General features: G+C 40.8%; 1 protein-coding gene and 3 long non-coding RNA genes across 4 annotated transcripts; 2 read left to right on the forward strand and 2 right to left on the reverse strand.

Annotated features, from left to right (window-relative positions):
* Positions 1–3,763: 3,763 nt before the first annotated feature.
* On the forward strand, positions 3,764–4,867 carry LOC117525163. Its single transcript, XR_004564969.1, has 2 exons — positions 3,764–4,690; positions 4,726–4,867. It is a non-coding gene; the product is annotated as an uncharacterized LOC117525163 (long non-coding RNA).
* Positions 4,868–7,290: 2,423 nt separating this feature from the next.
* LOC117525164 lies at positions 7,291–14,447 on the forward strand. The gene is made up of 3 exons (XR_004564970.1): positions 7,291–7,372; positions 9,624–9,630; positions 14,436–14,447. It is a non-coding gene; the product is annotated as an uncharacterized LOC117525164 (long non-coding RNA).
* Positions 10,789–227,030, reverse strand: igf2bp2a (insulin-like growth factor 2 mRNA binding protein 2a). The gene is made up of 16 exons (XM_034187013.1): positions 226,877–227,030; positions 226,622–226,815; positions 225,493–225,553; positions 132,143–132,191; positions 128,780–128,831; positions 115,431–115,494; positions 110,206–110,496; positions 99,825–99,959; positions 56,484–56,606; positions 52,616–52,751; positions 49,037–49,168; positions 31,832–31,954; positions 22,798–22,872; positions 20,698–20,829; positions 15,180–15,293; positions 10,789–11,647 (listed from the first exon to the last, which is right to left on the reverse strand). Exons 2-16 carry the CDS (start codon positions 226,794–226,796, stop codon positions 11,549–11,551), a joined length of 1,761 nt encoding a protein of 586 aa, XP_034042904.1. The 5' UTR covers positions 226,797–226,815; positions 226,877–227,030; the 3' UTR covers positions 10,789–11,548.
* Positions 84,674–92,066, reverse strand: LOC117525165. Its single transcript, XR_004564971.1, has 3 exons — positions 92,022–92,066; positions 88,174–88,308; positions 84,674–84,771 (listed from the first exon to the last, which is right to left on the reverse strand). It is a non-coding gene; the product is annotated as an uncharacterized LOC117525165 (long non-coding RNA).
* Positions 227,031–233,665: the final 6,635 nt, after the last annotated feature.

The following is a 233,665-nucleotide window of genomic DNA, read 5'->3' on the forward strand; positions in this document are numbered from 1 at the left end:
CACGAGAGATGTCATTTGAAACAAAGGAGAGGATTATCAAACTCTTAAAAGAGAGTAAATCATCACCCAATGTTGCAAAAGATGTTGGTTGTTCACAGTCAGCTGTGTCTAAACTCTGGACCAAATACAAACAACATGGGAAGGTTGTTAAAGGCAAAAATACTGGTAGACCAAGTAAGACATCAAAGCGTCAAGACAAAACTTAAAGCAATATGTTTCAAAAATCGAAAAATGTACAACAAAACAAATGAACGAATGGGAGGAAACTGGAGTCAACGTCTGTGACCAAACTGTAAGAAACCGCCTAAAGGAAATGGGATTTACATACAGAAAAGCTAAACGAAAGGCATCATTAACACCTAAACAGAAAAAAACAAGGTTACAATGGGCTAAGGAAAAGCAATTGTGGACTGTGGATGACTGGATGAAAGTCATATTCAGTGATGAATTTCGAATCTGCATTGGGCAAGGTGATGATGCTGGAACTTTTGTTTGGTGCCTTTCCAATGAGATTTATAAAGATGACTGCCTGAAGAGAACATGTAAATTTCCACAGTCATTGATGATATGGGGCTGAATGTCAGGTAAAGGCACTGGGGAGATGGCTGTCATTACATCATCAATAAATGCACAAGTTTATGTTGATATTTTGGACAATTGAAAGGATGTTTGGGGATGATGAAATCATTTTTCAAGATGATAATGCATCTTGCCATAGAGCAAAAACTGCAAAAACATTCCTTGCAAAAAGACACATAGGGTCAATGTCAATGAGCAGATCTGATTTGATGCAGGTGTTAATTTGGGGGATGAAAATTTACAGGGTGATTCCATAATTTTTTTCCTCAGAATTGAGTGATTCCATATTTTTTTCCTCTGCTTGGTCTAAAAAAGTAGCCGTTACTGACTGCCACAATCTTTTTTTCTTGATTTCTTATAGTGTTTCTTAAAGCCAGAAAGTTGCCATTTGAAATGACTTTAGTTTTGTGTCATGTCTGTGATCTGCTTTTTTTCTACAAAATTAAAACTGAACATCCTCTGAGGCCGGTGATTCCATAATTTTTGCCAGGGGTTGTAGTAGTCTGACATTTGACCCCAGTGACCTTGAAGGTCACCCAAATGATTGGCTCTGGAATCACCTAAGTGTGTGCCACATTTGGACCAAATTTGATTGAAAGTTGTCTCAAAGTCTACTCATATTTTTGACCTTTGGTCCCAGTGACCCACGTCCTGGAATCCCCTCCTAGGTGCCTCAGCCCCTATTCGCATTTTTCTGAAGGTGACCTCTAAAGCCCCCACATTAATTCCACGTGAAACCACTGATTGTGGTCACCCCCACCTTCTTTCACACCTTGGTGCATGTGATTAGGCCCATGAACAACAGTGGGTCACATACTACCTCCAGGGGTCAAAACCCGCACTGGGTTTTATATACAACCCCTGGCAAAAATTATGGAATCACCGGCCTCGAAGGATGTTCATTCAGTTGTTTAATTTTGTAGAAAAAAAGCAGATCACAGACATGACACAAAACTAAAGTCATTTCAAATGGCAACTTTCTGGCTTTAAGAAACACTATAAGAAATCAGGAAAAAAAAAATTGTGGCAGTCAGTAACGGTTACTTTTTTAGACCAAGCAGAGGGAAAAAAAATATGGAATCACTCAATTCTGAGGAAAAATTATGGAATCATGAAAAACAAAAGAACGCTCCAACACATCACTAGTATTTTGTTGCACCACCTCTGGCTTTTATAACAGCTTGCAGTCTCTGAGGCATGGACTTAATGAGTGACAAACAGTACTCTTCATCAATCTGTCTCCAACTTTCGCTGATTGCTGTTGCCAGATCAGCTTTGCAGGTTGGAGCCTTGTCATGGACCATTTTCTTCAACTTCCACCAAAGATTATCAATTGGATTAAGATCCGGACTATTTGCAGGCCATGACATTGACCCTATGTGTCTTTTTGCAAGGAATGTTATCAGTTTTTGCTCTATGGCAAGAAGCATTATCATCTTGAAAAATGATTTCATCATCCCCAAACATCCTTTCAATTGATGGGATATTAAAAGTGTCCAAAATATCAACATAAACTTGTGCATTTATTAAGTAATTTACCTGACATGCAGCCCCATATCATCAATGACTGTGGAAATTTACATGTTCTCTTCAGGCAGTCATCTTTATAAATCTCATTGGAACGGCACCAAACAAAAGTTCCAGCATCATCACCTTGCCCAATGCAGATTCGAGATTCATCACTGAATATGACTTTCATCCAGTCATCCACAGTCCACGATTGCTTTCCTTAGCCCATTGTAACCTTGTTTTTTCTGTTAAGGTGTTAATGATGGCTTTCGTTTAGCTTTTCTGTATGTAAATCCCATTTCCTTTAGGCGGTTTCTTACAGTTCGGTTACAGACGTTGACTCCAGTTTCCTCCCATTCGTTCATTTGTTTTGTTGTGCATTTTCAATTTTTGAGACATATTGCTTTAAGTTTTCTGTCTTGACGCTTTGATGTCTTCCTTGGTCTACCAGTATGTTTGCCTTTAACAACCTTCCCATGTTGTTTGTATTTGATCCAGAGTTTAGACACAGCTGACTGTGAACAACCAACATCTTTTGCAACATTGCATGATGATTTACCCTCTTTTAAGAGTTTGATAATCCTCTCCTTTGTTTCAGTTGACATCTCTCGTGTTGGAGCCATGATTCATGTCAGTCCACTTGGTGCAACAGCTCTCCAAGGTGTGATCACTGCATTTTAGATGCACATTAACGAGCAGATCTGATTTGATGCAGGTGTTAGTTTTAGGGATGAAAATTTACAGGGTGATTCCATAATTTATTCCTCAGAATTGAGTGAGTCCATATTTTTTTCCCTCTGCTTGGTCTAAAAAGTAACCGTTACTGACTGCCAATTTTTTTTCTTGATTTCTTATAGTGTTTCTTAAAGCCAGAAAGTTGCCATTTGAAATGACTTTAGTTTTGTATCATGTCTGTGATCTGCTTTTTTTCTACAAAATTAAACAACTGAATGAACATCCTCCGAGACCGGTGATTCCATAATTATTGCCAGGGGTTATATAACCTGGATGAGATGAAAACCTACACAGACATACTGGAAGAGACAACCATGTCTCAAATTAATGTGTCAGATCATGTAATGGGACACCTTTATTTGACAAGTGCCAAAAAGTAGGAGACAAAAGGAAGAATAAAGCAATACATGTGGAAAAAAGCTTTTCTTTCAAATAGTCTTTATTGCTCAGATCCAGGTTGGTCAGCAATACAGTTCACTCAACTCAAAACAGCAGCATGGCTGTTACCACAATGGCATGGATCATATCTCTCTCTAGCACACAGCCACCAGGTACAATCAGGTGTTTGGGAAATGTTGGACTTTTTAGGGGTGTGACCGAGTGAAGAAACTCTTCGGGGAGGGCGTGAAACACAATAAAAGAAAATGATCCATCAGAAAGCACAACAAGGTGCTGTGTGAAGCTCAGAACAAACTGGATAACCTGTGCAATGCTTCATGGTTTCTCAGTCAACAAGACAGGATCAAACAACACTTGTGGTTGCACAAACATCTCACCAGACCGTCTACTAAATCCTTCTTCAACTCATCCGTGACTGTTTGGTTTTTGTGGGTGGTGTTGAACACCTTTGGTTCTATTTTATCAGCTGTGTTCAAACCTGGATACTCTGACAATGCATTGTCTTTATATCTACTTTACATGCCATTCCATATATTCCCATCCCATATCTGTTGAAAATGCAAGCTAGGATTATTCATTTTTAAACCATTTTTTTAAACAGCTAGTATTGGCGATCTAAAGGGAATGAATATAAAAGCAAAGAATTGTAGCTGTTTTTTTTCCAGACTATGTTATCAAATCAGTGTAAATGACAAAAAAAAAAAAAAAAAAAATCAGATCAACAGAAAACGAAAAGCTAGAAATATCCAACCACTGTGTGATATGACAAAAATTGTGCACCCCTAGTGATGTGTTTTTTGGCTTTGTAATGCTGACAACACTTTGCAAAGCCTCACAAAAACCTAAAAATGCTAATCCTTGCAAAGAGAAAAAAGTTCACCTCAGAATGAGGAAAAACTACAGATGCGCTGCTCACCACTTCACACCATCTGAATATTTTTATTCCTCGACCAGCCAGAGGGAAGCCTCCACTTAAAGGGGTCATATTGTGCAAGCTTATATAGGTCACCACGTGCCCTGACAATATATTAAAGTCTAGGAAGAGAGGAAAACACAGGCCGATAAAGGCGGTTTTTAAATTTGCACTGCTTCACGCCAGTGTCATTTTGACCAATATTCAGAAACAGATGCGTGGCTGCTTGCCTTTACAGATCTACTCCATCGCTGAGGGAAAGGAAGTTCTATATACTGCTTTCAAAAAAACGTAGGGTGGTAACAACCTAAAATAGCATGTTGCTGCTCCCAGAAGGATATCTTAGAATAAAGCAGCTGTCCAAGCTTCTTGTGTACTGAAAGTTGACAAGCTCCTCACTCTGTTATTGTGGCTCAAACCTGTCACCCGACTGCGGTGGCGATTTAACCTATCAGCTTCTTTCAATGAGTAGCAGACCCGACGCATTACTGGGTTGGTGTGGAAACTTGTCAGCACATCAAATAGCGTTTGCATCATTTGATTAGCCATAAGTTGGTCAGAGGTGATGCAGATTCTCACAGAAGTGAAAGCAGTCTTAAGAAATGTGTGTTTCTGTGCCTGCTGCTTTAAATAGAATGAACTGGACTCTCTTTGGACAGGAAGTATACCCCCTTCTTTCTCTTAAAAAGACACTGTCACTCAGAGGTCAGTCCATCTCACTGGGAGCATATGGACCTGTGTTACATATGCCACAGGATTATAAAACCACCTGTTTCATGCCTGAATTGAGCTTATAGCAGCAGAGTGTGTGCACACAGTCATGGGATGCAGGGAAATGTTGAACACGAAACCTTTACAATATATAAGTAAAAAGTAGACAACAAATGTTTGCACAATATAACCCCTTTAAGGGGGGGGGGGCAAGAGAAAAATGAGTAAAACGGGTCTGAGCATTGTGCACAAAAACAAGCTTCAACTTCAGTTTAAAGGAGAATTCATCCTGAAGTCAATCTGTTACATAGTGTGTGACAAACTGCAGCTTTCAGCTGCTACTCCGAAATCCGTTCCTCCAAACCGTGCCACAGGAGTCATGAACGCATCGCGCTGCATCGGTGTGTGTGTGTGTGTACGTAATAGTCAGGTATGAGGTACTGTACTGGCTGTGGGGAGGCATTAAGTGAGCTCGATAGACCTTTGTAATTTTTATTTGAAGAACTGCTCATCTGTGTGTTCACTGGGACAAAAGTGATATCTGAAGAAGCAAATTCATCATCAACCGTGAAAAAAATAAACCTCTTCACTACATTTATTTCAGTCTTTTGTCCTACTTCAGTTTTTAGTAACTAACATCATCAGCCTTGGATTCTGAGAGGTAATTCTGAAATGTACAGCACAAAAACAAAACAAAACCCTTCACAGATCATCACGTCACTTTTGAGGGTATGGTCTAAATTTCTCCCACCTCTCACCATGCAAGCGCAGACTTGTTAGAGACAGAAATGGATGCAGGTATGTGTGAGTCTATTGTACATGTTTTACAGATACACAGTTATCTTGACAGTGACATTTTCAACAACTACAGTTCTACATTCTACACAGAAGACTCGGGTCTCACATCATGATCAAGAGTCCTGTCAGTGTTCTTTTTTGTCTTTTTGCAGCTACTTCTTATCTTCAACCCCAGAGTAGAGACACACAGTTGGTACAATTGGGTTGGGTCACTATAAAATTCATAAACTTCATTACTTCTTAAAAACACTCAAAAAAAAAAAAAAAAAAAAAAAGGAGGTACAGCTGTTGACTGCTTCTATCGGAGGATTTCTATTTCTTTCTGTGACGGTGAATTCAATACACCCTGTAGCTACTTCGCCTAATAATTAACATAGAAATTTTTTTTTGTTGTTTTTAACAGCAAAAAGAGGTTAAACGGCATCTGGTCAAAACATGTTTGACTAAAGTTTACAAAGTTTGCAGAACTATTCTGCCACCATAGATTACTGTAGTGTGTAGAGGTTACTGTTAAATTTTTTTTTGTTAAAAAAAAGTTAAAAATTCTCAAAATAATCTGTTAACAAGGCATATAAAATTGGTTAAAAGGGGCAAATGAAAGACTGGACTGAGGTACCCTGAAGCCTGAGGTAGATCACAATACTGACACACGCATTGTTCACATCCTGTCCAAAGTTAACGTCGTGCTTGACTTACTGCTCTCCTGTTTTTTCTTTTTTTTTTTATTATATTAATATTCATAGTCTAGATTTCAAGAAAATAAAACACTTCCCTTCAAAATAATATGGCAGTGTCCCACTGAGGAAAAGAAAAGGACTTATTCTTTTGTTTCTTATGAATAACTCTCATCACAAAATAGGAAAAAAAAATAGATTCATAAATATTATTCTCTCTTTTATATATATTTCTTTACTTATACACACGCGTAGCACACGCGCACGCACGCACGCACACACACACACACACACACACACACACACACACACACACACACACACACACACACACACACACACACACACACAGAGGAAGCTGTGTGTACCGACAATAACCGTGCGTCTGGAATATGAAGTGCTGGATGATGTTTGAAAGGTGACAAAATAAGGCAACAAGCTTACACGGTCTCCAAAGTAAAGCACGAACGGAAACCAGGACCTTGCACGTCCAGCGGCGTGTGCTCCAGGAGGCCAGTGGCACGCCAAAACGAAAAGCATCAAAGTTAAATGAAAATTCAAGGGTGTGAGAGGATGACGTGTGCGTCCGGGGGCCGGCTGGACGTGGCAGGGCTGCTGAGATTTTGAAAAGGCTGCGTGACGTACATTCACAGCTGTCACATGCTGTTTTAGGACGCTCCCTGACGAGAGACGGGAAAAGCCAAACGCAGCTGCAGTTACACTTTGGGGTCGTGTGTATTATAGGTCATACAGTGGTTCCCTGTCAACCCTTCCTCTCACCCCACCCCAAAATTTTATCACCGCACACAAAGTGAGTATAATTCCCCCCCACCCCCCAACTGTCACCTGACCCAAAAAATGGGCCCTCACATTTATTTCTTCTGGCCATCCTGACTTTTTCATTAAGGCCAAGTGTGTCGAGGTGCACATTCAATATGCCTTTTAAACAAATTGCACCTTTTTTAGTTGTTACTGTGATCGTCAAGCTGCGTGGACCATACCGGATATTGTAATGTTTAGACCAATTCATACCATTAGCATCCATGTTACATCAGTGAGGCCTAGCACCCTCATTTTGTAAATCGTGTACCGGTTTTTACTCATCTATGCACCCATGGGCGAGCTGATCTAAAAATGAAGTACAGCCAGGCATGGTGCCAGTCCATTGGTATCACCTGGCAGCAGAATGTGACACACACTCACATGCACATATACACACACACACACACACATTGAAGGAATGCCGCTACGCACTGATATGCAGCCTGTTAAGAACAGCCTTGTGCTCTGCGAGAGACAGCTTTCTGCAGGCTCAACGCACTTCTGAGTCCAAACACGGAAAGAATCTCTCAAAACTATAAGGAGTTAAAAAAAACGGATGGGTTAAAAAAATAACCCATCTGTTATTAATAATGAGTATTCCTGACTTTTTCCATAGTGTCTACTCACCATGATCACTGACCTGAATGAATTTGAATGAGTGAGTAGGAGCTTTATTTACTGTCCCAAATGGACAGTAAATAAAGTTATTATTGTTTACCCTCTCACCAGACAGTGTAGACATCCTCATTGTTTTGAGAAATAATTTGAAGTTATGAATTGGGATTCGTTTTGCTCCATTTCTTACTTTTTACATTTTTATGATTTTGACAAAAGGCCAGTTTTAAAAAATCATTGATAATGTTCATATTACAATTTAATATAACAAGTATTTATTTAAAATTTTTAAATAAAACATTGGTCATCTTGTTTTCAGTCAGGGCCACAGGGAAAAGTTCCTTGTTTTCATTCCTCAAGTTCTTTTTAAAATGGAAAGCAAAGTAGTTTTTTTTCTGATCCAAAAATAATCAGATCCCTGACTTAAAACTGTGAACAATACATACAACCAGTGGTGGGCACAGTTCCACTAATCTGCTAACCACTAATTAGCAGAGCTAATGTTTTCGTTAGATCAGCTTTTCAGCTAACTTTGAAAACCATCAGGAGAGCAATTAGCTTCTGCTAACTTTTAGTACGCTAACATTTTTTTTGCTTGTAAAGTGAGTAAATTTAACTGTCAAAAACCTTTGTAAACCCTAAAATCATACATGTTAGTTCCTGCTTATGAACGCAGAGAGCTAGCTAACACTTCTGGTTCACAGGTCAAAGCACACAAGCGCTGGTAAGAAGACAAGAAGTTACACTGTGGACAAAAATGTTATGTAAGCAGTTCGAAAGTCACTTATTTTTATTTATTTATTTTTCGTGCATTTGTTTTGTGTTTGTGAACGCAATACGGGTGAGCCATAGCTCCGGCAATGGTTTATAAATATATATTATCATATACCTATAAATGATACGCCAATATGATTGGATAAAGCACTAAAGAATAAATAGCAATACACCCTTTTCGCGGATGGGTAATATTTTTCATACCACCCAAGTAATCAGCCAATCCAGACAGCGGAGCGGCGCCACGACAAAGAGGCACGGTCAGAGGAACTGTGAAATACTGGTGAGTCACTATTAATAATTTCTTACGTGTCCAACCTTGCAGGTTGATTGTTAAAATTAAATTCGTCGTAATTATTTATATGAAAACGTTCAATTTTTTTTTCTAAGGTTTGAACTTTGAGTGTTTACACAGGAGAGAAAAGTGAGAAAATGTTAATGCCTGTTTGAGAAAAGTATATAAAGTGTGTAGGGAGGGGTTTTACAGCCTTAAAACATCTATAATAATTGTAAAAAATAACGCTGACTACTTTGCAGATTTCAACTATCGCGGGTTATTTTTAGAACGTAACTCCCGCAATAAATGAGGGACCACTGTATATGATAAAATCGTCATCAAGTTGTTCACCAATGAATATGGCTTTTTACACCCTTCAGAAAACCATACAACATTTATCATTTATAGGTATATGATAAAATCATTATCAAGTTGTTTTACCAATGAATATGGCTTTATACACCCTGAAGAAAACCATACACCCTGAGGCCTGATATTATTATATGGCTGAGACACTATGCGCGCTCTGATTGGCTGATTACCGGTCAGATATTTTCCCATATCCGGACCGGTTACCATGACAATCGGTCTGCAACATGTATTTTTGTTACAAACCAGGAAGCAAAAACAAAAAAAGATCTTAAAAACCAAGTCGGACATGAACGTATTCCATAAATACCTAAACAGCATAGGAAAAACACACAGATTGAAAGCTTACCAGCTAACGACCGAATCATCTGTTAGCAAATTCTTCATGGAGGTGAAGAAAGCGAACAAACTCAACACCGTCAGCAGCATATTCGGGTGATACTGTAAGTTCGCGTGTTTATATATATATAACAGCATATAATGAACAAATTATTAGCCTCATTTGCTCGGATCTGTATGGGGAAATATCAGACCACGGTTATTCGTGCCAAAAACACAGAGGTCTGACCTCCCACTGGTTAATAATCCTTTAATACAGAGATAAACTGTGACTTCTAATACTGCGTTTTACTGTTTTTAAAGAGATGAAGACAGTGTTTGGGTTTTTATTTTATTTATTTATTTATTATTTTTCCTGTGTTCATTTTGTGTTTGTGATCGCCTTTGAATTTACCCAGGAGCTCCTGCAGAGCTTAAAGTCGAAACTGGCTCATCAGTAGCTGACAGTGTACCGAGTCAATACCAAAAAGTAGCTGTTAATGGTTAGCGGCAACTTCCACTAAATTTTTTAGCGACTTATCGGTTTAGCGCTATAAAAGTTAACTTTTCAGTTAGCAGTTTAATGGTTATTGAAGCTAACCTTTCGGTTAGCTGCAGAGATGGGACGAAGTCAACATCAAGTCATCAATCTGCAAATCCCAAGTCAAGTCTTAAGTCAGCTTGCAAACAATTGGTGGTCATTATGACTTGAGACTTGACTTGGGACTTGCTTATTCATGACTTGAAAGTGACTTGATGGTGACGTCGTCCCACCTCTGCAGCTAACCGAAAGGTTAGCTTCAAAATCATTAAACTGCTGGTTAGCTATGCCCACCACTGCATATAACCATGAATATTTCCCATTCAGTTGAATGGGAAACGGTGTCAAAACTTTTAACTGGTAGTGTATATAATTTTTCTTTGACACTAAACGTAATGTTTGTACTAATTGTATGGATTGGGTTAAAGCATCAAAATGTTTGGTACAGCCCTTTAAGAAGAATCTTATTTTTTCTTTGTTCTTTTTAAATCAGGACAATAAGCATGAATGTAGACACAGTCTACTGCACAGCATGGAGAAATAATACCAGCTTACTGATAAAAATTCCTCTGTTGCATCTAAATATAAGTCCGTATGATGTTATGAAAATGTGTTGGAAAAGAATGTATAGTGACAACAAATATTTGTCTCATATATATAAAATGTTAGGGCAGAGAGAGTGTGATGAGAAAGTGAATGAGCAAAATGAAAGTTACACCAATAAAGTGAACCCAGTACAATAACTGTTTTTAAAAAAGCATTGCATTTGATGTGAACAGTGAGAAACTTTGCAACGGGACGTTATCTTTTGCGTTGGCACACACACAGGCTTGTCACACAGACTCAGAACCATTCATGAGCTGTACTTATAGGAGTTTTGATTTCAGTGGCCTGAAATGTGAAAAGCCGAGGGGAAAACTACGTTGCGCGGCCCAATCGATGTCTGGACCTAACAAAAATATTCAAAGCTACACCAAGCATCAGTGTGTGTTAATGGGTTTTTCTACTCTGTATTAATACTGCTAAGAATACTTACTCATCCAATCTGAGTATCACAAACTCTTGAAATGTCCATTTCCGTTTGCTCTCGTTCTAATTCAAAAACATCACTCTATTCCTCATGTTAATTCAGAATTCAGTCAGCTTTATCTGTTTGTTAGGCCTATGTTAGTCCAACTAAAGAGATAACGTTATGCAGGGTGACATCCTGTTTTACCTTGTTAAATGTGGAGAAAACATCCATTTTCCACCCTTCTTGCTTTTTTTTTTTTGGTCTTTTTTTTATATATCAGTTTGGATTCTCCCACCCGATCTGCCCTTGCAGGGCTGGCAGTGCACACAATGCCCTCAGCCTTTGGCTCTCACTTCTTTTCCCCCGTGTGAAGTTCTTTGGTTTTGATCCCGGTGCTGCTGGTCTGCCCTGCACGTCCCCCATGGCCTTTGTCCGGATAGGTCTCTGTCTGTTTGGGAGGGCTACATTCATTGGCCGGCGCCTTCTGGAGCCACGCCGCTGGTCACTTGTGGTGGTGCGGTGGCACGGTGGCGCCCTGCTGGTGCTTCTGTTCCTGCAGTTTGACCTGCTGAATGATCTCCCGGATCTTCCTCTGTGCAGTCTGCCATGACATCACACACAGGATATGTATGTGTTATTATTATGTACAGGTATGTTTATTTGTTATTGTTTATTTTATATACAACAAGAACGTGGCTCCGTTTTTGAGAGCTGCCTACTCCACACAGATTTACTGTACAGTACCCTTAGTCCAGTATTTTGTGACTGATGTAAATGAAGTCCAAGAAGAAGAAGAAGAAGGGCCGTTATTGTCATGGTGCATAGATTAATACATACAACACAATTTGTCCTCTGCATTTAACCCATTCTAATTATAGTAAGACACAATTCAACCACTAGGAGCAGTGGGCAGCCAGTCCAGCACCCGGATCCAGTGTAAAGACATTGCCTTGGTCGTGGGCAGTGAAAGGAACAGCCTCTAATGAGTATGTTTTTGATTGCAGGATGAATCCAGAGTCCCCATAGAGAAAAGCCACACAGACATGGGGATAACATGCAAATTCCACACAGAGAGGAATTGGGTATGGGTGGAATTGATCCCCAGACCTTCTTGTTGAGAGGCAAGAGTGCTAACTACTGAGCCATCTGCTGGGTTGTCCAAAGAAAACTGCCTGCAGAAGTGATAATGTAGTTGTGGTGTACTAAAGACTGCCCATTCTTACGCATTCCATTAATTTGTCACTGACAGTTTTCATTTAATTTATATCATTTTATGATTTTTTTTCCCCCCAGTGTGAATTTAAAGGGCACAATTTTTTGAAATTTTGACCAAGAGACCTATTTTTTTTATTTTACAGTGCATCCGGAAAGCATTCACAGCTCTTCACTTTTCCCACATTTTGTTATGTTACAGCCTTATTCCAAAATGGATGAAATTCTTTTTTCCCCCTCAAAGCTGTACACACAATACCCCATAATGCATGGTTTAAAGCAATAAATTTTCATCTGACTGAAATTTTTTCCTGGCAAAAATCAATGCCAGCAATTCCCTAAAATGTGGCGTAGTGGGGGCACACACTCTTTTTTCCTCAATAAATACAATAAACACATTATACAGTATACAAATCTATTCTAAATAGCCTCTAAGGAGACACAGACAAAGCATAAAAAGAATGCAAAACTTGAACATAAGGTACATAAAGGGTGGTGGGGGGGGGGGGGGGGGGGGGCGGGGTGTATTCTTGATTCTGGGGGGTTCTGGGGGGGCACCCCCAGATCATTTTTTTAAAGACCAAGTCAAATTTTGTGTATTCTGGTGAATTTTAACAGGTATGAAGCCCTCTGAAACAAATAAAACTCCCTTCAATCTGTGAAGTAAAAACACAGTATTGAATATGGGGGGTCTGGGGGATCTCCCCCAGAAACCTTTTAAAAGAGCAAGTCAAATTTTTTATATTCTGGTGAATTATAATGGGTATGAAGCCCTCTGAAACAAAGAAAACTCTCTTCAAACTATGGGGGTCTGGGGAATCTCCCACAGAAATTTTTTAAAAGAGCAAGTCAAATTTTGTATATTCTAGTGAATTTAATGTGTATGAAGCCCTCTGGAACAAAGAAAACTCACTTCAAACTGTCAAGTAAAAATTCTTTGTCTTCTGTAGTATTTTGATCTGTTCTAATTCGGTGAATGCACCAAATGAGTGCTGTGTCGCTGTACAGTCAATAAAATACATAATTAGGGCCTAAAGCAACTGACAATGTTGTTCTGCTGTGCACAAAGTAACACTGTCACCAGTTTTGAAAATGCATGCGCACTGAGAAACTCAAAACTGGCTTATTCACATTTAATCAGTAAAATGCTCTCACTCGTAAAACAAACTAGGCCTGCAACTAACGATTATTTTAGTAATCGATTAACCATGTTTTTGTTTGTTTGTTTTTTACTTACATGTGAGTTTTGCCATTATTTCTTGAAGTGACTTACTATTAAAAGGCCTTTGTCATGCAACATCAACGTTTGAGTTTGTAATAAAGTTATGTTTGAACATTAAATATCTTGTCTTTGTGGTGTATTCAACTGAATATAGGTTGAAGAGGATTTGCAAATCATTGTATTCTGTTTTTATTTACATTTTACATGTTCCAACTTCATTGGAATTGGTGTTGTACTTTGTGGACATGTCCTGTCTCTGGCAATCAGTCTGTGAGCAGGACTTTGAACTTTATTCAAAAACAAATGTGAGAGAATTTAAGGTAAAGAGCGAGCTGCTGCAGCAGCCAGGCTGCAATCAGCATTTTTTTTTCTGTGCTTTTTGAGCGTGTAGTTTTTACTGCATTGTGTACACAGTATAAAAACAATCCTGTGTGATTTATACTTCGGGAACAATGGAACACAGCAGGAATCATAAATTGGCGTCAGGTAACGTTGTATTGTGAGGGTGTGGCTTCCAGTCACGTTGAGTACCGTTGCTTTACCCTGACTTGCGTTGAAACTATTTCCTTTCTGCGTCGAGCACAGTTCGCAGAAAAATTAAACGTTTAATTTTTGGCGCCCAATTGGCTTCGTCCTTTGCATCCCTTGCGGTGTTCTGGCGTTGAGCTACATCGTCTTGGCACTAGGTTGCATCCACGTGGCGTCGTCATGCCACCACACGATACAACTCAAAGTGGGCCCGGTGTGAAAGTGGCTTAAGAGTGCTCATTCTTGCCTCACAATGTGTATTCTGTGCAAACTGATTTCTGCCGACAGAACCCCTGCCCAGGTTTTGACCGATTGTCTGTTCCTGCTACGCACGTAATTAAACTGTCTCACATACTGGGGTTTCCTGCCCCGCCTGCAGTAAAGGTTGCAGGTTGCCTTGACCCCCCTTGGTGCTTTTTTCTGCCAGAATGTATAAATGCTGTAAATCTTTGTGAATAAAAGACTTCTTCTTCTCCTCACACTCCTGTTTCGAGTCTCCCTCTCTTGCGTCTTTGACGACGCAGCCGAAAACATGTAGCAGGAACAGGCTTTAATGATGCGCACTGCGTTGACAGAATGGGGAAAATGTGTCTCTTTTCACTCGCCCCAGTCTCCACTCTCTTGATCACAACACGATCACACATGCAACTTCAGCACTGGTAACGCCAACTTCTACACTGAACGCTTTTTTTTTTCTTTACTGTTGTAGCAGTTAACTTTCTCTGTGAACAGAGGTAGTTGCTATGGTCCATGTACAAAGCAAAAGCACCTAGCGGTATCCACTCCGTTGATTTACTGTCGTGCTGTGTTCCGTCTGTCGTACTTCAAATCAACAGCCCGTATCAAATTGCAGGTCATGCATGTTATCTTGACCACACATACTAAAAATATATGATACGACCAAACACATCGTGATCATGACGTGAGGGTCATGTCATGTTGTGACTCCGGGGTTTAGGTTCTATGACTTCTTTGTACTGTATGGCTGTGTTTAAAGTATCAGTCAAGCCAACAGAAAGTACCTTTTCCATTTCATTTTAGCGATTATCTCCACCTTTACCTGCCTACATCATTTGCCGACTTCAGCAAACTCTCAGGACAACAATACCTTCGGCCTGACATCAGAAATAACTGAGTGAGTTTTCATGACTTGTACCTTTGTTTGACATACCTGGCTGGCAAAGAAATGCCCGCTGATTTTCACAAAGACCTCATCGTTCTCATCTGGAATTTGGTCCCGCGGTACGATGACCTCAGCGCTCGTAAGGTTCTGCAGCTCGTTCACCTAGACAGCAGGCAGAATAGATTATTTTAGCTGCAGTCTCACTTGGCCCATAAGCAAACAAACCAATGAATGAAATAATTATCTGAAGCACTTCTTTCTGAAAGTTAATAATCCAGATAAACAAGGTAGAAAACACTCTGCTGTAATCAGTCAAATAGACTGATAAAATGGCCACAAATTAAATTTTACTGAAATAAAATTGGAGATAAAACATTTGATTCATTTACTTAAAAAAGTTACTTCCTCATACAACCAAAAATGTTAAAAACTCAGACTGTAAACAACACTTTTCTGTTTGAGAAAAAAAAGGCAATAGTATCCGTAACCTGCATCACTGAGCCAAACCTCAAACCTGTGCAAGGTATAATCTGCAGTAGCAAGTTTATTTCGCATTGACACACACAACAGGATTCAGAGACTCAGCCCCCTGGTGGCCACAATTATAACTGAAATACACTGTCAAATTTGTCTGAGGTCTTAGTGAGGTGACATTATGTACCAAGTTTTCACCTTAATACACAAAGTCAAGATATCACACATGCACGGACTACTACAGCCTTGGCGAACCATTTGGCTGCCCCTATTATCTTCTGCCCTCCCCTACAGTCTGATGTTGTCAAGGCAACTCCAGACATTATGCACACACTGACAGAAACTGATACAAACTTGTCTGACTGATACAAACTCATCTCATGTGCACACATGACACACAGGGGGGTCTTAAACTGTTGCTGCTTCTAAACTGCTTCTAGCTATGGAAATCGGGGATCAGCACCTAGCTGCACCGATGATTCAACTGCTAATTCTAAAGCCTAGCCCTATTCAGAATTTCATTGGATTGATTTCTGAGATACCCTGCTGACAAAAGGACACCACCTTCAGACAAAACTCCAGACCAGGTACACAGACCTGGTCTTCCCAAGAGGTCTCCCAACCAACTGCTACTCAGAACCTACTTTTCTTCAATTCTGGGATCTGATGGGATGTGGTCCACACAAAGTGGCACAGCTGCTCATCCACAGAAAATTCATCCAATCTAATTCAGAATCTCAGGTAAGAAAGTGTAGTAAAGAAGGTAGATATGTACTACAGTATCATGGGCTTGTGCAACACGCTTAACCACAGCTTTAAATAAACCACTGCAATCATGGCAGTAAAGGTGGGCAGACAAGACATTCAACTAATTTCAAAAATGGTATAGTCCACTCTGGGGGTGCCTGAAATTGTATCGCAAAATTGTTCCAGACATGATATAATGTGTCATTACTGGTAAGCACCATATTCAGTGGCTTAGCAGTTTCATCCAAGATCCGTGAGGGACACTTTCCGGTGTGCTGGTAAAATGGTGTAATCTTTGTGGTTCTTTGTGTGGGAATCTGTGTCATGAGCTCTTGGTCTCAAGCACCTTATCCTTCTGAGATGGGTTGCTGCACAATCGAGCATCCCAAAAACTACCTGAATAAACCACTTCCCTTCTTTTCAGACTAGTTAACTTGGGTGAATCACTCCGTTGCTCTCGTCTACTGGAAACTGATTTTTTTTTCCGATTTTCACTGCAAAAATCATAGTGCACTGTGGAAAAATGATGGTAATGCGAAGCCACTGGATATAAATGTTAATGCTCCCCAACTCCCCAAAAAGAGGTAAAAGTTTTTAGTTTTGTTTTTTTTTTTGGTTGGGGGGGGGCCCTAATAAGTACTGCCTGTAATTCAAGCCACTAATCCGAAAATGCACTGTGTTGATGCGTCAATCTGTATATCGATGCGTCAGTGTCTAGCTAACATTACTGCTACCAGTTAGGAGTTAGATATAAGGCTACCGTATTTACTTGATTAAACGCCTGGCCTTGAATAGCAGCCTGGCTCATTTAATGGTCAGGTCAAAACTTTGTCTGAAAAAGTAAATGCCTGCCTTAAATAAGCGACGGGACTGATTTATGCTTTTACAACTCCGTAACTCCATTACCACGCAATGACATCGATTTGGGCGTGACCCTTTCGAAGTTCTCTGTCGCATTAGTGGGTGTCTTTATGCAGTTTACCAGCGGAATAGGAGGGAGCACGACGTGGAGAACAAGGCAGGACTGCGTGAGGCTGACTCCAAAGTGAGCAGTTTCCCATTGAAGACCATGTTAAAATGTCTAACTTTAGAGCAGACATTAAACATGTTTACAGCCTGGTACAAAAAACTGCTTAGGTCTGTACAGTTATTTTCCTCCTCCACTCCAACTGTAGAGGGGTGAATGTAACTTCTTACTTTAAAATGTGTTAAGCCACAAAGTTATGTATTCTCTGGGTCATGGCAAAGTCACTTCCGGTTTGCTTCCGCATCACATGGTATGAAAACACATGGCTGGCATCTTGTTATACCATAGCGATACAGTATATATTTGCGAGTGTTATTTGCTGTTGAATTGCGTATTTAAGGAATTATTTTTTGGAATTTAGTCATATTTCTGTTGTTTGGGCCTTGGTATGGACTTCGAGTATTCAGAGGGCTTGGATAATATCGCCCGGGAGCGATATAAAACCAAATTAGCAGGAGTAGGACTGGCGTCTTGTCCGTACAAACTCAACGCTGGACAATGGAAAAATGATCCTACACAATGGCCACATGTTCAGTCTCCCAGTATTTATTCCTACCTCACACACACACCAGGTATTTATGAAAGTAATGAATATAACAAATGTAATGAAAGTGCAGGTAATTTTAAAACAGTTCATGCTGTTACTGTTACTAGTGCCTACATGTAATTCTAAATCTAAGACTAAGCTCCTTAACACTAACAAACATTTTATTTATTCTTGTCAAAGAGCATCAGTACATTTACAGTATTCATGTGTCTGAGTGCCCTGGATGCTCCACTCAAAATTCTGCTTAAAGTAGGGGTGGGCATTTGCACAAACACAGCCAAATATTAAGTTTTTCGGACCACCCATTTCAATAAAATGCCTGATTTCCTCACAAATAAATAATCAATCACCTGTCTGTGTCTGATTTTCCCCTATCCTTTTATCATTTATTAAATGTATTTGGCAAAGAAAAAAAAAAAAAGAAAAAAGAAAAAAAAAGTGACATGCATGGTGAGTTTTCAATATTAACCACACGGAAACACTTTACTTCACTGAAACATTCTGCACAGCATTTATATTAAACCAGAAAACTCTGGCTCTCATGGAAGCTTAAAAAAGTTCCTACGTGTTTAAATCAAGGCAATTCTGCATTTAAACAATCAGTTTGTGGCTGTCTGTACAAAGCTAGCCATATTGTCACAGAACACTTCCTATTATTTTTTTTTTACACAAGAGTCTTTCACAATAAGAGCACAGGACAAATAGATGATGAGAAAAACTTTTTTATTTCCTTTTTACAATGTGCTGGGGTCACAGGATTCATTTATTTTAGGTGGGCATTTAATAAATGTGATGCCGTGGTTGCCAACTTGGCGATGCCCAGATATGGGCTTCATATCGGCTTGTTCTAGGTCTCTGTAGAAAACCTATGGGTGATGTCCCGCAGAGTTTGTTCACTATACAACCCCTGGCAAAAATGATGGAATCACCGGCCTCGGAGGATGTTCATTCAGTTGTTTAATTTTGTAGAAAAAAAGCAGATCACAGACATGACACAAAACTAAAGTAATTTCAAATGGCAACTTTCTGGCTTTAAGAAACACTATAAGAAATCAAGAAAAAAATCGTGGCAGTCAGTAACAGTTACTTTTTTAGACCAAGCAGAGGGAAAAAAATATGGAATCACTCAATTCTGAGGAATAAATTATGGAATCACCCTGTAAATTTTCACCCCCAAAACTAACACCTGCATCAAATCAGATCTGCTCATTAGTCTGCATCTAAAAAGGAGTGATCACACCTTGGAGAGCTGTTGCACCAAGTGGACTGACATGAATCATGGCTCCAACATGAGAGATGTCAAGTAAAACAAAGGAGAGGATTATCAAACTCTTAAAAGAGGGTAAATCATCATGCAATGTTGCAAAAGATGTTGGTTGTTCACAGTCAGCTGTGTCTAAACTCTGGACCAAATGCAAACAACATGGGAAGGTTGTTAAAGGCAAACATACTGGTAGACCAAGGAAGACATCAAAGCGTCAAGACAGAAAACTTAAAGCAATATGTCTCAAAAATCGAAAATGCACAACAAAACAAATGAGGAACGAATGGGAAGAAACTGGAGTCAACGTCTGTGACCGAACTGTAAGAAACCGCCTAAAGGAAATGGGATTTACATAGAGAAAAGCTAAACGAAAGCCATCATTAACACCTAAACAGAAAAAAACAAGGTTACAATGGGCTAAGGAAAAGCAATCGTGGACTGTGGATGACTGGATGAAAGTCATATTCAGTGATGAATCTCGAATCGAAGGTGATGATGCTGGAACTTTTGTTTGGTGCCGTTCCAATGAGATTTATAAAGATGACTGCCTGAAGAGAACATGTAAATTTCCACAGTCATTGATGATATGGGGCTGCATGTCAGGTAAAGGCACTGGGGAGATGGCTGTCATTATATCATCAATAAATGCACACGTTTACGTTGATATTTTGGACACTTTTTATCCCATCAATTGAAAGGATGTTTGGGGATGATGAAATCATTTTTCAAGATGATAATGCATCTTGCCATAGAGCAAAAACTGTGAAAACATTCCTTGCAAAAAGACACATAGGGTCAATGTCATGGCCTGCAAATAGTCCGGATCTTAATCCAATTGAAAATCTTTGGTGGAAGTTGAAGTAAATGGTCCATGACAAGGCTCCAACCTGCAAAGCTGATCTGGCAACAGCAATCAGAGAAAGTTGGAGCCAGATTGATGAAGAGTACTGTTTGTCACTCATTAAGTCCATGCCTCAGAGACTGCAAGCTGTTATAAAAGCCAGAGGTGGTGCAACAAAATACTAGTGATGTGTTGGAGCGTTCTTTTGTTTTTCATGATTCCATAATTTTTTCCTCAGAATTGAGTGATTCCATATTTTATGCCCTCTGCTTGGTCTAAAAAAGTAACCGTTACTGACTGCCACAATTTTTTTTCCTGATTTCTTATAGTGTTTCTTAAAGCCAGAAAGTTGCCATTTGAAATGACTTTAGTTTTGTGTCATGTCTGTGATCTGCTTTTTTACTACAAAATTAAACAACTGAATGAACATCCTCCGAGGCCGGTGATTCCATAATTTTTGCCAGGGGTTGTATATACTGTCAAGTAACATTCAAAGCTGCACTTGATCACTCTCACTCCAAAAGAGAAAACTGCTTCAAGTGAAAGTAATCTTATTATGTGACACAGTAAGAGGGACAAAATAATCAATCAAATTTACAGGTACAGCAGCCAGAGTAAGCGTAAGTTAGCTGCATCCAGTGTTTGCAGCGCTGTGCACCGTCTCACCGTCTTTCCACCTTTACCGATGACTCTGCCAGCTGCACTTGACGGAACCTTGATATGTGTCTCCAGTTTGACCTCCTCCTTTGGTGAGAAGAAGTTCTCTTCTTTCAGTTTCCCAAATATTCGACCTTGGGCCTGGAATACAGAGGAGGGTATGAGGCAAGAACAGACTGAAGAAAATGAGGACACAGCCATTCACTGCTGTTTACTATCAAACAATGAAATATTGTATCATTGGCAGCACAGCAATGCAATCATTTCAATACAAGGTGTTAGAATGTCTCTATAGTATTGTGCAACATTTTAGGACCTTGAGGAAAATGGAGTTTTTCTTTCATCAGTGGGCCAACATATAATTTACTAAGTGGTCCATTGTGACTCATTTAATCTTCTGTAGTGTCTCATGGCCCAGTCACAGGGCACTTAATGAAGGGCAACAAAGGTCAAATGAAACAAGAAATCTGGATTTTCGTTGGCATCGTTTAACCTTCGTGCAGGTACGTTCCTGCAGCTGGCGCTTTGTCAGGATTTTTAAACTGTTGAAAAATTTGAAGGAATGCTGCCAAAAACCTCAGTTCATCCTTATTTCATTTTGCTGTAGTTCTTGATGTTTTTTTTTTGGTCATTTGTTTATTTTTTGTAACATTAGCGTTTAGTTTGACTTCGTTCGACCAGCTGAATGTTTTCACAGTACAGAAGCTGGTTTGTGAGTGCTGCTGCTGCATTCATGTACCGTTGGAAATTACAGGGCAAACTCAGCCTGCTTGGATTTTTTTTTTTTTTTTTATCTGGGTGAGGGGTCAGCTTCACTGGGCTCAGGCACCTTATATAGGCCAGAATTAATCTTTTGTGTGGATACAATTAATTATTTTACCAAAAATAAAATTAAAACCACGCTCCTACTACAAGCAACTGCTGAATTTGAAACAACAAAAAAGTTGTGTAATTTCTGATGGTACTTGAACGCATAAGCAGCAGCAGCAGCAGCCGCCATCGCCTCCTGCGTGTGCTTATAATTTTTATTAAATATAATGAGTGTAGGAATGACAATCCAGCCCTTCTGTACAAGCGGCAGCATGTAGATAATTTAAATGATTATATAACAGCTGTTCCGGAAGGCAGAATTCACGTTGTGGATCAGCTGCAGCTGAAGTAACCCCACATGGGGAGTCAAGGCGCGGCGTTCACACAGACTAATCAATTTACTGCTCTGATATATTCAATCATCTTTACACTTATTCCCCCTTTTGACAGTTTTCTGTTATAAATCAATATATATGGCCCAGTAGTGCAATACAGTGATAGATCAGCACCACGGCACACCAGCATTTTTTTTAATTGGAGGAAGATGAAGCATGCAGCGTGTCATCAGACAGTGAGCATTCTGATGATGAAAGAGATGATACCTCTTTTGTTCTGGACGAGGAACCAGAACAGGTGGATCCACCGACGTGCGCACAGATCTCCACAGTGGGTTGGATCACGCGCTTCTGTTTGCAGTTTCTCTAGGACTCAGGTGCTAGAGCTCCGTCCCAGCACTGAGTCATGGAAAGCAGAGGAGAATGCAGACACACACTGCCCCAGCAGTGGCTCCAGGCGCGTTTCGTTAAAAGCGTGGAGATCGACGTTAGCTTCGGTTTCGTTTTGTTCCTCTTTCGTCCATTATGCACTCTTGACTTGCAGGCTATTCGGTGATAAAGCTCATTCGTCCACCTTTTTTCAATGATTTGTGACTTTTTTTAACTTTTTTCCTTCATACAGGAATTGTTGTATGCCGTGTGACCGAGCCCTCAGTTCCTACCTCTTAAACAGTAGTAGAAAGCTACAATTATAAATTGTATATTTTTTTCACCCAAAAGTTGTGTCATGACTAAGAAATTATCCATTTTAAAGGAGAAAAGAGGTCACATTTATATTAATTTATAAATATATTTAGCTGTTTTTCTTAAAAGAAAGTGTTACGCACATTAAATTAACCTAAATCATTTGCCGAGCACATAATGTACTGTGCTGTCATGTTTAGGAATTAGAAAGTTTTTCCCAATCTAATTTTTAAAGAATATTCACACATACTAGTATTTTTATTTTATTTTATTTTTTTACCTTAAACTGGGCCTCTGGGGTTCCTGTAATGGTAACCATCCTCTCAGTAACATCTGGGCTCTCTGCTGGGGCGATCTGAAGTACAAACAGCATTGAAAATGACAAAAAAAAAGAAAAAAAAGAAAAAGAAACAGTGAGATTAGGTGATCCGGCTCTGTGATCACGTAATATGTATTTGACCACCGTGTCTTCCCGAGAATTCCTTCAAACAAAATGAAACACCTTAAGGTGGTGTGATGAGAGCAGGTTGGCCAGCTGTCAAGCTTCTGCAGAGGGGCTTTCTGAAATGCTCAGCTTACTAGTCATCCACTAACAGTCTGTTTTAGACCATGAAAAAACTAACATTCTCAGTTGTGGTCTGTAAATTACTGCTGACTCAACTAACTCAGAGTTCCACATAGATTACATCACCTCAGCTCTCAGTAAAAGCTTTACAACAGATAATGTATACATCTGGCATCTGGAAGTCACTCATCATGTCTTTTTTGTAACCACACTTTGAAATTTTTTTAAATGATTCAAGCTCTTTATTCTGGTAAACATATGGTGGCTTTGAATAACTGTGAATACAACAACCGGCAAAAATTATGGAATCACCGGCCTCGGAGGATGTTCATTCAGTTGTTTAATTTTGTAGAAAAAAAAGCAGATCACAGACATGACACAAACCTAAAGTCATTTCAAATGGCAACTTTCTGGCTTTAAGAAACACTATAAGAAATCAAGAAAAAAAATTGTGGCAGTCAGTAACGGTTACTTTTTTTTTAGATCAAGCAGAGGGAAAAAAAATATGGACTCACTCAATTCTGAGGAATAAATTATGGAATCACCCTGTAAATTTTCATCCCCAAAACTAACACCTGCATCAAATCAGATCTGCTTGTTAGTCTGCATCTAAAAAGGAGTGATCACATCTTGGAGAGCTGTTGCACCAAGTGGACTGACATGAATCATGGCTCTAACACGAGAGATGTCAATTTAAGAAAGGAGAGGATTATCAAACTCTTAAAAGAGGGTAAATCATCACGCAATGTTGCAAAAGATGGTTGTTCACAGTCAGCTGTGTCTAAACTCTGGACCAAATACAAACAACATGGGAAGGTTGTTAAAGGCAAACATACTGGTAGACCAAAGAAGACATCAAAGCGTCAAGACAGAAAACTTAAAGCAATATGTCTCAAAAATTGAAAATGCACAACAAAACAAATGAGGAACGAATGGGAGGAAACTGGAGTCAACGTCTGTAACCGAACTGTAAGAAACCGCCTAAAGGAAATGGGATTACATACAGAAAAGCTAAATGAAAGCCATCATTAACACCTAAACAGAAAAAACAAGGTTACAATGGGCTAAGGAAAAGCAATCGTGGACTGTGGATGACTGGATGAAAGTCATATTCAGTGATGAATCTCAAATCTGCATTGGGCAAGGTGATGATGCTGGAAATTTTGTTTGGTGCTATTCCAATGAGATTTATAAAGATGACTGCCTGAAGAGAACATGTAAATTTCCACAGTCATTGATGATATGGGGCTGCATGTCAAGTAAAGGCACTGGGGAGATGGCTGTCAATACATCATCAATAAATGCACAAGTTTACGTTGATATTTTGGACACTTTTCTTATCCCATCAATTGAAAGGATGTTTGGGGATTATGAAATCATTTTTCAAGATGATAATGCATCTTGCCATAGAGCAAAAACTGTGAAAACATTCCTTGCAAAAAGACACATAGGGTCAATGTCATGGCCTGCAAATAGTCCGGATCTTAATCCAATTGACAATCTTTGGTGGAAGTTGAAGAAAATGGTCCATGACAAGGCTCCAACCTGCAAAGCTGATCTGGCAACAGCAATCAGAGAAAGTTGGAGCCAGATTGATGAAGAGTACTGTTTGTCAATCATTAAGTCCATGCCTCAGAGACTGCAAGCTGTTATAAAAGCCAGAGGTGGTGCAACAAAATACTAGTGATATGTTGGAGCGTTCTTTTGTTTTTCATGATTTCATAACTTCTTCCTCAGAATTGAGTGATTCCATATTTTTTTCCCTCTGCTTGGTCTAAAAAAGTAACCGTTACTGACTGCCACAATTTTTTTTCCCTGATTTCTTATAGTGTTTCTTAAAGCCAGAAAGTTGCCATTTGAAATGACTTTAGTTTTGTGTCATGTCTGTGATCTGCTTTTTTTCTACAAAATTAAACAACTGAATGAACATCCTCCGAGGCCGGTGATTCCATAATTTTTGCCAGGGGTTGTACTACATTTGTGGTGGTTTTTTCTTTCTTCATTAGTATGACAGTAAAAAACAAAATTTACAATTTCCAAATGTTAATTGTCTAAAGAACAATAAATGTGCTACAGAGAATTTTTCTATTTTATTAAAGAAAAAATAATGCATGTAAAGTAACAGATCTTTTCAGATTATTATTACAACCCCAATTCCAATTAAGTTGGTACGTTGTGTAAAATGTAAATAAAAACAGAATACAATGATTTGCAAATCCTCTTCAACCAACTGAATACGCCACAAAGACAAGATATTTAATGTTCAAACTGATAAACTTTATTGTTTTTGTGCAAATATTTGCTCATTTTGAAATGGATGCCTGCAACATGTTTCAAAAAAGCTGGGACAGTGGTATGTTTACCATTGTGTCCATCAGGCTCAGTCGGATGGAACTCACGCGTTGTAATAAATGTCCGCCTTCTAACTTTTGAGGAGATCATCACATGGAGCTTGTGGCAGGCTGTTACACCATTAATGCACATGCATCTTACCTCCAACAGTAGTCCAGGGATGTTTCACAGACGAGGATAGCAGCCTGCGGTTAGAATCCTCTCAACCAAAAGAAAAAAAAAAATAATTCCATGTGATAATCCAACCATCGCGGTGTCCAGAGTTGTGTTCTGCTGCTGACATGTGCAGACAAGAAAAAAGAAGGTTCCTTGAAAAGGCTCTGTCTGAGGGACTGAACGACCCAACTGCCAGAAAACTTTGGAGCAAAAGCTCTCCACTTGTCCACGTGTGTCCCGCACATGCTTAGTGGACCAGGCAGTGTATATGTGCATGCGAGCGCGCACACACACACACACACACACACACACACACACACACACCTGAGTGATAATTACAGCCCCATGTATGTGCACGGAGTGCAGGTGTGTCATGCACAAACAAACATGCTGGAAAACAGCGATCCGATCTGCCCTGCAAACTGTTGGAGATCAGGCAGACTGCAGTACCTTTTATGGCCGTCTGACAGCAATCTGTGTCATCCACCTGCTGTCTAAACACCAGGGCTTAATTTGAGGGGGAGCAAGACGGAGCGCGCTCCGGAACCTCGGACGCGTGCTCCGGAACCTCTGACGTTGGCTCCGCCAGCTATTTATACTGGATCCGTGATCTGCCACCTCTCTTGACTAACAAAATATTAAAAAAAAAAATCACCGCGATTGCTCTCACTGCCAATCACACCGCCACCCTCCTGTCTGCTGTGCGGAATTGCGCCAAATCTGGCAACAGGTCCAGAGGCTACGCTCGCTGTTTTGATCCGGATGTTGACCGTAGCCGCAGAGCTCCGTGGACACCGAGAGAGGACTTGGATTCTTTGCGGGTCCCGCATCCGTACCCCGGAGGCAGTGTGTGAAGGGAGAGCACGCGCATTGTGTTCTGCATATGTCTGTTTATAATCTTCTTGCACAGATGAAAAAAGAGTGTTTACACAAGAGAGAAAAGTGAGAAAATGTTAATGCCTGTTTTAATGCGGGTTTTACAGCCTTAAAACATCTATAATAAGTGTAAAAAATAGCGCTACTTCGCGGATTTCCGCCCGGTGTATCACTCTGCTTGGGTGGACTTTCGCTGCGAAAATTCACCCCGGTGCGTCATCAAATAGGAGGAGCTTCCATTCCGCTCAGCGTCAAGTCATCATGATGGACCTTTGTCACAGGGAGCGAGTTGTTGTGAACAGCTCCCAATACAGAGAGTATAATTATTAGCTGCAGGAGCTGCGTCTGGATGACGGCCGCTTTCAGTGGTCTTTCCGCCTCTGCGGGACCCAGTTTGAGGACCAACTGTCCCGTTCACGCGCGCACATGTAAACAATAAAAAAAAAAAAAAAAGAAACTCCGCTGCTTGCTGCAGCTCGCTCTTCCCCAAAAAAACTCTGTTATAATTGTGTTTAGAAACCAGTCACCATTTGTTTTATTATACATCTGTGTAGTTAATTAATAAAATATTCTCCACACAGACGACTCGCTCGCGCGCGCACGTAACAAGAAAAAAAAAAAAAAAGAAAGAAAGAACGAAACTCTGCGGCTTGCTGTGAGGCTGCTCCTCGCTCTTTCCCAAAAAACCTCTGTCATAATTGTCTTTAGAAACCAGTCACCATTTGCTTTATTATACATCTGTGTAGTTAATAAGTAAAATAATCTCCATGGACCCTCGCGCGCGCACGTAAAAAAAAAGAAAAAGAAACTCCGCTCCCGCTGCTGTGGGGCTGCTGCTCGCTCCAAAAACTGTCATGATTGTCTTTAGAAACCAGTCACCATTTGCTTTATTATACATCTGTGTAGTTAATAAGTAAAATAATCTCCATGGATGATTCCCTCGCGCGCGTACGTAAAAAAAAAAAGAAACTCCCCTCCCACTGCTGTGGGGCTGCTGCTCGCTCCAAAAACTCTGTCATGATTGTGAAATAAAGGACAAAAGAGACTAGGCTGCTACCAGAGACAGGACATGTTCACATCTTCAGTCAAACTCCAGACATCTCCACGTCACTACATATTCAGTCCCTGATTGGTCATCGCGGCGTGACGAGATGAAAAAGTTCAGATTTTTAAACTTGGGGAGGAGGGCAACACGACGTGACGCGATGCAATATCGCGCCACAAACGCGCAAAACGCTCAAAATCGCTTCACTCGCATCGCGCTGCGCGGTTTGGCGCCAAAACGCGTCCTTACATAGGGATTACATGGCAACCTGTGGCTGCAGTCGCTCGCGTCGCGCCCGGTGTGAACGCGGAGAACGTACCTCCCGCGATAAACGAGGGACCACTGAGGAATTTGTACTCTATCCGGATTTGGTGTGACTAGTGTTAGGCCTACAATACATGGCTAGTTTATTTTCGGTGTGGCGCACAGCGTTGTTCGCAAGACACCCCCCCCTTCTTTTTTTTTTTCTGCACCGGTGCCACCCATCCTCTGCGCTCCGGGACCTCCCACTTTACAAATTAAGCACTGCTAAACACGCTTTGGATGCCATCGTGCAGGTGTGGACAAGGCAGTCCAGATGCTTTTGAACCACGCCCCTTTTCCTCCGGACTGGGTCGGATAATGGCAATATTTGCTGTGTCGGAATGGGTCCTCCACATTCTTGCTATGTGTGACGAGGGCTTTCCTTTTTATAGAAACCCTTTGGTGCTCATGTCCTAGTGTTTAAGGTAAAACAAGGTGGAGACAGCTCTTTTCTAATGTAGCATCATATTATAGAAAGACTTTAACCTACACATTATTTAAATACACTCAACAAAAATATAAACGCAACACTTTTGGTTTTGCTCCCATTTTGTATGCGATGAACTCAAAGATCTAAAACTTTTTCCACATATACAATATCACCATTTCTCTCAAATATTGTTCACAAACCAGTCTAAATCTGTGATAGTGAGCACTTCTCCTTTGCTGAGATGATCCATCCCACCTCACAGGCGTGCCATATCAAGATGCTGATTAAACACCATGATTAGTTCACGTGTGCCTTAGACTGTCCACAATAAAAGGCCACTCTGAAAGATGCAGTTTTATCACACAGCACAATGCCACAGATGTCGCAAGATTTGAGGGAGCGTGCAATTGGCATGCTGACAGCAGGAATGTCAACCAGAGCTGTTGCTCGTGTATTGAATGTTCATTTCTCTACCATAAGCCATCTCCAAAGGCGTTTCAGAGAATTTGGCACTACATCCAACCAGCTTCACAACCGCAGACCACGTGTAACCACACCAGCCCAGGACCTCCACATCCAGCATGTTCACCTCCAAGATCGTCTGAGACCAGCCACTCGGACAGTTGCTGGAACAATCGGTTTGCATAACCAAAGAATTTCTGCACAAACTGTCAGAAACCGTCTCAGGGAAGCTCATCTGCATGCTCGCCGTCCTCATCGGGGTCTCGACCTGACTCCAGTTCGTCGTCGTAACCGATTTGAGTGGGCAAATGCTCACATTCGCTGCCGTTTGGCACGTTGGTGAGGTGTTCTCTTCACGGATGATGCGAAGGAGATGTGTTGCACTGCATGAGGCAAATGGTGGTCACACCAGATACTGACTGGTATCCCCCCCCCCCCCCCCAATAAAACAAAACTGCACCTTTCAGAGTGGCCTTTTATTGTGGGCAGTCTAAGGCACACCTGTGCACTAATCATGGTGTCTAATCAGCATCTTGATATGGCACACCTGTGAGGTGGGATGGATTATCTCAGCAAAGGAGAAGTGCTCACTATCACAGATTTAGACTGGTTTGTGAACAATATTTGAGGGAAATGGTGATATTGTGTATGTGGAAAAAGTTTTAGATCTTTGAGTTCATCTCATACAAAATGGGAGCAAAACCAAAAGTGTTGCATTTATATTTTTGTTGAGTATACTTCAGGATAAACAAATTTTAAGGGGACAGCTTTTCCAGAGCTTCTACTTCTGTTGTGTGGGCCGCCAGAAGAGGAGGTACTGCTGGCCCACCACCAGAGGGCGCCCTGCCTGAAGTGCGGGCTTCAGTCACGAGAGGGCGCTGCCGCCACGGACACTACATCATCTCACTCCATAAAGACCGGACATCATCTCCACCTCGTTGCCGAGATATCATCTACCTGTGAAGGTAATTCTCTGCTGTATCTAAAACTGTGTCACAGTCTGAACTCTTTTGCAGCCGTTTTCCTGTGGTGTGCCTTATCTGCTGGATTGGCGTTTGGTGTGAACAGCGACGGCTTCGCTTCACACCCAAACCAGATAAGTGGTTTAACAGGAGCTGCACGAGTGTGTGATTAGAGGTGGAGGTGACTATCCACCTTCTGACTGTTTTTGTTATTGGGTGTGCACACACCCACATCTCACTGTTTGTGCTCCTCGCCAGCAGTACCAGATCCAACAGTTGGGGACGGTGATCACCTGGGAATTCGGGACTTGGCGGCTCCAGTATTCACCAGGTTCTGTGGCGGTGGAAATCGTGTGGTCCCGGCTCTTCTCAGGGCAGACGTCTTCTATCCTCGAGCCTGCCCACACGTCACCTTGGTGTATTGACTGCTATCAGATTCTGTGATTGTCTGTATAATCATTGTGCACATTCACAACATTAAATTGTTAGCTTTTGGCTCATCTATTGACCGTTCATTTGCGCCCCCTGTTGTGGGTCCGTGTCACTACACTTTCCCCAACAACTTCATTCAATACTAATTAAAATCTCAGGACTGTAGCCACTAGCCAAGATCTGAAATGGCGCAAAATCACAACAAAGTTGCCTCAAGGCGCTTCACACAAGTAAGGTCTAACCTTACCAACCCCTAGAGCAACTAGACTATTTTCTAACCCAGATCCCTCTCCATTTAGTTGTACTGCTTAATGTGTATTGCATTGTTATTTTCTTTTGTACATTTTCACCTTTTCTTTGCCTTTAACTAAAACTGATATCACAACGACATGTTTGTTTGATAAGACGACTAACCATAACAGCTGTAATCATTTTCATATTTTTGGCTTCCCTCATCCTAACGGATCTGATTTTAAAGCTAGAACCCCAAACAGACCCAGTAATGCCCAAGCTTAGACATTACATTAAAAAAAGATATTGCTTCACATCCCACTGCAGAAAAGTTGAATGAACTAAACTTATTTTTATATGGATCATCAATTAAACTTAGTCCAGAACTATAGTAAACATTCGGCCCTGAGTTATACTGATTTAAACATTTTAGTTGCTAAAATTATTATTATGAGTACAATCAAGAATTTGTGTATTTATATGGAAAGCAAAACCTGATTAAGAGGTGCGAAGGTTTTATGAGCGCATTTTGTGTTATGTCGTCTTCTGAAATATTTTAGGAACAAAAGCTTTCGTGTTTGTTGTTACACATCGTGGGTCTGCAGCACTGTTTTTAATTTAACCATAGCAAGGACACTCAGAGAGACAAACTTTGAAAAAAAGAAAAGTTTTAATATATGTTTGTAAAACTCTGCACTCTGCTCGCTGTGTCAGTCGTCACCGCGCTGTGAGACACTCAAACACACCGCCCTCCTCCCCTTCCTTCAAAGTGAAACAGGCAGACAGGGACTCGCTGCCACGAGGGGAAAAAAACCAGAACAAAACGAAAACACAGTCGTTATTCTAAAAATCTAAACTTAAAAACGTTACAAACGCGATAAAAGGCAAACTTGCCTTTTGGCAGCCCAATTGACGGAAATCCATTGTAGCAACGGAGGAATGTAATCCCTGTATTTTACAAGTTTACAGCCCAGTATATGACTCCACTTCTTCATCTTTCTGGAGCTTTATTTTATATTTGTGTGGAATTGAAGGGGCCAGTGGTTGAGCAGTTTAGAGGTTCAGTGTTTTGTGTTGAACTCCATATGCTAAAAAACTGTTTTTTTAAATTACTGAATTGTTTTTTTAATTAAAAAGTAATAATTACAGTATGTTTTAAGTTAGTATAAAATGACATTTTGAATTATGTGGTTTACTTTCACTTTGACAATCAGTCATTTCTAAAATGACAAATAAAAAAATGGACCACTCTATTTCTGTCTCCACATTGTAATTTTACAATTGCTACATCAGTGTCATTTGCTCCATTCCTTTAAGTCTAGACCCTCCAGAGATGACACAATAAAAGATGTTTGTATTAGCTTTGCTAAAGCCACAATGAACCAAATTGTGAATTTCGAGCTTCTGCTTGAACTTGTAAGGCAGAATCAGAAGAGGTAACTGCTGTTTTTCTCTTCTCACAGGAATCGACGCCTTCTGTACGTGTGCTCATTGACCCACCTTGATCGAAGCTCCGGCGAAGTGGGCAAGTTGCTTGATGTGTTGACCCTTCTTGCCGATGAGGGCTCCAACTGCCTGAGTTGGAATAAAGAGGTAGGCGACCTCCTGTTCTGGAGCCTGTTGCTGTGAAACCGACAAAGAGGTACAGTAAGTGATTTACACTTTCAGTTTATAATACTGGCAAACTTGCAATAAATGAAAATGTGGCAGATTATTTTAATTACAAAAATGATTTCAAGAAGCTCAGTGGTTGATATGATAGCTCTATGTGCATGTTTGTGTTGTGAGTAAACCAGTAGTTAATGCTGGTTTTGAATGGGATATTTCCTATTAGGGCTGATGTTTCTACAGTTTTTCTTTTGTTTTTTTTAGCATGGTAAAACTTGTGCAGCCTGGGTTTATAAAAGCGTTTTTTTTTTTTATACAAACCACAGGACAACATTGGGCTGAAAAGTCCCCTTCTAAAAATATTTGCGGTGTTCGAGTGCCTGAGTGAGGGGATACAGAAATCCCAAACCTCAATGCTGACTGACAGGCTGACACGGTCTGGTTTTCATATCTGCCTCAAATTCGCGCTCTGCAGTGTCGCCATCGTCAGCTTTCAAGAAAACGTATGTTTTTTTCCTTCCTCCCATATTTAAGCCGGAGGTAGCTGTTAAATCGTCAGTTTGAATGAAGCTTTACTGAAGCTTCTTTTGGGGCCGCAATGTGGTTTTAAATGTCAACGCTTCTCATGAATCATTTTCAAATGAGACTAATAAGGAATGAGGTGAAATCTTACAACACCTCCGAGGTAACAAGTGACTGTGGTACAGATTTAATGCAACACAATGAGTGCTGGTGGGGGAGAACACTTGCTGGAGGAACTCCGTACAGGCCGCTGAGAGAGTGAGTGTGAAAGTGAAGTGGCACCCGGACTGATCGGGTGGCACTCGTATCCTCACACATATGGGCACAAGCACATACACAGGAGACCCATGGAGTACTCTGTCATGGAAAAATCATGAGAAGGCAAGGAAAAGCCTTCACATCCACCTGGAGGTCTAAACGCCACTGAACATTACAGTAGTGTTCAGAATAATAGTAGTGCTATGTGACTAAAAAGATTAATCCAGGTTTTGAGTATATTTCTTATTGTTACATGGGAAACAAGGTACCAGTAGATTCAGTAGATTCTCACAAATCCAACAAGACCAAGCATTCATGATATGCACACTGTTAAGGCTATGAAATTGGGCTATTAGTAAAAAAAAGTAGAAAAGGAGGTGTTCACAATAATAGTAGTGTGGCATTCAGTCAGTGAGTTCGTCAATTTTGTGGAACAAACAGGTGTGAATCAGGTGTCCCCTATTTAAGGATGAAGCCAGCACCTGTTGAACATGCTTTTCTCTTTGAAAGCCTGAGGAAAATGGAACATTCAAGACATTGTTCAGAAGAACAGCGTAGTTTGATTAAAAAGTTGAAAAACGTATACGCAGGTGCAAAAAATTATAGGCTGTTCATCTACAATGATCTCCAATGCTTTAAAATGGACAAAAAAAAAAAACAACAAAAAAAAAAAAAAAACAGAGATGCGTGGAAGAAAACAGAAAACAACCATCAAAATGGATAGAAGAATAACCAGAATGGCAAAGGCTCACCCATTGATCAGCTCCAGGATGATCAAAGACAGTCTGGAGTTACCTGTAAGTGCTGTGACAGTTAGAAGACGCCTGTGTGAAGCTAATTTATTTGCAAGAATCCCCCGCAAAGTCCCTCTGTTAAATAAAAGACATGTGCAGAAGAGGTTACAATCTGCCAAAGAACATGTAGAAGAATTTTTAGGTCCATATTTGAACTGTGATGAACTATCAAGTGTCCTGATCCGAACTGTATGTCCTCTGGTTGAACTAGCAGGTGTTCAACCCAAAAAAAGGGCTCTATTAGTCATTTAGTCTGTCAGGGGCTTTCCAAGGCCTTTTAGGTGCTTTCCCGCAGGCCACGTGCGGGGGCCTCAGGCCAGCTGCACGTGTGGCTGAGGCCACGTGCGGAGGGGGCCTCAGGCCAGCTGCACCTGTGGCTGAAGGTCTTTTAAAAAAATCAGTTGTAAATCCTTCATGTTTTAATGGGAGCGTTTGTCACATTGAAATAATGGCCTAACACCTGCTTAGGGTTCACTAGAGGACGCTTCCAATAGAAAACCATGTCTTGGGAATGAAATAAATAAAAAAGTCGAAGGAGGAGCGATGCCCGCGGGTCTCCAATAAATAGATGAGCGCGGTTGTCACCTATTCAGTCTCTCTAGAGGACTCAGTTTGTCTAAGCTTTGTGTCGAAGGCTTAAATAAACTTAAAAACTCTGTGCATTTTATCTTGCTTAAGGCTGAATTATTCTAAAGTGTTGTGTCCTCTTTCTAGCATATCACTTGCAATTAGTTTGTGTTATCTAAAAGACGACATCCTGAGAAGACCAAAAAGACGAGCCGCGACAGAACTTGGCGAGCCAGCTTCAGGAGGGTCCAGGGGCATTCCGGCAGCCTGGGGCAGTCCAGCTCATCCCTCCAGACCGTAAATAACAGTGATCACGACTAAAAGGTAAGCAGAAACCTTTTATAATTTCTGCACGATCTGGAGGAGTGAGTCGGGATTTCCGCCCAAGTTGACAGGTGATATTTTTTAATTGCCTCTTACCCAAAAGAACCTGGACTAAGAAAATTGATAAGAGACTAAAAAAAGATAAGATTGAAAATTATCAGGCCTTGTAGATAAAATGCTCAGAAGGTGTGTGTGTTCCCGGGAAAAAGAATGTCTATGTGAGTGAAAGTTCAGGAATGTTCATGAACTCTGGTGCGGAAAGAGTGCGTGGAGAACTAACCTGGATGCTTGGGGAATAATTGGTGTTGAAATTCGTTACTAACGTGCCGGCTGATAGCATGCGCTGTAGGGGTTAATTTAGGGGAGTATACTGACAAATAGATACAAGGTAATACAAGGTTATTTAAAGAGTTTAACAGAGACTGAAGTGAAATAAGTGAGAAAAAAGAGTTTAACAAGAGAATACGTGCAGAGAAAGCACAAGATAAGCGCCTGAGGGGGCGCAGTAGAAATACCGTACGTGATAAAGAGATTTAGAAAGAAAAGTGCAAAGAAGCACAGCTGACAGTAAGTAAAAGAGCTCAATAAAGGACGTCATTTTTTAAGAAAAGAGAAAAACTATAAAAAAATAATAAAATAAATAGAGAGTTAGTGCAGAATACATGAGAATTAATGAAGCAGAAAATAGTGCAGTAAGGCACCAAATACACGCTTGTGGGGCGTGGGAGAAGAATAAGTAATTAAGTACACAGTAATATGAGTTTTTTTATAAGAAAAGAAAAGAGAATATTTTCAGTGCAAAGGCACATTAAGCTCACGAGGAGCTCAGTAAGTGAAAAAAAAAAAAAAGGCAGAAGAAAGTGCAGAAAGGCACAGGATACGCACGCGAGGCGCGGTAAGGCGTAGAAATAAATGAAATATTGTATGCTCAGAAAGGAGCTTGTGAAAATAATATATTAAGCACAGGATACGCACGCGAGGCGCGGTAAGGCGTAGAAATAAATGAAATATTGTATGCTCAGAAAGGAGCTTGTGAAAATAATATATTAAGCACAGGATACGCACGCGAGGCGCGGTAAGGCGTAGAAGTAAATGAAATATTGTACGCTCAAAGAGGGCTTGAAAAAAGTAATATATGAAGTTGCTGACAGCGCCGGAGAAGCTGTCTAACGTGAAGAAGAGATACATGCTTAAACAGAACACATTGGTGTTAAGTGAATAAAAAGGTTGTTTAAAGCCGCGGAGTGAAAAGTGGCAGAAGTCTAGATAGAGATATATAGAAAGTTGTTTTTAATAATTTTTGTGTATAAAGCTTTTGAAGATTGGTGTGTGGGAGAGTGGAGAGTAATCTGTGTAAAGCTGTGAGAACTTGCAGGCTGGCTGACATACAAGATTAATGTGAAAGAGTACGAGGGGGAGGTATTTAGACCCAACAGGAGGACTTGGGAGGTGCATGACAGGCAGAGAGGAAAGTGTGAAACAGAGACAGTGAAGAAAAAGACAGAAGAGTGCTATGTAAATACAGAAAAGGTAGATATTATTTCAAAGAGAGAAAACTAATAAACAAACATAGCAGAAAAAGAAAGAAGAAGCAGAAAAAAAAAAATAAAATAAAATAAAATAAAAATTAGAAGGGAAATAGAAAGTCGGGAGCAAAGACATTAGGAAGTGTTAGGGTTGTAAGAGGATTAAATAAATAAAGTTGGTTATAAATCAAAAGAGTTAAAGCTTAGATTATAATGAAAAAGCTGACAGACTGATCAATGCTTGGGACAGTCATTGATGGGAGACTTAAGTGATGATGAAATAATACTCCCAGAACATTACTTGACTGACGGAGACATCAAAACCCAGGGAATCAGGACACATTTTTGGCTGGAAAGGACCTATTTTGACAGGGTAGGAGCAGAACATTGGCAGGACGAACAAGAGATCGATCAGAAATTATGGCAGATTACTAAGGTAATCAATCTGAAGCAAAAGAAAGAACAATTCCCTCTAATTAATTGGGAGCTGCTGATAAGACGTCTGTGGCATCAGGGTTTAACCCCGTGGCTGGAGCTGCTTTGTGCTGACCCTAATAAAGAACTTAGCATACCATTAAATCATTTAGTAACACTACCAACCGATCCAGGTGAAGAACTGTTTCCTAGGTTGACTCTGACTGTGGTCCCAAGGAAGGTTCGGTGGGAAACAGGTAAATTTTCATATTTAGTTAAAGAAAAAGAAGACGGGCATAGCAGTTGGAAATTTAATCCTTTTAAGGGTTTAAAATACAAAACAGGTGTTACAGCCAGCAAGTTATTGGTCTGGATCAGGACAGCCCCTGAGGGACTACCAGAACACCATAGAAACACCTCACATAGCGTTTGTCAGGGTTACATGGGTAACTCTCAAGGTCAAGGTCGGGAAAGTACCCCGCTAGACTTAGTACTAAGAAAATATCCAGGAAAACGCACTAAGGCCAACCAATGTATGAGAAAGTGGCACAAAAGGTCACATGGGGGCAGGCAATGGCCTTTGGTGGGATCATTTGATGCGGTGATGTGTGAAGCAGTTGCGGTAGAAATACAGAAAAAAGAAATTAAAGATCAGCAGAAGAACGTGAAAAACAACAAAAAACGCACTGAAGAAAAAGAAGTTTTGGCCTTGTTCAAGCAGGAAGCACAGAGGCTACAGCAGAAAAGAGAAAAAATGACAGAGGAAAGATCCAAAGAGACTAAAGCCAGTGCACCGAGCTGGGAAGCAGAGCCACCCCCATATAAACGTCATGATATGGGGAAGACAGCTGGACAATTTGTATTAGGAACTCGTGAAGAGGACCAAGGCATGGATGTGGAGGGCAAATTCACACTGACACTATGTACATCTAGTTTACCTTTACATGTCACCCTGATGTTCGATGCCAAACAAGAACAAACTGACTATGCATGCTGCTGGGATGCATTGATGAATCAACGGCTGCTTCACATAACCACCACAGAAATTTATTTAGGCCCCCAAGGGGCCGCAGCTTCTGTCAAGCTAACTTCAGCTGAACGACAATGGTATCAAGTGCCGAATGCCACACCTCATGTGACCCTTTTAGTCTCAGAAAAGTACGAATCCCATGACCTAGGTCCAATGGTAAAGACAGCCTCAGAAGTTGAAGAATGGCAAAACATGGAAAGTCCACAAGTACATCTGTCAAAAGACCAGCAGTTTATACGAATTAATTTAAAAGTAAATGATGAGGCTATAGCTCAAAAGTGGAGCTCAATCCTAGACCAGAGGGACAGATGGTGTTATCGGCCCAACAAGAGAAATTGTTAGAGCAAATACCACCAGTGGTGTGGTCCAAAAGCAAAACAGATGTAGGACTAGTAAAAACAGCCTTACCAGTAAAATAAAAGTAAAACCGGGAGCAAAACTGCCTCACCAAAGGCAGTATCCATTAAAACCTCAGGCTATTGAAGGCATAAAACCAGTAATTAAGGGACTAATGGCAGCTGGAGTTTTAATAAAAACTGCAAGCCCATGCAATACTCCTATCTATCCTATCCCTAAAAACAATACCAAAGAGTATCGGCTGGTACATGATCTGCGTCCTATCAATGCAATAATAGAAATGGATGCACCTATAGTACCTGACCCGCATACTATACTATCAAGCATCCCTGCTGGAGCAAAATGGTACACAGTAATCGATCTGTGTTCAGCCTATTTCAGTGTGCCTGTGCACCCAGACTCACAACATTTGTTTGCATTCACATTTCTGGGACAACAGCTAACGTATACACGGCTACCTCAGGGACTGAACCTGTCCCCAGCCATCTTTAACAAAGTCCTGGCTGAAGATTTACAACACCTTGATATACCCAGTACATTGGTGCAATATATGGATGATCTCCTAATTGCATCAGAGACTCAAGAACAGTGTGAAAAAGATTCATTAATTGTATTGCATGCATTGGCAGATGGAGGTCATAAAGTAAGTAAGGACAAATTGCAGTTCTGCAAACAACAAGTAGAATACTTGGGAAGACAGTTGTGTGGGACCACGCGATGTATAGCCCCAAGCCAAGTGGAGGCTATAATCAAGGCTCCCAAACCCCAAACAGTGGGACAGATGCTTTCATTCCTTGGGATGGCAGGGTACAGTCGGCCGTGGATTTGTGATTATGCTATAAAAACTGCACCTTTGCGTGCCATGATTAGAGCAGTGGGGCAAACAAGCAATGCAGCTCTCCTCGTCTGGACAGATCAGGCAACGGGAGCTTTTGAGGCCCTAAAAACAGACATGCAATCTGCTCCCGCGTTAGGTAACCCAGATTATGGGAAACCTTTCCATTTGTATGTTACTGAAAAAACTGGATATGCTTGTGCTGTACTAATGCAGGAAACAAATGAAGGAAAACAACCATTGGCCTATTATAGTACAAAGCTTGACAACATTGAAACAGGATTGCCACCATGCTATCAGGGTCTAGCAGCAGCTGCCTTTGCATTTCAAAAAGCATCATCCATAATCATGGGACATGCAGTAACGTTGTACACGTCGCATCAGTTACATGCCCTGCTAACCAGTCAACGTTTTGTCTTAACACAAGCTAGACGCACTGGATATGAAGTTGTGTTGTCCGCCCCAGAAATAACAATACAACGTTGTCACACGGTGAATCCCGCCACCAAATTGACCACACCGTTAGATGGTACTCCACATAACTGTGTGGCAGAGACAGAGAAATTTTTGAGAGCCAGAGAACATTTGTATAATCACGCCATAGATGCAGATCTAACCCTGTTCGTGGATGGCTCATGCTTTCGGGATGCCGCGGGATTGCATGCGGGTATGGGGATTGTTAAACTAAACACGGATGGCGAGACCTTTGAATTACTGGAGTCCCAAGGAATTGATCAGCCTTGTTCAGCCCAACTGGCAGAAATCAAAGCCTTAACTATGGCTTGCCAGATAGCTAAAGATCAACGTGTTAATATCTACACAGACTCAGCCTACGCTTATGGCGTATGTCATGTACATGCAAACATTTGGAAACAAAGGGGATTCCTGAGAGCAGATGGCACCCCTGTCACTCATGGAGAAGCGATTTCCCAACTGTTACAAGCTCTCCAATTACCGTCTGAGGTAGCCATCATTAAATGTGCAGCTCATCAAAAGAATAATAACATCATAGTTCAAGGTAACAATCTAGCAGATGACGCAGCTCGCAAAGGAGCACAAGGAGAAAATATGTTTCCCCTGCTAACCATCCAAGATTGTGCCCCACTGGTTTCAATTGACGCACTGATAGTGGCTCAAAGTAGGGCCAGTGGAGAAGAAAAACGAATGTGGGTTAAACGAGGCGCTATTGAGACACGCAGTCAGGGGCCAGCGGACAAGCTGTGGCGCAGTAGTCATGGACATTTTGTGTTACCCACCAATTTATTACGACATGCAATCATTTGGGCCCACGGACCCGATCATTGTTCGCGAGTCCAAATTATGAACAAACTAAAAGCTGTCTGGTGGTCACCATATATGGCAGCTACAGTGGACCGTTTGTTGAATGAGTGTGAGGTATGTGCACAGTACAAGGTCCGGAAATCATTCACAGCCCCTTTAGCCCACATTCCGGTCCCTGATGGGCCATTCAGACATCTTATGATGGATTTCATAGACATGGGAGCTGAAAATCGAGTTAAACGAATGAGATATGTTTTGGTAGTGATATGCAGATTCAGCCGATGGATTGAGGCAGTAGCCTCTGCAAATCAAGACCATAAAACGGTAGCCAAATTCTTGTGCCGAGATGTCTTTCCAAGATTTGGCATTCCAGATACTATCTCATCTGACAACGGTAGGGCTTTTGTAGCCAAGGTTACACAAGAAACATTCAAACAATTGGGTATCAAACAGAAGTTTGGGTGTGTTTATCACCCTCAATCAAATGGGGCAGTGGAACGGGCTAATGGCATTTTAAAGAACAAACTAGCAAAAATCATAGCAGACAGCAATGGCAAACTAACCTGGCTGGATGCGTTGCCGCTTGCTTTATTGTCAATGCGCTCACAAACTAACCGACTAACCCATTTGACACCATTTGAAGCTCTACAGGTCGGCTGATGCCTATTCCATACCTGAGAGGACCCTACAAAGGACCATCGCTGGAGCAGCTACAAGACGAATGGCATAATTATCTGAGACAGTTAACCCAATACACAAAACTATCTTTTTGCAGGTCAAAGGTGCTACAGAAGACAGAGAAGCAGAGATTCCACTCGAAAATCAGAGCATCCAGCCTGGTGATCTGGTTTACGTCAAGGTGTTCAAAAAGAAGTGGGACAGGCCCCGCCGAGAAGGTCCTTTTAAAGTTATTCTTGCCTCACGTACAGCAGTCAAAGTAGACGGTAAGGACACTTGGTTTCATTTAAACCACTGATGTAGGGTTGGTGGCCCAGCGCCCCTGCGGCCTTGGCAAGCTCGTCTTGGCAGAGCCGCCGGGCCAAGGGGGGAAGCAGGAGAAGCCAGAGACCCTACAGCAGCACAGAGGGACGGCCACGCCTCCCTGCAGCCAGAAGAAGCACCGAGGGAAGGCCACGCCTCCCTGCGGCCAGGCGAACACTGGCCAAGGCGCTCACAGAGACTGATTAAACAAAGACGACGCACAGCTTCAGAGAGTAGTGGATCCCTGCCAGATAGAGCAGCGACAGACTCAGATGCAGACTCAGAGACAACTGGAGACGTAGGCCAACAGACAGACAGAAATACAGACCGACAGATAGACAGGCCACAGGAGACATCAGACTCGGACAGCAACTCAGTAGATTTACCGACAGAAGAACCGCAGGAAGTACAACCCAGACAAAGCACAGATACACCACACATCCCTAGTGACAGCTCATCTAGTGACGGCTCACTTAGTAGCACATCTAGTAGCACATCTCAACAGTCATCAGAGCAATGATTAAGGAATTATTCAAGGGATTGACAATACTACTGGTGGTCAGTATGGGAGAAAATAGACATCCAAACATACACGGACTGTGCCGTGGCCATGGCCGCAATAGCAGCTAAACAAGGCATTCTAAACACAGGAAAAACATATAATTTGGTATACATTAAATCAAAAGCCTACAAGAACATAGGAATACAGGGAAAGCTGGGGGATTACATATTAGGCGAAGCCATTAGCATCAAATGTGAAGAGGAGGGAACACTCAACATAGAGGTAATTTGTGCTAAAAGAGGATGCAGGGAAACCAAGCAAGACGTAACTGTTACAGTACATGAAGCCACAAAATGGGTAAAAATCAAACCAAGGAAAAAGAGGACAATTAGAAGCCTAGAAACAAGCAGTCACTTAGGGAGATGGGATCCCAGTACAGACCTAGCCCGCACACAAGGGTTGAAGACCAATTTATTTTACCAATGGTTGAAATTTTCGGCTAGGCAGATCAGTGAAAAGCCTTGCATAGCCTGTCACCGGAAAGGTGTGATACCTCAGGCTAAACCCCTACCTGATATCAACAACTGTTATAGGAGCCCCCAACATAACCCAGACCAAGCAGAATGCTATACACAATGTGTTATGAAAATGGCAGTAGGTGATGAAAAATATGCTGCCGACAGTAAACTTTGTCCAGTGCCCCTAAGTACAGAAGGAACCGTTCCACCTATGATTAAAATAGAGAAAGGGATGATACACCCATTCTGTATAGCTAAAGGCTTAGTAGCACAATACATAAGCGATTGGCAGGTAGGGACGACCCAGCCAAAACACCACATACAGTGTATGCAAAAGCAGCAAGAATACAAACCGGCCAAAACAGCATGGAACATTACTGTCTGTCACACCCTGCCAGCAGCAGGCATACAGTGTGAACAAATAGTACCGGCCACAGGGGGGTCTGTAATTGGACTGAATCTCACCCATGCTTCATGGGTATCTACTCCAAATTTAGCTAAGGGAACGGTACCCTTAGCTGACATCTTTTGGATATGCGGACAAAAAAGGAAACTCCTGTCATCGCTGTCCCCGAATTGGAAAGGCCTTTGTGCTCCTGTGATGCTCACAGGAGCAATAACAGTAATTGAAATGCCAAATTCAATACAACCCATGCCACAGAAACTTCGTAAGAAAAGAGGAATAATGACGTTTAAACAGACTACAACATCACAGTAAGAAACGGGATACCAGAAGGGATACCCCGACAGTTAGAAGCCATAGACAGTAGCAGAGTTAAAGCAGATGAAGATGCGGATAAATGGGGATGGGCATTGGCTCTGTTCGGGGTTACTCCAAAATCCGTTCTAGGTTCCAGGAGGTGCAGTGGATTAATTACTTGTGGTATAATCAGCAAAGATACCTGAACTGGACATTGGCAGCAGTAGGAGCCTTAACCGAACAACTGCACGCCACCTCGCTAATGACAATGCAAAATAGATTAGCTATCGAGATGATGATGGCTGATGAACAAGGAGTTTGTATTATGATCAAAGCCACCGAATGTTGCACAGCTATTCCCATGCGTACAGGGGAAGACGGAAATTTGACAGAGCTCTTAATCACACTTGAAGAGATGCAACAGGAACTGTTAAGTAACTCATAGGAGGGAGAAATGAAACTGACGATTCTGGATACATTGTAGGGAATGGAATGAATATTGGCCCACTGTTTTCACTGTTTGGGACTCTAAGGAGAGGGTGGATATCATGGAAAGACTGGTTATACCAGATAGGTGTAATCTTGGCACTAACAGGGGTGGCGGTCTTGCTGGTAATATGTTGTGGTATTCCCTTGATAAAATTTCTGGTCAATAAATTGCTTTCATCCACAGTAGGACAGCTCCCACTGTTAGCCATCCGAGCCCTAGAAGAAAGCACAAACGAAACAGACAGAGAACCAGAATATATGGAAATGGATGAAATACCAATTATCCTCCCCGACAGCCCCCAGCTCCCTAATATTGTGGCGTATACCCCAGATAGGGAGGACTGGGATGGACCGTGCTTGGTGATATTGTAGACGAGGAAGAAGACATGCACGCACATTTACATTCACACACATGCACCCACAAAAATGAGGGATAGGATAGACAATATCTGAAAGAATGACATGGAGCTGTAATAATGAACGTATATGTATATTACTAGGACACAGGAGTATGGCTGAGAGACCAGACTCCCCTGATCAGGGACCTATGCCTGATCTGCCTCTATCAAGTCTGATTGGACTCTCAGAACTGTTCGGAGAAGAGGATATACAGGAGGGATGGTCGAGACATGATTGGTCGCCACAGCCGCCATCCATCCAGCAGCTAAACCAGTTGGCAACAGAAGGATCTTCATCGTTCCAGCACCTGGCGATGACGGCTTCACAGAATCTGCCTGCAGCAAGAGTCGGCCCGAGGACTCCACCATCACCTGAAGGACCCTTTGGACTCAGGAACACACCCCTTCCGCAGATGCCATGGAGACAGTCACATGTGCCAGTGGCAACGATACCCTCCAGGGGAGGCAGCCAAGGTCGGCCATATGCAGCAACCCGCCCGAGTGCATCCTAGACCCAATTCACTGCTAGGACCTGTCCCCAGCTTTCCACCCCCAAGGCAGGAGAGATATTCTGATCAGCCCAGTACCTCTGGAGGAGGATCAGCAGGGGTAGACCTTAGCCGAACTCACCCACCAGGACAGAGGGGAGCTTTGTACAGGCTGCTAAATGCCCAGAGTGTCCCACCCACTTGCCTGTGCGACATCAACAATACTCCCCCCACACACGAAATGCCTTCCCCCTTGTACTTCCTGTCCCCTGGACTGCACAACCTTAATCTGGTCATGGTCACCCCACAGGACATGGCAATCTTGGTTCGAGAGCTTCGTCTTCCACAAGAGTCTGTTCCAAAAACCTTGGAGCAGCTCCTGCCCCTCACAAATCACATTCCCCATGAGCTATTTGAGGAAATCATGCCACAACTAAGTCAGACAGCTGCATACCTGTTCAGGATACACCGTGACAATGCCAACATCTCTTGTGCTCAGGAGGGCCTCCATACTCAACTGTGTGGTCTTCAGTCTAGTATGGACATGCTAGCCTGCATGATGGAGCATATGGAAAGGGAACAGCTAGGGCTGGCCACCACCACCCTGAATGTGGGCAAGAATTCTCTGGGGGCCCTGTACAACCTGGCCAAGCAGCACAAGGAGCTGGAAAGATCCATCAGAGAACTGCACGACTGTCTGAAAGCCAGAATTCCTGATCCTCCCCCCACTACCCCTGAAAGGCCAACCTCCCCATGTTCCCCAACTTCTCCCAAAACTTCAGATGCTGAGTAAATGCTGAGGAGCACGGACTGACGTAATGGCACTGAACACGGACTATGATCTTGGTTCTTGAGTTTGAATTGCGGACTGGTTTCAGAAATCTGAGTGTAACTAAAAACAAAGAAGGATATATGTTAGTAACGAAAGTTGGGTAAATGTCTGTCCTTACCATCATCTGCGTAACACAGATAAAGCTAAATGCATACACATAGATATCACATTGCAAAGTTATAAAAAGGGGACCCTTACACGGCGTGTTTGTAGATTTAGTAGTAAAGATGCACCATAGGGACCCCTTTTTTCTTAAATTATAGCATGCCTCAAGAGACATGCATTGCCTAAATTTGGTGTCTGGCCAAAAAGGGCATTAGAAAACAAGCTGAAAAGAAGAAAAACAAAGTGGAGAATGTTGAGAAATGGCCTATAATGAAAACCATTATATGATTGACTAAGGCAAATGACTTAAGGACGGACATGAAGGGAACCATTTATTGTGTTTATCATTTAACTAGACATAGCTGCGCTAACCTTAGAATAGTTTCTTGATTGGTTGACTAAATAGTGGTAACGTAGGGGTTATTTGATGCATTTAAATAATAAATGTGTGACTCTTTAACAAAATAATATGTAGAACCAGGTATAATGGGTTGGAGCCTCTGGTCGAGTGAGACAATAGATGCCAGAAGATGATTGGTTGCACTGATGTCAATGTGAAGCCTTTACTTTGCCATGATTAAGAGGTTGATGTAACTTGTTTATGTGGCCATTTTAAGTGCCTTGAATTACACCAAAACTCAATGTTTGAATGTCACCTTGTGTTGATATAATCCAGCTAATTGCTATGTAGGTTCACCTGCACTGCAATATATTTACCGTGTGAAGTATCACTGATATTCATATCCGCACCAGAGTTATCAGTAACTCGAGTGATGTGTTTTTCTTTTTTATTGCAATGCACAAATGAGGATGTCTTGTCAGTAAACAACCCAAGAGTATAGTTGATGTAATGGGACTCTTTCGAGTCCCAGAGGAGGGACTGTAGAAGAATTTTTAGGTCCATATTTGAACTGTGATGAACTATCAAGTGTCCTGATCCGAACTGTATATTCCTCTGGTTGAACTAGCAGGTGTTCAACCCAAAAAAAGGGCTCTATTAGTCATTTAGTCTGTCAGGGGCTTTCCAAGGCCTTTTAGGTGCTTTCCCGCAGGCCACGTGCGGGGGCCTCAGGCCAGCTGCACGTGTGGCTGAGGCCACGTGCGGAGGGGGCCTCAGGCCAGCTGCACGTGTGGCTGAGGCCACGTGCGGAGGGGGCCTCAGGCCAGCTGCACCTGTGGCTGAAGGTCTTTTAAAAAAATCAGTTGTAAATCCTCATGTTTTAATGGGAGCGTTTGTCACATTGAAATAATGGCCTAACACCTGCTTAGGGTTCACTAGAGGACGCTTCCAATAGAAAACCATGTCTTGGGAATGAAATAAATAAAAAAGTCGAAGCAGGAGCGATGCCCGCGGGTCTCCAATAAATAGATGAGCGCGGTTGTCACATATTCAGTCTCTCTAGAGGACTCAGTTTGTCTAAGCTTTGTGTCGAAGGCTTAAATAAACTTAAAAACTCTGTGCATTTTATCTTGCTTAAGGCTGAATTATTCTAAAGTGTTGTGTCCTCTTTCTAGCATATCACTTGCAATTAGTTTGTGTTATCTAAAAGACGACATCCTGAGAAGACCAAAAAGACGAGCCGCGACAAACACATCAACTGTCTAAAGAGAAATGGAGGAATATTTTGTGGACTAATGAGAATAAAATTGTTCTTTTTGGGTCCAAGGGCAGCAGACAGTTTGTGAGACGACCCCCAAACTCTGAATTCAAGCCACAGTTCACAGTGAAGACAGTGAAGCATGGTGGTGCAAGCATCATGATATGGGCATGTTTCTCCAACTATGGTGTTGGGCCTATATATCGGATACCAGGTATAATGGATCAGTTTGGATATGTCAAAATACTTGAAGAGGTCATGTTGCCTTATGCTGAAGAGGACATGCCCTTGAAATGGGTGTTTCAACAAGACAATGATCCCAAGCACACTAGTAAAGGAGCAAAATCTTGGTTCCAAACCAATAAAATTAATGCCTCGCAGATGTGAAGAAATCATGAAAAACTGTGGTTATACAACTAAATACTAGTTTAGTGATTCACAGGATTGCTAAAAAAGCAGTTTGAACATAATAGTTTTGAGTTTGTAGCGTCAACAAGCAGACGCTACTATTATTGCGAACACCCCCTTTTCTACTTTTTTTTTTACTAGTAAGTCCCTTCGGCTGCTCCCTTGTTTGCACACGGGGTTGCCACAGCAAATCCAAGGTGGATCTGCATGTTGAATTGGCACAGGTTTTACGCCGGATGCCCTTCCTGACGCAACTCCACATTACATGGAGAAATGTGGCAAGGGGTGGGATTCTACTTTTTTTTTTACTAATAACCCAATTTCATAGCCTTAAGAGTGTGCATATCATGATGCTTGGTCTTGTTGGATTTGTGAGAATCTACTGAATCTACTGGTACCTTGTTTGCCATGTAACAATAAGAAATATACTCAAAACCTGGATTAATCTTTTTAGTCACATAGCACTACTATTATTCTGAACACTACTGTATGTCACTGTAAATATGGATGTACTATTTTTGTCAGATGTAAATATCCATCTGTTCTAAGAAAATAAACTTAAAGACCACATACTTGAATTAAGGGAGGGAATAACCTATCCTTCATGCAATGTAGTATTCCATTTGTTTGGACTGCATGAAACAGCCAGAAGAGCAACGAGGAGAACAGCTACAATAAGGTCCGGCTAACTATCATATTTTAAAAATGCATGGATGTTTTAAAATGTTTAATTTAATGAGATAAACATGCCCAGTTTGAACTCCAAGCAGATGTTTTTGTCTATTCACAGCCCGTCTCACGTTTTTTTTCGTGCTTCCATCACGAATGATTCAAATTTTCGTGACGGGTTTTTTTTTTACTCCTATTACTAACCCTACTCCCACCCCCAACCCTAACCTTAACCATAACCAAACCCTACTCCTTCCCCACCCTAACCATAACCACCCTAACCCCTGCTTCACTTTTAATTTCGTGCAGCCAATCGCAGAATGAATGAGAATGAATTTGTGCTGCTGTGATGAAAACGAGGCGCTTTTCGTCACAATATCACAAACCAATAGATTAATGTATATTTTGTGCTCCTGAATCATGACATGCCATGAGACTGGGTTGCTATTCAGTGGCGATAAGAAGCAGTTTCCTCTTGAGTTTTTTGTGCCTTGTACAACATTAATTAACCAGTTAGCTTTTGCTTGCAAATGTGGTGTTTGTGTTATTAAAAGATAATGACAGTTAAATTCATTTCATTTCTTGCTGCATGAACATTTCAATAATAAATGTAAAACATAAATGTGAGTTTTACATTTATAAGCGCTTTATTTTATAAGCGCTTATATATAAGCGCTATATAAATGCAGTCCATTTGAGTTATCGACTGGTACAAATTTCACTGTGTATTTTTGGAAATACGAGTATTCATCTCATTCTCTGCTTGACAACACATCAACTGCTACCTTTGCTACATCATGTGACATTAAAAAAAAAATGCCATTCATGAGTCTCACTCACATACACATCTTTTTTAGGGGAATTTCAGGGCATACACGTTGAATGATTCACACTAACTTTTTTTTTTAAACTTTCAAGCATGCATATGCATTCTCACACTCTGTCTCACACTACTTTGGCTCGCCTGCACCAAGCAATGAGTGGAGACTTTGTTTTACAAACTGACTCATCTGTGGAGAACATGGGGGAATTCTGCCTGTTTCAAACTGTGTACAAACTCATGCAGGAAGACCTGAGTCAATAAACAGTTGTTGTTCTTTAAAATGTTTATATATAAAAACTGTGCACTGCTTCACGTGACTGGCAAAAGTCAAAGGTGACAAAACTTCCCCCAAAGAACTGTTTGTCGGTGTTTGTCTGACTTTTTGCAACCCAGTCTCACGGATTGTTGTGATTCAGCAGAATTAAATATACATTAATCTATTGGTTCGTCATATTGTCATGAGAAGTGCCAAATTTTCATCATGGGAGCACGAATTCATTCTAATTAAGGTTGGGGTTAGGGGTAGGGTTAGTAATAATGAGTTAAAAAACTCCCGTCACAAAAATTTTAATCATTTCGTGACAGGAGGACAAAAAAAAAAGGTGAGACTGGGCTGCTTTTTGCCCTACCTACAGTACATCTGCAAGTGGCAACAGTGTGTGAAAAGATTCTACTCACTAAGAATGGGTTGTATCCTGCTGCCGCCACAGGGGGCACTGTACCACGTGGTCCAGCAGCAGGGGGCAGCACCGGCAGACCCGAGGAGAAGATGCCCAAAGCACTCAAGGTTGGGAAAAGATTGGCTTGTTGCTGTAGAAACAAAACAAAAACAATACCTCAATAGGGTGAATGGAAGGATTTTATTTTATTTTATTAAATCCTCATAGTAATCTCGCATCATAGATAAGTTAACTTTATTTATTTTATTGTAAATTATTAATCACAAAGTCAAACATTTTTACTTAATAAATGAAAATATAAGTAAGTTGCCTGTAACAGCAAGGGACACAACTGTAAGTTGATATATTGACTATCAGCCCTTAAGTGGCATTGTTTCGTTCATGTTAGCAACAGTATTCACTGAAAAAAAATTGGAAAAATTCACTCTGGAATTCCAAGTAAATTTTACTTGCATATATTAGTTTATCTAAAAGAATAACTCAAGTAACATTTACTAGCAATTATCAACTGAATATTTTCATTGAATTTTACTTTGTCTTTATTCATAAAAAGTAAATCTTTTTAGCTGTTCCTTGCCAGTGGAGGGAGAGGAAAATGTGTCACTCTGGGGGACCTCTAAATCTTATCTGATTGAGTTCAAATTTGGTCTGCACCTATAAAACCCCAAGCGTAACAAAAACGACATGTGGCCCAAAGTCTCTCACAACTTTTATTTTTTCACTATATAACATGAACAGCCCTGTCCAGAGGAAAATCCTTGTTTCTCGCTGACAGAACACACTGATCACCATCTTACTGTAAAGAGGGCTGATTGTGAAAGAACACCCAGTTCGTCCTCATTACTGCCACTGGCGTGTCCCTGAGGACGCGTCTGGATTGCCGATTGCTCCAGTGGAGTGGCTCAGCGGCCGACAGATCAGACTGAAGCCCTACTGCTCAGCTTCCAGGTGGAAATGTGTGTAACTGTGTGAGTGTGAACCTGAAGTACCTGAATTAAAGAGCACCATTCACGGAGTGTTATCCACACATAAATAACAAACAAAAACTCAAAGACCTCAGGTCAAAAAACTGACACTAATATACAGTGAAGATAAAAATGAGATATATAATGCATATAATTAGAAACTAGTCCCTCTGAGTTCAGAAGAAACTAAGCACAGATTAATGAGAAGTTGTGGTCAAAGTTGCATTTTGAACATCTCACTCTAAAGCTATATTTATATGATTTTAAAAATTATTACTGAGACACATGAGTGTTATAATACAAATGTGGGTTTAAATGACCCCCAAGGCCCCACAACCCCTTGATTATGATGTTAGTAAAACACCATTGCACTGAACTGGGTTTATTTGGCGATAAAAGTACATGTACATAAAATACTTAAAACAACTATTGCCAAGGATAAAACAATAAAGTATACAGCTTTGTGGCATGTTGGATGCAGCAATGCCATGGCACCATTTTTCAGACTACCTCGGCCGTATGAGCATTGTGTTCTTCATAATTTACAGTTGTTCAATTAAGATCCTATTGTCTTAAGTACAATTTGTACATATGCAATGTTCAATAAATCCCCTCTATCAATCAGTCAATCAAAAATAATATTTCCGTTTAATGGCATCTGCAGGAGAACTTGCTTGTGTGTGTGTACATGAGCTTTTGGCAAGAGCAGAAGTTGTGCAAATCAAGGAATATTTGTAGATCATCCGCTGTGCATTTGCAGGTATTGATGAGAAATTCAATCCACACGAAGTTAGCTTTGAGTTAATGTTCGCTAAATGTTTGCAGCTAGCTACCAGCCTGTGACGTCACCACGCTAATGTCCGCTAAATGTTTTGCGGATCCTTCCAAAGGTGTTAGAAGGTTACAAAAACAGCGTTTTCAGTTTTAGAAGTGTTTATTTATTGCTAGTGTTTGCATAATATATGAGAAAGGTGTTATTTCTAGCTAGAAACGAAGCAAAGTTAGCAGCTAGTGACACCAGGAATTGACATCACCATGTTAACATCCGTAAGATCATACCATAAAAATAGGAGCAGAATGTGACATTTTAACCTCTTAAAATACCTCTCAGAATAGGTCCAGGTTAGCCATCTTTGAACTTGTCTATGGTCTGTCTCCCAACAATGTTCCCTGCTAATTTAAACACTGTAGCAGTAACAGGACTGAACTTATGCTAAGCACAGACAGACGGATGGACGAAAAGCCTTCACAGTACCCGATGGCCATATTTGATGGCCTCGGGTAAAAATGTTGTTAAATGTCAATTATAATGTTACAAAGCAATACTATAAAGACAGTAACAGTCCTTTTCAGGTGAATAAAAATCAGATTGTTTGTAGGTTTACAGTCCATAATTAATAAACTAATCAAAATGAAGATAAGAAATCACTCAAAGTAATTCAGCTTTAAATCTAATTGGCAGTTATTAACACTTTTATGATTTCCAAGCTTTTTGATATTTTGCAATATTTTTGTCATGGTTTTTGCACAGCACAGTATGTTACCACTAACACTATTTTATATTTGTGTATTCATTTCTGTGATGGCACCAAAACAGTGAGCTCTCCCTCAAATTATCACCAACCTGCATGAGCAAAATATCTATTCAAACACGCTGTCCATCTGAACATGTGTCACTGTATCTCCGAGGCCCTTGGCCACAAACTAATCAAACGTAGCACATGGGTAGTCCCACCAATGGGAACGATTACCATAGTAACAGGGATGAGATTTGCATGTTAATTAGGTCACAGAGTTGGTGAGTATAAAATCACATTTTGGCTCATACTGGCTATATTGCACACCAACGTCTGACACAGTTATACCCACAAGGTATAATTTTAGCCACAGCTGGGCGAGGATTTGCCTGTGGTTTATTCTGCTTCCATGGCCATGAAAGCTTTTAGTGTAATATCCATATTGTTACGCTAGATGGCCCTACGTGCTTTCTGGAGGCGCGGGTGTCACTGTTGCACTCATTGGCTGGTGCAGTTTCCCAACTTCCTGGGTGATAACAAAGAAGGAGGAAAAAAAAAATCAGTTACAGTTTGAGTAATCGTTACTCTTTCTGACACTATCACTGATGCTTTAGATCTCTGTATGACTGTCATGCAAACGAGGGCGTGCTGCATACGATATCATAACTGTCTTTCTTCCGCTGCTGCTGAACTCACAGGTTGCACCGGCCTCTGATGTCATCAGGGCAGTGAGAAAGAGGAGCCGGGTGAGAGAGCATCTGACAGATATCAGATGGATGCTGGGAAACGCACTGTGTTAGAGCAGGAGTGCAGACACGCAGCGGGGGAAGGAGTGAGTCAGAGACATTCTGCGATGAAACACTCGAGTCACAGATGATCGTTTACTGTTCTCCGTTTACCGACCGGCACAACAAGCTGCATTTGTAATGCTGGCGGTAAGGCACACGAATAGGATGGCGATATTACCCTGCTGCCCTGCAGGGATCACCTTGCCCATCTCTGCGTGAGTCAGCGTGACATCATATCCCCAAAGCTGACACGAGTGCGGTGGCTGATGACCGCACGCGGTAACCTTTTAGTTGCTGTTTGACTTACGTTCATAGCAACAATGTCATTCTCGTGGGCTTCTCTCAATTTCTTCGTGATCTCCACCTCGGCATTACAACACGCCTCCATGCTGCCCTTCACCGTGACGGTCCTCTCACTGTTGTAAATGGTTACGTCATACACCCTAATTCATAATTTCACACACATAAGACACACACAGACACACACACAAAAAAAAAAAAGAACATGCAAATGAAATGACAGCAGGCTTACTGATATTCAGCTCACATAGTCGTCTAAGTCAGATGTAACTGGGCTGATTTTAATTACATCTTTGTGTTCTCATCTCACTCAAGTGCAAGTTGAGTTGTGCCATTAACATCAACGTAGGATTAAAACTCCCTGCTGTCATGTTGTGATATATATAAACAACTTGCTGATGCTGATTGGAGCAGAGAGTGCAACATTGTAAGCAACAAATTATTTGATTTTCTCTTCTATCTAAGCCATAATATCAGAGGTGTCATCCACAAGCAAATATAAGGAAATCTATCTTGTGCCGGTACAACATTTGTATAGATCAGGTGAGCTGACCACAGCAGTGCAGAGCAAATGTAAGACTGGGCATAACTGCAAATACATCTATTGGAATAACTTTCAAAAAGTACATTGTAACAAGCAAAGTACCTGTCCTTCAGATGGTGAAGAAAGAGTGTACCGTATTTGCCGCACCATAAGGCGCACCTAAAAGCCTTAAATTTTCACAAAAATCGGCCGTGTGCCCTATAATCCGGTGCGCCTTATGTGCGCACTGAATTCCAAAATTTGTAAAAACAACCGACGTTGTCTTTGACCGTCGGAATATCGGACCATTTCCCGCTGACACAAGGACGTAATACGTAAAGTACGTGCGCTAGCAGCGTAGAGTACGTACCCTGGCAGCGATAAACCAATCGGAGAACATTACGTAATACGTAAAGTACGTACGCTGGTAGCGTAGAGTACGTACGCTGCCAGCGATAAACCAATCAGAGAAGAGTCCGTGAGTCCGTGGTATGTACACTTACCTCCGCCACTCCTCCGGTAGTTACTGTATACTACAGGTATCCTGCAAAACAACATCTGTTTGTCTAAGGACCCCCGAAAATGGCGCCAGCGAAGAGACATGCTTACGAGGCACAATTCAAACTGCAGGCTATCAGTTACGTGGTTGTTCATGGGAATAGAGCAGCTGCGAGAGGAAACAAGAAAATGAACTACGCCAAGTTAAAAAGACCAAACGGAGTTTCCGCAGAAACAAAGTGAGGTGGCCACAGCTAGAAGACCAGCTGTTCAATTCAGACACAGAAGATGAAGACTTCGATGGATTTGTGACAGAACCATAATAAAAAATAATGTGAGTACCATATTGTTAAATACCGGTAGTTCAAAGTTGTTAAAAAGTTCAAATAAACTCACCGTTTTGCTTCCGTGACCTTTTTTTTTTGTAGACTATATGTTTTAGCGTGCGCCTTTTGTAAGGGTTAGGTACCCGCTAATTGAGGCCGCGCCTTATAATCCGGTGTGCCTTTTGTAAGGGTTAAGTACCCGCTAATTGAGGGCGTGCCTTATAATCCGGTGCGCCTTATGGTGCAGAAAATACGGTACTAATTGTGGGTCACTGACCTGGGAAACTGTGCAGCAGTATACTGAGACAATGTATTAGCTTCCAAAAAAAAGCTGTAAAGCATTTTGAAGTAGCAGCGATAAGAGACACACTGACCCCTAGTTTAAGAAGCTTAAACTTAATCTTTTTTAAGTCCTAATGATTATGAAATAACTGACTCTGTAGTGTAATGAAAATGGGTGTAACTTTTAATTTTTTATGATTGTTATGAAGTGGTCAATAAAAGTTATCTATCTATCACAACACCAGGTGGCAGTAAAAGACATTTGCAGTGGCAACAGCGCCACCTAGTGTATACTGAAGTATGATGGGAATGACAGATTAGAATAAATTATGAAAATGTATGAAATTCAAGGCAAGACTGAAAAGAAAGTGTAATAAACATGCTGACATTTGTTTGCAATAATTAAGAAGCAATGCTTTCACAAAACTATACTGTTTTTATGCATTTTTTTGGGCCCTGACTGAGTGCTATTTTTTGTGTCAAAATGGGAGCTGTACCACACGAACCATAATAGCTGGCGCAAATGTGATGGTGGATGTTTTTGCCCTAGAAAACATCTTCAGATAATTTTCAATGACCTACCTTGATGAAATACGGACGAAAAAAAAAAACAACCTAGTGATCAGTGACAATGCATTGAATGTCATACATGGAAGCTGGACGGATTCGTACTTGCCAGGCGAAAAACGCCATCTGGCGGAAATTGGCGATATATCACAGATAGGCGGTTCTAATTAACTGCAAAATGTGGGCAATTAAGGGGATTTGTGAAAGAGATATGATGTGCGTCCATACCTAAAGAGGATTTGGGAAGATCGAGAGTGTAGAGATGATGCGTGAGGTGAGCCGATCCAGAGAACATTGAGGACAAAAAATGGGACCTCCAAGCTTAGTATATAGACGAAAAATTTTGAAAAAGCTTGTGGATGAGAAGGTCATGCCTTTACAGAGATAATACAGAACCATCATTGCTGTTTATAATATTTCTCTGCTCCTGTTTCCTCTTACAGATCAGACTTAAAAGGGCACTCTGGTATTTTTCAGTCTGGGCTCTACTCTTCTATTTTTCACTTGAGAGCCTTGCGGCGGGAGTGAGTGAATAATCTATTCACTGCAAAAACTGTCCCTCTCAAAATCAGCCAAATAATCCAAAATCTAGCCAAATTGTCTTGTATGAAGCAAAAAACAAACAAACAAAAAAACCTGCCAATAGGTTAAGAATCTTAAAACTAGTCAAAATTCTTATTTTAAGATTAGCCTCTCTGTTAAAATAAGGAAAGCAATCTTGTTCCTTTGCTTGGATGATTTGAAATCTATTGCCTTTCCTTGTTACTGGTTAAATACAGCTTGATATTAGCTGGAAAAACCTACTAAGAAAAAGTGATATGCATTTTTCCAAAATAAGACGTTTTTTCTTATGTTAAAAAAAAAATGCTTGACAAGATTATTTTTCTATTTAGACAAAAATTAAGTCAAATTTTCTTTAGACAAGTCTTTTTTTTACTTTCTTAGATGTCAGTTTTTGCATTGTTGGAGATGTTTACGGACACGGAGGCTGGTAGCGCTTCTCCTGTGGTGCGGCAGGTAGCAGATGATGTTCCAGAAGTTAAAAAAAAAAAACTGTCGCGCATTGGAGGCATTTCTTGGCAACGGCACTCGTGAGGCCACTATGCCTGTGAAAATCGTTGACTAACATAAGATGGCTAATCTACAAGTTTAGCCGTCGAAGTGAAATGGAGATTAGATGGCTAATGTTGGGCGACTAACCTTAGTCGACTAAGTAAGTTTAGTAGACTAAAAGATTAGACTGCTTTATGGAACTGGGCCCTGGGCTGTTTGGATGTCCAAAGGGGGACATACACAGTATGAGACGGGTGGTCACACTGTTATGGCTGATCGGTGTATTGTCCATTTTAGAATAAACAAGTGATCGACTCAACATTTCCTGTAATGAATCAGTTATGTGAAATCACCATCCTGAGACACTAATGTGCAAAGAAGAACAATCTGTGCAACTATTAAGTTAACTGGTGGCAGTGTCCTTTTCAAAATAATCTTGGGGAGTGTTATTTGCTTTCAGTGTTCTAACGACCATGACAAACAAATTCAGATTGTCTGAAGACACCAGAATGTGTTGTTTGTCTTCCAAAGGTGCTGGTGTGACTTTGCAGCAACATGGCATACTCACAGAGCATCGTGGGCGTGTGTGAAAGCAGAACAGTACAGCACAGCAACACATGACTTACGAGGAGATGGTAATCTTGGTCCCTGTCTCCTCCTCGATCTTCTTCAGGTTGCGTCCCTCCTTTCCAATCAGCCGGCCCACCAGGCTGTTGTGGGCCAGGATTTTCAAAGTGACTTCCTCCGTCCTGCACAGGTTAGGAGAGATGATGCGTTCAATGACCATCAGTTTGGTATATGGATAGTTGTCTGGCTGCACTAAGAGAAAAGTGTCTCACTCACTTATGTTAGCACATTCACTTGTGGTTGTTAATAATTTTCGCCCAGAAATTACCCAGATTTTTTTTCTTTTCATGGAGTAACTGTGAAAAACTGTAATTTATGATGACATTCCCATGCACTCAAAATTTATTCTTATCCACAAAAAGATGGTATTGATTGCGACTGATTACAGTAAACAAAGTCGACATTGATGAGTGCAGCTAAGACGAGACTTCTGGTAACAGTGAAAAATGTGGAACAAATAGGGAGAAAATGGAAATGAAGGAGGACGTGTAGGTGGTTGGTGTGGCAGAGGAAGACAACAGGAGACAGATGACCCACTGTGGCAAGCACAAATGGGAGCAACCAAATGAAGATGAAAAAGAAGACAACGGGAAAGAACACTTTTAACGAACATTCTGTTTTTACCTGTTTGTTTGTTTGTGAACAGCCTGTAACCCACAATTTTTCATATATTGTTATGATTTTTTTTTTTTTATAGAGGATTCCTGATAGGCAAGAACTGATTCCATTTTCAAGGTTATAGGTCAAAGGTCAAAGTCAGGAAAATCCCTATCTGTAACACTTAATAAAATTTCAAAAATTCATAAAATCAAATTTCTTTCATAATTGAGAGCAGTATGTAGGATTGTATCCTTTATCGACAGACAAAGTTTGATCTGGATCTGATCCAGATTACAGATTTTGTGGCCATTTGAATTTAACATTGAAAACCCAACTTAGTGTACATTTTACATTATATCTTAATCAAACATGCCCCAATCACTGTCATATTTGAAAATGAGGTGCAGACTAGCACTCACTATCATCTGACAAAGTTCGATCCAGATCTGATCCGGATTGTGGATTTTGTGGACATTTGAATTTAACATTGAAAATCCCATTTAATGTATAGTTCACATTATATCTTAATTAAACATGCCCCAATAACTCTCATATTTGAAAGTGAGGTGCAGATTAGCATTCGCTATCATGTCAGAGAGTTTGATCCAGATCTGATCTGGATTGTGAATTTTGGGAACATTTGAATTATTATTGAAAAGCCCGTTTGGTGTACATTTTGCATTATATCTCAATTAAAAGTGCCTGAATCACTCTCTTTTTCTGTCATGGCTTTACCTACCAGTAAAAGATAAACAATGTACCTATCTTCCAGGTATCAGTTGGAAACCAAGTGCCAAAAACCAAGGACAAACTGTGCAAAACAGATGTTCTGTGAAAATTATCTGACAAAGAATTCAGAAACCAAAAAAGTTGAAAAAAAAAAAAAAACCCTGACAACACCACAAAAAACCTTTTGATTCACGTGCATTCATAAAGACATTTGATCACATCTAATTTAGCCACTTCTAACAAGGCTTTGACCTTCAACCACAATACTCTAGTCTCATTTTTTTTTTTCTTCCATTTCTGAAAGCCAAAGCAGTCATTGACAAATCTCTAATGGCACTCAGCTGAGGGCACACCTCCTACAATGTTAAATACTTTCCAAAGTCTGCCATGCTCTTATGAACATACACTGACAGTAACGATCAGCCTACTGGCTCAAGATCGACCACAAATCTCATACGTCCTGAGATATTATTAGATTAAACACGACTGATATTTCTACATCGAGATCCATGTGTTATTTCTTAAGAATTTGTTAAAAATACTGAAAAATTCCCTGTCATATTAAAGAAAGTGGAGAAATAAAGAGAGAAAAAAAATAATTGAAACACCTCTTTTATTTTGACCTGCTTGACAGTTTAATGATGTCAGTTCCTGAAAATCAATGGGTAACTTTTTCTTAGCCATGCATGGCGATGTCAAAGTTGCTACTGCTTCCTTCTAACTCATGCCATACCTGTAGTCTTTCTTATAAAGCCTCCATTGACTTTGTCGCCTCGTTTCTCTTGTGTTTAGACAAAAAAAGGTCAACTTTATGTCTCAACGTGTCTGAAGCAAATGGACCACAAATTAAATGGCCATCTTGTGCTGATCTGCACATGGGTGCCAAGAACATGCATGTAACTTAAGTTACATGCTTATGTGAGGGCATCACCTTCCTAGTGTGCATGTGCAGGCTAGTACAAGATGACTGCTTAGTTTGTATTCCAAAAGCTTTGGACAATGTTTTTTTTTGGTCTAATTACTACAGCAACTGCAATGCGAAGAGGTGACAAATTAAATGGAAGTTTTATGTGAATATTTATTGAAGTTCCGGCCGTATACATGCTTTGAACTGAACACGCTGAATAAAAAAAAAAATCATAGAGGAAAGACTGCAGGTTGAAGCATGGCATTGTTAGAAGGAAGCGGTACCGACTGTGACAATGTCACACAGGGTTAGCACTTTCTTAACCCTATGAGCAACCAAGCACATCCACAAAGAGATACGGGTGAGGCCACACCCTCCTTGGTGGTGATAATAAAAGGCTTTCTAAATGTATGATGAATGAACAGAAAATTTGTAAAGACTTAATACAACAATATGACTGTTCATGTGTGCATGTGGTAAAGGCAACTCAAATGTTGGTGGTTTCTGGGGTGGGTCACACTGTGGGTGGTGGCAGTGTGAATTTGTGGGTGGGTAGGGGGAGGGGCACGCCATGATGTGCGCTAGAGTGTAAAATTAGTTTTGGTTGAGGTGTGGGGAGGTAAGTGTTGCTGGTTCAAATGTTCAGTGGCTCGGGTCTCACTGGGTTTTAGACTTCCTGGTGAAATTAGAGAGTGTAGTGCAGCCCCAAAAGAGGTGTGGCAGCCATATTGAGGCAGCAGTGTTATGTATCTGAGAGGCAGCAGGGGTGATGTAACGGGTTCAGGACCAGGGCATGAACCCCAGTCATTAAGGATGACAATGAATACGTAAGCCTTACACAAAAAAGTGCACTCAGAAAGTTATCAGGAGCTCAGGTACCAAACAGAGGGTGACTTTTAAATATGGGTCTTTGTGACATCATAATGTAAGTGTGTAGGTTGCTAAAATGTCGTAAGGCTGGCTCTTGAATCAGGCAACACTAGTGCTGCACTTAGCTGTATCCACCACATGAGAAAAATGCTTTATGTCCAGACTATTGACAATCCAGTCAGACTTGCAGTCCACCTCTTCTGAAATTATCCATATCTGCTGCAGCCAGGTGGCTTGGCCCAGCTAGGTCCTCAGCAATGAAGCACTGACAGACATGCTTTCTCAAGAAAACACACCACATGGTCACAGTCATAACTACTTTTCTGTCAGGATACATGTAGTAAATATCATCCAAGTCTCTGAGTAGCTGTTCAGCTACGAAAATTACTTCCAGCTATAACCAACAATTATCTGGAAAGACCTGGTACCAAAGTCATCCATTGTTCAGTTCAAGAATTAACATCCAGGTCTCACAATACAGTAAGACAGGAAGCACCAGTGCTCTGAAGACTTGGACGTTTGTCATTCTAGCAAGGTATCAGCATCACCAAACAGCTCTGTCCAAGCTACTCCCAGTCATCTCGTGACCTCATAAGCCGTGCTTCCAGAGCCACGAAAGTCACTGCCAACATAAATGAATCTCTTAACAAGTTCAATACTCTCGCCACATACAGACACACTGCTGATTACTGTGTCCAGGACATCATTGCAAACTTGCATCTTTGTCATGATTCATGACACTGGATCGTGCTGCAAGCAAGTATGGCCTACGCAGGTCCTGAAACCCACTGGTGTGATGAAGAAGGGCCTTTATTGTCATTGTACCTACATACAAACAACGAAATTTGTATTTAACCCATTACAGACAGACACAATCCAACCACTAGGAGCAGTAGGCAGCCACAGTCCAGCATCAGGGGACCAAGTCAAGATGTAGAGATGCTGCCTTGGTCAGGAGCAGAGAAAGGAGCAGACCTTAAATAAGCATGTGCTTATCTTGGGATACCATAATGAGAAGCAGATGAACGTGTACGACAGACAGGTAACATGAAGCACATACCTGGAATCAAGCCTAAACCAATTTATTGTTAGTCCAGCTGTTCTGCCCTACAATCAAGACAGCCAGCAATTCCACAAGGATCACAGCATCATCTCCAAAGTTATGGTCAGTGATTGTTTCTTCACAGATAAAGGCACCCAGGCCACTGGACTCCAGGACTTTACCCAGAACACAGTCCAAGCAAGCACTGAACCAAGTAAGAGCCAGAACACATCCCTGATGTACGCAGGAATTCACTGGGACGAAATCAGAGTGGAGTCTTCCATGCCCTAATGTCTATCTGTGGTGCAAATTTGGTGAAAATCCGTGATGTAGTTTTGACATAATCCTTCAAAGCCTATATAAAGTGAAATCTTGATCCAGAATCCAGATCACCTCCAAAATTCAGTAGAGTCTTTCATGTCCTAATATCTATCTGTGGTGAAACTTTCACCAAAATCCGTGCAACAGTTTTGACGTAATCCTGTTAATAAACATGGACGATTTTATTAAGAATCTGGCGGACATAAAAAGGAAGAAATAAGTCCTATTTATTATATGGCTATTATACGCTACGCATGCTCCGATTGGCTGATTTCTGGTCAGATATTTTCCCATGTCAGACCGTTACCATGACAATCAGCCCGGATCGCGTATCAGATTTATAACAAACCAGAAAGCTAAAAACAGAAACAAAAACCAAGTTGGACATGAACGTACTCCATAAATATCTAAACAGTATCGGAAAAAACACACAGATTGAAAGCTTACCAGCTAACAACTGGACCATCTGTTAGGAAGTTCTTCATGGAGGTGAAGAAAGCGAACAGGTCTGACTACGAGCCCAAAACCATCAGCAGCTTTATGCTCGGGAGGTCCATGCAAAAAACACCAAGGCCTGATTTCCCGTACAGACCTTGTGCTCGGTTAATGATCCTTTAATGTTGTCAGTACTTAGCCCCGGATTCTGCAGTGTGAAGCGGATTAGAGTGGGACACCTGCCCAACTCAGGTTACTTCCCCAACCAAGGCTGGTACCCAGTTACAGCTGGGTTTACATGGATAATGTAGATGAAGTGTCTTGTCCAAGGAAACACAAAGGAAGCATAATTGGGAATGAAACTCATGTCTACATATGGCTAGCTCATCTCCTTATCCCACTCAGATACCGCCTTTGCATAGCATGCACAGAGGTTGTGTAACACATCACAGTTGATGCAATCCAGGCAATCATTCCAGAAAAAGACAATACTAGTGTGCCTTAATTGAGAGAGTAGCGTCAACTCAGAACATGCCACCACTTTGGTTCTACCTGTGCTGAACTACTGAATGAATTTTAATGTTTTCAACATGTTTTTAAATCATTTAACCACATACAGCAACACATCCAGGTACAAGTACTATTAAAATAAGTATAAAAATAGTTTAGCTATCAAATTTACAATCCATGATGATTTATTTAATTATTTTAAAGCCTGATTTATGCAGCTGCAGCTCTGTAACTCCGTGTCATGCAATGACGTGCGTGACAGTTTTAAAGTTCTCCGTCTCTGGATTATGCTTAATTATGGACTAATCTGACCTTCAACAAGCTTTTGTTTCTACAATCATCACCTCCAAATCAAAGGTAAGCTGTACATTTTCCTCTTTTATGACTTTGTGCTGTAAAGTTGTGGACTTTTCTGATCCATTTTTAATAAGTGTGCACTGTAAAAACTGTTATAATACGATGGCAAACAAAGGAGTAAAAGCAGAAAAGTGTCAAATCACAGCCGTTTGTGTCTGATTTAACAGGTGTACGTCAGGCTTCAGGTCCCATTCTGAACACGGCTTGAAAAAAATAAACCGTCTAGCTTTTAATCACAGAAATGACTCCGGTCATCCGGTCACTCTTCCTCAAATCGGTGAGTGTCAGAGTGCTGAACTTTAATTTGTACCTCTGCACGTCCAGACTGCTCACGGTTTTTAATGGGTATTGATTCTGATCAGACGGTACATTTTATCCGATATGAACGATATGTATGTAACGGATTAGTTACAGTCAGGAGGCGCCAAACATATGGGGAATCCTGAATATGTGTGAATATGGATATGAATATGCGCCTCATTTAGTGACCGGGTCAAAATTTCCTTTGAAAATTTTTTTCTGCTAAACGTATTTGATCCATTCTCAAAATGCAATCAGCATGCGGACTGCAAAAAAACTATTATAATATGATGGCAGATGAAGCAGTGAAAACAGCAAAGTGTCAAATCGCAACCTTTTGTGTCTGATTTAACAGTTGCACGTCCAGGTTGCGGCTCCGAGTCTGAGCACGGTGTGAAAAAAATAAACAGTCTGGCTTTTAATCATGGAAATGACTCCGGTCCCACATGCGAGGCTTTTTAATGGAAAGACATTGCGATCAGACGGGGTATCTGTTCTGATCTGTGTTAGCCTGATCCCGCCAGATCTCAGAAGCTAAGCAGTGTGGGATCTGGTTAGTACTTGGATCGGAGACCTCTTTGGAACACCAGTGGATGTGTGTGTGTTTCTTCGGGTAAAACTGGAGTTGTGTCAAGAAGGGCACCCGGCGTAAAACTTGTGCCAAATACTAATGCGAATCTGGCTGTGTCCACTGTGGTGACCCCGAACACACACACACACACAAAAAAAAACAGCAGCAGCCAAATGGACAAAAACAACAACAATATTGCGATCAGACGGGACATTTTATCTGATGTGAGTGAAAATCCGTTGTACAAAAATCTGTTATATACGTTGTTTATTACCTGGAAAACAAAACAAAACTTTGGACTGCGAATATCTGGTTTATATGATGATGGTTTAGGTGAGTTTTACTGTACATGGGACTGAACAATAAATTTACCTCTCAAAGCTTGACAATAAATTCGGCTTCCATCCCACATGGCTGACTTTATTTTCCAAAATTTTTCATCTGTTCGGATCTGAAGGGAATCTGTACATCTTGAAGCCCTTGTTGTGTCTATTTGTGCATCCAAATACACTGCAACTCAGCATTTTCATCGAATAAATAATTAAAATAGCTGGATTTCCATACAGACAGATGAACACCGAACACTATTTTGAACCCAAGATGGCACGAGTCACATGGTCGATTTTTTTTCGACTCGTCATGTCAACACTCTCTCAATTAAGGCACTCTAGACAATACCTCTGTCCCAATTACAGACACTTCTGGAAAAAAGCATCTCTACCTGCCTGAAGATATCCAGAACCATAAAGTTATTCCCTGCAGATGACTAGAGTGAAGAGTTTCGCTTACCCAGTTCAGACATTCTGAAGTGTTCTTTATTACCTGCCTGTGCGTGCATGTCATGAAGATAAGTAGATGGATGTTGATGCTCAGATACAGCACCAGTTCCAGGGGTTTAAAATGTGCAGTGTCTCATTAAAACAGTCAAGCTCAATTACAAGAGTTGGCGTGTCTCTTAAATGCTAAGCTGCCATCACGCGTCATCATCGCTGAGTGTGCCATGTGCACAGTGTTTACCTGTGTTAGTGGTCTAAGTGAGAGAATACGCAGTGAGATTAAAAAGGTGCTGAAGCAGATTAAAACCCTGCAGCCCTTATAAGTAATCTCCCTGTGGGACTGTTTAGATGCACAGAAGACGCACGTGTCTTTGTGTAACAATATGCGTTCATGTACGTCTGTGCATGTTTTAACATAGACTCACGTCTTGGTCTCGTTGGCCTCCTTCTGCATGATGTCTAGGATCATTCGACAGGCAGAAGAGCAGCCCTCGGGAGTGGAGTGGATGGTGATAGGCTTTTCTGCTGCGCCTGCATTTTCTTTACGATGAATGTCCACCCTGAGGGGAACGAAGAAGAGAAAAAGATGAGTCAAAATCTATATGGGTGAGAATGTGATGACATTCCAAACAGACTAAGAAACAGAACATCAGAATAAGTTGATTAATATATATCTAAGAAAGTAAAAAGACTTGTTTAAAGAAAACTGGACTTATTTTTTGTCTAAATAGAAAAATAATATTGTCCAGCATTTTTTACATAAGAAAAAATGTCTTATTTTGGGAAAATGTTTGCTAGTTTTGAGAATTCTAACCAAGCAATTTTTCTTTACCCCATTGGCAGATTTTTTTTGCTTAATACAAAACAATTTGGCCAGATTTAGGATTATTTGGCTTATTTTGAGAGGGGCAGTTTTTGCAGTGTTATCTTTGGAAATGCCACCAGATCAAGAAGACTCATTCAAACCAATAGTACAAATAAATAAATACCTCTGCAATATGAACCCAGACCTTGGTAGAAGAACAAGTCATGCTGACACCTCTTAGTTAAGAAGACTCAATTTTTCACTCAGGGAAGATACAAAGAAATAGTCATGGTGCCTTATTATTCAGCTCCTCGTTATTATTTAACATTGAGTCTGATTGGCCTTGAATGTTTCTGAAACGCCACAATATTGCATTCTTTCACAACCAGGTTTTATAAAGTGCACTCAGAGAGCACTTAAGTGGTAATTATTTGTACCACCCATCAATCAGAGTAGAGCAGGAAGAATTTTGGCTGTCATCAGCTTCACACTTTCATGATACTATGAGGGGTTAAATGGTTACATACACTTCATAATGCAAAATCTTGGACACATCATCAGTGATAGTACCTGGGGTCATGGGGGGTTTCGGGTCTTTCAACTTCAGACCCAATCGCCCAGGCGACCCGACCAGGAGTGATCAAATCCCGCCCTGTATCCAAGAAGCCGTCGCCCACTGCTTGCCCATCCTGATCCACAACCACCGTGAAGCTCTCTCTGCAGCCTCGAATGCTGCAGTGATGGCCTTTCTCTTGCGTGCTCCGGTGATACCGAGGAGGCTATAGGCCTTGCAGAGTGACTTTCCTGCAAAGCCCCTTACTCCAACTTCGAAGGGAAGGCACCTCGCATGCCACCCCGTCTGCGACACTCCTCCACCAGCTCAGCATACTTCTCCCTCTTCCTCTTACTGGCTTCCTCCATTCTCTCCTCCCAGGGCACTGTAAGCTCCAGCATAATAACCTGCTTAGATGACTCTGAAAACAGAACGATGTCTGGTCTAAGACTGGTTTCCAAGATGTTTTCAGGAAAGCGAAGCTGTTTCCCCAGGTCCACCCTCAACTGCCAGTCCTTCCCTGCACCCAGGAGACCTGTCTGGGCCCTCAGTCGGGCGGGTGGTTGTTCTCCAGCTCACACAAACGAGATTTCCCGCCTTAATGGTTTCAAGCTCTCGCACTGGACTATGGCAGTATTGATGGACTCAGCAACTACTTTAAGCACCTGGTCATGGCGCCAACGATAGCGACAATCCCCCAGCGCTCTGGGGCAGCTGCTGAGGATGTGCTCCAGAGTTCCTCTCCCCTGGCACAAGGGGCATGCTGAGGTATCAGCCTTGCCCCAAGTGAAAAGGTTCGACGGGCTGGGTAGGACATCATAAACTGACTGGATAAGAATTTAATGCGGTAGGGTTCTGCCTTCCACAACCCCGGCCACGAGATCTTCCTCTCTATGGCTCCCTCCCATCTGGTCCATGCGCCCTGTTGTCTCAATCCCACCATCTGGCTTGCACGCTGCTCCTCAACCCCAGCTCTCACTTCGCGTTGAACCAGGTCCTGCCTTACCTTGCCCTCCGTTTTGTTATAGTGGATTGTTGGGATAGTACCCAGGCCCGCCCGGCCGATTTCCACAGAACCACAAGCTCCTTGTGACGCAGCCGTGCTTCTGCCTGGTCCACAGCTTCCTGTGCCTTCCACTTTCTGCCAGTCCTCACCTCAATACCTGCTTGGGATACTTTCATGTCCTTGGAATCCCTATATTGGAGCACCTCTCTTGCTCTGATAACCCTAAACTCCTCAGTAAGGCTTTTGATAGGGAGCATCAGCTTGGTCTTATTGCCGTAAAGGGCAATGCTGCTCAGGCTTCGAGGTAAGCCCAACCAACGACGCAGACGGCTGCTGATCCTCCTCTCAAACCCTTCCACCGTAGAGATGGGAAACTCATACACGAGCAATGGCCACAGTATTCTAGGCAGGATGCCATGCTGGTATAACCACACCTTGAATTTACCCGGAAGACCTGACTTGTCGACTGTTGTCAGCCAACTCTCTAATTGTTCATTAGTTGCCCTAATGGAGGCGGCATCCTTTAGGGAGCAGTCAAAGGTTTTTCCAAGGCTCTTCACAGGTTTCTCTGTGACAGATGGTATATGGGTACCTCCTAGATAGAAGTGGAACCGATCAGTCACCTTCCCTCTCTCAGGACCAGTAACCTGGATTTTTCTGGCTTAAAGCGCATCCGAGCCCAGGTGGTTAACCTCTCCAAACCTTGGAGGATCCCTCTGCACACAGGAACTGACACTGTTGTTACTGTCAGGTCATCCATGAATGCCCTGATAGGAGGCTGCCAGATCCCAGACTTAGTTTGGGGGCCTCTACATTCCGGCTCGGCAGACTTGACTAGCATGTTCATGGCCAGGGCAAAGAGTATCACTGAAATAGTACATCCCGTGATAATCCCTTTCTCCAGCTGATGATACTCTGATGTAACTGTGCCAGAAGTGAACCTTAAGTTAAAGCTATTATAATAATCCATAATGAGGACTTTGATGTTGCTCAGGACGTGGTGCCTCTCCAATGCCGCCTCCACTAGCTTGTGAGGTATGGAACCATACGCATTGGCTAAGTCCAACCATAGTACCGCCAGGTTTCCTTTCCCTTCTCGGACCTCTCTAATCAGTTGTGTTACCACACCACTGTGTTCCAGGCATCCTGGAAACCCTGGGATCCCCCCATTTGCACTGAGGTGTCAATGTACTGATTCTTGAGGAGGGAGACTGACAGCCGCTGGGAGAGGATACTGAAAAATATCTTCCCCTCAACGTTAAGCAGTGAGATGGTTCTAAACTGCTCAATGGTGGTTGACCTCTCCTCCTTTGGAACCCAAACCCCTTCTGCGGATCTCCACTGTTGGGCTTACCCCTCCTCCAGATCACCCTCAAGATCCTCCACAGGTGCCGCAGGAGCTTGGGGCACCTTTTATACACCAAGTAAGGTACCCCATTGGGTCCAGGTGCTGAGCTGGACCTGGCAGCCTTGACAACAGCTTGGATTTCTTCCCAACTAGGTGTTTTGATGTTAAAGGCAGTAATCGGAACAGGCGGATTAATCAGGCCTCTGCATTCACCCAAGTCCTCCTCCCGGCCTGCATCGCTATAGGTATTATGGAGATATAGGTCTACCTCCTCCTTTGAGCATATAAGGTGGCCACTACGTTTTTGACCTAGCAACTGTTTGGCACACCCAAACAGGTTTGCCAGAAAGGCAGCACGTCTCTTGGCTCTCTCTCTGGCCCGCCTCCTGTGCCATTCTGCTCGCCAGAGGGTCAACAACCTCTTCCTAAGAATACCTCGAAGTTCTACCAATCCTAACTTCTCGTCCTCACTTGCTCCCTTAAACTGCCTCTTCAGGAGTCTTAGTTCCTGGCGTAGCTGTGAGATCTTTTCTGCTCTGCGGTTCTTGGAGTACTGGTTTGTAATGACTCTCTTTCTGCCAACCCAAACCTTTCCGTGGCGATACTGATGATCACAGTTGTCATCGTTTGGAGTTTCCTATCTGCACCTCCCCTCATGGTAGCTTCCAGGATACCATCACATCGTCATCAAATTTCCGCCACTCGTACCCGTTACTAGCTGGAGGCCACTTGACCCGCCGATGATGTGGAATGCATGAAGCTTGAACTCCATGAGCTTGGAGGTTCTGGGCTCTGTGGGGTGACTCCCGGCCCGGCTCCTCCTGCGTCTCACCAAGGCCCTCTGGAGCACAGGGGTTCTGGCCGCTATGGGATAATCCCCGGCCTAGTTCCTCCTGCGTCTCTCTGAGGCTATTCCTTGAGCGCTGCTCAAACTGTACATTCTTCAACATCCCATCTTGGTCTGATGAATCTTCAGACCCCGTGGGTTTTTGCAGCTCTTACCGCATATGCATACGCATTCGTTGCACTTGTCCATTTGCATAGGTTGTTACCTGGTTATCCGTCTGTTTGGGGTGCTCATTCTCCCCCCCTCTCGGCTCCCCTGGGGTATGTCTCTTCCCCTCCTCCCCTCATGGTAGCTTCCAGGATACCATCAACATCGTCATCAAATTTCCGGCCACTCGTACCCCTTACTAGCTGGAGGCCACTTAACCCGCCGATGATGTGGAATGCATGAAGCTTGAACTCCATGAGCTTGAAGGTTCTGGGTTCTGTGGGGTGACTCCGGCCCGGCTCCTCCTGCGTCTCACCAAGGCCCTCTGGAGCACAGGGGTTCTGGCCGCTATGGGATAATCCCCGGCCTAGTTCCTCCTGCGTCTCTACTGAGGCTACTCCTTGAGCGCTGCTCAAACTGTACATTCTTCAAACATCCCATCTTGGTCTGATGATCTTCAGACCCCATGGGTTTTGCAGCTCTTGCCGCATATGCATACGGCATTCGTTGTCACTTGTCCATTTGCATAGGTCGTTACCTGGTTATCCGTCCGTTTGGGGTGCTCATTCTCCCCCCCTCTCGGGCTCCCCTGGGGGTATGTCTCTTGAAATATCAAGAGACATATAAATATCACACAATCTGATCCAGGTCCTTCAGGCATACTGGTACATACAACCCCTGGCAATAATTATGGAATCACCAGCCTCGGAGGATGTTCATTCAGTTGTTTAATTTTGTAGAAAAAAAACAGATCACAGACATGACACAAAACTAAAGTCATTTCAAATGGCAACTTTCTGGCTTTAAGAAACACTATAAGAAATCAGGAAAAAAAAATTGTGGCAGTCAGTAACGGTTACTTTTTTAGACCAAGCAGAGGGAAAAAAATATGGACTCACTAAATTCTGAGGAATAAATTATGGAATCACCCTGTAAATTTTCATCCCCAAAACTAACACCTGCATCAAATCAGATCTGCTCGTTAGTCTGCATCTAAAAAGGAGTGATCACACCTCGGAGAGCTGTTGCACCAAGTGGACTGACATGAATCATGGCTCCAACATGAGAGATGTCAATTGAAACAAAGGAGAGGATTATCAAACTCTTAAAAGAGGGTAAATCATCATGCAATGTTGCAAAAGATGTTGGTTATTCACAGTCAGCTGTGTTTAAACTCTGGACCAAATACAAACAACATGGGAAGGTTGTTAAAGGCAAACATAGTGGTAGACCAAGGAAGACATCAAAGCGTCCAGCCAGAAAACTTAAAGCAATATGTCTCAAAAATCGAAAATGCACAACAAAACAAATGAGGAACGAATGGGAGGAAACTGGAGTCAACGTCTGTGACCGAACTGTAAGAAACCGCCTAAAGGAAATGGGATTTACATACAGAAAAGCTAAACGAAAGCCATCATTAACACCTAAACAGAAAAAAAACAAGGTTACAATGAGCTAAGGAAAAGCAATCGTGGACTGTGGATGACTGGATGAAAGTCATATTCAGTGATGAATCTCGAATCTGCATTGGGCAAGGTGATGATGCTGGAACTTTTGTTTGGTGCCGTTCCAATGAGATTTATAAAGATGACTGCCTGAAGAGAACATGTAAATTTCCACAGTCATTGATGATATGGGGCTGCATGTCAGGTAAAGGCACTGGGGAGATGGCTGTCATAATGTCTATGTGAGTGAAAGTTCAGGAATGTTCATGAACTCTGGGCGGAAAGAGTGCGTGGAGAACTAACCTGGATGCTTGGGGAATAATGGTGTTGAAATTCGTTACTAACGTGCCGGCTGATAGCATGCGCTGTAGGGGTAATTTAGGGGAGTATATGACAAATAGATACAAGGTAATACAAGGTTATTAAAGAGTTTAACAGAGACTGAAGTGAATAAGTGAGAAAAAAGAGTTTAACAAGAGAATACGTGCAGAGAAAGCACAAGATAAGCGCCTGAGGGGGCGCAGTAGAAATACCGTACGTGATAAAGAGATTTAGAGAAAAGTGCAAAGAAGCACGCTGACAGTAAGTAAAAGAGCTCAATAAAGGACGTCATTTTTTAAGAAAAGAGGAAAACTATAAAAAAATAATAAAATAAATAGAGAGTTAGTGCAGAATACATGAGAATAATGAAGCAGAAAATAGTGCAGTAAGGCACCAAATACACGCTTGGGGGCGTGGGAGAAGAATAAGTAATTAAGTACACAGTATATGAGTTTTTTATAAGAAAAGAAAAAGAGAATATTTCAGTGCAAAGGCACATTAAGCTCACGAGGAGCTCAGTAAGTGAAAAAAAAAAAAAGGCAGAAGAAAGTGCAGAAAGGCACAGGATACGCACGGAGGCGCGGTAAGGCGTAGAAATAAATGAAATATTGTATGCTCAGAAAGGAGCTTGTGAAAATAATATATTAAGCACAGGATACGCACGCGAGGCGCGGTAAGGCGTAGAATAAATGAAATATTGTATGCTCAGAAAGGAGCTTGTGAAAATAATATATTAAGCACAGGATACGCACGCGAGGCGCGGTAAGGCGTAGAAGTAAATGAAATATTGTACGCTCAAAGAGGGCTTGAAAAAAGTAATATATGAAGTTGCTGACAGCGCCGGAGAAGCTGTCTAACGTGAAGAAGAGATACATGCTTAAACAGAAACATTGGGTTAAGTGAATAAAAAGGTTGTTTAAAGCGGAGTGAAAAGTGGCAGAAGTCTAGATAGAGATATATAGAAAGTTGTTTTTAATAATTTTTGTGTATAAAGCTTTTGAAGATTGGTGTGTGGGAGAGTGGAGAGTAATCTGTGTAAAGCTGTGAGAACTTGCAGGCTGGCTGACATACAAGATTAATGTGAAAGAGTACGAGGGGGAGGTATTTAGACCCAACAGGAGGACTTGGGAGGTGCATGACAGGCAGAGAGGAAAGTGTGAAACAGAGACAGTGAAGAAAAAGACAGAAGAGTGCTATGTAAATACAGAAAAGGTAGATATATTTCAAAGGAGAAAACTAATAACAAACATAGCAGAAAAAGAAAGAAGAAGCAGAAAAAAAAAAAAAAAAAATAAAATAAAATAAAAATTAGAAGGGAAATAGAAAGTCGGGAGCAAAGACATTAGGAAGTGTTAGGGTTGTAAGAGGATTAATAAATAAAGTTGGTTATAAATCAAAAAGTTAAAGCTTAGATTATAATGAAAAAGCTGACAGACTGATCAATGCTTGGGACAGTCATTGATGGGAGACTTAAGTGATGATGAAATAATACTCCCAGAACATTACTTGATGACGGAGACATCGAAACCCAGGGAATCAGGACACATTTTTGGCTGGAAAGGACCTATTTTGACAGGGTAGGAGCAGAACATTGGCAGGACGAACAAGAGATCGATCAGAAATTATGGCAGATTACTAAGGTAATCAATCTGAAGCAAAAGAAAGAACAATTCCCTCTAATTAATTGGGAGCTGCTGATAAGACGTCTGTGGCATCAGGGTTAACCCGTGGCTGGAGCTGCTTTGTGCTGACCCTAATAAAGAACTTAGCATACCATTAAATCATTTAGTAACACTACCAACCGATCCAGGTGAAGAACTGTTTCCTAGGTTGACTCTGACTGTGGTCCCAAGGAAGGTTCGGTGGGAAACAGGTAAATTTTCATATTTAGTTAAAGAAAAAGAAGACGGGCATAGCAGTTGGAAATTTAATCCTTTTAAGGGTTTAAAATACAAAACAGGTGTTACAGCCAGCAAGTTATTGGTCTGGATCAGGACAGCCCCTGAGGGACTACCAGAACACCATAGAAAACCTCACATAGCGTTTGTCAGGGTTACATGGTAACTCTCAAGGTCAAGGTCGGGAAAGTACCCCGCTAGACTTAGTACTAAGAAAATATCCAGGAAAACGCACTAAGGCCAACCAATGTATGAGAAAGTGGCACAAAAGGTCACATGGGGGCAGGCAATGGCCTTTGGTGGGATCATTTGATGCGGTGTGTGTGGAAGCAGTTGCGGTAGAATACAGAAAAAAGAAATTAAAGATCAGCAGAAGAACGTGAAAAACACAAAAAACGCACTGAAGAAAAAGAAGTTTTGGCCTTGTTCAAGCAGGAAGCACAGAGGCTACAGCAGAAAGAGAAAAAATGACAGAGGAAAGATCCAAAGAGACTAAAGCCAGTGCACCGAGCTGGGAAGCAGAGCCACCCCCATATAAACGTCATGATATGGGAAGACAGCTGGACAATTTGTATTAGGAACTCGTGAAGAGGACCAAGGCATGGATGTGAGGGCAAATTCACACTGACACTATGTACATCTAGTTTACCTTTACATGTCACCCTGATGTTCGATGCCAAACAAGAACAAACTGACTATGCATGCTGCTGGGATGCATTGATGAATCAACGGCTGCTTCACATAACCACCACAGAAATTTATTTAGGCCCCAAGGGGCCGCAGCTTCTGTCAAGCTAACTTCAGCTGAACGACAATGGTATCAAGTGCCGAATGCCACACCTCATGGACCCTTTTAGTCTCAGAAAAGTACGAATCCCATGACCTAGGTCCAATGGTAAAGACAGCCTCAGAAGTTGAAGAATGGCAAAACATGGAAAGTCCACAAGTACATCTGTCAAAAGACCAGCAGTTTATACGAATTAATTAAAAGTAAATGATGAGGCTATAGCTCAAAAAGTGGAGCTCAATCCTAGACCAGAGGGACAGATGGGGTATCGGCCCAACAAGAGAAATTGTTAGAGCAAATACCACCAGTGGTGTGGTCCAAAAGCAAAACAGATGTAGGACTAGTAAAAACAGCCTTACCAGTAAAAATAAAAGTAAAACCGGGAGCAAAACTGCCTCACCAAAGGCAGTATCCATTAAAACCTCAGGCTATGAAGGCAAAAACCAGTAATTAAGGGACTAATGGCAGCTGGAGTTTTAATAAAAACTGCAAGCCCATGCAATATCCTATCTATCCTATCCCTAAAAACAATACCAAAGAGTATCGGCTGGTACATGATCTGCGTCCTATCAATGCAATAATAGAAATGGATGCACCTATAGTACCTGACCCGCATACTATACTATCAAGCATCCCTGCTGGAGCAAAATGGTACACAGTAATCGATCTGTGTTCAGCCTATTTCAGTGTGCCTGTGCACCCAGACTCACAACATTTGTTTGCATTCACATTTCGGGACAACAGCTAACGTATACACGGCTACCTCAGGGACTGAACCTGTCCCCAGCATCTTTAACAAAGTCCTGGCTGAAGATTTACAACACCTTGATATACCCAGTACATTGGTGCAATATATGGATGATCTCCTTATTGCATCAGAGACTCAAGAACAGTGTGAAAAAGATTCATTAATTGTATTGCATGCATTGGCAGATGGAGGTCATAAAGTAAGTAAGGACAAATTGCAGTTCTGCAAACAACAAGTAGAATACTTGGGAAGACAGTTGTGTGGGACCACGCGATGTATAGCCCCAAGCCAAGTGGAGGCTATAATCAAGGCTCCCAAACCCCAAACAGTGGGACAGATGCTTTCATTCCTTGGGATGGCAGGGTACAGTCGGCCGTGGATTTGTGATTATGCTATAAAAACTGCACCTTTGCGTGCCATGATTAGAGCAGTGGGGCAAACAAGCAATGCAGCTCTCCTCGTCTGGACAGATCAGGCAACGGGAGCTTTTGAGGCCCTAAAAACAGACATGCAATCTGCTCCCGCGTTAGGTAACCCAGATTATGGGAAACCTTCCATTTGTATGTTACTGAAAAAACTGGATATGCTTGTGCTGTACTAATGCAGGAAACAAATGAAGGAAAACAACCATTGGCCTATTATAGTACAAAGCTTGACAACATTGAAACAGGATTGCCACCATGCTATCAGGGTCTAGCAGCAGCTGCCTTGCATTTCAAAAAGCATCATCCATAATCATGGGACATGCAGTAACGTTGTACACGTCGCATCAGTTACATGCCCTGCTAACCAGTCAACGTTTTGTCTTAACACAAGCTAGACGCACTGGATATGAAGTTGTGTGTCCGCTCCAGAAATAACAATACAACGTTGTCACACGGTGAATCCCGCCACCAAATTGACCACACCGTTAGATGGTACTCCACATAACTGTGTGGCAGAGACAGAGAAATTTTTGAGAGCCAGAGAACATTTGTATAATCACGCCATAGATGCAGATCTAACCCTGTTCGTGGATGGCTCATGCTTTCGGGATGCCGCGGGATTGCATGCGGGTATGGGGATTGTTAAACTAAACACGGATGGCGAGACCTTTGAATTACTGGAGTCCCAAGGAATTGATCAGCCTTGTTCAGCCCAACTGGCAGAAATCAAAGCCTTAACTATGGCTTGCCAGATAGCTAAAGATCAAGTGTTAATATCTACACAGACTCAGCCTACGCTTATGGCGTATGTCATGTACATGCAAACATTGGAAACAAAGGGGATTCCTGAGAGCAGATGGCCCCTGTCACTCATGGAGAAGCGATTTCCCAACGTTACAAGCTCTCCAATTACCGTCTGAGGTAGCCATCATTAAATGTGCAGCTCATCAAAAGAATAATAACATCATAGTTCAAGGTAACAATCTAGCAGATGACGCAGCTCGCAAAGGAGCACAAGGAGAAAATATGTTTCCCCTGCTAACCATCCAAGATTGTGCCCCACTGGTTTCAATTGACGACTGATAGTGGCTCAAAGTAGGGCCAGTGGAGAAGAAAAACGAATGTGGGTTAAACGAGGCGCTATTGAGACACGCAGTCAGGGGCCAGCGGACAAGCTGTGGCGCAGTAGTCATGGACATTTGTGTTACCCACCAATTTATTACGACATGCAATCATTTGGGCCCACGGACCCGATCATTGTTCGCGAGTCCAAATTATGAACAAACTAAAAGCTGTCTGGTGGTCACCATATATGGCAGCTACAGTGGACCGTTTGTTGAATGAGTGTGAGGTATGTGCACAGTACAAGGTCCGGAAATCATTCACAGCCCCTTTAGCCCACATTCCGGTCCCTGATGGGCCATTCAGATCTTATGATGGATTTCATAGACATGGGAGCTGAAAATCGAGTTAAACGAATGAGATATGTTTGGTAGTGATATGCAGATTCAGCCGATGGATTGAGGCAGTAGCCTCTGCAAATCAAGACCATAAAACGGTAGCCAAATTCTTGTGCCGAGATGTCTTTCCAAGATTTGGCATTCCAGATACTATCTCATCGACAACGGTAGGGCTTTTGTAGCCAAGGTTACACAAGAAACATTCAAACAATTGGGTATCAAACAGAAGTTTGGGTGTGTTTATCACCCTCAATCAAATGGGGCAGTGGAACGGGCTAATGGCATTTTAAAGAACAAACTAGCAAAAATCATAGCAGACAGCAATGGCAAACTAACCTGGCTGGATGCGTTGCCGCTTGCTTTATTGTCAATGCGCTCACAAACTAACCGACTAACCCATTTGACACCATTTGAAGCTCTTACAGGTCGGCTGATGCCTATTCCATACCTGAGAGGACCCTACAAAGGACCATCGCTGGAGCAGCTACAAGACGAATGGCATAATTATCTGAGACAGTTAACCCAAATACACAAAACTATCTTTTTGCAGGTCAAAGGTGCTACAGAAGACAGAGAAGCAGAGATTCCACTCGAAAATCAGAGCATCCAGCCTGGTGATCTGGTTTACGTCAAGGTGTTCAAAAAGAAGTGGGACAGGCCCCGCCGAGAAGGTCCTTTTAAAGTTATTCTTGCCTCACGTACAGCAGTCAAAGTAGACGGTAAGGACACTTGGTTTCATTTAAACCACTGATGTAGGGTTGGTGGCCCAGCGCCCTGCGGCCTTGGCAAGCTCGTCTTGGCAGAGCCGGGCCAAGGGGGGAAGCAGGAGAAGCCAGAGACCCTACAGCAGCACAGAGGGACGGCCACGCCTCCCTGCAGCCAGAAGAAGCACCGAGGGAAGGCCACGCCTCCCTGCGGCCAGGCGAACACTGGCCAAGGCGCTCACAGAGACTGATTAAACAAAGACGACGCACAGCTTCAGAGTAGTGGATCCCTGCCAGATAGAGCAGCGACAGACTCAGATGCAGACTCAGAGACAACTGGAGACGTAGGCCAACAGACAGACAGAAATACAGACCGACAGATAGACAGGCCACAGGAGACATCAGACTCGGACAGCAACTCAGTAGATTTACCGACAGAAGAACCGCAGGAAGTACAACCCAGACAAAGCACAGATACACCAACATCCCTAGTGACAGCTCATCTAGTGACGGCTCACTTAGTAGCACATCTAGTAGCACATCTCAACAGTCATCAGAGCAATGATTAAGGAATTATTCAAGGGATTGACAATACTACTGGTGGTCAGTATGGGAGAAAATAGACATCCAAAACATACAACGGACTGTGCCGTGGCCATGGCCGCAATAGCAGCTAAACAAGGCATTCTAAACACAGGAAAAACATATAATTGGTATACATTAAATCAAAAGCCTACAAGAACATAGGAATACAGGGAAAGCTGGGGGGATTAGGCGAAGCCATTAGCAGCAAATGTGAAGAGGAGGGAACACTCAACATAGAGGTAATTTGTGCTAAAAGAGGATGCAGGGAAACCAAGCAAGACGTAACTGTTACAGTACATGAAGCCACAAAATGGGTAAAATCAAACCAAGGAAAAAGAGGACAATTAGAAGCCTAGAAACAAGCAGTCACTTAGGGAGATGGGATCCCAGTACAGACCTAGCCCGCACACAAGGGTTGAAGACCAATTTATTTTACCAATGGTTGAAATTTCGGCTAGGCAGATCAGTGAAAAGCCTTGCATAGCCTGTCACCGGAAAGGTGTGATACCTCAGGCTAAACCCTACCTGATATCAACAACTGTTATAGGAGCCCCCAACATAACCCAGACCAAGCAGAATGCTATACACAATGTGTTATGAAAATGGCAGTAGGTGATGAAAAATATGCTGCCGACAGTAAACTTTGTCCAGTGCCCCTAAGTACAGAAGGAACCGTTCCACCTATGAAAATAGAGAAAGGGATGACCCATTCTGTATAGCTAAAGGCTTAGTAGCACAATACATAAGCGATTGGCAGGTAGGGACGACCCAGCCAAAACACCACATACAGTGTATGCAAAAGCAGCAAGAATACAAACCGGCCAAAACAGCATGGAACATTACTGTCTGTCACACCCTGCCAGCAGCAGGCATACAGTGTGAACAAATAGTACCGGCCACAGGGGGGTCTGTAATTGGACTGAATCTCACCCATGCTTCATGGGTATCTACTCCAAATTTAGCTAAGGGAACGGTACCCTTAGTGACATCTTTTGGATATGCGGACAAAAAAAGGAAACTCCTGTCATCGCTGTCCCCGAATTGGAAAGGCCTTTGTGCTCCTGTGATGCTCACAGGAGCAATAACAGTAATTGAAATGCCAAATTCAATAAACCCATGCCACAGAAACTTCGTAAGAAAGAGGAATAATGACGTTTAAAACAGACTACAACATCACAGTAAGAAACGGGATACCAGAAGGGATACCCCGGACAGTAGAAGCCATAGACAGTAGCAGAGGTTAAAGCAGATGAAGATGCGGATAAATGGGGATGGGCATTGGCTCTGTTCGGGGTTACTCCAAAATCCGTTCTAGGTTCCAGGAGGTGCAGTGGATTAATTACTTGTGGTATAATCAGCAAAGATACCTGAACTGGACATTGGCAGCAGTAGGAGCCTTAACCGAACAACTGCACGCCACCTCGCTAATGACAATGCAAACTAGATTAGCTATCGAGATGATGATGGCTGATGAACAAGGAGTTTGTATTATGATCAAAGCCACCGAAGTTGCACAGCTATTCCCATGCGTACAGGGGAAGACGGAAATTTGACAGAGCTCTTAATCACACTTGAAGAGATGCAACAGGAACTGTTAAGTAACTCCATAGGAGGGAGAAATGAAACTGACGATTCTGGATACATTGTAGGGAATGGAATGAATATTGGCCCACTGTTTCACTGTTTGGGACTCTAAGGAGAGGGTGGATATCATGGAAAGACTGGTTATACCAGATAGGTGTAATCTTGGCACTAACAGGGGTGGCGGTCTTGCTGGTAATATGTTGTGGTATTCCCTTGATAAAATTTCTGGTCAATAAATTGCTTTCATCCACAGTAGGACAGCTCCCACTGTTAGCCATCCGAGCCCTAGAAGAAAGCACAAACGAAACAGACAGAGAACCAGAATATATGGAAATGGATGAAATACCAATTATCCTCCCCGACAGCCCCCAGCTCCCTAATATTGTGGCGTATACCCCAGATAGGGAGGACTGGGATGGACCGTGCTTGGTGATATTGTAGACGAGGAAGAAGACATGCACGCACATTTACATTCACACACATGCACCCACAAAAATGAGGGATAGGATAGACAATATCTGAAAGAATGACATGGAGCTGTAATAATGAACGTATATGTATATTACTAGGACACAGGAGTATGGCTGAGAGACCAGACTCCCCTGATCAGGGACCTATGCCTGATCTGCCTCTATCAAGTCTGATTGGACTCTCAGAACTGTTCGGAGAAGAGGATATACAGGAGGGATGGTCGAGACATGATTGGTCGCCACAGCCGCCATCCATCCAGCAGCTAAACCAGTTGGCAACAGAAGGATCTTCATCGTTCCAGCACCCTGGCGATGACGGCTTCACAGAATCTGCCTGCAGCAAGAGTCGGCCCCGAGGACTCCACCATCACCTGAAGGACCCTTTGGACTCAGGAACACACCCCTTCCGCAGATGCCATGGAGACAGTCACATGTGCCAGTGGCAACGATACCCTCCAGGGGAGGCAGCCAAGGTCGGCCATATGCAGCAACCGCCCGAGTGCATCCTAGACCCAATTCACTGCTAGGACCTGTCCCCAGCTTTCCACCCCAAGGCAGGAGAGATATTCTGATCAGCCCAGTACCTCTGGAGGAGGATCAGCAGGGGTAGACCTTAGCCGAACTCACCCACCAGGACAGAGGGGAGCTTTGTACAGGCTGCTAAATGCCCAGAGTGTCCCACCCACTTGCCTGTGCGACATCAACAATACTCCCCCCACACACGAAATGCCTTCCCCCTTGTACTTCCTGTCCCCTGGACTGCACAACCTTAATCTGGTCATGGTCACCCCACAGGACATGGCAATCTTGGTTCGAGAGCTTCGTCTTCCACAAGAGTCTGTTCCAAAAACCTTGGAGCAGCTCCTGCCCCTCACAAATCACATTCCCCATGAGCTATTTGAGGAAATCATGCCACAACTAAGTCAGACAGCTGCATACCTGTTCAGGATACACCGTGACAATGCCAACATCTCTTGTGCTCAGGAGGGCCTCCATACTCAACTGTGTGGTCTTCAGTCTAGTATGGACATGCTAGCCTGCATGATGGAGCATATGGAAAGGGAAACAGCTAGGGCTGGCCACCACCACCCTGAATGTGGGCAAGAATTCTCTGGGGGCCCTGTACAACCTGGCCAAGCAGCACAAGGAGCTGGAAAGATCCATCAGAGAACTGCACGACTGTCTGAAAGCCAGAATTCCTGATCCTCCCCCCACTACCCCTGAAAGGCCAACCTCCCATGTTCCCCAACTTCTCCCAAAACTTCAGATGCTGAGTAAATGCTGAGGAGCACGGACTGACGTAATGGCACTGAACACGGACTATGATCTTGGTTCTTGAGTTTGAATTGCGGACTGGTTTCAGAAATCTGAGTGTAACTAAAAACAAAGAAGGATATATGTTAGTAACGAAAGTTGGGTAAATGTCTGTCCTTACCATCATCTGCGTAACACAGATAAAGCTAAATGCATACACATAGATATCACATTGCAAAGTTATAAAAAGGGGACCCTTACACGGCGTGTTTGTAGATTTAGTAGTAAAGATGCACCATAGGGACCCCTTTTTTCTTAAATTATAGCATGCCTCAAGAGACATGCATTGCCTAAATTTGGTGTCTGGCCAAAAAGGGCATTAGAAAACAAGCTGAAAAAGAAGAAAAACAAAGTGGAGAATGTTGAGAAATGGCCTATAATGAAAACCATTATATGATTGACTAAGGCAAATGACTTAAGGACGGACATGAAGGGAAAACCATTTATTGTGTTTATCATTTAACTAGACATAGCTGCGCTAACCTTAGAATAGTTTCTTGATTGGTTGACTAAATAGTGGTAACGTAGGGGTATTTGATGCATTTAAATAATAAATGTGTGACTCTTTAACAAAATAATATGTAGAACCAGGTATAATGGGTTGGAGCCTCTGGTCGAGTGAGACAATAGATGCCAGAAGATGATTGGTTGCACTGATGTCAATGTGAAGCCTTTACTTTGCCATGATTAAGAGGTTGATGTAACTTGTTTTATGTGGCCATTTTAAGTGCCTTGAATTACACCAAAACTCAATGTTTGAATGTCACCTTGTGTTGATATAATCCAGCTAATTGCTATGTAGGTTCACCTGCACTGCAATATATTTACCGTGTGAAGTATCACTGATATTCATATCCGCACCAGAGTTATCAGTAACTCGAGTGATGTGTTTTTCTTTTTTATTGCAATGCACAAATGAGGATGTCTTGTCAGTAAACAACCCAAGAGTATAGTTGATGTAATGGGACTCTTTCGAGTCCCAGAGGAGGGACTGTAGAAGAATTTTTAGGTCCATATTTGAACTGTGATGAACTATCAAGTGTCCTGATCCGAACTGTATGTCCTCTGGTTGAACTAGCAGGTGTTCAACCCAAAAAAAGGGCTCTATTAGTCATTTAGTCTGTCAGGGGCTTTCCAAGGCCTTTTAGGTGCTTTCCCGCAGGCCACGTGCGGGGGCCTCAGGCCAGCTGCACGTGTGGCTGAGGCCACGTGCGGAGGGGGCCTCAGGCCAGCTGCACGTGTGGCTGAGGCCACGTGCGGAGGGGGCCTCAGGCCAGCTGCACCTGTGGCTGAAGGTCTTTTAAAAAATCAGTTGTAAATCCTTCATGTTTTAATGGGAGCGTTTGTCACATTGAAATAATGGCCTAACACCTGCTTAGGGTTCACTAGAGGACGCTTCCAATAGAAAACCATGTCTTGGGAATGAAATAAATAAAAAAGTCGAAGGAGGAGCGATGCCCGCGGGTCTCCAATAAATAGATGAGCGCGGTTGTCACCTATTCAGTCTCTCTAGAGGACTCAGTTTGTCTAAGCTTTGTGTCGAAGGCTTAAATAAACTTAAAAACTCTGTGCATTTTATCTTGCTTAAGGCTGAATTATTCTAAAGTGTTGTGTCCTCTTTCTAGCATATCACTTGCAATTAGTTTGTGTTATCTAAAAGACGACATCCTGAGAAGACCAAAAAGACGAGCCGCGACAAACACATCAACTGGTCTAAAGAGAAATGGAGGAATATTTTGTGGACTAATGAGAATAAAATTGTTCTTTTTGGGTCCAAGGGCAGCAGACAGTTTGTGAGACGACCCCCAAACTCTGAATTCAAGCCACAGTTCACAGTGAAGACAGTGAAGCATGGTGGTGCAAGCATCATGATATGGGCATGTTTCTCCAACTATGGTGTTGGGCCTATATATCGGATACCAGGTATAATGGATCAGTTTGGATATGTCAAAATACTTGAAGAGGTCATGTTGCCTTATGCTGAAGAGGACATGCCCTTGAAATGGGTGTTTCAACAAGACAATGATCCCAAGCACACTAGTAAAGGAGCAAAATCTTGGTTCCAAACCAATAAAATTAATGCCTCGCAGATGTGAAGAAATCATGAAAAACTGTGGTTATACAACTAAATACTAGTTTAGTGATTCACAGGATTGCTAAAAAAGCAGTTTGAACATAATAGTTTTGAGTTTGTAGCGTCAACAGCAGACGCTACTATTATTGCGAACACCCCCTTTTCTACTTTTTTTTTTACTAGTAAGTCCCTTCGGCTGCTCCCTTGTTTGCACACGGGGTTGCCACAGCAAATCCAAGGTGGATCTGCATGTTGAATTGGCACAGGTTTTACGCCGGATGCCCTTCCTGACGCAACTCCACATTACATGGAGAAATGTGGCAGGGGTGGGATTCTACTTTTTTTTTTACTAATAACCCAATTTCATAGCCTTAAGAGTGTGCATATCATGAATGCTTGGTCTTGTTGGATTTGTGAGAATCTACTGAATCTACTGGTACCTTGTTTGCCATGTAACAATAAGAAATATACTCAAAACCTGGATTAATCTTTTTAGTCACATAGCACTACTATTATTCTGAACACTACTGTATGTCACTGTAAATATGGATGTACTATTTTTGTCAGATGTAAATATCCATCTGTTCTAAGAAAATAAACTTAAAGACCACATACTTGAATTAAGGGAGGGAATAACCTATCCTTCATGCAATGTAGTATTCCATTTGTTTGGACTGCATGAAACAGCCAGAAGAGCAACGAGGAGAACAGCTACAATAAGGTCCGGCTAACTATCATATTTTAAAAATGCATGGATGTTTTAAAATGTTTAATTTAATGAGATAAACATGCCCAGTTTGAACTCCAAGCAGATGTTTTTGTCTATTCACAGCCCAGTCTCACGTTTTTTTTTCGTGCTTCCATCACGAAATGATTCAAATTTTCGTGACGGGTTTTTTTTTTTAACTCACTATTACTAACCCTACTCCCACCCCCAACCCTAACCTTAACCATAACCAAACCCTACTCCTTCCCCCACCCTAACCATAACCACCCTAACCCCCTGCTTCACTTTTAATTTCGTGCAGCCATCGCAGAATGAATGAGAATGAATTTGTGCTGCTGTGATGAAAACGAGGCGCTTTTCGTCACAATATCACAAACCAATAGATTAATGTATATTTTGTGCTCCTGAATCATGACATGCCATGAGACTGGGTTGCTATTCAGTGGCGATAAGAAGCAGTTTCCTCTTGAGTTTTTTGTGCCTTGTACAACATTAATTAACCAGTTAGCTTTTGCTTGCAAATGTGGTGTTTGTGTTATTAAAGATAATGACAGTTAAATTCATTTCATTTCTTGCTGCATGAACATTTCAATAATAAATGTAAAACATAAATGTGAGTTTTACATTTATAAGCGCTTTATTTTATAAGCGCTTATATATAAGCGCTATATAAATGCAGTCCATTTGAGTTATCGACTGGTACAAATTTCACTGTGTATTTTTGGAAATACGAGTATTCATCTCATTCTCTGCTTTGACAACACTCAACTGCTACCTTTGCTACATCATGTGACATTAAAAAAAAAAATGCCATTCATGAGTCTCACTCACATACACATCTTTTTTAGGGGAATTTCAGGGCATACACGTTGAATGATTCACACTAACTTTTTTTTTTAAACTTTCAAGCATGCATATGCATTCTCACACTCTGTCTCACACTACTTTGGCTCGCCTGCACCAAGCAATGAGTGGAGACTTTGTTTTACAAACTGACTCATCTGTGGAGAACATGGGGGAATTCTGCCTGTTTCAAACTGTGTACAAACTCATGCAGGAAGACCTGAGTCAATAAACAGTTGTTGTTCTTTAAAATGTTTATATATAAAAACTGTGCACTGCTTCACGTGACTGGCAAAAGTCAAAGGTGACAAAACTTCCCCCAAAGAACTGTTTGTCGGTGTTTGTCTGACTTTTTGCAACCCAGTCTCACGGATTGTTGTGATTCAGCAGAATTAAATATACATTAATCTATTGGTTCGTCATATTGTCATGAGAAGTGCCAAATTTTCATCATGGGAGCACGAATTCATTCTAATTAAGGTTGGGGTTAGGGGTAGGGTTAGTAATAATGAGTTAAAAAACTCCCGTCACAAAAATTTTAATCATTTCGTGACAGGAGGACAAAAAAAAAGGTGAGACTGGGCTGCTTTTTGCCCTACCTACAGTACATCTGCAAGTGGCAACAGTGTGTGAAAGATTCTACTCACTAAGAATGGGTGTATCCTGCTGCCGCCACAGGGGGCACTGTACCACGTGGTCCAGCAGCAGGGGGGCAGCACCGGCAGACCCGAGGAGAAGATGCCCAAAGCACTCAAGGTGGGAAAAGATTGGCTTGTTGCTGTAGAAACAAAACAAAACAATACTCAATAGGGTGAATGGAAGGATTTTATTTTATTTTATTAACTCCTCATAGTAATCTCGCATCATAGATAAGTTAACTTTATTTATTTTATTGTAAATTATTAATCACAAGTCAAACATTTTTACTTAATAAATGAAATATAAGTAAGTTGCCTGTAACAGCAAGGGACACAACTGTAAGTTGATATATTGACTATCAGCCCTTAAGTGGCATTGTTTCGTTCATGTTAGCAACAGTATTCACTGAAAAAAAATTGGAAAAAATTCACTCTGGAATTCCAAGTAAATTTTACTTGCATATATTAGTTTATCTAAAAGAATAACTCAAGTAACATTTACTAGCAATTATCAACTGAATATTTCATGAATTTTACTTTGTCTTTATTCATAAAAAGAAATCTTTTTAGCTGTTCCTTGCCAGTGGAGGGAGAGGAAAATGTGTCACTCTGGGGGACCTCTAAATCTATCTGATTGAGTTCAAATTTGGTCTGCACCTATAAACCCCAAGCGTACAAAACGACATGTGGCCCCAAAGTCTCTCACAACTTTTATTTTTTCACTATATAACATGAACAGCCCTGTCCAGAGGAAAATCCTTGTTTCTCGCTGACAGAACACACTGATCACCATCTTACTGTAAAGAGGGCTGATTGTGAAAGAACACCCAGTTCGTCCTCATTACTGCCACGGCGTGGTCACTGAGGACGCGTCGGATTGCCGATTGCTCCAGTGGAGGGCTCAGCGGCCGACAGATCAGACTGAAGCCCTACTGCTCAGCTTCCAGGTGGAATGTGTGTACTGTGTGAGTGTGAACCTGAAGTACCTGAATAAAGGAGCACCATTCACGGAGTGTTACACACATAAATAACAACAAAACTCAAAGACCTCAGGTCAAAAACTGACACTAATATACAGTGAAGATAAAAATGAGATATATAATGCATATAATTAGAAACTAGTCCCTCTGAGTTCAGAAGAACTAAGCACAGATTAATGAGAAGTTGTGGTCAAAGTTGCATTTTGAACATCTCACTCTAAAGCTATATTTATATGATTTTAAAAATTATTACTGAGACACATGAGTGTATAATCAAATGTGGGTTTAAATGACCCCCAAGGCCCCACAACCCCTTGATTATGATGTTAGTAAAACACCATTGCACTGAACTGGGTTTATTTGGCGATAAAAGTACATGTACATAAAATACTTAAAACAACTATTGCCAAGGATAAACAATAAAGTATACAGCTTTGTGGCATGTTGGATGCAGCAATGCCATGGCACCATTTTTCAGACTACCTCGGCCGTATGAGCATTGTGTTCTTCATAATTTACAGTTGTTCAATTAAGATCCTATTGTCTTAAGTACAATTTGTACATATGCAATGTTCAATAAATCCCTCTATCAATCAGTCAATCAAAAATCATATTTCCGTTATGGCATCTGCAGGAGAACTTGCTTGTGTGTGTGTACATGAGCTTTTGGGCAAGAGCAGAAGTGTGCAAATCAAGGAATATTTGTAGATCATCGCTGTGCATTGCAGGTATTGATGAGAAATTCAAATCCACACGAAGTTAGCTTTGAGTTAATGTTCGCTAAAGTTTGCAGCTAGCTACCAGCCTGTGACGTCACCACGCTAATGTCCGCTAAATGTTTTGCGGGATCCTTCCAAAGGTGTTTAGAAGGTTACAAAAACAGCGTTTTCAGTTTTAGAAGTGTTTATTTATTGCTAGTGTTTGCATAATATATGAGAAGGTGTTATTTCTAGCTAGAAACGAAGCAAAGTTAGCAGCTAGTGACACCAGGAATTGACATCACCATGTTAACATCCGTTAAGATCATACCATAAAATAGGAGCAGAATGTGACATTTTAACCTCTTAAAATACCTCTCAGAATAGGTCCAGGTTAGCCATCTTTGAACTTGTCTATGGTCTGTCTCCCAACAATGTTCCCTGCTATTTAAACACTGTAGCAGTAACAGGACTGAACTTATGCTAAGCACAGACAGACGGATGGACGAAAAGCCTTCACAGTACCCGATGGCCATATTTGATGGCCTCGGGTAAAAATGTTGTTAAATGTCAATTATAATGTTACAAGCAATACTATAAAGCAGTAACAGTCCTTTTCAGGTGAATAAAAATCAGATTGTTTGTAGGTTACAGTCCATAATTAATAAACTAATCAAATGAAGATAAGAATCACTCAAAGTAATTCAGCTTTAATCTAATGGCAGTTATTAACACTTTTATGATTTCCAAGCTTTTTGATATTTTGCAATATTTTTGTCATGGTTTTTGCACAGCACAGTATGTTACCACTAACACTATTTTATATTTGTGTATTCATTTCTGTGATGGCACCAAAACAGTGAGCTCTCCCTCAAATTATCACCAACCTGCATGAGCAAAATATCTATTCAAACACGCTGTCCATCTGAACATGTGTCACTGTATCTCCGAGGCCTTGGCCACAAATAATCAAACGGTAGCACATGGGTAGTCCCACCAATGGGAACGATTACCATAGTAACAGGGATGAGATTTGCATGTTAATTAGGTCACAGAGTTGGTGAGTATAAAATCACATTTTGGCTCATACTGGCTTAATTGCACACCAACGTCTGACACAGTTATACCCACAAGGTATAATTTTAGCCACAGCTGGGCGAGGATTTGCCTGTGGTTTATTCTGCTTCCATGGCCATGAAAGCTTTAGTGTAATATCCATATTGTTACGCTAGATGGCCCTACGTGCTTTCTGGAGGCGCGGGTGTCACTGTTGCACTCATTGGCGGTGCAGTTTCACAACTTCCTGGGTGATAACAAAGAAGGAGGAAAAAAAAATCAGTTACAGTTGAGTAATCGTTACTCTTTCGCCACTATCACTGATGCTTTAGATCTCTGTATGACTGTCATGCAAACGAGGCGTGCTGCATACGATATCATAACTGTCTTTCTTCCGCTGCTGCTGAACTCACAGGTTGCACGGCCTCTGATGTCATTCAGGGCAGTGAGAAAGAGGAGCCGGGTGAGAGAGCATCTGACAGATATCAGATGGATGCTGGGAAACGCACTGTGTTAGAGCAGGAGTGCAGACACGCAGCGGGGGAAGGAGTGAGTCAGAGACATTCTGCGATGAAACACTCGAGTCACAGATGATCGTTTACTGTTCTCCGTTTACCGACCGCACACAAGCTGCATTTGTAATGCTGGCGGTAAGGCACACGAATAGGATGGCGATATTACCCGCTGCCCTGCAGGGATCCCCTTGCCCATCTCTGCGGAGTCAGCGTGACATCATATCCCCAAAGCTGCACGAGTGCGGTGGCTGATGGACCGCACGCGGTAACCTTTTAGTTGCTGTTTGACTTACGTTCATAGCAACAATGTCATTCTCGTGGCTTCTCTCAATTTCTTCGTGATCTCCACCTCGGCATTACAACACGCCTCCATGCTGCCCTTCACCGTGACGGTCCTCTCACTGTTGTAAATGGTTACGTCATACACCCTAATTCATAATTCACCACATAAGACACACACAGACACACACACAAAAAAAAAAAAGAACATGCAAATGAAATGACAGCAGGCTTACTGATATTTCAGCTCACATAGTCGTCTAAGTCAGATGTAACTGGGCTGATTTTAATTACATCTTGTGTTCTCATCTCATCAAGTGCAAGTGAGTTGTGCCATTAACCTCAACGTAGGATTTAAAACTCCCTGCTGTCATGTTGTGATTATATAAACAACTTGCTGATGCTGATTGGAGCAGAGAGTGCAACATTGTAAGCAACAAATTATTTGATTTTCTCTTCTATCTAAGCCATAATATCAGAGGTGTCATCCACAAGCAAATAAGGACAATCTATCTTGTGCCGGTACAACATTTGTAATAGATCAGGTGAGCTGACCACCGCAGTGGCAGAGCAAATGTAAGACCTGGGCATAACTGCAAAGACATCTATTGGAATAACTTTCAAAAAGTACATGTAACAAGCCAGTTACCTGTCCTTCAGATGGTGAAGAAGAAGAGTGTACCGTATTTGCCGCACCATAAGGCGCACCTAAAAGCCTAAATTTTCACAAAAATCGGCCGTGTGCCCTATAATCCGGTGCGCCTTATGTGCGCACTGAATTCCAAAATTTGTAAAAACAACCGACGTTGTCTTTGACCGTCGGAATATCGGACCATTTCCCGCTGACACAAGGACGTAATACGTAAAGTACGTGCGCTAGCAGCGTAGAGTACGTACCCTGGCAGCGATAAACCAATCGGAGAACATTACGTAATACGTAAAGTACGTACGCTGGTAGCGTAGAGTACGTACGCTGCCAGCGATAAACCAATCAGAGAAGAGTCCGTGAGTCCGTGGTATGTACACTTACCTCCGCCACTCCTCCGGTAGTTACTGTATACTACAGGTATCCTGCAAAACAACATCTGTTTGTCTAAGGACCCCGAAAATGGCGCCAGCGAAGAGACATGCTTACGAGGCACAATTCAAACTGCAGGCTATCAGTTACGTGGTTGTTCATGGGAATAGAGCAGCTGCGAGAGGAAACAAGAAAACTGAACTACGCCAAGTTAAAAAGACCAAACGGAGTTTCCGCAGAAACAAAGTGAGGTGGCCACAGCTAGAAGACCAGCTGTTCAATTCAGACACAGAAGATGAAGACTTCGATGGATTTGTGACAGAACCATAATAAAAAATAATGTGAGTACCATATTGTTAAATACCGGTAGTTCAAAGTTGTTAAAAAGTTCAAATAAACTCACCGTTTTGCTTCCGTGACCTTTTTTTTTTGTAGACTATATGTTTTAGCGTGCGCCTTTTGTAAGGGTTAGGTACCCGCTAATTGAGGCCGCGCCTTATAATCCGGTGTGCCTTTTGTAAGGGTTAAGTACCCGCTAATTGAGGGCGTGCCTTATAATCCGGTGCGCCTTATGGTGCAGAAAATACGGTACTAATTGTGGGTCACTGACCTGGGAAACTGTGCAGCAGTATACTGAGACAATGTATTAGCTTCCAAAAAAAAGCTGTAAAGCATTTTGAGTAGCAGCGATAAGAGACACACTGACCCCTAGTTTAAGAAGCTTAAACTTAATCTTTTTTAAGTCCTAATGATTATGAAATAACTGACTCTGTAGTGTAATGAAAATGGGTGTAACTTTTAATTTTTTATGATTGTTATGAAGTGGTCAATAAAAGTTATCTATCTATCACAACACCAGGTGGCAGTAAAAGACATTTGCAGTGGCAACAGCGCCACCTAGTGTATACTGAAGTATGATGGGAATGACAGATTAGAATAAATTATGAAAATGTATGAAATTCAAGGCAAGACTGAAAAGAAAGTGTAAAAACATGCTGACATTTGTTTGCAATAATTAAGAAGCAATGCTTCACAAAACTATACTGTTTTTATGCATTTTTTGGGCCCTGACTGAGTGCTATTTTTGTGTCAAAATGGGAGCTGTACCACACGAACCATAATAGCTGGCGCAAATGTGATGGTGGATGTTTTGCCCTAGAAAACATCTTCAGATAATTTTCAATGACCTACCTTGATGAAATACGGACGAAAAAAAAAAACAACTAGTGATCAGTGACAATGCATTGAATGTCATACATGGAAGCTGGACGGATTCGTACTTGCCAGGCGAAAAACGCCATCTGGCGGAAATTGGCGATATATCACAGATAGGCGGTTCTAATTAACTGCAAAATGTGGGCAATTAAGGGGATTTGTGAAAGAGATATGATGTGCGTCCATACCTAAAGAGGATTTGGGAAGATCGAGAGTGTAGAGATGATGCGTGAGGTGAGCCGATCCAGAGAACATTGAGGACAAAAATGGGACCTCCAAGCTTAGTATATAGACGAAAAATTTTGAAAAAGCTTGTGGATGAGAAGGTCATGCCTTTACAGAGATAATACAGAACCATCATTGCTGTTTATAATATTTCTCTGCTCCTGTTTCCTCTTACAGATCAGACTTAAAAGGGCACTCTGTTATTTTTCAGTCTGGGCTCTACTCTTCTATTTTTTCACTTGAGAGCCTTGCGGCGGGGTGAGTGAGTGAATAATCTATTCACTGCAAAAACTGTCCCTCTCAAAATCAGCCAAATAATCCAAAATCTAGCCAAATTGTCTTGTATGAAGCAAAAAACAAACAAACAAAAAAAACCTGCCAATAGGTTAAGAATCTTAAAACTAGTCAAATTCTTATTTTAAGATTAGCCTCTCTGTTAAAATAAGGAAAGCAATCTTGTTCCTTTGCTTGGATGATTGAAATCTATTGCCTTTCCTTGTTACTGGTTAAATACAGCTTGATATTAGCTGGAAAAAACCTACTAAGAAAAAGTGATATGCATTTTTCCAAAATAAGACGTTTTTTCTTATGTTAAAAAAAAAATGCTTGACAAGATTATTTTCTATTTAGACAAAATTAAGTCAAATTTTCTTTAGACAAGTCTTTTTTTTACTTTCTTAGATGTCAGTTTTTGCATTGTTGGAGATGTTTACGGACACGGAGGCTGGTAGCGCTTCTCCTGTGGTGCGGCAGGTAGCAGAGATGTTCCAGAAGTTAAAAAAAAAAACTGTCGCATTGGAGGCATTTCTTGGCAACGGCACTCGTGAGGCCACTATGCCTGTGAAAATCGTTGACTAACATAAGATGGCTAATCTACAAGTTTAGTCGAAGTGAAATGGAGATTAGATGGCTAATGTTGGGGACTAACCTTAGTCGACTAAGTAAGTTTAGTAGACTAAAAGATTAGACTGCTTATGGAACTGGGCCCTGGGCTGTTTGGATGTCCAAAGGGGGACATACACAGTATGAGACGGGTGGTCACACTGTTATGGCTGATCGGTGTATTGTCCATTTTAGAATAAACAAGTGATCGACTCAACATTTCCTGTAATGAATCAGTTATGTGAAATCACCATCCTGAGACACTAATGTGCAAGAAGAACAATCTGTGAAACTAGTAAGTTAACTGGTGGCAGTGTCCTTTTCAAAATATCTTGGGGAGTGTTATTTGCTTTCAGTGTTCTAACGACCATGACAAACAAATTCAGATTGCTGAAGACACCAGAATGTGTTGTTTGTCTTCCAAAGGTGCTGGTGTGACTTTGCAGCAAAACTGGCATACTCACAGAGCATCGTGGGCGTGTGTGAAAGCAGAACAGTACAGCACAGCAACACATGACTTACGAGGAGATGGTAATCTGGTCCCTGTCTCCTCCTCGATCTTCTTCATGTTGCGTCCCTCCTTTCCAATCAGCCTGCCCACCAGCTGTTGTGGGCCAGGATTTTCAAAGTGACTTCCTCCGTTCCTGCACAGGTAGGAGAGATGATGCGTTCAATGACCATCAGTTGGTATCTGGATAGTTGTCTGGCTGCACTAAGAGAAAAGTGTCTCACTCACTTATGTTAGCACATTCAGCTGTGGTTGTTATAATTTTCGCCCAGAAAATTACCCAGATTTTTTTTCTTTCAGGGAGTAACTGTGAAAACTGTAATTTATGATGACATTCCCATGCACTCAAAATTTATTCTTATCCACAAAAAGATGTATTGATTGCACTGATTACAGTAAACAAAGTCGACATTGATGAGTGCAGCTAAGACGAGACTTCTGGTAACAGTGAAAAATGTGGGAACAATAGGGAGAAAATGAATGAAGGAGTACGTGTAGGTGTTGGTGTGGCAGAGGAAGACAACAGGAGACAGATGACCCACTGTGGCAAGCACAAATGGGAGCAACCAAATGAAGATGAAAAAGAAGACAACGGGAAAGAACCTTTTAACGAACATTCTGTTTTACCTGTTTGTTTGTGTTGTGAACAGCCTGTAACCCACAATTTTTCTATATTGTTATGATTTTTTTTTTTTATAGAGGATTCCTGATAGGCAAGAACTGATTCCATTTTCAAGGTTATAGGTCAAAGGTCAAAGTCAGGAAATCCCTATCTGAACACTTAATAAATTTCAAAAATTCATAAAATCAAATTTCTTTCATAATTGAGAGCAGGATGTAGGATGTATCCTTTATCGACAGACAAGTTTGATCTGGATCTGATCCAGATTACAGATTTTGTGGCCATTTGAATTTAACATTGAAAACCCAACTTAGTGTACATTTTACATTATATCTTAATCAAACATGCCCCAATCACTGTCATAGTTGAAAATGGAGTGCAGACTAGCACTCACTATTCATCTGACAAAGTTCGATCCAGATCTGATCCGGATGGTGGATTTTGTGACATTGAATTAACATTGACAAAATCCATTTAATGTATAGTTCACATTATATCTTAATTAAAACCATGCCCAATAACTCTCATATTTGAAAGGAGGTGCAGATTAGCATTCGTATCATGTCAGAGAGTTTGATCCAGATCTGATCTGGATTGTGAATTTTGGGAACATTTGAATTTATTATTGAAAAGCCCGTTGGTGTACATTTTGCATTATATCTCAATTAAAAGTGCCTGAATCACTCTCTTTTTCTGTCATGGCTTTACCTACCAGTAAAAGATAAACATGTACCTATCTTCCAGGTATCAGTTGGAAACCAAGTGCCAAAAACCAAGGACAAACTGTGCAAAACAGATGTTCTGTGAAATTATCTGACAAAGAATTCAGAAACCAAAAGTTGAAAAAAAAAAAAAAACCCTGACACACACAAAAAACCTTTTGATTCACGTGCATTCATAAGACTTTGATCACATCTAATTTAGCCCTTCTAACAAGGCTTTGACCTTCAACCACAATACTCTAGTCTCATTTTTTTTTTTTCTTCCATTTCTGAAAGCCAAAGCAGTCATTGACAAATCTCTAATGGCACTCAGCTGAGGGCACACCTCCTACAATGTTAAATACTTTCCAAAGTCTGCATGCTCTTATGAACATACACTGACAGTAACGATCAGCCTACTGGCTCAAGATCGACCACAAATCTCATACGTCCTGAGATATTATTAGATTAAACACGACTGATATTTCTACATCGAGATCCATGTGTTATTTCTTAAGAATTTGTTAAAAATACTGAAAAATCCCTGTCATATTAAAGAAAGTGGAGAAATAAAGAGAGAAAAAAAATAATTGAAACACCTCTTTTATTTTGACCTGCTTGACAGTTTAATGATGTCAGTTCCTGAAATCAATGGGTAACTTTTCTTAGCCTGCATGGCGATGTCAAAGTTGCTACTGCTTCCTTCTAACTCATGCCATACCTGTAGTCTTTCTTATAAAGCCTCCATTGACTTTGGTCGCCTCGTTTCTCTTGTGTTTAGACAAAAAAGGTCAACTTTATGTCTCAACGTGTCTGAAGCAAATGGACCACAAATTAAAATGCCATCTTGTGCTGATCGGCACATGGGTGCCAAGAACATGCATGTAACTTAAGTTACATGCTTATGTGAGGGCATCACCTTCCTAGTGTGCATGTGCAGGCTAGTACAAGATGACTGCTTAGTTTGTATTCCAAAAGCTTTGGACAATGTTTTTTTTGGTCGAATTACTACAGCAACTGCAATGCGAAGAGGTGACAAATTAAATGGAAGTTTTATGTGAATATTTATTGAAGTTCCGGCCGTATACATGCTTGAACTGAACACGCTGATAAAAAAAAAAATCATAGAGGAAAGACTGCAGGTTGAAGCATGGCATTGTTAGAAGGAAGCGGTACCGACTGTGACAATGTCACACAGGGTTAGCACTTTCTTAACCCTATGAGCAACCAAGCACATCCACAAAGAGATACGGGTGAGGCCACACCCTCCTTGGTGGTGATAATAAAAGGCTTTCTAAATGTATGATGAATGAACAGAAAATTTGTAAAGACTTAATACAACAATATGACTGTTCATGTGTGCATGTGGTAAAGGCAACTCAAATGTTGGTGGTTTCTGGGGTGGGTCACACTGTGGGTGGTGGCAGTGTGAATTTGTGGGTGGGTAGGGGGAGGGGCACGCCATGATGTGCGCTAGAGTGTAAAATTAGTTTGGTTGAGGTGTGGGGAGGTAAGTGTTGCTGGTTCAAATGTTCAGTGGCTCGGGTCTCACTGGGTTTTAGACTTCCTGGTGAAATTAGAGAGTGTAGTGCAGCCCCAAAAGAGGTGTGGCAGCCATATTGAGGCAGCAGTGTTATGTATCTGAGAGGCAGCAGGGGTGATGTAACGGGTTCAGGACCAGGGCATGAACCCCAGTCATTAAGGATGACAATGAATACGTAAGCCTTACACAAAAAGTGCACTCAGAAAGTTATCAGGAGCTCAGGTACCAAACAGAGGGTGACTTTTAAATATGGGTCTTTGTGACATCATAATGTAAGTGTGTAGGTTGCTAAAATGTCGTAAGGCTGGCTCTTGAATCAGGCAACACTAGTGCTGCACTTAGCTGTATCCACCACATGAGAAAAATGCTTTATGTCCAGACTATTGACAATCCAGTCAGACTTGCAGTCCACCTCTTCTGAAATTATCCATATCTGCTGCAGCCAGGTGGCTTGGCCCAGCTAGGTCCTCAGCAATGAAGCACTGACAGACATGCTTTCTCAAGAAAACACACCACATGGTCACAGTCATAACTACTTTTCTGTCAGGATACATGTAGTAAATATCATCCAAGTCTCTGAGTAGCTGTTCAGCTACGAAAATTACTTCCAGCTATAACCAACAATTATCTGGAAAGACCTGGTACCAAAGTCATCCATTGTTCAGTTCAAGAATTAACATCCAGGTCTCACAATACAGTAAGACAGGAAGCACCAGTGCTCTGAAGACTTGGACGTTTGTCATTCTAGCAAGGTATCAGCATCACCAAACAGCTCTGTCCAAGCTACTCCCAGTCATCTCGTGACCTCATAAGCCGTGCTTCCAGAGCCACGAAAGTCACTGCCAACATAAATGAATCTCTTAACAAGTTCAATACTCTCGCCACATACAGACACACTGCTGATTACTGTGTCCAGGACATCATTGCAAACTTGCATCTTTGTCATGATTCATGACACTGGATCGTGCTGCAAGCAAGTATGGCCTACGCAGGTCCTGAAACCCACTGGTGTGATGAAGAAGGGCCTTTATTGTCATTGTACCTACATACAAACAACGAAATTTGTATTTAACCCATTACAGACAGACACAATCCAACCACTAGGAGCAGTAGGCAGCCACAGTCCAGCATCAGGGGACCAAGTCAAGATGTAGAGATGCTGCCTTGGTCAGGAGCAGAGAAAGGAGCAGACCTTAAATAAGCATGTGCTTATCTTGGGATACCATAATGAGAAGCAGATGAACGTGTACGACAGACAGGTAACATGAAGCACATACCTGGAATCAAGCCTAAACCAATTTATTGTTAGTCCAGCTGTTCTGCCCTACAATCAAGACAGCCAGCAATTCACAAGGATCACAGCATCATCTCCAAAGTTATGGTCAGTGATTGTTTCTTCACAGATAAAGGCACCCAGGCCACTGGACTCCAGGACTTTACCCAGAACACAGTCCAAGCAAGCACTGAACCAAGTAAGAGCCAGAACACATCCCTGATGTACGCAGGAATTCACTGGGACGAAATCAGAGTGGAGTCTTCCATGCCCTAATGTCTATCTGTGGTGCAAATTTGGTGAAAATCCGTGATGTAGTTTTGACATAATCCTTCAAAGCCTATATAAAGTGAAATCTTGATCCAGAATCCAGATCACCTCCAAAATTCAGTAGAGTCTTCATGTCCTAATATCTATCTGTGGTGAAACTTTCACCAAAATCCGTGCAACAGTTTTGACGTAATCCTGTTAATAAACATGGACGATTTATTAAGAATCTGGCGGACATAAAAGGAAGAAATAAGTCCTATTTATTATATGGCTATTATACGCTACGCATGCTCCGATTGGCTGATTTCTGGTCAGATATTTTCCCATGTCAGACCGTTACCATGACAATCAGCCCGGATCGCGTATCAGATTTATAACAAACCAGAAAGCTAAAAACAGAAACAAAAACCAAGTTGGACATGAACGTACTCCATAAATATCTAAACAGTATCGGAAAAAACACACAGATTGAAAGCTTACCAGCTAACAACTGGACCATCTGTTAGGAAGTTCTTCATGGAGGTGAAGAAAGCGAACAGGTCTGACTACGAGCCCAAAACCATCAGCAGCTTTATGCTCGGGAGGTCCATGCAAAAAACACCAAGGCCTGATTTCCCGTACAGACCTTGTGCTCGGTTAATGATCCTTTAATGTTGTCAGTACTTAGCCCCGGATTCTGCAGTGTGAAGCGGATTAGAGTGGGACACCTGCCCAACTCAGGTTACTTCCCCAACCAAGGCTGGTACCCAGTTACAGCTGGGTTTACATGGATAATGTAGATGAAGTGTCTTGTCCAAGGAAACACAAAGGAAGCATAATTGGGAATGAAACTCATGTCTACATATGGCTAGCTCATCTCCTTATCCCACTCAGATACCGCCTTTGCATAGCATGCACAGAGGTTGTGTAACACATCACAGTTGATGCAATCCAGGCAATCATTCCAGAAAAAGACAATACTAGTGTGCCTTAATTGAGAGAGTAGCGTCAACTCAGAACATGCCACCACTTTGGTTCTACCTGTGCTGAACTACTGAATGAATTTTAATGTTTTCAACATGTTTTTAAATCATTTAACCACATACAGCAACACATCCAGGTACAAGTACTATTAAAATAAGTATAAAAATAGTTTAGCTATCAAATTTACAATCCATGATGATTTATTTAATTATTTTAAAGCCTGATTTATGCAGCTGCAGCTCTGTAACTCCGTGTCATGCAATGACGTGCGTGACAGTTTTAAAGTTCTCCGTCTCTGGATTATGCTTAATTATGGACTAATCTGACCTTCAACAAGCTTTTGTTTCTACAATCATCACCTCCAAATCAAAGGTAAGCTGTACATTTTCCTCTTTTATGACTTTGTGCTGTAAAGTTGTGGACTTTTCTGATCCATTTTTAATAAGTGTGCACTGTAAAAACTGTTATAATACGATGGCAAACAAAGGAGTAAAAGCAGAAAAGTGTCAAATCACAGCCGTTTGTGTCTGATTTAACAGGTGTACGTCAGGCTTCAGGTCCCATTCTGAACACGGCTTGAAAAAAATAAACCGTCTAGCTTTTAATCACAGAAATGACTCCGGTCATCCGGTCACTCTTCCTCAAATCGGTGAGTGTCAGAGTGCTGAACTTTAATTTGTACCTCTGCACGTCCAGACTGCTCACGGTTTTTAATGGGTATTGATTCTGATCAGACGGTACATTTTATCCGATATGAACGATATGTATGTAACGGATTAGTTACAGTCAGGAGGCGCCAAACATATGGGGAATCCTGAATATGTGTGAATATGGATATGAATATGCGCCTCATTTAGTGACCGGGTCAAAATTTCCTTTGAAAATTTTTTTCTGCTAAACGTATTTGATCCATTCTCAAAATGCAATCAGCATGCGGACTGCAAAAAACTATTATAATATGATGGCAGATGAAGCAGTGAAAACAGCAAAGTGTCAAATCGCAACCTTTTGTGTCTGATTTAACAGTTGCACGTCCAGGTTGCGGCTCCGAGTCTGAGCACGGTGTGAAAAAAATAAACAGTCTGGCTTTTAATCATGGAAATGACTCCGGTCCCACATGCGAGGCTTTTTAATGGAAAGACATTGCGATCAGACGGGGTATCTGTTCTGATCTGTGTTAGCCTGATCCCGCCAGATCTCAGAAGCTAAGCAGTGTGGGATCTGGTTAGTACTTGGATCGGAGACCTCTTTGGAACACCAGTGGATGTGTGTGTGTTTCTTCGGGTAAAACTGGAGTTGTGTCAAGAAGGGCACCCGGCGTAAAACTTGTGCCAAATACTAATGCGAATCTGGCTGTGTCCACTGTGGTGACCCCGAACACACACACACACACAAAAAAAAACAGCAGCAGCCAAATGGACAAAAACAACAACAATATTGCGATCAGACGGGACATTTTATCTGATGTGAGTGAAAATCCGTTGTACAAAAATCTGTTATATACGTTGTTTATTACCTGGAAAACAAAACAAAAACTTTGGACTGCGAATATCTGGTTTATATGATGATGGTTTAGGTGAGTTTTACTGTACATGGGACTGAACAATAAATTTACCTCTCAAAGCTTTGACAATAAATTCGGCTTCCATCCCACATGGCTGACTTTATTTTCCAAAATTTTTCATCTGTTCGGATCTGAAGGGAATCTGTACATCTTGAAGCCCTTGTTGTGTCTATTTGTGCATCCAAATACACTGCAACTCAGCATTTTCATCGAATAAATAATTAAAATAGCTGGATTTCCATACAGACAGATGAACACCGAACACTATTTTGAACCCAAGATGGCACGAGTCACATGGTCGATTTTTTTTTCGACTCGTCATGTCAACACTCTCTCAATTAAGGCACTCTAGACAATACCTCTGTCCCAATTACAGACACTTCTGGAAAAAAGCATCTCTACCTGCCTGAAGATATCCAGAACCATAAAGTTATTCCCTGCAGATGACTAGAGTGAAGAGTTTCGCTTACCCAGTTCAGACATTCTGAAGTGTTCTTTATTACCTGCCTGTGCGTGCATGTCATGAAGAATAAGTAGATGGATGTTGATGCTCAGATACAGCACCAGTTCCAGGGGTTTAAAATGTGCAGTGTCTCATTAAAACAGTCAAGCTCAATTACAAGAGTTGGCGTGTCTCTTAAATGCTAAGCTGCCATCACGCGTCATCATCGCTGAGTGTGCCATGTGCACAGTGTTTACTGTGTTAGTGGTCTAAGTGAGAGAATACGCAGTGAGATTAAAAAGGTGCTGAAGCAGATTAAAACCCTGCAGCCATTATAAGTAATCTCCCTGTGGGACTGTTTAGATGCACAGAAGACGCACGTGTCTTTGTGTACAATATGCGTTCATGTACGTCTGTGCATGTTTTAACATAGACTCACGTCTTGGTCTCGTTGGCCTCCTTCTGCATGATGTCTAGGATCATTCGACAGGCAGAAGAGCAGCCCTCGGGAGTGGAGTGGATGGTGATAGGCTTTTCTGCTGCGCCTGCATTTTCTTTACGATGAATGTCCACCCTGAGGGGAACGAAGAAGAGAAAAAGATGAGTCAAAATCTATATGGGTGAGAATGTGATGACATTCCAAACAGACTAAGAAACAGAACATCAGAATAAGTTGATTAATATATATCTAAGAAAGTAAAAAAGACTTGTTTAAAGAAAACTGGACTTATTTTTTGTCTAAATAGAAAAATAATATTGTCCAGCATTTTTTACATAAGAAAAAATGTCTTATTTTGGGAAAATGTTTGCTAGTTTTGAGAATTCTAACCAAGCAATTTTTTCTTTACCCCATTGGCAGATTTTTTTTGCTTAATACAAAACAATTTGGCCAGATTTAGGATTATTTGGCTTATTTTGAGAGGGGCAGTTTTTGCAGTGTTATCTTTGGAAATGCCACCAGATCAAGAAGACTCATTCAAACCAATAGTACAAATAAATAAATACCTCTGCAATATGAACCCAGACCTTGGTAGAAGAACAAGTCATGCTGACACCTCTTAGTTAAGAAGACTCAATTTTTCACTCAGGGAAGATACAAAGAAATAGTCATGGTGCCTTATTATTCAGCTCCTCGTTATTATTTAACATTGAGTCTGATTGGCCTTGAATGTTTCTGAAACGCCACAATATTGCATTCTTTCACAACCAGGTTTTATAAAGTGCACTCAGAGAGCACTTAAGTGGTAATTATTTGTACCACCCATCAATCAGAGTAGAGCAGGAAGAATTTTGGCTGTCATCAGCTTCACACTTTCATGATACTATGAGGGGTTAAATGGTTACATACACTTCATAATGCAAAATCTTGGACACATCATCAGTGATAGTACCTGGGGTCATGGGGGGTTTCGGGTCTTTCAACTTCAGACCCAATCGCCCAGGCGACCCGACCAGGAGTGATCAAATCCCGCCCTGTATCCAAGAAGCCGTCGCCCACTGCTTGCCCCTCCTGATCCACAACCACCGTGAAGCTCTCTCTGCAGCCTCGAATGCTGCAGTGATGGCCTTTCTCTTGCGTGCTCCGGTGATACCGAGGAGGCTATAGGCCTTGCAGAGTGACTTTCCTGCAAAGCCCCTTACTCCAACTTCGAAGGGAAGGCACCTCGCATGCCACCCCCGTCTGCGACACTCCTCCACCAGCTCAGCATACTTCTCCCTCTTCCTCTTACTGGCTTCCTCCATTCTCTCCTCCCAGGGCACTGTAAGCTCCAGCATAATAACCTGCTTAGATGACTCTGAAAACAGAACGATGTCTGGTCTAAGACTGGTTTCCAAGATGTTTTCAGGAAAGCGAAGCTGTTTCCCCAGGTCCACCCTCAACTGCCAGTCCTTCCCTGCACCCAGGAGACCTGTCTGGGCCCTCAGTCGGGCGGGTGGTTGTTCTCCAGCTCACACAAACGAGATTTCCCGCCTTAATGGTTTCAAGCTCTCGCACTGGACTATGGCAGTATTGATGGACTCAGCAACTACTTTAAGCACCTGGTCATGGCGCCAACGATAGCGACAATCCCCCAGCGCTCTGGGGCAGCTGCTGAGGATGTGCTCCAGAGTTCCTCTCCCCTGGCACAAGGGGCATGCTGAGGTATCAGCCTTGCCCCAAGTGAAAAGGTTCGACGGGCTGGGTAGGACATCATAAACTGACTGGATTAAGAATTTAATGCGGTAGGGTTCTGCCTTCCACAACCCCGGCCACGAGATCTTCCTCTCTATGGCTCCCTCCCATCTGGTCCATGCGCCCTGTTGTCTCAATCCCACCATCTGGCTTGCACGCTGCTCCTCAACCCCAGCTCTCACTTCGCGTTGAACCAGGTCCTGCCTTACCTTGCCCTCCGTTTTGTTATAGTGGATTGTTGGGATAGTACCCAGGCCCGCCCGGCCGATTTCCACAGAACCCACAAGCTCCTTGTGACGCAGCCGTGCTTCTGCCTGGTCCACAGCTTCCTGTGCCTTCCACTTTCTGCCAGTCCTCACCTCAATACCTGCTTGGGATACTTTCATGTCCTTGGAATCCCTATATTGGAGCACCTCTCTTGCTCTGATAACCCTAAACTCCTCAGTAAGGCTTTTGATAGGGAGCATCAGCTTGGTCTTATTGCCGTAAAGGGCAATGCTGCTCAGGCTTCGAGGTAAGCCCAACCAACGACGCAGACGGCTGCTGATCCTCCTCTCAAACCCTTCCACCGTAGAGATGGGAAACTCATACACGAGCAATGGCCACAGTATTCTAGGCAGGATGCCATGCTGGTATAACCACACCTTGAATTTACCCGGAAGACCTGACTTGTCGACTGTTGTCAGCCAACTCTCTAATTGTTCATTAGTTGCCCTAATGGAGGCGGCATCCTTTAGGGAGCAGTCAAAGGTTTTTCCAAGGCTCTTCACAGGTTTCTCTGTGACAGATGGTATATGGGTACCTCCTAGATAGAAGTGGAACCGATCAGTCACCTTCCCTCTCTTCAGGACCAGTAACCTGGATTTTTCTGGCTTAAAGCGCATCCGAGCCCAGGTGGTTAACCTCTCCAAACCTTGGAGGATCCCTCTGCACACAGGAACTGACACTGTTGTTACTGTCAGGTCATCCATGAATGCCCTGATAGGAGGCTGCCAGATCCCAGACTTAGTTTGGGGGCCTCTACATTCCGGCTCGGCAGACTTGACTAGCATGTTCATGGCCAGGGCAAAGAGTATCACTGAAATAGTACATCCCGTGATAATCCCTTTCTCCAGCTGATGATACTCTGATGTAACTGTGCCAGAAGTGAACCTTAAGTTAAAGCTATTATAATAATCCATAATGAGGACTTTGATGTTGCTCAGGACGTGGTGCCTCTCCAATGCCGCCTCCACTAGCTTGTGAGGTATGGAACCATACGCATTGGCTAAGTCCAACCATAGTACCGCCAGGTTTCCTTTCCCTTCTCGGACCTCTCTAATCAGTTGTGTTACCACACCACTGTGTTCCAGGCATCCTGGAAACCCTGGGATCCCCCCCATTTGCACTGAGGTGTCAATGTACTGATTCTTGAGGAGGGAGACTGACAGCCGCTGGGAGAGGATACTGAAAAATATCTTCCCCTCAACGTTAAGCAGTGAGATGGTTCTAAACTGCTCAATGGTGGTTGACCTCTCCTCCTTTGGAACCCAAACCCCTTCTGCGGATCTCCACTGTTGGGCTTACCCCTCCTCCAGATCACCCTCAAGATCCTCCACAGGTGCCGCAGGAGCTTGGGGCACCTTTTATACACCAAGTAAGGTACCCCATTGGGTCCAGGTGCTGAGCTGGACCTGGCAGCCTTGACAACAGCTTGGATTTCTTCCCAACTAGGTGTTTTGATGTTAAAGGCAGTAATCGGAACAGGCGGATTAATCAGGCCTCTGCATTCACCCAAGTCCTCCTCCCGGCCTGCATCGCTATAGGTATTATGGAGATATAGGTCTACCTCCTCCTTTGAGCATATAAGGTGGCCACTACGTTTTTGACCTAGCAACTGTTTGGCACACCCAAACAGGTTTGCCAGAAAGGCAGCACGTCTCTTGGCTCTCTCTCTGGCCCGCCTCCTGTGCCATTCTGCTCGCCAGAGGGTCAACAACCTCTTCCTAAGAATACCTCGAAGTTCTACCAATCCTAACTTCTCGTCCTCACTTGCTCCCTTAAACTGCCTCTTCAGGAGTCTTAGTTCCTGGCGTAGCTGTGAGATCTTTTCTGCTCTGCGGTTCTTGGAGTACTGGTTTGTAATGACTCTCTTTTCTGCCAACCCAAACCTTTCCGTGGCGATACTGATGATCACAGTTGTCATCGTTTGGAGTTTCCTATCTGCACCTCCCCTCATGGTAGCTTCCAGGATACCATCAACATCGTCATCAAATTTCCGCCACTCGTACCCGTTACTAGCTGGAGGCCACTTGACCCGCCGATGATGTGGAATGCATGAAGCTTGAACTCCATGAGCTTGGAGGTTCTGGGCTCTGTGGGGTGACTCCCGGCCCGGCTCCTCCTGCGTCTCACCAAGGCCCTCTGGAGCACAGGGGTTCTGGCCGCTATGGGATAATCCCCGGCCTAGTTCCTCCTGCGTCTCTCTGAGGCTATTCCTTGAGCGCTGCTCAAACTGTACATTCTTCAAACATCCCATCTTGGTCTGATGAATCTTCAGACCCCGTGGGTTTTTGCAGCTCTTACCGCATATGCATACGCATTCGTTGCCACTTGTCCATTTGCATAGGTTGTTACCTGGTTATCCGTCTGTTTGGGGTGCTCATTCTCCCCCCCTCTCGGGCTCCCCTGGGGGTATGTCTCTTCCCCTCCTCCCCTCATGGTAGCTTCCAGGATACCATCAACATCGTCATCAAATTTCCGCCACTCGTACCCCTTACTAGCTGGAGGCCACTTAACCCGCCGATGATGTGGAATGCATGAAGCTTGAACTCCATGAGCTTGAAGGTTCTGGGTTCTGTGGGGTGACTCCCGGCCCGGCTCCTCCTGCGTCTCACCAAGGCCCTCTGGAGCACAGGGGTTCTGGCCGCTATGGGATAATCCCCGGCCTAGTTCCTCCTGCGTCTCTCTGAGGCTACTCCTTGAGCGCTGCTCAAACTGTACATTCTTCAAACATCCCATCTTGGTCTGATGAATCTTCAGACCCCATGGGTTTTTGCAGCTCTTGCCGCATATGCATACGGCATTCGTTGTCACTTGTCCATTTGCATAGGTCGTTACCTGGTTATCCGTCCGTTTGGGGTGCTCATTCTCCCCCCCTCTCGGGCTCCCCTGGGGGTATGTCTCTTGAAATATCAAGAGACATATAAATATCACACAATCTGATCCAGGTCCTTCAGGCATACTGGTACATACAACCCCTGGCAATAATTATGGAATCACCAGCCTCGGAGGATGTTCATTCAGTTGTTTAATTTTGTAGAAAAAAAACAGATCACAGACATGACACAAAACTAAAGTCATTTCAAATGGCAACTTTCTGGCTTTAAGAAACACTATAAGAAATCAGGAAAAAAAAAATTGTGGCAGTCAGTAACGGTTACTTTTTTAGACCAAGCAGAGGGAAAAAAATATGGACTCACTAAATTCTGAGGAATAAATTATGGAATCACCCTGTAAATTTTCATCCCCAAAACTAACACCTGCATCAAATCAGATCTGCTCGTTAGTCTGCATCTAAAAAGGAGTGATCACACCTCGGAGAGCTGTTGCACCAAGTGGACTGACATGAATCATGGCTCCAACATGAGAGATGTCAATTGAAACAAAGGAGAGGATTATCAAACTCTTAAAAGAGGGTAAATCATCATGCAATGTTGCAAAAGATGTTGGTTATTCACAGTCAGCTGTGTTTAAACTCTGGACCAAATACAAACAACATGGGAAGGTTGTTAAAGGCAAACATAGTGGTAGACCAAGGAAGACATCAAAGCGTCCAGCCAGAAAACTTAAAGCAATATGTCTCAAAAATCGAAAATGCACAACAAAACAAATGAGGAACGAATGGGAGGAAACTGGAGTCAACGTCTGTGACCGAACTGTAAGAAACCGCCTAAAGGAAATGGGATTTACATACAGAAAAGCTAAACGAAAGCCATCATTAACACCTAAACAGAAAAAAAACAAGGTTACAATGAGCTAAGGAAAAGCAATCGTGGACTGTGGATGACTGGATGAAAGTCATATTCAGTGATGAATCTCGAATCTGCATTGGGCAAGGTGATGATGCTGGAACTTTTGTTTGGTGCCGTTCCAATGAGATTTATAAAGATGACTGCCTGAAGAGAACATGTAAATTTCCACAGTCATTGATGATATGGGGCTGCATGTCAGGTAAAGGCACTGGGGAGATGGCTGTCATTACATCATCAATAAATACACAAGTTTATGTTGATATTTTGGACACTTTTCTTATCCCATCAATTGAAAGGATGTTTGGGGATGATGAAATCATTTTTCAAGATGTTTGGGGATGATGAAATCATTTTTCAAGATGATAATGCATCTTGCCATAGAGAAAAAACTGTGAAAACATTCCTTGCAAAAAGACACATAGGGTCAATGTCATGGCCTGCAAATAGTCTGGATCTTAATCCAATTGAAAATCTTTGGTGGAAGTTGACGAAAATGGTCCATGACAAGGCTTCAACCTGCAAAGCTGATCTGGCAACAGCAATCAGAGAAAGTTGGAGCCAGATTGATGAAGAGTACTGTTTGTCACTCATTAAGTCCATGCCTCAGAGACTGCAAGCTGTTATAAAAGCCAGAGGTGGTGCAACAAAATACTAGTGATGTGTTGGAGCGTTCTTTTGTTTTTCATGATTCCATAATTTTTTCCTCAGAATTGAGTGATTCCATATTTTTTTCCCTCTGCTTGGTCTAAAAAAGTAACCGTTACTGACTGCCACAATTTTTTTCCTGATTTCTTATAGTGGTTCTTAAAGCCAGAAAGTTGCCATTTGAAATGACTTTAGTTTTGTGTCATGTCTGTGATCTGCTTTTTTCTACAAAATTAAACAACTGAATGAACATCCTCCGAGGCCGGTGATTCCATAATTTTTGTCAGGGGTTGTATTCCCAGACATAGTCTGAAGTGTATCAGAGTCTATGGCCCTGTCCACATGGAGACAAGTTTAGGCATATCTGCATAGGATTTGCATCATACAGGCATTTTCAGAGCCTGAAACCGCTACTTTTTTGAAAACGAGTCCCAGAGTGGATAAATCTGAAAACACCGGATTCACATCTTAATGTCGACCAGCAATACGGAACTTTTCTGAAACAATGATGCCATAGCCCCACTTCTTTATGCTCAACCACTCATAATGAATGACATGTTGTTGTTGTTGTTGTTGTTAACAGTGGAATTTAACATACTTTTTGTCTGTGGTGAACATTGTCGTGAATCAAGGGCCTGTTGTGACAAAAATAAAATAATTGCAGAAAAGACTTTCAGCTTTTAAAATAAGTTATTTTTTCTTCATGTTGGTGGTGGGACAAACACAGAAGGACTTCTTTAAAAATGCTGAGTTTATACAGAAGTATTTTCCATGTTAAAGAATTAAAGTATGTCCAGACATCATAAACAAAATAAAATGGTAAATGTAAATGGACTGTATTTATATAGTGCTTTTCCATCTGCATCAGACGCTCAAAGCCCTTTACAAGTAATGCCTCACATTCACCCTGATGTGAGGATGCTGCCATACAAGGTGCTCATTACACACCAGGAGCAACTAGGGAATTAAGGACCTTGCCCAAGGGCCGTTAGTGATTTTCCGGTCAGGCTGGGATTTGAACCAAGGATCTTCTGGTCTCAAGCCCAACGCTTTAACCACTAGATCATCACCTCCCCTAAACAAGGGTGCATTATGTGGATAACTGTGATGATGAATCCAGATGAAAAGGACATAACAGGTCAAATTAAAAGACTTTATATTTATTCTGTGTGCCGCCTGTAAAGTTCTAGCTTCTGCTGCTACATTGATTAGTTCCTTACGCCAGTTATGTGCATGCTCCATATCTTCTTCTGTTTTGTTTTTTTTTGTGGAAGTGTTACAGTGTTTTCAGACACTTTTGTCTTGATGGAACACTTACAGGATCTTTTTCTTTTTCAAAGAAAAAGATCATATAGGGAAAGTTCAGTTTCCATGTGGACAAGGCCTTTGACTGTCTTAGGAGAGGATGCCAGTTCAATGCAGGTTACATCCCCAGCCAACTACCTATTTGCAGCTCTGTGGACTGAGACAAAGCAGTTAAAGTGTCTTGTCCAAGGCCACAGACAACAAACCCAGGTGGACAAATTGCTAGTTCAAATTAGGGCTGCCACGACTAGTCGACTATTGGAACCATCGACAACTAATTTATTAGTCGACGAGTCATTTATTTTATTTAAGTCTTTGTTTTTCTCTCAATTCATAGTTTTAGGCAGCGAGCCATCCTGCCATCATTTGGACGTTCAAATTTTGGGAAAGACGGCCGATTAAAACAGTGGCCGTCTTGTTGAAAGCCGTTTAAAATGCGCAGTTTACCGACAGAGCTGTCGGTGTGTGTGTGTGCGTGCGCGCGCGGAATCAACTGGCTGCAGATTGCGAGCGAGGGAACCATCGGTGCGCTTGAGACAGCGAGCGTAGAGCAGAGAGAGAGAATTTTACACACACACACACACACACAACAAAACCAAACCATGGAGCTGCCTTTACTTCTCTTTCCACTTTCTCCACCCGCGCGGTTCTGATGGCACCAACCTGTTCACACCATGTGCGCATCGTATACTGAATTTATGAGATCATGAGATGAAATAAAAGGTCAAATAGCCTTAAAACATCCTTAAAAATGAGAATATATCAATGAACTGAGCCAAAATTACACATACACAGGTTTAAAAACAAAACCCTGATGTGGAGAAGCTGATGTTCAGAGGCACAGATCACAAAAAGCAGGTGAGAACTCTGAACTTTAACAGCTGTTATTTTCCAAAGGTATGTATTTATTCAAACTTAAGCTTAATGCAGTGTTCAAGTACAAAACGTGACTGATGAGGAGAAAAGGGGATGACTTCATCACACTAAAATGAATGGGAGTCAGAATAAAAATACAAGCTAGTGATTTTTGTTATTTTTCAAAGTTATTATAAGCTGTAGCTATATGTTTTATTAATTTCAGAGTTACCTCTTATTTTATTCTGATTTATTTATACAAAAAATAAGGGGAGCCAAATCAGCCTGCATTGTTCTGTTCAGTTTATATCAAAGTTTTCCTGCACGTTTGTGTATTTTTTCCTTCTTTATAAGAGTTTGGTGTTTGCATTTGCTCCACAAAGTTTTAAAACACAATAAAATGTTCACACTTTTCTTTATAGCAGTTCTGTAATTTCAGAAATGCAACAGAAACAACCACAAATCAGAAAAAGTTGGGACTATATGTAAAATGAAGATGAATTTAAAAAGGTTGCACTATTCCCAGTTTCTCCACTCACAGAAGCCAAACGTTCTTCCAGAGTTGTGTCTTGGTGGCTTCCCTCACTTGTCTCCTTCCAGCATGGACATTTAGTTTTTGAAAACTGCCTACCTGACACAGATTTACTATAAAGTACCACACTGTTTGTATTTCTGAATGACTGATGTAAATGAAGTCTAAGAAATAGTCACTGATTTGGAAATGTTCATGTTTTCATCCCCTGACATTTCTCGGAAAATGCTGCAGGCCTTAAATTAGGAAATTACGTATGATCTGATTAGTCGACTAATCGCAAAGATAATCGCTGACTAGTCGACTATCAAAACAGTCGTTTGTGGCAGCCCTAGTTCAAATCCTATCCCACTGAGCTACCTGCTCTAATGTCATTGAATAATTCTAAATATTTTGTAGATAAAGCATTATTACTTGGCATAAGCAGGTCACCACCAACTCTCTCTTGCCTCATAAAACATCTCCAAAGGTTTCACCGAAAAGCCCCGGTTTGACTTTCACAAATATGCATCCCGAAAGGTCACGGCAACACATTCTGTGTGGGCAAATGCTAATCCTAACCTTAACCATGACCATAACAATAACCCAAACATAGATGGAACATGGTATGTATTCATGGAACATCATGGAACATTTTCCATGATGATGCATAAATGAAGCACATAGTTCTGGTATGAGTGAGAAATAGCGCTACTGTAAATAAACACATTGTACTGTGTGCTACTGACTGACACAAGTGGGCTACGTAACTGTTCACATAGTGACGCAGAGTTACTGACCAAACGTAAATAGTGACTTGGGAATAAGAATGTGTAGGTCAGGGAAGAACCGGCATATTCAGTTGTTGTGCTTTGTCTTGTTTTAACCATGGTGGGAAAATCAAGACATTGAAAAATTCCTTTTTTCCCATTGTGAACTTTGACAGACTTTGGTAATCCCTTGCCTTTTTTGTGGAGCGTGCAATGTTGACGTACGTATCATGACATCACTGAGAGGTTGGTTGAAAATGCCAAGATTGTGTTAAAGTTAGACCAGTGAAGTACCTTTTTAAACCACAGTCTAGATCATAATAGTGCCTAAACCTGATCTTCATATACTCGTTAGTTATCTTCATAGACCACAACCTTCTGGGATGCATATCCATCAAAGTGAGAATCAGTAAGCCACCTTTTGAATTTTTACATATGTAAACAGATGCGCCAGTTACATAACCTTCCACCTTGTCCATGGGCTGGTGTAGTTACCAGTCAGTAAAAGCCAAGAACACTAAAACGTAATCCATCTGAAGCATTCTTACTTGGACTGTGTCTGCTTGGTGACATTCTTGATGGTGAGGCCTTCCTTGCCGATGATGGCTCCTACAAACTGAGTAGGTACGAGGATGCGCAAGGGAAAGTCATGTTGCCTCGGCCGTGGACCGGTGAGGCCACTTGAGGGCCCAGGCTGACAGGTGCCCTGGTACCGAGAGGATCGTCCGCTGCGCCGCGGTCTAGGGGGCTGTACGGGTGGAACAGCATCCATGTCCAGAATATATGACACCTTGAAGGCGTAGTCCTCAAACTGGTGTCCAGTCAACTTTTCAATGGCTCTGAGGGAAGAAGATGGAGAAAATGAAAAAGAAGAAGGAGATAAAAAAAATAGTGCCGCAGGCACTGTAGCTCACTTGGATGATACAAGACATCACAGTTTTACCTAAAAAGTGGGCATGGCCAAACTCCAAACATCCTATCAAGGTCAAAATTATATATATATATAAAAAAATCTCAAAAACCTGTCAGATATGTTTTGGAGCTACCTACTAGCGACCCTTGTACCAAATTTCAGCTCAATATGTTTGACATCGGACTGGAATGCCTCAAACAAACTTTGGTGTCCTTATAGGATGGAACATTTATGCCAAGTTTCAGCTTCACTGCGTCAACAGTTTTGGAGAAGATGATGTCTACACATGCCGCAGCTGCTGCTGACAGACAGGCGTCCCACGACATAAACCCACCAGACCTTTGGTCCAGGTGAGCTAAAAATTTGGAAAAACCATCAGATTTCCTTTATGGACTTGCTGATTGGTACCCATGTAGCAAATTTCATCTTAAATGCTGCATAAATAGCTCACAAATGGCCGTAATGCAACTTTCAAGATGGCTATCATGGTGGTCACATTTGAAATCACATCGGAATGATTCGAACAAAATCTGGTGTCCTCATGAATAGGAACACAGACACCAAGTTTCAGCTTCATTGGTTCCCTGGTTTGTGAGAAGAAGATATTTAAAGCAACAACTGGATAAGTGGGCGTGGTCACAGTCCAGGGGTAAGGTCAAAAGGTAAAACTTTAAAATTTCACAAAACCCATCGGATTTGATTTTGGGCTTGCTGATTGCTACCTGTGCAACAAATTTCAGCTCAACTGTTGCATAAATGGCTGACAAATGGCTATACAACCCCTGGCAAAAATTATGGAATCACCGGCCTCGGAGGATGTTCATTCAGTTGTTTAATTTTGTGAAAAAAAGCAGATCACAGACATGACACAAAACTAAAGTCATTTCAAATGGCAACTTTCTGGCTTTAAGAAACACTATAAGAAATCAAGAAAAAAGATTGTGGCAGTCAGTAACGGTTACTTTTTTAGACCAAGCAGAGGAAAAAAATATGGACTCACTCAATTCTGAGGAAAGAATTATGGAATCACCCTGTAAATTTTCATCCCCAAAACTAACACCTGCATCATATCAGATCTGCTCGTTAGTCTGCATCTAAAAAGGAGTGAACACACCTTGGAGAGCTGTTGTACCAAGTGGACTGACATGAATCATGGCTCCAACACGAGAGATGTCAATTGAAACAAAGGAGAGGATGATCAAACTCTTAAAAGAGAGTAAATCATCACGCAATGTTGCAAAAGATGTTGGTTGTTCACAGTCAGCTGTGTCTAAACTCTGGACCAAATACAAACAACATGGGAAGGTTGTTAAAGGCAAACATAGTAGACCAAGGAAGACATCAAAGCGTCAAGACAGAAAACTTAAAGCAATATGTCTCAAAAATCGAAAAATGTACAACAAAACAAATGAGGAACAAATGGGAGGAAACTGGAGTCAACGTCTGTGACCGAACTGTAAGAAACCGCCTAAAGGAAATGGGATTTACATACAGAAAAGCTAAACGAAAGGCATCATTAACACCTAAACAGAAAAAAAACAAGGTTACAGTGGGCTAAGGAAAAGCAATCGTGGACTGTGGATGACTGGATGAAAGTCATATTCAGTGATGAATCTCGAATCTGCATTGGGCAAGGTGATGATGCTGTTGTGGGCTGGGGTGTTTGGCTGGCTTGGTTTTTGTTTTCTGTTTCTCCCACCAGGTGGTATGCATTCAGGACTGAGTGGCTGAGCATCAGGACCTCACCCTGAACACCTGAGGCTTGTTTTCACATGCAGGTCATCAGGACTCACAGCTGTGGTGTATTTTGTCATAATCAGAGATTGCTGCATTTAAACCTTGAATGCACAGTGTGTGATTGCCAGAGACTCGACCTTGTGACCAGACGGGTGAGATCGACATTTGGAGAACCATCTCATCTTTATGGACGCAGAGACCGTACCAGGTTTGATGCCATGGTCGGTGAAAGAGGAGGGGGTGAGGTCTCACGCTCGTCAGCACACTTCCTGAGGTACTTTAGGTTTTGTGACTAACATGAGTACAGTCAGTAGATGTGGTGTCCCTCACACCTTATTATATTGAGCTGTTATGTTAGTCGTTTAATCAGCTTCCACTGCAGTGGAGAATTGAACTGGGTGTTCCATGCCTGCAGGGTGGGAAGCTGATTGGTGATTAAGCCAGGAAGTGTTTGCTGATTATGTACACCTTTGAGTGGTCTCTCTGTGTGTGGAGTGGTGGACTCACATTATGGTTTCTTCTTTCACAGACTCGGTTGGTCGCGGCCACCTGGGGGGTGTCGGCGGGGTCCTTGGGTCCGAACTGTCCTGGCTCCGGACCGTTTGTGCTGCTGGGAGCGCACCGTTTTTCCACCTCGCCAGACCGCGCACTTATTTGTTATTAATGGAGCACTCACTGTTATGTTATTAAATTCTGTTATCCTTTGAACCGTGCTCTGTTTCCTTTATGCTGGGTCCTACTGTCAAACGCTGGTCGGTGCTCCGACTGCGTCCGACACATAACAGATGCTGGAACTTTTGTTTGGTGCCTTTCCAATGAGATTTATAAAGATGACTGCCTGAAGAGAACATGTAAATTTCCACAGTCATTGATGATATGGGGCTGCATGTCAGGTAAAGGCACTGGGGAGATGGCTGTCATTACATCATCAATAAATGCACAAGTTTATGTTGATATTTTGGACAATTGAAAGGACAAGGAAAGTAACCGTTACTGACTGCCACAATCTTTTTTTCTTGATTTCTTATAGTGTTTCTTAAAGCCAGAAAGTTGCCATTTGAAATGACTTTAGTTTTGTGTCATGTCTGTGATCTGCTTTTTTTCTACAAAATTAAACAACTGAATGAACATGCTCTGAGGCTGGTGATTCCATAATTTTTGCCAGGGGTTGTATATAAGGTTTTCAAGATGGCCAGCATGGCGGCCATATTTGAAATTGTATCAGAACACCTCAAACAAACTTCGGCGTCCTCATGGGTAGGAACACGCACACAAGTTTCAGCTTCATTAGTCTGGCAGTTTGGAAAAGAAGATGTTAATACATGTTGCTGCACCACTGCTGATGGACAGCTGACCCACAGCGGATAATCTGAATCATAAACCTTATGATTCAGATTATCCGCTGTCAAAGTAAAAGCACTGTGTGTAACTATGACTTGACAGCACTCAGAGTGTATAACTCTGCCGAGGACCAACAGTCTGCTTGCTGGAATGATTTCATGAAGCCGTTTCCATCAGAGATCATTTTTTCAGATAATTCTTTTGTCATGCACAGTAAAATCACCAGTGTTAATTTAACACTGTCAGTGTTGGTTTTACACTTGTGAATTTACTGTGTGTTCTTGAAAAACACATCAGCTTGATGTAAAGTACTGTACAAAGGGCTTAGATGTGTAAAACATCCTACAATGTATTTATTATTTTGAAAAAGAAAAGCTGGCTAACACCCATTATTTATAAAGAGCTATAAATACCGTATTCTCTGGAGTATAACTTGCATTTCTTTTTTACTAGTTTGGGAGGACCTGCGACTTTTCATTCATTCATTCACTTATACTATATGCAATCACACATTTGTAATTAATAATAATAATAATTAGACTGACAATTTTTTGTAGGACTTTCAGAAGAATTAAAACACTAAACAAAATAAACTCTAATAATAAAAGGATGAATAGCAGTAACAAAAAGTACACTCCAACAATGCACAAACATCCTAAATTAAAGAGCTGATAATAGAAAAAGGTATGACTTATATATGGTGTTTATCCTCTTTAGAAGGTATTTTTTTTAACAGGTGCGACTTATACGTAGAAAATACAGTAAGTAAAATGTTGATTATTTTCACTTTTGAAAATATAAAAACAATTTTATGTTTTACAATTAGTCTAATTCTTTTTTAGCAGATTCCTGAAACTCACAAAAAAATTTGGCTGAATTTAATTGGGTTCTTGTAATAACTTTGTAAGTAAAATGTTGATTATTTTCACTTTTGAAAATATAAAAACAATTTTATGTTTTACAATTAGTCTAATTCTTTTTAGCAGATTCCGGAAACTCACAAAAATTTTTGGCTGAATTTAATTGGGTTCTTGTAATAACTTTGTTATTAATTGATGAATGGCAACTGTCTGTTTTTTCATGTACTCAGCAGTACACCTTTGAGTATATATCTATATCTATACATGTATATATAGATGTATAGATATCTATATAATTAGATATATAGATATAAATGTATAAAATAGCTAGCATGGTGGATTAGTGGTTAGCACTGTTGCCTCACAGCGAGATGGGATCGATTCCCACTTGTGGCCTTTCTGTGTGGCGTTTGCTTGTTCTTCCAGTGTTTGCGTGGGTTCCCTCCGGGTGCATGCAGGTTAGGTTGGACTGGAAACATTAAATTGTCCGTAGGTGTGCGTGCGGGTGTGAATATGTTTGTTTGTCTATATGTGGCCCTGCGACAGACTGGCGTCCTGTCTATGGTGTACCCCGCCTCACGCCCTATCACTACTGGGATAGGCTCCAGCACCCCGTGACCCTTAATTGGAGTAAGAGATTGAAGATGTGTGTCTGTATAAAATATTGAAATAAATGTGAAAATTAGATACTATGTAACCTGAGGAATAATTAGTTTTTAATTAAACAGGAAAGTTTCACATTTGATGTTGGAAAATTAAAACATACTGATAAAGAGAAAAAAGAGGTGGTGAAATTCATTCTCAATATTCATTACAATTAAAAAATTCATCAACTAATTAGACACATTTTTAGTATTATAATTTGGCTGCATGAGATGAACAAAAGTCAGTGCACGTGTATGTGTGCGTTCATGTCACTTACAATTTAGCTTCCTCCTTGGTTGCGTACGTAACATTCACCACTGCTGTTTCTGTGTCAGTGTTCACTGTGCAAAGACACACACACACAGAAAACGGTAAAACAGCAGATTTGGCAACGTTTCCATATCCACAGGCAGGCGTTTGGCGCTGCTGTAGGTGAGTCGGAGCAGTCCAGGTTCCTGTGGTGACCTATGGGCCACTTGTCTGTGTGAATCCATTATAGCTGCCGCCACATGGGCTCTCCTCCAGACAGGACAGGAGCTGCTAAAATCTCTCTGCCACTTGCACAAAATCAGATTTATCTTTGATAAGAGGTGCAGCAACGCAAGCCTTCAACAAAGACACATTCACCCCGACGCTGTTCAAAGGATGTCCACGGTAAAAGGCATAACGAGGACAAGTTTGTCTGAATACACAAGCATAAGAATATGAAAAACAAATGTATTTTACAAGTAAAAAGGCAGAAATTCTGAGAAAAAAAGTAGCTGTTCTGAGCAAAGTGCTGAAAATTGCTTTCATGACATTTTCAGCCTTATTTATCGGCTTTTACTTCAGTCAGTACCATAATTTACATAATATATATTTTTTAATTTCTAGCAAAGATAACTGAACTTTCAGTCTATGTAGGTGGAAAAAGCAATGGTGTTGGCAGTAAGAGCAAGAGAACAAGGTGTGTGCTGGGAAAAAGTGAGCAGCACAACTTTTTCAGAATGTGTCATAAAGCTGCAAATGCTTCTGGTCCAGAAAATGTTATCTCCTCTGTGTCATTGATGGATTTCTGTTCGTGTAATCGCTGAACGTCAAAGTCATTAGACCACAAAGACCTTCTGTCTCATTCTTAGGTCCGGTTTCAATGAGAATGTAGACACTTTGGACAGTTACAAAGAACTTTGACACAAAGTTCCTCTGCAATTGGATCTCACATCATAATAAAAATAATAATGATGATGATGATGACAGTAATAATAACTGTCACTTGGTGACTGTGTGATTCATCACAGTGAAAACATTAAAAAGCTCTGGAATTTTTGATCCAACACTATTGATTTGTATTAAACTGGTCGTTAGGACGGCCCATTTTCATTTGCGTAATATCACACTGATCAGACCTATTATATCCTGTCTATGGCAGATGCGAAAACTTTGATTCATGCTTCCATTCGTGTCTTCTAACTGACTGTTGCAATATTTTATTTTCTGGATTCCCACTTAAGTGCCTGAAATGTCGACAGACGGTCCAGAACACTGCTGCTCGAGTCCCGACTAAAATCAGAAAACACCTGTTCAGGCTTCCATTCAATGGAAGAGCAGATGTCAAGGTTTGGCTGCTGACTTAGGCTCTAAATCAGTGGTGTCCAAAGATATTATAGAAAGGACCAAGAGGGTGAAGGTTTTCTTTACAGCCACTGACTCCAGCAGGTGACTTCAGTGATTAACATCACTTTGAGCAGATGGGACAAGTTTATCACCTGCTAAATCACCTGCTAGAGTCAGTGGCTGCAAAGAAAACCTGCACCCTCTCGGCCCTTTCTGGAATAATTTGGACAGCACTACTCTAAATGGTCATGCACGTACCAGACTTGCTGACTTGGTAAAACGTTATGTACCTTTTTGTGCCCTGCGGTCACACGATGCCAGATTGCTTTGTGTTTCCAGGGTTAAAAAGAAGTCAGCAGGCCTCAGAGCCTTTGCCGACTGTGCTCCTACTTTGAGGAACAGTTTGACAGTTGACATTAGAAAGTCCACTTCGGTTGAACCTCAATGAAAATCTTAAAACATATTTATTCTGTGCTGTTTATAATTTCTTCTTATGATAGTTTTCAATTTCAATTTATTTTCATTTATATAGCGCCAAATCACAACAAAGTTGCCCCAAGGCGCTTCACACAAGTAAGGTCTATCCTTACCAACCCCCAGAGCAAGCACACAGGTGACAGTCGTAAGGAAAAACTCCCTGTGATGATTTGAGGAAGAAACCTCAAGCAGACCAGACTCAAAGGGGTGACTCTCTGCTTGGGCCATGCTACTGACACAATTGACAAAACAATTTACAAAACAAATATACAGGAAATTTTGCCGGTGCACAGGATGGGAGAGTTGCAGAAGTAGACACCACACCCATCTCTGGATGGAGCTGCACCTCAAACAGAGAGAAAAAACAGAGTCAAGCATCAGGAAGACAACAAATACAGTGTAATTTGTCAGCATTAAGCAACATGAAAAACAAGAAATACTAAGGTGATCGCCGGCCACTAGCCCTAAACTTCACTAAAAGACCCGGAATTTGGATAAAGTTGAGGCTCCGGCCCACTCCATTGCCTAATAAAATTAATTAAAAAGGGTAAAAAGCATAGTAACATACTATGCCAGTATGCTAGCAATATGAAAGGGAAAATAAGTGGGTCTTAAGTCTGGACTTGAAAGTCTCTACAGAATCTGTTTTATTGATGCAGGTAGATCATTCCAAAGAACAGGGGCACGATAAGAGAAAGCTCTGTGGCCCGCAGACTTTTTATTCACCCTAGGGACACAAAGTAGACATGCACCCTGAGAACGCAGAGCCCGGGCCGGTACGTAAGGTTCAGTTAGGTCAGCTAGGTAGGGAGGTGCCAGTCTGCGAACAGTTTTCTAGACTAGTAGAAGAACATTAAAATCTGATCTCACAGAGACAGGAAGCCAGTGAAGAGATGCTAAAATGGTTTTGTCTTATTTTTTTTTTTTTATATTTGGTGCTGTATACATTTTACTTGCATTTAAATTGTTCTTGTGGATGCGAAATGTTTATTGTTCTGTTTTTATGCTGTATTATGAAGAGCAGTTTGTAAATTTGTTCAACTGGAAGGTGTGATAGAAATAAATAGATGAACAAACAAAAAATGAATAAATAACCACAAACAACCACAGAAGTCTGTAACTCCTTCAGAGTGGTCATGGGTATTTTGGTGGCTTCCCTCACTTGTCTCCTTCTTGCCCAACACTCCACAGATATTTAACATCCAATACCATAGAAGAATAAAAGAATGATACATGGATACATATGACAAAATTTGTCCTCTGCCTTTAACTGTAGTGAACTTTGTATTTCATGATGGTTAATAAAAATGAAGACCAAGACACATTCAGAGACTTGCAAATGTTCATGTATCATCCCTTGATTTGTTTATAGAGAAAAGTGACTGCAAAAGTGACGATTTGTATCAACCATAATCCCAGTAGTTTCTCCAATAGCAGTACTTCCCATGACATCATAAATCTGGTCACGTGGGTTTACTGACTAGCGTAGTTCATTGTAGGTTAGCTTAGAGAAATACCTTGCTTTTGCAGTACTAGCTAGGTTTCAAACATATTCAGAAACTACCGAATCGCTTCCTGGACTCGAAGACGGCATACTGTTTCCTCTTTCGTGGTATCAATTTACACTTGTTCTTGCCAACCACGTAAATGCGCATGCGTGTGATGTCAGTCGTTGTAAACAAAAACTATCGTCATAACTTAAAGCTTTGGAAAATGAAGGAAATATGTATTAAAATGAGGAGAATTCCTAAATGCAAATATTATTACTAATTCAGTTTTTCTGTTAAACCCCTTGAATTAAAAATTAAAGTGTAGACTACAACCCCTGGCAAAAATTATGGAATCACCGGCCTCGGAGGATGTTCATTCAGTTGTTTAATTTTGTAGAAAAAAAAGCAGATCACACACATGACACAAAACTAAAGTCATTTCAAATGGCAAACTTTCTGGCTTTAAGAAACACTATAAGAAATCAAGAAAAAAAGATTGTGGCAGTCAGTAACGGTTACTTTTTTAGACCAAGCAGAGGAAAAAAAATATGGAATCACTCAATTCTGAGGAAAAAATTATGGAATCACCCTGTAAATTTTCATTCCCAAAACTAACACCTGCATCATATCAGATCTGCTCATTAGTCTGCATCTAAAAAGGAGTAATCACACCTTGGAGAGCTGTTGCACCAAGTGGACTGACATGAATCATGGCTCCAACACGAGATATGTCAGTTGAAACAAAGGAGAGGATTATCAAACTCTTAAAAGAGAGTAAATCATCATGCAATGTTGCAAAAGATGTTGGTTGTTCACAGTCAGCTGTGTCTAAACTCAGGACCAAATACAAAAAACATGGGAAAGGTTGTTAAAGGCAAATATACTGGTAGACAAAGGAAGACATCAAAGCGTCAAGACAGAAAACTTAAAGTAATATGTCTCAAAAATCCCAAAATGCACAACAAAACAAATGAGGAACGAATGGGAGGAAACTGGAGTCAACGTCTAAGACTGAAATGTAAGAAACCGCCTAAAGGAAATGGGATTTACATACAGAAAAGCTAAACGAAAGCCATCATTAACACTTAAACAGAATAAACAAGGTTACAATGGGCTAAGGAAAAGCAATCGTGGACTGTGGATGACTGGATGAAAGTGATATTCAGTGATGAATCTCAAATCTGCATTGGGCAAGGTGATATGCTGGAACTTTTGTTTGGTGCCGTTTCCAATGAGATTTATAAAGATGATTGTCTGAAGAGAACATCTAAATTTCCACAGTCATTGATGATATGGGGCTGCATGTCAGGTAAAGGCACTGGGGAGATGGCTGTCAATACATCATCAATAAATGCACAAGTTTACGTTGATATTTTGGACAATTGAAAGGATGTTTGGGGATGATGAAACCATTTTTCAAGATGATAATGCATCTTGCCATAGAGCAAAAACTGTGAAAATGTTCCTTGCAAAAAGACACATAGGATCAATGTCATGGCATAGGGTCAATGTCAATGAGCAGATCTGATTTGATCCTGTTGTGTGGGCCGCTGAAGAGGAGGTACTGCTGGCCCACCACCACCAGAGGGCGCCCTGCCTGGAGTGCGGGCTCCAGGCACCAGAGGGCGCCGCCGCCTCACGTGAGCAGCTACGGTGACAGCTGTCACCCATCACCTGAGACAGCTGACGGCAATCATCTGTGGTGTATATCAGCAGGACGGCACCTCCACCTCATTGCCGAGATATCGTTTCTACCTACGAGGTAACGTATCAAAGCTGACGGAGTGTATCCTTTTGGATTAGTGTATAGCTTGTGGAGTACTGTTCCAACGAGAGGTGGAGGTAACTTCCCTGCTGTTCGGAGTCTTGGGTGGAAACGCGCCCCCATCTAACTGTTCTTTGTTCCTCGCCAGCAGTACCAGGTCCGACACGCGGAGGCAGTGGCCACCTGGGAGTTCGGGACTTGGCGGCTCCAGTATTTCCGGGGTCCTGTGGCAGAGGAAGCCGTGTGGTTCGGGTCTACCTTGGAGAGGCGTCTCCTATCTTCGAGCCTGCCCACACGACACTTTTGTGAATTGACTGTTGTCCATTTCGTGATTGGTTGTATTCGTTGTGCACGTTCACAACAGTAAAGCCTTGTTATTTGACTTTCTCCATTGTCCGTTCATTTGCGCCCCCTGTTGTGGGTCCGTGTACTGACACTTTCCCAACAGATGCAGGTTTTAGTTTGGGGGATGGAAATTTACAGGGTGATTCCATAATTTATTCCTCAGAATTGAGTGATTCCATATTTTTTTCCTCTGCTTGGTCTAAAAAAGTAACCGTTACTGACTGTCACAATCTTTTTTTCTTGATTTCTTATAGTGTTTCTTAAAGCCAGAAAGTTGCCATTTGAAATGACTTTAGTTTTGTGTCATGTCTGTGATCTGCTTTTTTTCACAAAATTAAACAACTGAATGAACATCCTCCGAGGCCGGTGATTCCATAATTTTTGCCAGGGGTTGTATAAGCACATCTTGGCTGTTTAATTTCAAATGCACTGTGGTGGTGCACAGGGGCAAAATTACAAAAACTGAAACTATCCAAATACTTATGGACAATTTAGAACCGATAACTGAAATACACATAGACCTGTCCTGTACCCTGAGTGGGTAGCGAATTGTGACTTGACCATGACCTAAGGTCCAAACAGGCATTTGTGGTCATTTTTAGGAAAAAATATTATGAGCTCATTGAAAATTTTATGTCCAGCATCTACAGTAGCCTCAGTGGTTACAATGAGTCATTTTTACCAGAAGACTCAACGGGTTAAAGAAAATCATTTATTACATAATTTAATATAAAGTTGTAAATTTATTTTGGCCTCAGTCCTTGTTATGGCTGTGGGATGATTTGAGACGATTTTGAATCCCGCTGATAGAGGAGGCAGATTGCCGCCCCCTGCGCAGCATACAGAGACCGCGTGGTGGTGGGGCAGCAGAGGGAGCGTCACGCAGACAACTGAAAGTGCATCAAGAGGTAAGAGAGACATTTAAGCTTTTAAGTACGTGCTTGCATTTATTGGTTTGTAGTGATAATTGATGGTCGCATGTGTTTAGAATTATGTGCGTGGCTGGAGACAATTAGCTGATTGTGAAAGTCTTCTGGTAGAAGTAACTCTACATTTCTCAAAGTCAAAGGTCAAAACTGGTGTTTATGTCCTTTATAGAAAAAAATGTTAATTAATAACAAGTAGAAATTTGGGTCTTATGTATAATTTAAGCCCACATTAAGCTCTTTAGCCTCAGTGATTACTGAGATCCAGAGGGGCAATTTAATGAGTGAAATGTAAAAACAAGTGGCATTTCTCTTGTGTGTTTGCTTGGCTTTCCCTCTCTCTCTCCCTTTACTACCATCAGTGACACTGTGGACGGCTGATTGTGGATGCTGGACACCTGTGGCAGTCGTCACACCTGCACCTTAACCATCAGGCTATTTATTCCCCGGATTCACTTTCAAGCTTTGCTGGATAACTCTGTTATTCTTGTGGTACCTCTGGTCCTCCGAGTTTGTTGTATGTACTGTTGCATCATTACCCCATGTTTGCCTCAGTACGTTTTCTACTTATTCACTCCAGATCAGGTAACCTGCTCTTTTGCCTTTTCCAGAACATCCAGCTGCCACTGTTCCACCCTGGCGTTCCCCCTGGCCCTGGCTATCATCCTCCCTTCCTCCTGTGCCTCCCAAGCAGCTCCACTTAACTACAATAAACTGGTTACAGTTTAACGTCTGCCTCCTTGCATTTTGAGCGGTTGCATCTTGTGGTTTTTATGCATTATCTCCAGAACCAATCGTAACATTTTCAGAAAGGAAGTTTGACTTTAGCAAAGCCAAAACTTGGGGTGATTGAATAATTTCTGCCTAAAATCTGTTGTCTACTTTCTGCGGTTAGTGAGATCTAAGTGGTGGGATAATTTTGTTGTTTTTGGCCATGGCTGTGGTAACCGCTTCACTTTCTGACAAAGAGTTCCATTAGCGCAATTAAGGCTGAATGACCAGTGGTTTTTGAGATGTGCCATAATATCCATGCACGCAAGGACAGACAGATGAACAGAAGGGGGAGGAATGTGGCGCGCTACATATCATTTTTGTTTATTTGTTTGTTTATTTTTGCACATAGGTCATGTAATTCACCATGTTGTGCTCCCTTGGAGGGAGCGAGTGGGACAACCCTGGCACAGTGCGTGGTCAGAGTGCTAACAGCCAGCGCTGCTCTGCCCTGCCCCACCACCGGCAGCCTTCATCATGCCACACAGGAACGCGGGATTCCTCCAAACCTCACCCCGTAACCAGAGAGCACAGACATCCGCAGGCAGACAGACGTGACAGGCGGAAGAACCGGCAGGCAGGAAATTGGACCCAGACAGAAAAAAGTGACAAAGACGGGGACAGACAGGGAAGTGCAGATGGTTTTCACTTGACACAGCAATCCCATCAGCATCTGTCCTCCAGTCAAAGTTATAGGTTAAAGGTTTTGTTTAGCTAAATACTATAAGTACATCAGAATATGTACAGTTGTTGGTTTTAAAAAACTGGTAGAGAGATTAGATCTAAATCGGTCTATCTGCATAGACTTTGGTTCCTACCATATACGGCATAACCCCCCCAACAAAGGGTTGAAGTGACAGCAAATTTGACAGTCTTATATTACAAAGAGAACATCTGATCAGTTAATTTTGCACAATGTGCTGTGTATTGTACTTCCACAATTTGAAAAAAGGAAAATATAATGTTTGGCGTATTGCATTACTACATATTCAAGAAGTCCTCAACAGTGGGTCAGGTGGAGGAGGTGATGCCGTGTAACCCAACGGCTGTGAAGGCCAACCCCATCTCACCCCAAGTTTGTGATGGCATCACAAAAAGTGATTTAATCAATTACTTTGTGATACCGCCACAAAATTTGAGATGACTTGGGGAGCAGCATTTGGGGTTATGGTTAGGGTTAAAATTAATCATCGATGGGTGACTGTGTCACGACAACCTAATACTTTTCGTGATAGCATCATGAAAACAAACAAATGTGAGGACTGGGCTATGAAGGTGGATGAAGGTTGCAGCAGGTCCTTGGACCCTGATCGTCTGGGATTTCCCCATCATCTGCCCAGGCTAAAGATCTGTCAAGAACCATGTGTTTGTCAATGTGCAATGACATTCCTGCTTTGAACAAACCCACGCACAGATATCTCTAGATCGACCCTGACTGTCCACCATCTCGTCCGGGAATCGACTAAGAGACATTCTTCCTCTCCACTGTTTGATGGCCAAGATACAAATGCTGGAGCTCTACTAGGGCTGTAACATACGATTATTTTCATATTCAGTTAATTGCGAAAATAGTGAAAAGTGTTGATGTATTCCAAAGCCCCCGATGATGTCTTCAAATGTCTTTTGTTGACCACAATCCAGATATAAACATTTTACTGTCAGATAGCAGTTATGAAACTTCTAAAATAAATCAGATCCAAATTTGAACCAATTTATCTTCGACTTAGAATATTTACAAGTTTAATTCATATTGGCCCCAAGTTGTTTGTTCAAGGTCACCCAAAGTCAAAGGTCATGTGGCCAATAGAATGGTGATCCATGACTTCATATTATTGTTTTCATAGTAATTGTGGGTTTATTTTTAACAGCTGACACTGTAAACATGTTTGACCCAAATTGGATCAAAATCTCTTTAGATCAGGACCAAAAACAATCCCAACATACCAATACATACGTTGTTGTTCGCAGTTTCCTCGCTTGCGAGGATAGTGGGAAGGCCCTTTTTTTTTTTTTTTAAAGTTTATTTTCTACAAGCCCTCTGGTGGCTGAAAAGTCCGATGCGGGATGCACAAGACCTGTTACACTTGGGGCAAATGAACACTTGAGTAGGCTGGGCTTGTGCTGCTGCCCGCTCTTTCTGTCTTAGACGCTTCTGGCGTGAGGCCTCACTTCTTTCTGCCTCAAACTTCAGGCTGGCGGATTTGATGCTGGAACGCCAGCTGAGTCTATCTGTAGCTAGATGATGCCATGACTGATGCTGAATGCCTGCAAGGGAGAGCTGTTTCTTCAGCTGGTCCTTATAGCGCTTTTTGGGGGCCGCTTGGTTTCGTCTCCCTTCCTTGAGCTCGCCAAAGAGAATTAATTTCGGCATGCGTGTATCATCCATCCTGGCTACGTGACCTGCCCAACGAAGCTGTTGTTTGAGTATAACAGACTCCATGCTGGGCAATTTGGCTCTGGTAAGGATGTCCTCATTTGAGACGTAGTCCTGCCACTTGATCCCGAAGATGTTTCGGAGACAACGCTGATGAAAGCGTTCCAGTAATCTGATCTGCTGGCGATACAGAACCCAGGTTTCAGCTCCATACAGGAGGGTAGGGACCACAATGGCTCTGTAGACCTGCACTTTTGTGGAAAGGCGCAGTGCATGATTCTGCCAGACTTTCTTTGAGAGTCGACCAAAAGAACTGCTGGCCTTGGCAAGGCGACTGTCTAGGTCCTTGGTAACAGATGCGTCATTTGAGATAACACTACCGAGATACGTGAAGTGCTCTACTGCATTCAGGCTGGTACCCTCGATGTTGATTTGGGGTGGGGTATATGCTGTATGGGGGACCGGTTGATATAGCACTTCTGTCTTTCTCAGGCTGATGGTGAGGCCGAAGGCTCTTGCTGCTTCAGCAAAACAGTTGACAATGTGCTGCAAGGCTTGCTCCGTATGGGCGACGAGGGCGCAGTCATCTGTGAAGAGCAGCTCCATGATTAGCTGTTCTGTGATCTTAGTGTGGGACAGAAGGCGCCGCAAGTTAAACAGACTTCCGTCGGTTCTGAAGTGGACATAGATGCCGTCTGTCAAGTCTTCTTTGGCCTCACGAAGCATAATGCTGAAGAAGATGGAGAACAGAGTGGGCGCGAGGATGCAACCTTGTTTGACGCCATTTGAGATGGGGAAGCTGCCGGACAGAGTCCCGTTGTACTTCACTTGTCCCATCTGGCCTTCATGCTGCTGGCAATGATGGTGAGGACCTTTGGAGGGCAGCCAAGGCGTGCAAGAATCTTCCACAAACCCTCATGACTGACCGTGTCAAAAGCCTTGGTTAGGTCTATGAAGGCTGCATAAAGGGCCATGTTCTGTTCTTTGCACTTCTCCTGGATCTGTCTCAGGACGAAGATCATGTCGGTGGTTCCCATGTTGGCCCGAAATCCGCACTGACTCTCGGGAGTATTTTCATGCGCTATGGTAGGGGTAAGCCTGTTGAGCAGCACTGGAGCCAAAATCTTACCTGCTATTGAGAGGAGAGTGATGCCCCGGTAATTAGAACAGTCGGACATACATACAGCAAATGTATATAGGTGTACCGATAAATAAATCAATTCACGTGGAAGCAATTAACTAGAAGGCACTCAGGGAGCACATACCTGCACCAAGGCCACATAATCCCCACCACTAAAATACCCAGTTTCTCACTTTTAGTGTCAACCATCATAAATGATTTGCCAGGACATTATTCATCTGCACAGAAAAAGTTTTGAAGTTCATTACAAATAATTTTTTTTAAATAAATGTTCCTGAATGCGCAAAAATTCTTATGGATCCTGGATCCAAATGAGTTTCAGATCAAATTCTAAATAAAATATCTAATATCAAGGACATTATTCACCTGTTCACCAAATTTCACCAACATCCTCTCGCAACTTTCTGAGTTAAATGTTCCTATACGAGGTCTGTCCATAAAGTATCGTACCTTTTTTTTTTTTTTTAACTATATGGATTTCATTCATATGTTTTTACGTCAGACATGCTTGAACCCTTGTGCGCATGCGTGAGTTTTTCCACACCTGTTGGTGACATCATTCGCCTGTGAGCATGCCTTGTGGAAGGAGTGGTCCCACCCCGTCGTTGGATTTTCATTGTCTGGAAATGGCGGAATGATTTGGGGTTTTTTTCCATCATAATTTTTTTAGAAGCTGTTAGAGACTGGCACCTGGAAACTTTTCGAAAAATGTATCTGGCTTTCGGTGAAAATTTTACGGGCTTCACAGAGAATAAGGTCTGTTAGTACAGCTTTAAGGACCCCTTTAAGGACGCTCAGTGCGCCGCGCTCCGAGCTGCGACGACACGGCACAAGCCACTGGACCATTTCTGAGCTGATGGCTCTGTGGATACGAGACCATCGTGTGCTCTTTCTCTGGTTATCACAAGAGCTGGACATCAGCCATTTTACGGCAGATTTCACTTTTAACAAGAGATTTTGTCATGGAAAGCCGCACGGAGGCTTCGCGCGTCACGACCGATTCGCTTTGGAAGCGAGACAAAGGAACACCTCCGTTTCGGCGTGTCAGAGGACAAGTTTGGACATGTCCAGCTCTCCACAATTTCACTCATACTTACTGGACTGGTAAGCACTGAAAGCCAAGACAGACATGTCAAAACTCTTGTGATAACCAGCGAAAGAGCACACAACGGTCTCGTATCCACAGAGCCATCAGCTCAGAAATGGTCCAGTGGCTTGTGCCGTGTCATCGCAGCTTGGAGCGCGGCGCGCTGAGCGTCCTTAAAGGGGTCCTTAAAGCTGTACTAACAGACCTTATTCTCTGTAAAATTTTCACCGAAAGCCAGATAAATTTTTCGAATAGTTTCCAGGTGCCAGTCTCTAACAGCTTCTGAAAAAATTCTGATGGAAAAAAACCCAAATCATTCCGCCATTTCCAGACAATGAAAATCCGACGACGGGGCGGGACCACTCCTTCCCAAGGCGTGCTCACAGGTGAATGACATCACCGACAGGCGTGGAAAAACTCACGCATGCGCACAAGGGCTCAAGCTTGTCTGACGTGAAAACATATGAGTCAAATCCATATAGTTTAAAAAAAAATTAATAAAAAAGTACGATACTTTATGGACAGACCTCGTATGTACTCCAAATTGCCCTCCAAAACTGAAACACTTATTTTTCTGGAACATTATCTATCAGCTCAACAAATTTCATTCAGATATGTTCATTACTTTTTGAGTTATCCTGCTAAAAGTGAAACAGACAAGCACCAGTGAAAATATTAGCTCCTTGGAGGAGGTAATAACACTGTTCTAGTGTTGCAGGATTATTGAGAAAGATCCTGGAATTTTTCAGCAGTAACTTATGCAAAGGTGAAATAAATGTACAGTTCTTGTGCTTTATGAAACTGCTTCATTAAAATTCAACTTGGGTTGGATTAATTTTTCTGTCTCCAGTATTTTGAGTAGTGAGTTAAAACCATTTTAGTTCACTGGAGGTGTGTGTGTGTAGACCATTTTTTAGCTTCTGCAGACACAAAAAGTTTGAGAACTCCAGATGTATGTTGTTTTACAGTACAGCTTGGGAAACCTCTCAGGGTTCTCTTTCAGCACCTGTCACCACTAAGTGGGTGGTAGCAGGTCTTAGCTGGCGTTACACACAGAGCGGCACTCTTTGTCGACCGTGTGCGTGCACCGTCGATGATGTGTGTGTGCGCGTGAAGCATCCTGTCTTTAAATAGAGGGCAAATCAGCCTTTCGCTGTAGTGCCGTCTACCTCCATGCACACATATGCACAATACACTCCATCAGAAAAAAGCTTCAGCACAGGCGCCTACAGTATCCTCCCCCTTTACCACCATGCATTTCCCTGAAAGAGGCGTGCACACAAACATGCACAGGCATGACCACACAGACACATTACAACTGGACGTCTGCCACATCCGCCCACTTCAATCCGTGCACAGAGACCGAGGGGACCCGTGGCAAAACAGCGCTCATTACAGAGGCTGCGTGTAATTCATGTGCTGCCCTGCCCGGGGCAACCTTATAAGACACATATGCACGCAGGCAGATGATAAAGGATGATTTATGAGCAGAGATGAGTTATGTTTAGATCGTGGCTGTGTGGGATGATGGTAACAGAGAAGTCAAGTCACACAGGGAGAGGTGACTCACTGGGAGGTCCGTTTGTTGCTAAACAGACACATATATGCATTGAATGTGTGGAAGATGTGCAGCAAATACAGAGGAGTTGCGGTTTACCTTGTTCCACGTTTTCTACAGTTCCATACTGAGCTAGAAGGCCGTCCAAAACCTGAGGAAGGAGAGGAGGAGTTAGAGCAACAGTTCTGGATGAATGAACAGAGAAGTGTAATGTCACCGTGACACCTGCATGAATTTTGGCTCCGCACCATCTCGCAATTCATCGTGCCCATGCGTGTCATTACATGGTACGCACCTTGACACTTGCATGAATTTGATCCCCACACTGGCACGCAATCTTGCGTGCCAATGAGTAAACTTGTCGTGAATTGTGCGGAAACTGTGCGAGGCCCTGCACGCAATGACACGCAGTGACACACAGTGTTTGCAATAGGTCGTGCACAGTTCACAACAGTTTACGATGAGTTTACTCATTGGCACGCTAAATTGCTTGACAGCGCGGGGATCAAATTCATGCAAGTGCCAAAGTGCCTTAACGCTCTGCAGGACAGTATTCATGGACCGTAGTGATGCGCACAGGCCTTCAATGACTGTCTAACTGAGAGAAATGCAGAATAAGTGCAGGCAATTATGGGCTGATGGTGCCCCGTTAGTGTCAGGGACAAAAACTGGAATTGTTTTTTTGTTGTTGTTTTTTTGGGGGGGTAAAGCCAAATACTTTTGACCTTCACAATACTGTTGTGTAAAGATGCTATCAATAGCAATTTAAATAAGCGGTTTCAGAGATATTCGGACGACTGTGTGCATGAACACACACAGTGATTACAACACTACTGTACTAACTAAAAATGTTGATCCTTCTTCAGCCCTTTGCGACATATTTCAAGAAACACTTGAGAATAAAATGTCGTGCACATAGATATATGTGCCCTTCTATATACAGAAGACAGCATTGCCAGTTTTGTGATTATCTGCAGAAGATTCCATTGACCTACCTATCCTGCATCACCAATACACAGCCACACACACACACACACACACACACACACACACACACACACACACACACACACACACACACACACACACACACACACACACACACACACACACACATATATATATATATATATATATATATATATCACAAACAGTTTTATGTGCATTAAATACTATGAAAGAAAAATAAATCGCAACATTCCAACTGGACCTGCTGAAGTGGTACAAACTGACTGGCAACAGAGAGCACCAAGCCTCCAAAACTCCTTTACTATTTACTGACATGCATGACTTTGGGGTTGCCAGGTTACACAGAAAGGTTAAGCAAATTCATCTCCCAAAACAGCATATTAGTTGCAGAAAGCTATATTAATATGTGGCTCTATTAATACAGATATTTTGAAAAGGTCACTTAAACCAAATCACAAAAGGCTCTGCAAAACACACAGTGCTGTGAAACTTCTGAGGAGTCAAAATGCTTCTGTATAAATGTGGTTTTTGACGGGGGGGTTTTTTCATTAAGATGTAAAAAATTTTGATTTTCCACCTGCCAATGTTCACAAAAAGAAAGAAAAATATGCTACAGAGAATTATGTCTAGTTTATTACACAATGTAGCAATTCAAGAAAGTAACAGACCTCTTCCGAATAAGACAGCCTGATTACTTGCAGTACTACGTATGATTCCACAAAAACAACAAATGGGGTAATAACCAAGGAACGGTGAATTGATTAACATGATGTTCTTGCAAAACCATGACATAGTTTCTCCAGCAAAAATTGAGTTTCAAATAGGGGTTGCCACACAGAATATTTACTTGTAGCATTTAATGCTAAAAAATCTTTATCATAAGTGACTTGATATATAGGATCTTTCCATTGTGCATGCCTAAGATTTTTGCACTGTACTATATTTTGTCACTTGTCTGCAGTGGTCTCAATCCATCTATCTTAGTCCTGTACAGGCCCTCAGGCCCATTGGTGTAGGAGCATATCCCTGGATACTGCAGAGAGAATCGGATGAGAGCTGATGACTGCCGCTGCACTGGGGGCCACTCCATCACAGGTTACATCCCCAGTCAAGCCTGGGACCCATATACAGTTGGGTGGACTGAGACAATGTAGCTCAAGTCTCTTGTTCAAGGACCCAGACATGTAGCCTGGATCACACAGCTGGAATCAAACTCTGGTCTACACATTGTTGGTTCAACTCTAATCCCACTGAGCCACTTGCACCCCACCAGTAATGGGACAAACTTAATATGAGGAATCTTATTCATAGCCAATTTTTAAACAAGTCAACATTTCCAAATCATGGAAAATGTCTTAGACTTCATTTCCATAAATTGTTAAAAAAATGCAGACACTGAATGGTAAATCTGTGGGAGTAGGCCATTATCAAAAACTGCAAAAAAGAGACTACTGAAGGAAGCCACCAAGACGCCCATGTTAACTCTGAATGAGGCATAGGCTTCTCTGGCTGTGATTAGAGAAATTGTGCAGAGTGGATCTTTTGTATGTTACATCACTAGTTATATAAAAGAGAGAAGGCTTTCTTAAAAAGAAAATGAAAGTTTTACCACAAGGCACATGGAAGCCATGAGTAAAAATGATAGTATTTCCAATACAATTGACAACAATCCTTATATTGTTTGTCCAATTACTTATGGCCTCAGAAAACTGATGCACTATGTACACAAATGGCCATAATTCCTAAATGCTTAATGTGACAGTTTTGTCAAACCCCTTCAATTAAAGCTTAAAGTCGACACTACAAGCACACCTTGACTGTTTATTTACAACTCCATTGTGGTGATGCGCATAGGACCCCCCCCCCCCCCCCCCCAAAAAAAGAATTAAGGGTCTGCTGAGTCAAAATGCATCAGAGTATCCTTTAATTAATTATCCTTTAACTGTTTTTTTTCTCTGTTATTTGATTATTTATTTTCCATTAATTTTTAGTATGCCAGACATTTATTTTTTGTTTTATTCTCAACTTATTTCTGGCCTCATCCTTGAAAAGCACTTGAATTTCTACTTATCCTCCAACAATATTTTTTTTCCTGACGCACTGCAGCACTGCCTACTTTTCTTCATAAGAAAATATGTTTTTCGATAGATATTTTTAAAATTACATACTGTTTAATTCCTGTAAACTTCGTTGAATCTTCTGAGAATCTCTGGCAGAAAGAATGGAATGTCAAAGCATGTTGTTGATACCCAAAATTAGTGTGATCCTTAATGTAACAAAGAAGATTTTGCACTTGCAAAACACATGTTTTATGCTGCACACAAGCTGGGACACAGTTACACGTCGACCTGTAGACAAAGTGTCATCAGCAGCATAATAGCAAACAGACGGAGATAAAAGCAGTCTCAAAAACAATCCAGTGACTCATTCTCAGGAACTGGTTTATGTGCTACCTGTTGCTGGTCAACGGGCCACAGCGGACAAACAACTCACCTCCCACTGTAGATGAGGGGGAATGTTCCGGATCTGGATCTTCCGACTCCTACAGAGATGAGAGACACAGAGGGAATGGATTTAACAGACCTGAACCACACTCACATACGTTAAGACTTAGTGTTGTCTGTTGTGTTTACACCAACAGTAATTTAACAGGCCGCTGCTTGTCAGCCTGGTGATGAGCAGCAGTGACATGAGGGCAAAGCTGCAGAGCCACAGTCAGTTCTCTGGTATATCAAACTTCATCTGTCTGTCATGTTCCCTTATTCCTCACAGGACCGCTGGCCGATTTCCACCAAACGTGATAAATTCATGACAGTGAACCGTAGAACTGCCCTTAAATGGCAAGGCCACTGGTTCAAAGGTCAAGATTTTGATTGTTCACTCTGATGACAGTTAAATGTGACACACATGTAGGTACTGTTAGGTTCTGGAATTGTCCAGGTGAGATCAAATTTACCAAAGGTGAATCAACTGGTTCAAGGTTACTGGTGCAAAGATCAAAGTGGACGTTTTTCAGAGTTATTTGCACCAAATCGGCCTTGTTGGGTTCTGGAATTACCCAACAAGGTCAAATTTGCCAAAGGTCATGTCTGTTTGTTTGTTGGTCTTCCCCTCCCAGGTCCATTTGCTGATTTCTACCAAGGCTGAGATGTCAAAGAAGACTGATCCCACAAAATGACCCTGAAAGAACTCATTTTGCCAAAGGTCAAGGAATTTGACTGTCAACCTGATTTGGGCCAAATGAGGCATGCACACTGGTGGATTCCATAACTGCCCTGGCAAGGTCAACCAGAGGTCAATCATTTGAGTCGGTCATTGAGATCAAATGTATGATTGCCGTGGCCCTGACTGTCTTCTTACCAATGGGTACTCTTACCCAGTGTTAATGTGTGAAATATAACTTCTTACAACAGCTGCAGCTGATAATATGGCATCATAAATCAGAACTGTCACCAGTGTGCAGAACGGAACACAGGTGTGTAGGTGAGGACGTTTATTAGGCAGAAACGACTTTCCTACTCTCCTCGGAGTGCGCCTCTCACTACTCTCACTGTGAGCGGAGGAAGTGAAGAAAGTAATTTGGAATTTAAAATTCAAATAAAAAAACTGCAATAAATCACGTATCTTTAATATAAAGTCAGAAATCTGTGTAACCAAATAATAATATGTAAATAATTTTAAAACAGGAAAATGGATGTGAAAATGTGATGTGAGCAATGAACAGAGGTCTTCAGCGATCTGCTCGGTCTGAGTAACTGAGATAAAACAGGGACAGAGGTTTGGTTCCATTCCTGATTGACAAATATGTCAACAAGAGTCATCAGGAGATGACATATCCCCCCGGTCCCAACAAATCCGTAATCGACTGGTGTCGGGTGATCACCCAAGTACACCCATATGCAAAAATTGAATGAAATTTGTCAACTGGGTCTTGAGATATTGCGCTAACAAGGGCTGCAATGACAACATCTTCAATATCTTGCTGTGACCTTGAAATTGACCCTGTTTTATGAAAAATGGTGTCTACTAACATTTGATCAAAAAATGTATCCAACTCCCACTTTTGTCAAATTCCAAGTAATTACACTTGTTTTGTTGTCTGCAGTCCAAACACCATTGTGTTTTGATTCAGCAACTACTGTGGCTACGACTTGTGATAGAGACAGTACTGACACTGTTTCTCTCTGGCCGGGGTTGAGATCCAGTGATGCTAAAAAGTCTGTTTTCCTCCAGAGAGTGTGTCAGTTCAAACAGCAAAGCCACACAAACTGCCCAGAGACCGAAAGCTGTTAACAACTACATTAACGTAAGAGAGTCCGGCTCCGCAAAGAGCACTGCTAACTTAAAAAGCAGAAATACTGGTGGAGAAAAAGCCAGTGAGGAACCAAATAACCAATAACCATTTAGAAAGCATGTCGGGTCTGATTAGGAGGTACTACAGGGAGAGAGGGAGTCAGGACTGGTGGAGGAAAGGGGCCATAATAAGAAGTGGATTATAGTTCAAGTTACTGCATTGTGGGACACAGTAGGGTACAGATACAACAAGGCTACAACACACACACACACACACACACACACACACACACACACACACACACACACACACACATCTACATCTTTTCACATCTTCTTTCTTCTCTGGCATCCAGAATGTGAGCACATCTGGATGTAAGAGACCCCCCATCAGGACTTCTTATCCCCTCACCTTTCTCTCAGTGAGGACAGTAAAGGACAGAACCTGGCAGCTGGACATGAATAAATGAGTCTTTCTGAGTGACAGAGAGAAGAAACATGATGCCCATGATGCCACACACTCATGTTCCCTTCTCTCCTCATCTCACCCATCCATCCGAAAACAAAAACAAAAGCTAAATCCTAAATTCTAGGGAAGGAATCAATATTTTTATTTGTGATTGGAATAAGAAATTAAGGCCATCGGATGGTACAACTCCTCACTCGGGGGGAGGAGGAGTAACAGAAAGACAGAGGACAGGAACGAGAGGAACAGTAGTAGCCAGTAAACCAGTAGTGATCAGTATGTCTGATATTTGTATCTGCAAACTGTTTACTTTCACTTTTGATGCTCTGTGTGCTTCTTACCCTGTGTGCTGGTATACAATGCTGATGGAACCTCAATTTCCCTGAGGGAGTCTTCCCAAAGGATGAATAAAGTTCATCCTTTGGAAAGATTCAATATTCCAAATTAAGTTGTGTGTGTGTGAGTTGGGGCGGGGGGCACCGAACCATATCCAAGCAGTCATTAGGTAAGAGGTGGGGCACACCCTGGACGGGCCGCCAGTCTATTGCATGGTCGACACACACATATAGACAGAGAAACTGATTTACACTCTCATCACACGTACAGTCAATTTCCAGTCACCAATTCATCTAAGCTGCATGTCTTGGACGTCCGAGGAAGCTGGAGCATCCGAAGGGAACCCACACAAACAAGGGAAAACACTGAAACTCCACAAAGAAAGGACCAGGTTGGAAGCAAACCTGGTCACATCTGGGAGTGTGCATAGGTGTTGTGCATCGCTGCATCCACCCCACTACGGACCACCTGAGGCCCTCGATGGCAACCACTGAGCCACTGAAAGTAACCCAGCCATTGAAATATGGGTGACCCCTTGCCCTTCTTCAGCTGTTGGTATAGTTATGATATTAGGCACTGACCAGTGACCCTAACTATACCAATCTCATTTATAGCCCTTGCCTTCCCTTTCAGCCCTACCCCTCGGTTTTGCCTGTTCACGTAAGGGGGAGCGGTATCCAATTCTCTTTGGATGGAGCAGTAGGGCTAAGGGGTGGAGCTACAAAGACCTTCAAGCAAAGATTATTACGGACCACACGTACATGAAGGGTATGAGAAACTTTGCAGCACATCTGCAACATGGCTGCACAATAGTGAACAAACAGATGAATAAATGTAAGCATTTCAGCATTAATAAGGATTTAAATTACAGTGTGTCCCATATAGCTTTTTTACTCCCCTGTTCTTCATAGGAAAGTTTTTAAAAATCATTAAGAATGCTAATGTTGACATTACATCATTATTGCTGATTTGCACAACAGTCCCTGTATTTTTACATGTATTTAGACTTTTTTTTTAAAATTGCTTTTAGGGTTTTTTTTTCTACTTATTTTTTTTCCCAGACAACATATGAAGGTACAGTCATGGTGTCTCATTTCGTAAGAGGATTTTTCACCCCTAACCACTGCCATTCTGTTTCAAGAGGCAAGGGTAGGAGTAAAATATGCCCAAAAGAAATACCATGAGACAACATGACTATGTTGTTATACATCCTCATACATCATGCAAAAAAAAAAAAAAACACACACAAAAAAAAAAAAAACTACACCTGCCAGTCTGTTTTCAAGAATTTGAGGTGCCAAACCTGGAACTTCATCCTCTTGCAAATGGTATTGCACCACAAACACCTCTGCCCAGCAACACCATGTTCTCCATAAGAATTTTCTCAGGTGTCTCTCTCAATATCAAAGGATGAACACCCAAAACCATGAATGACAATGTTTCAGCAAGTTACTGATGGGGTTTAGCTGTGATCCAGAATCTACATTTGGACCTCACGCAACACCAAAGTTTAATGCCTTCTTTCTCTTAATAAGATTGGTCAGTCAGGAGATGTGACAAAAAATATACATCCAAGAAATTAACAGACGACAGTGATCACATGAACTCCTTGGTGGAGGAGATGCTATACAGTGAGGAAAATAAGTATTTGAACACCCTGCAGATTGCAAGTTCTCCCACTAGAAATCATGGAGGGGTCTGAAATTTTCATCATAGGTGCATGTCCACTGTGAGAGATATAATCTAAAAAAAAAAAAAAATCCGGAAATCACAATGTATGATTTTTTTAATAATTTATTTGTATGTTACTGCTGCAAATAAGTATTTGAACACCTACCAACCAGCAAGAATTCTGGCTTTTCTTTAAGAAGCCCTCTTATTCTGCAATCTTTACCTGTATTAATTGCACCTGTTTGAACTTGTTACCTGTATAAAAGACACCTGTTCACACACTCAATCAATCACACTCCAACCTGTCCACCATAGCCAAGACCAAAGAGCTGTCTAAGGACACCAGGGAAAAAACTGTAGACCTGCACAAGGCTGGGATGGACTACAGGACAACAGGCAAGCAGCTTGGTAGAAGACAACAACTGTTATGATTATTTATTAGAAAATGGAAGAAACACAAGATGACTGTCAATCTCCCTCGGTGTGGGATTCCATGCAAGATCTCATGTTGTGGAGTAAGGATATTTTTGAGAAAACTCAGACCTACACAGGAGGACCTGGTCAATGACCTGAAGAGAGCTGGGACCACAGTCACAAAGATTACATTAGTAACACATGATGCTGTCATGGTTTAAAATCCTGCAGGGAAGTAAGGTCCCCCTGCTCAAGCCAGCACATGTCCAGGCCCATTTGAAGTTCACCAGTAACCATCTGGATGATCCAGAGGAGGCATGGGTGCAGGTCATGTGGTCAGATGAGACCACAATAGAGCTTTTTGGAATCAACTCCACATACCATGTTTAGAGGATGAGAACAACCCCAAGAAAACCATCCCAACCGTGAAGCATGGGGGTGGAAACATCATACTCTGGGGGTGCTCTTCTGCAAAGGGGACAGGACGACTGCACCATATTGAAGAGAGGATGGATGGGGTCATGGATTGCGAGATTTTGGCAAACAACCTCCTTCCCTCAGTAAGAGCATTGAAGATGGGTCATGGCTGGGTCTTCCAGCATGGCAATGACCCAAACACACAGCCAGGGCAACTAAGGAGGGGCTCCGTAAGAAGCATTTCAAGGTCCTGGAGTGGCCTGGCCAGTGTCCAGACCTGAACCCAATAGAAAATCTTTGGAGGGAGCTGAAACTCCAAACCTGAAAGATCTGGAGAAGATCTGTATGGAGGAGTGGACCAAAATCCCTGCTGCAGTGTGTGCAAACCTGGTGAAAAACTACAGGAAACGTCTGACCTCTGTAATTGCAAACAAAGGCTACTGTTCCAAATATTAACACTGATTTTCACAGGTGTTCAAATACTTATTTGCAACAGTAACATACAAATAAATTATAAAAAAATCATACATTGTGATTTCCAGATTTTTTTTTTAGATTATGTCTCTCACAGTGGACATGCACCTAAGATGAAAATTTCAGACCTCTCCATGATTTCTAAGTGGGAGAACTTGCAAAATCGCAGGGTGTTCAAATACTTATTTTCCTCACTGTATATCACATGCATTTTTCACAATGCATCAGTCCTGAAACTATATAATACAGCCCCTGGCAAAAATTATGGAATCACCGGCCTCGGAGGATGTTCATTCAGTTGTTTAATTTTGTAGAAAAAAAGCAGATCACACACATGACACAAAACTAAAGTCATTTCAAATGGCAACTTTCTGGCTTTAAGAAACACTATAAGAAATCAAGAAAAAAAGATTGTGGCAGTCAGTAACGGTTACTTTTTTAGACCAAGCAGAGGAAAAAATATGGAATCACTCAATTCTGAGGAAAAAATTATGGAATCACCCTGTAAATTTTCATTCCCAAAATTAACACCTGCATCATATCAGATCTGCTCATTAGTCTGCATCTAAAAAGGAGTGATCACACCTTGGAGAGCTGTTGCACCAAGTGGACTGACATGAATCATGGCTCCAACACGAGAGATGTCAGTTGAAACAAAGGAGAGGATTATCAAACTCTTAAAAGAGAGTAAATCATCATGCAATGTTGCAAAAGATGTTGGTTGTTCACAGTCAGCTGTGTCTAAACTCAGGACCAAATACAAAAACATGGGAAGGTTGTTAAAGGCAAACATACTGGTAGACCAAGGAAGACATCAAAGCATCAAGACAGAAAACTTAAAGCAATATGTCTCAAAAATCCAAAAATGCACAACAAAACAAATGAGGAACGAATGGGAGGAAACTGGAGTCAACATCTATGACTGAACTGTAAGAAACCGCCTAAAGGAAATGGGATTTACATACAGAAAAGCTAAATGAAAGCCATCATTAACACCTAACAGAATAAACAAGGTTACAATGGGCTAAGGAAAAGCAATCGTGGACTGTGGATGACTGATGAGAGTGATATTCAGTGATGAATCTCAAATCTGCATTGGGCAAGTGATGATGCTGGAACTTTTGTTTGGTGCCGTTCCAATGAGATTATAAAGATGATTGCCTGAAGAGAACATCTAAATTTCCACAGTCATTGATGATATGGGGCTGCATGTCAGGTAAAGGCATGGGGAGATGGCTGTCAATACATCATCAATAAATGCACAAGTTTACGTTGATATTTTGGACAATTGAAAGGATGTTTGGGGATGATGAAATAATTTTTCAAGATGATAATGCATCTTGCCATAGAGCAAAAACTGTGAAAATGTTCCTTGCAAAAAGACACATAGGATCAATGTCATGGCATAGGGTCAATGTCAACGAGCAGATCTGATTTGATGCAGGTTTTAGTTTGGGGGATGGAAATTTACAGGGTGATTCCATAATTTATTCCTCAGAATTGAGTGATTCCATATTTTTTTCCTCTGCTTGGTCTAAAAAAGTAACCGTTACTGACTGTCACAATCTTTTTTTCTTGATTTCTTATAGTGTTTCTTAAAGCCAGAAAGTTGCCATTTGAAATGACTTTAGTTTTGTGTCATGTCTGTGATCTGCTTTTTTTCCACAAAATTAAACAACTGAATGAACATCCTCCGAGGCCGGTGATTCCATAATTTTTGCCAGGGATTGTAATAAAATGATAGCATCACATACACTCTTTGATCAAACCTGATTTGCACTTTATCATGTGTGACACATACAGCAAAATTAACATTTCTCTGCGGGTTGTACCATAAGATGGCCTTCAGGTCTTCTGTCACCAAAAGTGGTTTCAAGCGAGTGGCTTGATGAAATATCTCACTTGGCAACCAGTTTCTAAACAAGGCTAAACCAAAAAATCACTCTGTACCACTAAAACACATCACCTTTTTCAACATAGTAAACAACCTCCTGAAATCCAAAAGCAGCTCATAGCTAAAAAGGCAAAGTCAAAACCTCAAAACTGACCCAAGCATTGGCTTCGCTGGAGTTCCAAATATGGATACTAAAGGGTCTATTCATTAGACATCATGTGGTTAAATCTGCTATGAATTCAAAGTCCATATCTCTGTTCCAGTTCTCAAATTGATTGCTGTTTTGTCACCATTGCTTCAAATAGTCATGGCTGATAAATTGAACTTATTTTCATTAATGACAAGCATGCAGAGCTCTGTGATGTCATAAGGCATATTCCACCATCTTCATTATCTTTGAGGTGTCATGAGTTAGGACCTGTCTTTGGCTGGCTCATTTGTAAGGTTGTTTTCACCTCAGAAAAATATCCCCGATGTACCTCTGGTTCAGTATCCACCTTAAAAATGAATCAAGTCTTCTGTGACCAATATAAATGCAATTTACTGATAACCTTTTGAGATTTCATGCTAACAAACAAGCACGGAAAAAAAACCCATATTGCACAAACTCCTGCTAGAAATTGGTCCTAACATCTGTGTTTTAACAGTGGAAGGAAACCCACGTAGACCCAAGAACAACAGTGGCATATACGAGGTCTCTTAGAAAAGTATCGGACCTTTTTATTTTTTTCAAAAACCACATGGATTTGAATCACATGTGATTGCATCAACCAAGCTTGAACCTTCGTGCACATGCCTGAGTTTTTTCACGCCTGTCGGTTGCGTCATTCGCCTGTGAGCAGGCTTTGTGTGAGCAGTGGTCCACCCCTCTCATCGTTTTTTATTGCGAATAAATGTCTGAACGATTTGGAGCTTTGCTGCATCAATTTTTTTCCAGAAACTGTGAGAGACCTCCAGGTGGACACCGTTCGGAAAATTAATATGGCTTTCAGGGACGATTTTATGGGGATTACACAGATTAAGGAGTGATCCAGACGGTTTAAAGACCGCCCACAGCTGCTGAGAGTGCGCCGCGCTCCGAGTGCTGATCGACAGGCTCAAACCCTGCTGAAACAACCAGATCATTTCCAACGTGAAGGCTTTGTTGATCCGGGACGTCGTCTGACTTTCACAAAAAGGAAGAAGGCGTGGACATCAGCACTTTTTTGGCACATTCCACTGTTACAGGAGTTTTTTTCATGGAAAGAAAAGTGGAGAGACGCGCCACGGAGCTTCATGACGCAGCACAAAACCACCTCCGTGTTGGTCTCACAGGACGGCTTTGAGATGGCTTTCAGGCAGCTTCCGGTTGCTTTTCAGTCGTGTGATTATCCGAGAAATTGAGCATGAGCTGGACATGCCCCAACATGTCCTGTGAGGCTTCATCACGGCGTTGCTTTGCGTCATGCGGCTCCACCGCGATGCGCGGAACTCCTCCGCACGTCTGTCTCAATGTGCCGAAAAACTGCTGATGTCCACGTCTTCCGCAATTCCTGTGCTAGTCAGACGACATACCATATCAAGACAGCGTCCAGTTTAGAAATGAACGGCACATTCCACTGTTACAGGAGCTTTTGTCATGGAAAGAGGAGCGGAGTTCCGTGCGTCGCGGTGGAGCTGCATGGCGCAAAGCAAGGTCGTGATGAAGCCTCACAGGACATGTTGGGGCATGTTAACAAACTGGATGGGTCAGACTCAATCATTCCCTGCATTTTACGGGGCACATGGTTAGGCTTTTGCCAAGACCTAGAAAAATCAAAAGCAAAATGTTAGAAACCCTACAATGTAAACATGTATTGACATTTATTTTTTCCCTCTTTCTGGCTTGTACTGTATTCGTTTTAAAGACCACTTACTTGTCTGTCATTTAAAATATTCAAAGGAAGATTTCTGAATGCATATCTTGTGGAAAAAGTGACAGTGCCCCACAACTGCTCCTTAAGTTTTAATTTTGTGGATGCCTGTGGCATTTGGTTAACCATAAAGTCTCTGCCCTTTGTCTGTCTGTCTGTCTGTCTCCAGGGCAGGGAGTGGCACAAGATGCCACCTGGCACCATGAAGTTACACTGAAGTAATACTTGGAACATTTCTTGCTTCCATGATGTGACATATTTCCAAGTAAGTACAGATTTTGTACAATAATTTATGTTGGTACTGACTGGAGTGGGGCAGAGAAACAGAGAAATGTGAGATTCAGACTGTGCTCTGCCTTATTTTGAATAGTGGAGCATTTGAACCTTGGTTCACATTTACGGTTGAGAGAAGAAGGAGGAGGTGGAGGTGACGGAGAAGAGTAGCAACAGTAGTAGTAGTGGTAGTTTGTTTATATGTTGGGGAAAAAAGTGTTATGTGTTGACGCGGGTTGAGGAGCGGACCTGCGTCTGACGGAAGCCAGCGCTAAAATAACCAGAAAGCGGTTCCAATAACAAAACAATTTATTTTTCCACCCTCTGGTGCATAACAAAGTGTATGAACAAAAGATGCGTCGTCTGGTGGAGTGAAGGCTGGCATGCTCTCCAGCGCCTAAAAGGATCGAAGCCCCAGCGCTTCTGGACTCACTTTACCGCCAAACACCCCCAGGTGGACACGACAACCGACTCTCTGCGAAGGATAGAAAAGGTGAGGTAAGTCAGCAGCTACAACCAACATCCTTCAAAGGCACACACTATCAGCAACACATTCAGGTCTGTATTTAAGCTTTATGTAAATGAGCAGCTTCTCACAACAGGTGGAGGATTACCACTCCGCACGCCACGGCAGTGAGAAGCGAGCTGCACCATTCTCATCACAATTCAAATCTACTGCGTAACAAATACCCAAGTTTACTATCACAATTAGTCAAACAATTAATCACCTCGGATGTGTGCTGACAGCATGTGTCCCTCACCCTTCTTCCTTCACAGGCACGATTTGTCAACCCAGGCGCGGTCCTCAGCGTCTCACAAACGAACATCACAAGGTCGAGTTCCCGGCAATTCTGCTTAAATCACACATGGCTTAAATGCAGAACGCCATCTCATTATCTGCTTCAGCTGAAAGTCTTTAAGGTTGCACGTGAGCACCCTCCACAGGTGCTGCACATAACGTTGATGAGGGTGAAGGACTCTTCTGCCAGCACCTTCTCCACAGACAAATCAGTTTTCATACCACCTGGAGAGCAAAGAAAAGAAAGAACACCAAATGTCCAGCCCACACCCCCCCAACACACAACAAAAAGCACAATATCTAGAGCAGAATGAAGTACACAAAGTGTGCTATGCATCGTTTTTAATTGTAGATTAACCTGTTATAAAAGTTGTGCAATTGCAAAATATAGTCATAGTTAAGATTTTACTAGTTTATATATTAAAAGCCAAATGGCATCTGTGTACGTGTGTGCATGCCTGTGTGTGTATGGCTTAGATCATGGAGAAACTGGGGAGAGTTGACATTTGTTGTTTGGGGTTCCTATGTATTTTGGATCAAGGATGAACGGTGCAAAAACAGAAAGTTGATAGGACTAATAATTTTTGGAGAAATTAGGGATATTAGTGAACAATGGACATTGATAATTAAGTTCTGGGTTCACACACCATTCCAGCAGGGGGCGGTAAATCATCTATATATTAAAAGCCAAGTGGCATCTGTGTACGTCTGTGCGTGTGTGTGACTTCGATCATAGAGAAACTGGGGACAGCTGACATGTGCCATTTGGTATGCTTATGTATTTTTGGCCAATCTAGAGCTCGTGGATCCCTACGGGCAACACGCTAGTTGTTTTTAAGTGATAAGCCTTGTAATGACAGTTGCCCTCTTGACTCCTGTTTTTGCCAGCTGTTTTCACCCAGTAGTTGCTCATTAGTGCCAACTGCTGTTTTGGAGAACATTGCGAGAGATAATGCACTACCATTAACGTGCTTCCCCGTAATGCCGAAGGCTTTTGAGTAAGTGCCTCATGCCCACACCTCCCGCTGGTGAACCAACCACCTCCTTATGAACAAATCTAGAATTTGTGGTACTTTGAGAAATGGAAATAAGGATGTTGCCAAATGACATGTAGCGCACAGTGTTATGTGCTGACGCGGGTCAGAGAACCGAACCAGCATCTGACAATGGCCCAGCACTAAATAACCAGAAAGCGGTTCCAAGAAACAAATTTATTCCCCCTCATGTGCAATAATTCGTGTACAACATAAATAGTCAGCTGTCTTGGCAAGGTGAAGGACGGCGCGCTCTCCAGCGCCCAAATGGATCAAAGCCCAGCACTTCTGGACTCAGATTCACCGCCGAACACCCCCCAGGTGGATACGACAAACTGACTCTGTGAAGGACGGAAAAGGTGAGGTAAGTCACAGAGCTACAACAATATCCTTCAGAGGCACACACTATCAGCAACACATTCAGGTCTGAATTTAAGCCTTATGTAAATGAGCAGCTTCTCACAACAGGTGGAGGATCATCAATCCGTACGCCACGGCAGTGAGAAGCAAACTGCACAATTCTCATCAATGTTCAAATATACTGCGTAACAAAATGCCAAATTACTATTAACGATTATTCAGATGATAATCACCTTTGATGTGTGCTCACAGCATGTGTCCCTCACCCGTCCTCCTTCACAGGCACGATGTGTCAAACCCTGGCGCGGTCCTCAGCGTCTCACAACCGAACGTCACAAGGTCGAGTTCCCGGCAATTCTGCTCAAATCACTCATGGCTTAAATGCAGAACGCCATCTCATTATCTGCTTCAGGTGAAAGTCTTTAAGTCTGCACGTGAGCATCATCCACAGGTGCTGCAAGTTGTTAGGCCTGCACCTGAACATCCTCCATAGGTGCAGCCAATAGTTCTGATGAGGGTGAAGGACTCTTCCGCCAGCACCTTCTCCACAGAAAAAAACAGTCTGCATACCACCTGGAGAGCAAAGAAAAGAAAACAGCACCCAAATGTCCAGCCAAACCCCCCAACACACAACACACAGTAATGAGTGTCATCCAGTTTGCTCCCCAATCAACACAAATGATGAGGTAACAGGAAAAATAAGGGAAAGGAAATCGGATTGCCTAATCACATTTGACTGAGTGCATCATTCAAAAATAACCTGAGAAATTTCCTAGTATGCCATGTTGTGGCGTCGCACCGCATTGTTTTGGTTGCAAATGTCCCAGCAATGACATGCACAACTGTGTGAAGCATGAAATATCACTATTTGACTTGGAAACATGCCACATCGCAGACCTTAAAGTTACTCTAACATCTGAGATGGGAGTGTGCCTGACCAATTCCTAAAATTCCATATGTGAAAGCTGATGCCCCACGTGTAGCTTTACAATCAATCAAAGCGACAGTGCTGTGTGCAGTCATATGTAAAGAACCAGGCATCTAGTAAGGTGCTGTTTGTTTGCGTACAAAATGAACTCAGTGCCCTTTCCCAGCTCACCCTCCTCCCAAAGTCTAAAATGAACGGCAGTAGAAGATACAGACTGAAGTCAATGGTCACTTAATGTTTGTTGAATGTAACCAAGCTGTCTGCTCTTGGTTTGGAAGAGAAAAAAGAAAGCCTCTCAATTTTAGCCTTTAAATATCCGAGGGTGGCCATGTTCATTTGAAAAGCTAATATTTACTGCACCCACCTGCACAAGGTAAAATAACATGTTGGCACGAGCACACACACAAACACGGGCACACTGACACACGCATGCACAGCAGTCAAAAGAACGTTAACCTCCAAGAGGGCGGGCGGACAGAAGGGTGAGAAAGAGGGTATTCACCCCTCACCAGGATTTTGCAGATTCCTTCAAGATGAATATCACATCGTCAACATCACACACTTGCAGAAAACCCAACATACATGAGCCATGCGGCTGCACGTGCACGCAACTAATGGACTGAAGAGCAAGTCTGTCTGTATGAAATGAAGAAAAGTCGGAAAATGATTCTCACTTTGGATGATGGACAATAAGTAAACCAGCGGGACAACAAGTCACCAGCTAAGCTTAAAAATGTACTGATACATTAGATTAAATAGTGTATCGTGTAGCAGCAAATTCCATGAGGTGTATTTACCCTGTGGTCCACAATAGAATATTTGAGTTGAAATAAAATACTCAAGATGCAGGTATGCAGCTGTAATTTGAGTGAATTTACAACCTAAATAGTTTCCACCATTGTATACACTTTGAACAATGAAATGTTATATTTACTTAACCTCTTAAACCCTAGAGTCCCCAAATGTGGGGACTTGCCCTGTTTTGGAACATTTGAACACTCATAACTAACCAATGCTGACACTAACATACACTTAATATACATCAAAATGTCAAGCGAAGTCTCCTCTACAAACGTATCCACTTCAACCACATATCAACTAACCACAGCTGAAACGCCAAGCAAATAAAGACATAAATCGGAATTCATTTTTTGTGAAAAAAAAAAAAAAAAAAAAAACTCATTTACTCCTACCAAGTAATATTTACTTTCAAAGTTTTTGCATCCACAACATCCCCTAGGACCTGTGTTTTAGCTGATTCAAACTTTTGCATTTTTGACCTTGTACAAGCTGAGAAATAAATCATAATGTATGGGTATGTGATTTTGGTGAAATAGGCTCTAGGGCTTAAGGGGTTAATCTAGTTATGCCCCCCCCCCCCAAAAAAAAGTGGTTGTGTAAATAGGACATATAATATCCAGTAAATTCTAACAATTTGTCATAATTTATTTTTCAAATTTAAACAACCACATTTTGTGGAACTGGTTGACATAACTAAATTATCTCTTTTTTTGCATAGGCATTTGACTGTTTGACTTTTTCCTCATTGCTTCATTTACAAATAAGCATAACAAAAGTCTGGAGTTGATTTTTGCTGTTGTATTTGTAAGGTTTTGTAAAAATTTATTTAACTTTCACTTTGAGGACCAAAAACCCTCGCAGCCAGTGAAGCAAGCCCAAAAGCTTCATGCAAACAAGTCATAAAGGTAGCAAAAACACGAAGTGCAGCCAACCTAATTATTTGGTTGATTCTTAACAGAAGGAACCCACTGTTGAGCTGAAGTACACCAAAAAGGCAAAGAATAACAGAAATCTGAAGATTTTTTTTTCACCTGGTAAAGAGGAAGAAGAAGAAGAAAAAACCCCACCCTAACAGCTGGCCAGATTAAGAACACCCTCCTTGAGGTAGATGTATCTGAATTGAACCCAAAATTGTTAAGAGATGTAAGAGAGATCTTGTTCATTGCGGAAAGTGATTTTTGGCTCTTGGAATAAAACTGAATTAAACAAGTTATCAGCTGAGCAAATATTGTTTCCCAGATGTAAAATACTGGCAAGTATATAAAACGTTAATCCATAGAGTGGTAGACAGACGCAGTGACCCACTGCACCAGCAGATCCTCCCAACCTGAACTGAGCTGATCGAAAACCAGATTAGAGTTTGCTTTAAAAAGTACACACACACACACACACACCCACACACACACAAAGCACTGACTCTTGTGGAACAACGAGATGAGATAAAGTTCATCTTGGACCCAAATGAAGGGGCAGCGATGGCGACAGCAAGGAAGTGGTCATGATTTGAATTTTATCAGATCATCTCTGTTGCATGATGGTGGTGGTACTGCTGTGGTCATACATGGTTACAAACGTAATGGAAATCATACATAAGGTATAACCCAATGTCAGATGTGTTTGTACAGATTATACAGATGCCCTGCGATCGACTGGTGTCCTGTCCAGGTTGTACCCCGTGTCTCACCCACTGACCGCTGGGACAGGCTCCAGGTCTCCGTGACCCTTAACTGGAATAAGCCAGATTAGAAAATGAATGGATGGATGGTACTGACAGTAAAAAGTAAGTTTTTGCAGCTTCTCCCTTGGGGTCACCACAGTAGATGGAGTATGGATCTGCACATTGATTTTGCATGTTTCACTGTACACCAGATAGGATTCAACATGCAACTCCACACTGCATGGAGAACAGGTAGGAGTGGTCTTGAACCAGAAAGAGTCTGCTCGGACAACAAGCACACTAACCATTTCACCATCACACTGGTCTATGGATCACACAGACAGCAGCTCCTATATTTGAACATTAGTCAACATATTATTTTTTGTTCATATGTACACTCAACAAAAATATAAACGCAACACTTTTGGTTTTGCTCCCATTTTGTATGAGATGAACTCAAAGATCTAAAACTTTTTCCACATACACAATATCACCATTTCCCTCAAATATTGTTCACAAACCAGTCTAAATCTGTGATAGTGAGCACTTCTCCTTTGCTGAGATAATCCATCCCACCTCACAGGTGTGCCATATCAAGATGCTGATTAGACACCATGATTAGTGCACAGGTGTGCCTTAGACTGTCCACAATACTCCGTCGGTTTGTGGCTTTTTACCGCAATGTTTTGTGGCTTTTTCCCCACTGGGGGAGATTTTTTGTGCCATTTCCAGTTTGTGCCTCTGCCTACCATAGAGCGAGCTTCGCTCCGCTGCGTGGCTGCGTGGTGCTCCGCTCATATTATTAATAATAAGAATACCAATAATAATGATAAAACAATAATAATACACACATTCTTGTCTAGTGCTAAGAGTTAGTGGGTCAGTGTCACTCTCTTCATAATCTATTAGGCACCAACATCATATTCTATTTGATCCAACGTAAATCTACAGTGTTTAGGATCTAGTGTTATCTCGAAGTGAGGATGCAGATTGCTTTAAACTGTTTCCGATTATGAGTTTTTTTTTATGTTTTCGCTCATTGGTAATGAGGATTCATGGTCCCTTCTGTTTTGGATAAAACATATGTACAATCCTCTAGTTCACGAAAATAAAGGTTCTCAAACTTGTTAGCCTGCACCAGTGTATAATGGAGTTACTATTGATTCTTCTTCTGTTTTATTCAGCCTTCTGCAAAAGACGGGGTAAGCATTTCCCCTCTGGGCTACTATAACAAAATGGCGGTGCAACATGGTGGCCTTCATGAAAGAGCCTACTTCCATGCTGATATGAAGGGCTCATTCTAAGTTTATGTTGAAGGTAATTGTGTACTAAAGAACAGAAAGTTATGAATGCTTTGTAACATTTAACCCTTTGGGGTCCGAGGGCATTTTTTGGACAGTTAACTCGCCTGGCATAAATGTTTTATTATTGCTGTTAACCGCTCTCCCTGCATCCCACAATCAAGTTTTATGTCTCTTTTTTTCAGGACAACCTGTACTTTCAAGAATAAATATATATATACAACCCCTGGCAATAATTATGGAATCACCGGCCTCGGAAGATGTTCATTCAGTTGTTTAATTTTGTAGAAAAAAAGCAGATCATAGACATGACACAAAACTAAAGTCATTTCAAATGGCAACTTTCTGGCTTTAAGAAACACTATAAGAAATCAGGAAAAATAATTGTGGCAGTCAGTAACGGTTACTTTTTTAGACCAAGCAGAGGGAAAAAAATATGGACTCACTCAATTCTGAGGAATAAATTATGGAATCACCCTGTACATTTTCATCCCCAAAACGAACACCTGCATCAAATCAGATCTGCTCATTAGTCTGCATCTAAAAAGGAATGGTCACACCTTGGAGAGCTGTTGCACCAAGTGGACTGACATGAATCATGGCTCCAACAAGAGAGATGTCAATTGAAACAAAGGAGAGGATTATCAAACTCTTAAAAGAGGGTAAATCATCACGCAATGTTGCAAAAGATGTTGGTTGTTCAGTCAGCTGTGTCTAAACTCTGGACCAAATACAAACAACATGAGAAGGTTGTTAAAGGCAAACATACTGGTAGACCAAGGAAGACATTAAAGCGTTAAGACAGAAAACTTAAAGCAATATGTCTCAAAAATTGAAAATGCACAACAAAACAAATGAGGAACGAATGGGAGGAAACTGGAGCCAACGTCTGTGACTGAACTGTAAGAAACCGCCTAAAGGAAATGGGATTTACATACAGAAAAGCTAAACAAAAGCCATCATTAACACCTAAACAGAAAAAAACAAGGTTACAATGGGCTAAGGAAAAGCAATCATGAACTGTGGATGACTGGATGAAAGTCATATTCAGCGATGAATCTTGAATCTGCATTGGGCAAGGTGATGATGCTGGAACTTTTGTTTGGTGCCGTTCCAATGAGATTTATAAAGATGACTGCCTGAAGAGAACATGTAAATTTCCACAGTCATTGATGATATGGGGCTGCATGTCAGGTAAAGGCACTGGGGAGATGGCTGTCATTACATCATCAATAAATGCACAAGTTTACGTTGATATTTTGAACACTTTTCTTATCCCATCAATTGAAAGGATGTTTGGGGATGATGAAATCATTTTTCAAGATGATAATGCATCTTGCCATAGAGCAAAAACTGTGAAAACATTCCTTGCAAAAAGACACATAGGGTCAATGCCATGGCCTGCAAATAGTCTGGATCTTAATCCAATTGAAAATCTAATTTTGGTGGAAGTTGAAGAAAATGGTCCATGACAAGGCTCCAACCTGCAAAGCTGATCTGGCAACAGCAGTCAGAGAAAGTTGGAGCCAGATTGATGAAGAGTACTGTTTATCAATCATTAAGTCCATGCCTCAGAGACTGCAAGCTGTTATAAAAGCCAGAGGTGGTGCAACAAAATACTAGTGATGTGTTGGAGCGTTCTTTTGTTTTTCATGATTCCATAATTTTTTACTCGGAATTGAGTGATTCCATATTTTTTTCCCTCTGCTTGGTCTAAAAAAGTAACCGTTACTGACTGCCACGATTTTTTTTCCTGATTTCTTATAGTGTTTCTTAAAGCCAGAAAGTTGCCATTTGAAATGACTTTAGTTTTGTGTCATGTCTGTGATCTGCTTTTTTTTTTACAAAATTAAACAACTGAATGAACATCCTCCGAGGCCGGTGATTCCATAATTTTTGCCAGGGTTATATATATATATATATATATATATATATATATATATATATATATATATATATATATATATATATATATATATGTTTTGTTGTGTTTTATAAGTGTAATAAAGGTTTACAATCAAAAATAGGCAAGGAAAAAATAAAGCGAAAAATCATTTTCCACACACATTTATTCAAAACACACAGCAAACTATAATAAACTGTTTTGACACTTTATAAAGGTGATTTGAGGTCTTGTGTGACAGACTGTACAACAAAAAGGTTCAAACAATAAACACAAATGCATATTTTGAACAATGTATACAAAATGGTCTATGCGTTTTGTTGTCCATTGATATGGTAAACTGTGCTTTATGCAGAGAAAGCAACAGTTATCCAGTAACATTCACATATACAAACTAGTGGAGCAATCCTGATAGTTACACACTCTTTGTTTGAGTACGTGAGATTGTCATCAGAGGCTCTCTGTCTGCTCTTGCTTTCACTGACTGCTGTGTATAATGGCGCAGGGCGCACTGAGTATGTACTAATAGTATGTACTCATTGGAGCAGCCAGGGGGCTATTCAAACGGGCCAACTACTAACACATCACTCCTGAAAACGATCTTTGGCTTTTCACGTGAGGTAAATCTGCCTTACGATTGGATTTTGGAAAACTATGTGACGGTGAACCAATTCCGATTGGACACTCACATTGCGCACATCATCACACAGCTTCTATGAGGAGTACAAAGATGGCCGATGGCTGGCTCAAAAGTCCACGGAGTTAACTTTTCAGCAAAAAAAAAAAAGAGTAAGTTTCTATCTCATATCATTAAAAAAATTATTTATAATTTAGTAAAGCTTGGTCTTAGCCGTTGTACACGACGGCGTCAGCCCCAGAGGGTTAAGATAACAAACACCCAGACGTCCTACACACTGCAGCTTTAAACCATAGAGGAAGACGGGATTTTTCTATATCACTGACAGCATCCTCTATTAACACATAATGGCAGAAGTATCACCAATGTACAAATGTTTATAAATCATGCATATACCATCCTGTATCCTATATAGGACAAGAGGCCCATTGGTGCCAGTGCTCATCCCTGGATTTTGTAACGTGAAACGGATGGGAGTTTACGACTTCACCTCAACAGGACACCAGCCCAACATAGGCTACATACTCAGCCAAGGCTGGTGCCCCTTTACAGTTGGGCATACTGGGACAATGCAGATGAAGGATCTTGCCCAAAGACACAGGTAGCATGTCTGGGAATGGAACCAGGTCTACATATTGGTAGCCCAACTTCTATCCTACTGAGCTACCTGCCCTCCATATACTATTATAACAAATGTAATTATTATTCATATTTAATTATTACATAGTTAAATATTGTTGAATTGCTTGATATTCTATGTATTTAATAATATCAGATGTGAAATGCAGTGACGAATAAATGAACGAGAATAAATACAATGACGTTAAAAGACGGAATGGAGCAAGGACTCATACTGATTATCTGGTTTTGTTCCGACCTTGTGTGACACTAAAAGCCTTTTTCCTCACTCAGCGAGGACAGAACATGATGGTTTTCTGAAGCCAAATGGAATTTGTTGATGATAAAACCAAAAAACATGTGCAGCATTAACAGGGCAGTGAGACACAACAAGTCAGACAGCTTTATTTTGTTCAGTTCTTTGGATGTGTTTGTTGAATGAGGGCTAAATTAATTCTTTAAAAAACACACGCGCGCGCACACACACACACACACACACACACACACACACACACACACACACACACACACACACACACACACACACACACACACACACACACACACACACACACAAAGTCACTGAGGTGAATAATCAAACATTTCATTCTCTGATCAAGCGTTCTGGCTGATGACATCTTTTTAATCCATTCAACTGTCTCTTCCCTTTTTTCGTTTCTTACTGACTGATTCCTAAGCTTTTTATTTGGAATTTCATGACTTCTGAAGGAATAATAATGATTTTTTTTTTAAATGCGCATTGTGCACTGAAGTCATTTTACAGTCTTTGGGCCCTATTTTGACAAGAGATGCAAAAATGAGCGGCTCTGAGCACATATTGCTATTTAATGCCTGGTTCACACGGCAGGATTTTAAAATTATCTGTAGGTTTCCGAAACCTGAGAGACCACATACGTGGAGATAAAAAAAATCATAGATCTAACAGTTTTGGTTGTACAGTGTGTGGTGTGCAGCCACACGGTAAAGTCACCACACACAAACAGATTTCACACACGAACATTCCCAGATCAGACAGAAAATCTCGCAAACTCTCTCAAGATTAAACATGACTTCAGAGTAAACAGACGGAGATTGTGTACTACTTAAAACAGAGGGAAAAACAATACAAAAAGAAAAGGCGTTCTTTAAAGGAGTGGAGACAGCATGACCACCAGACTCCGTGCATCCGTCACATCACTTTCTGATTGGCTGCACGTCACATTCACAGGCTGTGTGCTCGTTTGTGGTCGGAGGACACAACACACACTGTGATATCGGGCCAAGAGAATCCAACACGTTGAATATCCCTGATTTGCGATCTGAGTGCTCTTAACACACCACACTCGGCAGGAATATTTGTTCAGATTATCTTTAGCGTCATCATGATTGTCGGGGCGTCCTTAAGATTGTCGGAAGGGGAAGATCGGCAAAGCCAGGTGCTGTGTGAACCACATGCATTTACCATGTTCAACTGGCATAGTTTTGTTGTAGCCCAAGTAATTAGAGTGGCACATATCCATCTCTTTAAATTAGGGTGCGCATAGTGCTGTAGTATTGAGAAAGCGGTTGCAAGTGAAAGGATTCCTGGTGCATTAATGGAGTAGTGCCAACTTGTCAGAGAACATTGCAGACAGTGGCCACCAAAGCTCCCTGAGGTGAAGCAGTAAAGCAGAAAGATTATATGTTTGTGTTCAGTATTCATTGTTATTTAGTTTCATGGTTCTTTTCATTTCACTCTGGTCATATATTTTACAGCATATATTTCCTCCCAAGTCTGATGGTGTGTATGTGGGACAGTTTTTTTTAAATCATCAACGACAACGCTCACTTTACAACCTCACATCACAAACACTGTTGCCAAATACACACGTTACTAAGGTGCATATCAATGTTGTCATAATTTTGCCCCCCAAAAATAGAGCTTTGCAGGCGACTGGTGTAAGCAAACAGAATGTACTTGCATCACGAACCAGCTTGTCTCAGGTGCATCTGAGTGTCAGGCTCTTTATACAGCATTATGTGATGCCTAAATAGATCCTTAGCATTTAACTGGTGGATTATAGATCATATGACATTATTATTATTTGTCCCTTTGTATGAGTAATGTCATGTATCGTGGATTTTAAATTTGATTTACTGTGAATTGGTCTCCTGAACCGCCATATTGCACCGCCAAGTTGATAGAGTAGCCCAAAAGGGACATACTTACTCCACCTTTTGCATTCTGTAATGTGGCTGGAATACTGAAGAAAACAGAAGCGGGCTCAGTGGTTGCTCTCCTGTACATTGTCTACTGGTTGTGAGTGCAGCCTCATAAGTTTGAGAACCCTGATTTTTATGGAATGGAGAATTGTACATGTTGCGTATCACAAGAGAAGACAAAGGAACATGAATCCCTGTTGCCAAAGAAAGGGAAAAGTCAAGACCAGCGACTGAATAGGGTAATTCGCAACTTCACCACTAGGTGGCACTAAATTCTCCATGCTGTAGCTTTAAACGTTTGAATAAATGTGCACTAAAATCAAGTGAAAACAAACTAATCCAAAAAATCTGCTGGCAGGGTGATTTACAGAGTAACAGGTCATGCACCGTAAGGATCACTTCCCTGGTGTTACTGTTTATTTGCAGTCTAACGGGCTGTTACGGGCAATCATTTCTTTTTCTTGAAGCGATAATAGATTAGTCTGTCAGAAAAAAAACAGAAATATTTACACATCACTCCTTATTTCTCTCTGTATCGGTCTGACAAAATGCTTTGCTCCACTATATAACCACACGTGATGACAGAACAGATATCTGACGTCCACGTGGAGCCAAATGAAAGACTTCATAATGCCCAGAAGATAAGTGATGACTTTTAAAATGAAAGAAGATCTGTGCTTCACCACAGCCATAACTTGCCCATAAAATAGGAAATGAAAACCCGTGCTGTTATAAATCACACTGAAGGCCTACGATTATGCACTGAGTGATAATCTGACAGTGCCGTCTCCATGTACATGAAGTCCTGTTGTTCTCACATCAGCGTGACAATCCATATTCTAAGGCAACGTTCCTTCTTCTCTGCCTTTGCATTTCCACTCTACTCACTTCACAAGTGAAGAAGAACTCATTTGACATTAGGAGGTCCCTCAGCTGGACTGATCCAGTAGTTCGGTGGTCCTTATATACGATCCACATATAGTTCTAATCTGAATTAACCCCATTTACAGCTTTGACGCTTAAGCTCTTAAGCACCTAAATGTCTGAAATCTCAGAGACGAAGCACCAAGTCACCGATATTCAGCAGACCCTACAGCGGGGAAGACGTCCCTCCACGGTCCTTTTCAGACTCTGCCAGTGCACCTACTGTGCTTTCTGTCACTGGATTAAGACAGCGATCAGGACAATTCTTTGCAGAACTGCTGAAAGTAAGAGCGCCATGGTGATGACAGCACCCCCTGTTGGCAGTCCAGCATCAAAAATATACCCAAAATTCAATAAAATTCAGTAAGATTCATTCAAAGCACTAATGAGTCATTGCGCATAATTAGTTCACCAACTCTGCAATTTTTATGCACATTTATCATAATTCTGCATAAATAAACCAGAAAATATGCTGCAACACAAATTGAATATTATTTATGAACAGCATTGCTTGTTTGTGGTGGTGGGTGACTTTTGATATTTCTGAAGTGTCTGTCACTAATGGTGCTTGTGCGTTGCATAATTTGTGCATTTACATTAACTTTGTCATTATTATTATTATATTATTATTTTTATTTAATTAAATCGCGTTTTGCACCCTGGCCTGTTGTAGTTGTGAAGCGCAAACACAGCTTGTTTAACAGTGTGATTATTCTCAAGGAAGATTTGTATTTACCAGATGAAACTAGGTGTTTTTTTTCCACTCTTATCCGCTTATCCGCTCTTAGGTTTAGGTGTGGGTGTACCACATAATTAATGTCGCATGGGACAGGAACCCGCGCCTTCCAAAAGCTCTGAGTGCCAGTCGGAGACTTTACCACTGAGCTACGGAGCTGTCCTTTGAAAGCTGCAGGAATGTGCCTCATATCAGGAAGGACATGGATGTATTACAAAAAAAAAAAAAAAAAGAAAAATTAAATTACACACCATATAAACGCACTGCATTTATCGAGCAAGCAATACAAATATGTTCCTCCGTCTGTTCCTCTGTAGATAACCCATGGTCACACATACAGTCATGAAATGACTGTATGAGAAGCAGTGTGCTCTGCATGACACGCGTGTCTTGTGGACAGCGTGCCGCAGCACAGACACCGCGTCGTGGAACAAAGCTCACGTGGGTGACGTGACGGACAGATCGCCTGCTGCGTGTTCTGATCTGACGGTCCGTTTCAACCTGGCAGGCTGTCATTGTTTTCTCCGTGCAGACACTCACTTGCTATGCTTGTCGCCACGGCAATATATGTGTTTATTTATGTCCACGTAAGTACAGCAATCAGACACACGTGCCTCACAGTGGACAGGTGTTAGTCCATGTCTGTCAAAACACAGTAGGTGTTGTCTAGCTGGAATGTCCAGAATGACAGATCACCACAGCCGCTTCTGTCATAGCCACAACTCCTGTCAGTTCTCAGTGCACACACCAAACCCACAGTCATGTGGAACTTTTCGTGTGTGTCACCTGGATTTTGGCCAACACCTGCCGCGAGAGGGTGCGATGGGTTCGCACAGCACACACTTCGTCTTTCAGCCGCTGGTGTGCACATGTAATTGTAGCAACAGGTGTAGAGGCAGGGATGATTTCACATGGTTTGCACACGATTCTTGCGTCATGCGCACTAAGTGCACACTTAATCCAAACTTCGCACTATGTGTGAAGGTGTGCTTAAGAAGAACATTTACAGAGCACAGATCTGCAGACTCATATATTTGCGGTTGGAGAAGTGAACACTAATTGCTAAAGACACTTGTGTTCAAAGTTGGGGCCAAATAACGAGGCAGATAAATTACAAGTAAGTTGCCCATATGGGCAAGCGACACATAACAACTCTAAGTTGATTTTTGGCTTTCAGCCCATCTTATTTTCACCACAAGTGACATTCTCAAATGAATAAACAGTCGAGAACTTGCTGCACATTTGAGCAGCTTTGTCACCATCTAGTGCGCGATGTGACCATTTCAGGGCTTCTGTTATATTTCCTTTTTGAAACATAAAACTCAGTAAGAAAAGGCATTTGTAATTGTCAGAAATGTTTGATATTTTAAAATTTTTGATTATGAGAGTTTTACAGTTCCTGACTTTTAGGAAGGGGAAGGTTTTGCCGTAAGGAAGGGTGGATGGAAAGAAGGATAGATAGAAGGAGAGCAATTTCTCTTGACAAGCAAAACTTAAAGCTGTGAATAAAACTGGAATTGGGTATTTCTTATCAGTGAATTTGATTGATTGTGCTTTCATCCAGGTTATCTCTGTACATTGCTGCATTCATCTTTCCCTCAATCCTGACTAGTCTTGCAGTTCCTGCCGCTGAAGAACATCCCCACAGCAAGATGCTGCCACCACCATGCTTCACTGAAGGGATGGTGCCTGGTTTCCTCCAAACCTGACGCCTGGCATTCACACCAAAGAGTTCAATCTTTGTATCATCAAACCAGAGAATTTTGCTTCTCATGGTCTGAGAGTCCTTCAGGTGCCTTTTGGCAAACTCCAGGTGGGCTAATCAGAAAAGACACGCACCTCCAGGATGTATAAAAAAGGCAAGCTGGATCAAAAAAGATCAAAAACAAAAAAATCCTGACAACCTGAACGCTCCTGTTCAAAAAGCTTTATTAGGTACTTTATTCTTCTATCCGCGTTGTCCTGCTGCAGGAGAACTTCCCCCGCTGCAGGATAACCTTTCTAATATTCGCATTCTCTTGCTGCAGCATGCCATGCAGAGAGCGCTGCAGGCATGGGTTTTGTAGGGAGACTGGGACCGTTATTGCCCAGAAAATGTTTAAATTTATAACTCTCTGAAACATTATTGCCTGCATTTTGAGGGACAAATTTTGTGAAGTAGTATTAATATGTAGCATAACTAGACAATCATGTAAGCTCAAAAAACGGTTTTAATAACACAAACCCAAATCGAGATCGGATCAAAAAATAATCAATTCTAGGAAGCAGTGCTAAGTTGAAAAGATTGATTCGCCGATTTTAAATCAATTCTCATTTATTTCCCACAGATTGATTCATACATCCAAAGATCGATTTAAAAATATATATACACATATATGCACTTCTCGCCAGCATTATAACAGCGTGCCAAAAATTAAAAAATTAAAAAATGCTGCAGCAGGGCCGTTACGCTGTTTCTGAGGGTGTGTAACAGGAATGATCATTTCTCTACATTGACTGTGTACACACTGGTTCTGATTTAGAAGCAGCGCATCAAAGCCAAAGCCATTTAAAGATGTCAATCATGACTACGGGGCATTGGGACTCTAATTGTCTGTTGTTGCGGGCAAGAAAAGAGAATCATCCACCATTTAATTTACACAGTAGCTTTTCTGTTCCTCGTAACATGCCTTTTCTGTGGAATAGCGCATGAATATTCGCTGAAGTGGACTGTTTTCCCATAGCCGCGTTCTCCTGCTGCAGCGGAAAAGTTCTCCTGCTGCAGGAGAATTTAGGAGAACTTTCCCCCACCTGCAGAACTTTTCTCCTTCAGTGTGCCGCACAGCGAGTGCCGCACAGTGAGTGCCGCACAGCGAGGGCCGCACAGCGAGTGCTGCAGGCACGTGTTTTGTAGGGGGGACCGCGGCCATAACTCTCCGAAACACTATTGCCTGTATTTTTAGGGCCAAATTTTCTTAAGTAGTATTAATATGTTGCATAACTAGACAATCAGGTAATAGCTCAAAAATATAACACTAACCCTAATAGGGCTGCAGCTATCGATTATTTTAATCTAGTATTCTATTGATTATTCTAGCAATTGAGTACTCAGATATAAAGTACTTTTGCGTTTTTAAACAACATCAATAGTCCAGGACTCTCCCTAAGCAATGGCACAATATTGCTGCACCACCACGCAGATTGTCAAATTTAGTGTATCCCTTTCTGATTTCCTGTTTTTTTTTTTTTTTTTTTTTGGATCTTTCCCGATGTCGGGAGCTCAGCACTCCCCTGACACCGGACCGTAAGCACAGGCGTTCGGTGTAATTCTCAGTGAGGCTGCACGTGAACGTGAGCACAGCCTGTGGAAAAACGGGGCTCTGGGAGGGGTGCGACGATTTACCCAAACTGACTCCAAATGGCTAAATGAAGTAACTTTTATTTATTTTTGGAAATGCGCGCCGTTCTCAAAACAGTATTTGAAGCACTCTCTCTCTCTCTTTTTAGAATGCTGAAACAATAAACAAGCAATGTTTAAGTACATTTGTGAGTACTAGCAATTTTTGGGGGGACACATACAACGGACTCTGAGCTTTAAGATCTGATGTTACGAGAACGGAGCGCATTTCCGAAAATAAATAAAAGTAGTTAATTTAGTCATATTTGGAGTCAGTTTCGCTTTAAATGCACAGTAAGTCTATTTCAGATGATCAGCGTGGACCCTCTTTCTCTTAAAAAGCTTTATTTTACTCTTATGCGTCGAGTTGGAAAGCGGTAGCTTTTGGTGCTACAGATTAGCTCTTACACGGCTTGTGCGCATGCTCTAGTCTTCTTCTGTTTTTTCTTTCTGGGGACGTTGCAGCACCACACACAGGCCTGGCATATGTACTACAACATTAAACGGAGCTTTGAGGCAAGAATTTGCCTCAAATACTTTTTGTAATCGAATTATTCGAGTTACTTGACTAATCGTTTCAGCCCTAAACCCAAATCGATATCGGTTTGGATTGAAATAATCAATTCTGAAGCTTAAGAATTGCAATCGAATCGATTCTTCAAATTTGAATCGATACCCATGGATGATGGAAGCCACTGTGCTCATTGGGACCTTCATTTCCCCAGATTTGTGCCATGTGGCAATCCTGTGTCGGACATCTACAGATAATTCCTTTGACTTCATGTTTGGTTTGTGCTCTGACATGCACTGTCAACTGTGGGACCTTATATGTAGACTGTGTGTGCCCTTCCAAATCATGTCCATAAAAACTTTTCTCACATTGTCATTATGGGGTATTGTGTGTAGAATTCTGAAAAAAAAAAAAAGAATTTCATCCACTTTGGAACAACGCTGTAACATAACAAAATGTGGAAAGTGAATACTTTCTGTATGCACTCTACAATGTGACAATCTGAAACCTAGTTATACCGGTGACAGTAAAACTGCCACAAATGTGACCAAAAAAGAGAATACAAGCATGTCTCAAATCTCAGCCACGTGAGGTGTGTAGCCAGTAAAGTGCCGGACTGAAGCCTGGATAAATGAGTAGGGCTGCGTCAGGAAGAGCATCCAGTGTAAAACAAGCCAACTCAACCATGCACACTTTCTGTAAATACTAGAAACTTCATTTCACTGTTCATCTGCTACGATATATTTAACAGACATTTGTGATCCAGACAACCAATAATTTATAAAGGAAAATCAGGAAAATTATCAGGGTGCCCACACTTTTGCATACAACTGTATGCTGAGCACAGACAGACAGATGGACGGACGGACAGAGGGATGGACGCAAAGTCCTTGCAATACCCAATGGCCATATTTGATGGCTTTGTGCAAAAACAATAACATTAACGTTCACTCGTCAAGATTAAATAATCAGAAGAAAAACTGAAGCTTAAAAACGAATAACATTAATCATTCCTTAAAAAAAAGGTGCCATCACAGCTGCATTTGATAGTGACAGAAATCAGCGAGAAAGCTGCTGTTTTCTTTTCAGATTTTAACAACTAAAACTGAAAAGTGCCAAGAAAGAAAGGAACACTATGCACAGTGCGGCTGGAAAGACATGCAGCCCTTTTTTATTCACACTCTTCAAGCTGATAATCACATTACTTGTATAAATGTCCTTTACAATTCGTTTCATTAAATCCCTCTTTTTCCTCACTCTGTTATTTGCAATCACCACAAATCCGTTTGCCATCATCTAATGCGAGAGCAGCAGCATTGTACGTGCGCTTATCCGTTTACTGTTCGCTATGCATTTTTCACAGCGAGGCTGCAGCGCGAATAAAACCGCCGCTCTGTGATGCTGTTAACCCTCTCATCTCGGTGTGGACACACTCGCGTGTGCCTGCTTGCGTTTTCACTCCTGGTCCTCGGTGGGTAAGAACTCATCGGGATTCAGCAGGCTCACCTGCCTGTCTGTTTCTCGTTGTGCATTACCTTTGGTTGTAGCGTGGTGGCGGGGATGCGGGCTGAAAGGCTCGCCGGTAGCTGTTACGGCGGCACAGCCTTCCCGTGGCTGTCAGCACTTGCTCAGCAGGATAACAGAAAGATGTAAATGCAGAAAACTCGCACGCATGCTACTTTTTGTGCACAGTGCCGACTGAAGAGGCCTGGCGGTAATGGAGAACGCTCACATAGAATAACTGAGAGTCACATGATGCAGTTCATTCAGAAGAAGTCTGCAGATTTACACTAACTCTGGCTGCAGATCCTTCATTTTTAAGATGCAGGCTGCACGAACAGCGGAATGCTCGTTCTCACTCTGGCAAGTCAGTGTCTATAGAAGCATCTGTTGAGATTTTCACCGCTTGTGTCAGCTCCAAAACATGCAGAAAGCATCCCCACAGTGGAATAAAAGCATGCATGAGCAATTAATAGCAAGTCCTTTCACACGCAACAGGATAAGGTGTGCATGGTGCAATGGGAATGCCCAAAGTAATCTGCAGGTATGAAATCATTCCAGTTCTCAGGTGTAATCATCCAAAATTAATTTTCAGTCGGTGCTAAAAATGCCAGAGGGTGCCCAGCTGACACCAAACAAATTTCCCTCCTGTCTCACTGCCTAAACCAATAAAGCAAGCATTTTAAAGTGTTCAATTTGCCTGTTGCTGTGTCAAAGCACATTTACATTTAAATGAAGACTGTTTGCTCGAACACTCAGCGTGGAAACGAACACGCATTCACACACTGCAGAACAAATGTGAGCATTTACTGCACGCTGGGTGCAAAACTAATTTTTTTTTAAAATCCCGTCTGTTTTCAAACACAACTTCCATCTGATTATATTTAGTGCGTCAATAATGTGTTGGGAGACAATTAAGGCTCCAGCTGGAGCTTATAAAGAATTACAACCAGTCAGGCAGACGTGCTTCCCTTGAGGAGACAACCTCAGCGAAAAGCACACCTTCACCTAATTACACTAACAAAACCAAAAATAAATAAATAAATAAACAAACAAATTATGAAATATGCTTTATTGTTATAGATATGAAACATTACAGGAGAATGAGCTGCAGAGGCAACATTTACATTAGAATTTAATGATGCTGAAACTATTTTCACTGGAGCCACGAGTGCCACACTAAAGAAGCACTAAAGAAATAATATAAGCATGTGTCACACGGTAAAAGCATCTGACACATGTTTATGACTAATTTGGGTGATTTAATAGAGGAGTCAGTGATCAATGCTGTGACATTTTGGTTTGTGGACAACTTGTTTTTTTTTCCACTTGAGACCACTTGCAAATGTTTCAGATTGTTTTTAATTGTTTCCCTTTTTGACTTTTATTTTGGACAGTCATTAAATGTATTTAACTTCCTATTTGGTTTATAAGGTACAATCAAAGGGTTTTTACGTATGCTGATATAAAATAACAAAAAGAAAATTCCACAGATCCGAGTAAAGTGTTTGGTGGTCCAGGTGGTAGGCTGTTCCAAAACAGAAAGGCCAGGGGATTGATCCCTGAGTCCAACAAAAGCACTCGAAGAAGACGCTGAAGTGCAAATTACGTCCTGTCCCAGCACAAGATAATTCATCCAAATGTAAAAATGTGAGGTAAAACTATAAAACACAGAGACGAATGCAGAGAAGTAGGAAAAGAATAACTATAAATAAATTAAATGTCAGTTACCTGTAATTTGGAAAACATTAAACATTTAAAAATAAGTGAAGGACTTATGAATGAGTGCCAAAATAAACAAATTATTAATTTCACATATACAATTACTGCTATTACTACATTTTTTTTTAAATTAATGGTTTATTTTACTTAATTAAAATAATTTTGATGACCTATTTTATTGGGTTTATAGTGTAATAAAGTCACATTAAACATATCCAAATAAAATGAAGCATAATTACAATTCATTAGGCACTATAAATCAGTGCCATTTTCTGTAAAATCATTAACTAATGATCACTGAGTTACCGATATCCTAGGATTTTAGAAAATAATAAAACAAAAACACATTAATTTGGTATTTAAAAGCTGGTCAAATTTGGTTTCTCTCACACTGAGTGTCTTTAAACTAGTCTAGTTTATCTGCAGTTTAGAGCTGCACAAATCCAGAAATATGGAGTTTAAAGCCATTTAAAATAACAATAAATTCACTGGTCTTCATGGATAACAAACACTATTTTGCTGTGCCATTTCAAAAAGACGCTAAAATACTCCCTATGAAAATCATGCAGTACAACTACACATCATTTGCTCCAGACCACCCTGAACTCATCATACACCGCTGCATCGCATGTTAATCTCCACTCCAGCATGCATCAATAGGCTAACTGAATTCTATAGGGGGACAAATTTTATTGTTGCTCCCTATTATCGCGCTATGCAGGCTGTACTGCAGGGAGTGATGAGGTCAGAGGCCGGACGCTAAAAGTTATCTTGCCTCACTTAAATAAATAATGAGGTAACCCACATGAGCTGACTGAGCTATGATGACTCACATTCACACATTCACATGTTGAACAAAAGGATCATTTTACACACCTTTTCAGCAAGTAATTCACTGAAGTAATGTATCTTTAAACACACACACACCCTTTTTGTTGTAATAGAACTGACTTGTTTCACTTTAAACAGAAAGGAGACTTTCCTCTGACCTTGTGAGTCAGAAAAATAAATGAAAACGCATTGGAAAATTGAAATTCCATGGTGGGACCTAGTGTCAAGCCTGAGTACATGATATGTCAGCTTCAACATGACTACATAATAGTCATGTTGATAGGAGCATCAACTTCTACTGCTTTTAAAGTATCAATTGCAGGGATTTCTTGGTCATCAAGGAATTGATGCATATTTTCAGAGATGGGATGAAACTCTGATGTGTAATGAGTCGCAGAAAATTATTTAAACAGAATTAATTTCAGTTGGGTCAGATGTCAAAGTACCTGATGGATTTTTTATTTCTACAATTTGACAGGTGGCAACGTGATGCCTAAGTTGGTGGGCCAATAAATGAGTAGCTTTATCATAGTAACTGTTGTGTGTTGGGGGTTTTGGCTGGATGTTTTTGTGTTGTTTTCTTTTCTTTGCTCTCCAGGTGGTATGCAAACTGGTTTTTGTCTGTGGAGAAGGTGCTGGCAGAAGAGTCCTTCACCCTCATCAGCATTATTAGCTGCACCTGTGGAGGATGTTCACGTGCAGGCCTACTGACTCGCAGCACCTGTGGATGATGCTCACGTGTAAACTTAAAGACTTTCAGATGAAGCGGATGGTGAAATGGCGTTCTGCATTTAAGCCATGAGTGGTTCGAGCAGAATTGCCGGGAACTCGACCTTGTGACGTTCGTTTGTGAGACGCTGAGGACCGCGCCAGGGTTTGACACATTGTGCCTGTGAAGGAGGACGGGTGAGGGACACATGCTGTCAGCACACATCAGAGGTGATTATTGTCTGAATGATCGTTAATAGTAATTTGGCATTTTGTTACGCAGTATATTTGAACATTGATGAGAATTGTGCAGTTTGCTTCTCACTGCCGTGGCGTACGGACTGATGATCCTCCACCTGTGAGAAGCTGCTCATTTACATAAAGCTTAAATTCAGACCTGAATGTGTTGCTGATAGTGTGTGCCTCTGAAAGATATTTGCTGTAGCTCTGTTGACTTACCTCACCTTTTCCATCCTTCACAGAGTCAGTTTGTCGTGTCCACCTGGGGGGTGTTTGGCGGTGAATCTGAGTCCAGAAGCGCCGAGGCTTCGATCCTTTTGGGCGCTGGAGAGCGCGCCGTCCTTCACTCCGCAAGACAAACCAAATATTTATGTTGTACACTAATTATTGCACTGGAGGGGAAATAAAATCGTTTTGTTTGTGGAACCGCTTTCTGGTTATTTAGCGCTGGGTTCGGTCAGACGTTGGTCCGCTCCTCAACCTGCGTCTGCACATAACAGTAACAACTGCTCAGCCTCCCTTCTTGAGATCAAGTCAACCTCAAATTGCAAATTAAGATGTTGTTTATAAACTTCCAGTGAAGGTTTCCGGTCATACTGCTGGTCAAGTTTGAAAAATTCTATAGTTTTTTTTTTTTAAGCTCTCCTGAACCTGGACAGGTGGCTTCTAAGATAAGCCTTTAGAGTTTCTCATAATAAAGTATTCGAGATGGCATCAGTTTTATTAGTAATTACAAAATTATCGATAGAAGATGAAATATACTTACAGAATGTAGAGTTCGCAAATAGCAAGGGGTTTATCCTCCAAGGAAATCAAGATGTATGGTAGGGAACAAGGCAATATCAACCGCCAAAGGTGCATGGTTATTCCAAGATAAGAATCTAATTAGGCTACCCACAGTACTACCAACAGCCATATGTACACTTTTCCAGCAGTATTACTGTGTGTGTATTAGGGCTGCAGCTATCGATTATTTTAGTAAGCGAGTGCGATTAATCGAGTAATCGGATAAAAAGTGCTTTTGCATTTTTAAACATCATCAATAGTCCAAGGCTCTCCCTAAGCAATGACACAATGTCGCTGTGCCAAAATCTTGACATTTTGCTGAAACAGTGATGGGATGTGGCTTTCAGTTTTGTTTTTAACTATTTTTAAAGGTTGGTGGACTGGGTCCCTGTATGATTTTTGTTTTTGTTTTGTTTATCCCTCTTTCTCTGCAATTCAGCAGATGCATTTCAGCTGGAGGTTGAACATGCAAACCTCGCAGTCAGTTTTTCTTTAATTATTTTATTTAAGTTACAGCTGTTTGTGAAGTTTGTGAAACATTGTGTGTTGCCCAAAAAAGCAAAAATTAAAAAGCAAAACACTCAGTGTGAGTCTGAGCAAAACACAAAAGAAAGAGTGGACTTTTGCTGAGAGGATCTTCTTTCAGGAACTGTTTGTCAGTGTGGCCGGAGACGGAGCTGTGACTCGGGCAGGGAGAGACAGCAGCCGGCCGCTGGGCGAATAGTCGCTCCCAACATAGAGCGGGCCATGTGTTTTTAAAAATAGACAAACACATTGCTTCGCGTTAAATGCACAGTAAATCTATTTCAGATGATCAGTGCGGACCGTTGTTCTCTTAAAAGGCTATTTTTTACTCTGTGTCGCGTTGGAAAGCGCTAGCCTTTTGGCGCAAATTTGATTAGTGTTTACACTGCATATGCACATGCTGTAGTCTTCTGTTTTTTTCTGGGGACGTTACAGTGCCACACACAGGCCTGGCATATGTTGTAGTACATATGCCAGGCCTGTGTGTGGCATTCTGTGCCTCGAAGCTTCGAGGCACAGAATTTGCCTCAAGCATTTTCTGTAATGGAATTATTCGAGTTACTCGACTAATCGTTTCAGCCCTAGTGGGTGTAGTCCCATACTGACAAAAAAGGGTGATACAAACATTGGGCCGCCTTAAGCATCAAGGGCGGGAAAGAGACAAAACACAATAAACTAAATAAAAACAAACAGCATAAGAAAAAAACAAGATATAAATAACAAAACGCACATATGGGCCAGAACACACCCCTCATGGTCCCCTTCTCCAAACACAGAAGACTGCAGCTTAAACCAGACATCTGTGACGTCTGTAATCCTCATGACTTCATAAAAGCCGAACCAAAAAAAAAAAAAAAAAAGGTCGCTTCAGATGATAAAGGTCTCAAAAAAAAAAGTCTTCAAAATCAGCGAAAAGTATCACATTATTGTTATTAATCCAGTGACACATGTAAGTAAGCACTGGAAATTACAGAATATATATATATATATATATACACACACACACACACACACACACACACACACACACACACACACACACACACACACACACACACACACACACACACACACACACACACACACACACCTATATCTATACTGAACAAAAAATATAAATACAACACTTTTGTTTTTGCTCCCATTTTTCATGAGATAAACTCAAAGATTTAAAACATTTTCTATATGCACAAAAGACCTATTTCTTTCAAATATTGTTCACAAATGTGTCTAAATTTGTGCTACTGAACACTTCTCCTTTGCCAAGATAATCCATCCCACCTCACAGGTGTGGCATATCAAGATGCTGATCAGACAGCATGATTATTGAACAGGTGTACCTTAGGCTGGCCACAAACAATGTTCGGTATTACAATGGAAGAAAAAAAGGATTATGAGAAGGCTCCAAAAAGTGTCTCATCTCAGTCTGACCCATGAAAAGGCAGACGGCCACGATCAGTCCACTTTACCTGTAACAATGCAGATGCGCCGGTTACTGGGGAAAAAAAAACCCTCTAGTCTTTGCACAGGCCTGCATTATGGAGAGAAATCCAGGCCAAAAGTTTTGTAATCTAAAAATAAAAAAAGATTGAAAAAATAAATTTTGAAATTGAAAATTCAATGTTTGTTCTTGAATTTTATAATCATTTAAAATAAAAATAAAAATAAGTGTAAGATATATATTTTTTAGTTTAAATATATTTTTGATTCAGCTCTGTAATTATTTTGATCATATAATTTATTTTGGTTCATATTTCTTTTTTCACCTTCAGATGTTTTTTCACTTTCAGGCCTTATTTTTTCAGTTTCAAATTTTTGGCCCCGTTCTGACGTGGGAGGGCGTGGATTCGATTGAGAAGGGCGTGGAATTGTGAGTGACAGGAGAGCAATCAGTCCTCACATGATGTTGCTTTCAGGAAATGTGGGTACTTTGATAGATAATGACAACACTTTCTCTCCACTGTATTGTCTTGATACATGTAAATAAAGTGATTCTAAGGACAAAGATGTCTATTACAAGTAATTCTAGACCACTCTTGGTCATTTTTGATGTTTATAAACTGGAAATTATGCAAGATTGTAAAGTTTGCAAAGCATCCCACCTCTCTGATTTGGATAAATAATAAAAAAAAAAAAGCCTTTAAAGTGAATGTTGTAGTCCTTTTGCGATGTACATTGCTAACAAAAATTAAACTAGCAGCATCTGCTGCTCTTATTTTTCTGTCATGCATGTGATGACAACATAATTCTTGACAAGTCCAGAAATGTCCAGGCCAAAAACAGGTGTATGGCATGTTAAATAAGCAAAGCAAACTTGCTTTTCTATTGATATGGTACATCGAAATTTAACCAAATTTGAATCAGCTCAAAACATTGAAAATGACTTCTTTTTTTTTTTTGATTGATTGTGTTATGGCCCAGTCACGTGGCACTTAACAAAGGGCAACGAAGCCCAAACGAAACAAGAAATCTGGACTTTCGTTGGCATTGTTTAACCTTCGCGCAGCTTCGTTCCTGCAGCTGGCGCTTCGTCAGGATTTTTAAACTGTTGAAAAATTTGAACAAATGCCGCCGAAAACCTCAATTTTTTTGTATTTCATTTTGCTGTTGTTCTTGACGTTTTTTAATCATTTGTTTAGTTTTTGTAACGTTAGCATTTAGTTTGACTTCGTTCGACCAGCTGAATGTTTTCACACAGTGCAGAAGCCGGTTTGTGAGTGCTGCTGCTGCCACTGCGTTCATGTACCATCAGAAACTACAGGGCAAACTCAGCCTGCTTGTTTGGATTTTTTTTATCTGGGTGGGGGGGGTCAGCTTCAATTGGCTCAGGCACCTTATATAGGCTAGAAGTAATCTTTTGTGTGGATGCAATTATTTTGCCACAAGCAACTGCTGAATTTGAAACAACAAAAAAGTTGTGTAATTTCCGATGGTACTTGAACGCAGCTGAAGTGACAGCAGCAGCTCCTGTGTGAGCTTATTATTTTTTATTAAATATAACAATATGAGTGTAGGAATGATAATCCAACCCTTATGTACATGTGGCAACAGGTAGATGATTCAGATGATTATATAAGGAGCTGTTCTGGAAGGAAGAATTCACGTTGTGGATCAGCTGCAGCTCATGAAATAACTGCACATGGGGAGTTAATGCATGGCGTTTAGACGGAGTGATCAATTTACTGCTCTGATATATTCAATCAACTTTACACTTATATTTATTCTCCCTTTTGACAGTTTTCTGTTATGAATCAATATATATGGCTTAGTAACGTAATACAGTAATACAGCAGTGACCACGGCACACCAGCGTTTTTGTTTTTTTTTTAATTGCAGCAAGATGTAGCGCGCAGCAGCGTGTTGTCAGACAGTGAGGATTCTGATGAAGGAGATGATCCCTCTTTTGTTCTGGACGAGGAACCAGAGCAGGTGGACCCACTGACGTACACACAGATCTCCACAGCTTCTGTTTGCAGTTTCTCCAGGACTCAGGCGCTATGAGCTCCGTCTCAGTGCTAAGTCCTGGAACTCAGAAATGCAGACACACTGCTCCAGCAGTGGCTCCAGGTGCATTTCATTTAAAGTGTCGAGATCAACGTTAGCTTCAGTTTGGTTTAGTTCCTCTTTGTCCCTTTTGCGCTCTTGGTTCGCAGGCTATTCAGTGATAAAGCTCTTTCGTCCACCTTTTCTCAACAAATTGTGACTTTTTTTTACTTTTTGCCCTTCGTTCAGGAATCGTCGTGTACCGTGTGACTGGGCCATTAACAACTTGGAGCCATTCATTCATCTTTGTAATGTATTTGATTACTTGCTGAATTTTACAGGGGACATGTCCAGGCTTGTGCTCTCTCTTTCTCTCTCCCTCTCTCTTGTGACATAGGTCATAGAGAAATTCTACATGCAGAAACAGAATTATGGCACTTTTTAATTTTTTTAAAGCAGAACCAAAACTATCTGTAAGTGTAAAAAACAGATTAGAATTTTGCACGCCATGACCCCTTTAAAGAGGACTTGTGAGGGCGCTGCACGAGGCTGTTTTGCTTTGCTTCTCTACACATCGAGAACTCCTCTGAACTCCCATCACAAAGCACACAGTCAGCACTGTCACGGACAGGCAGACCGCGCTCGAAACCGCCGGCTGACACACACAGGCACACACACGTACAGGACTGTATTCTCCACACGCACGCGCTCTTATTATACACATTCTCTTATGCTCAGGCTACATGCCACAGGCTGCCAACCGGTACCAGTTCATACTGTGGTGGTGCAGTGAGGGTCCGCTGCTAGCTGCTCCTCATGGTTGTGTCGCTTCACGCCGAGTTGCACAGCATGTTCTTTACGTCTCATCCTTTAATCTGCCAACCGTAAGGTATTATACTGCAGCCTGTCCGCTGTAGGTGCAGGTCCTGGCAGGGTTAACCTGGATAAGTCCTGCACCAGCGCAACATTCCTCAAACTGTTTTACTGCCTGCTTCCATGTCTTTCTGGCTGTCTCTTCTTGGTCCATGCTGTGCAGCTCATCCTCCCTCACGAACGTGCTATCTCCTGTTTTTCCTGCTCGCCTCCTCCCGTCTCCAGTGAAACATGTCACAGCCGCCGTCACCGAGTCGTGCACTCCACGCGGGAAGCAAACAAAGCTCTTGGAAGCAACAGCTTCAGCACGGCACTCAGTGAAACGCGCACTGTTTTTGTAGTGCCGGGTGGGGAGTCAGTGCCAGGCATTGACATGGTGCTAAGGGAGGAATCATTACGGCTGACCGCGGCACGCACTATAGCACAGGCTAATCCATGTGGCCAATAAACTGTCATTTCTGCAAGTACTTTAAAAACCAATATTAAAGTTTTCAGCCAAAAATACAGTTCAGTACAGTTTATTGATCCCTTACAGGAAATCACTTTGTTAAAGTAGCTAATGTCAGGCAGACAATCACCACAAAACACACAACATCCAACCTGCATCGTTTAACCCTCAGGCGACTAAGATATTTTAGCGACTAATATGGTAGGATAATCACAGTGTCAAATATAGAAGAACTGGCAAACATGCCAACACTTTAACACAAATCTTAATGAAACCATCAGTCATCCTCATGAGCTATTTTCACTCTGGGCATCAAGAATCAGTAGCAATGTTTGTGCAGCTGTAAATCTTGCTATTCTAGGCCTGTTGGCCATGCTTCCCTGCAAAACAGTAAAGTATAATGATTAGAGTTGGAAAATTAAAATAACATCTGAAGCTATAATGTCAAAAAGTTGGATTATACTTTCCACACGGACCAGCCGATCTTTGCAAAATTCTGAATGAATATAATGCAGGACAAATAGATTGACCAATTCATGGTAGGAAACTTTTTTCCAATTAAAATAAAAGAAATGGTGCACAAAAATATATACCCGGGGTCATAAATGACCCCAATCGGTTGCTTGAAGGTTAACAAAACATCACCCTGCACAACAGGCAGTTTCCAGCCTCATCTTGGAAATAGTTCAGGTTAAGCTAAACCATGTGCCCAACAGATTAGGGGTGTTTATTAGCAGAAATAAAATGTAACATTATTTGCCATCTGTTCATTTGCATATAATTAATTACTTGCAACAATGAATCAATGTGTTTTCATAAGCTTAGACTCAGCCCTTCATATCTACAGCGGGCCCCTTCATGGAGCCTGCCATGTTGCACCGCCATGTTGATACAGTCACCCAAAAACAAACACACTTACCCTGCCTTTTGCTTTTTGTGGGACGGAGGGAATACTAAAGAAAAAAGAAGATGAATCCGTCATAGTTCCTCTGTACACTGTCTACCAGCTGCTACTGCAGGCTAACAAGTTTAATAACTCTTATTTTTATGAAATGGAGGATTGTACTTATTGCTTATCATAGGGAGAAGGCAAGGGAGCATGAATCCCTGTTGCAAAAACTTGAAAGGATACAAAATCTTGATCAGCAATGGCAAAGTGCAGTCTACAATCTCACCACTAGATGACACCAAATCCTACACACTGTAGCTTTAAGAAATTACTTTCTTCCTGTGTCTGTTGCTTTAAATGGAAAGAAACCCGTGTTTGGCACACCCTCGCTAAGTCTATAAAGAGGGTGTCTCTCTGCCTTGGTTACAGTCTGTGTGGTGTGTCACACAGAGGGTAGATCCTCCTAGAGGGCGTGACTCACAGAGAACTCAAGGGCCCAGAGACGGACTTCAGTGACATGTCATTGGGGCGGAGCCAGTGCACCATTTCATATAACACAACACGCTCATCACTTCTGCAGGCAACGGTATGGTACGATAAATCTGTCCGGAGTAGGCAGCTCTAAAATTCTGAGTGAGTGTGCAAGAAGGAGACTAGTGAGGGAAACCACCAAAACACCTATGACAGCTCTAAAGGAGTTGTTGGATTTTTTTTGGCTGTGATTGGAGACATTGTGCATCTTTGATCTTTTGCATCACCAGTCACAGCTTCATGGTGGAGTGGCAAAGAGAAGAATTATTATTTTTGTTTTACTGATGTGTTACACTAAGGGTGGCCATACTTATGCTTTACATTATTTAGTTTTTTAAATTTAATTTATATAATGTAAACGTTTCTGTTCACTGTAAGTTTAAAAGGCAGACATTTAGAAATTTTAATAAAGAGAAGTCGAAATGTTTTTGAACCCGAGGATCCCATTTTTGCTGCTATAAATAAAGTGTAGTAACTCCAATATGCATGGAAGGCTTAGTGAGGTCGTGAGATTATCTGTGCAGGACGCACTTGTGCAGCATGACAGGACTTAGGCGTAAAGTTACACTCACCCAAAAAAAAAACTATTATATTTACAAAGGAAAAGTGATACTAAGAGAAAAAAGAGCCCTCAGAAAGAGTTGTTTTAACACTTATGGATGTCAGTCAGTAACATTAATGGATAACATTAATAACATTGTTGCGCTGCTCCCAAAACCTTAAATCATCTTGTGCCACGCAACTCACATGTGGCTGAAGCAGTATTATCACAATCTGACTTTAATCCTGCAGTTAAAATGGCTCCAAATCCTGATTTATTGTGTGAAATGAGGCGGGGGGCCTGAGAGGACGCCCACTGTGGGAGCCGCCGCAGAAGAAAAGCAGTTTGTATGGAAGGAGAAGGGCGAACAGCACATTGTGTGTGGGAGAATCACTCACACACACACACACACACACACACACACACACACACACACACACACACACACACACACACACACACTAATTCAATTAGCCGAGGCACTCATGTGGCCGTGATCAATATGTAATAAATACCCATGTGGAAATCCCAATCTGACGCCGATATCTCAAGTCGGCAAGGAACGAGCCGCACGGCAGAGGAAGGACAACGGAAATGACTGGACGGCATTTAAAGCCAGAGACAGGGAGAATTATTAGTGATTGTGGAATGGAGGAAATCTCCAAGTGAGCCAATCCTGTGTGATTCATCAACATCCAAAGCTGCAGCGTGCATAACTGAGTATTTATTTTCGCCTTCCTACATACATTTTTTGTTAAACTATAACCGCATGCGAATGCAAATGTGGGAGTAGCAGATGGTCCTTTCCTCCATTAAAAAAAAAAAAACACAAGGACAGAAAGGCATTCATTGAAGCTCACACAATGCCTGAGACACAAAATTCCATTTCTCGTTACGTAACAATGATTACTTTAAAATTTATGGTTCTGAACCTTTGAGCAGATTTGTACTTTTTTTAATTAGCACACCAGGCATTCTATACAAAATACAAAACATATCTAAAACTGTCATGGTGGACACACACACACACACACACACACACACACACAAATCCAGCAAATTTAATAAAAGTAGAATGTGACAACTGCCACTGTCGCATACACTGAAAGAAGAAATTCTGTGAATAATTTTTTTATTACACTAATTTGTTAAGTATAATTTTAGTTTTTCTCAAAGTATATTTCTGAAATGTTGAAACCTTAAATTATAAATTCACTTACAGAGAAACTAATACACTTAGGTGTCACAAATTAGTTTTTAATTTTTTTCAAGGAAAACAAGAGCAATCCTAGATATCTGACGCCCACCAATCCAAATCACCTCCAAAATTCAGTGGAGTTGTCCATGCCCTAATGTCTATCTGTGGTGCAAATCTGGTGAGAATCCATGAAGTAGTTTTGACGTAATCCTTCAACACCTATGTAAAGCGAAATTTTGATCCAGAATCTGGATCACCTCCAAAGTTTAATGGAGTCTTCTATGACCTGATATCTATCTGTGGTGAAAATTTCATCAAAATCCATGCAGTAATTTTGATGCAATCCTGCTAACAGACAGACAAATAAATAAACTAGAAGCACTCAGAGAGTGCAAACCTCCACCAAGGCCATGGGGTCACTGACGCCATAACATCTACACGCCGTGGAATCATTGAACCTAAAAAAGTCTAACAATGATGTTTGCTCAGTAGTAAAAAAAAAAAGTTTCATGTGCTGTGACTGGATAGCATGTATCCTTAGCGCTTGGCATCACAGTTTATTACCTCCGCCAAGGAGGTTATGTTTTCGGTCACGTTTGTTTGTTTGTCTGTCTGTCTGTTTGTCAGCAGGATAACTCAAAACTTTTTGAACGGATTTTGATGAAATTTTGTGGAGTGGTTGGAAATGACAAGAGGAAGTGATTAAATTTTAGTGGTGATCTGGATCACGATCCGGATCCAGGAATTTTTTAAATGATTCTTCACCATTGCGGGATAGGGGGAATTTTGACATTCTAGTTTGTAACTCCACAAAAACAAGGCAGAAAGGCTTGAAAAAAAAATTAGGGTGTAACATAGTCAAATGTTCTATCAAACAACAAAGTTTGGTGATGATCAGATCCGGATTCCAGATCTGGTGATCCAGAATATGCAAAAATATAGGGAAAATGTGTCAGTGTGAGGTGACAAATGAAGCTAGAGATGCCCAACTTACACCAAATTGTAGCTGAATCTGTACTGATTCAGTAAGGTGTCATCAGATTTGATGTAGCTTCAAATGTTATGGAGCTAGATCCAGAAGAAAACCGCCATTACCGAAAAATCGTTTTTATACAATAACTTTTGGACTAATAAAGACATAAAAGTGATTCCAAGTTCTAGTGGTATGTTTTCATGGTCAAGGATGTCAAATATAAAGGAAAGAAAAGTGTATGTATCATAGTTTTGGTTGTAACACTGAATTGTTGAATAGATCACTGTGCCAAGGAGGGAATGGCCTTGTTTAGAGAAGTGTTTCATAAATGTTAAAAAAAATTAATATATTTGCAGTTTAGTTGAATAATAAATTGAATTTTGTCTCTTATTTGTTTTTGTCTATAAAAACATGCAATATCAATATCAGTGCTCAGATGACAGTAGCTTCTGGGAAAGGTGCAAGTTGCAATAAACTGTGATGCCAAGCGCTAAGGATACATGCTATCCAGTCACAGCAGATGAAACTTTTTTTTACTACTGAGCAAACATCATTGTTAGACTTTTTTAGGTTCAATGATTCCACGGCGTGTAGATGTTATGGCGTCAGTGACCCCACAGCCTTGGCGGAGGTTTGCACTCTCTGAGTGCTTCTAGTTTCAACTTGCACCTTTCCCAGAAGCTACTGTCATCTGAGCACTGATATTGATATTGCATGTGCTTATAGACAAAAACAAATAAGAGACAAAAATCAATTTATTATTCAACTAAACTGCAAATATATGAATTTTTTAACATTTATGAAACACTTCTCTAAACAAGGCCATAGGGTCACTGACCCTAAAGAGATTCCCTCCTTGGCACAGTGATCTATTTCTTTTTGTCTCTTTCTCTAAAATTGTATATAATAATCATTAGATTATTAATATATAAACAAAAATAAATTTAAGAAATATTACAATTTGAAAACAAATGCACCCGAACGTGATGACAGCTGCAACTGCTTAATGCTAACTTTTAACATTGAAAATGCCATAGACATGCTAACGCGTTAGCATCCGGATCCGGATCGTGATACAGATCACCACTAAAATTTAATCACTTGTTCCTCTTGTCATTTCCAACCACTCCACAAAATTTCATCAAAATCCGTTCAAAACTTTTTGAGTTAACCTGCTGACAAACAGACAAACAAACAAAAGCGACCGAAAACATAACCTCCTTGGTGGAGGTAATAAACACAGATGATTTTATTACCTCCTTGGTGGACATAATAATTATTAAATTAAATTAATAAATCTGCAAGCCAATGAAATGCATCAAATATGCAAAATAAGTTGTTTTTTATCCTTTTCCCCCAAAATGTTATAACATTAAGCTCTTGAGCTGTTATATTTAAAGTTATGAGTACTTATGCAAACAGTCACTTTGTTTTACAGTTTCAAAGAAATTCAATCATGTTGTAGAAATGTGTTTTCTCTTTAACTTTTTTTAACTATTAAATTTAATTTTGTGTAAAGAACCTTGAATTTCTTAATAGACTTTATATCATTAATAGATCATTTGCCAAGGAGAACCAAAACAGGTTGACAAAATATATTATATATGAACATATATTATTCATATGTGTATGTCCACACACTAATGCACAGCTACATTTTTGCATATAACTGTAGGACAAATAAAATAAATAAATCCGAAAAGGAGAATGTGCCATTAAAAAAACATTTTCATCTCTTTGTGCATGAGACATTTAGCATTTTTGTCTGCATTTGATTAAATATTTATTTTGAACAGACCTGTAAATGTAATTAAATCTGACTGCAGGTGGTCCTGAAGAAGCGTGGGTGACATGTATAAATACATCAGGTGAGATAACAATGATTTTGACAATTAAACTGACATAATTCTTAGAATGATCTGAGTAAATTTGATTTAAAATGTATACATACATTAATTTGAATCCCTTGCAGCATTAGCTGAGTAATCAACTATAAAACAGCAATGACATAAAAAGACACATAAGAACAGCTAAGAGAAAGTAATACAGATTAAAAAAAAAAACTAACAGATACTGAACACATGATAATCTAAAAAAAAAAAACAATAACAACAACAAAAAAAAAAAACTCAACAAGACAGACAAAGCAGGTGAAAAATAGGGTTCGGTGGTATAGCCAAAAATTTATATCACCGTATAATGCTGAATAATGGCTGGTAACAGAATACACCGCTGAACGTTCATTTGTGTTAAAATTTCAACATGAATCCTTCTGGTAGGTTAAAACACTGTTATGGAAAACTGTAATAAATAAGACAATTATAAAGTCTTTACCCCAATATAAGTTTTTTTCTCAATCAACATACACAGTGTAACACTCACAAAAAATGAAATAACTACCTCGTCTTCATTTATGGTGTAGGAATAAACTCGAACCATATGAAAATAAAGGCTCTTTGAAGGACACCAGTTTTTATGGATCCATAAGCTCCAAATTGAGCAGACTTACTAAAAGATGCCCATAGTGTAACTGCATGCAATTTCAGGTTTGTGTGTAGGTACACTCTTAAAAAAAAAAAAAAAAAAAAAAAAAAAAAAAGAGCCAGTGTGTCAACGAGAAAAAGTGATGTAACAATTTGCATAGATTTTATTGTTATTTCAGCTTAACTAAAGGTATTTCAACTACAGAAGTCTTGCAGCATTAACTCAGTTGAAAGTTGGAATAACTAAACTGAAATAACTTATGAAAAATCTATGCAACTTGTTACATCACTTTTTCTCATTGAGACAGCAGTTCCTTTTTTAGAGTGTATGACTGACAGGGCAGGATGTAGAAGTGTGTGTTTGAGTGTGGTTGTGTTAATGTGTGCTTTAGAGCATAACCACCATTAAACAATCATAAATTAATTTTTTTTTCACTGATTCACAGTTTTGTTGGTGCTGAAACAGGCAGTGAAATTTGCTCCCATGGTGGAGGTCTTACAGACAAGGTGAGTCGAACAGAACGGAGCACTACTCTCACATTTTCCAGACAATATGCTTGTGCCAGTTGATAACTACAAAGTGTGCACTACCAGATAGAGTGCTATAATCAACATCCATACCGTAGGACAACTTCGTAATGGTGTACTTTCCGCTTATACCACCCACCTCTAGCGGAAAATATTGTCTTTTTTGTTGTTGGGATAAAATATTTTTCTATCAATTATGATTGTTCAACATACAATATTTGCAAAACAAAACACTTTCTAAAGTAATGATAATGAACAAGCAAACAAATAAATACATAAATAAATAAATAAAAGGTATTCAAAATTATGATTATTTGATAGCAACACATGAAGAATTGGGGTCATGCTTGATCCAACAATTTTAGCAGATTTCATGAACATCAGTTTGTTTTGAGCAGTTTTGATAAAATAAATACATAAAATCTGGCAGGGTGAAAAGACCAAGCTATATCTATTCAACACACTCATTCCAAAATTCTTTTTGTTCTCTTTCTTTCTAGATAAACAACTTTCTTTGTGTATTCAGAGCTAAATGATCACATCTATGCAGAAAAACTCAGGGTCACATGACCTCATTAAAAACAGCCTTCAGTCCACGAAATGAACGAATATTTTTTGCCCAGCTCAGGGCAATCCTCCACAAAGAAATGCTATAACAAATCTGCGACAACCAGCTGCTTTCATGGTTCCTGGCACTGTGACAAGTTGGTTCTCACGATGTGTCCACATTGAGGGGTTATTAGCGATAAAAACCTGCTCACCAATTCTTTCAGACAGCTACAACAACTGATCCCAAAGCCACAGGGAGATCAGAGCGTGCGACACACACGTTCGTAAGGAGCTCAGGCTGAAACTAAAGTTTGTCTGATTGTATTTTTGTTATTTGCACTGACATTTGATCAAATCTGAGTCCATCTGTGCATGTGTGTCAGCTGTGACGGTAGAGATGATGATGAGGAAGTAATGACATCAAATGCACAACCCACAAAGGGCATGACAACACTGACAACAGGTTGATTACAAAGATACGTATGCAAACATGTAATTCAGCCCATCAGATTCAAAGGAATCGTTAGATTCATATTTGTTTATGCCATTTGGTAGATGTTATATTGTTGAAATTTCATGTAAAACAAGCAGCAGTGGGCATCAGAGCTGGGCTTTGGAAAGGAAAAAGATGGACAAACAAGCACTTTTCAAGCTGCATCTAACTTCAAAACCAAACATACGAAATCTTGAGAAAGACGACTGAAGTGTCTGCTTCAGTTACATTTATACAAAATCCTTTCTGCGGGGTTGTGTGGAACAATCACAAAATAGGAGGCAGGCGTATCATGCTGCGCTTTTATTTGGCCAACAGAGGGGGCTAGCTGCTCACTTTCATGGTTTTAGATCACACTTCTTCTATTACTAAGCACTTACACTCATTGGTTTAGAGTGAAATGCTATGGAAATATAAAGTAGCAAGGGTCAAGTAAATCCTCAACATCGCCGCAATCATCTTTACAAGGGGCGGGGTGGGGACCAACGTTTGGAACTCATGGAACTGAGGAGCAATGAGACTTGCCAACCTGTATGAAGCAAGGTTATGAACCGGTTTGTGGAATGAAAATAAAAACAGAAACCTTTGCCATTTTGCTAGGAACGAAAACAAAACCAGAAACTTTCTATTTTTTATATTATTCTGGAACAGGGCCATTTATTTAAAATAATGGTAACCAGATAATACCGTTACTTTTTCATTCTTGGAAAGATTTACATTTACAATGACCCAGTGAGGACATCAGACTTCATTAACCCTCAAGTGACCAAGTGTGATCATTTATGACCCCGGGCATATATTTTTGTGCACCATTTTTCAGATTTTAATTGGAATAAATTTTGCTACCATGAATTTGTCAATCTATTTGTCCTGCATTTGTTGATAGAATTTTGCAAGGTTCGCCAATCCGTGTGCCAACTATAATCCAAACTTGTGTGGGGTCACTTATGACCCCGGGAAGATCTATGAGATTTTCAACATTATAGCTTCAGATGGTATTGTAATTTGCCAACTCTAATCATTATACTTTACTGTTTTGCAGGGAAGCACGGCCAACAGACCCACAATAGCAAGATTTACAGCTGCATAAGCACTGAGACTGATTCTTGATTTCCAGAGTGAGGATGAAAAGGATGATCGACAAATATATTAGAGAGTGAAATAAATATGAAGAACCCTAAAACAATAATTTATATAGAAGTATTCCAATATAAAGTCAATGGAGTCATAAATTACCCCACTCTGTCATATTAGTCGCTAAAATAGCTTGGTCGATTAAGGGTTAATGCTCCTGCCACCTGGTTGTTATTCAGTACTTTAATGTTTCCCATAATCCCCCTGGCGGCTCCCTGTGTTTCCCAGAATGCACTGCGGCGCCAGCAGAGTTCCGACGTCTCACAGTGCATGTAAACAATGGCTAGCGAGGATGTGGATGGCGTTGATCCAGCAAGTTCACAGGCAATTATGATGACGACACATTCTCCCAAGTTGAGAGGGTTATCTAAAGGAGGTGTAGCATGTGTGGTGGACTTCTGCCGTGCCCCAATGTTGTCCATACTTCACAAGGTTTATTTACACTATGCCCTGAACTGGTGTCCCGACGAGATGACCTACTTGTCAAGAGGACATCCACCATGCAACTGTGCAAGTGTACAATTCTCTCTACCTGGACTTTAACACCTCTGCCCATTGAGTTTACCTACATCTGTTTACCGCGTAACTGCGCATCTCTCCGTTGCAATGAGCTCCCTGTCATCTAATGACAATATTCTGCTGTAAAGTCAGTGTGTGTACATGCACATCTTTACTTTTTTAAAATTTATAAGACACACTGCTGTATTTTTAAGTAAATGGACTGCATTTATATAGCGCTTTTCCATCTGCACCAGACGCTCAAAACACTTTCACATTCACCCAGATGTCAGGGTGTTGCCATACAAGGTGCTCACTACACACCGGGAGCAACTAGGGGATTAAGGACCTTGCCCAAGGGCCCTTAGTGATTTTCCAGTCAGACTGGGATTTGAACCAAGGATCCTCTGGTCTCAAGCCCAGCACTTTAACCACTAGACAGTCACCTCCCCACTTATTGCTGTATTTTTAGGTAAAGACAAAACTTATGTGGGTTTTGTACTTTTCTTTGGTGGGTAAGTGCAACTTGACAGATGGGGTCCGCATGCGCAGTGGAGCTCATCTCAAAAGGCACACAGTCACTGGTCGAGATGAGCTCCACTACCAAAAAAAAACCCACGTAAGTTTTGTCTTTACCTAAAAATACAGCAGTATGTGTTTTTCGCTTTAAAAAAAGTAAAGACTTGTATGTACACGCTGTCTTTAAAGCAGAATATTTTCATTATATGATGGGGAACTCAGCTGGACAGGGAGATGCGCATGCGCAGTAAAGAGATGTAAAGAGATGCAACTCCGCACAGGTAACTGTCGATTTGCGCTACCGGGATTTCAATTCGATAGGGCACCTCATCTCGACAGAACACCCGAACTCTGCTGAAACTGACCTCTTGCGTGAGTCATGGACCGCAAGATGGCGCGAGATTCACAACTGCGAAACAACAAATGAGTGACATGCCATTGTGATGTCAGCTTTACCATGACAATACAACCCTTAAAACCCCTTTAAACACATTTACAAATAAAAAAAAATAAAATACATGGATTTGCCAACATAGGCTTTCACTCAGACACACACCGATGCTACTCCGGGAGCAACTGCTCAAGGACACACAACAAAGGCCACCAGACTCAAACCCTCCACCCTTCGGTCAAAGGGTAGATTCTTTTTCTGTCTAAATAAATCTGAAAAACCTGAGTCAGTCCTGATGCAGCATCAGCAGTTTTGTTTATTGTTCCCACAAGAATATGATTAATTAAACCTCTGCAGCACCTCACAATTTTGGGCTCTATGCCCCCTTAACTTGAACTACCTCACTGCTTGGGAACTATTGCTTATATATATATATAACGATATGCTAGGTCCAAAGTCTTGGAGGAAAGCTGAACCATGATTACAACCTACTGTGTGAACAATTGTCAAGTCAGTTGAAGACATATCACAAGACAAATGGTAAATGACCCCATCTTCAAATGGAAGGTGGACCCTTTAAAGATTTCCGCCTGGAACAAAGATTATGTCAGCAACGAAATGAACCACAAAGACACCTTACCTTCTCTACAACTTTCAAGTCAGTCAAAAGTGAATGTCAAAGGTTCAAGGCCAAAAATGGCACCATTTTTGAAAAATCTTTATTTGAACTGAGCAGGAGAGGCAAACAAAAAAAGAAGAAAGTCTGCAATCTCTCACTTATTAGTACTTAAATTTTCAGGATTTGGTATGGTGCAGTCAACTTAAACATCATATAAATGTGTTTTTGATGGAAAGCTCCCCCCCGATTATTATGCCACTATAGACCAACTTTTAAATTTAGACACATTTTTTTAAAAGTTACATTTTTGTTTATTGTATTATAAAAACAATATATATTTTTGAAAGTAACAGACCTCTTCAAATGAAGAAAAATCTGATTACTTTTAAGATTTACAGCCTGATGGAGGAAATAATCAAATAATAAACTCATCAACATGATATGTCTTTGTGTTATTTTCTTTTAATATGGATAATATCCAGGATTCAGTTTAAAAAGGTAAAAGCAAAAGGTGGTCAAATAACTTTTATTTTCGAAATGGTTACTGTAAAAGATTTATATTTTGGGATTTTATTTTTTCCCTTTTAAATTATGCCAAAGGATTACACACAGTACTGTAAAATGTACTAGATAGAAGCCAAAAGAGAACATGAACATGGTGAAAGCATAGCAAAATTCTTTTCAAAATGACAGAATCGACTTAATTTGTATCATCACACAAGTTTTAACACACACACACACACACTCTGGATCACCTGACAGGAAGACAGCAACAAACACAAGTGCAGCTAAATTAAGGTTTTCTTTTCCATCTAGTGAACCACAACAGATAATCACGTTCTCACTGACATCAGCTTTGAAGCTTCTTCTCCCTCTCACTCACTTATTTCTCTGCAATGTCAACTGACTGGAAACGAGGCTGCTTGAGAGACGCGCTCATGCCACTACAACCAAAAGTGCAGAATCACACGCGGCGCAGACACTTATAGATGTCTGCTGTTGTCAAAGAAGGCCAACAGTAGTAACTGCACATCTTCTAAGAATAACCCGCCTACAGCTGCTACATCATCCGATCGGATTGCTCACATTCAGCTTACGGCGCATATATATATATATATATATATATATATATATATATATATATATATATATATATATATATATATATATATATACACACACACACACAGTTGTAAGATATTCTGAGCCACTCGCGTGAACATGCAACTGGTTACATCCTGTGATGGCACGCTGCGCCAGAGTGGCAATGAAACTGTCAGGAAAGGATGTGACAGACAATGCACACAAACATACACCAGCTTTCAGATGGCACTGATATAAAAAGTGCACATGGGGAGGGGACGGGTCGGACATAGATGTGCAACAAATGCTTCAGCAGGTGAAGCAAAAATAAAAATAACAACATGAAGCATGTTCATCAAGGGTGTAGCCTCAAGAAAATATTAAAAATATATATATGTATGTGTATATTTTCTAACATTTGTGTGTGTGTGTGTGTGTGTATATATGTATGTATAATTTGAGTTTTTGTTATGTTTTATAATGGGTAATTGTTAATTTGTTTCATGTGATTGTTTTTATTTTTAATATATTAAATGTATGCTATTTTTAATGTGCAGCAGTTGATTTAAAGCACTTCTAATTGTCTAACGTGAACCTGTAAGTGCTATTCAGATTGATATTATTAGAAAGGGTTCATGTTCATTAGGTTTCAGTGTCAGCAGTTTGAAACTCTGAATCTTTTTATGAAGATATTGGCTCATTTAGTTTTTGAACTTATTGTTCTTAGTGTTTTGATGATGTCAAAGCAGATCAAGATCTCAGTGAGCATTCTGTTTCAACATAATTCACTATTTTCTTATGCAATGATTTTGTCCAATTTTTGTTTGTTTTATTTTAGGTGTTTTAAAAAGTGAAACAAGAAATCCTCACCTTGATGTCAGTGTTTGGAGCATGTCTGTAACTATATCTGATTGTCTTAAGTAACTTTCATTGAGTTTTTTTGTGTTTTTTTTTTCCTATTTGAATACAAAGGCTAATTTCCTGAAAGAACTGTTTTGTTTAGCTTTCCGAATGTTTCAATTCTCGGAGCAAATCTTTTTAAGCACTTTTTGAACATCTAAGGAATCCTCACTACCCACAACATGGATGTCACGCGTGTTTCAAGCATTTTTTTAAAAGAATTTTTGTGCACATTTTTGATGCAGTTGTTTGTGTATCATTGTTTTTATTCAGCTTGACATTTCAGACATTCTGAAATAGCGAAGCACTTCATGAAGCAACTGGTTTAATTAAAATTTTCAGCTTTTTGAAACAGTGAACCATTTTCTGGGAGTATTGTAAAATTTATTTTAAGCATTTGGAAAGTGATGCATTTTCAAAGAGTGAATCATTTTCTGAAGGAAGCTGTTTATTCAGTGGAAACAACAATAACAACAACAACAACAACAAAAGCCTAATTTCTGCGAACACTATGTGAAATATTTTGGCAGAAACCTCCTCAACACACCTGTGCCTATCAGTGTGTAGATATTCAAAGAAATCATAATTCCACCCGTACATGGTAGTGCATGTTTGTATTGTTTTTCTTCCTATGTGTCCATCCTTCCCTAGACAAAACAGCTCGAAGGATTTCGAACCGATTTGTATCAGACTTGGTGGAATTACTGGGTGTTAGTCAATGACAAAGATTTGAGAAAAAAAAAGATGAAAAGTCAAGGTCATAGGCCAGGGTTAAACTGTGAGCCCAATGCCTATTTACAGTAGAAAGGCTATTTCGAGAGAATGGTCAAACATCTCATCGCTATTGTTTGTATGATATTTGAGCTTGTGTGACCTTGAAATGTCAAACTCAAGGACATAACTGTTTAACTCAAAGAGTCTGGAGCCCATAGGGATTAAACATGGATGAAAGGGCTGTGTGTTACTCAAAGATACAGTGGTTCAATTTTCGATCAAATGTCAAAGCCACACTGAGCCATATATCATGATAACACCGAATCAAGAAGGAATAATTTGCATGAATCAGTGTCATGTACGTCAGGTGCTCTGTGTTGCGCTCTCTAAATGCCCATTGTTGTTGCTGTTTAAAATGTATTAATCTGCAAGCTACAGACAGATGTTTCAGTCTTCCTCCGAGGCTTATTTATGCACGACTCCCTCAGCGTGTCGAACCTGCTGAGTGCATCACGCCCAGATTTTGCACTCTTGTGGCAGCTGTGCTGCATTTTTGGCTGAACCACCACCATTATGGCAAACTCCAAAGACAAGCTGAAGATAGAAAATATTAAGAACTCCATTCACCAAAATCAATCAATCAATCTGCTGGTCTACAACCCCTGGCAAAAATTATGGAATCACCGGCCTCGGAGGATGTTCATTCAGTTGTTTAATTTTGTAGTAAAAAAGCAGACCACAGACATGACACAAAACTAAAGTCATTTCAAATGGCAACTTTCTGGCTTTAAGAAACACTATAAGAAATCAGGAAAAAAAATTGTGGCAGTCAGTAACGGTTACTTTTTTAGACCAAGCAGAGGGAAAAAAAATATGGAATCACTCAATTCTGAGGAAAAAATTATGGAATCATGAAAAACAAAAGAACGCTCCAACACATCACTAGTATTTTGTTGCACCACCTCTGGCTTTTATAACAGCTTGCAGTCTCTGAGGCATGGACTTAATGAGTGACAAACAGTACTCTTCATCAATCTGGCTCCAACTTACTCTGATTGCTGTTGCCAGATCAGCTTTGCAGGCTGAAGCCTTGTCATGGACCATTTTCTTCAACTTCCACCAAAGATTTTCAATTGGATTAAGATCCGGACTATCTGCAGGTCATGACATTGACCCTATGTGTCTTTTTGCAAAGAATGTTTTCACAGTTTTTTCTCTATGGCAAGATGCATTATCATCTTGAAAAATGATTTCATCATCCCCAAACATCCTTTCAATTGATGGGATAAGAAAAGTGTCCAAAATATCAATGTAAACTTGTGCATTTATTGATGATGTAATGACAGCCATCTCCCCAGTGCCTTTACTTGACATGCAGCCCCATATCATCAATGACTGTGGAAATTTACATGTTCTCTTCAGGCAGTCATCTTTATAAATCTCATTGGAACGGCACCAAACAAAAGTTCCAGCATCATCACCTTGCCCAATGCAGATTCGAGATTCATCGCTGAATATGACTTTCATCCAGTCATCCACAGTCCACGATTGCTTTTCCTTAGCCCATTGTAACCTTGTTTTTTTCTGTTTAGGTGTTAATGATGGCTTTCGTTTAGCTTTTCTGTATGTAAATCCCATTTCCTTTAGGCGGTTTCTTACAGTGCGGTTACAGACGTTGACTCCAGTTTCCTCCCATTCGTTCCTCATTTGTTTTCTTGTGCATTTTCGATTTTTGAGACATATTGCTTTAAGTTTTCTGTCTTGACGCTTTGATGTCTTCCTTGGTCTACCAGTATGTTTGCCTTTAACAACCTTCCCATGTTGTCTGTATTTGATCCAGTGTTTAGATACAGCTGACTGTGAACAACCAACATCTTTTGGAACATTGCATGATTTAAGAGTTTGATAATCCTCTCCTTTGTTTCAATTGACATCTCTCGTGTTGGAGCCATGATTTATGTCAGTCCACTTGGTGCAACAGCTCTCCAAGGTGTGATCACTCCTTTTTAGATGCAGACTAACAAGCAGATCTGATTTGATGCAGATGTTAGTTTTGGGGATGAAAATTTACAGGGTGATTCCATAATTTATTCCTCAGAATTGAGTGAGTCCATATTTTTTTTCCCTCTGCTTGGTCTAAAAAAGTAACCGTTACTGACTGACATAATTTTTTTTCCTGATTTCTTATAGTGTTTCTTAAAGCCAGAAAGTTGCCATTTGAAATGACTTTAGTTTTGTGTCATGTCCGTGATCTGCTTTTTTTTCTACAAAATTAAACAACTGAATGAACATCCTCCGAGGCCGGTGATTCCATAATTTTTGCCAGGGGTTGTACTAGCTGTTATTGTTTGTCTTTGGGTTTCCACAGTGGATCCAGTACAGTTCCACATGGAGATTTTTTGTTGTCGTTTTACTCCAGATGTCCTTCGTGATGCAATGTTTGCTCTACATGGATAAACAGGCACAGACCCTGGTCTTTTCCCAGCCTGGGAAACCACTTGGGAAGACCGTCCAAGTACTAATCAGGGCCTACTCTGCTTCACCTCGGAGATGCCACAGGATCAGGTGTACACGAAGCAGCATGACTGCTATCAGTTGCTAGCCTCTTAACATTCACATACGATTCTGCATAGTGTTTCCAGTTTAGACCAAAGCATACAAAAAGAAAATAAACAATACAGATTGCAACATCTCCTAAGACTCAGGGGAGAGGCAGTGCTTCTTGTGAAGAGTAGAAGCATTATAGCAGTGACTGCACCTGTGGGAACCACGGAACACTTTAGATGTAGTCAGAGAAACACAGATGGAATACTTTAGAGTTAGAGAATTGCTTTTTCCACAAAAAAAAGACAGTGGGTCAAAAGAGCGCCGATTTATATATATATTTTCCCCATTTGCTTCACAGCCACACATGCAGCTTTCTGCAACCGACGCACGAAAACGCTTCTCCGCCTGCAGCCCTGACGCGAGGTGATAAAATCAAAAAGGCTCCCGGAGGGTTTTCCCTTCGAGCACAAAGCTACTGCAATGCTGCATATTCCAAACAGACTGTCCACTCCGTCTCTGCATCACCATCACTTGCTTTCACGTGCATGCTCTGTGGGTCCTGGCATGGGCCGGGTTACTTGGCAGCGCCGCAGATGGAGCCGTTCTACTCTCGTATTATCAGACCCAAATCATAATCAGGATCAAATACAGCTGTTTGAAACAACAGGCTTTATGGCATATAACAACCTGCTGAGTACTAATAATCACTACTTCAGCTGAACAAAATTAAAACATGCAGCCAGGATTGGTGTTGCAACACATAAGAAGGCTGCTGAATGATTGTGTGGCTAAAACAGAAGAGAATATTGGAATATGTATTTATTTTTACCCAAGGCCGTCAAATATGGCCATCAGGTATTGCGGAGACTTTGTGTCCACCCGTCCGTCCATCCATCCATCCATCCATCCATCCATGCTCAGCACTTCCACAGTCTTCAAATTCACAGAGAACATTCTTGGGACAGAGACCTTGGACAAGTTCAAAGATGGCTAACGACATATTTTAAGAGGTTAAATGTCCCATTCTGTTTGAAACTGTTCTGTTTTGTTTTTGAGTGCCAGGGGTGACAGTCAATCAAAGTAGAGCTGCACCGTGACATCAGTAGCTGCTCTCTCCAAAACCGCTTTGTGTGTTTATGTCTCTCATATGATGTAAAAGCTAGCGAGAAATAAGCACTTCTAAAACTGAATACGCCATTGTTGGCACCTAATAACACCTCTGAACTTATTTACGAGACATTTCACGGATGTTAGCATGGTGACGTCACAGGCTGGTAGCTAGTTGCAAAACTCAGTTTCATTTGTGTGTAAATATATCCTTTTTGTCATATATTGTGTAAAAGCTAGTGAGAAATAAACACTTCTAAAGCTGAAAATGCTGTTTTTGTAACCTGATAACACCTCTGGAGTAATTTACAAGACATTTTGTGGCATTAGCACGCACACTAACTTCTGCTAATTTAAAGCTAACTTCCTACGGAGTTAAATTTGTCTCATTAATACCAGCAAATGCACAGAGGGTGATCTACAAATATTCTTTGATTTGCACAACTTCCGCTCTTGTCAAAAGCTCATATGTGCGCACACACAAGGCCTCCTGCAGATGCCGTTAAAACATAAATATATATTTTTAATAGATAGATAGATAGATAGATAGATAGATAATTAAACAACTGCAAATTATAAAGAACACAATGCTCATACAGCCGAGGGTATTTTAGCAGGCTGCAGCCCCCTGCAGCCCTTAACTGGACTAAGCGGTTGAAGATGAGCGTGTGTGTGTGTGTGTGTTAGATTTTCTTAATATCGTCACTGCCTGCAGAGTTTAGGACTGTACATCAATATATATATATATATATATATATATATATATATATATATATATATATATATATATATATATATATATATATTCTACAAATATGAAATTCACAATTTTAAAATTAGGCTTTAATCATACAAGCAATTTTAAATTTTGAGATGAAAGAACCATTTCTCTTTTTCAGCTATTTTAACATAAAGATGTTTGAATTTTTCAATCTCTATCAACTTGTTTGGCTTCCTGCTTGTGTGCGGTCATATTTTAGTCTATATTTAAGTCTTAGTGCTACCTTAAAACATCTAAAATGTACTAGCACCCTCCTACCTGGGGGATCTTGTGAGACCTTACGTACCAGCCCTTGCTTTGCATTCTACGAATGCAGGATTATTCTGTGTTCCAAGTGTAAAGAAGAAGCCAGTGAGACAACAAACCTTCTCTTATCATGCACCTGTTCTATGAAACAGCCAGCCAGCTGATTCAGTCGAGTCTTTTAAATTCAGACATCTTTTTTTGCAGATATATAACCTATAATTTGTGAATAATATATCAATCCTGGTTGATTTTGATTGGGAATTAACTGGGGATTACTCTGTCTGATTTAATTGTGTTTGACTGTTATCAACTGAGTGGTGGATTTAAAATTAATTATTTCTACATTTTTAGCTTTTTTTTTAAATCCTGATTTGATTTTTGTGTACTGTTCTTTATAGATATGTTCATGTTTAACTGTAGAAACACTTTGAAATGTACAACCTGCCACAGAAAGTGGTATACAAATAAAGTTTATTATTCGTGTATGCCATAAAAACACTCTAAGGAATGCATACTTTGCACTGACACTCTGACTTCCCTTCACATCTGAATGAGAACAACACTTTATATGCTCCCCACATACTGTCAATCATTAAATAAGCTAAATATGGCAAAAACAGTGACAGAAAGTGAGTGAGGATTAAAGAATTGATCAGCTGTCAAAGTGACTGCGAGCCAAAATCGTGCCAGTGCTGTAAATGTGAAAAGATACTCAAATCAGCAAACTCTGTATCTAATAGTCATCGGTAAAAGTATCAAGGTCTGTGACACAGAATGGCTGAAGACAAATGCAAGGCTCAGGCACAGATGGGTCACATTTAAAAGGATTTACTGAAGGTACTGGCAGGGTTTGATACACAAGAAGGCAGTCCAAAATCAGCAACGGTATCAGCAACATTAGACTAAAGCATGGTCCAACAAACAGGCAGGCAGTTCAAAAGCACAGCAGAGCAATCAAGACAAAACTCTGAAGAAAGGCTGGACGCAAAGGGCATAAGGCACAATGATCTGGCAGGGAAAGAGTGAACAAGGTGAGGCTTAAATACAGAGAGGTAATGAGCAGAAGATGAGGAACAGGTGTGAGAGAAAGATCCAGGGCGTGTGGAAAGACAGAGGGACACGCCCACCACCAACCACCCAGTGACAGACAAGAGAAAGCAGTGAAGCAAAAACCCAAGCAGAAAAATAACAGAAAAAACATCACACAAGACATTATATATCCAATCCTGACAAAAGGCACAGATGTACATCTTATTTATTATTATTTATTTATTCTTTTATTTCTATTGTATGATGCATTTATGTGTAACATTTATGAAGTTTCTATAACTAAAAAGACAATCAGAGTATTTGTCCAACCAACAAAGAAAGGTGCTTAATTACATTTTTCCTGAGTCAGGTCTTTGTGATATCATAAAGCTAGATTGCTAAAGGATGAAATAATAATCATAACAATAATAATAAAAACGTTTCTCACAGTATGAGAAAAATAATTCTTTTAGGCTTCTCCTAGTTTTGCTCAGGCTCGAAACAGTGGATCTGATGTGGATCCACCTGTCGCTTCAGCAAAGGTTTTATGGGATATGTGCTGCCAGACGCAACTCCAGATGTATATAGACAATGCGGTATGGATGGGCTTCATCCAGAGACCTTCGGCTTGAGGTTCAAGAGTGCTAGTGGCTGTCACTGCCATTTCTCACAATATTAAAGAAATGTGACAAAAAAAATAAAAGGTAAATTTTTAAGGCACAACAACAACAACAACAAGTCAAGTGTGATGACAACGCTCCCTTCAGTTGGCAAAGGTAACAATAAATAATCATGAACTGAGCAATTAATGGGAGGTTGCTTAGGTTGCTATTTTCGCCCGTTTGTTTGTTTGTTTGTGAAAAGCCTGAAGCCCACAATTTTTCATATATTGTAATGACATTTTTACACAGGATTCATATCCTGATAGGCAAGAACTGATTCAATTTTCAAGGTTATAGGTCAAAGGTCAAAACTGGAAAAATCCCTACCCTTTAACATTGAACTAATTTTCAAAAATTCAGAACTCTGTCAAAAAAGATAAAATTTCTTTCACATTTGAAAGTGTTATGTAGGATGGTATCCTTTATCAACTGACAAAGTGTGATCTGGATCTGATACGGATTACAGATTTTAATTTAACATTGAAAACCCCATTTAATGTATATTTTACATTATATCTTAATCAAACGTGCCCCAATCACACTCATATTTGAAAGTGAGGTGCAAACTGGCACTCTCAATGAAAAGCCTAACTTTGATCTGCATCTGTTCCACATTTTGGATTTAGAGGATATTTGATTTTAACATTGAAAAGCCCTTTTGATTCCATATTTTAGCATATAAAAAGCCACTTCTAAGAGGACTTTTACCTTGAAAGTTTTTCCAAGGTAAAAATGACTGGAATTGGAAACTACTGTTGACGGAGGTTTGCGCTCTACCAGTGCGGAGCTCTAGTTTTAGAAATCTTTTTAGAGAGACTGGTTGGTTCTTTAGAGCTTGTTTTCACAGACACCTGTGTTTAAAGTAAATAAATTAATAAAAATTATATTGAAAAACCTTCAAAATACAGCATATTTCTATTTGATGAGACTAAATTTTGAAAGGCTGTGCATCCTGCAGAGTATCTTTTTGTAGGACTGAATGCTTGACCTGTGACTCCAGCAATTCATCCTGCTCACTGAATGCCAAAGCATTCATTCAGTAAGTTGTGTCAGGAGGAGTAAGAGCAAATCGAAGTTTGAGAATTACGGTAAGTTACAGTACAAACCTGTTGAAGGGAAAGAATTATCACCATATCAAATCATTTACTGCTTTACTGATTCATTTTATTTTTTCAAATCAACCTGATAAATACTTCTTAAATGATAATACACAGCATGGCCAGCACTATATCTGTTATCTACAGCTTTAAAGTTTTTAACTGCATTTGAACTGCAGATGAGCCATTTCATGATCACATGGTAAACATAATATGCAGAAGGAAACATTTTTGTATTAAGAGTTAAACAGCTTTGTTCTCAAAATGACCGAGTTTGTGCAAAATGATACATTTGAACAGAACTTGCAGTTTCTGTATAAGATGATGGCCATGCTGACCATCTTTCAAATAGCGAGCCACTAGAATGTCCTCCCCAGAAAATAAATGACCAAACCTCCAGGACATCACAAATTTTTTTTCTGTAGCATTAGGTGGAGTCAGGCTGTGACGGAGTGAGTAAACTGATTAGAACAGATTTAAATAATTTGTCCGGTGGCAAAAATCACCTAATCTGTCCCTGTCCAGTGAATATGTGGCTCTGATGGGATGAGTGGACAACCACCGAATGCAGGTGTGCAGCGCTTCTGGACGTGAACAGATAATGCAGGGATAAAATTAACGTTTGATAGGTGTCCACTGGCAAGCTACGAACAAGGACAGGTCAAAACGGGAAACAAAGGTGCAACCATTGCGGAAGGTGCCCATGTAGTGTCTACTCAAAGTTTTGAGCATGCCCAAAACTTTCCGACGGACTCAGCATCAGCTGACAACGAATGCATTTAAAGAATAAGAAAATAATTTGTACAGGACAAAAATGGACACAAACGGATATCTAAATTTCATTTCTGTTGCTCATATGTTTCCTCAATCGGTCCCAGTGTGACAGCTACTTTGAGAGGGTTGGTTTTAGATGTCACCTTTTTAACAGTATCTATCTCCACTTAACTTAAATGCTCTTCTGGTAGCATTAATACAGTGATGATTTCACCTTAGCATTGCCTGGCTAATGTCCTTTATTTTATAATTATTTTTAGTTTTTGTTTACCGTTTCTGTGAAGGCTCTCAGTTATCCAGGTGGTTTCCATAGTAGAGAAGCTTGAATCTTCGACTGGACTGGGTTGCTTGATGCGAGAACGTTTTACTTCTAGTTGCAGAAGCTTCCTCAGCTAAACTTCTTGCTCTGGTAGTCTGACTTCTGTCTTTACTCTTGTACAGAAGAATAACAGAAGCCAGCAAAAGCTGGAGTTTTAAACCTAACCAGACCCCTCCTACCGAGAGGCAGACTGCTATTGGCTAGTGACTAACAATTGCTCTAATTCACGCCTAATGTGCTCTAGTTAGCACCCTCCTAATGACAGGGTAGCTGTCCCTCCTAACGATGGGACTTACGCCTCTCCTGACGACTCTCCTAGCCAGGAATATGACGGTCCCACAACTGAAAATATGTCTCGCTGTAAGGGGTGATGATGATGGATGACTCTGTTCGTGATCTCAACAGGAGAGCAGTGACGTGGACACTGGACTAGCAGCCCTTCGTGTTAGTGATGTGTATGCTTATCTGCTTATTGACTATGAATAGACAAAGGAAAGACTCAAGCAATATTTATGTGTCTATAGCTATTGGATGTTTACTAACTGTATCATATTGGAAGTATCAAAGGGGACAATGACTTTGTTCACATATGAAGTCGCGTGAAACCAGAGCAGCACCAGACAGCATGGCTGCTGTATGCTAACACATGAGAAGTAAAATCAGCGGGATGAGGTTCTGTTTCAGGGTATGTATTTATTACTACTTTGTTTGTGCTAATCCAATTTTATTTAGATGTACTTGATGTATTCTTCTGAATGCAACATGGTTACAAATAAGCTTGAGCCAGAAATATGTTGGTCGGCCAACCTCAGAAAATTCAGGCAAAAACAAACAGTGTGTGGCAAGACGTAAGTACTTATATACCGTAGGGAGAACTGAGAGTCTGTGACTTCCCCTGAATGGGATACAAGTACGATGTAGGTTACTTCCCCAGCCAAGACTGGTGCTCATTTACAGCTGGGTGGACAGAGACAACACAGATAAAGTGCTTTGTCTAAGGACATAAACACTGGGAAGTGAAGCTAGGTCTACATATTAATAGCCAAATTACTGAGGCCACTGAGTTACATGCACTACACAGTTAATTTTGCAGAGTAAAATATGCTCTGCCAGGATAACATTTGTTCCCAGTATAAATATACTAAAATACACTCTATTATAGAGTGAAATCAGCTCTATGGTCTTGTCAAATCAACTTTTTCTACTCCAATAAGAGTCATTCACAGCATGATGGAGTTGATTTTACATTATGATAGAGTTAATTCAGCACTGTGATAGAGTATCTTGAACTGGGACCAAATGTTATCCTGGCAGAGTATATTTTACTTTGCAAAATTTACTGTGTACATTGGCCCAACAAAAAAAAAACATTCAATTTAGCTGAGGATCTAGATCAATCGTTCCTTTGACCATGTATGCCGATCTTTGATCCGAATTATAGGACTGAAGCAATCAGCAATCAGATCTAAATGAAGTTGTCACAATCAAAGGTCAGGATGAAAGATGACATGGATCAAGGGTAAGCAATCAGCATCAAAGCTCAATGATTAGGATCAACAACAATATCAAACAATATCAAACTTCAGCTATCACTGTCACTGGTTATTTTCTGGTTCAGAGGTCAGCAATCAAGCTCAAATGTCAGCAATTACAATAAAAGGTCAGCATTAAGAATCAAAGTTCTTTTGTCAGAGTCATACAGATTAGGATGAAAGTTGAGTGCTCTGGATCAAAGATAAGGATCACGACCACAGGTGAGTAACCTGAATATAAATGTGATTGATTGGAAAAGTCACAATTATGAAACATAGTGAGTGCCAAGGATCCCATGATTCTCAATCCAGAGGTGTTCTTTGGTCCAGATCCATACCATGATCCTGATCTGGTGGATAAAAATGTTATTTTCGGACAGGAGTCGTCCATCCAGGTGGAGATTGGAATTTGGCTTGCAGCGTGACATAAATGAAAGTTGCCTGTGTGGTGGAGACAGAGGAATGCATTCTACTGAGTGCACTTCAAATATCTCTACAGATGAAGCCACCAAGAAACAGCCAGCAGCCAGCTTCACCAACAACAGGTAGAAACACTGCCCTCTATAGGCCATGCTCATTTCTGCACACACAACAGAGGCAACAGACTGGGAGCAGAATGAGCACAAACTCTGATGTGCACATTCACTGACATGCATGCGTGTGACTCAAGTCCTCTCTACGTCCTCCTCTTCCATCAGAGACAGCGTTACAGAGAGGACACAAACTGTCCTGGAGCCGTATGCTGACCGTACTGTGGAAGACTTGTTCAACATGAAACTTTCCCATTTTTCCATGCATACATATGGAAACGGCGCCCTCTGAGTAGGTCCATGAATCACACAGGTCAGCAAAGGGTCGAGGCTGTGACACAAAAGGACAGCCCACACAGCGGTTTTCACCACGAAAGCATGTTGGAACATGAACATTTAATATTTTTTATTGCAACAGTTTACAGGGACGTGTGTACAGTTGGCACTTTGACCACAGCAGCACCCGCAGTGCGAGCCTCTAGCACTATGGATGGTGAACAGACACTCCAAACTGATGAAGGGCTTTCACAACAAAGCCCAAAATTGTTACATCATCAAAACATACATTTGTATATAGAAGACACTCCCTGTGTTGGTAACAGCAAAAATATGGACTGAGGGGATGTGGTAACTTTATAGTACACCATGTAAGAACTACTCTGAAAAGTTGGTGTGTGTTGGTATGTGGAGTCAAGTTATGGAATCATTTGGACAACCACATTAAACTGTGTGGAAACATTTATAAGTTCAAAAAGAAATATAAAGAAATTATGTTATCACAGTACATAAACGAGTAAAAAATGCTTATAGAGTTAGTAAGAAGTGTAGACTATTGTATAGACACTGAACAGTAGTATCAGGTGTACAGCATTATGATAGTAATGATCAGGGTGTAAGACTATTTGTAATTGCTTAGAAGGTAAAAATGTGTTAAACTTTAAATTAACTGAAAATAATGGAAAGCCAATGATACAATTGTTAGTACCTAACTGTACATTCGAATATAGAAAAGTATAAATGAAAAGGACAATATGTATGCATGCATAGATGTATGTGTGTAATTGTCTATGGGTTTTCATGTACTTGTATATAGATGTACACGTATAGGTGAATGTGCGTATATGGTATTGATGAGCACTTGTAAAGGGTTTGAATAATTGAATATGGAGTTGTTGAGTATACTGCTATTGAGAATTGAATGTGTACCTCACAAAGAAGATCCGAATACAAAAGCAAGCAGAAAGAATTGATGGTGGTGATGGATGATGGGTGATTGTTGTAGTTCATTGCTCTACCATGAGTTTTATATTCTGCAAATTTTACTTAGGGGTGGGAGTTTATAAGTTATACTTCTTCCCACTCCTTTTCGGGTTGAGGAGGCACAGTATATGCACCGGTGTGACAAATGGTGATAAATGTATATGTTTGTTTTTATATCTGTATAGCCAAAAAAAAAAAAAAGTGTTTGAGGGTATGCGAATAAGATTATATGTGCCTTAAAACTTGAAAAAATAAACTTGAAACTTGAATATGGATGAGTGGAGTTAGTACATCTCAGCCAGCTCATGCAGACAATAACTCACAAACAATAAATGCTATCACCCTATAACTCAACAAATTAAATGGAAGGCACCAGAGGGCTGATATATACCCTCCACACTCTACACACCATGATATATACATGTATATGTCTGTAAGGGTTTTTTTGACTATGTATGAGTTTATTATGAAGTCATTCAAACCAATCAATCAATCAATCACAAACATTTTTCTGAACAATATGTGCTTCAGATAATCCATTTAGGTTTCTTAGTTGTTGAGATATACAAAAAATGTGTTTGTCAGACAATAGTTTCCTTGGCCTTGACCTGAGACCAAACTACTCAAAAATTTAATCACCTTTAAACATCCATTAAAGCAAAATTCCCACCAAGTTTGAAGGAAATCCATCTAGGTGTTTTTGAGTTATCTTATCCAAAAACACACAAGCACACAGACACATGCCAGTGAAAACAATACCCTGCTATCGCTGCTTTGCCAACGTGGTGGCTAAAGGACATTATAAGGACAAATCCTATTGTATCTGGTGAACTCTGATGCATCACAGTAGTAATGTGCAATATAAACGATATGAGATATAAACGATACAAAATTTTGACAAAGTGACAAAGTTTTTATTCGGCACACAAAATATTCAAATAGAAAAGAAAAAAAAAAGAACAATTCCACAAACTCAGACAAAACTAGTGAGTCCGAAAGGGTGTGGGTTGAAGCAAAGCTTATTAGCGCCCACCCCTGCTAGTACAACAATTCTAATCAGTCATATTTACATAAGAACAAATTCACTACTACATGTTGACACACAGACATACACATCAATATACTATTCACTTATAACCAGTCCCAGCAGAAGACTGCCCCTCCCTGAGCCTGGTTCTGCTGGAGGTTTCTTCCTGTTAAAAGGGAGTTTTTCCTTCCCACTGTAGCCAAGTGCTTGCTCACAGGGGGTCGTTTTGACCGTTGGGGTTTTACATAATTATTGTATGGCCTTGCCTTACAATATAAAGCGCCTTGGGGCAACTGTTTGTTGTGATTTGGCGCTATATAAAAAAAAAAGATTGATTGATTGATTATAATCAGTGGTGGGCACACTTCGATAATCCGATAACAGATAATTATCAAAGATAATGTTTTCTTTATCGGATTATCTTTTTAGATAACTTTAAAAACCATTATCGGACCAATTATCTTCCGATTAATCTTTGTCCGATAACTTTTAAACCGATAAACAAAATAAACAAAGCTGAACAGCGACAAGCATTTTTAAAATTAGTTTAGCACTAACCTGTTAAAAGTTTTGTAACAGACGCACAGCTATAACCTTTGCAAACAGAAGAGAGCCGCTTGTATAAAAAGCATCTTAATCCTCTGCAGACAAAGGAGAAACAGCACCAAAACAGAAAAAAAAAACATTTCTTTTAACACCATACCAATAAGCTGGCGATATCACATCCAGAGGCATACATTTTTAACTTATGGTTCAAATTTTAACCAAACAAATTTTGGACAAGTTATTTAAAATTACTGTCATGTCTGAAGTTTTATTAAGTGAAAATATCAGATATATGTTTTCATTTTAAAGTAATGTGCTAATTTTTAAGGTTTTGTGAGCACATCCTGTGACCCGCAATGCATTTTGGGTAGGATGATGTAATCTCAGTACATCACGACAGGACAAATGCATTTCAGACACTCTGTTCAGGCTCCACGGACAACAGCATTAAACTCTAGTGCCTAAAACTCTCTTGAATATATTCTCTGCGTTTATAGATGTTGGTTTTATTTGCGTGTGTTAAATTCCACGCATTTTAAATGTAGCAGACAGTACTGTATCTGGAATTTTGTTTTCAAGGCCTCTACTGCCATCTACTGGTCAGTAGTGTTCACTAAGCGTGTGGGAACCAGTAGATAGCAGTGTTCTATTTATTTTGACCCCGGTTATGTCAGATGATTGTCAAATCAACTTTTTGGCTTTGCAAATTTTTTTTTTTGTGTGCAATGAATGTATACATTATACAAGTTTCACTTTTTTAATGGAATTACAACCTTATTTCTTTTTCAAATTCTCCCATTTTTTGCATCCAGCCTTATTTCCTTTAGAAATTTCCTTGACAAATAATATCAGTCTATTATGACTTCAGGTTATGTGTTACACATATACATGTGTGTGTATATATTTTCCAACTTATTCCCATTGATGAAACTTTTCATTTTCTGCCTGAAAGCTTATTAGATGAGTGTGTTCAGGGCTCTGTTTGTTTACAAAATACACACACATTACAGACCTTGAAATCCAACAGCAGGGATTGATATTATCCAAAGATTTATGAACATACAAATTAACGTGCTTACACTTTATCATGATTTTCTCCATTGTGAGATATAAAAGTGTCTTATCGTATCGTTCGTGTGTATGTGCATTTTAACGCCTCAGCGCACGAGCGATGTTACGATATTCTTCAGAACGACAACATACACAACATGCATCCAGCAGCACACACGTTGCTGTCATAGACAGCTGCCTGTAAAGTTTTTTGGCAAGTTATAACTTTCTAAACAGCGTAATTTGTAATGAAATCCGCTTCATTTATGCGGCTCTTTCGGCGCCATGTTTGTTTTTTTAGAGACAGCAGTAAGCTCCTCCTACCCCTCCAAACGGAGGGATTTGTAGCCCTTCGCCTTCCCCTCCGTCTCGCTCCAAAAAGAAAGACTCAGCCAGTATTTAGCAGAGGCACTTTTACCCAGAATCCTTTGCGATCTGTCTGTTTGTTACAAAACCTCAGAATTAGTGCATTATTCAACATTAAAAGATACATGTTATATTTTAACTTTGTACAAATGACATAATTGACATTAATGGAGTTATTCTATCAGTATTAATGTTATTTATAATCAAAACGATAAGTCAGCATGACTTTATTTTTCAAGACCTGCGCCTGACCGGAGCGTCATAATTGATAAAGAGTTGGCTTTATGGCTGATCTCGGAGTGCCTCTGTGCTGGGAGCTCTGTAGTAAACAAGAGCTTCCAGCAGGGGCCAAATGTTGAAAGAAAAGTGTGGTCTCATTGTTGGGGTCTCTTGTTGTTTTTAATATTATAAGCTATTAAATTTGTTCTACTACTAGTTGTAGATGTGTCAGAGGTAATATTGGAATTTATCGGTTATCTGTAACTTCTGATACATTTTTGGGTGGTTTATTGTTTTATCTTTATTGAAGATAACTTTTCAGTTATCTGATTATCTGTTATTGAAGTTAATTTTTTGGTTATCTGTGCCCACCACTGCTTATAATTATACTTATATAGTACCAGATCACAAGAAAGTTGAATCAAGGCACTTTACGCAAGTAAGGACTAACCTTACCAACCCTCAGAGCAAGCACTAGGCAACTGTGGTGAGGAAAAACTCCCTATAAGGAAGAAACCTCAAGCAGACCAGGCTCTTGGGGGTGACCCTCTGCTTGGGCTGTGCCATATATACCTATATACATACGTATATACTTTACATACATAAATATATACATATATATACATACATATACACAGTCACTTATATACATATATACATATACACCTACCCATATCTATATATCTACATACGCACATACCCACACATTCAAATATACAATAAGTCCCACTTATAAACTGAACATTCCCAATAAATCAAATTATATTTGCTTCTTTATGATACTTAGACATGATGTTCTTTTTGAGTAGTTTCTTAAATCTTACTAAGGTACCACTCATTCTAACCTCTGTTGAACATTTGTTCCATTTTCTCACCCCAACCACAGACACACAAAAACCCTTTACATTTGTTCTTACTGGTGGTTTCATAAAAATTGCACAACCTCTTAAACTATATCTGGATTCCCTCAATCGGAACAGACTCTGGACATGTCTCGGTAAGGCTTGGTTTTTCGCTCGAAACAAAGTCTGAATTGTAATGTAATCGACCAAATCTATGAATTTGAATAAATTTAAAGACACAAATAGAGAATGAATTGGTTCACGATAATGTTTATTGCAGATGATTCGTATGGCTCGTTTTTGCAAAAGGAATATTGGATTGGTATTTGATTTGTAAGTGTTTCCCCATGACTCAAGACAATATGTTATATACGGTACCATCAGAGGATGATATAAAGTAAGTAACCCTTCTTGTGGCAGTACGTCTTTGGCTTTACACAAAATGGCTATAGTTTTTGACAATTTTGATTTCACATAATTTATATGTGGTTTCCAGCTAAGTTTATTATCAATTATAACACCTAAAAATTTATTCTCTGTTACTAACTCAATTTCTTTATTGTTTATAGTTACATTTTTTACATTTGGGTGCCTGTTTATTTAATACATTTAGTTTTCCCAAGGTTGAGTGACAACTTATTAGCGTCAAACCAAACCTTAAATTTTTCCAGTTCTTTCTCCACTATGTCCAGAAGCTGTTCAAGATTTTCACTGCTACAGAACACAGTTGTATCATCCGCAAAAAGGACACATCTCAGTGAACTCGACACCCAACTTATATCATTTATATAGATTATGAACAGCAAAGGACCCAGCACTGAGCCCTGCGGCACCCCACATGTGACTTCCCTGAGTTCAGAATTTGTATTATTGAATTGAACATACTGAAATCTGCCTTGTAAATAACTAGCTACTAGCCATTCATATGCCAGACCTCTGATTCCATATTTCTGCAGTTTAGTTAATAGTATTCCATGGTTAATTGTGTCAAACGCTTTCTGTAAATCAAAAAAAAAAAAAAAACACCTATTGTGTATTGTTTATTGTCAATTGCAGTTGCTATACTTTTCACAAAGTCCATCAAAGCATGTGATGTAGTTCGAGACCTTCTGAATCCATATTGTTCTTCACAAATGATGTTATGCTTCGGTAAATAATCATTTAATCTTTTAGCAAATATTTTTTCCAAAATTTTGGAAAATTGTGGCAGGAGTGATATAGGTCTATAATTAGAAAATGTGTGTTTGTCACCAGTTTTAAACAGAGGAATTACTTTGGCTATTTTCATTTGAGAAGGAAATTTACCAGTACTTAGTGACATATTGCAAATATAATTGAACGGTTTTACTATACAATCAATAACTTTTTTTAATAAAGCCATATCCAAATTATTAAAATCAGTCGATTTCTTACTTTTGAACCATGAACCAGATCAAGTATTTCCCTTTCATGAGTACCACCAATGAACATTGAAACAGATTTGTTAAATGTTGAATTATTTACCCAGAAGTTATTAGTTGATGAGTCAATTTTACTGGCAAGATTTTTACCCACATTAACTAAGTATTCATTAAAGTGTTCAGCAATAGACTCGGCATTATCAATCGTGATGTAGTTGTTACTCTGAAAAAAATGAAGGATAATCTCTAGTTACTCTATTCTTTTTTACTATTTCATTTAATATGTTCCATGTGTTTTTGATGTTATTTCTATTTTTGACAAGTAACTCATTATATTATCTTTTTTTACTGAGTCTCATGATATTGATTAACTTATTCTTATATGTTTTATACTTACTTTCAGCTTCCTTAGTTCGTAGTTTTATGAATTGTTTATATAGTACGTTTTTCTTTTTACATGCCCTCTGAAGCCCCTTAGTTATCCATGGTTTGTTGCTATATTGATTTCTATATATTTTGTCAACAAATGGACAGTGTTTATTATACAAACTGGAAAAATGGAAATGAAAGCATCATATGACCTGTCAACATCATCAACAAAAACATCCAACCAATTCTGACTTGATAAATCCTCCCTTAAATTTTCACTTGTTTCAGGTGTTACTTTTCTACTCATGAATTTGATATTGCTTCGATACTTACAACAACCCTCCAATGCAAAGACTGAGAAAACTGGCAAATTGGCCTATGATAGAGATTTTAATTCTATTGCACTATTGTGGCAATGCATGTTAACGGACTGAAGGTGGCAGCAATGTAAGAATAAGGATGCTGGCTGCCGTTAAATGCCATAGAAGAAGAAGGAGACCGTTGACGATGCAATCTAAACAAACAATTATGATGAAATGTTCCAGTTGATTTGCGATCTCTTGTATGGAAAAATACATGAGAATGGATTAGAATTGCACTGTTGCTGAATTTAATATTGAAAGCGACAGTTGCTAGAATGTATGCTACATGCATAGGAAGATAGGGCTGCCACAAATGATTATTTTGATAATCAACTAGTCACCGATTATTTTTGCGATTAGTCGGCTAATCGGATCATACTTAAATTGCGGCTTATCGCACCAGCATATAGCTGCTCTTAGATATCCATCATTATTATCACTTTACCAAGGTGTTGCTAGGCCGGTAGCGTAGATTTATGTTGACGCTACCTGGCTATACCTGCCCGCTGTGCGTAAACTGATGACGTCATAGTGCGCAGTCCAAGAACTGTCAGCAGAGGAAAAGATTTAAAAGGTGAGACGTGTGTGTTGGTCCCAATATGGATATTCCAGATGATTTTCTCATAGACAGTACAACAATGAACAGCAGCCAAAGCAGCCAGCTTGATGAGGATGCACTGCCGAATTTGAAGAGCAGCGCGCGCCAGCCGACACGACAAAAGTTAAAGTGAGCCAACTTTTTATGTACGCGTTACGTGTTGTGTATCTCAGTAAAGTGATAATAATGCAAATAACATGCATTTGTTGTGCGGTATACATTTTCTGAGTCCCTCCGTCCATGCCGTTGCCTAAAATGACAGATATTCGCCGGCGAATATCTGTCATTTTAGGTGACGGCATGGACCTCGGGCCTCTGAAAATGCATACCAGCCTCCAAAAGCATGTTATTGTATTATTAGCTTCAAGCTTGAAGTGTTTAACGTATGTGCTAACTACAAAATCAAGACAATTAAAATGATAGCTCATTCAACTTTTACTTGGTAATAAAGTCATCCATTGAAGATGAATTTTATTAGCACTGTAACGTAGCGTTATAAAACATTAGCATTATCACATTTCCTATTCAAACATGACATTGCTGTTATAACATTTCAGCAAACACATATGTCTGCTAAGGCAAATGAAATTATCATTGTTAATGTTAACGTTTACAGGTAAGTAAGTAGCTCACTACAGACATTAACGTTAGCGGCTAACTAGCCTATTAGCTTACCAAGATGACTGTCTTGCTTCATCAGAATCAGCCACAACATGTTTCCTTCTCAGATGAAGCCAAGTTCTGCCTTCTAGATTTTGTATTGCATGTTTTTCTCTTTAATTTTTTTAAAATGCTCCAAAACATTTGAGCGCCGTTGCTGGCTAGCTATGATATTGTTTGGGCATAACTTTTCGGGTGACATCATGGCTGACCTGCATTACCTCTACTGTGCATGTGCAGCAAAGACAGAAAGGCAGTGGAAGGTACAGCGGCAGCTTTGAGAGAAAAACAAAGCTTAAAGAAATCAACGATGATGTTAATTATTAAATTAGTTTCCAACAATTCTGATAGTCGACGTAATCGTGACTAGTCGACTAACTGTGGCAGCCCTATAGGAAGCTATACAATAACTGCTGCATCTATTCAACTCTGATTATTCTCTGTATGAAGGAAAAACAAGGACTTTTTTTGCAGCTTGTGTGCGGTTCATTTCTCCAAAGGACTTTTGCTCTGAAACTCACCATCATTTAAGCTCGCCTCCAATAACAAAGCAAAATACTCCAAACTAGTTCCCATAGCAACGTGGAGAACGTAACCTGCAACAGTTGGAGCTGAATACATCCTGACCTGTAAATACACATGAACACGCCCATTCACATGCACACACATACTTTTGCTCCTGATCTTTCTCCCACAAATATGCTCAGCTACATCCTTCATTTGACATTTACTGCAACACAGAAAGATAATTTCATAAAGTTTGCATCCAAAAAACGTGTATTCTTTCTTTATATATTTCAAAACATCAAATCCAAGGTCAAAAGACAGGGAGAGAGAAAACGGCAGTTGATTAAAAGTGCGATTGAAGAAATCAAAAAGACAACAGACCAAGATCGCGGCATGGTGGGCAGAGGGGTGGAAGACTAAGGGATTCATAAAATAAAAATAATACAAACTCTAATTGAGCGCCTGCTTTTGCGCCAGGTTAAAAAGCAGTGTCAGTGTATCAGGCGCCATGTGTCGCTTGTCAATGTGGTTATACTGAACAGTTGCATAGTTATGTGCAGGGTGTGAAATGATGGATGTGTCATAAAATTAGAGCCCGACCGATATATCGGCCGGCCGATATTATTGGCCAATATAAGCTCTTTTCAAAGTACTCACTATCGGCCGAAATTTTGCCGATAGAACACCGATAATTTCTCATAAACAAAATAGTTACTGAAATAAGGTTTGTGTCGGCAATGTAAAATGTCCTTACACCGTTTGTCCAGTAGATGGAGCTCTGACTCCATTCAACTGAGAATTGCTTACACCCCTACTTAAAGTTCGTAGTCACACTGCACTGATCGGCTGACAAAAGCATACAAGTAAGTTTATAAGGATGTTGTTTGTAATAACTTTGCGATTACATTCACCCCACATTAAAAAAAAAATATCATCTGATTTATCGGCTATCGGCAAATCAGCCGATTTATCGATTATCGGCATTTTTTTCATCCAAATATTGTTATCGACATCGGCCTCAAAAAATCCATATCGGTCGGGCTCTACATAAAACACGTTTTGTATCCATATCAGACAATTTAAAGGAGTACACTAAGCTACAAGACTGATCCACAATCCAAACGTAAGGTGCAGAATTTTATCCTCATGGACCAACTAACTGACACACATTTTCCATCTTTCTCTGCTCTGCCCAAGACTGAGTAGCTCATTCAGGTGTGCAGCCAATCAAGCATTAACAGACACCTGAATGAGCTACTCAGGTGTTTGCAGAGCAGAGAAAGATGGAAAATGTGGAGGGTAGTTGGTGGCTGAGGGCCAGGGTTGAGAACATCTGCTTTGGAGAGATTTAGTTATTTTACCTGCATTGCCAACAGAAGACCTGGTGCCTCATGTACAAAGGCTGCGTACGCACAAAAACGTGGTGTATGTCCATCTCCGTGCTAATCTTAAGATGTATCAAAAGTGAAGTGACCGTGGAAATGTGCGGTGCGCCACGCCAAATTCATGGCTGCCGTATGCACGTTTCTAGAGCTATTGGTCCACTGCTGACACGTAGAGATTGTGCTGGGAAACTGTTAATGTGAAAACAAGAAGTCATCAGAGTGATGTGCACATCAGAGACACACTTATGAACAATTAACACACCCACGTGTTTGCAATTATAACCATGTGCAAAGTGATGCGTAAAATGGCGTTAACAATGGATGCATTGGCGTTGTTGGAGGACTTTGCAAATGGTGCAATCCGAAGTAAGAGTGTAAACAGGGAACGCGAGGATTTACATGCAAATGATGATAATTAGTTCATAAGCCAATTTCGATTACCAAGGCCACCGTTACTGGAGTTGCAAACAGAACTGTGGCTGGCCCAGAGCACAAGAAGGCGAGGAGCCAGGCGGTTGCCTGTGCCCACACAGGTGCTGACCACGCTGGGTTTCCTGGCAACAGGGGCTTTCCAGCGTGAGCTCAATTTCCAGGGAGTTTATAAGGATGTTATAAACTTATAACATCCTTATAAAGGATGTTATAAGTTTAGGATTGTGCCTATCAACCCTGAGCTGAGCCATGCTCATCCAAATATCATCCAGGTACATCCCATTTCAACATTAAAATGCAATTTGCAGCGAGAGCTGGTAATGCTGCGTACATCAGTAAGAGCACATTGAATTAAAAGGCTGACTGTAAATCTCTTCAAAATGAGACAAATAATAATGTGCCTAGTACGGTGGCTCGGATGTGACTATATACAGTAAGGAGAATTAATATGACATGTTGTTAGGTAGATAGGTTATTAGGTTTTGTCAGCATTAGTTTTGAGTTCTGCAGATGACACTGCATTCACATATACAGTTGTGCTCAAACGTTTACATACCCTGGCAGAATTTTTGCTTTTTTTGGCCATTTTTAAGAGAATATGAATGACACCACAAAAATGTTTTTTTCCACTCATGGTTAGTGGTTGGGTGAAGCCATTTATTGTCAAACAACTGTGTTTCCTCTTTTTAAATCAAAATGGCAAGAAAACTACCCAAATGAACCTGATCCAAAGTTTACATACCCCTGTTATTAATACTGTGTATTTCTCCTTTTAACATCAACGACAGTTTGGAGTCTTTTGTGTTAGTTTTGGACGAGGCTCTCTGATGGTAAAGCTGCCACTGAATATGTCTTGGACATATTATTTTACATTAATTACAAATAAATGCAAACAGTATGGCACTTTATGGTAAATCTGCACGGAGTAGACAGTTCTCAAAAACTGAGTGTCTGTGCAAGAAGGAGAAGAGTGAGGAAAGCCACCAAGACATCCTGACAACTCAGGAGAAGTTATGGACTTATGTGGCTATGATTGGAGAAATTGTGCACAGTGCAAGCTTTGCATTTGGCATCACTACTCTTAGCTTCATAGTGGAGTAGAACAGTGAAGGATTTTCTTTCATCAAAACAGATCAAATCCAGGCTTGCATCTCAGATGTACCTTCTGGCAATTTGTAACTAAACTTTCAGGTCTTCTTTTTAAGAAAATCCTCCTCTATACCACTTCACCATGAAGATGGATAAGTGGTGATACAAAATGCAAAGCTTGCACTGTGCATAATTTCTCCAATCACAGCCACATAAACCTATAACTTCTTCTGGGTTGTTTGGGTGTCTTGGTGGCTTTCCTCACCGTTCTCTGTCTTGCACAGTCACTCAGTTTTTGACAACTGTCTACTCCATGCAGATTTACCATAGAGTGCCATACTGTTTGTATTTCTTTGTAATTGATGTAAATAAAGTCCAAGACATATTCAGTGGCAGCTTTATCATCAGAGAGCCTTGTCCACAAACTACCACAAAAGACTCCAAGCTGTCGTTGATGTTAAAGGGGGCAATACACAGTATTAATAACAGGGGTATGTAAACTTTTGATCAGGTTAATTTGGGTAGTTCTCTTGTCATTTTGATTTAAAAAGAGGAAACAAGGTTGTTTGACAATAAATGGCTTCACCCAACCACTAACCATGAGTGAACAAAAACGTTTGTGTTGTCATTCATATTCTCTTAAAAATGGCCAAAAAAGCAAAAATTTTGCCAGGGTATGTAAACATTTGAGCACAACTGTAGATGTAACTGTTAACTGTGTTGGGTGGAAGGACAAGTTTGGGGAATCCCCAAATTACATCATGGGTGAAACCCCAACAACAAAAAGAAATATGGATGTTCTTATTCCGTTTTATGGCACAAAAACACTGGTGATATCTTTGAAAAAGTGCATACTTTTCTTGACTTTTGCTGCCTTTATTTGGAGGGGTGGGGGGGATTCCTGAAGAGAATTACAAAATTCTGTGCATTTTCTCGTATGTCCTCATCGAAACTCTTTCTAAGATTCAATCGAAACAATCAGTATAAAGTGTGTGCATACGTGTGTGTGTGTGTGTGTGTGTGTGTGTTGGGGGGGGGGGGGGGTACCAATGTTAGCAATTGCAGTGGGAATACCATCATAATTTGTATTCCCACTGCAATTGTTGTCTTTCCTCACTTTTGGATACATACAAACACCCAGTTTGACCAATGGAGCTTTAGTTCTGCAGTTTAGTCTGAGGTGAGAATAATTTAAAAATAAAACGTTACTGCACTGCTGAAGGTTTAATGCTAGGCTAACATTAGCTTAACCTTTTAGCACAGTTGAGCTGAGTGAATGCTTTAATTTGTAAATGGTTCAGTCAATTTTATTTTTACCAAATAAAGCTACAGCTTTTTTTTGTTACATCTGAGACAACAAAAAGCTCAACTTTAAATAACAGATTTTTTCGGGCATTTTTTTCCGGGTTTTTTTTTGTTGTTGTTGTTTGTTTGTTTTTTTACTTTTTAGTGTTTCTTGTGGAACCCGCCTGGGGACATGGTGGTTCAATTTTTTTTGGCCCAAATTATTGCGTTCCCTCGCAATAACCTAATATCATATTAAAGCTCATGCCTATCAGAGCACACAGTGAGTGGAATCAGGTGGGGGGAGACTGAATGCATATGTGTGCGCGCACACACACACACACATACAGCAGACAGCAACGGGATTCATGAGAGATGAGGGAGTAAGTTGTTACAACTTGCACAGCTGTAAGACTCCATATGAAATATAGTTTATTTATACAACAGTGATAGCAAGTAGCAACACCTGTTAGTGTGCCTTATGAACGTTTATGTTTTCTTTTCTTTTTACCGTCCCCTGTTGCTGTCTGCTGTGTGTGTGCGCGCACATGCGTTCAATCTCCCCCCCACCTGATTTCACTCACTGTGTGCGCTGATAGGCATGAGCTTTAATATGATATTAGGTTATTGCGAGGGAATGCAATAATATTGCGAGGGAACGCAAAAGTATTGTGAGGGAACGCAATAATCTGGGCCCAAAAAAATAAACCACCATGTCCCCAGGCGGGCTCTGAAGTTTCTTTATATTTTAAGAATTTTTTTTTTTTTTTTTGTCCTACAATCAGGAACATTTGCTGTGCAGGCAAGCTAAATTCAGATGCACTTCAAAAACTTCCAGTGATGAGCTGAACACCATGAAGTCCAGTGGGAAGAAAACATCTCTGAAGTGTCTTCAACAACTCCACCAGAGGTCAAAGCTGCAAAAGAGACCTTCATCTGGTTAAATGTCCCGAGAATCCAGCAAAACAACACCTGCTTCTACACTTCTAAATAAAACAAAGCCTCTTTAAACAGCAACTATTTTATTATTTTTTAAAAAGCTGTTTCATTTTATATTTTAACAATAAATGAATGGATCATTAAAAATGTCCACGAATCAAAGTTTAAAACATTCACAATCACTAGTCAAATTCATATTTTAAAAATTACTCTGTCCTGATCACAGCATAAAAGACAATCACATATTCTGATGTAATTACAAGTTGAACTGACTAAATTTAAAAAATGATTTCATCGTGACGTTTATGTCACATTAAGAAATCCTACTTTACAATCACACTGCAGGCATTGTTAAATTATCTCCTGTTGCATTTGTCATAATTGCATTTATGTACAGTGTCTGTTTTTCTGGTTGCAATGAGATATGACTAATCTACCAGACTTAAAAATGTACACATGTCCATGCTATTTTGTTTGTCTAAAAATAAATGCCCAAGGTTCCTTCCTTATGTTAAACAAGAAATCATCTAATCTGAACTAACAGGTAAGTTATAGTTTTAATTTATAGATGAAGAAAGTTTTCTAAAGAATCTTTTTTTTTCTATTTTAATTACAAGTGTTATAAACTTTTTTTTTTTAGAGCAATCAGAAATTAATTTTGAGGTTAAAAAAAAACAACTGCAAGGATTTTCTTCAGAAAACTGCAGTGTATAAATAAGAAGTTTTGTGACACATTTCTGCCACTGATCTGTATATAACACAGTGTTTTATACAGATCAGCTGTTTTCTGCCACTGCAGTGTTCTGTATTTTGACTTGATGCCTCGTTTCTATTGGACAATGCAAAGCTACGTCACAGTGCACAGCAGCGAAAGTTGGACTGGGTTGAACTTTGATCTCAGCAGCTTGACGACATGCGGCAATGCGCACTCCCGGCAAAGGGTCACTTGTAGCTCGTTTTTCACGTGATGCGTCTCATTGAAAATAATGCTTTTTAGATTGATCTGTGACGCTTCTGCCGCGGCTGACGCTTCCGGTGTGAAAGGCCCATAAGTGATTACACAGCCTCATCATAGACTCATCTTGGCTTATAGCATGGAGATAGTGTCTATCAGGCTTCTACTGACTCTTCTACAGGACTCTGTCCTGATAACAACATTAAAGGCAATTACATATTTTGGTGAAAGTACAAGCTGAAATGACTATAAAAAAATTCATCATGAGGTTTATGTCACAGAAATCCTACTTTACAATCACTGCAGTCATTGTTAAATTATTTCCTGCTGCATTTATAATAAACATTTGTATTTATTTACAGTGTCTGTTTTTCTGGTTGAAATGAGATATGACTAATCTACCAGACTTAAAAATGTACACATTTCCATGCTATTTTGTTTGTCTAAAAATAAATGCCCAAGGTTCCTTATGTTAAACAAGAAATCATCTAATCTGAACTAACAGGTAAGTTATATTTTTAATTTATAGATGAAGAAAGTTTTCTAAAGAATCTTTTTTTTTTTTTTACTATTTTAATTACAAGTGTTATAAACTCTTTTTTTTAGAGCAATCAAATTTATTTTGAGGTTAAAAAAAACATTTGCAAAGATTTTCTTCAGAAAACTGCAGAAAACTTGATGCCTCGTTTCTATTGGACAATGCAAAGCTACGTCACAGTGCACAGCAGCGAAAGTTGGACTGGGTTGAACTTTCATCTCAGCAGCTTGATGACATGCGGCAACGCGCACTCCCGGCAAAGCGTCACTTGTAGCTTGTTTTTCACATGATGCGTCTCATTGAAAATAATGCTTTTTAGATCGATCTGTGACGCTTCTGCCGCGGCTGACGCATCTAAAAAGCAACGCGTCTCATTGAAAATAATGCTTTTTAGACAGATTTTTGACGCTTCTGACGCTTTCACTGTGAAAGGCCCTTAAACTGTAATATATCCACAGTTACATCCTGTTTTCCAGTACTGTCTGTACTAACTCTAAGCATGGAGGAAAGATCCCTCACCTCCTATGGGAAGAAGGGAGGTGAGTATTGAGATCTAAATACCCTCTGGCCACCCTGTGGGGCATAACAGGTACTGAGGGAAAGTTTGGACACTGTATCCCTGGAGGATGATATTGAACAGTCTTACAATCAAACACTAAAGAAAAGTAATATGCTGAGATGTTAGTACATGCAAGGTACAACACCACCCAGTCTTGAACGGAAGACTTCAACAAAGAAAACAAATATACCAGCCATTTAGCAGTTGAACCCTCAGTCACAGTGATTTTTTTTTATTACTTCCTGCAAATTTATTCAAATTAATGACATAAAAATATGCAGTAATCAACATTTAATTAACAGTTCATGAAAATTTCGTGTCTGTGCAATTTAAAAACTATGTTCTCAGGGCTGCAGCTATCGATTATTTTAGCAATCGAGTATTCTATCGATTATTCTGGCGATTAATTGAGTATTTGCATAAAAAATTTATTTTATTAATTTTCTTAAGCTTAACTTAATGGTTATACCTGACAGAGAAAATGATAAGTCAGGACTGTTGCAGAAGGTGGCAGTAATGCAACAATAAGGATGCTGGCTGCCATTAAACGCCATAGAAGAAGAGCGAGTAGGTTTGGTTTATGTCACAAGAGCCCGTTTTGAGGTCGGAGTACATTTCTGCATTCACAAAATGCCTCAAGAGACCACAAAAGAAAAAAAAAATGCATAAAAGTACTTAGTTTACGCATATTTGTTGTCAATCTGACTAAATCGTCGGACTCTGACCCACTGATTGGGGAGCTAATCTCGTTTCCTCAGCGGAGTGTGTGTGAGGGTGCATTTGTTTAATATCACGGGAGCGCAAACAGCCTCATTTCTGCTTAAAACTGACTTTAGAATGATTTAAGAGGTTTTTCTTTGTCATCTGATGGTTAATAATCCCATTAATCCATTTGATCGCTTTGGGTGAAGAGAGTATGTCTCAGATGAGCTGCTGAGCTCCGAAATGATGCATGCGCAGTGGAGGCACGGCGGACCAATTTTTAGGGGGGACCATTCGGTCTGCAACACTGGGTCTGAGCACGGTTTGAAATAAATTAGGATGTGCTTAAAGGTTAGAAACATGATGCACTTGTGAGTCGATCATATCTGACATTTTATTTGGGGCTCAAAATGGCGGCGGTTGCTACTGATACTTAGCTCATGTCTCCAATTGTGCAGACAACTCTTTTAAGCATTTTCGTCATGTTTGTGTCACCTGTTCAGGACCTGTCAGGTCCGCCACACACTACAGGTGCACCAACTGACACAGTGTTGATAAGGGAGAAGGACGAGGTCCAACTGGTGCATTTCAGCTGCCCGCCCTTTCAGTGAAACCCTACCTTTGGGTGCCCACCAAGAACACTGTGTCACTGTGAAAATTAACACCAAAGTCTGCATCAAATGTATCGCCGAGCTTTCGGCTGGAATCCATGAGAGAAGCTTATCAGGCTTCCCCGAGATGCATGTGAACGTGTCCTCCTGTTCGTGCATGTGCCTGTGCACTTGTTAAGGAACAGAAAGAGGATGGGCAGAGACAGAGCAGCTGCTACGTCTTCAGATTACTTCCTCAAAAAGCCCAGCTACAAACTACATTGAAATCATCGTAATGGTTTTGCAATTAAATATTCACATGCAGCACATTTAAAATTCCAGTAATTTATCAAACTCCAATAAGAAACCAGCAGGCTCGCGCTGTGGAAAAAGATCAAAATAACATCTGTACATGACTGAAGTGATACATGGGAATTTTGCTTACGAGGTCTATTAGAAAAGTATCCGACCTTATTATTTTTTTCAAAAACCATATGGATTTGAATCACGTGTGATTACATCAGACATGCTTGAACCCTCGTGGGCATGCGAGAGTTTTTTCACGCCTGTTGGTTACGTCATTCACCTGTGTGCAGTCTTTGAGTGAGGAGTGGCCCACCCTCTTGTCGATTTTTTCATTGTTTAGGAATGGCTCAGAGACTGCTGCTTTGTTGATCAAACTTTTTTCAAAACTGTAAGGCACAACTGAGTGGACACCATTCGATAAATTCAGCTGGTTTTCGGTAAAAATTTTAACGGCTAATGAGAGATTTTGGTCTGGTAGTGTCGCCGTAAGGACGGCCCACGGCGCCTGACGGCGATCTGCACTTCAAGGCGGCAGCGTCTCGCCGTTTCAAGTTGAAAATTTCCACATTTCAGGCTCTGTTGACCCAGTAAGTCGTCAGAGAACAGAGAACTTTCAGAAGAAGTCGGTATGAGGAGTTTATTCGGACATTCCATTGTTAACGGACATGAAAAAACGTGCGGGCAGAGTCGCATGTCGGGCCGGACCGCGGGGGGTCGCAACAGGAAAAACACCTCCGTTGGAAACCTTAACGGGCAAGTTGGAACATGCCCAAGCTGTTAAACAATTTATCAGTTACTCACTTGTTGAAAGCCATCAAAAGCCGCCTGAATTTTACAAATGGTTTTCAACACGGAGATGTTTTTCCTGTCGCGGCGCACACAGATTTGCCGAGTCGTCACGGAAACGACTCGGCGAATTTGCGCGCACGTCTTTCATTAAAAAATGTCCTTAAACAGTGGAATGTCCGCATAAAGTCCTCATGCCGGCCTCTTCTGAATCTTCTCTGTTCTCTCACGACGTCCTGGGTGAATTAAGCCTTAAATTAGGATGTTTTCAGGTCGAAACAGGCCGACGACGGCACCTGGAAGTGCTGCACGACGTCCCGCTCTGTGGGAAGTCCTTACACCGACAGAAACACCCCATAATCTCTCATCAGCCGTTAAATTTTTCACCGAAAACCAGCTTAATTTCTCGAATAGTGTCCACTCAGATATTCCTCACAGGTCCAGAAAAAATTTTGATAAAGCAACGTGCGCCGTCTCGAGCAGTGTGTGAAACAAAGGAATTCAGCCGAGAGGGCGGGACCACATCTCACTCAAGGCCTGCCTACAGGGAAATGACGTCACTGACACGCGTGAAAAAACTCACGCATGCGCACGAGGGTTGAAACATGATTGGTGTAATCGCACGTCATTCAAATCCATATATTTAAAAAAAAAAATAAAAGGGTTGGTTTATTATCTAATAGACCTCGTAGTATCCAGTGAAAATTCAGTGTCAGATGCAATAGGGAGATCACAAATGGGCTTTCCATACCCATCCATCTATTCATTTTCTGTACCTGCTTACTCCAAGTAAGGGCTGGGGAAGGTAAGCTGGAACCTATCCCAGGATCCATGGGGCAAGAGGCAGGGTACACCCAGGACAGGACACCAGACTATCACAGGGCCACATACAGACAGACAATCACAGCTACACCCTCACTCACACCTAACATGCACATTTTTAGAAGTAGGAGGAAGCCAGAGAACAAGGAGGGAACCCATGCCAACATGGGGAGCACATGCAAACTCCACACAAAAAGGGCCAGGTGGGAAGTGATCCACTTTCCATACTCGGTCATCAAAACCCTCGTTACTAATGACCACCACCAGCAGGGTAACAGCAAATACTATGCCACTGTTGGGCAAAAGAGGAGGAGGAGAGGGAGAAGGTGAGTGAGAGAAAGGCTGAATAGTGGAGGAGAAGTGTACTGATACTGACTTAGGTAGGATATAATTCAGGACCAGGATAATGCAATAATGTAATAACAATAATGTACAGTTGTAGTAACTACAGAAGCAACAGCCACAACATGAAATTATAGTAAAGAGTAGTGCATGCCAGGCTAAAAAGAGAGGCAAAGATCTGGGAAAAATAATGTGTGTGGTTTTTTTTGTTTGTTTGTTTGTTTTTTTGCCAACAAAAAATGACAGATGTGTTGTTTGCTTTGAGAGTGCTGAGTATCGAAGTACAGAAACGGCCAGAAGGAGCTGCATTGTGTGTAGAATGTTTATGATATAGTGCCAAGGGAGGAGCTGCCAAGGGCATTGGCAGTAAAGTATGTGAAGGTGGTGCAGGATGTGTAGGAGGACAATGTCACAAGATATGCAGTAGGAATGATGAATGGGTTCAAGGTGGAGGTGGGATTACATAAAGATGGACTCTTGAGTCCTTTCGTCTTTGCAATGTAAAGGACAAAATGATGGATGGGATGAGGGAGGAGTCTCTATGGGCAATCATGTTTGTGGCAATTCCAGAGTCTGTTTGGGCCACAAGAAAAAATTCACAGGGAGCGTCTCCAACCAGCGTTCAACCCCTTAATATTATAAGTGTAGTTCTTTGTTTTTTAATTGATGTGGTTTGAGCATTATAGTCATGATGAAGCAGACAGCAGCTGCACTACAGAACGCCAAAAAACCTGGTCTAACATCAAGTGTAGTATATTTTGTTTTTTATACGGCACAAAATTCAAATATGCCTCAAATGGCAGAGTTCCCAGTCTGCCCACACCCTGAATTGACAGCCATTAACTGAAATAAAAGTACACACTAATGGAAAAATTACAAAATTTCATCTTACTTACAAGTCCCAAATGCACTTGTGCTGTGTGCTTTAGACAGTATACTATCAAGACAGTGCCAAAAGAACAGAGTGCAGAAAGGGTGGAGTGTGTGGAGAAGAGTGGCAGGATGGATTTGTGATAGAAGCGCATCTGAAAGAATAAAAGGAAAAGCCTACAAGATGGCAATGGTGGTGGTGGAGCTGAGAAAAAGACAGGAAAAGAAGGTGAAGATGCTGTAAATTTAGTTTGGAATGATGATGATGATGATGATGATGATGATGATGAGTAAGGACAGGATTAGGAATAAACACATCAATGGGACAGTACAGGTCTGACAGTTTGGAGACAAAGCAAGAGATGTGAGATAGAGAAGGGTTTTTTTTTAGATGTGCAGGAGGGATACGGGACACATCAGGTGAAGGATGCCGAGAATGGAGCCACTAGGCATGAAGAAAGGACAAGACCAAAGATGCAGGTGGCTGGTGTGACAGAGGAACATACAGAGGACAAAGTAAGATATATATATATATATATATATATATATATGTATATATATATATATATATATATATATATATATATATATATATATATATAAAAACACATAAACACATCTACTATACATTAAATCTGTATCAAGAAGGCATACTAGTGAGGGAAGCCATCAAGATTCCCGTGGGAGTTCTGAAAGAATTATAGGCTTCTGTGGATGTTAATCGACAAACTGGGAATAGTCAACCCAGTCTCACGGCAAGTCATGATTCAGCAGCACACAATATACATTAATCTATTGGTTCATGATATTGTGATGAAAAGCGCCTAATTTTTGTCACGGCAGCAAGAATTCATTCTCATTCATTCCATGATGGCTGCACGAAATTAAAAGTGAAGCGGGGGTTGGGGGTGGTTAATGTTAGGGTTGGGGGAAGGAGTAGGGTTTGGTTATGGTTAAGGTTAGGGTTGGGAGTGGGAGTAGGGTTAGTAACAGTGAGTTTAAAAAAACCCAGTCATGAAAATTTGACTCATTTCGTGATGGTAGCACGAAAAAAAAACAAAAAAACAAAACGTGAGACTGGGCTAGAATGGTGCAACATTTGCCTGTTGCATCTCCATTCAAAGCTTCATGTTGGTGTGGAGTAGAAATGGATTGTAGAAAAACAGATCAAATCTAGACTTTGGTTTCTCATGTGGCTTCTGACAAACTGCAACTGAAATTTCTCACTCTTTTTAAAAAAAATCCTCCTCTGCACCACTTCGTCATCAAGCTGCATAACTGGAGATGCAACAGACAAAGGTTGCACAATGCATAGTTTCTCTAATAAGCGAAGTGCGCAACGCATCTGCGCATGCGTGGGTCAAACGGGGGCAAAAATCCCAGCTACCACACTTACACTGCTCCCACTGAATTTCGTATACAGTAGCATTAGCGGACTGTAAAAGTTAAGGCTTTTGCAGGGATTGTTTCAAAGGCTTTAAGCCTTAAGCGACACATACAATAATGACAGGGACGCATTGTGCTGTTTTCAAATGCTTGAACGGAATTTATAGGCTTGAAAGTTGGCTGAAAACACACGACACCTCCGCTGAGTCCAAACAAAGACGGAAAGAAGAAGAAATGTGGTCGTAAACCTCCGTTCATTCTACACAATTTCGCCACAGAAAAGAAAGTTCCAGATGGACGTAAAAGTCGGACTAAAACTAAGTTTTTTGCACACATTTATTTTGTCAATATCCTGAAACCATGCCGCTGTTTTTGTGCATCGGCTTATAACTGTAATGTTGCGCTATGAATGACGTGGCGCGTAATATTGTAAAATTGACATGTTCTATAAACAAACTGCATGCATGCACATATCACTGTATGTCTGTCAACTTATCAAAACAAACGTGACACCAAAGAAGTTATACATGAGACTCACCGTCATTGTCGTCATTATGAAGCCGGAGTCGCAATTTCTCATCCCTGCTTAGCAAATATTCTGCAATATCCACAGTTTCAGTCTCTGGACTTCGTCTAACCATCCATCAGTTGCCTTCAAGGGGTCAGAAATTTGTTTTTCTCGAACTATCAACAAGCACGGGTCATTTTCGACAGCGGCGCTTTTCCTCCTTTGTCGGCACTAATGGTACTTTCTGTACAGATGCAGCATATGCAAGCACAACCAGCTCTTCTTTCCATTTCTGTCCACTGCCGTACGTAGTCCTGGTTGTAACAGGCAATCCGTGGAGCTTACAAAAACGCTTTAAATCGTCAACTTTCCAGCGGTTGAAATGATCCAAATCACAGCACTCCTCGCTAGCTTATAGCTTGTGGGTTGGTAGCTGAAAACTTTACCCTGCCCATAATGCACCGTGCAGCCTGAGATGCGCACTTCGCTTATTGCAAACACAGAACCTCTAATGATTTCAAAGTTGTGTGGGTGTCTTGGTGGCTTCCCTCACTAGTTTCATTCCTGCACAGTCAGTCCATTTTTAAGAACTGGAGATTTACCACAAAGTACAACCCAGTCTCACAGCATGTCGTGATTCAGCAGCACAAAATATACATTAATCTATTGGTTTGTGATACTGTGACGAAAAATCATTCTAATACATTCCGTGATGGCTGCATTAAATTAAAAGTGATGCAGGGGGGTCGGGGTGGTTATGGTTAGGGTTGGGGGTGAGCTAAAAAAAAAAAAAAAAAACGGTCACGAAAATTTGACTCATTTCGTCACGGGAGCACGAAAAAAAAAGTGCTCCCGGGCTGCAAAGTACCATACTGTCTGTATTTCTTGATGATTGATGGAAATAAGGTCCGAGACATATTTGACAAGGTGGAAATGTTCATGTATCCATCCCCTGATTTGTCTCAAGAAAGCTGGCTGTAAACGTGATGGTTTTAAAATCCTTATATCTAGAATAAACTGCCTCTGTCCCAACTTTTTATGGAATGAGTTGCAGGCCTGAAATGTAAGAATAAATGTACATTAACAAATGAAATCAAGGTGACCCTACAAAACATGAAATATTTTGGGTTCAGACTGTCTGCAATGAAACAGAAGTTGAAATAAATGTAAGGATCAGTACATTTTTATTTGTTTGTTTTTCATTTTCCACATCGTCCCAACTTTTTCTGATTTGGGGTTGTAGTCCAAATAAATTATGTGGTTCGGTTCAAAGATGATTTGCACAACTTTTCTTCAATTTAATAAGGTTTTTTTTTATTTCACGCAACTCCTGTTAAATTACACTTCGTCAATCAAAGTATTGTAAATACAGCGATGGGTCGATTCCCAATTGACACTGACCAAGCACATCACAAATGGCTGCTCCAGTTCTGTCACATCCCTTCAGGTGAAACCACGTCCAGCCGGCCGCGGACGAGCAATGAACAGTCTCAACTCCAGAACATGTCAGCAACTTAGAACACCGAGAAAAATGTGACACCGGTCACTCTCGCCACACCTTCCCAAACATCACCGCCTCTGTTACTAAGAGTCATCAATGCACATTTATCATCTGCAATAACTTTCAGGAACATATTAGTCATGCAACAGGTCGGAACCGTAGACTTCCTGAACACATTCTCTACAGTGGCTTCCCAGCAAGTCTCTTTGAAAAGGAGATTCCAACTGTCGAGTAACTTAAATGGCGACCCCGCGGATCTGACACACACACAATGAATTGACAGTTCTCTCACATCTAATCTTGATGTTCCCCTAAGCTATGTACGTTGTTGCACCAGTGAACCTGTTGTCGCTTCAAAAGAAAAACACACCACCCTGAGATCGTGAGAACGCTTGGAAGTGCTAGAAACTTTGGAACTAGAAGGAAATCTAAATAATTTGGCTTCAATGTTCACAACAAATACATATAGCAGTAAAGAAATTCAAATTGGTTTGTTGTTATTTCTCTCTGTGCTTACCCCTTTCTTAATATTTGGAATTAAAAAAGAGCCTAACTGAGTGAAACATACAACAACAAAGCAGAAAGTAAATGTAGCTTTGGGATTTCTTGTTACGCCTCAGGTTGCTCTGTCCTCCTCACAGACAGGTGAGGGGAGCCATCAGGAGGAAGGAGCAGCGGATGTGGCTTTTTCTCCAGACAATACCGGAGCCTGAATTGGAGCACTTCCCCTTCACCCAGGATCAACTGGGGAGTATTAATGGATTTGGAGTGGATCATCTGATGGCTATCGCCTTTCTGTGTTTTGACTCACCAGGCCCTGACAAACCCAACACACATCTCCATGTGTTTGTGCACCGTGGTGCAATGCAGATGTTCACACCCACGTTTTGCTTCATATTCTCTCTATATTTATTAGCTTGCACGTTCCTCCATTAACCTGCAAACCTGGATGTGCGTGAACTTGCACTGCCTGCAACAAAATGTTTCACAAATTCATCGCTCATTCAATTACACACCTTTTAATTCCAGGTGAAATTAAAGGTGAGGAGAGAGCACTAAATAGAATTAAGTCAGGTTTTGTTATCAAAGCCTGTAAACAAGCACCTAACAGGCTGGAACACTGTTTGCCTCAACAAACCAAAGCTGTCTGCACGTGCTTAATATCACCTGTGGTTCGGACTCAGTGAGAGCCCACGTTTGTCTCTTTATCCGTCAAACCTGTCATCAGGTAATGCTGCATATCATTTGTGCAACACTGATATCAATTAACACCAAGTCAAGTCCTGTGAACTGCAAAAATCCTGCTTTATTTTAAAATGTAATACTTAAAAAACACACAACCAGAGAAAATCTGAAAGTGCTAAAGAAAAAAAAAGCTTATTCGCCCAATAAGCAGCACAAACTGCTGACAAGAAACCATATGAGCAAACATACCTATTTCAGATCATTTCATTCACACAATCTAATTAAAGCAATATAAGTTACAAATGACCAAGTATTGTGCAGAAATGTGCTTATTCTTTTTTCTGTTTTATGAGTTCTGTGGTGTTGATTATTTTCATCAGGATACAGTTTGGAATTTTAAGCGTAAATTATACAAATTCAGGTGACTGAGGCAAATTAATTTTACTCATTAAAATACATTCAATTAAGGCACAAAAGCATCAAACTCTGTGCTAAAATTTGCATTACATCTACATAAAGCAACCCATATTATTTTAAGACTGTTCACACAATAAAAATTATTTTTTTAAAAGACAAATAATGAAAAAATAGTTTTAAAGTTCTGCCTGATAACGCTGAACTAATTCTGCATTTATTTTCTAACACAAAAACCCAGAATTTGTTTAGAAATAAAATGAAAAAGGAGTAAAATTGCACATAAACTGCAATTTCAAAACAATAAATTAAGATATGTAAAATATATTAAACAAACAATAATCTATTGCAAACGTAATTAACAACAAAACAAGCATAATTACAAAAATCACATTATTTCATAAATGATAGCAAATAATTGTAAATTCTATTCAGCACACTGAACTGAACAACTAAAACCAAACAAGATGAGAAAATAACAGAAACATGAGTGAAAAATAATTCCCAAAAAAGCCAGCAGACCACAGGAAGAGAATAAATAAAGTCACACATACAAAACAAAAGCTGTTCATATGTGATAATCCATAAAAACGACCAAACAGAAGCATAATAAAAGGTTTTATGTGTTTTCTAAAAATATTTTTGCCTTCAATGTCATTAGAAATTCATTTACTGCATCAGGCATGTTTTATAATTTATGACAGTATTTTTATGAAGTGTTTTAAACTTTTAAAGGCCTCAAGATTGAATATTTACAACTTCTGCACTTTTAAACTAACATTTTGGACCCTGCGCGTACATGTCTGCGCCATGTTACGCCCGCGTATCATTTGGCGCAGTTTGGCCCTGAATCTGTGTGATTTTTCTCTGTGTTTTTCCAGCTTTCACGCTTAAATCTCGCGAGTGAGCCGGGGCGGACGTGGCGCTGTGAGCGGATGCGCTCACAGGACGCACACAGCCCCACGGATGGACATTTTGCGTGGCGTGATTCCGACTATAGGCGCACAATGAGCAGTAGGGCCATGATGGCAGCCATTACGAGGCTCTCCAACAGTGCCACGGCCTGCGTGCGTGCGCACGACCTACGGGGAGTGGCGCCGGATTTTCACACCACGTTGCGCCTTTGCGCGCCGCAGAACACCGAACATCTTCACACACACACACACACACACACACACACACACACACACACACACACACACACACACACACACACACACACACACACACACACACACACACACACACACACACACACAAAGCACTCGAAAATCACGCAAGCAACACGGCAGCTCGACCGTTCCAGGCCTTTAAAAGGTTTTGAGCTGCGAACAAAAGCTGGGACGCAGGAAAAGTGGAGCCTCCGCGCGCACGTGGAGAGGGGGAGGATTGGGTTGGAAGCGCAGAAAGTGCGGATCACGTGTTTCTCCACCAGGGGTTTGAATATTTACCTTTTTGTCACGCAATGTACTCCTACAGCAATGCCTGTGGCTGTAGGGGGAGAAAAACAGACTGATCTATAGGTGCGGAGGGAACACAGGCTTTAGGATCCGCCACAGACCAAGTATTTACCCACTGCGCGTGGAAAAAACACAGCCTTCTGTTCGTGTTTGTTTAAAACAAAAAGTGGACATAAACAGCTCATCATAAAGCAAATGTTCCCAAAAAGTACATTGTTCGTCACATGTGCGCTCTCACAGCAACCAGACAACTCACCAGCAATTACACACGAATTATTCCTTCAATTAACAAACATGCAGTTAAATTAACTACAACTGTTACAAATTTGTTGCAGTTTGATCCCAAAACATTTATGTTTGCTTAATAAAATCAGGCAATCTTTGTATAGTGGAAAGTTAAATATACTTTATTTTTAACACAAATCTGAGGATTCTGTGCATCATATTACTGTAAATTTAACATTCTGGTGCATTCTGGCAAATGTTAAAATTTTGGTGATAAATTAAATTATATATATATTGGATTTTTTTCACTCTTTTTTGCTCAAAGCCTGAATTTGGTGTTTCATTTAACTCTAAAAGGAATTAAGCTTGTCTTCAATCAAACTGATAATTTGTAGAATTAGAAATTGATTATATTTGCTTTTAATTCAACTAAAAGTAATAATTTGGTGCGTATATCACTGTGGACTGTAAACATTTGCATTTTGGGGATTTTTGGGGGGGTGAGGGAGGGGTTTGGTGAACACTGATTTTGTATAATTACAAATATTTAATTGTGGTTCTTACAAATGTGAGAATTCAGTACTTTATAGCATTGTAAACTGAATATCTTTGCTGGTATGATAAAGGTGATGTGTTGGTCCTTTATATCATTGCAAATTGAAGATATAATTATTTTGTTTGGAGAAATGTGAAGATTTTGGAGTTTATATAAATTAATCCAAATATACTGGGGGGTTTGACCACATTACACCCATTTGGGTGTCTCTTCACTGGCTTCCTGTCACTGTGAGATCAGATTTTAAGGTTCTGCTACTAACCTATAAAATTGTTCACAGACTGGCACCTCCCTACTTAGCTGACCTAATTAACCCCTACGTACCGGCCGGGCATTGCGTTCTCAGGGTGCAGGACTACTTTATGTCTCTAGGGTGAATAAAAAGTCTGCGGGTCACAGAGCTTTCTCTTATCATGCCCCTGTTCTTTGGAATGATCTCCCTGCGTCAATAAAACAGTCAGATTCTGTAGAGACTTTTAAGACCAGACTTAAGACGCACTTATTTTCCCTTTCGTATGGCTAACATATGCGGGTCACAGAGCTTTCTCTTATCATGCCCCTGTTCTTTGGAATGATCTCCCTGCGTCAATAAAACAGTCAGATTCTGTAGAGACTTTTAAGACCAGACTTAAGACGCACTTATTTTCCCTTTCGTATGGCTAACATACTGGCATAGTATGTTACTATGCTTTCTACCCTTTTAAATTCATTTTTTTTAGTAAACGAAGTGTGCTGCGGCCTCAACTTTATCTAAAGTCTGGATCTTTTAGTGAAGTTTAGGGCTAGCGGCCGGCGATCACCTTAGTATTTCTTCTGTTTTTCTTGTTGCTCGGATGCTGACAAGTGATACTGTATTTGTTGTCTTTCCGATGCCTGATTCTGTTTTTCTCTCTGAGGTGCGGCTCCATCCAGAGATCAGAGTGGTGTCTACTTCTGCAATCCTCCCGTCCTGTGCACCAGCAAAATTTCCTGCATATTCGTTTTGTCGATTGTATCGGTAGCATGGCCCAAGCACCCTTTTGAGTCTGGTCTGCTTGAGGTTTCTTCCTCAAATCATCAGAGGGAGTTTTTCCTTATCACTGTCACCTGTGTGCTTGCTCTAGGGGTTGGTAAAGTTAGACCATACTCGTGTGAAGCACCTTGAGGCAATTTTGTTGTGATTTGGCGGTATATGAATGAAAATAAATTGAAAAATTTAAATGGGGGGGGGGGGGGAGTAGGAGGATTGATACTATGTGCTACATAATATTTTCAAATGTATATTTTTATGTATGATATGAATGTAAAGATATGATGCTTTCTGTTATTACAAACTAAATATGTTTATTGGTTTTTTTTGTTTTTAGACAAATAATTTTTATTATATCATTGTCAAAGATATTTATTATTTATTGTTTGTTTTTAACAAATGTGAAGATTTGGTGCTACCTGTTCTAGACTGAATACATTTGGATTTTGAGGAGGACAAATATGTTTTGATGCTTTGTATTATTGTAAATTGAATATATGTTTATTTTGTTTTAACAAATGCGGGGATTGTTTGGTTTATATCAGATAAAACTCTTAACATTGAGTCTTTTTCTGAAAAATGTTACTTTTTGGCTTTACATCATTCTGAAAAAAAAAAAAAAAAAAAATATATATATATATATATATATATATATATATATATATATATATATATATATACACACACCCAGGACTTTGACAAAATTCAAGGAGCATTTTTCTGACATTTAAAAGGACTTACTTATAACAAGTGAATAATAAAACATAAAACTAACTCGCCCATGTGCTTATGTTGGAGAGGAAGTGATTTGGACAACTTGAGGTAGGAGTCACAGCAGTGATTGTCGGTTGTGATGCAAATGTTGAGACTACAACTTTTTTTTCGCTCATTTCAGTTCAGTCATTCCTTCCATTCCCAAGTGAAAACCTGAATTTTCCTGGTGCCGAACCCCAGAGCAGATCTGGGCAAAAAGGGGGGAATCCTGTTGCTATATTTCACAGCGGAAGCCTACAGGTCACGCAGTGTATGTGTGTGCGCACTGTGGGACAATGTGTGCGTAATGAAAGAGAGGTGTGCGCGTGTTTGAGGCCTACCTCATCTTTTTGGGCACGGAGTAGTCTACCTCTATCACCTTTCCGTGTAATTCCGCTTTACCTGTAAGGGACGAAAGTGGAGATTGTAACGTTAGCTGCAGAGTCGGAGGCCTGCAGCGAGGCTTTGAAATGTGCCACTGAAAAGGGCGCAAAAGCGAGAAAAAAGCTGTGCAACAGGCGGCGGCGGGTTTGCATTCAAATATTAAAAATGTTTTTCAATCACTTTGCAGTATTTCGGCGCCAAAAAAATTAAGCCTGATAAGGTGATATAGTGTGCGCGTGGAGGGGAAGGGGGGGGGGGGTGGTTTGGGCAGCCATGCTTTCCACTCCCACAGTCCTTACATTGCAATGAGGGGCATGTTGTCTCCCATTGAAGAACATCAAAGAACACAGGGTTTTAAAAACACCGACTTGAACACCTTTTTTGTTGTTGTTTGTTAATCGGGAGTTGTGCGGGTTCGATCGGCGCTCCGTGGCGCGGCTGCGCGCTCCCTCTGTGAGTGGTCTGGCGCAGCACAGAATTAGCGTCCTCACCTCGTTCCCCTCTCAGCTACCTGTTTATTAGCCCTTTCCTCCGGACCCCCGTGACCCACCTCCACGACACCTCGTAAAAACATACACGGACACCACAGGAACACGGATCTGGCGAGTTTTCCGCGCTCGCGTCGCTCCGCTCTCCTCAATAAAATCAAGATAAAAAATAAGTGAAAAATAATTATGCCTGCCCGAACCGTGAGACCACCCCATACATTTCAGCGGGTGATCGCAAAGTAGCGTCCTGCACTCCGTCGGAATCTCCAGAAAGACGCGTTATTACGCGCGTTCATTGTACAACAGCGGCGCGTGTTTTCTTGACGCAAACGGCCCGTAAAGCCCCGGAGTGTGTCCGGTGGTTGTTCATTTACCGATGTTTACCCCCTCCTCCTCCTCCTCGTTTCTTTTTCGGACCGTGCGTGACACTGTCTAAACTCCGGTGGCGGCACACCGACGCGTCCTGAGTGAAAACACAAAGCTTTTAGTTTTGGGCGCACGTTTTGCTTCCAGATCTGTTTGTGGGCTTTTTAAAGCAGTTTGAAATGCGTCCGCTGTCAAAGCGCAGCAGCATCACTCGTGTCAAATCCACACTCACCATGAAGAGCCTCAATCGCCTTTATGGCCCAGTTCTGATCGGGGAAGTCCACAAAAGCATAGCCGGATTTCAGCAGCACCTCATCGGCCACTGGCAGCTTCCTCTCCCCGAAGAGCTGCTTCAAGTCCTCGACAGTGACCGAAGGACTTAAATTCCCAACATATAGTTTGTTCATGGTCTGAAAGGCGAAAAAAATAAAATCTCTCTCTCTCTCTCTCTCTCTCTCTCTCTCTCTATATATATATATATATATATAAATATAAAACCCCCAAACAAACCCTCCAAGAGATATCAGATCTCACAGGAAGAAAGACGATATTGAGGAGGAAAAAAAATTAAAAGTCCTTGGAGGGGGGTGGGGTAAATAAAAAAAAAACTAAAACAAAACAACAATCACCCCCCTGGAAATCCTGTCGGCAACCCCCCAGCAGCAACTGTGCCCCTGGTCAAACTCTTTTAACAGGGACTGGAGGGGGGGGAGGAGGAGGAGGAGGAGGAGGAGTGGAGGGGGGGGGGGTGTCGTTGCGATACGACGCTGCTCCGGAGCCAACAAGCACCGCCCCTAAATATAAAATCTGCCTTCAAAATATTAGAGGAAAAAAAAAAAAAAAAAAAAAAAAACAAGGTGCTTGGAGGCGCGTGGATCACTCCAAAGTGGGTCCAATCAGTGAGGGCGGGGCCCAAAAAGGAAGGAGAGGGACCCTTACATCAAATAATAAGAGCCGAGCCGTGGACACACACACACACACACACACACACACACACACACACACACACACACACACACACACACACACACACACACACACACACACACACACACACACACACACACAGAGTGTCACTGATCCCCACAGTTGGCTTTTAATTTATTTATAAACAGCGCAAAAAGATAGATTGGTGGTGGTGCTTGGCAGGAATGCGGGCATGCACGTGTTGTTGGTAATTTGATTGAAAAAAAAAATCAACTAAGATATAGACTGGAAAATCTTTTTTTTAATTTTCTTCTTTTTCTTTGTGTCACTGATCGCCTGCACATTTGCACCGTGCTGCATAGATAGGGTGGACTAACTAAACCCCACCTGAAATATTCCACCCAGCTATATATATATATATATATTCTATTTCTACCTCATTTTCTTATGTCTTGCACGGTTACAAGTATTATTATTATTGCTTATACTTGCACACGCTGTTTGATGAACATTTTCCTCCACTTGCACCCATCTTGTGTGTTTTTTTAAGAGCTGACGTACATGTGAATTTCTCCTCTGTGAGAACAATAAAGTTTATCTTATCTTATATATGCAAAACAGTAAATGAAGCAACTACGTCGCTGAACGATTCAGGGTTTTTTTTTTTAGAAATACTCCAAACTGCTAATGAACCGTTTTTGCGTCACACAACGATTCATTGCTTATATAAGAAAAAAGTTGATTGATTGATTGATTTGAAATGCTTAAACCAATCTAAATTCCTCACATGATGATTGAATTTTTTCACAACATTGTAATTAATGAATGACGCAAATGCGTCACAAACCATATGATTGTTTCAAACACTTAAAATCAGTGTATGAACCAACTGCATCACAAAGCAATTCACTGTTTTGAAATGCTAACCACAGCCAAAAAAACCTCCGAATTTCTTTAGTGATTTACTTTGTCAAAAACATTTGAATCAGTGAACAAACCAATGGCACCACAAAACAATTCATGAAGCAAATGCCTCAACAATTCACTTCTCTGAAACACTTAAAAAAACAATGAGCCAATTGATTCACAAAAACATTTCCTTTATTTAGAAATATTCAAAACAGTTAATGAACCATCTGCATCACAAAAGTTTTTGCTGTTTTGAAATGTTAAAAACCGTTAAAAATGAGTCATTTATACACATCATGATTTATTTTTTCCACAATAGTTGAACCAGTGAATACATCAATTCCATAGCAAAATGTTTTGATTTTAAATGCTCAAAACAGCCTTTAAAACTGCTTTCTATTGACAATGATTTATGTTTTCAAATGAATGAACCAATAGTCTCACAAAACAACAGTGGTGGCTGGCCCATAGGGGGCGCTCGGGCGCTGCCCTCCCAGATGTGGAGGGGAAAAAATTATAAAATATATTAAAAAAAAGTATTATCATTGTCAGTTAGTTTGACTTAATAGCATGTACCTGCATGCAATCTGAATTATTAAAACAACATTTCCACCAACTGACTCATTCAACAGTGCATTGCCACCGATAAAACGTATCATTTCTCTTCTTGGGTGCTCACTCAAAGATCCCCTTGAAGTGCAACGAAATAACCAATTGTGTATGGTTGCTAAGGAAAAATAATAAATATTTGACCAATCAGCATTGCCAAATTTACCAGCTTGGGGGCGATAGAATTTTCACCCTCAAGTGTGCCATATCCACACACTGGCTGCGCTCACGTAGGTGGCTCAGAGTTTGGTAAGTGGAAAAGAAGCAGCAAATGGAGCCAAGTCTGTTTGAGTTTTGAGTTTGTTTGTTTTTTACAGAGACGTGTGGTCGCACATTGCGCTCAGGTCTGCAAGAAAAAAAAAAGCGCAAACTGCTTCACTGAATAGTTTGGACTGTTTGGCAGCTTTTCGCCTCTTTAAGGTGAGTTGCGACTCGCTCCTCTTGATTTTCTCTCACACACACACACACTCTCTCTCCTTCTCTCTCTCTTTCCCTCACACACACACACACACACACACACACACACACACACACACACACACACACACACACACACACACACACACACACACACACACACACACACACACCACCTCTCTCTCTCTCCCTCTCTTTTTTTGTAAGTTGGTGTGAACATTGTAGTATGTACATAATGTTCTTTTGTCAATTGAGAAATTTTTCCATATTTTGAAAGAGTCTAAATTCGGTGATATACGCTCGTATGTTCTATTCCAGGGGTTTTCAAAGTGTGGGACAGTGTGCCTCCCTCAGAGAACAAACGAATAGCTGCCCCCACCCCAGAACACAACACACACGTACACACAATTTCAATATCTTCATGTGTTTCTTTCTATTCTTTTACACATCTTTTAAAACATTTAAACATCTCTGTATGTTTTTAAACGCCTTTGGCATAAACAACACATTTTAACATAAATAACATTAATTCAACTTCAGGGATGGGTATTGATAAGATTTTATCAACATTGATGCCATTATCGATTCCGCTTATCGTTCCAATTCCTTCAATACCTCCTTTGAATTTTCTGTGCTTTTTTCTGTGTTCTTTTGGGAAGGACTTTAAATGATTATTGTGGAATTGTAGTAATTTTCCGAGTGTTCATTTGAATGCCTGTACTGGACTTTCACCAGCCGCCCTGCAAAACTATTTGTTTGAAACAGTCAAAACAGTGAATAAACTAACTGCATAACAAAGATTGACTGTTTCTGAATGCTTAATCAGCAGGGGAAACCGGGGCACAGTGGATCAGAAATGTTGTTTTGTGGCAGCATATACGTACACATTATGCATAGGTTTAGTTCATTCTATTGTGGATTTAATACAGCAAGTTATTATTTATAAGGCTGTGTTATTTATTTCTCCCCAAGTGTAATCTGCAGGTGTTTAAAATCGATTTTAAAATTTATGATTCACTGTGCCCCAGACACTAATTCACAGGGTACAGTGAATCAGTGTCCGGGGCACAGTAAATCAATGAAAAAACACATGATTACAAAGATTTCTTCAAAATGATTAAATATATACTGATGCATATACAAACTATAATCGAGCAAACAAGCTATGTAATGTGTGAGTGGCTTATATAGTGATATATAATTTCAAACCCGCATCAGTAATGTCACCCGGTCTGCATATATCTCAGAACCCACCTATTCAAGAAAGCCTATTCACCATGAGAACCACTTGTTATGTTTTATATCTGCTTATTGCTGCATTGTAATGGTGTCCTTGAGTTTCTTGAAAGGCACCTATAAATGGAATGTATTATTATTATTATTATTATTGTTATTATTATTATTATATAAGTCCTTTACAAACTATTATAAATACAACTGTCAGAATTTCTGTTCAAATGTGAAAACAGTTGTTTATATACACAAATTATAGAAATAATTCATGGAAAAATAAATGTATAAGCGTCAACAATTAATATTTGTCATCCACTTGATTCTGGGGCTTAGTAAATCACTTTCTAAATTGATTCACTGTGCCCCGGGTGGATGTGACACACGTCATGTTATCAAATAGCTGATAGTCTGGAGAAGACATAACACATGCTCATCAGTTGGACAGGGTAGTCTTCTAACTAATAACAATTTTTTGGGCTACCTTTCCTCTGTTGTGAGAAATAAACACAAAGACACTCTGACATCCACAAAATTTACTTTGATAGGAAAAAAATGACTTCACTTGTCACTTAGTTTTACCTTTAATGTATCCAAAAACAAAACACTAATGTATAAGGGGGATGTCTTTATGCATAAAAATATGGCCTAACTGTTGCAAATATATATGTAGTTTTGCAGATATAGCTACTGATTCACTGTGCCCCGTGATTCACGAACCCCAGTTTCCCCTACATAAACTGATTTCTTTACAAAATGATTTACTTTTTCAAAACATTGGAATCAGTGTATGAACCAATAACAGACAACCCCCCCCTCCCAAAAAAAAACAAAAAAACAAAAAACTGAATCAGTTGCTTCACAAATGTTTTATTACTTTCAAACACTTAAAAACAGTCAATGAGCCACCTGGCCAAACATCACACAACATTTCTGAAGCATTTTAACTAGCTTAAACTACTTCCTTAACAAATCAAGTTACTTTTACTAAAAAGTCTAAACAGTGATTAACTCAAAACAATTCCAACACTTTTTGAAAACATTGTAAACAGTGAATGAACCAATCCTCATAATTTTTTAAAAATGCAAACAACAGATGAACCACTTGTATCTGAAGACAGTTATCTTTTTGAAACATTAGAAATGATAGATGAAACAATTTAGAACATAATTGTCACAAATTGGTCAAAACAATCACACAGTGCATCTGAAAAGTATTCACGGTGCCTCACTTTTTCCACATTTTGTTGTGTTGCAACCTTATTCCAAAATGGATGAAATAAAAACATTTTTTTTCTTCAAAATTCTACACAGAATACTCCATAATGACAATGTGATTTTTTGCTGAGATTTTTGAAAATGTATTAAAAAACAAAACAACCCCCCCACCGAAGAAATCACATGTACATAAGTAATCACAGTCTTTGCCATGAAGCTCAAAATTGACCTCAGGTGCATCCTGTTTCCACTGATCATCTTTGAGATGTTTCTACAGCTTAATTGGAGTCCACCTGGGGTAAATTCAGTTGATTGGACATGATTTGGAAAGACACGCACCTGTCTATATATAAGGTCCCACAGCTGACAGTGCATGACAGAGCACAAAACAAGCACAAAGTTAATGCCATTGTCTGCAGACCTCTGACACAGACAAATCTGGGGAAGGGTACAGAAACATTTCTGCTGCTTTAAAAGTCCCAATGAGCACAGTGGCCTCCGAAGAAGTTTGGATCCACCAGGACTCCTCCTTGAGCTGGCCGCCCGTCTAAACTGAGTGATCAAAACAGAAGGGCCTTAGTCAGGGAGGTGACTAAGAACCTGATGGTCACTCAGCTCCAGTCTTCCTCTGTGGAAAGAGGAGAACCTTCCAGAAGGACATCCATCTCTGCAGCAATCCTCCAGTCAGGAGGATTGGTAGAGTGGCCAGACGGAAGCGACTCCTTATTAAAAGGCACATGGCAGCCCACCTGGAGTTTCCCAAAAGGTGCCTGAAGGACTCTCAGACCATGAGAAACTTCTCTGGTTTGATGAGACAAAGACTGAACTCTTTGGCGTGCATGCCAGGTGTTATGTTTGGAGGAAACCAGGCCCAGGCTCCATCCCTACAGGGAAGTATGGTGGTGGCAACATCATGCTGTGTTTTTCAGCAGCAGGAACTGGGAGACTAGTCGGGATTGAGGGAAAGATGAATGCAGCAATGTACAGAGACATCCTGGATGAAAACCTGCTCCAGAGCGCTCTTGACCTCAGACTGTGGTGACGGTTCATTTTTCAGCAGGACAGTGACCCTAAGGACACAAAGATATTAAAGGAGTGGCTTCAGGACAACTCTGTGAATGTCCTTGAGTGGTCCAGCCAGAGCCCAGACCTGAATCTGATTGAACATCTCTGGAGAGATCTGAAAATGGCTGTGCACTGACACTTCCCATCCAACTTGATGGAGCATGAGAGGTGCTTCAAAGAGGAATGGGCAAAACCTCCCAAACATAGGTGCACCAAGCTTGTGGCATTATATTCAAGAAAAGGTGAGGCTGTAATTGCTGCAAAAGGTGCATCAACAAGGTATTGAGCAAAGGGTGTGAATAGTTATGTTCATGTAATTTCTTAGTTTTTATTTAGGACAAATTTGCAAAAAAAGAAAAAACTTTTTCATGTTGTCATTATGGGGTGTTGTAAGTAGAATTTTGAGAGGAAAATGAATTTACTCCATTTTGGAATAAGGCTGTAATGTGGAAAAAGTGAAGCACTTTGAATACTTTCTGGATGCACGGTAACTTATACGAGAAAGATTGTTTCAGAATATTTGAAAATAAATAAATACATACGCAAATGCTTGAGAAAAAGCTTCCCTATTTCATAAACACACAGCCACACTAAAAAAGACAAGAACTGCACCATAAAATATTCAGTGTTTCTAAATGTTTGAAATACTTAAAAGTTAATGAGTGGACATTTGGTGTCCCCTGCCTAGTGCTTTTAAAAGCGGCTGTAAATGCCTAATTATCTGATTACAGTGAGGTTGCACTTTCCCTTTATAATGTGGATTGTGTTAAATGACAAAGCTGTAAAATATACGACTGATGTAACTTCTGTTGTGAGATTGTGGCCCTGGTGCCATTTGAAACCACATTGGTGCATCTCCACATGCTCACCCAGTCTGAGCTCATGTTGCTGCTCATCTTTG

This window comes from Thalassophryne amazonica, chromosome 14 (assembly GCF_902500255.1).
Source record: "Thalassophryne amazonica chromosome 14, fThaAma1.1, whole genome shotgun sequence".
NCBI classification, from domain to species: Eukaryota; Metazoa; Chordata; class Actinopteri; order Batrachoidiformes; family Batrachoididae; genus Thalassophryne; species Thalassophryne amazonica.

Excerpts from the sequence above, each read along its gene's own strand:
- igf2bp2a (XM_034187013.1), bottom strand. The coding sequence starts at position 226,796 with ATGAACAAACTATATGTTGGGAATTTAAGTCCTTCGGTCACTGTCGAG. Across the intron at positions 99,960-110,205 it reads ACCAAGCAGACACAGTCCAA|GGTGGACATTCATCGTAAAG; the intron begins GTAAGAATGCTT and ends CGTTCCCCTCAG. Across the intron at positions 31,955-49,036 it reads CAGGATACAACCCATTCTTA|CAACAGGCTCCAGAACAGGA; the intron begins GTGAGTAGAATC and ends TCGGTTTCACAG.